This window comes from Primulina tabacum, chromosome 15 (genome assembly GCF_025594145.1).
Source record: "Primulina tabacum isolate GXHZ01 chromosome 15, ASM2559414v2, whole genome shotgun sequence".
In the NCBI taxonomy this organism is placed as follows: domain Eukaryota; kingdom Viridiplantae; phylum Streptophyta; class Magnoliopsida; order Lamiales; family Gesneriaceae; genus Primulina; species Primulina tabacum.
Genome location: NC_134564.1, coordinates 37,440,882 through 37,707,369, shown reverse-complemented (window position 1 = coordinate 37,707,369; position 266,488 = coordinate 37,440,882). Strand labels below are relative to the sequence as shown.

General features: G+C 34.8%; 34 protein-coding genes, 3 long non-coding RNA genes, 2 other non-coding genes and 5 pseudogenes across 66 annotated transcripts; 17 read left to right on the top strand and 27 right to left on the bottom strand.

Annotated features, from left to right (window-relative positions):
- Nucleotides 1–10,818: 10,818 nt before the first annotated feature.
- On the bottom strand, nt 10,819–21,802 carry LOC142527419 (dammarenediol II synthase-like). Its single transcript, XM_075632220.1, has 19 exons — nt 21,664–21,802; nt 14,869–15,086; nt 14,570–14,758; nt 14,384–14,473; nt 14,079–14,273; nt 13,893–13,977; nt 13,647–13,813; nt 13,364–13,552; nt 13,135–13,248; nt 12,915–13,034; nt 12,702–12,821; nt 12,502–12,600; nt 12,354–12,413; nt 12,184–12,230; nt 11,946–12,089; nt 11,663–11,840; nt 11,501–11,581; nt 11,309–11,392; nt 10,819–11,227 (listed from the first exon to the last, which is right to left on the bottom strand). The coding sequence occupies exons 2-19, from the start codon at nt 15,067–15,069 to the stop codon at nt 11,108–11,110; spliced, it is 2,283 nt and encodes a 760-aa protein (XP_075488335.1). The 5' UTR covers nt 15,070–15,086; nt 21,664–21,802; the 3' UTR covers nt 10,819–11,107.
- Nucleotides 15,618–16,457, top strand: LOC142526187 (uncharacterized). Its single transcript, XM_075630437.1, has one exon. The coding sequence runs from the start codon at nt 15,618–15,620 to the stop codon at nt 16,455–16,457; it is 840 nt and encodes a 279-aa protein (XP_075486552.1).
- Nucleotides 21,803–28,631: 6,829 nt separating the features above from the next.
- Nucleotides 28,632–30,271, bottom strand: LOC142526953 (gibberellin 2-beta-dioxygenase-like). Its single transcript, XM_075631644.1, has 3 exons — nt 29,635–30,271; nt 29,200–29,548; nt 28,632–29,119 (listed from the first exon to the last, which is right to left on the bottom strand). Exons 1-3 carry the CDS (start codon nt 30,036–30,038, stop codon nt 28,868–28,870), a joined length of 1,005 nt encoding a protein of 334 aa, XP_075487759.1. The 5' UTR covers nt 30,039–30,271; the 3' UTR covers nt 28,632–28,867.
- A 3,348-nt stretch (nt 30,272–33,619) lies between these two features.
- Nucleotides 33,620–34,045, top strand: LOC142526186 (uncharacterized). Its single transcript, XM_075630436.1, has one exon. It carries the CDS (start codon nt 33,620–33,622, stop codon nt 34,043–34,045), a length of 426 nt encoding a protein of 141 aa, XP_075486551.1.
- A 5,268-nt stretch (nt 34,046–39,313) lies between these two features.
- LOC142526185 (uncharacterized) lies at nt 39,314–39,766 on the top strand. Its single transcript, XM_075630435.1, has one exon. The coding sequence runs from the start codon at nt 39,314–39,316 to the stop codon at nt 39,764–39,766; it is 453 nt and encodes a 150-aa protein (XP_075486550.1).
- A 9,182-nt stretch (nt 39,767–48,948) lies between these two features.
- On the top strand, nt 48,949–52,040 carry LOC142526184 (protein BIIDXI-like; annotated as a pseudogene).
- Nucleotides 52,041–52,879: 839 nt separating this feature from the next.
- On the top strand, nt 52,880–57,005 carry LOC142526865 (la-related protein 6A-like). Of its 2 annotated transcripts, none has more exons than XM_075631499.1 (11): nt 52,880–53,191; nt 54,036–54,114; nt 54,415–54,509; nt 54,620–54,691; nt 54,767–54,846; nt 54,935–55,019; nt 55,757–55,804; nt 55,907–55,969; nt 56,074–56,208; nt 56,468–56,588; nt 56,663–57,005. In XM_075631499.1, the coding sequence occupies exons 1-11, from the start codon at nt 52,907–52,909 to the stop codon at nt 56,782–56,784; spliced, it is 1,185 nt and encodes a 394-aa protein (XP_075487614.1). In that variant the 5' UTR covers nt 52,880–52,906; the 3' UTR covers nt 56,785–57,005. The 2 variants fall into 2 exon arrangements, with proteins under 2 accessions (XP_075487614.1, XP_075487613.1); XM_075631498.1 differs by having other exon boundaries at nt 55,907–55,972.
- Nucleotides 57,006–63,559: 6,554 nt separating this feature from the next.
- LOC142527287 (uncharacterized) lies at nt 63,560–65,976 on the bottom strand. 4 transcript variants are annotated; one of them, XM_075632049.1, is made up of 4 exons: nt 65,809–65,976; nt 65,102–65,352; nt 64,091–64,336; nt 63,560–64,004 (listed from the first exon to the last, which is right to left on the bottom strand). In XM_075632049.1, exons 2-4 carry the CDS (start codon nt 65,321–65,323, stop codon nt 63,717–63,719), a joined length of 756 nt encoding a protein of 251 aa, XP_075488164.1. In that variant the 5' UTR covers nt 65,324–65,352; nt 65,809–65,976; the 3' UTR covers nt 63,560–63,716. The 4 variants fall into 4 exon arrangements, with proteins under 4 accessions (XP_075488164.1, XP_075488166.1, XP_075488168.1 ...); XM_075632051.1 differs by having other exon boundaries at nt 64,091–64,333; XM_075632053.1 differs by having other exon boundaries at nt 64,091–64,330.
- A 551-nt stretch (nt 65,977–66,527) lies between these two features.
- On the bottom strand, nt 66,528–66,600 carry TRNAR-ACG (transfer RNA arginine (anticodon ACG)). The gene has a single exon. It is a non-coding gene; the product is annotated as a tRNA-Arg (tRNA).
- A 731-nt stretch (nt 66,601–67,331) lies between these two features.
- On the top strand, nt 67,332–69,039 carry LOC142527259 (major allergen Pru ar 1-like). The gene has a single exon (XM_075632002.1). It carries the CDS (start codon nt 68,423–68,425, stop codon nt 68,894–68,896), a length of 474 nt encoding a protein of 157 aa, XP_075488117.1. The 5' UTR covers nt 67,332–68,422; the 3' UTR covers nt 68,897–69,039.
- On the bottom strand, nt 67,338–67,940 carry LOC142527257 (major allergen Pru ar 1-like; annotated as a pseudogene).
- A 145-nt stretch (nt 69,040–69,184) lies between the features above and the next one.
- On the bottom strand, nt 69,185–70,907 carry LOC142527256 (uncharacterized protein At2g34460, chloroplastic). Of its 3 annotated transcripts, none has more exons than XM_075632000.1 (5): nt 70,776–70,907; nt 70,365–70,565; nt 69,924–70,043; nt 69,561–69,833; nt 69,185–69,457 (listed from the first exon to the last, which is right to left on the bottom strand). In XM_075632000.1, the coding sequence occupies exons 2-5, from the start codon at nt 70,563–70,565 to the stop codon at nt 69,293–69,295; spliced, it is 759 nt and encodes a 252-aa protein (XP_075488115.1). In that variant the 5' UTR covers nt 70,776–70,907; the 3' UTR covers nt 69,185–69,292. The 3 variants fall into 3 exon arrangements, with proteins under 3 accessions (XP_075488115.1, XP_075488116.1, XP_075488114.1); XM_075632001.1 differs by having other exon boundaries at nt 70,681–70,823; XM_075631999.1 differs by lacking the exon at nt 70,776–70,907 and having other exon boundaries at nt 70,365–70,769.
- A 3,772-nt stretch (nt 70,908–74,679) lies between these two features.
- On the bottom strand, nt 74,680–78,285 carry LOC142527596 (3-oxoacyl-[acyl-carrier-protein] synthase I, chloroplastic-like; annotated as a pseudogene).
- Nucleotides 78,286–81,331: 3,046 nt separating this feature from the next.
- Nucleotides 81,332–87,318, top strand: LOC142528073 (tobamovirus multiplication protein 1-like). 4 transcript variants are annotated; one of them, XM_075633128.1, is made up of 14 exons: nt 81,336–81,575; nt 81,669–81,844; nt 83,019–83,069; nt 83,469–83,502; nt 83,941–84,027; nt 84,133–84,184; nt 84,512–84,680; nt 84,778–84,873; nt 85,379–85,439; nt 85,958–86,022; nt 86,301–86,375; nt 86,449–86,524; nt 86,769–86,932; nt 87,036–87,318. In XM_075633128.1, exons 2-14 carry the CDS (start codon nt 81,740–81,742, stop codon nt 87,057–87,059), a joined length of 1,059 nt encoding a protein of 352 aa, XP_075489243.1. In that variant the 5' UTR covers nt 81,336–81,575; nt 81,669–81,739; the 3' UTR covers nt 87,060–87,318. The 4 variants fall into 4 exon arrangements, with proteins under 4 accessions (XP_075489245.1, XP_075489244.1, XP_075489243.1 ...); XM_075633129.1 differs by having other exon boundaries at nt 81,333–81,844; nt 86,476–86,524; XM_075633127.1 differs by having other exon boundaries at nt 81,336–81,844.
- LOC142528074 (uncharacterized) lies at nt 85,982–87,594 on the bottom strand. The gene is made up of 3 exons (XR_012815598.1): nt 87,514–87,594; nt 86,746–86,959; nt 85,982–86,080 (listed from the first exon to the last, which is right to left on the bottom strand). It is a non-coding gene; the product is annotated as an uncharacterized LOC142528074 (long non-coding RNA).
- A 794-nt stretch (nt 87,595–88,388) lies between these two features.
- LOC142528072 (putative beta-D-xylosidase 5) lies at nt 88,389–93,975 on the top strand. Its single transcript, XM_075633126.1, has 6 exons — nt 88,389–88,889; nt 88,988–89,293; nt 89,377–89,546; nt 89,628–89,728; nt 92,397–92,738; nt 92,824–93,975. Exons 1-6 carry the CDS (start codon nt 88,416–88,418, stop codon nt 93,852–93,854), a joined length of 2,424 nt encoding a protein of 807 aa, XP_075489241.1. The 5' UTR covers nt 88,389–88,415; the 3' UTR covers nt 93,855–93,975.
- LOC142526183 (uncharacterized) lies at nt 93,865–97,593 on the top strand (annotated as a pseudogene).
- On the bottom strand, nt 95,118–96,953 carry LOC142526182 (purine permease 21-like; the record flags this gene model as incomplete). Its single annotated transcript, XM_075630433.1, has 1 exon — nt 95,118–96,953. A coding segment is annotated over one exon (1,215 nt), but the record flags the coding sequence as incomplete, so codon positions are not given.
- Nucleotides 97,594–98,092: 499 nt separating the features above from the next.
- Nucleotides 98,093–99,942, bottom strand: LOC142528012 (putative purine permease 10). Of its 2 annotated transcripts, none has more exons than XM_075633040.1 (2): nt 99,656–99,942; nt 98,093–99,495 (listed from the first exon to the last, which is right to left on the bottom strand). In XM_075633040.1, exons 1-2 carry the CDS (start codon nt 99,696–99,698, stop codon nt 98,366–98,368), a joined length of 1,173 nt encoding a protein of 390 aa, XP_075489155.1. In that variant the 5' UTR covers nt 99,699–99,942; the 3' UTR covers nt 98,093–98,365. The 2 variants fall into 2 exon arrangements, with proteins under 2 accessions (XP_075489155.1, XP_075489156.1); XM_075633041.1 differs by having other exon boundaries at nt 98,093–99,489.
- A 5,162-nt stretch (nt 99,943–105,104) lies between these two features.
- LOC142526755 (WRKY transcription factor 71-like) lies at nt 105,105–106,648 on the bottom strand. Its single transcript, XM_075631327.1, has 3 exons — nt 106,060–106,648; nt 105,785–105,931; nt 105,105–105,695 (listed from the first exon to the last, which is right to left on the bottom strand). Exons 1-3 carry the CDS (start codon nt 106,557–106,559, stop codon nt 105,278–105,280), a joined length of 1,065 nt encoding a protein of 354 aa, XP_075487442.1. The 5' UTR covers nt 106,560–106,648; the 3' UTR covers nt 105,105–105,277.
- An 11,333-nt stretch (nt 106,649–117,981) lies between these two features.
- LOC142526310 (uncharacterized) lies at nt 117,982–123,976 on the bottom strand. Its single transcript, XM_075630607.1, is given in 10 exon segments — nt 117,982–118,799; nt 118,901–119,013; nt 119,204–119,991; nt 120,083–120,213; nt 120,550–121,652; nt 121,770–121,832; nt 122,182–122,749; nt 122,752–123,445; nt 123,593–123,728; nt 123,797–123,976. Coding segments are annotated over 10 exon segments (3,954 nt in total). The 5' UTR covers nt 123,833–123,976; the 3' UTR covers nt 117,982–118,477.
- Nucleotides 123,977–126,160: 2,184 nt separating this feature from the next.
- LOC142526847 (uncharacterized) lies at nt 126,161–131,832 on the bottom strand. Of its 6 annotated transcripts, none has more exons than XM_075631474.1 (8): nt 131,767–131,832; nt 130,135–130,973; nt 129,597–129,785; nt 128,859–128,950; nt 127,734–127,793; nt 127,568–127,637; nt 126,927–127,130; nt 126,161–126,677 (listed from the first exon to the last, which is right to left on the bottom strand). In XM_075631474.1, the coding sequence occupies exons 2-8, from the start codon at nt 130,819–130,821 to the stop codon at nt 126,291–126,293; spliced, it is 1,689 nt and encodes a 562-aa protein (XP_075487589.1). In that variant the 5' UTR covers nt 130,822–130,973; nt 131,767–131,832; the 3' UTR covers nt 126,161–126,290. The 6 variants fall into 6 exon arrangements, with proteins under 6 accessions (XP_075487589.1, XP_075487590.1, XP_075487588.1 ...); XM_075631475.1 differs by lacking the exon at nt 131,767–131,832 and adding an exon at nt 131,559–131,738; XM_075631473.1 differs by lacking the exon at nt 131,767–131,832 and adding an exon at nt 131,177–131,551.
- Nucleotides 131,833–137,339: 5,507 nt separating this feature from the next.
- Nucleotides 137,340–172,227, top strand: LOC142527734 (carboxyl-terminal-processing peptidase 1, chloroplastic). Of its 5 annotated transcripts, XM_075632640.1 has the most exons (13): nt 137,345–137,789; nt 137,864–137,983; nt 138,714–138,851; nt 139,871–139,975; nt 140,050–140,218; nt 140,528–140,604; nt 141,256–141,300; nt 170,683–170,766; nt 171,123–171,161; nt 171,252–171,314; nt 171,531–171,660; nt 171,743–171,899; nt 171,993–172,227. In XM_075632640.1, the coding sequence occupies exons 1-12, from the start codon at nt 137,421–137,423 to the stop codon at nt 171,787–171,789; spliced, it is 1,386 nt and encodes a 461-aa protein (XP_075488755.1). In that variant the 5' UTR covers nt 137,345–137,420; the 3' UTR covers nt 171,790–171,899; nt 171,993–172,227. The 5 variants fall into 5 exon arrangements, with proteins under 5 accessions (XP_075488758.1, XP_075488759.1, XP_075488757.1 ...); XM_075632642.1 differs by lacking the exon at nt 171,993–172,227 and having other exon boundaries at nt 137,342–137,789; nt 171,518–171,660; nt 171,743–171,894; XM_075632641.1 differs by lacking the exon at nt 170,683–170,766 and having other exon boundaries at nt 137,343–137,789.
- A 158-nt stretch (nt 172,228–172,385) lies between these two features.
- Nucleotides 172,386–175,107, top strand: LOC142527736 (uncharacterized). Its single transcript, XM_075632645.1, has 4 exons — nt 172,386–172,951; nt 173,864–174,340; nt 174,583–174,679; nt 174,758–175,107. The coding sequence occupies exons 1-4, from the start codon at nt 172,825–172,827 to the stop codon at nt 174,945–174,947; spliced, it is 891 nt and encodes a 296-aa protein (XP_075488760.1). The 5' UTR covers nt 172,386–172,824; the 3' UTR covers nt 174,948–175,107.
- Nucleotides 175,108–175,292: 185 nt separating this feature from the next.
- Nucleotides 175,293–177,074, bottom strand: LOC142527737 (cold-regulated 413 inner membrane protein 2, chloroplastic-like). The gene is made up of 6 exons (XM_075632646.1): nt 176,738–177,074; nt 176,512–176,613; nt 176,257–176,352; nt 176,065–176,129; nt 175,674–175,746; nt 175,293–175,590 (listed from the first exon to the last, which is right to left on the bottom strand). The coding sequence occupies exons 1-6, from the start codon at nt 176,896–176,898 to the stop codon at nt 175,413–175,415; spliced, it is 675 nt and encodes a 224-aa protein (XP_075488761.1). The 5' UTR covers nt 176,899–177,074; the 3' UTR covers nt 175,293–175,412.
- Nucleotides 177,075–177,871: 797 nt separating this feature from the next.
- Nucleotides 177,872–178,978, bottom strand: LOC142526181 (uncharacterized). The gene is made up of 3 exons (XM_075630432.1): nt 178,771–178,978; nt 178,058–178,278; nt 177,872–177,961 (listed from the first exon to the last, which is right to left on the bottom strand). The coding sequence occupies exons 1-3, from the start codon at nt 178,868–178,870 to the stop codon at nt 177,872–177,874; spliced, it is 411 nt and encodes a 136-aa protein (XP_075486547.1). The 5' UTR covers nt 178,871–178,978.
- Nucleotides 178,979–179,824: 846 nt separating this feature from the next.
- LOC142526475 (SH3 domain-containing protein 3) lies at nt 179,825–183,457 on the top strand. The gene is made up of 10 exons (XM_075630902.1): nt 179,825–180,059; nt 180,175–180,297; nt 180,773–180,842; nt 180,953–181,098; nt 181,730–181,831; nt 181,950–182,147; nt 182,229–182,291; nt 182,367–182,456; nt 182,547–182,621; nt 183,173–183,457. The coding sequence occupies exons 1-10, from the start codon at nt 180,000–180,002 to the stop codon at nt 183,290–183,292; spliced, it is 1,047 nt and encodes a 348-aa protein (XP_075487017.1). The 5' UTR covers nt 179,825–179,999; the 3' UTR covers nt 183,293–183,457.
- Nucleotides 183,385–183,732, bottom strand: LOC142526478 (uncharacterized). Its single transcript, XR_012815272.1, has 2 exons — nt 183,491–183,732; nt 183,385–183,453 (listed from the first exon to the last, which is right to left on the bottom strand). It is a non-coding gene; the product is annotated as an uncharacterized LOC142526478 (long non-coding RNA).
- Nucleotides 183,733–183,794: 62 nt separating this feature from the next.
- Nucleotides 183,795–186,518, top strand: LOC142526477 (eukaryotic translation initiation factor 4E-2-like; annotated as a pseudogene).
- A 393-nt stretch (nt 186,519–186,911) lies between these two features.
- LOC142527747 (bidirectional sugar transporter SWEET2a-like) lies at nt 186,912–189,144 on the bottom strand. The gene is made up of 6 exons (XM_075632662.1): nt 188,861–189,144; nt 188,115–188,151; nt 187,828–188,044; nt 187,595–187,753; nt 187,378–187,497; nt 186,912–187,173 (listed from the first exon to the last, which is right to left on the bottom strand). Exons 1-6 carry the CDS (start codon nt 188,925–188,927, stop codon nt 187,060–187,062), a joined length of 714 nt encoding a protein of 237 aa, XP_075488777.1. The 5' UTR covers nt 188,928–189,144; the 3' UTR covers nt 186,912–187,059.
- A 4,341-nt stretch (nt 189,145–193,485) lies between these two features.
- LOC142526179 (protein S40-1-like) lies at nt 193,486–193,875 on the bottom strand. Its single transcript, XM_075630431.1, has one exon. The coding sequence runs from the start codon at nt 193,873–193,875 to the stop codon at nt 193,486–193,488; it is 390 nt and encodes a 129-aa protein (XP_075486546.1).
- A 6,760-nt stretch (nt 193,876–200,635) lies between these two features.
- Nucleotides 200,636–204,812, bottom strand: LOC142528053 (subtilisin-like protease SBT5.6). Its single transcript, XM_075633099.1, has 9 exons — nt 204,599–204,812; nt 204,334–204,526; nt 203,997–204,179; nt 203,044–203,155; nt 202,404–202,965; nt 202,218–202,312; nt 201,754–202,099; nt 201,434–201,647; nt 200,636–201,331 (listed from the first exon to the last, which is right to left on the bottom strand). Exons 1-9 carry the CDS (start codon nt 204,677–204,679, stop codon nt 200,802–200,804), a joined length of 2,316 nt encoding a protein of 771 aa, XP_075489214.1. The 5' UTR covers nt 204,680–204,812; the 3' UTR covers nt 200,636–200,801.
- Nucleotides 204,813–206,093: 1,281 nt separating this feature from the next.
- On the top strand, nt 206,094–207,633 carry LOC142527219 (uncharacterized). Its single transcript, XR_012815425.1, has 4 exons — nt 206,094–206,372; nt 206,466–206,489; nt 206,733–206,808; nt 207,354–207,633. It is a non-coding gene; the product is annotated as an uncharacterized LOC142527219 (long non-coding RNA).
- A 6,874-nt stretch (nt 207,634–214,507) lies between these two features.
- LOC142527698 (uncharacterized) lies at nt 214,508–216,017 on the top strand. Its single transcript, XM_075632590.1, has 2 exons — nt 214,508–215,059; nt 215,443–216,017. The coding sequence occupies exons 1-2, from the start codon at nt 214,595–214,597 to the stop codon at nt 215,605–215,607; spliced, it is 630 nt and encodes a 209-aa protein (XP_075488705.1). The 5' UTR covers nt 214,508–214,594; the 3' UTR covers nt 215,608–216,017.
- A 1,540-nt stretch (nt 216,018–217,557) lies between these two features.
- Nucleotides 217,558–219,338, bottom strand: LOC142527859 (GDSL esterase/lipase At5g45670-like). Its single transcript, XM_075632835.1, has 5 exons — nt 219,005–219,338; nt 218,737–218,861; nt 218,407–218,652; nt 218,040–218,295; nt 217,558–217,926 (listed from the first exon to the last, which is right to left on the bottom strand). Exons 1-5 carry the CDS (start codon nt 219,249–219,251, stop codon nt 217,703–217,705), a joined length of 1,098 nt encoding a protein of 365 aa, XP_075488950.1. The 5' UTR covers nt 219,252–219,338; the 3' UTR covers nt 217,558–217,702.
- Nucleotides 219,339–223,640: 4,302 nt separating this feature from the next.
- Nucleotides 223,641–226,061, bottom strand: LOC142527359 (protein NRT1/ PTR FAMILY 4.5-like). The gene is made up of 5 exons (XM_075632137.1): nt 225,771–226,061; nt 225,470–225,687; nt 224,955–225,398; nt 224,750–224,877; nt 223,641–224,665 (listed from the first exon to the last, which is right to left on the bottom strand). The coding sequence occupies exons 1-5, from the start codon at nt 225,871–225,873 to the stop codon at nt 223,774–223,776; spliced, it is 1,785 nt and encodes a 594-aa protein (XP_075488252.1). The 5' UTR covers nt 225,874–226,061; the 3' UTR covers nt 223,641–223,773.
- A 1,159-nt stretch (nt 226,062–227,220) lies between these two features.
- On the bottom strand, nt 227,221–231,327 carry LOC142527376 (MACPF domain-containing protein CAD1-like). The gene is made up of 6 exons (XM_075632155.1): nt 230,724–231,327; nt 229,119–229,357; nt 228,729–228,924; nt 228,402–228,585; nt 228,058–228,212; nt 227,221–227,966 (listed from the first exon to the last, which is right to left on the bottom strand). Exons 1-6 carry the CDS (start codon nt 231,012–231,014, stop codon nt 227,337–227,339), a joined length of 1,695 nt encoding a protein of 564 aa, XP_075488270.1. The 5' UTR covers nt 231,015–231,327; the 3' UTR covers nt 227,221–227,336.
- Nucleotides 231,328–231,625: 298 nt separating this feature from the next.
- Nucleotides 231,626–233,061, bottom strand: LOC142526178 (aquaporin NIP1-1-like; the record flags this gene model as incomplete). Its single annotated transcript, XM_075630430.1, has 4 exons — nt 231,626–232,045; nt 232,209–232,270; nt 232,716–232,913; nt 232,993–233,061. Coding segments are annotated over 4 exons (546 nt in total), but the record flags the coding sequence as incomplete, so codon positions are not given.
- A 105-nt stretch (nt 233,062–233,166) lies between these two features.
- TRNAI-AAU (transfer RNA isoleucine (anticodon AAU)) lies at nt 233,167–233,240 on the bottom strand. Its single transcript has one exon. It is a non-coding gene; the product is annotated as a tRNA-Ile (tRNA).
- An 88-nt stretch (nt 233,241–233,328) lies between these two features.
- On the top strand, nt 233,329–236,782 carry LOC142526498 (uncharacterized). Its single transcript, XM_075630944.1, has 6 exons — nt 233,329–233,450; nt 233,634–233,675; nt 233,915–235,126; nt 235,586–235,786; nt 236,091–236,286; nt 236,384–236,782. The coding sequence occupies exons 2-6, from the start codon at nt 233,673–233,675 to the stop codon at nt 236,566–236,568; spliced, it is 1,797 nt and encodes a 598-aa protein (XP_075487059.1). The 5' UTR covers nt 233,329–233,450; nt 233,634–233,672; the 3' UTR covers nt 236,569–236,782.
- Nucleotides 236,783–237,371: 589 nt separating this feature from the next.
- Nucleotides 237,372–240,877, bottom strand: LOC142526667 (BES1/BZR1 homolog protein 4-like). Of its 2 annotated transcripts, XM_075631195.1 has the most exons (3): nt 240,425–240,876; nt 237,799–238,556; nt 237,372–237,717 (listed from the first exon to the last, which is right to left on the bottom strand). In XM_075631195.1, the coding sequence occupies exons 1-3, from the start codon at nt 240,638–240,640 to the stop codon at nt 237,714–237,716; spliced, it is 978 nt and encodes a 325-aa protein (XP_075487310.1). In that variant the 5' UTR covers nt 240,641–240,876; the 3' UTR covers nt 237,372–237,713. The 2 variants fall into 2 exon arrangements, with proteins under 2 accessions (XP_075487310.1, XP_075487311.1); XM_075631196.1 differs by lacking the exon at nt 237,372–237,717 and having other exon boundaries at nt 237,795–238,556; nt 240,425–240,877.
- Nucleotides 240,878–250,567: 9,690 nt separating this feature from the next.
- On the top strand, nt 250,568–253,251 carry LOC142526490 (heat stress transcription factor A-4c-like). 6 transcript variants are annotated; one of them, XM_075630932.1, is made up of 4 exons: nt 250,569–250,721; nt 251,052–251,457; nt 251,557–252,567; nt 253,067–253,251. In XM_075630932.1, the coding sequence occupies exons 2-3, from the start codon at nt 251,239–251,241 to the stop codon at nt 252,556–252,558; spliced, it is 1,221 nt and encodes a 406-aa protein (XP_075487047.1). In that variant the 5' UTR covers nt 250,569–250,721; nt 251,052–251,238; the 3' UTR covers nt 252,559–252,567; nt 253,067–253,251. The 6 variants fall into 6 exon arrangements, with proteins under 6 accessions (XP_075487041.1, XP_075487047.1, XP_075487043.1 ...); XM_075630926.1 differs by having other exon boundaries at nt 250,568–250,721; nt 251,052–252,567; XM_075630928.1 differs by having other exon boundaries at nt 250,570–250,701; nt 251,052–252,567.
- On the bottom strand, nt 253,069–254,609 carry LOC142526491 (transcription repressor OFP5). The gene has a single exon (XM_075630933.1). The coding sequence runs from the start codon at nt 254,221–254,223 to the stop codon at nt 253,069–253,071; it is 1,155 nt and encodes a 384-aa protein (XP_075487048.1). The 5' UTR covers nt 254,224–254,609.
- A 1,373-nt stretch (nt 254,610–255,982) lies between these two features.
- LOC142526934 (protein STICHEL-like 4) lies at nt 255,983–261,517 on the bottom strand. Of its 3 annotated transcripts, none has more exons than XM_075631611.1 (7): nt 261,156–261,517; nt 258,608–260,892; nt 258,285–258,504; nt 257,710–258,210; nt 257,034–257,565; nt 256,843–256,906; nt 255,983–256,259 (listed from the first exon to the last, which is right to left on the bottom strand). In XM_075631611.1, exons 2-7 carry the CDS (start codon nt 260,669–260,671, stop codon nt 256,155–256,157), a joined length of 3,486 nt encoding a protein of 1,161 aa, XP_075487726.1. In that variant the 5' UTR covers nt 260,672–260,892; nt 261,156–261,517; the 3' UTR covers nt 255,983–256,154. The 3 variants fall into 3 exon arrangements, with proteins under 3 accessions (XP_075487726.1, XP_075487728.1, XP_075487725.1); XM_075631613.1 differs by having other exon boundaries at nt 258,608–260,808; XM_075631610.1 differs by having other exon boundaries at nt 258,608–260,805.
- Nucleotides 261,518–266,488: the final 4,971 nt, after the last annotated feature.

Below are 266,488 nucleotides of genomic sequence, written 5' to 3'. Positions count from 1 at the left end.
GGGGAAGGGGCCCACTATATCTAGACCCCATTGATCAAAAGGGCATGAGGCGGAGATTGGTTGCATACTTGCAGTTGGGCGATGGTAAAAATTGGAATGGTGTTGGCAACCCTGGCATTTTTGGACTAGTTTGGCGGCATCTTGATCCATCCGGGGCCACCAAAATCCTGCTAATAGGGCTTTCCGAGACAGGGCCATCCCTCCCAAGTGTTCTCCACAGCATCCTTCATGAATTTCCCGGAGGATGTATTCTACTTCGCTTTCTGAGATACATTTCAATAGAGGACCCATGTATGATCTCCTGTAAAGAGTGTTGTTCAATAGAGTGAACCTGAGTGCTTGCTTCTTTATCTTTAAAGACTGAACTCGGTCAATCGGAAGCTTGGCATGGACTATGTATTCAATCAGGGGAGTCATCCATGAATTTATCTGGGTAGGTGATGCCTCATCAACAGATAGTACCAATCGGGTAAAACACATGATTTCCCGGGTACTTACTTCGGACATAGAAGCAGCTAACTTGGCCAGACTATCAGCTTCCTCGTTCTCTTCCCGGGGGATTTGCTCGATGCTCCAGTCGGTAAAAGAGGCAGCTCGGGCTGCTATGAGTTTCAAGTATTTGAGCATTTTTTCATCTTTGGCCTCGTAAGCACCCTTAATTTGTTGTGCCACTAACTGAGAATCAAAGTAAATAATTACTCGGGAGGCTCCGACTTCTTGGGCGGCTTGTAATCCTGACAAAACAGCTTCATATTCAGCTTCGTTATTTGTAATCCGGGAATCGATTCTCAGGGCCAATTTTATCTTTTCTCCGAATGGGGCTACTATGACCACTCCAACTCCGCATCCGGATAGATTTGAAGCGCCATCAACGAAGACTCTCCATACCTCCTCCTCTGTCGGTTGGATCATTTCTATCAAGAAGTCTGTCAGAGCCTGAGCTTTGATGGCGGTCCGGGGTTGATACTCAATGTCGTATTCCCCCAGCTCTATTGTCCATTTCACCATTATTCCTGAGACTTCCGAATGTGTCATTATTCTTACGAGTGGGGAATTGGTGAGGACCACTATCGGATGAGACAAAAAGTATGGCCTTAATTTTCGGGCAGTCATTACCAAGGCTAGAGCTATTTTTTCCATTTCACTATATTTCAACTCTGCTCCTCGGAGGGCGTGACTAACATAATACACGGGCCTCTGATCTGTCCCTTCTTTCTTGATGAGAACAGAACTGACAGCATGTTCAGTGGCAGACAAATAAATCCACAACTTTTCCCCCGGCTCCGGCTTTACCAAAACAGGTAACTCGGATAAGTGTTTTTTCAAGTCTTGGAAAGCTTGTTCGCACCCTTCATTCCAACCAAACTTCTGGGCCTTTCTGAGGATTTGAAAAAAAGGATAGCTCCGGTGAGCAGATTGAGAGATGAATCGGGACAAAGCAGCAATCCTCCCGGTCAATTTCTGTACATCCCGGGTAGATTGAGGGGAGGGCATGTCAATCACAGCTTTTATCTTTTCCGGGTTGATTTCAATTCCTCTGTCTGTAACCATGAAATCCAGAAACTTTCCACTCTTGACCCCGAACACACATTTGGCCGGGTTGAGCTTAATCTCGTACTTTTCCAACGTGGCAAAAGTCTCTGTCAGATCAGCAATAAAACAAGACATTTCTCGAGTCTTAATCAAGATATCATCCAGATATACCTCAATATTCCTGCCTATCTGCTTTTGGAAGACTTGACTCATTAGGCGTTGATATGTGGCCCCGGCATTCTTTAATCCAAATGGCATGACCACATAGCAAAAGGTGCCCCCAGAAGTGATGAACCTGGCCTTATCTTGATCTTCTCGGGCCATGGAGATTTGGTGATAACCCTGATATGCATCCATGAAACTTAGTAACTCAAAGCCGGAAGTCGAATCCACCAACTGATCGATTCGAGGAAGTGGGTAACAATCCTTCGGGCAAGCTTTGTTCAGATCCCGGAAATCTACACACATTCTCCACTTCCCTGTGGCCTTAGGAACAAGGACCACATTAGAGAGCCATGTGGGAAATTGGACTTCCCTGATGTGGCCGGCTCCCAACATTTTCTTCACCTGTTCTTCTATGATTTTGTCTTTTTCGGGCCCGAAGTGCCTTTTCTTCTGTTTTATAGGTCGGGATCCAGGGATGATGTTTAATTTGTGCTCGGCTACTTTGGGTGATATTCCCACAAGTTCCTGTTGGGACCATGCAAAATAGAGATATTAGCTCTTAAACAGGCTAGGAGTTTTACCCGGTGGAGTCTTCCAGGTCTCGGGCCACTCGGATACTTTTTCCGGGTTTTATTTCGACCACCTCTTGCTCGTCTTCTGCAACAAAATTTACTTCATTCCCTTCTACCTCCTTTGCTCCCTGAGCCACTTTCTTTCCCCTGTCCTCCCTTCTCACCCTTTTCTGATCTACTCGGATTGTTTCACCATAGCATTTCCGGGATGAGGGTTGGTCTCCCTTAACCTCTCCCACCTGCCCTCGTATCGGGAACTTGATCTTCTAGGTGATAAGTGGAGGCTACAGCTCTCATCTCGTTCATAGCTGGCCTTCCAAGGATTACGTTATACGAAGATGGGGCATCTACTATGGTGAAAACTGTCATAACTGTCTTCCTCAAATCTCCACTTCCAAATGTCAGGGGTAGAGTGATTTCCCCTTCAGGGTACACAGCATGACTAGCAAAGCCGAACAGAGCAGTCGCAACTACTTCCAGCGGATATTCATGTAAATCCATCTGGACCAGGGCTTCCTTGAAAATAACATTAACAGAACTCCCATTATCCACAAAAACTCTCAACACGTCATAATTAGCGACCCGGGCCTGAATAACCAGAGCATCATTATGAGGTAGGCTGACTCCTCTGAGGTCTTCCGGGCCAAAACTAATAACCGGCTCACTTCGATCCCTCCCATCAACTTCTAAGCACACTCTTCTACCCCTTGCTTTCCTGGCTCGGTTGGAATCACCATCAGTAGATCCTCCCGAAATCATTTTGATCACTCCCCGGATAGGGGGAAGGTCTTTTCGTTCCACTTGTCTGCTTTTTCCTTCCCTAAAGTTCCCTTCTGTTCTCCTGCTTCCACTGGGGATGTCAGCCGATCTCCTAGGAACATTCGGTCCAGGTCGTCGTGATACCTAGGGCGGCGACCTGGGCTCCTCCCGAGTAGGGCGAGATTCTGGCTCAGTGTGCTTCTTAAACCCCTTCCTTAGGGATCGGCATTCATTCGTGTTGTGGGAGCATTCTTTATGTAGGGTGCAATATCTGACCTTTTCTGATCGGACCGGCTGGACTGTGAGATTAGAGAGTGGGGCCACATCCGAGCTGCATTCTTGAACTTCCATATCCCGGGTATTTCTCAAGGGAACATGAGAAAGATGCCCGGAACCATTCCTCTTGTTACTTCTTTCCTCAGGCCTGACAGCCCGGTCTCTCCTTGCTCTCTTCAAGGCTTCTCTCTTCTGGTGCTGGGTTTCTTCCATATTGATGTACTTTTCTGCCCGGGACAAAAGGTCTTCGAAATCTCCGGGTAGTTTTTTGGTGAGGGAGCGGAAGAAATCCCCTTCTAGCAATCCTTGCGTGAAAGCAGTAGTTTTTGTCTCGGGCGCGCAAGCAGGTACGTCTAAGGCTACTCGGTTGAATCTTTTGATATAAGCTCTTAGAGTTTCCTCCGAGCGCTGCTTTACCTCGAATAGGCTAAATGCGGTTCTTTTATATTTCTTGCTACTGCTAAACTGATGTAAGAACACCTTCTGAAAATCTTCGAAAAAGAGAATACTCTGAGGAGCTAAACCCTCGAACCACCTTTGTGCCGAGTCAATCAGAGTGGTTAGAAACACTTTGCATTTAATTTGGTCCCCATAACAATGCAACATAGCCATGTTTTCGAAACGAGCAAGGTGCTCTTCGGGGTCAGAACTCCCATCGTAGTCCTTGATTTTAGCCGACTTGAAATGCCCGGGTAATGGTTCCCGAACAATGATGTCAGAAAATGGGCAACCTTTGGCAACTGGAGCGCTGCCTTTAGAACCAACATGCCCTTCTAACACTTTCACTTTTTTCCTCAATTCTTCCAATTCTTCCGCAACAGTGGGAGACTTAGAACCCGCGCTTGATTCCCCCTCCTCTTCCCTTCGCGGCTGTTCATGTTGTTGCTCGGGATGACTGGCATGGTGAGAAGTGGCCTTCTTTGCCGTGGCCATCTTAACAACATCAGTTATAATCTTCTGTAACTCCTCGGGGGTTAAATGAATGGTAGGCTGAGGACCATTAGGGGGAGGACCATCAGCACCAGAGATACGAGTGTTGTTTTCTCCTTGAACATGAGCGTTGTTTTGATTTGATGTTCTTCTGGTAGGAGCCATATCAACGTCTTAGAACTCACAATTTCCCACAGACGGCGCCAATGATGCAACCTGGGCGAAACGGACGAGTCGGGTCAGGAACTCTGCCGGGTAAACTATCAGATATTGGAGGAAATAGGAGTTAGACGCTGGACTTGGATTGTAAACTCTCGAGCTCCTTGAAGGATCTGCGAAGAAGAAAATAACCACGTGAATGGGCGCCGGAGGGGAGTCTGGCGTGGCCACTCCGATGCTTAAGTCAGCAGGGCACTCGAGCAACAAAACCAATGTAGCCAAGTGATGGCTGTGATAATTGTTGTGTAGCAAATGAGAGTATTAAATGTGAATTAATATCTGAAAAGATAGTAAATGCAAGTAAAAAACCTTATATTTATAGTAGAGGATTCAATGATGACCTCGTTCTTCGTGTGAGAGCATTAATTATAATAGGGTGGCTGATTATACCCTATTGTTCTGACATGTCAAATCGCACACTTGTCACATCCAGACCACTTGATTTATTGACCACTTGTAATAATGTCAGAGATAAATCGGCTATAAACACTGTTGATCGGCGGCATTAAATACTTCATTCATATCGAAATGATCATGGTGAGGTATTCCTCGGTATTCCTTATAAGAACATAAATGTATAACTTCTCAGGGAGGTTCGGCTTCGGGTGCTCTCGTGGCCTGGCCTCTGATTGACCGGCCCTTCCGTGGGTTCTTCCAGCCACCTTCTCGTTATCCAAGGTAATTTCATGACTCGGGTGCTGATCCGTCCGATTACTTTATTGGTATGGTCAGAACTTTTATTCTCCTGACCCGGACATTAACCATGGATATTATCCATGACCCGGGATATCTCGGGGCATCATCAAGTAGAAAAATAAATTTAATATGAAACTAATATATGTCAGATTGAAAATTTTATTTTAGATATTGTATTGTTTGTTTAACAAAGAGATATCATAAACTATAATAAATATCTCAACCGTTAGCCAAATCGATATCATGCATGATGATTCAACTACACTTTGAGCTATACTTGTAAAGAAAGGAAACAAATCAAAAGCTTCCAAAAAGACACTTGTTGGAACTGCCTAATATGGAAATTTCAAATAAAAAAACGTGTAATCTAGCTGATTATTTTGGCCTTTCTTCGAGCAGTTATTTTGCATTTTCTCAAATTTTTTTAAAAAAATAAAATTAATTATTGCCACAAACTATAACTTTCGGTAAAACGATAAACACTGGATCATACAAAATTTTCAATTTTTTGCCTCTAAAATATGATTAGTTGTAGTCTATGACATATGAAATAGATGGGATGTAGTGCACATCTAGATGGACATTCAGTTTCATTTATGATTTCTTGTTTTTTCCCGTCATATTATTTTGTTTAATTTTCACGGTTCCACTTAATTAAACCCAATGAGGACATCTAAATCAGCTGCAGCAATCTGAACTTCCAGACGAACCCAGCTTCGTCTGCCATTTTGTTATATTTGTTTTAGACCGAACATCTACATCTATATATATAAAAAGTAGAGTTATTGTTATATATAATCTGTCAGAAAGAAATAAATTTGAATTAGTGTTACATTTAATAATGTACCAATTTCTAATATTATTAATTTATTTATTTTTCAAAAATAATAATATTATTCATTATTTTCGCATATTTATTTAAATGTATTGATTTTGAACTAGCTAGTATTAAACAAAAATACATTAATATATTGATATATGAAATTAAAATAATAATTTACATTAAAATATAAAAGTATATTTTTTTATTATTTCACTAAACACAAATTTATTCGAGAAAACTTAAATCTACAACGACACAAACAATAATTACAAACTATACAAGTATTTAAATTTTTTTAATTCATTAAATAAATAAATATAATAAATATAAATAAAAATAATTATTTGAAAAAAGAAAATATCTTAAAATTTGTGTTCAGATATTTAAAAAAATGTTAGAAATCAATAGTCTAATTAAACTATTTGGCAATATATTTATGAAAAATTACTCAAGTTAAAAAGATCAATTTATGAAAATTATTTTGGGTAAGTCTTGTGTGAAACGATCTCACAAATTTTATTCATGATACAGTTGAGTCGATCTATATCTGGAGTGAAAATAATAATTTTGACATAAAATAAATTTTTTAATGATTCGGGTTAGGTAGAAGATTCATCTTACAAATTAACTCACGAGACAGTTTCATAAGAGTTTTTGTGAATTAGTTTTAATATTTTCTTGTATTTAATTAAAAAAGACAAAAACTTGTGTGAGACGGTCTCACAAGTCGTATTTTATGAGACGGATCTTTTATTTGGGTCATCAATGAAAAAATATTACTTTTATGCTAAGGCTATGTTTGGTAGCCATGATAAGGGAATGATTATTAAATAATCATTCTCTTATCTCATGTTTGATTCATTTTTAATTTAGCATAGAGGCCCTTGATTATGATTGAAAGCCCTCACTATTTATGTTATTTGTGTGATGAAATATCCCTACTCAAAAGTATGATAATGTATAATTCTTAAATAATGATAATGATAAATTAATATAATATTTAAATTTTATTATATTTTTTTATAAATTAATTTCATATATTTTTATTATTTTCAATTATTTTAAAGAAAATAAATTGTAATGCAAATCTATCTTAAATTAAATTTTTATAAATTTCTAATCTTGTTAATTAATTCTTTTATGAAAATAAATATTTATTAAATTCTAATTTATTTTGTTTAATGATTACCGTAATATTTTCAAATTTATTTCTAATAAATATATTTAAATTAATTTTAATAAATGTAAATTATAATTATAAATATTTAATTATCTATCCAATTATTTTAAGAATATATATTTAATTAACACTTGGGTCATTTTGGTCGTTGCAATAAAATTTACAAAATTAATCCATCATTTTAAAATCATACCAATGTTTATATCAATATTTTAAAAATCTGTTAGGATCGATCAAAGTTTAGATAAAGGGGTGGATGAACGAAACTCTTTTAAAAAATTTCTTTCAAACCATGTCAAATTTTGCGACCGGTCTTGATGGTGTTAATTATCAAGACGAGATTTTCTCAACTCTTGAGAAACGGTCGGAGGACAGATTGTGCGGAAACGGTCTAACAAATCTTATGACTAATATATTCAGATAAGACAATTTAAATCAGATAAATAAATGCAGTAAGAAAAACACAAGTATTTTTATAGATGTTCGAATATAGATTTTTATTAGAAGAATTTGGTTTTAAAAAACTTGTATCAACCCGTTTCAACCTCAAAATTTATCCACTATCTAAGTTTAAACTCCTAGTAACTTCTTGCGACCGTTGAAACACAGGATTTGATAACCAATATAGTATAGAAATAAGATGATGAATCATTTTATTCAAAATGTTGAGAAACTTATGAACCAACACTTCAACTGAGTATTGTAGTTAAGCTTCTTCAAAATATCACGACAACACGCAAAGACAACAAAATTTTCAGAGAGGAGTGTTAGCTTATTTGTCATCTTGACCGGCGGCAAGAATAGAATAGAATGGCTAACAACTAGTGCTGTTGCAGTAATTTTCGCTTCTTTCTCCTTGTGCGGTGAATGCACCGATCCGCTTGTTTCAGTTCTCTATATTATTGATAAAGCAAGAGAAGGTAGCGGCTTCTACTTTGTTATGCAAAAGATTTTCTGGCTTAAATTATGAATTCCCTTTATAGCTTTTTCCTCATATTAACACTGGTCATATCTCACTGAGCATGCCGTCTGCTGATAATTTGATCTAGAATTTTGTCGCTGGGATTGGTTTTTTAAGTCTGACATCAAAATGGACAAAAACTTAAGGAGTATATATCACCAGTAAAAGGGGTTCTCATTCTGTGGAGTGTCAGTGTTATCATGCATGTTACATTCTTCAAAATAATAAAAAAAAGATTTGGTGGAATCCTCTTGGTTTTTGCTGGACTTTGCCTCTGATAGTAGTGAACAATCATTTTTTTCGTTTGATTGGGAAATGATTGTTTTACATAGACAGAAGATCTCCCTGTATATGTATAGTCATTGGATGGGGCTACATTAGGAGAACTTCTCGGGTGTAGCAGCATAGTCATTGGTATTTCAGTAGCAAAGAATAAATTTTACTCGTCTTATTTCCAGTTTTCATGAGGAACTAATAGAATTATTCTTCACTCCCAGTCATGAACTTTTTTGTTTATGGAAGCTCTTCGTGTCTTCGTGAAGGCCTTGGTGTACAAATGGCAGAAATTCAAACATTTGTGTACTGGGCACAGATGTGGCCACTATGGAGGTTCGTACAAGGTGAAGGACTGCGGTGTGCTTCACTACACATATGTGTGGTTAAGATTCAGTCGTCATCCACGGACGTGCTGGAGTTAGTAAACAGCTTGGAGCAGAGCACTGTCAATGTCTAGAGTCATGTTTCCAGTCAATCCCAAATGAAGAATATGTAACGAATCTTGAAGAAACCGAGTCACGCCACCCTTTCTGACCTACTCTAGAATGCGATATCATATTATGCAGGCTGCCAAGACTCTGGTGAACTAAGGATATAACCCTGAGGAGATCGATATCAGATAATTGAAACCCTTTGACTTCACGCGATCAGGAATTGTGTGAAGAAAACTCATCGTGTGTTGATTGTGGAGGGATGTATGAGGACTGGCGGCATTGTTGCCAGCTTGACAGCATCAACAAATGCAAATTTCCCCAACTATTTAGATGCTCCAATTGTGTGTTTGTCGTCGCAGGACATGTCGACTCCCTATGCTGGCGTGTTAGAGGAATGGATTGTGGTTCAGCCGGTGCAGCTTGTTGCTGGATTCAAGCAGCTATGCCGGTAGCATACAGTCGCATTTCGTTAGCCTTTCAGTATGTACCAATGTAGTGGTTTTGTCGGATAATGTCGATGTTGTTGCTATTTGCTAGGAGATTTTGTCATGTTTGAGGAGTCGTGTGGACTTGGAGTCTAAGATTTCAGATTTTTTCAGGAAAAAGGATTCAGAATTCGCATGGAATAGTTTGTAGTAGACCAATTTTAACGAGTGTTAGCATATAGCATTTTAATGTACAATGGTTTTTAGGTTAAGATTTAAAACTTAATCGTCAATAACTTGTGGAAATTCTATATAATATTTCAAATATCGGCCATTGAAAATACAATCTTTAATTAAATGGTATTAATTTATGCATGAACATTCATATTTTTGAAAATTTGGGAAGGAGATTTGCAAGATTGGAATTTCATACAATGTGCATGGGAAATAAGACAAATTAATATATGGATGTCACTAAAAAAAATCTGGGTAGTAGCTAAATAATCATGCATATTGGGATCAAGATTTAAAGAATGGAAATAAACCATCAAACTTGTACACAAAAATCCTCACACCTAGCCACCATATTTTCAAACCAATTAAGGGCAAAGGATTAAAAATAAATCCTACATTTTGGTACCTAAATAATCATTTATGAGATGGGATTTTGGAGCCAAAAACGCTAGATTGAGTCCAAGTTTGGACATGATTTAGGCACCCAATTTAGCTAACTTCCCTTCACCTATAAATACCCATCATTCCAAGCTTACCTCACACCCAAATTTTCGAAATTTCCTAGCTGCAGAATTCGAAAATTCCAGCAGCATTCCCTAGCCGAAATATTGCTTGAAAATCGTCCAAAGTTAGGCTAGAAAGTGAGCCGAAGTGCCGCCCGAGTAAGGAGTAAGAAGTGATCCAAGCCAAGCAGTTGTGCAACCACGTTTTTAGCATTCAAAAACCAAGGTAATTGGGCTTGTTTTAAAGTCTAATTTTTCGGTTATGCATATTTTTCGTTTTTTTTAAAAAATACGGTCGAGTATACATTCTTTTTCTACTCCGTTCTTGTGTTGGTTGTCATATGGTTTGGGAACTATGAGGATTCGACTGTATATGAGTGGAAATCCCAATATGACATGTTGTGACCCTTACACGGTGGGATTATAATCGTTATATGGCATCGTCCCTTAGAAGAGTAAAAATTAGGGACTGATATCAGTAAACCATAGAAAGTAGAGGAATCTCAGTATCTGGTCAATGTTATGCATGTGATACGAATCTTGTTGTATATGAATTATATCTCGAAATTTTATGCATGTTGTTACATTGTGCTTGATATGTCCCTAACTTGCTGAGTATTTCTCAAAATTACAACACATGATATATATGTTGTAATCTCAGTCCCTCTCATGTCATCAATCAGGTTTGAGTTAATCAAATTGAACTTTACCCTATCGTAAGTATTCAATGGTTAGTTGTTTGCATTTCCATTTTTAAAAGGTAATTATTTTAAAATATTTATAATGAAATATATAATACATGGATAGTAATGACGTAGCAGCGCACATCAACGACATGCATTCGTAGTGCTTACACTTCTTCCATTAATGTTTTACACCTCGAACTCATATTTAGTAACAACAGATATGTTTGTTGTATACACATCTTCACAGATGTCTACATATGCTTACATTGCATCCTTGTGGATAACTTGTATAGACATGTATATAATCATGTAGAACTTTACATCCTGTAGGGGGAACATTAACACCCCGATTACAAAAATCTATATTATACATCTTTGGCTGTCTTAGGGATGGTGGTGGATTTCACAACAAATCTTGGATGCTGTATATTTTACTTATAGGCTTTGGGATGGCCACACACGTTTACGATATTCCCCGAGTGCCCATAATGGAAAAATGTTTCTGTATTGGGCGTAATGCAGCATACAGTTCTTCATGTAAACTCCAGTGATTTCCTGTATTTATGATTATATCAAATTCACTATATTGTTTTGTTATTATAAGACCGGAAGTTGTAGAGATATTAAGTCAATTACCTGTTGAGGGAAATCTCCATCTTCCATCTGTGCGTTGATTAGCAACTTTGCTGCTTTGTGCAGAGGCGTGGGATCCCTCTCCGCCTGGTTTATTTTAATCACTGGTCAGCCATACGCATAAAATTTGAAATATTTTTTTTGTTTCCGTTTTCCTCTGAATTGGGTGACATCTAGAAAAACAGGAGTCTGTACCTGTCCCCCGTACATAAGACCAAGCATTGCCCATGATGTCTGCACTAAATTTGTGCGGTTTCCTTCTAATGGTGTGTATTTCTGCACAAAAAATTGTAACTTATTTCTTGGAGAAAATTGGAAACGAGCACGAAAAGTATGCGAAACCACTGTAATAATTACCATGCTTGGGCAGGACTCAAGGCTCTCCCCCCATCCACCTTCTTCATTTTGAGTTGACAGGAAAAAGTTCACGGCCTTACGAAGTGATTTGCTGTTTTCATATGTCTTCCCCGCTGCAGCTAATCCCCCCAACACAAAGAAAGTGCCATACAAAAAGCAAATTCCCCAGTAGCCATACCTGTGATTTGTATTTGGTGTTAGATTCTTGACATCCAAAGACTAGTATGTCATGTTTCTAAGCACAAATGTCGACAGAAAAAGAAAAAGGGCGAAAAAGCCTTACCATGAGCCATCAGGCCACTGTTTTTCTTGTAGAAAGTGCAATGCCTTTGACACGGAGATCTCTATTTCTTTCTCCCGGTGGCCTGGATGCAGGCGCTTGAATGATACAAGAGCGTGGATAATGGAAGCAGTGCACTCCACATGCCTACATCCCGAGTCATAATATAAATACCAAAAACAAGGAAGAGATGTAAAAAAAAGTTAAAGGACAAAACTGGGGATAAGAATAAAGAACTTACTCTTGCTCAACGACTATATCAGCAAAGAGTTCCGAAGGATTCAAAACCTACAAAACCAGGGGAAAAAAAGTTTGCCTTGTTATCGTAAATTGTCATTTTTACTTAGTCCTCCTCTGTTGAGGTCTTTTGGTCTGCACATGAATATCATGAGCTTTTGTTAAAATGCTTACCTGCAAATATGGCTGTGGAACTGGGGGTTCCCAGATTGCAAATCCGCCACTCAAAGGACTCTGGACAAATAGAGTAGAGCTCAGTTGTACTACTGATCACAAGATTTGAGTGCACAAAATTCGTTCTTACGCTACAAGAAATTCATACTTGCAAATAAAGAATCACATTCACAGCATCATACAGTCGCTCAATGTCTGGTTTTTCTCCAGAAATTTCTGTTGGCATTTGTGACAGCAAAAGCAGACACTGCATAATGCAAAAAAACCAGATTCTGTTCAGCTTTTATATTCCTAGGAAGTCAAATTTCTCGATGTATTTTGCTACTCGAAAATAATATCTGGACGCACCTTTAGTGCTTCGGCTGTGCAGTCTGATACAACCCATCCCTGATCTTGATCAGAGAAAGTCCATGCCCCTTTAGTAAAGTGCCGATACATGGCTTTAAAATCTTTTGGATTTTCTTTTATCTGCATGATTCACAACTGAGATTAAATCCAGGACTCATATAAACCTTTATACGATATTTTATCACGTTTCGTCTTTGGTTTCTCTAGACTAACCTGGGACTCTTTAATGTAGAAATGAGCCTTCTTGAGACAATCTCCATATTCCTCGACCATGCCAGTTGCAATAACTGCTTGAGTGGCTAGAGTAGAGTCCCATATTTGACTTCCGAAACTCTAGTATAATCAACAAAATAAAAATTCTTAATTGTTATCTTTGTCCCTTTAATTTACTCTAAAAGAAGCTTATTTGATATTTGGTACATATTTTCCTTACTTGCATTTTCATGCCATCTTCTGCAAGCCACAGATAATCCGGAACCCTGGCTAAGTGATGCTTGAACTCATCGCAGTTGGGATCGTGCGCCCACCAGCACATCATTTGCAAACTCTGCATCAAAGGAACCCATTCATATACATATACATGTAATAAACACTCTGTTCTTCCGTTGAATCTGTAAGGAGGAAACTAGGGAAGATTTTGATTAGCTGATGGAAATTATTACTTTTTCTACACAACCAATGGTAATGTAACGGCTCTCCTCTGATCCATGTCTCATATATTTGATGGTTTTATCCAGAGCCTTTTGCCTAATCTTGTTCAAAGGCCATCTCCTCATTACCGGCTCGGTAACATAATTTAGAGTATCCCAAAGCAGATCTTGTATGTAGGTGTGAGGGTAGTAAACATCTTCCTGCATTGAACAGTAGAAACTTTATAAGGCAACCATTTAGATTTTTTAAAGGAAATTTCAAGATTTTCTTAGTTTATGCAGTCTAACCCCCCACCTTACAACAATCATGGCGTGCATTGTTCCAGTTTATCTGATCATAAGCCTTAACGTGAATCTCTTGCCTGAGTGACATTACCAGGTCCGTGAGTGGTCCGTGGTACTTTCTACCATACAAATACGACATTGGCATATACGTTGTACGACAATAACACCACATTTTTGCTGCATTTTGTTGAAGAACACGTGCTTGTTAGATTACAGATCAAGAAAAATGACACGAGTCCACTCTAGCTAATTTTACCTGGATGATAAGGAAAAATTGAAGGGAAAAGCCAGAATTCAGCGGGAAGCGGGTTGCAACCATCCCAATCATACACTCCCAAAACCTAAAACGGGCAAAAAACTTGGGATTATGATAATCCTTTTTATTCCGTCTTGGATTGTTCGCTTGCTATACTATAAGAGGCTTATTGGGATTTCTTTTTACCGAAAGGTATGTCTTCCCCCAGGAAGGAATTCCGGTAGCGCCACCGTGATCGAGGATCCACTTACGAGCCCTTGCCACTGCACCATTGCCATCATCAGCTCCTTGTCCGAGCAGCCGTAACGCCACGTAGCTAAGCGCGGATCCTATCATCGTGCTGTGTCCTTCAATGTAAAATCCCCATCCACCATCCTCATTCTTCATGTACAAGCAGCAACATTTAGTACGTAAGCGCATGCAATCATCAGGATCTTGATTAGGGGCTAAATAATCAATAAAGGGGTGTGGTTGGTCGTTAAATCAATCACCTGATGGTTGTAGATGTACCGGATCATCTCTTTTTTGTGCTCTGATGTCAAGTGTGTGTTGATTGCTCCACTTATGTATAAAGCAATAATCTAATATCACGGAAAAATATATATATGTGTTAAAAAAGTTCAAGTTCTCCATTTCCATTTGAAATCAGTGAAGGTAAATGGCTGCTTAGTGCTTACGAGTGGAGGAGTGAAAAACATAGGGCCGGCATTTTCAGCCGGCCAGTGGCCGTCACTTGCTTGCACAGCCCGATTCAACCTCAGAGCTTTCTTCACAGCAATGGTTGCTTTTTCATACGTAATTTCCTCATGTTCTCCAACACGAACAGGTGGTATACTCATCAGGTCAATCCCACTTTCCTTCTTAAGCTGTTGGATGAAATTCGAACCGTGTAATGATATTGTTTGTTGGAAGATTTATGATATTTTACGTACACAAATGTTTGGCATGATTCTAACCCAATCCAACTGATATATACCTGAATCCTCATGAACAAATCAGCACATGAATGGTACCCCTTCTTCCTGTTCTTAGCGAATTCGTCCCGAGCTTTTTGAAATTCATCGAGCTCTTCCTGAGTTCCCCCATTCGGATCATACTCCCAAGTTTGCCTGCCAACAAAATTATTGGTGCTATACAAGTACGGGCCGTGGCCTTCAGCAATCTTGAGCCTCCACATTTTCCAATTTCCTAGTCCTGTAATCAAATAATAATCAACATGATAATTTTTAAATGAAATATATATAAATAATCTTAACTGAGTGAACGTTAATATCTTCATATTCTAATGGTTCAACACGAGAAAGGGTTTTGATGCAGTGTTAAATAATTTCGCATATCATAAAAATGGAATTTTTTTGAGATTATAATTATGATATGGGAATAAAATCAGAAACTGTAATTGAATTAATAGTTATTAGAGATTAAATATGAGATACCAGATACTATTAGTTAGAGGTAGTTAGAAGACGGTTATATGATAGATAGTTACATATAACAATGTATAAATGACTGAAGTTTTTCTGTTTTTCTGTATTAATCATTCTTCCAAAGTTCATAATTGAATGAAAAAGGCTTTAGGCCTGAGCTCTTGATTTCTTCCGCAATATGGTATCAGAGCTTCTGCTTTCGCACAGCGACGGCGTCGATCGGATTCTTGAATGGTGAGTCGTTCTCAGGTAATCTTTTGATCATTTCCGTATTCAGAATTGTTCAGACAACTCGTCCATGGCCCCCGCGCATACACCTGGTTCTTCCTTGCCCAGTGGCCATTCCGTCATTGAAGATCCAATGAGTCCATACTTTCTACATCACGCAGACAATCCGGGGCTTATGTTAGTCTCTCAAGCACTTACAGGAGAGAATTATATCTCTTGGAGCCGAGCGATGAAGATCGCACTTCCTGTCAAAAACAAATTGGGTTTCATCGATAGATCAGTCGTTAAACCCTCAGATAATGAATCTACTCTTCTCAATTACTGGAACCGCAATAACAATATAGTTATATCGTGGATTCTGAACTCAGTTTCGAAAGAAATTTCAGCAAGTATCATTTTCGCTGTTTCAGCCGCAGAAATATGGCAAGATCTCAAAGAACGCTTTCAGCAGAGTAATGGGCCAAGAATTTTCCAATTGCGACGTGAGATGGTTAACTTACGTCAAGAACAAGACCCTGTCAGTGTTTACTTCACCAAACTCAAAACGCTATGGGAAGAATTGACAAACTTTCGCCCCATGTGTCATTGCGGCCAATGCAATTGTCAAGGGGTAAAGAAGATCGAGGCATATTTTCAGACGGATTATACGATGGCATTTCTTATGGGTCTCAATGATTCATTGGCTCAAATCAGGAGCCAAATATTACTGCTGGATCCACTTCCTCCTATTAATCGGGTTTTCTCATTAATTGTGCAAGAGGAACGTCAAAGGACCATTGGTTCCCAATATGCGGGGAACAACTCAGTAGGGAGCATGACATTTGCTGTCAAAAGTGAACAACCCATGAGGCCGATTAACAACAGAGGACACACGTCTTCACAGAGAGAGGCCTTTCTGTACCAAGTGTAATATACATGGTCATACGGTTGACACTTGCTATAAGATACATGGATACCCACCGGGATACAAACTCAAAGGGAAGTTTCCAACCAAATACTCACCAATGGCTGCTAATCAACTATCTGATACACACATGTCCTCGAATATCGATGTTAACTCGTCTCCGAATTTACTTCAGAAATTTGACAAAGCACAAGTTGAGCAGATGATGGCGATGTTTACTCAACACCTATCAACATTTGATTCTCCAGATTGTCAAGCCAATGCTCACGCTACAGATATTTGTTTATCCATATCTGAGTCCAGCAAATTATGCTCACCTGTCAGTTGGGTGGTTGATTCAGGAGCCTCCCGACATATATGCTCGAATCTTTCTCTGTTTCAAACATGTAAACCCGTGCATAATTCAATGGTCACACTGCCGAATCATGTTCACATCAGAGTTAAATGTTGTGGTGACATTAAGATTAACAATTACTTGACACTTAAAGAGGTCCTCTATGTCCCAGAGTTCAAATTCAATTTATTGTCAGTGAGTTCCCTTCTTGATGACAACAAATTTGTGATGCAATTCTATCACGATTCATTCATTATTCAGGAGTACCTGACAAAGAGGATGATTGGCAAGGGTAGAAAAGTTGAAGGGTTGTATGTTCTTGAGAATTGGACTGACACTAAAGTAGTGGCAGTCAATCAGATTTCAGTGGACACTTGGCACATGAGACTTGGTCATCCCTCTATTCAAGTAATGGAAATGTTAAAAGAACATTTAGGATACAGCTCTTCGAAGCTTGATCAGTGTAAATCTTGTTACATTTGTCCATTAGTTAAACAAAAACGTTTGTCGTTTGTTTCTAATCAAAACATTTCTCCACATTCATTTGATCTTTTGCATTGTGATGTTTGGGGACCGCATCATATTCCCACATATAATGGCTATCGTTACTTTCTCACCTTGGTGGATGACAGTACCCGATTTACTTGGATATTCTTGCTGCACAAAAAGTCAGATGCTCCACACATAGTTGCCCGGTTTTACAACTTGATTGAAACTCAATTTCAGAAGAGGATCAAAGCTTTTCGCACAGATAATGCAAAGGAGCTTGCATTCACTGAACTTTGTCAAGACAAAGGCATTATACATCAGTTTTCCTGCGTACAAACACCCCAACAAAACTCCGTTGTTGAAAGGAAACACCAGCACCTCCTCAATGTAGCTCGATCACTTTTATTTCAATCCCGTGTACCCACCAAGTTCTGGGGAGAATGCGTATTAGCTGCTACATTTTTAATCAACCGGGTGCCTTCACCTAGGACCCACAACAAGGCTCCCTATGAACTTTTGTATCAAAAGGCTTTCGATTATTATGATCTCAAAAGTTTTGGGTGTCTTGCTTTTGCATCTACATTAGCAGCTCATTGTGATAAACTTTCTCCCAGAGCACGTCCTTGTATCTTTCTGGGTTATCCCTCTAGTGTCAAAGGATACAAGTTATTGGACATTCAAACTCAAGAAGTATTCATTTCCAGGGATGTTGTCTTCCATGAGTCCACATTTCCTTGTCACTTAGGCACAACGAGCACAAATGTTGATCCTTTTCCAGATGTGGTTCTGCCACAGCCATCAGATACATCATGCATCGATAATGTTCCTTCATGTGCTGATATCACTCCTTTGACAGTCCTTGACTCTGACCAGGTGCATACATCGCTCACTGATCATCAAACAAACATTAGTACTCGGACTTCCTCCAGAGTCACGAACCCACCATCTTATCTTCGTGACTATCATTGCAATTTGTTGCACCAGTCAGCACCAGCACGCTCCAAATGTCCCTATCCTTTGAGTGATCATGTCTCGTATGACTTTCTATCTCAGTCATATCGAAATCTAGTGCTCAATGTTTCCTCACATTTCGAGCCTCAATTCTACCATAAAGCTGTCAAATTTCCTCAATGGCGAGATGCAATGACTGCTGAACTTGATGCCATGGAATTCAACAACACATGGACAGTGATCTCTCTACCTCCGGGTAAGCACTCGATCGGATGTCGTTGGGTATACAAAATCAAATATACATCTGATGGCTCCGTAGACCGACACAAAGCACGCCTTGTTGCCAAAGGTTACACACAACAGGAGGGCGTTGATTTCTTTGAGACGTTTTCCCCGGTGGCAAAATTAACCACTGTCAAAGTACTCCTGGCACTTGCTGCCAGCCAACATTGGCAACTTGCCCAGCTAGATGTGAATAATGTGTTTCTTAATGGCGATCTCTTGGAAGAAGTTTACATGGATATGCCCCTTGGCTATGCTAAACGAGTTCCCCAAGGCACTGACCCATCCAAACTTGTGTGTAAACTTCATAAATCAATTTATGGTCTCCGTCAAGCTTCTCGTCAATGGTATTCTAAGTTCTCTCAAGCTTTACTTCAGCATGGATTCTCTCAATCTCATTCTGACAACACGTTATTCACAAAAGGGTCAGGCTCTTCTTTTGTTGCCTTACTTGTATACGTCGATGATATTATCATTGCTGGACCATCACAGCAAGTCATACACTCCTTAAAAACTTTCCTTCAAAGTCAGTTCAAACTCAAAGACTTAGGCTCACTCAAATATTTTCTTGGACTGGAAATCGCTCGCACTCAGCAAGGGATTTGCCTTTCACAGCGTCACTACACGCTGCAATTACTAGAAGATGCTGGTTTATTGGCTAGTAAACCACTACATACGCCAATGGAACCTCGCTCGAACCTTAACACTACTGATGGTCAGCCACTTGAGGACATATCTCAATATCGTTGCCTAATCGGAAGGCTTCTTTATCTCACATTATCAAGGCCTGACATTGTGTTTGCAGTACACAAACTAAGTCAGTTTGTTTCAAAGCCACGTACACCCCATTTGCAGGCTGTTCAACATCTATTACAATATCTCAAATCAGCTCCTGGTCAAGGCATCTTCTTTCCAACGTCTTCATCTCTTCAATTACGAGCTTTTTCGGATGCTGATTGGGCTTCGTGCGTTGACACAAGAAAATCAGTTACCGGATATTGTGTCTTTCTTGGTGATGCCTTAGTATCATGGAAATCTAAAAAGCAAGCCACCATTTCTCGGTCTTCAACCGAGGCCGAATACCGAGCATTAGCCAGTACCACCAGTGAAATTGTTTGGCTTCAACAATTGTTACGTGATTTCGACATGGTACCTAATACATCAGCCACTATATTCTGCGACAATCAATCGGCTATACACATTGCACACAATCCTATCTTTCACGAACGTACCAAGCATATAGAAGTTGACTGCCATTTCATTCGAAACAAGATATCTGATGGTTCGATCAAATTACTTCATGTGCGCTCAAGTCTCCAACTTGCGGACATGTTCACAAAGCCGTTACCTTCCACAGCAATATCTAGTTTCCTCTCCAAGATGTCCGTAAAGAACATATATCGTCCATCTTGACGGGGGGTATTAGAGATTAAATATGAGATACCAGATACTATTAGTTAGAGGTAGTTAGAAGACGGTTATATGATAGATAATTACATATAACAATGTATAAATGACTGAAGTTTTTCTGTTTTTCTGTATCAATCATTCTTCCAAAGTTCATAATTGAATGAAAAAGGCTTTACGCCTGAGCTCTTAATTTCTTCCGCAATAATAGTCAAATGGTCGTATACATACATGAACCTTATATAATAATTAAATCATACTAATTATTTCTTCTTCACTTTTACGTTATTTTATTAGGAGAAAAAGAGAAGGTATGCAGGAACTTTGATCGAGCTTCTTGATCAACATAAAAATTGTACGTAACAAGATTAGATTTCTCACCAATTGACCAATTTAGTACGCACTTGGAATATGTGATATTCTATATATTATTTATTAAAATTTTGATATTTTAAATTTATATAAATTATGATGATTACGTAAAAAGTAAGTAACAAAGATTAATGTTGTGGTCTACGCAAAAGCCAAAGTTATGCCTCATGCACAAAATTCTCAAACAGGACACGCAAAAAAAAAAAAAAAAAAAAATTCAATTGGACTGCGTCAATAAATGCGATATCAATGAAATCTAGCCAAACATTTTTTTAATAAAATCAACAGAATATGGTTTTAAAACAAAAGCCAAGTGCGGGCCGAGGATATTAATTATAAGCCGGCGGCGCATGCAAATATTATATTAATCCGCTAGCCGAGAATATATAATATGATCGGAAAATTAGGTAAAGTGGTCTCATTTGGAATTTATGTAGTTGCTCTCAGGCACCTGCCTTTAGACTTATCGGGTCGAATTGAAGTTGATCCCACCACCTCAGTCCACTCATTCATAATTTTAACTTCATTATTTTTATTTGAATTACTTGTAATCATTTTGATGAGCGGGTTTTTCAAATATGGAAATAGCTCAAATTTACTGAAATTAGAATTTAATTTTTAAGATTTCTTTTAAAACTTTTCAGTTTTCACCCCATAATTCGTATTTGACGGTTTTTTAACACTCACGTTAAAACCTTGAGGCAAAAAATTTGTGTGAGACAGTCTCACGGGGTCGTATTTTGTGAGACAACTCTCTTATTTGGGTCATCCATGAAAAAATATTACTTTTTATGCTAAGAGTATTACTTTTTATTGTGAATATCGGTAGGGTTGACCCGTGTCACAGATAAGTATTAGTTTGAAGATGCACATGGTTTATATGATTCGGTTCTCTTATCAAACTTTTATTATGGTTGGTTTTTATAATAATTATAAAAATTTAAATTTCACAGGCTTTAATTTAATTCATATTATTATAAATTTTTTGAAAAGCGAAAAACTTATTTATTTAATCAACATACAATTATGATCTAGATTCTAATGATTCCTCTTCCGGCACTTCATTAGTTTATGGACAATATTGATGGCTTTTAAGCACAATTTGGTTCGTGGGATATGATGATATATAATATATGGATGATGAAATAAAGATGTGTAATTTATCATTCCGATGACTTTATAAGTTAAAAGTTGGAAATAAAGAAACAAGCGATGAAGATGCAACCAGCCAAGGGCCGGGGATATACCTAAAGGCACCTTATTCTGCTTTCTCAAATGTTTCTATAATATCGTGTGATACAGTGAATATTTAGTCGTGATTGTAATGAAACGCAGATAGATATATAGATATAGTCATGCAAGAAATAACTAATTTACCTTTATACGATAATTAACCCCTATATGGAGGAAGTAGTCTAGGCGACCTCTGTGGACGTACGTGCTTAGCTCCGAAAAATATATGAGAATCTGGATAGATATGAATGAGGAATTGTGGTTTGGCAGAGTTATTTATAGGGAAAATGTGTAGTTAATGGGCTGGCCGGATGCATTTATTTATAGAGAAAGAGACATATACGGTATTGAATCCACTACAAATTAAAGAGCCAAAAATGCCATGCAAACCCCACCCCCTCAACGAAAATTTCATGTCAGCTGGACCTAGTGAATGCCTTTTTAACTTTTTGAATGAAATGAATTCACACATTTATTTATATTATTTTATGTTTCAAAAGGAATATATATATATATAATAGTAAGTCTGTAAATTAAATGTACGTGTATGCACGTACGTGTTGGTAATTTTGTGCGTGCATGTGTACGTTGGTTGTCATCAAATGCTCGACGGAAGAAATTAATTAATTAATTTATGACAAGTAAATCCATTTTCAATAATTTTCCGTAGAAGATGAGAGTTGTTAATTAAATTCCCACTTTAGGATACATTTTTCCACCGTACGTAATAGCTAGTATAGCACTATGGAGATGGGAAAGTGAGGAGCCATAGATTTGTCAAAAGATAGACTTCATGAGCAATCTGCTTAGTTTCCAATATATGATTCTTTATTATTATTTGCGGCACACTGTGTGTGTGTGTGTGTGTGTGTGTGTGTGTGTGTATATATATATATATATGTATGTAGATGGGAATGAGTTAGTGCATTTGAGAGCAATCATAGGGTAATTGTCAAAAGTTATATATGACTTTGATTTCATTTTAACGAGTGAATGCCAGGCCGACCTAACTTGGACATTAGTGACTTGGTCGTGCTTGCCTGCTCATTCTGAAATACATTATATTCATTCGTCTGAATTCCCATACATAACTTAAATTTTTATTGCATATGGGTTTCGAGTTTGTATAAATTATATGGATATGAAGTCTAAAAGACTTATAATTATAATTAGACACGTGGAGTACTCATTTATTGGTTATTACGAAATTAAACGTAAAAAAAAAAAAAAAATCCTATAGACATCATGATGGTTCCATTTACGTCGATCCAAGTGCACAGGTGCATATATATAACATGGACGCTACTCTTATTATTAAAAAAAATGTTCATATATAATTTTTGTCAAAGTTTAGTTTCGGATATTTTCCATCTTTTCACATTTATATATATCTTTGTAAGGAATTGAAACAAATTAATCAAGAAATATTGAATTTTGTTGATGTGATAATCTGTTTGTGAATACATTAAAGTCAAAAATTGTGCCAAATGACTTTCCTCAGGCTTTCATTTTCTGATAAACAACATATACATACTGTTTTTGGCATTACAAATTTGAAAGTCCCTACCGAACAAAATTCCAACATTTGAATAAAATATAACGATAATACAAAAAATTGAAGAAGAAAAACATGTGTGTACCAGTATATTTCTGTGTTGCCGCGCCATTGCTCATTAAGTCTTGACAAGTACGTAGTTTTCTATCAACCGAAATCGACCAAAATTAATCTCTAGCTATCTACAAAGAAACTAAATTAAAATTAATAAAAAAAATTAAATGGAAATACGGTTAATCAAACCTCTTATTTTGAAAAAGAATAACTAAATAATAATTATTATTATAATGGATGAAAGTCTGTTGTATTTGTACGTATTTGGTTAGAGAAAGGAAGATTGCATTTTTCGGTGGCTAATTTAAAACTCGGTGGTTGCATTAAACTCAATGAGGTGATTAATTACACTCAAGGCTTATCTGTTGTCATTCAGTTATCTATCGTTTTTAAATCTTTGTATGCATTAATTATTTGATTAGAAATAAATATTAATTTCCTATTAAAGATGGGTTCATCCCGGGATGATAGCTAGTCTCTCCACTTATTTTCTAAGGTCTTAGACATGAACGTTGAGTGCGATAAGGAAAATCCATAAATCACATAATTCACCATGTTAAATTATTAAGAATTTTATTGAAAATTTAAGCGGAAAAGTCATAATTCTGAATTATTTAGAAAGTGTTTTGATCTTCCAAATCTACGCGTTCTTTTCCTTGAGATGATCTTTATTTTTTTCTTATAAATTATTTTCTTAATTGAAAAGAAAAATAGGGAGCGCGATGCCTCGTGATGGTGGATACTATGATCCATATATAGATAAGTTTTATTATTATCTTCTGATATTTATGTTTTACCTCATCATAAAAACATAACTTACACTTATATCTATATACATTAATGGCCAACAAATTATTAGATACGTTAAAACTAAATAACCCGAAACATCATTTGATCACTTTATTTTGGATTTAACTTAGTAGACAACTCATTACATATAAATATTCACATATAAGCTCATAAAAATAAAATTAATCCAATAATTACAAGATATAAACATTTCATAGTGTCATATATATACATTCAAAGGAGCTAAAAATATCTGGAAAATGTAGTGAGCTAAAATCCACATATTTTGCTTAATGGACAAGTCAAATCTCGGCCTCAAAAATATTATTTGTTAACAAATTAAATAATAATAAAGGGTTTCTCATGTAACTTGCAAAATGTGAAGAGACATGACTAGATTTCATTTGACAGTGACCTTAACATTTTCAAATACGAATTTATTACTTTTAAAGATTCCAACTTTAGGATTAGCTAGAAGATTCTTGGATGTCCCAACATATTAGATGAAGTACCGAGACCCAACTTTGCACTTAATTGGATCTTCTTGGAAATTACCCAATTCTCTTTGGACAAACTGTGTAGAAATATAAGTTGGCCCGGCCCATTGGGTGATGTTGCAGAACCCAAGTAGCAAATGAACAATTTTCTCTCGTTGTTATTTTTTAATATGACTCACGACAGATCGCCAGTAAAATTTAGACATGCATGTTAGTAAAGAGTCCAGACATCAATATTACCAAGTTAGAAGACGAATTGAATAGATTTGTGTGCCGCATCTTATTAATTATATTTATTTATGTAGGGCAAAAAGAAAGAAAGAAAGAAAATGTTACATTTATTGTATGAAAATATATTAAATTAAATTCTAAATTTGTTAGTTCTTTTATAGTTCCATAACTAAAACATTTTTACAAAATACAGAAAATTAAATAACGATAATAATATATTTGTCACTTTCAATATATAGAGGTGGACAGACAGGAGTTGGGTCCTTGGCTTTTACATGATTAGAAAAATTCATTGGTACTGCTATTTCAAGTATGTCGTACTACTACTGCTCAAAATAATCTTTCAACCTTTATAAATTGCCAACAGAAAGAGATATATAGAAACTTTCACGTGCATTTAATTTTATGAAGACAATGTCCTCGATCTGATCGAATGACCCATTCGAATTTGTATTTTTCAACACATATTCGACACGGCCTATAATCATTATGAGACCAGATATCTAAATTAATTGATTCACATTGCTTGTTAGAGTAGATGTCCTGCAAGTCAACTGTTGGCTAGGGATTTTATTGACTCAGTTGTAAAGAATAATCTTTATTTTAATATAATTCATTATTTTATGGTTTGTTATCTCTTTATCTGTATACCCATGTTATCAAACATAGATAAAGACCTTGATTATACTTTAATACAAATGAATCGTAATTCGATGTTGAAACTCGTTTGTAAACACTGTATAATCTAAATTCGTTCCTAGTCGATTCAGCCGCCTAAAAAATGGATAAAAGTCGCTTGAGCTTGAGACTAGCATCTGTGATGTTGTGTACTGCGTTTCTTGGTAAGGGCATAGAGATGTCCAAACATGCAGATGGGTAGTCATATGATGATTATACCGAACAACCATCCCTCGGACTTTCCAAGTGGTTATCATTCATCGAGAGGATAAGTCTGTGGTTATGATTGTACACCATTAGTCCTTACGACCCGGGACAACACTGAGGCTCTATATGTGAGGGTTGTGCTTTGACTCGTTTACCGGCTCCAGGAGAGTCATCAGGTGGCGAGGTTGGGTACAGTTACGACACATATAGGAGCCAGTGCATTGTAGTCGGGAATTCACCGCTCACCTACGGGTGTGGATATCCTATGTGACCTAATGTAATAATAGTGCATGGAATCTCTGGCCAGAGTATAAGATGTACGTTGGAGAAGGAGTTCTCAAATAGTACACGCGATGCCACTATTATAGTTATCACATAGTTATCGAATTAATATGCAACCCTCGATGAACCAATGGTTGCTTATTCGATCGGGATATATGAGATGAAGGGACCGTACTGTACGTTAATCATAATCGACTGGTTCTTGCAGGCACTATCAGTGATACCTAGGGGATCATGGGGCGATGCTACTAGACGCTCTTACCATGATCCGATGGGTGCAATCAGAAATGAGTTCTGACATTCTTGATCAAGGTGTTGATGAAAAGAATGGGGCTAACTGGGGTAAGCCCGAATAAAGGATTATGTCATGAATCACAAAGAGTTGTGAACCCACGGCTAGCTGTATCCCTGAACCATTGAGGGTCACACAAGAACTGGATTATTTGTTCCCGTTGAGATAATAAATTCAAGAAGTTGAATTTAAATTATGATATAGTAAATTCAAAGAGTTGAATTTATGATAATTAAATTTTGAGAAAATAAATTCAAGGAATTGAATTTTATGAGATAGTAAATTCAAGAAGTTGAATTTATGAAATTTGGAGAAAATAAATTCAAGGAGTTGAATTTGTAAAGTTTAAGAATTTAATTTATTAAACTCAAAAGTTGAGTTTATTAAATATCAAATTAAATATAGTGGGAAGTATGTTTAATAGGCTTGTAGTAGTACAAGTTCAACATACTAAATAATTAAAGTTCTTAATGGACTTTGATTAATTAATTAAACCAGTTGGACTAGTCCAATTAATTAAGCAAGCCCATTAATGTTAATTATGATTATTAGGTCATGGAATTTTAAATAAATAAAAATTCTTGACCTAAAATCATAGCCTCCACAAAATTGAGTTGTGCCAATTTCGAGAATCACCAATTTTGGAAATGCAATAAGAATCTTTCATTAACTTAATTAATCCAATTAATTAAGTAAAGGAATGATTATTATGGAAAAGTATTGATTAATTCTTAAAATTGATTGCATGTATTCGGTGGATTCTTTTCTTTTGAAGATTTGAGAAATAAGGCATACGATAATTTTTCCTTGCTTTTTGGACAATAACTTTCGGCTCCTCCATAATTCTTCTTTGTGCTCTCAAAAATTGTGTTCTATCTCAAATACAAAATCTTCTACACTTCCTAGTGCGAGTTAGAAGAGGAACATATATTCCGGTCGTGGACCTGATTAGTAGATCGAAGACCGTTCTTAGGGGATTCACGAAGAGCTATCTCCGCTAACCCCGGAATAGTTGGAGCCCAGTGATTTATTCACCAAAGGTATAAGAATTTCTAACGCCCTATGAATGTTTATGTATTTGTTAAAACCATACGAGTGTCCAAAATTATTTTGAATTTCAAAATAAAATAAAAAATTTAAACTTCCGCTGCGTTTTTGGGCACGTAGAAAACCGAGATCCAACAGCTATGCTCCACATGTTAAATGAAATAATAATAGTGAAATTTTGATGAGAAGAATTAATATTGCTTCAATTACAGAATAACATCGTGTTTTAAGTAATCTATTATATATTGATGGGCGGAAAAACGATTTACATGAGTTGTATGTGTTCTTGCGACTAGATAGCATATTTGCTACTTGTAGCCTTATATATATAATTTTTTATGACATAGAAATCTGCAACCGTAACTTTTTGATAGGTACTGAGTTAACCTCTAGATTAACAGTGTAGCCTATAGAATGTAGACCTACATATTGGTCATACGGTCCGCGGGGCCATTGTATGTTGATATTATACAATAATTCAAGCACCTTAATTAATTGTTATCCACAATATTATTCCACAAACAATCCAGAAAATCCACAATCTTACTGCATGTAGTAGTTATTATATATCCTTGCATAATTGGAATATATGTGTCTACACACACACACACACACACTGACACACACATAATTAGAATACAGAAATCAAGAATAAAAAGGGGGCCGGCCAACTGGAATCGTGTTCCCGTCGAACGGCTAAACTGTGTTTGGTGGAAATGATTTGTTGGAATCTTGAACGTCGTTTTCCACGAATGGGAACCAACTGGAACAACTAGAAAAGCAAAATGAGTACTCGAATTCAAAGAAAGAAAACCGGATGAACGGACGGTCATCATTAATTATTATTTTTATTTATTGGTAGGTATATATACTTTTTCAAGAGTTGTCCAGGTGTATGTATGCATGGTAGTGTCTGTCTATATACATAATTTGAATGCCAAAATTAATATTTTTCTACTTTTACACTTAATGTCACAACTTTAATTCATTTAACTCAGATCTGATTGCCACATTATTAAAAAAAAAATTCATTTTCCTTTTAATTTATTTTGATGACTTGATGCAAACCCTATATTTTTATGAAATTATGTAGCACGCTTTGATGTGAACAAGATGAAAATTGCTGGCACGACTTTGAATAATTTACTCAGACTTCTAAAATATGGTCCCGGGCATTTAACATCATTTAAATATGTATCTACAAGTATCGATCCAAGTTTTGTGAGTCAACAAAAATATAAAATACATGGATTGAGATTTATATATTCAATTTAAAAACTTCCGATCCGGCTAATTATATAATTTTGGCTAAGCTGCACATTCAGATTTTCTTTATTAAGGAAAATAGAGTAAAAAACATATGATAATTGCTTGCAGAGATTGTCCACCAATCCAAGGCTTCAAGTACATACAGATAACATTTGCATTTATAATACCAAAGAAGGTAGAAGGTACAACTCAACAATAAAAACTAGCTAGCTCCTAGATACCTGATATATTAAGTAACTAATTTAACGAGAAATACTATTAAATAATAATTTATAAAGGGATTGATTAATTACTAAAATAGAGGAGAAGAAGTAAGCTAATTATTTCCACCTAAGCCAACTTAATTGATCTAGTCAACACTTGTTTTTTGGGATTAGAGTTTTATGTTGGCTCTAAAATAAAATTTAAATACATATTTATTGAAATTATAACATGCACGAGTAGTTGTTAATTGACAGTGGATTTCTCGAAAAGCTTGAGCCTGTTGTCACCCAATCTTGTCTTGTATGCTGATTTCTTGTATTCAGACCATGTGAATTCTTTATACAAACTTTCTTCACCCTCCTCCATTAATGAAGGTAAAGGTGTAATCTTTTCGTTCAAAGGTGGCCCCCCGAAGTATATCATCGATACCCTTGATGAAGAATCATGGGCCAAAACCCTGTGCTTTACACTTCTAAACCTCCCATTAGTCATCACCTGCACCGATGCATATACATACAGTTAATAATCATATATATAAATGTAATAATTGCCCCTTTTTCGTCTAAAACATTTACCTGCAATGAATCGCCAACACTGAAGAAGAAGGAGGAGTTATCGGGTGGGACAGAGACCCATGTACCATCCCTCAGACAGATTTGCAGGCCTGATGTGTTGTTGGATCTTCCAACAGATATGATTTGTGGGTCAGTGTGTTCTCCGAATCCAATCAAATTTCGACCACTCAATGCTCCAAGTTGTGGGCATGGCGGATAGTGATTTAGCCGGAAGCAAGAATCGCTTCTCTCATCTTTTATAACCTTACTCAAAGTGTCCCTCACCTCAATCTGTAATTCTTCGGCTATCATTTCAAGAACTTCACACACCATACTTTTCACCGCTGAAACATACTCGTTCCCTAGACACCTGTTGCAGCAAGCAAACAGGTTAGCTTTTCCTCACAAACACAAACATGCGAACATATATTGATTAATCAACAACTTGTTTACTACCTTAAGGTTTCTGAAATTCCAGGGCAAATGGCCTTGGAGTTCTGAGAAATTAGTTCGGGATTTGTGCAGAAAAGAAGATACTCGACCCAGCCCACATCGCCATTGGCTCCAATCTGCTTGTTTCCATAGCCGAAAGGGTTGGGAGGCCCTGATTTCTCCTTCTCTAACTGGGGTAATTTGAAAAACTTGACTGCCTCATCTTCTAATTGGGTCAGAAACTCCATCGAAAACCCAGGATTGATCACTTTAAAGAACCCGAACTCTTTACAGGCTTCAACTATGATGGCTTTTGCATCGGGTTTTGAAAGATCCACGACTGGAATCTCTGTGAAAATGCTGGACGTGGGCTTGCATGTTCTGATTTTTGATAAATTATCAATAATCAGCTGTGACAAGGTGACCATGGTTAGCTAGCTAGTCGATCAAATTGGTGTGCTGAAGAAAGGGTTTAAACAGGGGAGGAGATAGAGCTAGAAATATATGATGTGTAATTTGATGGTGGGATGGATTTATATTATATAATATGAATGGGAGAAACTGTGAATTCTACTGCATGAAAAAGATGAGAGCACAGAAAAAGGCGTACGAAACTATAGAGAGACATCTGGCTTTGTGCGTCAGCAAGGAGTTCTATAGTTTCGAGGGAAAATTCCTCGTCTAAACCAAGAAAAAAGGGGCGGGGATTTTAATTTATTTCTTTGTTAGAAAAAATATATGGTGGGGTCATTCTTCACTAAGTGCGCATCGCCATGTATTTAAACATCAAACCAATTAAACTGATAATCTTCTTTTATTTATATAATATAATGTATGTAAACACACATATATAATGATATGTAGCGATTATTATTATACAATACAATGCAATACAATAAAATATAGATGAAACGAATACTTGGATTAAATATGTTGGTTGTTGTTTTATTGGACAATGTTTTGAATAATTGAATCTATTGGTTTTTGTAATATATGTTTTCTCCTCTTCCCCTAATGCAACTGTATTAAGACAGAAGCTAATAACATTGATCTTGGCAATCTAACTAGTAAAAATGGGATGAAAAATCTACTCAATTCTTGAACAAAAAAGCAAGGACATTGCTCCTCTTTTACTAGGTCAAAAACAGTAAACCAGTTTTTGTAAATAAGTTGAACATTAAACTTTAAACAAAGTTAAAAGCAATTGGTTTGGACAATATTAGATCACACAAACAAACCTTTCAAAATATGATAATTGTCTGGAATAAAATAATTCTATGAGACGATTATTTCTCCGCTGTGTCATCTTTTTGTCTTTTGAACCACTTCCTCGTAATTATATGACATATTGAAGTCAAATTTTAGAAAGAAGATGCAGAAAACACATACAGATTCCCCATCAGTATTATATCACTATTTAAATATGTTAGTTGAATGAAACACATATATCTCCACAATTATATGATATTGTTCACTTTGAGTTTAAGCCCTAAATGATTTATTTTTGGACTCTATCAAAAAAACCTCGTACCAATGGAGATATCATTACATCGTAGTAACTCATGATCTTTTTGCATACTTTCATGTGAGATTTTGGTTAAGTTCTTGACAATCCTTCCTTCAAACAAAGGACCACCATTCTTCATGGTCTGGACATCCTCTCAATCGCATTCGTCCATCCTCGAGGTTACTAGCTCCTCTACACTGCATTGGCAACACATGCCTGATCACCTGAAATAATTTGAGCACCGCTTGTCTCGAAAGTTCATCTCGCATTTATTGGGAGCACTCACCTCTTTTGTTTATGAAGTATCCGAAGATTCCACCCAAATAACTAGATCTATACTATGGTCCTGATACAATTTGTTGTGCAATGAAACATATATATCTTCACAATGATTTGATATTGTTCACTTTGTGCCTAAACACTCATGGATTTGCTTTTGGACTTTGCCCAAAAATATAATACTAATGAAAATAACATTTCATCTTATTAATTCGTGATTTTCTTGTTCTTTTGTATTTTCAACGTGAGACTTTTGTTGAATTTTCAACAAATATATATATATATATATATGTATATATATATATATATGTATGTATGTATGTATGTACTTCCTGTATTTACTAAAGAACATAGTAAAAGGTAGATGTCTAATTCGAATTAACAAACTATTTTTTTTCTTTGATGTACAAAGTTTAAAGCTCCTGGTTTATTACTTTTTTTTTTATTTATTTACAATTGATATATATATTTTTCAGTAGAAATTTCCGATTGGTGATTGTGGTTAATTAAAAAAATAAAACTGTTATGAATCCCAAATTGGTTGACAGAATCTTATAATGACGTATATAATTAAACGAGTCAAATAATTAAAAAAAGCTGCACGTGAAGTTGAATAAGGTTTTATTTGTCCCAAAACAATGCATTCGAGAATAAATTTAGTTTGTGGTCGGCTTGGGTTTTAACTCGTTGTTGCCCATTACACCTCTACAAGTCAATGTCCAATTGGAAACCAGAGAAATGGCGTTCGTTGGATTATTTTATTTTCAAGCTTGGACTTTCGACCATCGTTTCCGTGTGCTCGAAAATCAAAGTTATTATTATCAGGGGCGGCGGCCTAGCTCGCATGAGGCAAAACATGTCCCGAGATAGAATCAATTGCTTAATGGACTCTATTCACGATAATGCCGGCAAAAATAGATATGAACTTGTTCAATTTTTTTTAAATTAATTTTACAGGCGAACAGAGATAGTCAAGCAATGTATCAAATCAATAAATAAATCTGATCTTTTAAGAGGCTTATTAGAATTTTTTTGGGGAAAAAGGTCAACGGGGTATGATAAATTCAAGGTACATGCGAACACACACACACACACGTTTAGCAAGTACAATGACTTAGTCACAACATCGTGCGTACCAATTTTGGTGCATATTTGCTCTTTTAATTTGGTTTTTAGTGCAACAATTCATTAATAAAACCTTAATTATTACAAGTGAAAGGTATAACTTCCGACACCTCCTGCAAGTACTAGTAAGGAATGAGAATCTCCGTTTCTTTGATGTCTTCCTCAGTGTTCCTAATTGCCTTTAATTAATTGTATTGATACTAATTTTATAAAATACACATATTTTAACAGAATAAATTGACCAACGACCACCTGCTGATGCAAGGAATCATACCTGAATCTAAACTTATATCCATCCTATTACACGTTTTTTTAAAAAAAAATATATATATATATACTTAAACTAAAAAAATAGTATATTAGCATCATCAACTAAAATCTCAAAATTTTATATTAATTACATTTTATAATATTATTCATTTATCCAAAGTTTATAATGACAGATCATATATAATTTACGCGTGACAGCCAGATTCAATATAGAGGCTCTTTCTCACATATATGATAATAGACTCACCATCCACATAATATCAATTTACTGTTTTTTAAAAAAAAATATTGGATTACCCAAAATAAACATGTTCATTGTAAATTGATTAGGCCCAATTCAACATGGATTATTGTGGCCTTCGGCTATCTAGGCATTTATTTGTTTTGAAGCATCGCTAGCTAGATTCAAAATTGGGATGTACAATCCTCCTCTCTTTATTTTTTCTTTAATTTGTCAGTGAACATATTCAAGTGCTTGATTAAATCATCTCTGTTCATAAAATTTGGATGATGAGTTGGTATCGTTAATTTGTCCTCTTCATCGAATACAAAATAAACCTGTTGCTTTGGATGCATCCGCTAGCTCTTTAATTTTCAACATCCAGCGGACCCAAACCATATGGATTTCATGTGCGTAAATATCTTTGTTTTGTCATTTTACATCAAAAACATTATTAAAACCCGAACTTCTGTTTTCGTGGTATTTTTTTGTAAAGCATGGGCTATGCATTTGGGCTTACGATTAAAAAAAAAAAAAAAAACCAATGGGTTTAAAAGCTGGATTTAAGGTTCGCCCACATTTAATTTCTCCATGCAGAATGATTGAAAATGTCGTCGCAGCATATGCAGATCTCATGTCTCCGAGAAAATGCCGTGGTATACACCGGCGAATCGATGTGCAAGCAGAAATCCGTGGAGCTGCTTGAAAAAATCAACCTACCCAAAGGCCTGCTCCCCTTGGACAGCATCGTCGAAGTCGGCCACGACGAGTCGTCGGGATTCATGTGGCTGAAGCAGAAGAAAAGCAAGACACACGTGTTCCGTGAGATCCAGCGTTGCGTGTGGTACGACACCGAGATTACGGCGTTCGTGGATGACCGTCGGCTGATGAGGCTGACAGGTGTCAAGAGCAAGGAGCTGCTGATGTGGGTCACCATTGCTGATATTTCGATTGAGGAACCAAGTTCCGGGAAAATTACGTTCGCCACCAGCACTGGGATTTCCAGGTCTTTTCCAGCCTCGGCGTTTGAATAGGATCCTAAAGACTACTAGTAGTAGCTTATGAAATCGAAGAACCAATGGAATTCGTTACTTTTTCTTCTTCTTTAGTTCGATATTGCTGTTTGCTTGATCATGTTTTGGATTTCAAGAATAAGGAAATTTTAGATTTTTTGAGGTCTCGTCTTTCTTTTTTCTTTTTGAAAAATATGTATTACAGCGTTTGAATGCCGATTAACATGATAAGTGGGGTGGGATGGGATGACATGAATTCTGAAATGGAAAATTGAGAGTTACACGCTACTATTATATATTTAAAAAATTAATATAAATTGACAAACCCATCTGCTGTAAAGACGAAGGATAAAAATTTCGAGAACAGAGAAATATTCCATTGCTGATCGAGACGACCGCCTATTACTTCTCTCTTTGTTTGACATCTTTATTAGCATAAATTAAGGTTAGTTTTTCTTCCAATTTGTTGTTTCGATTCAATAGATTTATGCTCTAGAGCTGGATTAATTTTGAGATGATAATCACTCAATAACCAATGTTTTAATTGTTTTTGAATGTTGGGTTTTGATTTAGATGGGTTGCCTAGACTCTTGATTGAACCGACCTTGTTTAAATTTGTGAAATAATGAAGAATTAATTTATCTTAAGAACAACCTTGGAAGCATTGATTCGAATTGGATTTTAGCGTTTAATTAAGATTATATATCTTGTAGGGTCGATTAAAGAATGTATTTTGGCCAGATAATAGATGTAGGCAAACTTATAAGTAATTTGGGTGATGTCAACTGTGACAATGGGTGTGCCTACGAGGAAGAATTCTACTTATACAATGTTTTTTGTCAGCATAAAAGTTTAAGAAAGTTTTTGGCTATGATGACAAAGAATGTGCTATTTGTTGAATACTTTCAAGAGGTAGATGGTTCATAAAAGAAAAAGACAATGCGGTTTCTTATGAAAAATGATTGGGAGAAGGCACAAGTCTTTGTGATTTTTCTCAAGATGTTTCATAATATTACATTGCAACTTAGTTCTAGCATTGCCCTTGATTTGGGAGGAAATTGTTTCATTGAAGACAATCATTGACGAGACAATACTTGATCACTATTGATCCTTCACTGCGAGAAATTGCTATGAGAATGGAGAGTAAGTTGAAGAAGTAATAGAGTGATCTTGAGAAGGTGAACAATCTTGTTTTCCTATGTCATATTCTAGATCTCGTTATAAACTTTAAATGATTGGAATCCATTTAGGAGATATGAAATTGGATGCTAGTAAAGGCATGCAATTCTTTTTCGACGATTCAAAGATTTGTCTAATGGAGTTGTATCATGCATATAAAAAGAATTCTACTTTGGATCATATTAAAGGGATTGACGATGGCGATGTAGATAAAGATTTGATAGAAATGTATAAGAATGATCCCGTCACAACGAATTACCGTATGAAAATAAATCAAGCAAGAAAAACTCAAAATCAACCAGAAATAACCAATGAAGTGGACTAGTACTTCTCGGATCTTTTTATGAAATTGAGCTCAATCTTCGATATTTTGGAATGGTGGAAAGAGAATACAACGGCATTTCCATTATTTTCTAAGATTGTCAAGGATATATTTTTCAATCCGTTCATCTATTATTGCTAATGAGAATGCTTTTAGCCATGGGAGGCGAGTTGTGGATCCATTTAAGACATCATTACATCCCAAAATGGTGGACGTACTAGTGTGTATTAGTGATTGGCTTAGATGTAAAGAAATTAACTTATACAAGGAGCACATAAGACAAATTCAACTTTCATAAGGATTGCGAAGAATTGATCATAAATAAGTCAATATTTAACTTGTTTAATAATTTTTATGGGTAGTTTGATTTTTGTCACATTCTTTTATAAATCAAAATATAAATTACTTTTTTGGAAATGAAGATGTTTTTAATAGAAGTGCAATTATTTATTAGTTATTGATGTTCATAGAGAGGAATGTGGCTTAGTAAGATGTACTAGGTAAGTTGGTATTGGATATATATTTAAGATTTTATGTAGTAGATGTATTTCTAGCTTCTCATTAATTGAGTAAATCTTACTTTAGTTTTTTCATTTGTAAATTTGAATCTTGGTATATAGTATATTTATATGATATTTTTATCTGTAGGTATCCTCGTGCACATGACAAAGTAACACATAATCTTCAAGCGTAAACTCCAAAAACCTCGTGGTAGAATAATAGCTCATTGATGTGATGGTTTAAGGAAACATTGACTTGATATGTTAACTTTTGTTTTAAATTTCTTAGATTAACCAATAAATTGTTTCGGTGGAAGCCGATGGTTTTGCGATTCACATACCTTTTTGATTGCTCAATGTCTATGTGTTTCAGTTTCTATTTACTTTGAAGCTTTGAATATGAGAGTTTATATGGTACATTGAGCAATCTACTTTTGATCAAATAAAAATAGTTGAATTTAAATTCAGAAATGACTATGAAATCACTATCACTTCGCAATTCATTTCATTTTCGGATTGATGAAATAAATATGTTGGTTTGATCACCACAAGTGTTCGGGGTACTTGCCGTTTTGTTGAGTTGTAGCGTTGATTTTCCTATATTTGGCTACTGAAATGTAGGTGTTAAAATATTTTTTTTAAAAAAGTCAAGTATGGGGTCGGAGGGAAAAAAAACTCCCAATTTTTATCGAGACGGAGATTGGATATGAGGGTTGTGGGACGGGTCCCAACCTGACTCCAAACCTAGTCAAGATGGTGTTCAAATGAATATGAAGTGAGCCAGATCTAAGGATGTAATTAATTATGAAGCAAGTTAATTAGAAATGCAATTACATACTTGAATTTATATTTTTTAATATATGTTAGAAGACTCTCAATTTGAAATGAAGTGAAATTTCATATTTCTTCCACCCAATTTGATGTGTTATGGTTGTTATATTCACTTCAAGCAACACTCTATTTAGTCTATGACTCTATTGCATGTATTTACTAAGAGATTATAATATTTCTCATCAAATTAAAATTTATTGTTTTCAAATAACTCAACTTGATAGGTCAAGTACAGAAAAAAAAAAGTTGGGAAAAATATTAAACTAATATAATAAATATTATTCAAAAACTGAAAATCTCTCATATAAACAACTCTCAACATGAATCTTGTAAAACTGGACAACAAATAATAATAAAAAATAAATTCAAAAAAAATTCGTTAAAATTAATTTTTAAGCAAGACAAAAATTGTTGGTGAAACTATATAATTTTTTAAAAAGCAGTGTGTGACAATGTACACGTAACAGCATTAAACCAATACCTGCAACGATAATAAAATAAATAATAATTTAAACTAGATATATGTGATACATATACAATAAATTAAAAGAAAACACTAGAATTAACAGCGGGTTTTTAACGTTCAAATATGTCACTAATTATAATTTTGTAATTTTCATATTGCTAAACAAGGATGGTTTAAAAAAAACTAGTCGACGGTTTTTAAAAATCCTTCTCAAAATTTAATAACGACGAAGCTCTTTTAAAAAGTTTGTCGCAAGTAGTATATAGTGGTGAGTCGTATTCAGATTAATGTATTATTTTTGCAAAACGTTTAATTTAGAAATTAAAGCAAAATTAATGGAGTATAAATGTATAATGACTATAATCCTTCCCACCTAACATCACTCTATATATTGCTTGAACCTGCCATGCATCTTTAATTAGCACGAGATATATCATGTATGTCTCCGTCCTATGTTACTACAGACCAGATTTATAATTAAAATAATTGAAAAATTACATTTTTTTATGATAGGTTTATTTTTATGTGATTTTGGTCTTCTATATTATCAAATTTCATTATTAGTTTTATTCTTTTTACTTATGTGACCTGATACGACACATATGCATGCACCGCTGATATTTGTAGTGTCACATCAACAATTCAAATAAAAAGAATTCAAATTGACAATATTCGAAAATACATAAAACTTAACTTTGATAACATGATAAATGACCAAAATCATCAAAGAACAAGTATATAAGACTAAAATTGCAATTCCCCTAAAAAAAATTAAACCTCTACCATTTCGAAATATAAAATGGTATGAGATATTGTGGAGCGGGGTTTGGTAATACCTACCTAGCTAGCTAGCTAGCATCACTAAATAATGATTCATTGTTCATATATGTATTATCTTTTAATTTGAAAAAAATTACATTTTTTCTATAATTTCTATTTTTTTTTCATTTTGGTCATATAAATAATGAATTTGTATTTTTAATTATGTAACTTGCATGTTTCATTTTTAGTCATGTTAACGCAGAATTTACATTTTTAATATTATAATTTACATTTTTTTCTTCATTTTGTATCATGTTAATAGTGAATTTGCATTTCTAGTCTCGTAACTTACATGAATAAAAATTCAAATTATTGTTAACGAGACTAAAAATTGAAAAAATTTAATTTACATGAACAAAAATAATAATTATCCTTTTAATTTTTCTATTCGACCACTATATTATAATCAATTCCGATCTTTGTATAAGGTTACACCCGCGGGTGCAGTCAGGATTTTAAAATATATGTGGCTGGCTCCGTCTCGTGTTAGACAATATTAACAGAGGTGAGCATTCAGTTTAATTGAACAAAATCAAGTTAATCAAACTTTTTTCGAGAAAATGAACCAACCAAAATTTATTACAAGAACCAAACGAACCAAACCGAAAAAATCATTTATTTCGATCGTAACCGAATTAACCAAACTTTAGAATGCTTTTAACAAAAAATCAAGTTTTATTTAAAAAATGTAATATAAAATTTGAATTAAATAAATTTAAATTTTACTTACTAAAGCAGTATATTTTAAAGTCAATATTATCACAATTAAATATTCAACATAATTTTAGAATTCTACTTCAAAGTCGAACTTACTACAAAAAAAACACAACTAAGAGATGAGAATGATACTTGATTTGTGAGGGTTCAACTTTTTTTTTATCACGAGACTGAAAAAAATAAAAATATGTGGGACTAAAGCTCACCCTAACCATAGGGTTGCTACTGCTAGCCCTCGGTACACCAATAAAAACGATATTAAGAGCTTATACATATGTCTATCGTCTTGGCTCTCCTACGATTTATACGTGTTACTAAGGCATTAAATATCTATGTTTTAGCTTGGACGACGCTTGATTGAAAGCAACTCATCTATTACTCCTAGATAAAAATCGAGCTCCCCCCTTACAACACCACCCACCTATCCTCTTCAGATTTTGAAGGAAAAAAAAATGGCAAGAGCTAACGAATTGATCGAATCCCAGAGTGAAGGAGCTCAGATTTTCCACGGAGAGGCAGTCTGCAAAGAGAAAATTGCCGAGGTCCTAGAGGAATTCTCATTGCTGGCCTGCTTATTGCGATTGAAAGATATTACCGAGTTCGGTTTCAACCGAAGCACTGGATTCATGTGGTTGAAACAGAAGAATAAAACAGAACACAAGTTCAAGAAAATTGGGCATACCATTCTCTACGATGTCGAAATCACGGTTTTCGTGAAGCCGCGTCACATGAAAAAGCTCACGGGAGTTAAGACGAAAGGGCGGCTGCTCCCAATGGCGATTTGCGAGATAGTTATCGGATCCCCATCCGATGATAAGGTGAAATTCGTGACTTCCACTGGTTTGTACCGTGCGCATCCCGTCTCGGCATTGGAAGCTGAAGATGAGAGCGTTGTGAGCAAATAGAGGCCATGTAGAGGTTGAATATTATCTTCGCAGTTGGCGAAGAACTAAGTATATTCAAATCACATAAAAATAAAGTGTTAATGGCTTACAATTAAGTCCCGATTATACCAGGAAAGGGTTTTTAAATATTCTCATTTTAAGATTCATCCATCCAAAACTATTATATCTTGCTCTCACATTTATAATTTGAAATGGGATTGGATCAAGTGTTGAGACACGAACAACAATCATCTAGCTAGTTATTTTCTATTTTAGCAAATTAACTCAACTCAAGTCGGAAATTACTTCTGCTGCGGTGGACTGTTTGTTGGATGTCTAGCAACTTTTATATATATATATATATATATATATATATAGGAGTTAAAATAGAACTCTGGTAGGATTAAACATTGATTACTATAAATATATGGCTAGGTAAGTCCTGTAATTGTGCAGAGAACAGAGAACAATAAATAAAATAATTTCATAGTTCTCAAGTCTATTTTCACCCAAAATTTTATTTCTTATTGTTGTGAAAAAGTAAAAATTTAAAAAGTAAAAATATCAAACTCTCAAATTTTACCAAACTAGACACTTTATAATATTTTTCTCTCTACTCAATTGTAATCAAATTTTTACAAATGCAGACCTATTTATAGGATTTCTTTGGAAAACAATTCAAAAACAATTTCATCATTACATACATCATCACACACTAATTTTCAATATCCAACACCTAATTTTACCTAATTTTCAACATTCAACATTATAATTTTCAACACAAATATTTTTCATATTTTCAACACTCCCCCTTGTGATGATGATCATGATACGATGATGTCTTCATTACGTGATTTTGTGCTGCCTCGTTAAAAACCTTACTAGGAAAAACCCATTGGGATAAAAACCATAGTAAGGAAAAAAGAGTGCAGTCACGTAAACTCCCCCTCATGTTGACACGAACAATTCTTCACAAATTTCGTAGATTACGCATCCCAATATTATATATGTGCTTTCTGAATATTGACGTAGGAAGTGCCTTTGTGAAGAGATCTGATGAGTTTTCACTTGATTGAATGTGACGAACATCAATACATTTATTCTTCTCTAGCTCCTTAGTGAATGCGAAGAACTTAGGAGTAATATGTTTAGTTCTATCGCTTTTTATGTATCCCTCTTTCATTTGAGCAACACATGCAGCATTATCTTCATATAGTATCACAGGCTTCTCGTCGAATGATAATCCACATGAGATTTGGATATGTTGGCTCATTGATTTTAACCACACACATTCACGGCTTGCTTCATGTAGTGCAATAATCTCGGCATGATTTGATGAAGTTGTTACAAGCGTTTGTTTCTGTGAACGCCAAGAAATTGCAGTGCCTCCACGAGTAAATACATATCCAGTTTGGGAACGTGCCTTGTGTGGATCAGATAAGTATCCAGCATCGGCATAACCAATTATACTTGGATTAGCATATTTTGAATACAAAAGTCCCAAGTCTGTCGTTCCTCGTAGATAACGGAATATATGTTTAATTCCGTTCCAGTGTCTCTTTGTTGGATATGTGTTAAATCTTGCCAACAAATTTACGGCAAAAGATATATCAGGCCTTGTACAATTTGTAAGATACATAAGGGCACCGATAGCACTTAGATATGGTACTTCTGGACCAAGAATATCTTCATCTTCTTCACATGGTCGGAATGGATCCTTTTCTATGTTTAATGATCTAACAACCATTGGAGTACTTAAAGGATTTGATTTATCCATACTAAAACGTTTAAGGATCTTTTCTGTATAATTTGTCTGGTGAACAAACATTCCACATTCTTTTTGTTCAATTTGTAAACCCAGACAATACTTGGTTTTTCCAAGATCCTTCATTTCAAATTCTTCCTTCAAGTATGACACAACTTCTTGAATTTCCTTATTCGTTCCAATGATGTTTAAATCATCAACATATACAGCAATAATTACGCATCCGGATGTTTTCTCAATGAACACACAAGGGCATATTGAATTATTTACATATCCCTTTTTCATCAAGTGATCACTTAGTCGATTATACCACATTCGACCGGATTGCTTTAACCCATATAATGATCTTTGTAATTTCACAGAATAACATTCTCTGGGTTTTGAACTTTGTGCTTCAGACATCTTAAATCCTTCAGAGATTTTCATATATATATATATATTACTATCAAGTGATCCATATAAGTAAGCTGTAACAACATCCATAAGACGCATTTCTAAATTTTCAGATTCCGCCAAGCTAATCAAATACCGAAACGTAATTGCATCCATCACGGGAGAATACGTTTCTTCATAATCAATTCCAGGCCTTTGAGAAAAACCTTGTGCAACAAGTCGAGCTTTATATCTCACTATTTCATTTTTCTCATTTCGCTTTCGAATAAAAACTCATTTGTATCCAACAGGTTTTACACCTTCAGGTGTAAGGACTATAGGTCCAAAAACATTACGTTTATTTAGCGAATCCAATTCAACCTGGGTGGCTTCTTTCCATTTTATCCAATCCTGCCGATTTTTACATTCACCAAAAGATTTTGGTTCATGATCTTCATTATCATTTATGATGTTGATTGCCACATTATAAGAAAATATATCATCAATTTCTTTTATATATTTTCGGTTCCATATTTTTCCAGTATTAATATAATTGATAGAAATTTCATGATTCTCGTCAGTTTGTGGTTCTGATAGAACATTTTCATCATCATGTGTTTCTTCAAGAATACAATTCTCTATTTTGTGATCATCATGTGTTTCTTCAGGAACATCATTCTTTATTTTGTGATCATCGTGTTTCTCTATGCATTTTCTTTTTCGATGATTTTTATCCTTGGAACCGACTGGCTTTCCACGCTTCAGGCGTTTAATGACATTATGAGTATCTTCAATTTGTTTCTTCGGAATTTCAATTCGAGCAGGGGCATTTGCAGCATGTATATATGATTTAGTTACCCCTTTTGTGTCTGCAAATGCATATGGTATTTGATTTGCTATTCTTTGCAAGTGCACAATTTGTTGTACATCTTTTTCACATTGTTTTGTTCTTGGATCCAGATGTAACAACGATGATACATACCATGTAATTTCTTTTTCGGTATGTTTCTGTTCTCCAACTAACATTGGGAAGATTTCTTCATTAAAATGACAATCAGCAAAACGTGATCTGAACACGTCGCCTGTCTGAGGTTCAAGATATCGAATGATTGATGGACTATCATAACCGATATAAATTCCAACCTTTCTTTGAGGTCTCATTTTCTTTCGTTGCGGTGGTGCAATAGGCACATACACCATACATCCAAAAATTCTCAGATGAGAAATGTCTGGTTCTTTACCAAATGCAAGCTGCAATGAGGAGTATTTATGATATGCACTTGGTCTGATGCGAATTAATGAAGCAGCGTGTAAAATTGCATGTCCCCATATAGAAATAGGAAGCTTTGTTTTCATAATCATTGGTCTAGCAATCATTTGCAGACGTTTAATCAATGATTCAGCCAATCCATTCTGTGTATGTACATGAGCAACATGATGCTCAACAATGATTCCCATAGACATACAATAATCATTGAAAGTTTGGGAAGTAAATTCACCAGCATTATCAAGTCTAATTTTCTTGATTGTATAATCGGGAAATTGATTCCTCAATTTTATTATTTGAGCAAGTAATCTTGCAAATGCAACATTTCGAATTGACAATAAACATACATGCGACCATCTGCTGGAGGTATCAATCAATATCATAAAGTATCTGAATGGTCCACATGGTGGATGGATTGGTCCACAAATATCACCCTGAATACGTTCAAGAAACATTGATGATTCAGTTTGGATTTTGGCTGGTGATGGTCTTATAATAAGTTTTCCAAGAGAACATGCTTTACATTAAAACTTATTATTCTGAAAGATCTTCTGGTCTTTCAGCGGATGACCATGTGTATTTTCTATAATTCTTCGCATCATTGTTGAACCAGGATGTCCTAATCGATCATGTCAATTGGTTAATATTGAAGAATTATCAACTACCATGTTTGATTCAATGAGACTTATATGTGTATAATGCAATCCAGTAGGGAGCATTGGTAGTTTTTCAATCACATATTTCTTTCCTGATTTATATGTGATAAGACACATATACTTCTCATTCCCTTCATTCATTGTTTGAGTATCATAACCATGAGAATATATATCATTAAAACTCAACAAATTTCTTTTCGATTGTGGTGAATATAAAGCATCATTGATCAAAAATTTTGTACCATTAGGTAACAAAAATTGTTTTTTACCACATCCTTTAATCAAGTCTACAGGACCTGATATTGTATTCACCGTTGTTTTTGTTGGTTTTAGTTCCAAGAAATATCTTTTATCTCGAAGGATAGTGTGCGTTGTACCACTATCGGGTATGCAAACTTCAGCTTTGCTCATAGCATTTCCATATTTGAACTTCAAAAAAAATATGCAATGAAATAAAATTACTGACAATACATATGTAAATATAACACATATCATAATTGTACAATAAAACATTATTATATGAATACATAAAAAATAAATTATTGTATATTTATATTCTACCATTATATTGTTCATTTTCAGAGAAATCATTGAGAAAATCTGTAGCATCAATATTGTTCATTTCTATCCCACCAACATATTGATCATTTCCAGAGAAATCATTCATAAAATCAGCAGCATCAAAATGAGTTGAATCACTCAAACGGTCACTGCGTTCAGTGAAGTTGGTCTCTTTTTCTTTCCCCTTTATCGATTCTTTATAGAGCTTGCAAAGGTGCTCAGGGGCTCGACAAATACGAGACCAATGTCCTGGAGTGCCGCATCTGAAACAAGAACTTTCAAATCTTTTCGAGTGATTTTCATTAACACTCATGTTCTCATGATGCCTTTTCTGTGGGTGGTTCGTGACGCCCTTTTGAGATGAGTTATAATAATAACTATCTCGATTGTTTTCAAAACCACGGCCGCGACCACGACCACGACCACTTCCACGTCCACGTCCACGACCACGACCTCGACCTCAACCTCGACCAAAACCTTGTCTCTGGATTTGATTTTGGTTTCCAGGTTTAAATTCATTTTTACTCACAGCATTTACTTCTGGAAATGCTGTTGATCCAATGGGTCGGGACTGATGATTTCTCATTAATAGCTCGTTGTTCTTTTCCGCCACAAGAAGACAGGCAATGAGTTCAGAATATCTTGCAAATCCACGCATTCTATATTGTTGTTGTAAAGTTATATTTGATGCGTGAAACGTGGAAAATGTTTTTCAAGCATTTCCGATTCTGTAACCTCATGTCCACAAAATTTTAGCTGCGAGATTATTCGATATATCGCTAAATTATAATCACTGACTTTCTTAAAATCTTGGAATCTTAACATATTCCATTCATCACGGGCGGTCGGAAGTATAACTTCCCTTATATGTTCAAATCTTTCTTTCAATCCTTTCCACAGAGCCATGAGATCTTTTTCGATGAGATATTCACATTTTAAACCTTCATCGAGATGTCGACGCAAAAATATTATAGCTTTTGCTTTTTCTTGTGATGAAGATATCCCATTTTCTTTAATGGTCTCGCTTAGACCCAATGACTCAAGATACATTTCTACATCGAGAGTCCATGACATATAATTTTTTTCCGTGATGTCGAGCGCAACAAATTCGAGCTTTGTCAAATTTGACATGATGGTACTAAAAAAATTACGATGCATTTTATTAGTTAATGAATATTGCAATACAAAGTAATGGATAAACAACAAGTACAAACATTTGTAAAAATAAAGAAAACACATGATGAGGATATTCTCCGATAAATAAAAGACTCGTGAGTATGATAACCAAAATAATTAAAAATAACCTTGAGAAAGCCATCTTCTTTTTTCTTCGAAAAATTTGATGAAGAATAATTTTTAGAGAATAAGAGAAAGTTGGAGTGATTGAATGTGTTTGTGAGATCATATTTATAGGGCAAAAACTAGCCGTTTTGTTACCGTTTATGACCGTTGGTGTACAAAAAATAAAGGTATGTATTTGTATAATTTTATGGTAATAATATGATGTATATAATATTAGTTATGTTTAAATAATTATGTATATCATATCATATTATTATAATGATGTGTCATAAGTTATTTTGTTTAAAAACCTTATAGGTTTTTATACTTGTCGTATCCCTTACCGGGAGTGTGGGATGTCGTCTTAACATCCTCCCAGGATTTATAACAAGTTTTTGAAAAAAATTATTTTTATTATTTCTAATTTTTATTATATAATAACATTATATTATATATACAATAAATAAATAACAGTAAAATAAATATTATTACTTTTGTTACCTTTTTCTTCTGTTTGGAGCTTGGAAAAGTATGAAGGACTTTTAGAGTTTCGTGCTGATAACGTGTTGTGAAAAAGTAAAAATTTATTGTAAAAAGTAAAAATCTCAAATCCTCAAAATTTACCAAACTACACACTTTATAATATTTTTCTCTCTACTCAATTGTATCAAATCTTTACAAATGGAGACCTATTTATAGGATTTCTTTGGAAAACAATCCAAAAACAATTTCATCATTACATACATCATCACACACTAATTTTCAATATTCAACACTTAATTTTACCTAATTTTCAACATTCAACATTATAATTTTCAACACAAATATTTTTCATATTTTCAACACTTATATAATTTGAAATGCAATAGCCTTTGGATTTAATGAAATCATGTATTTTTCTGTTCTGAATATATATTAATTAATAATCAATACACCTCTTCATTTCCCATCATAATCATAAATAAAATAAGTAAACACGACAAGCATTTTGATTACATTACTCGATTTGATAATAATTTTTATAAAAATGGTTGGAACAAAATCTTAAAATATATTCCAACAGGTACAAATGTTTTTAAAATATTTATTTATTCTTTTTTATTGGGAATATTTATTTATTCTAACTTTATAAACCTCTTAAATATTTTTTTCATTATCTTTCTAGATTGAAAATGGAATTTAAAACAAATTATTTTCATATGAGAAACAAAACCAAAATATCGATTTGGCAAGTAAAAGTAAGATAATAATAAGGAAAAAGAACAGCAGCTCGATTCCTGAATAAAAAGAACAGTTGCTGTCTTTCCCCTCTCGAGTTTCTCACTTTATCCTCCACTCTCTCTCTTCAGTTCTGATTCCACTACGTTGTAGCCTTCGTACTCCCTGGTTATGCTTGATCGAAAGAATGAGAGAGAGTTTCGCAATAAAGATGGTTCGGCAGTGCAAATGTCTCAGTCCTCTTTGTGCTTGGTGATACCCAGGGAGGCCCGAGTTATGGGTATGAGGTGATCCCGGGACATGTATCAGGTTATGATAAGTTTTAAGCCAATCAGACAAATAGCTGGACAAAATAATACTCGAGACATCATATACCTGGGTTACCAAAAGCTCGGGCTTCCAGACGAGTTCTCAGGTGATGACTTTCTACCCGTGTTACCTCGATAGTAGCGCCTCACTCGAGTGCTCCAGTATGAGATATCTTATTTTGGTAATCATCACTGACAAAATCGCATGGATTTAACAAGGCGAAAAGGACAGTTTGACATGTCAGAAAAGCAGGGTATAAATCATCATCTTGCCATAATTAGTAAGTGAACACTGAAAACAAGGTTATCATTGACTTTCTTTCTATAAATATCAGGTTTGTTTAAATATTAAGGTATTCATTGGTATATATCTGGCCCATATCATTTATTCTCTAGAATATACATCACTTATACACTATTCTCTTTGCTATATTAGTTTTTTTCATTCACCTGCTGACTTTAGCATCGGAGTGCCTACGTCGGACATTTCTCCGACTTCCATTCACGTGGTTATCTTCGTATTTGTAGGTCATCACCAACTTTTCTCGGGAGAAAAATATCTGGTTTGGACACATCTCGCAGTGCTCTCATCCCTCATCATTTTTATAACCTCATCCGGTGAAATTGTCCACACATCTTGCACCTATTTTTACCCGATCACATCATTGACGTCGTCTGTGGGGAAAGCGACAGCGAAAAAGTGAGAAATGAAGAAAGTGGTTTGATTTATATTAATAGAGGTAATGGATCTACATCGTTTATCTAAAAGTAGAAGGACGGTCAAGATGCATCTTGGAAATTGTGCGGATATATGAAAGGACATGTTCCGAATTTGAAGCGTCCCAGAGTGTTCACTTTCTCGGAATTCGAAGCGTTTTTGGGCCGTTAAAATTTTAGGGCACACGTCATCATAACATCAGTCCTACTCGCTTGAGAATGTGGAATGACAAAAATTTTCCATGACCGGGAACGAGAGAGTGATCGAGACAGTAAGAGAGACTTTAGCCCGACTATTTAAAGAGAGAGTGGTGATACCCTGGGGAGGCTCGGGTCATGGATATTAGGTGATCCCATGTCATGGATCAAATTATGATAAGTTTTGGACCAATCCGACAAATAGCCAGGCAAAAGAATGCTTGGGACATCATGCCTCTATATTACCGAAAGTCCGGGCTTCCAGACGAGATCTCGGGTGATAGGCTTTCTATCCGCGTTACCTCGATAGTAGCGCCTCACTCGAGTTCACAAATATGAGATACCTTATCTTGGTAATCATTACTGACAAAATCATATGGATTTGATAAGACAAAAGAGACAGTTTGACGTATTAGAAAGATAGGGTATGAGCAACAATCTTGCTACAATTAGTAAGTGGACACTGAAAACAAGTTTATCATTGAATTTCTTTCTATAAATATCAGGTTTGTTTAAACAATAAGGCATTCATTGACATATATCTACTTCATATAATTTATCATCTAGAACATACATCACTTATATACCATTCTCTTTGCTACATTAGTTCTTTTCATTCATCTGCTGACTTTAGCATCGGAGTGGTTATGTCGGACGTCCCTTTGACGCCATTCACGTGGTTATCTTTGTATTTGCAGGTCAGCACCAGCTTTTCTCGGAAGAAAAATTTCTGGTTTGGAGACATTTCGATGTGCTATCGCCTCTCATCATTTTCATAACCTGACCTGATGAAATTGTCCATGCATCTTGCATCCATTTTTATCCGGTCACATCAGTGCTTCTACTGGCTTGTTCCAGCTATGGCGGTGCTGATACTGCTGTTGAAGAAGGTACATTCTTTGTCTATTTCCGCATTTCCATTGTCTGTTTCTCCCGATTTCTGGGTTGATTTTCTCTGTTCATGTGTGGAATCTTTAGAAATTGAATCCAGTTGTGTAGAAAGATGCGAACTTAGCTTTCTGGTGAATTATGTGAATGTTGATGAATCGTCTGATGAAAAAGATGCCCATTCACTCCTCCTTGTATTCTATACCGTGGGCCTCGCACTCTGATATTCATCCAACTCACTAGATACAAACTCACATGACTCTTGTGAAGTAACGTTAATTAACCGCAGTAGCTAGTTGAGTTATTATAGCGAAAGCATCAGCTCGATTATGGTATGGGCGTACCCCAATACCCTTCAAATTATATATGTGGGTCCTTATGTTTGATCTAAGTAATCCCGGAATCATGAAGAAAGTAGCAGCATGCTTCTTGTGTATGGTACAAAAGACTCGGAAATCGGCCCTTTTGGATATAAACAACTTAGCAAACTGCCCTTAATGTCACCGTGATTTGTGAGGTGGTGTTTTTTAATAGGGTAAGTACTAAACTTACATTTTCTTAAGAAAAATAATATATAATTTGTTTTATTTAGGAGATAGAATTGCCCCAGCCTGATTTCCCATCGCCCAAATCCTAATAACATAATATATAATATCTGGATGGAAGAGAAGGGTCCAAAGTTTGGTTTAACGTGGCTTTTTTGATATTGCCTGAAGTTACCACACCCATAGTTGGTTTCTTGTCCTGCAGTATATGTTGCTACAGCAATGCATTGTTTCAGTAGATGTTCTACAAGCCAACGATTGACTATAAAATTTATTGACTCAAGTGTAATAAATAATCTTTGTTCTAATATAATTTAAATTTTTATGGTTTCATTTTACTTTATTTGTATATTCAGGCAATCAACATAGATAAAGTCCTTGGATTATACTTTAATACAAATGAATCATAATTCAATCTTGAAACTCATTTGTAAACACTGTATATTCTAAATTCGTTCCAGGTCGATTCAGCTGCCTAAAATAAGGATAAAGGTCGCTTGAGCTTGAGACTAACATCTGTGATGTTGTGTATCGTGTTTCATTGTAAGGACATGGAGATGTCTAATCATGCATATGAGTCATCATACGATGATTGTACCGAACAACCCTCCCTCGAACTTTCCAAGTGTTTATCATTAATCGAGGGAAAAAGTCCGTGGTTGTGATTGTACATGATTAGTCTTTACGACCCAAGACAACACCAAGGCTCTACATACTAAGATTGTGCTTTGACTCGTTTATCATCTCCGTGAGGGTCACAAGGTGGCGATGTTGGGTGCAATTACGAAATATGTAGGAGCCAATGTATTGTAGTCGGGGATTCACCATTCATCTACGAGTGTAGATATCATATGTGATCTAATGAAATAGTAATACATGAAATCTCTGACCAGAGTGTGAGATGTACATTAGGAAAAAAGTTATCTAGTTGTGCTGCAATTGACACTATGAATATTTCATGATTGTATCAAATAGCTATTTAATCTAATATGCAACCCTCGATGAACCAATGGTTGCAGATTCGATCGAGATATATGAGATGAATGGACCATATTATACGTTAATTATAACCGATTGGTTCTTGCAGGCAATATCAATGATACCTATGGAATCATGAGCCGGTGCTACTAGACGCTCTTACCATGATTCAATATGTTTTATCAGAAAATGATTTCTGACATTCTTATGATCAAATGTTGGTGCATGGAATGAGGAAAATTAGGGTAAACCCGAAAAAAAGAGAATATCCCGAATCACAATGAGCTGTGAACTCACGTCTAGCTGTATCTCTAAACCATTGAGGGTCACACAAGCGCTTGATCATTTTGTTTCCGTTGAGAGAATAAATTCAAGGAGTTGAATTTATATATAATTTAAAGACAGTAAATTCAAGGAGTTGATTTTGAGAGAATAAATTCAATGAGTTGAATTTATATATATATATAATTATGATATAGTAAATTCAAGGGGTTGAATTCCTTATGTATTTGCGCCTAGCTAGAGTCACTCAATGTTTCTGTCCCGCCGGCATCAGGGGCGAAGACACATGCTTCTCAGGTGGCCCAATTTTTTTTAAAAAAAAATGTATATGTAAATTTTGTATAATTTTGGAATAATATGATATTAATCCGGGTATCAATTTAAAATATTAAAAGATTCTAGAGTTTCAAATTTTGGTCTAGACAGAACCATATTTCTGACTCCGCCACTGCGAGGCATCACATAACATCGATTTGCAAACTCTGTAGAGCGTTCAGGGCTCGGATACTTATGATGCTGCCTTTCAAGTGGAGGAGGACGATGTTCGAGTTGTGTTCAGAAATCCTGGAATGGAAGATGACCCCACTTGTGGACCCATAATCGATGACATTGCAGTCAAGAAGCTTTTTTTTCCAGATAAGCCCAAAGGTTAGTTTGGCCTGATCAAAATCTGTACAGAGTGTCCATTTGCTGATCCTTCGTTATTATATTCACACGATCGTCACCTGCAGATAAAGCGGTTGTCAATGGTGATTTTGAAGAAGGCCCATGGATCTTTGGAAACGAGTCACTTGGCGTACTGCTTCCAACCAATCTTGATGAGGAGACATCATCACTACCTGGTTGGATAGTTGAATCAATAGAGCAGTCCGGTACATCGATTCTTACCATTTCACTGTCCCGGAGGGGAAACGAGCCATCGAACTACTGTCGGGGAAGGAAGGCATCATCTCACAAATGGTGGACAAACAAGCCTTACAGACTAACGTTTTCCTAGGCCATGCTGGGGACGCCTGTAAGCAGACACTGGCTGTCATGGCTTTTGCAGGCGATCAGGCTGAAAACATACACTACACTCCCAACTCGAATCCCACGTTTCAAAGTGCTGAGTGTTAACTTCACGTACATGGCCGAGAGAACTCGTACGTGATGACATGAGCTCGCTGTGTGGTCCAGTTGTTGATGACGTGAGGGTCGAGCAATCTGGCTCGATTAGGGTTGGCATTGGGGTTCTTGGTTTTCAGCTGCTGCTGATATAGCGTTGGTTTAGATATCTTTATTTTGTTTTCTTTTCCTTTTTGTTTTTGTTTTCAAAATTTTTCTTTTGCCTGCAGCCTGAGGGAGTTCCACCGAAAACCGAGTTCCCGTGTTTTTTTAGGTGTTGGTAATGAAATGCTGATTGAGGAGCCTTGTGTTTTTAGGTTCTCAAAATTGATGATGTATAATGTAGGAGGTGAAAAACACACTGAATCCTGGTAATTAAACAATCTATAAGAAGCATCAAGTGTGACCAACACAAGTTTAAGTGGAAAAAAAAAAAGGGTTCTTTTAACTGTTATTTTGATATAATTATATCATATAATATGTTATATAACAAATAAAAATAATAAATATTATTATTTAGTCATTGTCAAGTAGTGTCTCCGATCCTCGTTCGGACAAGAGGGATTTTTTGAGCCGAAAGAAATTGAACTTTAGTTTTATTGCAGATAAAGTAAATAAAAACATTTGGAATTACAATTTAATAATGTATATTAAAAGTAATTTTTAAATAAAAAATTTAGACAAAAAAAGATGCAACTTGCAAGAGATGATGCCCGATTGGAGAGGCCGTTAATTAATAAGAAAAAAATGAAGTTTTATAAAAGTTGATACTGTTTTATTGTATAAGATAAAATAATATTTAAATAAACACATGGAACAATATGTAAGAGTTGTTTGAAGTTGGGAGAAACTAACGAAAAATAAAAAAGATCAAAACGAAAAAATAAATCAATTTACTTTGTTTTTTAAAAAAACTCAAACAACACACTAATAAATTATAAAAATAATAATGAAAACGCTAGTTGATATTGAAAAGGCGTTAGTTGAGGTCATAAGTGGGGCTCTATATATTGACGGCCTAATGAAAGTTCCCCTCTTTGGGAGAGAAAAAGACAAGGGAAATGAGAGGAAGAAGGTTGCCCGCTTTTCTCCATTATTAACCTCGTCTCCCCCCCCCTCTTTCCCCCCTCTAATGGAGCAAGACCAGGGGAATGGAATTCCGATCCCCACCTCTTCATCCCCAGAGTCTGATCATGATGATTATCATCCCGATTCACCGCCAGTTGGATCTCCGGAAGTAACAGGATTCCAACTTTCGCCGCCTGCCGTGCTATCTGATGATCTTCGCTGCAAGATTATCAATCAGGTGCCTTTTACCCTTTAATCTTGGACTTGCAATTTCTTCGTTGATTTTTTGACCGTTTTGTGTGTTTTATTGCGATTGGCCGTTTGTTGTATATAACTTGTCCTATTTTTTTCTTGGTTATGTTTAAAGTTGAGCGGTCTTATGTGTTTTTCTTGCCCGGTCATGCTTTAAAATTAATTGGTTACTCAAGAGTTCAGGTCTTTCTTGACTTGCTTACTGTTAAAAGTAAACATTTTCGTTTTTCTTGATTAATTTTTTTTCAGTGCGACGGTTCCCAATTTTAAAGATTCCATGTTCTTTGATCCTTAACCGAAGTTTTTGGGGTTCATTCGTGGATTAGGGGTTTAAAATTCAGTATATGTGATCAATGGATTTTAAAGTGTAATTGGATTTGGTATGTGGATCTTGGTCACGTATACCCTGTAATTTACTTGTTATTTTATTATTGAAGTTGTTGTGTTGATCTTGGTCTCATATAAACGAGCATTGCATGTTATTTTATGATTTTTATGGATAGCTGTTTCTTTTTATGAACCACAAGAATCTGATTGTTTCTGTAAAGTGTTGGAATAATGTACAGGTAATGGGCATGTACCTGATTATTTTGTTGCTAGTTTGCTAGAAATCTTTGTTCGATGATTCTATCTATGACCTGGTGACTTCTCAATTCGATCAAATATCTGTTCCGTTGTAAGATGTGCTCGATTTAATATTTCTTTAATTTGGAATGTATTTTGTCTTACACAAGCAAGTGAATTCTTTGTGACATTTGGTGATACATATATACATTTATGCGTTGATGATTGTAGCAGTACCTTCGTCATCAGAATCTTTTCCATTTTAGGTAGAGTATTACTTCAGTGATGAAAATCTGCCAAATGACAAGTTTCTGATGAAATATGTTGCAAGAAATGACGGTTATGGTGAGTGCCAAACTATTTTCTCTTCTTTCCTTTGGAGATCAATTGGTTCAGTCCACCCTGATTTTCAAAAATCATTTTTGTTTTTAATTTCTTTTCCTTTTGATACATGTAGTATCATATTTGAGATTTTTTGGTTTATCAGTTATTATTTTTGTTTTCCCTTTCGAAACGATAATTAGTCTTGGAAATTTAAGTTTTTATGTCTGTTTAAATTGTTATGATACTTGGATGCGCATCAGTGAAACTTCCATTCATAGTGATCCTACTCCCATGTCTTAAAGGGAATCTTCTATCTTCCAGTTCCTATGGGTGTCATTGCTTCTTTTAGAAAAATGAAAAAGCTTACGAGGGACATGTCATTGATAGTGGCTGCTCTAAAGGAATCTGCTCTTGTTGTAAGTGGTTGATTTTTATGAAAGAACAATAGTCCTGACAATATTGGTAGGATAAAATACAAGTGAGAGTGCGCTAAGCTGCTGGTTTGCGGTTTGATTGTTGATTGCAGGTGGTCAGTTCTAATGGTAAAAAGGTGAAGAGGCTTCATCCTTTACCATTGGCTGATGTGAAGGATCCAATGGTATATCTTCTGATGATGAATTTGATATTATTCTTTTCCCTTTTACTCGATTCATAAATTTTATTAATTTTGTAGGTTTGCACTATACTCGTGGAGAATCTGCCAGAAGATCACTCAGTAGAAAACCTAAATCGAGTGTTTGGTGAAGCTGGAAAGTGTGCATCTTTTAATTTTCTTTCATTTTTACTTTGATCATACTTGTTTCTAGTCAATGTAAAACTGTACTTTGCTTCTGTATACTAGAATAAAGAATATCACGATCCGTGATCCACGTGATGCTAGGGATTCAAAAAAGTGCACAGTCGCAGAGAAACTGATTAGTGGGAAGGTATACTGAAGTTTTTCTTATTTGCATGTGCTAATCTTTAATGGTTCTTATGTGGAGTAAGGTTGTAAATGTTGCATAGTTCTTGAATGTGGGTCAGTTCTTGAATTCTAGCAAATCATATTTGAAGTGGCCGGTTATCACTTAAGATACTGTAATCGTCAGGGTTTCAGGAAATAACTTGGATGGCATTTGGATAATTTCGTTTACACATTGGATGACACAAATTTATTCAGTGTTTGGTTGTGTATTTGAAGTTTAAAGCAAGCAGGAGCTTGTTACTAAATCACTTCAAGATGTTTATGGCATCGGCTTTTTTGGAACATGGATCACTATGTTCTCCTATAAACTTTTTTTCCTTAAATGGAAATGTCTAAAATTGATTTTAGTTACATTTTCTTCTTAGCAGATACCGCAGCTTATGAGCTTACATACGAATTGGTACAACCATGTGAATTATAAGTAAATGCAAAGGTTACAAATGAAATTGTTTACTAGCTACATGTTCCATCAAAGTGTGTTTGAGTAATTATTCCATTATGGTTTGTTTTTCTTAAACGTAAGGGTATTAGGGGAAAGAAAGTTTACGGTGTTTCTGAGATGTAGATAGTTTATTAAAGGAGTTTCTCTTCAGAAATATTGTATAGATTTTGCATCTCTCTCTCTCTGACGTGCACTATATATACATGTTATTTGTTTTTGTTCACCTGATGTTATTGTCGACTGGTTTTTGTATGAAGTTGCATGCTCTTGTGGAGTATGACACTGTGGAGGCTGCTGAGAAAGCTGTAAGTGCTTAGCACAGTCTTTTTAAAAGTAGCATGTCTCATCATTCTTGTCATATTTTCTCTCTTTAGGTTGGATGATTGAGTTTAGGTAATTTGTTTTAGGTGACCTTGCTAAACAATGAGCAAGATTGGAGATATGGATTGCGGGTTAAGCTTCTTAAAAAAGTGGTATTTTGTTCTATTGCTCTTTTGTCCGTGATGCATAAAAATTATGACTAAGCATCTGCTTCACATTAGTAAATAAGATTTGTTTTCTTTTGATCCTTTAGAACAAGGCAGGCCAGAAGAAATTTTTTTGGAGGGAATCAGAGTCCGAGAAATGCAATATTGTTCAAGCATCCGAGTCATCTGGGAATGAGGAGAATCGTGATTCAAGTGAGCAACATGAATCACACGATGAGGAGGTGCATCTTGAATCTTCTAGAGTTACTTTTAATGTTATTCTACTCTATGAATTTCACCGAAGTTCTTAACGGGTCATGGCCTATCTGCATATGTATCTGCATATATGCTTGAACCATTGAGAAAACAATAACACTTCCGAACTCCAATTCCTTGATGCTTATGCACTGTATATGGGGTCGGAAACTTTGTATGACTAGGTTTGTTCTTGAGCTTGTCTGTAGTGACTTGATGTGTATATTTGTTGCTATGCATTTATAGATTGTGGACCAGTCATCAAGAGAGAGAAACGGGGTGCATTTGGCTAAAGAGAAAAATGGGTACAAGGGTCGAAACCATGCACCCGGAAGGAGATTGAAACATCATGGACCAAATGGACACGGTTAGATTAGCTAGTTTGTCATCATGAACTTCCCCAGATTCTGTCTTGTTAAACTGATTTTGTTTTATTTTCAGGACATGGAACACAATTTTCCAGCCATGGTACTGAACCTTCCAAACCTCCACCAGGCCCAAAAATGCCCGATGGAACCAGAGGGTTTGCCATGGGCAGGGGACGTCCCACGACTACCAATTGAAGCTTAATGGTGTTGAGCTGCAGTATCTGTTCTTGATGGCAATCCTGGCTTTGAATGTTTATCATATCTATAAAATATTTACAATCTAAATGTCAATCTTGTTGCAGAATCTGTCTTGTGATTTTTGTAATATAGCTGCTATTATAAGTTGTAAAATTTAAAACCTGTGATTTTTTGTGTTTCTTGGTTTAAAAGAAATTTCTCTCGATGGGGTACAAGTAGACGGATGTGAGTTAGCAAATGCTAGATTGAAGCAAGAAGGAACATGTTCGAAAGTAACTTCGTATATTAAGTTTTATATATACAATTTTGATACGACAAAAAAAAAATCTCAACTCATAAAATATATTAAATTATAAACTTTTATAAAATTTTCGTCACTCAATTGTGTTTTTCTTCACAAATTGAGAGATATAGAATTTTTTAAAATCAATACGTGTTTTTATACTATCTCATTAAAAACATTACTAGAAAAAACCTATTGAGATAAAAAACATAGTAAGAGAAAAAGAGTGCAGTAACGTAAATTTTTCTTCATGTTAACACGAACGATTCTTCTCAAATTCTGTAGATTGTGCATCCCATATTTCTGAATATTGTCGTATGAAGTGCATTTGTGAAGAGATCTGATGATTTTTCACTTGATTGAATGTGAAGAATATCAATATGTTTATTCTTCTCAAGCTATTTGGTGAATGCGAAGAACTTATGTGAAATATGTTTAGTTCTGTTGCTTTTTATGTATCTTTCTCATATTTGAGCAAAACACATACAGTAGTATCTTCGTATAATGTCATAGGCTTCTTGTCGAATAATAATTCACATGAAATTTGGATATGTTCGGTCATTGATTTTACCCACACACATTCACGACTTGCTTCATGTAGTGCAATAATCTCAGCGTGATTTGATAAAGTTGTTACGAGTGTTTGTTTCTGTGAACGCCAAGAAATTATAGTGCCTCCAAGAGTAAATATATATCCGGTTTGGGAACGTGTCTTGTGTGGATCAGGTAAGACCCAGCATCAGCATAACCAATTATACTTTGATTGGTATCTTTTGAATACAAAAATCTCAAATATGTCGTTCCTTGAAGATAACGGCATATATGTTTAATTCTGTTCCAATGTCTCTTTGTTGGATATTAGCTAAATCTTGCCAATAAATTTACAGCAAAAGATATATCAAGTCTTATACAATTTACAAGATACATAGAGACACCAATAGTACTTAGATATGATACTTCTGGACTGAGAATAACTTCATCATCTTCACATGGACGAAATGTATCTTCTTCTATGTTTAATAATATAACAATCATTTGAGTACTTAAAAGATTTGATTTATCCATATTAAAACGTTTAAGGACCTCTTCTGTATAATTTAACTGGTGAACAAATATTTCACATTCTTTTTGTTCAATTTGCAAACCTAGGAAATACTTTAATTTTCCAAGGTCCTTCATTTCAAATTCTTCCTTCAAGTACAACACAACTTCTTGAATTTTCTTATTCGTTCCAATGATATTTAAATCATCAACATATACAACAATAATTACGCATCCGGATGTTATTTTATTAATGAAAACGCAAGAACATAGTGAATTGTTTACATATCTCTTGTTCATTAAGTGTTCACTTAGCCGATTTAACCACATTCGACCGTATTGCTTTAACCGATATAATGATATTTGTAATTTCACATAATAACATTATCTGGGTTTTGAACTTTGTGCTTCAGGCATCTTAAATCCTTCAGAGATTTTCATATATATATATTACTATCAAGTGATCCATATAAGTAAGCTGTGACATCCATAAGACACATTTCTAATTTTCAGATACCGCCAAACTAATCAAATATCGAAACGTAATTGCATCCATAATAGGAGAATACGTTTCTTCATAATCAATTCCAGGCCTTTGAGAAAAACCTTGTGCAACAAGTCGAGCTTTATATCTTACTATTTCATTTTTCTCATTTCGCTTTCAAATAAAAACTCATTTGTACCAAACAGGTTTTATACCATCAAGTGTCAGTACTATAGGTCCAAAAACGTTACGTTTAGTTAGCGAATCCAATTCAACATGGCTGTCATCTTTCCATTTTATCTAATCCTGTCGATTTTTACATTCACCAAAAGATTTTGTTTCATGATTTTCATTGTCATTTATGATGTTAAATATCACATTGTAAGAAAATATCCCATCAATTTTTTTTATATCTTTTCGGTTCCATATTTTTCCAGTATTGATATAATTGATAGAGATTTCATGATTCTCATCAGTTTTTGGTTCTAACAGAATATTTTCATCATCATGTATTTCTGTCGGAATATCATTCTCTATTTTGTGATCATCGTGTTTATCTATGCTTTTTCTTTTTCGAGGATTTTTATCATTGGAAGCGATTGACTTTCTAAGCTTTCAAGCGTTTAATGACATTATGAGTGTTTTCAATTTGTTTCTTTGAAATTTCAATTCGAGCATGGACATTTACAACATGTATATATGATTTAGTTACCCTTTTTTTTTGTTTGTAAATGCATCTGGTATTGATTTGTTATTCTTTGCAAATGCACAATTTGTTGTACATCATTTTCACATTGTTTAGTTCTTGGATCCAGATGTAACAATGATGATGTATACCATGTAATTTTTCTTTCGATATGTTTCTTTTCTCCCCATAACATTGGGAATATTTCCTCATTAAAATAACAATCATCAAAATGTGTTTAAACAGGTCGTCTGTCTGATGTTTAAGAGATGAAATTATTGAGGGGCTATCATAACCAACATAAAATCCGATATTTCTTTGAAGTCTCGTTTTTGTTCGTCGAGGCGGTGCAATAGGCACGCATACCATATATCCAAAAGTTCTCAGATTAGAAATTTCTGGTTCTTTACCAAAGGCAAGCTGGAATGGTGAGTATTTATGATATGCACTTGGTCTGATGCGAATTAATGTAGCAACATGTAAAATTGCATGTCTCCAAATAGAAACATGGAGTTCTGTTTTCATAATCATTGGTCTAGCAATCAGTTGTAGACGTTTAATCAATGATTCAGCTAATCCATTTTATGTATGTACATGAGCAACACGATGCTCAACGGTGATTCCCACTGATATACAATAATCACTGAAAGTCTGGAAAGTAAATTCACCAGCATTATCAAGTCTAATTTTTTTGATTGTATGATCTGAAAATTGATTCCGCAATTTAATATTTGAGCAAGTAATCTTGCAAATGCCACATTCGAGTTGATAATAAACATACATGTGATCATCTGCTAGAGCCATCGATCAATACCATAAAATATTTAAATGGTCCACATAGTGGATGAATTGGTCCACAAATATCACCATGAATACGTTCAAAAAAACACGGGTGATTCATTTTGGATTTTAGCTGGTGATGGTCTTATAATAAGTGTTCCAAGAGAACATACTTTGTATTGAAACTTATTATTTTGAAAGATCTTCTGGTCTTTCAGCTGAAGATCATGTGTATTTCTATAATTACTCGCATCATTGTTGAACCAGGATGTCCTAATCAATCATGTCAATTAATCAGTATTGAAGAATTATCAAATACCATGTTTGATTCAATTGGACTTATATGTGTATAATACAATCCGTTATGTAGCATTGGTAGTTTTTCAACTACATATTTCTTTCCTGATTTATATGTGGTAAGACACATATATTTCTCATTTTCTTCATTTATTGTCTGAGTATCATACCCATGGGAATATATATCATTAAAACTCAACAAATTTCTTTTCGATTGTGGTGAATACAAAGCATTATTTATCATAAATTTTGTATCTAACAAAAAATATGCTTTACTACAACCTTTAATCAAGTCTATATGACCTGATATTGTATTCACCATTGTTTTTGTTGGTTTTAGTTCCAAGAAATATCTTTTATCTCGAATAATAGTGTGCATTGTACCACTACCAGGTATGCAAACTTCCATAAGATTAGTTCCATGTTTAGCTTTATTCATAACATTTTCCATATTTGAATTTCAAAAAAATATGTAATGAAAAAAAATTACTGACAATATATATGTAATTTATTGAAAAATATAAGGCTTATCATAATTATACAGTAAAATATTAACATATGAGCACATGAAAAATAAATATTTTACATTTCTATTCCACCAATATATTGATCATTTTCAGAGAAATCATTCAGAAAATCTGCAACATCAAAATGAATTGAATCACTCAAACGGTCATTGCATTCAGTCAAATTGGTCTCTTTTTCTTTTCCCTTTATCGACTCTTTATAGAGCTTACAAAGGTGATCGAGGGCTCGACAAATACGAGACCAATGTCCTGGAGTGTAGCATCTAAAACAAAAACTTTCAAATTGTTTTGAGTTATTTTTATTAACATTCATGTTCTCGTGATGTCTTTTTAGTGGGTGGTTCGTGACGTCCTTTTGATATGAATTATAGAAGTAATTATCTCGATTGTTTTCAAAACCACGGTCGCGACAACGACCACTTCCACGACCACGTCCACGGCCACGACCTCGATTTCGACCTCGACCAAAACCTTGTCTTTGACTTTGATTTTGGTTTCCAGGTTTAAATTCATTTTTACTTACAACATTTACTTCTGGAAAAGCTGTTGATCCAGTGGATCTGGACTGATGATTTCTCATTAGCAGCTCGTTGTTCTTTTCCACCACAAGAAGACATGCGATAAATTCATAATATCTCGCAAATCCATGCACTCAATATTGTTGTTGTAGAGTTATATTTGATGTGTGAAAAGTGGAAATATTTTTTCAAGCATTTCCGATTCCGTAACCTTATATCCACAAAATTTTAATTGCGAGATTATTCGATACATCGTTGAATTGTAATCATTGACTTTCTTAAAATCTTGGAATCTTAATGTATTTCATTCATCACGGGCGGTCTGAAGTATAACTTCATTTATATATTCAAATATTTCTTTTAATAATTTTCATAAAGCCATGAGATCTTTTTTAATGAGATATTCACATTTTAATCATTCATTAGATGCCCACGCAAAAATATTATAACTTTTGCTTTTTCTTGTGATGATGATATGTCGTTTTCTTTAATGGTCTCATTTAGACCTAATGACTCAAGATGCATTTCTACATCGAAAGTCTATGGCTTATAATTTTTCCCGTAATATCGAGCACAACAAATTCGAGCTTTGTCAAATTTGACATGGTGATAGTAGAAAAATAACAATGTATTTTATTAGTTAACTTCTAAATATATTAATATGACGATAAAAAGTAATGGATAAATTATAAGTACAAGCATTCTTAAAATTTAAAAAAAAACGCAAGACAGATATTCTCCGATAAATACAAGACTAGTGAGTATAATAACCAAAATAATTATATAAAATAACCTTGAAAGAACAATCTTCTTCTTTTTTGAAAATTTTGATGAAGAAAATTTTTAGGGAGGAAGAGTAAGTTTGGAGTGATTGAATGTGTTTGTAAAATCAAATTTATAGGGTAAAAACTAGCCATTTATGACCGTTACAAAATTTAAAAAAAATAAATATATGTATATATAAATTTTATGGTAATAATATGATGTATATAATGTTAATCAGGTTTAAATAATTATGTATATCACATCACAATATTATAATGAGGTGTCAGAGACTTCTTTTATATAATACTGTGATATTATACAAATATATATATAATTATTATATAACACAATAAATATATATATACAGTGAAATAATCGCATCACATTATTATATTGAGATGTCATAAACTCCTTTTATATAATAACATGATATTATTCAAATATATATATATAAAATAAATAGTAACACAATAAAATTATATAAACAATGTAATAATAAAATCACATCACGTTATTATAATGAAGTTTCATATACTATTTTTATATAATAACATGATATTATATATTATATATATACAATAAAAATAAATAAATCGTAAAATAAATATTCTTACTTTTGAATATTGTTACCTTTTTTTCTTGTGTTTTGGAGCTTAGAAAAATATGGAGATTTTTCAAATATCGTGTTTCGAGTATTGTGTTGATAATGTGTTAAAATTAAAAATTTACGATAAAAAGTAAAAAACTCACTCATAAAATATATTAAACTACACGTTTTTTATAAAATTTTCTCCACTCAATTGTGTTTTTTTTCACAAATCGAGAGATCTATTTATAAAATTTCATTGGAAATTATCCAAAAATAAATACATCATACGTTATCACACACTAATTTTCAATATTTACAACTCTTATTTTCAACACCCAATCTCCTATTTTCAACAGATATTATTCATAATTTATAATAGATGAATATCATCTCAACGATGAGCATAAAAATGACTACAATTGATGAACATCATATCAATATATATATATATATATATATATATGTGTGTGTGTGTGTGTGTGGGTGGTTTTTAAATAAATGATGATAAAAGTTATGAAATGGTTAATTTATAAAAAAAAATGTCATTTAATGCTTTGATTGGCAAGTTACATACGAAACTATTTCCGCACTCAAATTCAAAGAACAACGATAACTGATTGATTCCATATTTTGTATGGGATGCACCATTAGTCCATCATATCGTTATTCTCTTAATTAAAAAAAAAAGTCAAAATCATCCAGAATTAAGATTGTATTTAGACTGAGATATGTAGATTTTAAATCCGTATATCATAACGCACCTGGACATGTATATGGTTCATTTGCCTAAGTAAAACAGAAGATGAAAGAAAGACAAAAACACAAGTATAGCCCACAAAGAAGGAGAAGAGCAATTCTGAGTTACAGGTTTAAATGGTACGTAGATACAAAACGGCAGGTAAAACGATCACCTTCTCTGCTTAATTCACGAGCAAATGCATCATTCAGTAAGCATGTTCATTACCTGAAATTGTCGTCTCCCTCGTCATCATCAGCTTTTGAATCAAGATAAGCCTTGTAGAGGATTCTTCGGTACTTCTCTGGGCTGTCATACATCGTTGTGGTATTAATAATTTCACGTTCCAGCCAATATGGATCCACCACTTCCTTCTCATTCAACTTTGCAAAGAAATCCTCCCATTCGCTAATGATTCGAACTAGGCGAAGACTCTTCTGTCTGGTGAATAAAAACTTGATCAAATCTTTTGCTAATACTGTCACCTCCTCCGCCTCAATTATGTAGATGTACTGAAATTCAGACGAGAATACAATCATCATGTGATTTTAACAAAGAAGTGTCATTTCAAAGGGAGGGAGGAGGAGAGAGAGAGTACCAGAAATATAAAGCCAAGAGTTGCCAGTATCACTTGTACGGACTCGTCCCATATTCCCGATAGACCTTCTTCATCATCTTCACCAGAAGCGTCACCGGAACCACCCCCACCACGTGGGGGTTTCCCGCCACCGTCATCATAGTATTCTTGTTTCTGAATTTGCTGCTTCAGTACATCTTCAATCGACTGATCCTTTCTAAAATTTCCCATGGCATTCTCGAAAGCTTTCATCGGAGAAGCCTGCTGCTATATCATTAAGTGAAAATTTCATATTTTTCTATAAAAATCAATTCCAAATCGCTTAAGTTAATAAATAAATTAAAAGTATGAACTATATCATGAAGATTTCCAAAACGAGTTCAAAGGTTGTAAGAACTGAAAACTGTTCATCTTGTCGGAGTCTGGGAACAGCATGCAAGTACTCTGGAAAAATTTGGAGCAGCTGAGCCCTTCCGTCAGCTAGCAAGTAGCTAATTGTATCGATAACCATTCAAAATCCAAGATCCCAAGAAAATTACGATGTTTACTCTCAACATATTTTATCTTCTAATCCTAAGTTCCCTTTTAATTTCTTACATCCAGCCACTCCTCACTAAATCATAAACTCCAAAAACACGAGCTTCTACATCCAAATAAGTGGACACATTTTGAGAATTTTATAAACTAATAGAAGAATGTCATGTTAAGGTTGCACTTGGATTGATGTATTTGAGTGGATTTGAGAAAGATCTCAAATGATACAATTTTGGGGGTATTTGAAATCTACCATAATTACTAACAAAATTATATAATTGATATGGAATGGATCTGCATTCCACTTGAATTTTGTATATTAAAGCAAATTAAAGAATTTGAAATCTATCAAACCAAGCGCAATCTAAATTCATTTAGTCGAACAAAACAGTCTAACAGCAACAATTGTATGAAAGACAATGTGATCAGCATAACATCATCAGATTTAATGACTTGAAATAATCAAACAACAATGGGAAGTTTCAAAAACTTAGTCACCTCATCTGCATTTTCTGATTTTCCTTTGCCACCAAACAAACAGACAGGTGCAGCTTGCTGGTATCTAGTAGTGGCAGAGGTCCGTTTCAGGGAGATTTTGGGAAGTTTTATTTTCAAGTATGCAGAGGTGTTTCTTGATGACTCCTTAAATTGGAAATCACGACCTAGAAATGCCGGCCGTGAACAAACAAGTTGACATGCAGCGACGTTTATGCAACTCATCTCAACACAAATGGCTTACTTCATAATACCTATAAGTTCTCTGCAGTCAGAATTGCTCATTCCCACAGGAAAAAGAAAATCCTGTCCCTCAAGCTCAAAATAAAAACTTAAAATCTATGTCAAGTTTGTATGCTAATTAAAACAAACTAATCATGCTTGAATATCTAGTTCTCATATAATTCAACGAGGAATAATCAAATTTAACATATATAATTATTACGTATTAAGAAACTAATCTGTTTTAACCTTCAACCACACTTTCAAATAAATTTCCAGGATATGGCTCACTCATAAACCCTATAATAAATCCCTCAATCACATCCACTCCGTAGTCGGAATTACACTTTAAAGCTTAAAAAACTTTCAATAGAAATCCGATGGGTAAATGTTCAATTCTTTGAAATTCCCAAAGTTTTCCCATCCACTCAAACTATCAAAATGACCGACAAAATTTGATCGAACTTAGAGCACAAACAGAGATTTACCTGAAATGCTACTCTTGAATTTGACACCCGCAAGATTCCATCGTTTTTTCTTCTCTCTCCACGGCGAAGAGAGTTTGAAGGTGGGGTTTTTCTTGTGGATTGTATAGCGATAGGATTTTGATACAGATGAATCTGTAACCCGGCTCTCCGGTAAAGCCCAAGCCCAAACAAAATCTTGCAAGTTAAAATACAATTAAAATTTATTTCAAAACTTGCTCAAAAAATTTTCAAAATTATTAATGATTTAATAAAATATGTACATAACTTAGTAAAACTACGGCAAAAACTTATATGAGATGGTCTCACGGATCGTATTTTGTGAGGTAGATCTCTTATTTGGGTCATCCATGAAAAATTATTACTTTTTATGCGAAGAGTATTAATTTTTATTGTGACAAATAAGATTCATGAGACCGTCTCACAAAAGACTTACTCTAAAACTACATGCACATATATTTCGTTATAAGAAGATTACTTAATAAGTAATTTGGGTGTTGGAGGAGATTGAATAATTAAACAGAAAAATAAGACATACAATGAAAATAGTATATAACTCACCACACAATATTTGATCTCTTTCTCCTAAAATAAAAATTGAACAACGTAAATCGACATGGACTTCCAAAATTGGAAAACCCCAAAAAATGTTTATATTTTAAAACGCATTTATTTTATTAAAATAAGAGTAGTCCGAAAAAAGCTAAATTGGGAGAATGAAGCGACTCCGCTGGGGATCGAACCCAGAATCTCTGGTTCCGTAGACCAGCGCCTTATCCATTGGGCCACGGAGTCATCACACTGATCGAGGATCTCAAAAATTTATTTTGTTTTAAACAATTCGTTGTACAGTGTTTTTTGAACAAATTTATTAGACGTTAAAGAAAGAACACGCTTCTTACCTCTTGTGTTGGACTGCTTATAATTAGGCCACATGTTTCGCCCATAATTGGATCATTTGTAAACTCCACGCTCCAGATGTTCATTCCTGAGCATGAGAGGGGTGTGTTAACTGTCCCACATCGGTTGGATAAATAACCTGGGAGTTGTATATGTGTGCTTGGACAATTCTCCCCTCTTGAGCTAGCTTTTTGGGATTGAGTTAGGTCCAAGTTCCAATCTTAACAAAATTTGATGGAAATACACACTCAGGAACAATTAAAATTTCAATTGAGACACATAACTTCGTCTTAGTTAAAAACTTAAAATGAAAATGATAGCAGTGGAAAAGAAAGAGGAAATTGTAGGCACGGGAGAAACAAAATTATCGTCTTTGTTTGGAGTGAACAAGAATTGAGCAACATTGTTTGACCAAATTAAATAACCAGGTTGGTGTTGTCTTGTTCATCTACGTGATGATTTTCACAAATGTCGGAGCTCAAGCTAAAGATTCTGGTATATTCAAGATTCATAGTTTCTGAAAACATAGTTATTTACTACACAAGTGGAGAGTTACGAGAGAAGCATCGATCAAAACACAAAATATCTTTATTTCCAAACACAGTAAAATTTATAAACCAAACATGACGACCTTAAAGAACAGAAAAAGATGACATTTCTCGAGCATAAGCATTGGGGTTCTGGATCAGATAAGCCTCCACAGCCTTGAAAACTCCCAATACTTTCTCTTTCCCGGCTTTTATCTCTCTCTATCAGCGATAAATCGCCTTTTGTGTAATAAGTGCTGGTCACCTTAGAAAATGTACCCCCATCTGGTGATGTTTCCAACTTGATTTCATGTGTAATCTTCTCAAGATTGTCTATTAAAGTATCGCCTTCAATCACCGTGTAGCTATAACTGTATGTCTCTCCGTTCAGTTCATCAATCTAATACTTCAAAGATTTAAGATTATTACCTGTAAAAAATAAAATTAAGATTAAAAATGCATCTCATAACTGGATTAGAATTATATGGAAGATCGTAAGCAGGTTTGGATGTTCAGTTAGTTACCTTCAGCAAATTTAACCTGTTTTATGCTTCCCACTCCACCGTTGCCTTGAAGAAATCCCATGCTTTTAATTACCTGTGGGAGAAGTTTTGGGATCAAGTTACTGGAGTCTAGAATTGAGGCTTTAAAGATTCTTTTTGGACAAACTGCAGAAGCGTGCTCTTCCGTAAAAGTAAGGACGCCCATTTTCTTTCGCTACTGTTTCGAGGGTTCTTACTGATTGGATTGTGTTGGAGATATAATGTGACCATGGATTCTATTTATAGGCTATAACTACAAGTTCTTAAATATACTGTATCATAACAGGGATAAAGCTTCGTTAAATCCCCTTGTGACGATCCTCCATAATGCTCCAAATCCCAGAATCTCGCCATATGTCATTCCAGATTCCGGGAATTATACCTTTTTCTGTAATAATATCAATCGAGTAACAAGAATAATAAAAAGGGAAAAATCAGAGTAAACTGAAGTTTTCCTTAAATACTAACTTCAACATCCTGCAACCTTTGCAGCACAAATAGACAAGAAATAGAATGTATTAGACCGTCGACAAACATGAATGAATTTAAAAATTCCGATTTTAAATCTATAAATACAGCACTTCCCTGTGATAACTTCGCCAAGCAAAACAATATTCCAGTTTTTAATAAGAAAAAGCACCAAAGAACATGGCTATTACCACATTCACCATTTCTCCAATCCATCCTTCAAGAGTTTTCAAGGCCTCCATTGTGGACTCACACAACTTGATACCGAAGCTGATGCCACAAGCTATCAGCAGCATTCAGATTACTGAAGGTGATGGAGGTGCCGGAAGCATCAAGCAGATTAATTTTGCTTATGGTGGAAACTTCAAATCTTTGAAATATCGCGTAGATGAGCTTGATGAAGAGTCCCTAGTGTACAAGTACACGTTGATTGAAGGTGAGGCGTTGACAGATACACTTGAAAAGATTACTTCTGAAGTCAAGTTTGAGGTAACAAAAGATGGTGGCTCTGTGTCTAAGATAACAAGTAAGTACTACACTGTTGGGGATTTCATGCTTAAAGAAGATGAAGTCAAGGCAGGAAAAGAAAAGGTGATAGGAATGTACAATGCTGTTGAAGCTTATCTACTCCAGAATCCACATGCCTATGCTTAGTTTGCTCGTTTACTTTTTTCCGTTTGGTCAATGTTGTCCGCATATTTTCTCCGAGTCTCGGATGTTGTTTCTGTTTGTGAGATCTCTTTTTTCGTTTGTTTTCCAGTTATCCTCAGGATTGTCAACTCGAAATAAAGCCATTTTCTTCCAAATAAAGTGATTGTGCTTGCTTATGGAACTAAACAATGATGCCATTCGGACTGCCCATGGATATGGAAAAAAGGGTTTCAAGAAATTTAACAAATTCAGACAAGCGTACGTCAACAAAGAAAGAACACTGAACGGTGCTAATACTTAATTATTTGTGTATTTTATTTGAACATCTGTCTGAGGTCTTTAACTAGTACATGTATATAGAACACAATTTCGTAAACAAGGCTATTACTTTTGACAAAGTCACCGTTGTTTGATGGAACTAAAGAGCTCCTCAAATGACTGTCGAGGAGCTTCTGTTCGGGCCACTATTTCCACCACTTTGTAGGAAGACTCGGGACATAGCAATGCCTCAACGGCTACTTCTGCAACCTGATCTCTTGATATCGACCCCGTAGAAAGAGTATCCTGCAAGGACGGAGAAAGTTTGGCTTGAGTGAGTAAATAAGGGATCAAGAAAACATGCAGCAACTCTTACTAAAATTCGAAACTGTTGGTCAAATGTCATTACCTCTTGCTCCATGACTATATTCCCCTTGGGTGGATCGTTCTTTAGTCCCCCAGGCCGTATAATCGTGTAATTGATACCAGACTTGCGAATATGCTTCTCTGCTTGAAGCTTTGCAATCAAGATGAGTCCAAGGACATTCAGAAAAATGTAAGCAGGATTTAACAACTGTCCCATTGAAGCTCCGTTGACTAAAATAGAACTTATGAGTATAAATCTGTTAACACCACGTTTCAGGCAAGCTTCAACTAGGTTTACTGTCCCAAAGTTATCCACCTACACAAGAAGATTGCACAAATCCATGAAGAGTATGCATCCAAAGTGTAACAGAACCAAGAACACAAAAACCCGAAGAAATTCACTCACCTTCCATGGAGCCGTTAAATTCCATGATGGTCGAAAACCAGTAGCACATATTACTGCTTCAGAATCATCGCCAATAGCCTCAGCTAACTTAGTTGAACCCTCCGTCACATCTGCTTTCACCTGAAAATACAGGTGCATATAATCGGAGCCAACAGATTCACCAAAATTTACATCATTATAGTTAAATAAATGGCAAAAGATGCAATTCAGACAGAAATTTTACGTAATACATGAGGCTTTTAACATTGCAACCAATTGCTAATGTACGAATAAAACTTGATTTTTTGTCTTCGGTTATAAAGGAGATTGTGGCTCACTCGGCTGATCCGCACAGAATGTTCAAGACTATATTAATATCAAATCAACAAAAGCCCAATTCCGCAATCAAATTATAAACATCCAAAAACGGAAACTTAAATGCAAAAGAGCTCTAATACTAACGATTTGAAGATCGGTGTTGTTTCCGGGTAAAATTGATTTCGCTTTCTCAACATCACGGACACCAGCCTTGACAGAAAATCCCTTAGCCAAAAGCTGTTCGACAATCCTTTTACCGGTGCTCCCAGTGGCACCTGCAACAAATATTTTCTTCTTCTGAGAAGAACCCGCCCGCTGTTCTCCCTTAACCTGACTTCCCTCCATCTTCATTCAGTCAAATATAGAATAAAGCACCAAAAGAACACATGCAGAGACGTAAAGACTCCAAATTTATGATATAATGCAACGCAGAAGATTCGAGAGAGATTGAGAAAATTACAATCAGACAAGACAGAGAGACGCAATGAAACCAAATTCGTTATGCAGTAAAGAAACAGGAGATTCGAGAGAGATTGAGAAGATGAGGAAACTTACAGTCGAAGCTTTCGGGTAAAAAAGTGTGAGATTTGGGTGTGAACGAGAATAATTGTAAACGAGAGGCCGTCGGGAAGAGTCTACCAGTTGAGTGTAGCCTCGTTGGAATCGTACCGGCCACTCAACGTGGCATTAATCACTATATTTTACTATATTTTAATATATAACATACATAAATTTTTTACTTTTATTTCGTCCTTATTTTTTATCATTAAATATGTCATATAATATATAAATGATAATTGCTAAACATTCTACAAAAAAATAATATTTATACTATTTATATTACAAGATAATTAGAGTGCCTGCCTTTTTTCATATAAAACGATAATTAAATTCACAAATGAAAATCTTGAAAAAAAATCGAATGAAGATATGAATAGATTTTTATCGGAAATAATTTATGTATGTGCATGTTTTATGACTTACCATGAAATTAATAAATATGAGATCGGGCTTTGACCTAAATGATCTCATCCACTTTCATTTGTAAGTGACTCAAGTTCGAGCCCTCCACACCTCATAATTTAAGAAAAATCAAAAAAAAAATCAATAAATATTATAGTTTTGAAGTTTTATAGGTATTTTAAATTTTCCTTAAGAACTAAGGAAGGAGCTTAAAAAATATAATTTGACCAAAGTACATCATGTAACATTTCCTCTTGTAGCAGTCAAAAGAAATGCATATGAATTGAACATTATTATCAATATCTCTATAAAAGTGTGGATAGTATAAAAGTTTTCTCATTGTGAACGGACATTATTACCCTTCACATGTTTACTTATTTTCATTATTAGGTAACATATGTGGTAATTTCACATTTATTCCATTAATTAATAATTAATACTAATTAACCATATTTTATGGTTATTATTTTGTGTTTTTGACTTTATTCTCCATGTTCTTAAATGTTTGAGCTAATTTTAAATAAACATACTATTAAATTTACTAATATTAATATCAATTATTTTTTTTAATTTAATAATTTTCGTTCTAAATTTAATATTGATAAATGAAGAAACAAAAAATTTAAAATAATCAGTATTATTTTTTAACTAAATAAAATGAATTGAATTGAAAATAAAATTATATTTAATCAAAATTTTAAATTTATTTTGTCAAACTATTAATTTTTAAATGCATGAACAAATATAAAATTTTATAAACCTAAATTGTGAATATAAATAATATTAATAAAAAAAGTTAATAAATTTGAATCAGAAGTACATATAAAAATGTGGACGAAGAATCGTTCATCCACATACATTGGATAATATGATACTAGAAAAATATTGTTGTACAGTTGATAAAATGAGAAAGAAATATGTAGAAAATCAATCAATTTTTTCATTAGTTTTTTTATTGTTTTTAATTAACAAAAAAAGTGGAAAAATTTGAAAAAGGTAAGCACAATATAAATCTAATGTATTGATAGCCTTTTAATAATAATAAATTGAATTGGAAAATATTATTATACTTAAGTAATTATATTTTATTCTAATTCAAATTTACTAACTTTTTAATGTCCAATATATAGAATTCATCAGTAGTGTACATGATTTTATTTTTCAAACGATAATAAGAAAAAACAGAACCTTAAAATAGAAATATATAATGAAAACGAATTCAAATTTTCTGTCAATAGCTTCTTTTTCAATTGAGAAATGACATAATTATCATTTACATGCTTACTTATTTTCATTATTAAGTAACATATGTGGTAGTTTCACATTTAGTCTATTAATTAATAATTAATACTAATTAACCACGTTTTATGGTTATGATTTTGTGATTTTGACTTTCTTCCCTTATCTTTCTTTCATTCTAATAATATTTAATTAAGTCATATTTCATTAAAAAAATTTATTTAATTATATATTATATACATATAAATGTGTGGATGATAGAAAATTTTTCTAATTGTTGTAAATAAAGTTGAATTATATTCATATTTTAATTTATATGTAGCAAATAAGTCATGTACATGTTTTTAAATGTTTGAGCTACTTTTTTAAAAAAACATACTATTAAATTTACTTAATATTAATATCAATTATTTTTTTCATTTTAATAACTTTCTTGGACTTTCATTTAAATTCTAAATTAAATTAATTATGTTATTTATTGTTCTATTTCACTATCATTTGAATTCAATGAATTATTAAAAATAAATTTTAATATAATTAGATTTAAAAAAAATTCAAAAAATTATATATATGAAGAACTCATGATAAAGTATCTGAGTGCTTTGAACGAAGAGTCATTCAAATAAATTCTAAATTAAATATTGACAAATGAAAAAATTAAAAATTAAAATAATCATTGTTACTTTTAAATTAAATACAAAATTTGAATTGAAAATAAAATTATATTTAATCAAAATTTTAAATTTATTTTGTCAAACTATTAATTTCTAAATGCATGAACAAATATAATATATTATAAATCTAAATTTAATTGTGAATTTAAATAATATTAATAAAAAATTAATAAATTTGAATAAAAAGTACCTATAAAAGTGTGGACAAATGAATCGTTCATCCACATACATCGGATGATGTGATGCTAGAAAAATATTGTTGTACAATTGCTAAAATGAGAAAGAAATATGTAGAAAATCGAATTAATTTTTTCATAAGTTTTTTCCCACCAATTTTGATAATAAATAAAATAAATTGAATGATTAATTGTTTTAATTACTCTCATAGATTCTATTTTATTTAAGTCTCCTCATATTTATGTATTATCAAATAGTACTCAATCATAACAATAATGTCATGACATTTTATTTGTATTTGTAGAGTTATTTACATACAAGTATATAATGACAATTATATTGACAAAAAGGTAAGCACACATTAAATAAAAAAAATCAACAAACACTTAATTTGAAAAAAAAATATTTTTGAGCTTATTCACAAATTTTATCACAATTGATACTTTTTTCAGCTTATTTTTCTAAAAAAAAAAAATCAATGACGGTATCTATTATATGTTGAAAAAAATAGAGTCAAATGGTACATAGATAAAATTATTATAAAATTGTTTTAAAAAATGACACAAATGAGTCAAAAAGAGTAAGAGCAAGATGTTCCTACAAATAATTATTAGTATAACGTTAACATAACTAAATTGGAAGTTATGTTGGTGTAGAGTAAGTCTCTTGTGAGAATGTCTCACGATTTTTATATGTGATACGAGTCAACCGTACCGATATTCACAATAAAAATTAATACTCTTAGAATAAAACTTAAAATGAAAAATTGTTGTCATATGTTCTTAATTATTCCAAATTATAAGTAAGTACTATTTTAGATTTTCAAGATGTAATTTTTACATTTTAGGAACATATTTATCAATTAATTGATATAATGAGTAGATAAATATCAACATCATATACTAAAATGTTTTCTTCCACTCTTATATTGTTTAATTAATTAAAATATATTCATATAATTCTATTTACACTCTTATATTGCTTAATCAATTCAAATCATTTCACATCATTGTATTTGTATTGTTATTTTAATTCAATTTAAACGAAATGTTGTTTCATGGATTTGATCACGTTATGCAAAGATTAAAAATATTTTTACTATTAATTTATTTTTTAGTTATTTAGGAATATGGGTTCACGTGCGGATGCACGTGCTTTTTTGCTAGTCGTAATAAAAGAACAGATAAATTTAAATTTCGGATCATCATTCGACCTGCTTCTAAAAAAATAAAAATCACATCATATTAATAGCACGATTCTTCATGATTCATGTAATATAATATATTTAAATTCAGAAAGTCATGAATTTTAATAAAATTAAGAAAAGCTATAGTTTCAATGAATCTGAAGCAAATAATGATCAAAGCCTCAAACCAAGAGCTGAACTTGGAAATTATTGGGCCGAATTAACAAAAAAGCCGACGATGGACTCAATGGCACTCTGGTGAAAAAGGTCTGCTTCTGCTATGGAGCTCTCACATAGCAGCTCTGGTCACGGCTTGAATGCAGAAAACGCCACAACAGAGTTGTGACCACCGAATCCAAATGAATTTGAAATAGCTGCATTGATAGAGCATTTAAATCTTGTACAAATTCCTCATTTGACAAGGAGTTTATAGAATTGGTGGAGAAAAATAGATGAATGGGGAACCAAAAGGTGTCATACCAACGTTTACTTCGTGTTGCTGCTTTTTGTTTGCAACAGTGTCAAATTCCACAGAAGGCTCCGGGTTCTGCATTAATGATAATAATATATTGTAAACTGGAGAAGCAAAAGCCAATTAATGGTCAAACAATTCAACAGTTTCTTCAAAGATTTTCACTGATGGGCACATAAGGGTAAGTCATAGGCACTAGGCTCGTAGCAAACTAGTTAGTTTCAACTTACAAATTGGTTGATGGAAGGGTGAATCCAGCCTGTTGTAACAGCTTTGATGGTCGCAATAGCTTCCAAACCTCCGGCAGCTACCAAGGCAGTGCCCTATCATTGACTGTATAACATAAGAAGTGAGAAACCAACCATGAATTATGTCACATTGGGTCCAAAACCTCAGGCAGGCAGATAGATGGTGGGGGCAGTGCTTGTTGGGGATCTTACCTTAGTTGCGTTGATTTTGATGTCTGAAGTGTTTTTGAACACCTTCTTAATTGCATTTACCTCCGCTAAGTCGCCTACTATAGTGGAGGTTGCGTGGGCATTAATATAGTTAACCTGAAATGGAGCAACAGTTTCACATTTGAAAGGCTAGTGATCTCAAAAAAGATAACATGGGTATAATGACAACAAATTGATAAGCAGATACATTAAGACTCTTGACTCATTCTGGTTTTGTTACAAGTCTGCAAGTTCGGAATTGTGGCCGCATGTCACTATAATGTAATGAAATGAAGTAAGCAAATACCTCCTCAGAGGAAACCCCAGCATCTTCTAGAGCGCTAAGGATGCATGAAGAGACACCGAGGCCATCAGATCTCGGATCTGTCATATGATAAGCATCACAATTAACTGCGCCTCCCAAGTACTCAGCAATTATTGGTGCATTTCGTTTCATTGCATGTTCCAGACTTTCCATCACCTGTTCAAATTGAACAGTAACATCATATTTCAGTCAGGAGTCTTCTTGATCAGATAACTTATGTGGGAAGATGTAAGCAGAAGGGAAATTAAATGATGTGCCATGTAAAAGATGAGAACAATCTAAAGTCCAGTTTAAAATACCCCAAGTCCAAGATTTATAATTAAATGAGAGAAAAATCTTACCAAGACTCCAGCACCTTCACCCATGACAAAGCCATCTCGATCTTTGTCCCAAGGCCTAGAAGCAGTTTTGGGATCATCATTTCTTTGAGACAAAGCCCGGCACGCGACGAAACCTCCCAGTCCAATAGGAATAATAGCCGCTTCGGTCCCACCAGCTACCATTATATCAGCTTCACCTCGACGGATGTGATTAGCAGCAGCATAGAAACAATAATTTGAGGTGGCACAAGCAGTTGATATTGAGTAATTTGGACCCATCAAGCCAAGATCAATTGCAAGCAATGCAGATGCCATGTTTGTTATGGCATAAGGTATGAAAAACGGAGTTATTTTCCTGTGACATTTCTCTATCAGTGCCTTAACGCCCTCAGAGAAAACTGTAAGACCACCCATTCCTGTCCCAACAAGAACACCAGCACGAATTTTATCAATCTGCAATTATACCAAACTAAAATAATTTGAGAGGGCCGGCCTACACCTTCAAATAAATTAATCGAACGGGATAAATCATAAACAAATAGAATCCCAAGACCAACCAATACTTCTTTATGTAGAAAATAACGCACGTAATAAATACTAAAACAAGTTCAAAAAAAGGGGGCAAATTAATGCCGCGACAAGTTAAAAATCTATTAAAAGGCGACGAAGAGTTGATAATTAAATTCTCGACAGTATCAAAATTTAAGGAAAAATATCGTCAGACTTATTAAGTATATTAACAATAAAGCATTGATTTACAACTGCTGTCCCAGTTAACTCAACCGTAGAAAGTTTGCTTTTAATGGTTGTAAAGTACTAAGCAGAGGATCAGTCATCAATTAAGAGAAAAATATACAATTCCAAGAGTTAGCAATGACGCGTTCCAAAAAAGTACCAACGAATTCCAAGTAAAATTCGAAACAAAAAAAAGAGAGAAAACTCAAGAAAAACGCAAACTGAAATGAAGAGCGAGCCCCATTCCTCACAAGAATATGAACAATATCAAAATCATAAAACAAAATGCAAAATCAAGAAACTACTTCACCAATCAAAATCCCACCAACGAAAACTCGTAATAAAGAAAATTTGAAAATTTCATAACTGGAACCCCAAGATCTATGTTGTCGATTACCTTTCAGCCACTTAACTAAAGCTATTTATCACAGAAGAAATCACTCAAAACACATTCCAAAACCTTGAAAAAAGTATCCAATTAAAAGTCAAAGCTCATCGATCTTTGAGAAAATCAATCCTCAAACCTCCCAATTAACTTTTACCTTGTCAAGCTTATCACCCCCAAGATCCGCACTTTCGAGTGCCTTTTTCCCCGCAACAATGCAGTATCTCAAACAGTCGTCCAATCTCCTGTCGTTCTTCCCATCAATGTAGCCGTCCGATTTGAATCCCCGAATCTGTCCGCCAAATCGCGTGGGGAATTTGGACGCATCAAAGCGGTCTATTAAAGTGATGCCGCTCTCACCACCAAGCAACTTATCGTAAAAAAAGTTTACATCATTCCCGAAAACGGAGACGAGCCCCATGCCCGTAATTACCACGCGCTTCTTGGGGTCTGCCTCGCGCTTGGGCGCGACGACTGCGGAGGCGGACACAGTGAAGGGGAGCCATCTAGCTGGGGGTTTGACATTATAGCGGAATAAAGGGACGGGCTGCGGAGGTTTCCGGAGGGGATCGAGCGAGGAGGTTCGAAGCGCAGTAGATTGAATTGCTTGCATGCTGGAAGCAGTGTTTCTCGATGAGAACAATGAGGTGGCGTGGATGGTGAGGAATGTAGTATATATATTAGGGAATTATTAATATTATTGCACCTTGTAGCATCCGAAATTTTGAAGAATTAATTCATCTTTTGCCGAAAAACATTATATATAATCTTTTCATATTTTAAATATAAAAATTTAAAAATAATTTAATGAAACATGTCACATGTATAAAAAAAACATAGCGATCCTTTAATACCAATACATAGAATATATAATAATCTTTAACATCGAGATTGTTATAATTATGCCCAATGTAGAAACTAAATATTTTTGGTCACTCCCAGAGTCTTACGGTTTTACAAGCGCAAACATATGATGCATCCTCGTTAAGTTTCAAATCAAACAATGACTTTAAAATCAAGCAAGGATAAGTTCAATGATTCTGCTATACTTTTAACTTCTGCAATCATAGCCACTGCGTCATTGGGTTTGTTCACTGTCGATCCGAAACCCTGTGACACATCGATTATAAATATGTTTTCCAGGCCGAGACATACATTCCAGATTACAATGGATGAGGAAAAAAAAAACGAAAGCATAAAATATGGTAAATGATAAAACTTGAGGACGTTAGAATTGAATCATACCCCGTCAGACGCTCGTGTTGTGATTGACGTGACGGAACTTAGTCAAGGAAACATAAAGTAACACAAAATCGGTCAGACAAGTTAGCTTCACTTGCTCAAGAAAAATATGTATAACATGAAAAACACATATCGAAATTGGAAAGGCTCGGCTTCGAATCAAAATCCATTTAATATAAGTAATTCTGTATCGTTCAAGTGAAAGAAAAGAAAGAAAAGAAAACCACTGATGCAAAACAGAAAGTAGCTGTTCAAAACTGGAAATTTACTTTGAGGGCTCTTCTTTGTTGGAAATCCTTCAAGACTATCTCTCTGGTAGTCGAAAGCAAAGCCTTCGTCTGACTTATATATTTTCCTGCCCTGGCACATGAAACTAGCTTCGGATAAGTGGTGTCAATCAGTATCAGTGGATTTTGATTGGGTTTAAAACTGGTATGAATTGTGGGTAAAACAATGGAGGAATTCATCTTGCTCTACTCTCAGCTTTGCCCCTCTTATTTGAGTTGGTATGTTTTGAGAGAACTGAGAAGATAAGAAGTCGGGAACTTAAATAAAGATTAAGAAGGAAAGAGAACAAAAAAAGAAAGATACTTTGGAGTTGATTAAACATTTTTTAACAGATAAACATTGAAAATTGATTGTTCTTGGTATCAAGTGGTAATTTTTTTTTAAAGAAAAATTACAAACAGTACACCGAACAAAAACGAAGTTCTTACAGTTGACCTTCGAATCCAAACACTTGCTTGCGCAATGCCCACTTTTCTCCGTCATCTCCAAGACAAGGTCGTTTTTTAGGGTAAAATATCACGTAAGTAGTGCAAGGCTGAGCATCGAGAACTCCGAAACTTTTAAATATGATTTTAAAAAATAAATCTGAGAATTATTAATTGAAATTTTAATAAAAATAACTAACAATATATATGGATCGTAAGCATATATAAATTGTTGGGACTAGTACCGTTAATCGACAAAAATGAAAAAAAATGCAAACTAAAGATTCCCTTTCTACGTTTTAGTAAGTTATCCATTTATAATATCAATATGAATTATGATAAATTAATCATCCAAGTGGCTTTTAGAAAATATTTTACATCGGTTTATCAAATTATAATTTATTTTATTAATTAAACTGCGATTTAAAAAACTATTATGTATAATAAATATCATAATTTATTGAAGAGGATGGAAATCACTTTACGGTCTGAAATTATTCATTTCCCATTGACAACTTCAGATACATGTTCAATCCACGCACATTTTGTTGCGTCCATCTTATCATTAGAACTGCTTTATCTTATTGCTAATTAAAATTGTTCGGTTTTTTATCAGGACATTATATTGCATACGTAGAATTGATGGATCGGTTCAACTAAATGGCAAAGGCTTTGTTTTACATAAATTGTTTTTTGGAGAACCTGATTCATTGAAAACATATATATTTTGTGTGTGTGTTTACTGGACATGGATTTTATGATGCCAAGATGAACATGTATTTTAGAATAAAGAGTGATTACATGTATTCCACATTGATTTATCTAGAACTAAAAAATAATAATTGGACAAAGAAAATGATTGTAAAGTCGAATATCAATTATGAAAATTTGGAATATGTTTCTTTCATACATATATCAATGCAATCTGAACAAAGTTCAATAAACAAAATATGGCATATCATAATTAAGATTGAGGATTATAATTAAGAATGATGCTACATGTATAAAAAAAATCAATACAAAAATTTAATTAATGTCAAAATCTCATAATACATTGAACAAGATATAATTGATTTAGATATCAATGTTCGATATATTGGATGTGTAATTAAATGCCCGTTGTTAATTATGTCGGAGAAAGACATTCACAAAGCCCTAGTCTACTGTACGTACTTTCATCACCCTGAACATTATTCAGAATCCTCCAAGAAAAGCTTCCAGGTCATTAGAAGTACTAGAGTTCTCATAGTTCAAAGTGAGCAACAAATCATCGAAATCCAGGTTGCAGGTCAGATTCATTCCGATGTTTGAATAACCGCGTGCATCATCAGCGAGGTCACCCATATCAATTTCCACGAGTTTCTGCAAAGAATTAAACAAGAGAGAAGATATTTAGTGAGAGTTAATTAATTTAACATAATCAACAAATAATGCGTGTTTCTCCCAGTTTTCAAGAGATTGACCAGACTCAATTATTGTAAACACAAAATAAAACTAGCCCTAATATCAACTTTGCAAAGTAGGTAAAATGATGAAGATTATAAATTGATACTCATGCAAGAAGAGAAATTGCTTACTGTTACTCTGAACAGGCATTAATCCACTAATAGTAGTATCCTCCACTGAACCCTGACTCGGGACGGCCAATATAGATGACAGGGAAGAATAAGTTGACTGTTTCTCCATCTCTTCAATTCTGCATGAAACGTTCTTCCTCAAATTTTCTAAACTTTTCAAATATCCCTCAAGTTCTCGCAGATCTATCCCCTCAATTTGTTGATTCCACAAGATTTCACGCTCCTTGATTTCACGATTCTTTGCAATACCAATCACGATATATATATATATATATATATATATATATATATGTAGTTTTGTTGGTCAATACAACTGTTGGAAGATTTAGACAATATTTTTTAGACATCTATTAGTGATGTTTACCAAATTTAATAGCCCTCTTTTCAAGAAATCTCTTTGCCCACAAAGATTATAACTAAAAACAAATGGAAAGAAAATAATTAATAATCAATTATTAGGATCTTAGACCAAAAAGTGAATTAAGGTTGCATCATTTGAAATATAATAAGATATATACAAGGTACATTTAGCAGATAATATTATAATTTGAATAATGTTAACCAAGCAACGGTATTTTTTTTAAAAAAAACAATAATAATAATAACAAAAAATTATAATTTATTAAAAATATTATTTTTTAGTCAAATAATAATAAATCATAAAGTTCAATTAATTTAACGGGAAAGGGTTCGGAATCCAAGCCACCCACCTGTGTGGCCAATGACCCAAATCGACTCTTCGTTTGAAGTCAACAAATTACACACACAGAGATACGAAGGGGAAGAAGGGTGGTGGGGATGGGGGAAGCCGGAGGCAGATCTGTAGAATAGCGAAATCAAACAAAAGGGCATCCTTCTTGATTCTTGCCGCTCTACAATACTTTCTTCTCAACATACATTTACTGCAGAGGTGCTTGCCACTCCCTTTCGTTGTACACATATATTTACCACTCTGCAAATCTCGCCTCTCCAATTGTGCCGGTTTAGTGAAAAACTCGTGCAGAAAACTAAGGGACACACGGAGGCCACTGTGTGTTTGTTTGTCTTCCGTGTGAAAGAAAAAATAAAAATAAAATGCTGGAATTGAGAGATGGGAGCTGCTATCCGAAGGAGGTAGTGGGGGTAGATATTGGCTTGGCTTGTGTCGACGGCGTGATTGCAATTATTGCCTTCTATCAGGTAATTCTTGCATTTTTTCTGATCCTTTTGGTTTGATGGATGTGTGTTTAAGTTTCATTAATCATGAGATTTGATGGGCTTTTCTTGTAGTATCACCATCTTGTTATTTTGGAGAAGTGCGTCGCTGGGACTCTAAAGTGTCTTTGAAATATTTTTTTAGAAAAAAATTCTGCTATCATCGGTTTCCTTTTCTTTTTTGTGTTTGTTGTCTATATTTATATTATTGTTTTGGTTTAATACTTTGTGCTGGTAAAGGGGACGGTTTAAAGTATTTTCTTGAAATTTAGTTTGGCTATAATTGTGGCAAGTTATTGCATAATTGGAGCAACTCTAGGCTTCTTTTTAAGCAATCAGACATGTCAATCCAATTTAGCAGCTGAGGATCAAGGTTTGTGAATTCTAAATATAAAAAAATATAATTTCTTTTAAATTTGTACAGGATTTCAGTCAAATCTAATTTAAAAGCTCAGTTTCAGCATAAGATGTTTTTGCTCTTTTTGATAATGCACTAAATGGAATGCTTGAATATTTTCCTGAGGTTGTGAACCTTAAAATATTGAGGTGAAAGATTTATCTAGGTTTGTTTAGTTAGAGATCATTATTTTCTTGTACGAGTAATGATTCTCCATGAAGCAAATTTTTTTGCATGAAATCACTGATGCAATTCCATTTATAGTCACTGCAAATTACATGGAATTGCTAGCTGTTCTTGTTGGATGGTGAGTTCTGAGGTCATGAATGTGAATGACACACCAAAACGGACAACTTTGTCATGCAGCTAGTTGATGAGTATTTTTATAGTTGCTCAACACGTTATTCTTGCCATTTTTTGATGATGCTACTGTCACATTGTAAAATATGCCTATTGTGTTAGCAACGCGATTAATGAGTGCACCGGTGGAAACATTTAAATTTAATTTCTTGTGGTAAGACTTTTGTTATTATCGGTATTTATTTGCTAGTTGTTTGCAACATTTTAGTAAAGTGTTTTTGGTTTTACGGGTGCAAGCTCCTGAAGATTTATATGATGTTGAATATTGTTTTGCTATATTTACTATTGGTTCCTGCCTTTTAAACTTCTCTATCAACAATAGTGATGTTTTTTCAGCATTCAAATGAAATCATAAACTTCAGTATTGATTTTTGATTGGTTATTCCCTGTCCATTGTTGCAGATGATAAGAATTCATTTAAGGAATTCACATCTTGGGTGGACCCGCCAAAAGGTGTGCAGTTACTTCACTTTTATAAACCCCTTAGTTACTAATCCTTTTGGAAATAACATGCAATTTGTATACGCTACCACAATAAATAGTTTCTCTAAGTTACCGGGTACCATGTGCTAAAAGGGAATCGGTAATCTTGTTTTACTTTTTCAGTGCTTTACTCAATCACTTCACTTTTATCACAATCACCTCAGTGATTGCTCCTAATCTACAAACTCTCATTGTTCAATGTTATATAGTTGCAACCCTATACCTTGTTTTTCTGATGCTGAAATGTTTTTTTTTTTTAATTTTGCGTTGTGGTTGAGATATTGGGATATGATCTAAGGTTTCATGGCGCAAAATTATCTGAACTTTTGTTTTGTTCGAGTCTCTCTGATATTTTTTTTTCAATATCAGGTCTTTCATCTACTGATTGGAACATCAAATTTTGGTGAGAATTACTGGTTTTTTTATTGTTGTCATTTCAGAGGCCTTTGCTTTATTAGATTCTATATTAGCTCTTTGATTGCGATCATCTGTTTGCTTTTTCATTAGTCCTCATTGACAATGTACTGTAAGATATCTAGGTCCCCTTTATTTCTGTCGCAGTTGCATGCCCTTGATGTGGTTTTCTTTAAAAAGTTGTGACAAGTCAAAAATGAATTATGTCGAACTTGTAACAGCAACCAGACCACTGCTTGCTTGGAGTTCCCTTGATGATAACATTTTTATGTTACTGCCTGCGATGATCATGGTTTTCATTGGATTCTACACATGTTTTATGATAGATTTACTTCATTTGCTTTTGCTTTGTTGTTGACTACCAGTTTTCAAGTAGCTTTCCTGTTTGGCCTTTTTTTGCTAAATTGAATTGGAAATTATTCGGCAGGTTATTTGCTTTATTTTGGGTTAACTCCCCTCGCTGCTTGTAAGGATTGGCTTTTCTGGTCACAGTCTTGTGGTTTCATTATCATGGGTACGCAGGTTACAACTTACAAGGCTGTTATTTGGATTCTAAATTTTTACATGTCCGTGGTTACCCTATGTGGGTATTTAATCTCGAGATATTATTTGTTTGCAGCTTTTCCCAAAATTTTGTTTGTTGCGGCATTTCTTCTACTCTTGTCATTTTGGTAATTTCTTTTTCGAGGGAATGTATATAATAGTGTCTGATACATTCATAATCTGGCGTTTTGCTCTTGCATGCGTGATTAATGCAGTGTCTATATAAAAAAAGACAAGTGTCATGTTTAATATGTTTTTCATGATTTCCCATGTGCTTCTGTTTTTAATAATATATGCAACACATTAAGTTGAATTATGTTTATCTCAAGGGTTAAATCTCACATTTGCACAAAAACCTAGCTTTTTTAATACGCTGACCAACCATTATTGTCTTAGTATATGAAGAGTTTGCATTTCACTACAGATCGGACTTAATTGAAACTTGTGACTTACAGGGTGGACCTTTGCCATCAAACAAATGATGATGAAGAAGATGAAGAATGTAGCTCCAGAGAAGCACTGCTGGAGAAGATCAGTAAAACTGATTATAGTGCCGGTAGTTGCTGCAATTTTTGCACCTTTCGGTTTATTGAAATAGGAAGTCGGCAAAAAGTTGTGATTCTGGTACAGATATAGTTTTTCGCTTGTGTTAGCCGTCATTTTTCAAGAAAAACTCTTTGGTATTAATATTTTATCTTATCCAACAACAAATTTCCACCAGGTTACTGTTTTAGTCACTGCAATTATGGTTGCATCTTCGTTGCTGATATGGATTGGGATGGGAAAGAATCCTATTGACTCCGTAGTTGTGGCTCAGGCATGTATGCCTTTCATTTTTGTTATCCTCTCTTACTTGTACTGATTAATTAGACTATGTTATACTCCTCTCTTGCTCTTATTGTGATGCTGATTGTAAAGAATTGCTTGCATCTCAAGTAAAATGATCATTCTGTTCCCTGTACATAAGAGAAGAAAAAGGCGGGGGGGGGGGGGGGGGGGGGGGGGGGGGGGCCGTTTATGAGAAGTTTTTGAAACTTTATATTTAATTTTTCTAAAACCTGAACTGTCCTTTGGTTTTATTTCTTGCGAATTTTATTTCTGGACAAGTTTAACAGAAATGATCTCCCGAGGCTGCCTGTACTGAACATTGGCATCAAACTGTGCTAGCTTGATTGATTATTTCGTTTGAAAGTAGATTCTCACAGAGACTAGTTTCATATTTGTTTCTGTTGTTAATGTTTAAATGGAAATATAACACGGCTCTATCTCTCTTTCTTTGGGAATCAAGGATTGACAAATTGAGATTTGTAAACATCTTGCAGGTGTATGTAGATCTCATTTCCATATCAGTTCTTTTACTGGGAATTGCCTTGGCATGCTATGGTAAGCACCTATAGTACCAACCTTTAGTTTTCACATTTGTCTTTTCTTTCTGAAAGTTCTAGAGATAATATGGATAGTAATTGTTTATATACCTTATGCATCTAGTATATGAAAAATTAGCTAATACAAGCGTAATTCAAAAGCCGCTTTTTTACAGGTTGGGGAAATTGGGCTCAGCGGGATAAATGGAATCCATACATTTGAAGTTGTTATGCTGCAAATCTCATAATTGTGGATCATTATTTTGTACTATGATTTTATCTTAAAATTTAATATATTTATTTCTTGAGAGGAAGAAGAGGGAGGGATGGAGAAGACATTTCAAGTATCTGATTATTAAATTTAGTGGTCCGTGTAACTTGACTATTTTTAGAATACCTGAGCATGCTTCTTCACCATACAAAAACAATCTCTTGTTTTTCTTTTTACGTTATTTGTTCACTGCATGCAAGCCTCGCTCTCCCTCTCTCTCTCTATATATATAAATTGTATTTTCATTAGACATCTTTGGTGTGTAGGGCTTGTATTGTTCCTGAAAATGAGAAAAGTGAGATCTGATCGGTCTTCATCAGAAATGTGGAAGGTAGCTACTCAAATCTTATTCACAAACTAGCAATAGGTTCGCCATGCTAATAAATAACCTTTTGTACATGTTGAATTTTGAGAAAGTTGTGACTTGAAATGTAATTGGAGTAAAAGTTATTTGAATGAGAATTTTCTTATTGTTTTGAATGTCCTAATTATTTTTTATGAATGAACCAACGGCTTGATTATGTATCCATTCATTTGTATCTTTGTGATGATTTTAGTGATAATCCAATTGTTTTCTCATAATATTTTGTTACACTCTTCTACATACAGGTTGCTGGTTTGGCCATTGTATGTGTTGTCAGTTTTACATCGAGTGCTTCTGTTGCTCTTGCTACAAATATTCCTGTAAGTTCCTGTTAGTTGTTACGTTCATATTTCTAAGTTAATTTCTGTGAAGGTATCATTCTATGTACTGCAGTTGTTGTATCACTGGCATGGGAAACAGATGGATGGCCTCTATACAGCTCTTCTGCAGGTTTTGTATTATTTCATAGGTAAAAGTTTTAATTTCTTCGTTCCAAAAGTTATGACTAACTGGATCTTGGTAGCGCAAAGGAATAAATGTTGGAACATATCTTGGCATCCGTTTATGTTATAGCAAGTAATATTTGATAATTTGAGAACAAGAATGATATTAAGATGATAAATGTATTAATTTCATTTCATGCTTTTGTTACTTCCACTCAAATTTATGTCTCTTGTTTTTTCGATTTACTTTCTTGACATTCTGTATTCCAGGTTCATCGGTGCCCTCGGCCTTCATCCTATTTGAGATGAGAGAGCTACCACCTCCGCTCACTACTAAAGAACAAGAGGAATCGAGAACGTTGGCTTTTATTAGTGATGGTTCAGTGACGACCCACCCACAACACTGGATTACTTCGACAATTGTGCAGAATCAGGTTCTGATAATGACTTAATTATGGCTTCTTTATGTGTTGTGTTAGATGGAATGATATTTCGGCGAATTGTGCTCAACACGGTTGGAACTTTTTACGAATGCAGGTTTCTAGAGCAAGCCCCATATGAAAACAAACGTTTCATCACGCCTCGACTCACGAATAACTTCTCATCATACAGTAAAATGTGGAGAGAAATATGGAGGAGACAAGCAGTATGACAGGTTAACTTAACAAAGAAACTGGGTTTGAAAGGCCACTGGGCAGTACATACCCTTGATCTTATCCCCTGTAGATTTGGCTATGATACTGAAACTAACTAGTTCGTGTATAAGCTGTTTACTTTCTTGTCTCTTGGTCAAGTTTATCCATTTATTCTGAATTTTCAATTTCCAAGTTAGAAGGCCAAGTGCTCTGCGCCGTTACATATTTAATGACCATATTTTTAATGATACGCTTGAGAACTTATACAAGAATTCAAAATTTGAATTTAATTCAAAGAGGGATATATATTCATCCAATCGTACAGTGTTTTTCAATTTTTCGATTTACTGCACCACGGTTGCATATTATGCGATAGACACATCAATCAAAACATCAAGAAATATGGCTTCAAAAATAATAAAAAAACATTAAAAAATAAAATAATTCTTCTTTAACAATCACCCTTCGATCAAAACTTTCCACCATTTTCTCAACAAAAAGAATTTTAAAATTCATATTTCATCAAGAGATTACAAAATAATGTAAAGTATATCAACCTAAAATATCTCGATGATAAAAAAATCAAAGAAAGACGAAAAAGCTAAAGAAAATTTAAAATTTTCCGAATCATAACAAACTTTCCAAAAACTCAGAAAAAGTTTACGCATAAATATCCTTCTTTTTAAACAGTAGGTAAATGAAAACATAGTATATATCTACTTTATTATTTTTTTGTGTAGTAGAGCATCATTTATTATACGAAATTTTTTTTGGATAAAATGAAAATAAAAAAATTAGATATATATATATATATATATATATATATAAATATTTAGAATATCCAAAATTATTTTTATTTAATATATCCAATGATTCGATCATAAGTTTAAACAGAACAACAATATTTGATCAACAAATCAGTTGTGATCTTCTGTTTATGCCAAATCATCAATTCTGTATCAGCAAAAAAAAATATTCAACCATTATTTATATTAATTTGGTTGTTCAAGTGACGTGGATGCAACAAAATAATTTGATCTTTTATTTTTAAAAGGAAAAACCAGTGTATCTTTCAAGATAGGTCAAAAGATTTGTTTTGTCTTATTGTTTATGGGATAAATGATTTGGATTTACTGATAATAATTTTAGATATCAAAATCTGAAAATCATATCTGAACGAATTCCAGGAACAAGATAACGATCTCATTTTTTGATCTTTATATATTAACAAAACATGCATTACTTCTCTGCTAATCAACATTCTGAAAAAACCAAGAAAAAAATGGTAGCAAGATCATTCATCATCCTCTCTTTACTTGCGGCCATATTCCTGTTCACCTTCTCTTCGGCACGAAATGGACCATTAGCACGGATTAAGGATTCCACTTCTACTGTCAATGGAAACTACACCCACGTTTGCGATTCTCTTCGGTTTTTTGAGCTCGGATTGAACGTTAAAGACTTCGCATACTGTGACAAATCCCTCCCATACGAGGTACGTGTCAAAGATTTGATCGACAGAATGACACTGTCTGAGAAAGTGAATCAAATCGGAGACACTGCCTATGGGGTTCCAAGAATCGGGCTCCCCCAGTACGAGTGGTGGTCCGAGGCATTGCACGGTGTCTCCGATGTTGGCCAATGGGACCACAAAGCCTCATTCTTCGACGACAATGTCCCTGGTGCAACAAGTTTTCCCACTGTTATTACGACAGTGGCTAGTTTCAACCAATCTCTATGGAAAAGGATTGGCCAGGTGTTATTAAATATATGGATTATTTAAATAGTTGCTGTGTACTTTTTCGTATACGTACTTCAATGTTAATGTGGCTTTATTCATTTTTATTCTTTTAGGCGGTTTCGACAGAAGCAAGAGCCATGCACAATTTAGGGCATGCGGGACTGACATTTTGGAGTCCTAACATTAATGTTGTAAGGGATCCTAGGTGGGGAAGAGCCCTTGAAACACCGGGGGAAGACCCTTACGTTGTGGGAGAGTATGCGGTTAATTATGTACGAGGTTTGCAAGACGTTGAAGGAACTGAGAATGTAACAGATCTCAACTCTAGGCCTCTTAAAGTTGCTGCATGTTGCAAGCATTATGCCGCTTATGATGTGGACAACTGGCTCGGGATCGAACGTTACAACTTTGATGCGAGAGTAATATATAAAAAAATTCATTCTAAACTTTGTTTAATTAACTGGAATGAGATTTTGAATATTTTTTTTTATTTTGAATTGAGGTGACGGAGCAAGACATGATGGAGACTTTTCTTAAGCCCTTCGAAATGTGCGTGAAAGAGGGAGATGTCACAAGCGTGATGTGTTCTTACAACAAGATCAATGGCATTCCTGCATGCGCAGATCCACGGCTTTTGAGGGGTAAAATAAGAGGAGAATGGGATCTTCACGGGTAACTAATTTATATCAAACTATGGTACTTATACATGTAATGTAACATGCAGCTACTTCATTTCTTAATCTGTTGTTGCAGATATATAGTTTCGGATTGTGATTCCATTGAAGTGATGATAAACCATCAAAAATGGCTTAAAGACGAGCCCGAAGATGCTGTTGCTCAAGCTCTAAAAGCAGGTCAGTTTAGTCCTTCATTTCCGTAGAAATATACTCCATGAAATCGGGTTCGATCGCAAGAATGCATAACGAGCTTCACCGATAATATTTTCTATGTATCTGCTGTGACAAATGGCATCTTCCTTTTAAATCGTTTTAATATGAATTAAATATTGGTAATTAGATAGAAAACCACCGATAGGTTAATATTTTACATCAACCTTGAGTTATATGTTCAGATACAAGTACGATCCCTTTTGACATGTCAACCAAAAAATTTGATTGCATTATGTCTAAAGATATTTGTAAATCCACGACATGATGGATTCATTGAAATAATATTAAACTTTTTTAAATAACTATTATTATACGTGCATCAATTATATAAGAAAAATATGATTTTTGAAAAAATAATTTAAATCATTTTGTTATCTATCTTGATTTAATCTCTAGTCATATTAGATGAATAAATTAATAAAAACTTATATAACTTACTTTTAAAATTATTTTCCAAATAAAATTCAAGTGGTTGATTTTATGTTATATAATAAATGATAATAAACATAATATATGAAATGAAATGAACTCAAACAAATTTTAAAAAAAACTATAAATCCAAACACCATGTATAAAACAGAATAACCTAAAAATCAACCAAATTATGAATTTAATCAATGTATATATCATATTTTACATAAGTGAAGCACATTAAAGACAAATAATTATCGATTAAAAATTTTTGTGACTAACTCATCAAAACAATATCAAAACTAATGAAATAGTAAAGTTGATAGTAAAATATAATACATATCATTCAATATAAATAATATTTAGCCTCTTATGAAATTTTTTTACTTTTTGTTTTAAAAATTTTATATCATAGATAACTGATTTTATATCATAATCGATTTTTCGTCGAATAATATTGATGACTATTAATTTATTGTTAAATACAGTTTTAAAATAATAAATATATCAATATATGTAATGAAATACACATTCAAATAAAATTATATGATAAATATCAAATAAACTCATACAGTAATTGTTAAATATATATTTTAAACCACTGATATGATTTTCACCATTAAAATTTCAAATATAAACAAAGAAATAAACTATAATAAAAAAAATGTTATTTTTTTGTAGATGTTGAATTAGTTAGTTTGATTTCAAAATAATTAAATAAATATATTAAAATATCATACGTAAAAACTCTAATACTTTAACAAATGCTAATCAATGAGCATTATAATTATATTTATTGTAAGAATTATGTCATATCATTTTTACAGTAGAAAATAACTTATATGTATTTTCATGCATTACATATTTAAGGTTTTGATTGATGATTGATTTTGACGAGTATATGCATGTAATTTTTTAGTTATACGATTTAATAAAATAATCATAATTATAACATATACATTTGTTATAGATCATTTTTCTAGTATCCATTTTTTAATATCAAATAGACGTAGTATTGAACATTTGAAATAATTTGTTTTTTAAGTTTTAGAGTCATGACATAGTTAAATTATATGCAATATTTCTGTTATTTAGTTGATTGTAGAATTTTTTATTTTCTTATTATCGATTTTTTTATTTTCTTAAAATTTCATAAATAATTAAAAATAATTGTAGAAATTGAAAATTATAAATCAAAAGATCACATACTACCAAATTTTGTATATTAAATTTATAAATTTGTCTGATATATATTTTTTTAAAAAGTATGTGCTATTATGACCTATTTTTTAATATCAGTGAAAATAATTATACAATATGTGAGACATTTAAACTAATTGTTTAACAGTTATGTCTTAAAATGTATATATTATGAGAGCTGATTTTGGAACTGAAACTAAGAAAAATTATAGTTCTTAAACAATATTAGTAGAGGTTTCAAATACTACCAAATTTTTGCATTGAATTTTTTTCATATATATAATTTATTAAAAAGCACTACTAAAATCTTGAAAATTTTTGTTATAGCTACACTCTTTGAATTCTTCTAAGAGATTCATATTTTATAATATAATTGATCTATTAACATTCATAATTGTTGATATAAATTCTCCTAAATAATTTATTAAATTTTTTACTTTCAATTTTTTGTTAAAAAAATCATAAAATATATTAGTATTAAACTTCGTATTATTCTATATTTATTATGTTATTTTACTACTGCATATATAGTTAGTTTTTTCATTTATATTCTTGTGATACTATAATTTATTTCTTAATTAGAAATTGCACTAAAAATATAATTAAAAAATTACAACAAAATCATAAAAAACATGTAGAGAGAAAATTAAAATTATTAAACATTTAAAGGTAATATAAAGATAGATTAATTTAGAAAATTAATATAGGAGTTAGGTTTTATTCTTGAAGCGGTATAAATTACTACAATCAATGTATATTATAGTGATAATTCATTAGCATTTGTTAGAATTTACATATATATCCTTATTGAGTTCTTGGATTTATATTGATAAGAATGTCATTTTATTTTTTCACACTTGGAAAACAAAGCCCATGATCCATATTTTTATAGGTATATAGATATGAATCTATTTGATTCCTTAATAAATTTATGTTTTTGGATATGAATTTTTTTAACTATGATATTTATCTAGAGCATAATATATGATGCGTTCATTTTTTTATGTTATTTAAAATACAGGTTTGGACTTGGATTGCGGGAACTACTACACTAACTATGCAAGAAACTCAGTTAGCAAGGGGAAAGTTAGTGAAAAAGATATAGATGTTGCTCTCAAGAATCTGTGCATTGTTCTAATGAGGCTTGGGTTTTTCGATGGAAGCCCACAATTCGAAAAGCTGGATATCACTAACGTGTGCAGCGATGAACATATTGAACTAGCTACCGAAGCAGCACGTGAAGGAATTGTTCTTCTAAAGAATGACAATCAAACACTGCCTTTGAGCACGGACAAAATCAAGACTATAGCAGTTGTCGGGCCACATGCAAATGCCACGAGCGTCATGATCGGAAACTATGCAGGTCTGCTTGATTCAATTACATAATGACATAAATCTCTCACCTAAAAATTCATTGATTAATGCAGTTTCAAAAATAAATTTTGCAGGTGTTCCATGTCAGTACACATCTCCCATTGATGGCTTCGCCAAATATGGAAAAGTGATCTATGAAATGGGATGTGTAGATGTGGCATGCAAGAATGATAGCATGATTTTCCAAGCAGTCAAAGCAGCAAAGAAAGCCGATGCAACGGTAGTAGTGGTTGGAATTGATTTAAGCATAGAGGCAGAAAGCTTAGACAGGGAAGATTTATTCCTTCCAGGTTATCAAGATCGATTAATCAATCTTGTTGCATCTCAATCCAAAGGCCCTGTAGCTGTAGTCATCATGTCAGCTGGTGGTGTGGACGTTTCCTTTGCAAGGGATTCTTCTAAGATTCATTCTATCCTTTGGGCTGGATATCCCGGACAAGAAGGTGGTCAGGCTATAGCAGACGTTGTATTCGGCAAATACAACCCCGGAGGGAGACTTCCACTAACGTGGCACGAAAATGGATATGTCGAAATGCTACCAATGACATCCATGCCCTTGAGACCCATCGATCACCATGGTTACCCCGGGAGAACATACAAATTCTACAATGACTCGAGAGTCTATCACTTCGGGTATGGTCTTAGCTACACGAACTTCTCATACTCCTTAGTTTCGTCCACAAAATCTTTGCAGGTCCAGTTGAACAAATTCCAACACTGTCGAGAGCTGAACTACACCGAGGGCTCGTATAAACCAGCTTGCCCTGCGATTTTGATAGATGACTTGCAATGCAACGATCATCATAACTTTGAGCTGAATTTGGAGATCAAGAATGTGGGTGAAAGGGATGGAAGTGAAGTTGTGATTGTGTACTGGACTCCACCTAATGGGATTGTGGATGCTCCAATCAAACAAGTTGTGGCTTTTAAGAGGGTTTTTGTTGGTGTTGGAGGTAGTGAGAAGGTTAGCTTCGTGTTGAACGGTTGCAAGAGTCTGGGAGTCGTCGATTACAAGGGTTACAATTTGATGCCTTCTGGTGGTGGAAATTTCATCATTGGAGATAATCTGATGAAAATACCCGTCCATATAAATTTTCAACATTAAAGGAACGAACATGTGGTTAGAAGTATTTGTTTTAGATGTGTTTTTTTTATCCTATTTCAGTTATCTTTAATTTATGCTATTGTTGAATAAATTGAATGCTACTTCTAATTCTGTTTTTTTTTCCCAAGTTTTGTTTGTCTTTCATTGTCTGATTTTTAAAGCATTCTTAGCTAGATTGTAATGTTAATTTTATTAAAACAAACTATTTTTTTATAAAATATCCATTATTTTATTATCTATGGAAACCTCGAAACGTAATCCATTATTAAAAAAACTTCATATAGATAATCTGAAATGCAACAAAACATCATACATAATTAATCACATTTCAAATATCTTCTCCAGAAATTCGGTTAGACATATTTTATCATAAAAAAACAATATCAGGCATCCTAAAGTCATACATATTCGCTCAAATATATATCTGTGTGTGTGTGTGTGTGTGTGTGTGGCGTAGTGGGGTGTGTTGCCTAAAAGTCACATATAAAGTATTATTCCAAGAAAAATCAAAAGGAAATCTAAATAAAACTCAGTAAATTATTTCAGGGATATACTCTCGAGCATACAAATCACAATCACAAACATCAGCCAATCGATAATTCTAGCGACGGGACCGTCGCATTAGTTACATAGCGAAGGTTTTGCCAATAATGTCCTGGACGACGTGCTCTCTGTAATGCTCATTGTCTTAGGAGGAGGTTGAGGTGGGGGAAACTTCTCCTTTTTTGTAAATTTATCGAAGTCGTGAGGTTGGCCAATTATATAGAACTTCGGTTGGCACAACCTTGATTGCTTTAACTCATGTGTTGTGGCTAATGATCAAGATCAGACCTCAAGTGGTATGATGATTCCTTTCTTCATCCAGCTATTATAGTTTCAATTCTTCAATTCTATTTGTTGAGTTATCATTTTTTGTGTAGATTCTATGCAATGGACCCGGAGCTTTTATACCGCTTTGTGTAATTGCATTCTTTTTCAAGGTTCGGAAAACTTGAGTAGGCAGTTTTTATTATTTTTCTTGAGAAATCAGGATACTTGATGAAGTCCAAACTGTAATTTTCAGGTTTCTGGGATCCGATGGTCATCCGTTTTCTATGTTGAAAGCATAGTTCGTGTTAGGAGGCTATCTTTGAGTGGCTTACTTCTTTACAAACTACAGATGGCTGATCAATTATTTGTGCAATGGCCCCAATTGAAGAGCAAATATCCTCGAGCAAATTATGTCGGTCGCCTTATGTAATGGCTTCATTCTGCAAGACTTCCATGAGGTACGTTTAAGCCACCAGATCATTCTGTCTATTTTCATCTTTGTTGACTCTCGCTTGCTTGGGCAGGGTACCTGTTATTATTAATGGACTACAGCATCGTTTTCAATCAGCGATGTAATGTCAACTGAATGTCGAAAGTAACTTTTATTCCAAGTATAGAAGACCATTCAAATGATTTGGAAATATTAAACTTTATGCATCCAATTCCAGTGTTATTGTGAGTATGAGCTCAACAAAAGTGATTTTCAGCTTAAAAATTGGTCATGGGGTGGGGTGGGTAGCGGAAGGTGGCAAGAATGTGGAGAAGATACAAGATTTTCTTGGATAATGAGTACGGGTTCATAACGTAGAAGTGTCATGTAAAAATAAAAGTTATATAGATGGCAGCATGAATTTGAAAATATCTTGAGAACAAATAACATCAAATTAATGTTCTTTTATGACAGAAAATGCCGATCATTATAGATGGCATGTAATAGGTGTCGAGAAAATAATAGATTTTTATTGGATTTTAAGGATTTCTATGTTTTCCCCACCTTTTATGTTACACATTCTCTGGACTTCGATGTTCAGAGGGATGATAAGTATGATCAACTCTGTGATTTAGTAAAGTTCTTTAAGCTGTGGAGGTTTCATTCTCTTGGTGGGGAATTTTATATTCTTCCTTGGACTTTGTATCATCGAGATATTGCTGATAAACATACGATATAGAGCCCCAGATAGCCAAGATCATTGCCACAATTTTAATCCCTGTCATCTTGTCTTGGAAAACCACAACTGCTAATATTGGAATGACCGGCACATTCACAGTACTGACAACATTAGCAAACAGGGAAGAGACCTTCAGAATTAGAGCCACCAAACCAATTGAAAAAAGCTGCCAAGCTAATGCTGTCCATACCAAAGTCATCACGTAGGATTTCTTGCCTAGTTGAAACTCCTGCATCTCCGCATTCAATGTCTTCCATTCTCCACTGACAAAAAGGCCAACTAAAAGAGTGCAAGATGTCACCAGTGATTCGTAAAATATAACATTCAAGATTTCTTCTATCGTTTGCCGTTTTAGCACCTTTCCATAAGCCCTCTGGGCTAGTGATGTCTGTAACGCGTATCCAGCAGCACCACTGAGGGTGCAAATAAACCCTAACACATACTTTCCTTCTGTAGAAGGACCTGTTGAGTCAGATTGTAGCACAAGAAGTACGGAAGACGTTGTGAGAAGCAAAATTGAATTCAATACATAGGGAGTGAGTTTCTGAGAATTGAGAAAGTAGGAAAAAAAAGCGTTGATTCCCAACTGGCTTGCACAAATCAGGGAAAATGTGGACGCAGGTAGGTACTTAAGCCCAACTGCATATAACAAGCAATCTAGTGCAAGAAAAGTGCCAAAAATTACGTATAGAGCTGCCAAGGATAATTTCATGGACAAGTTTGAATCTGTCGTGGGATTTTTCCTCGATGTTATGTAAAGGAAAGGAAGGAGGATAGGAAATCCAGCAGACTGCACAAGCGCTGCGATGTACTTGCTTTTGCCTCCTTTTTCATAGTACAGTCTTCCGAGAAGTGTTGCAGTTAATTGCCCACAGAGCACAAGAATTGAAAAAATGGCTAGATGGAACCACCTCTTGTGTTGTTGAAGCTTGGAGAACGTCTTGGTAGAGTTGATATTTCCATCTCCATGGAACTCTAGAATTGTTTGTTTAGTTTCTTGAACTGGTAAATCATCAACAGGATAACAATTCTTGATACAAAAAAAAATTAAAAAAATTGTGGTGCACAACAAAGAGGATTGCAGAGAATGATTGCGTTGTTGAATTTTTTTTAATCTAATTTAAAGCACTTTTTTATCTGTAAATTGAAAGCATTTAAATCCAATGTTCTGACTTTTTCTTGATCTGGCTACTTTACCAATGTTCAACAGGTCATATCGGAGAAGTTGATTTTATTCTAATTCAGGGTACTGCCTTCAAAGGCAAGCAGGTGCAGTCGCCTAATGATCAAATATCGATAAAAATTTATCCTTCTAAATACATCACCCTCATCAGTCACACAGAGAAATACGCACACTACAAATTTAGTTTAATTCCTTACAAACAACAGAAATAGTTGGAGAAAGCACCCATTGTTCCTGGTATTTGTCATTGCCTTTACTAGTAAGTCATGAAGTGCAAAAGAAATAATAGAAAAGGTCTTGGAGATAAAGAGTAACTCACTTTGGATGTTCAGCTGATTTTCTTGAGTGCGCTCCATGGAAAATATGCTACTGGACTGTATGGATGAAGATTTATATAAGACAAGACAGATGTTTTACATAGGAAAAATAGTTCGATGTTGCTGAAATAAATGGTTGTAAGAATGAAAACAACATCACTTCTTGATTTCTCAACTCTCAGCCTTTGTCTACCCTCAGTGACTGGATGCCTTGGTATCTTGTGTATATACTCTTTCTGCCTATGAATGAATTTAACGTCTCCAGGGGAAAAAAAATATTTGAAAATTTTGAAGTTCGCCAACTGGATGCTCATAAATTTGTATTTGGGCTTGATTTCAACACGAATTGTCGAGAGTGATTTAAGTTGATAACATATTGTGATATTGTTTTGTATTAACTTCTTACATTCTTCGTTTGTCATATTTTTGCTTAAACTTTAATATTTTAAAAGAAATGTCAGATCGAGAATTCAGATAAGGAGATGCGTCATGTGTCCTACCAAATTCTACCTTGAACCAAACCATATTAGGATTTTCCAACTCGAGCCGTATTGCAATAGAATTTAGTCCTTTTATTTTACAAATATCATTGGCTTGGGCCATCTACTCGCAGAGTGCTGGGGAACTGAAATTTCTTCCACGCATCAAGAGTGTGTGTTTTGTGAATGTATAGTTAACGTCATATTGAACAAATTTAACATGCATGCTCACCAGAATCCTAGGACTAGCATATTTCTTTACTTGGTTTAGACAGACGAATCTAGTGGCAACACTAAAATAATCAAATATTTCACAACGTAGGTGGCTGCTAAAAAAGAAAGAGAAAACGTGACAAAAATTGGTTGCCAGCAGATGACCTTTTCGACAGTATTTAAGATTATTAAACAGAGTAAATATTGCTCTTAGAGATGGATAGCAACTATAAGCATTAAGCAAAACATCCAAGATCTGGATAGACCTATGCCTTATGTTTTGTTGTCTCAATTTGCAGAGACAGCCCTTGCTAGGAACTTGAACCGAGTGATTTGTGAACTATCCAAGTCTTTGAGTTAGGGAAACTTCTTCAATATCATCATTTTCCTTTTTCTGCTTCATCTTCATCTCCTCCAGATAATGGTGGTACATATAGGACACAAACCCCCATATTGCCAATATCATCGATATGGCCTTCAATCCGGTGAGTTTATCCTGCAGAAAAATCACGGCCAATATAGGGGCTACCGGTAGCCCAAGAATGCTGATGACATTGGAAAACAACGATGAGATCTTAAAAATCAGGCCAATACAACCTACAAGAAATATCTGCCAAGAAACAGCTGTCCAAAACAAGTTCATCACATAAGAAACCTTTCCAGATTCAAATCTGTCCATTTCTCTGTCTAGTGTATTCCACTCCCCGCTAGCAAAAAGCCCGATTATGACCACAAATGTCGCGACCACGCATTGGTAGATAGACATATCAACGACAGCACTAAGGGTTTCTTTCTTGATTATCTTCTGGAAGGCGAGCTGCGTGAGGGACAGCATTAGCCCGTATCCAGCTGATGCACCGAGGGTGCATAAAAACCCGATAATATACTTCGTTTTCGATGCTTTATTCGAGTCTCCAGGGTCAGATTGGAACACTAGTAGCACGGAGGATATGGTTAGGATAACTAACGAGTTGACTATGTATGGGCTGAACTTTTGTCTGTTCAAGAAAAAGGAGAAGACGGCATTGAATCCTAATTGGCTTGCACAAATCAAAGTATATGTAGTGACAGGTAAATATTGGAGCCCAATTGTGTATAACATGGCATCTCCTGCTAAGAATATCCCTAAGCAGAGGTACACTGAAACAAGATTCAAGGGGGAAGAAGGATTTCTTGTTGTGACTTCCGTTTGGTCTTTATCGGTTTTCATGAACCACTGGAAAGGGAAGAGAATGGGGAATCCTGTAACTTGTACTAATGTACCCATCCATTTGCTGTTTCCACCTTTGGTAAAGTAGACCCGACCCAACAGTACACCCAAATTTTGACCCGCCAAGACGAAGAATGAGAATACGGCCACTTGAATCCACCATTTGTACTGTTTAAGAAATGGGAAGCTGGAAGTTGGGTGGTTGGTTTCTGCAGTTCTTGCCAAATTCGAACTTTCCACTCCATCTCTTAAACCTAGTGCTGAACATCACATCAAATCATACATAAGAACTTTATAAACAGATAATAAAGATCATCATCACAGGAAATATTAGATATACATGAATGTTTCAAGAAACAGTACAATAAGGAAGTAATATATATTCGTCAGAAAACCAAAGCAATAGCATACATATCTCACCGTTATTGATGTCTGGTTGCAGCTCTTGAGCTGTAGTTCCCATGTCGAATACGAGAAAATGTTGGTTTATTGAAGGTAGTAAGAGTTGACAAGATGCAATCAAAGTACGTACGTATATACTGGTTGGTGACCTTTGGTTAAGCTTTTATAACGACATTAACTTCCCACGCAGTCGAATCTAATTTTTTGTAAAATTAGAAACACAAGGCCAATTGCGTTTCAGAATTGTTCTCTTTTTGTTCAAGATTTGCCGTTCTGAGTTCGCAAGGTGTCAATCAACGCATTAAAAGTCCTAACTCTTTGTGGTGCTAAATATGTATACTTATAATAACTAAGCAGTCAAAACCATTGCCCCCACATACAAGACTTTGACGTAGATTTTGTCTATATACGTGAACCACCACCTTACATAGATGAAGAAGAGACATGGCCACCCCACCCCACCCCACCCCATCTCACCTCAAATTATACTATATATATATATATATATATATCACATTATATGTCTTTGCTGACTCGAGAGTGGCAACTATAGATAATTAATCCGCACAATGCATTCTTATTACATAGTAGTAAAACTGTCGAAATGTATCAGCCACCATCACAACCCATTTATTTGACGAGACAAGACGGCCCACCTGCCTTTTTTTTTGTTTCTTATTTTACTCTGTGCAGGTAACTTTAACCCAATTATTGAAAAGACCAAAGTGAATGCTATGGTGTGTCCTCTGGTTATCCACTCAAATGTTATTATATCCTGACAAAATTTATATCTATTCGCGTAATATTTGACAACCGTGGTCTGTCTTCAACAAATATTCGTGAGACGGATCTCTTATTTGGATCATCAATGAAAAAATATTACTTTTTATACCAAAGATATTAGTCTCACAGATAAAAATTTATGAGATCATCTCACAAGAGAACTACTATGTGTCGTTTTTTTTAGTGGTAGGAAGGAAACAGTATGGGCCATGTTTCGATTGCATCCTCGCAACCTAGTTTTCTTTTCTCGTTTATAAAAATTGCATATTATATAACCTCAATTTTAATCAGTTTTTTAATAATATTTTAATATTATATCAATTTATTTTCTTTTTTTAGAATTATTATATCAATTTCGAATGCTTCCCTACATCATTCCTTATTATAATTAGTCCAATTCTTTATCACTTTATACATATACCTGTTATTACATAATATTTTAGTCAAATGTATTTTATCATCTAATATTCTATTCAAATTGGTGAGTTGAATTTTGTATTGTCTAAATTATCATTGTGTTCAATTTATTGTCTGAAATTGATATTTAATTTGTGCTTGATTTATTATGTGTGTTAAATATTTTGTTTAAGTTTTTGGTTTATTGTGTTTATTTTTTTAGATTATTATTAGTTTTAAGTTTTATTTACTGTGTTTATTTTTTAATCATTATTAATTTTAATTTATTTTGTTTATTTTTTGTTTAATTTATTGTTCTAATATTATTATCTTTAAAATAATGAATTATTTATGAGTTATCTGTTGTCCAAATTGTTCTTGTGTTTAATTTGTTGTTTTAAATTGAGGTTTAATTTATTTTTGATTTATTTATTATGTTTTAATTTTAGATTATTATTAGTTTTAAGTTTGATTTATTGTATATGTTATACACATGATCCTACTTTTTTATTTTAAAGTATTGTTTGCAAGATATTATTTAAAATATTTTTACGCTTCAATCCAATGAAATGTTTGAAAATTGTATATAGAAACTAAAAAAGCTAACAATAATAAATACTTTATTCCAAAAAAATTAAGTTTTATGCTTTTAAAATTCACGAGTTTTAAATTTTTCTATCAATATTTGTCACAAAAAATTGATCGTTTATATATATTTGAGTAGCATAAGTGTTTAAAACATTATGCATGCTCCAAACCTTCTGACATTTTCATTATTTTATATATGGGTTTTCGATCATTGTCATAACATTAAATAAAAGTCCAATGAAAACTGTATTTTTATTGATGTTATTAATATTTTATTATTTCATTTACTGTTAATGTATCTTTCAATTTTCCAACGTCTGATTTTATTTTGTGTTGGTGTAATTCATGTATTTAGTTCTATTTTTTCGTTGTTATGTTATTTTTTGTTCTTTGTTGTTGTTTACGTCATGCGTGGTCGGAAGAGGTCTTCATTGTCATGTGCGGATTGCATGTATAGGTTTCAAGGTTTCTTTTCTTCTCTTTTTGCTTTTTTCGTTTTTCTCTTCTACGTATTGATAAGTTGTCAATGAAAGTTAGTACACTATCTATAAATGAGAAGTTCATATAATATTTATGTTACTATGTTATTTGAGTTTTCATTTTTTTGGGTGATGGTTTTGTATTTATTTTATGTGTTATTATGTGATGATTTCTTCGAACTATGTTATATCTTTTTTTTTTAATATTTAATATTGGCCCTTCAATCTGTTACTCTCATATGTCAGCTATCTTATCGGGTTTTTTTATTTTTTAAAAATTTAATTTTCATATTGAAATTTAAATCTCAAAATTCATGTAAAAATAATCTTTTTATAATGAGAAACTTGAAATATAATAATGTGTATCATACTAAATCTTGTACTACCGAACATATATTTTTTTCTACAAAATAATTTCCCATAACATTGAAAAAAAACATCAAACTTGAAATTTATTTTAATTTTTATTTTATTTTTTTGTTCTCATCTTTCTTTTACTCACTCTCAAATTTTCATTTTTAAACATTTTTAGTCTTGTCTAAAATATATTATAATTCTTTCTTTTGCCATTTTTGGACTTTTTGTTTCCCTCTTAATTTTTTTACATTTTGTTAATCTCGTTTGTTTTGAGGGTAAAACATATTTATTTTTATCAAAAGGAAAACAAAAAGATCAAAGAATGTAAAAAAAATGTAGTAATTAAAATATATAAAAATACAGAAATAGAAAAAAAAATTTGTGTTGCAGGTGTAAAACAACGCCACGCCACTGGCCCGGCTATGAAGATGATCACAGCATAGGAATCCATTCCCAAAACTTACGAGGATTTAACTCTTAAATGAGAGAAATTGAGCCGTTCATTTCAGTGTCAACCTTCCAACTTTGGGAATTGGTAATGATAATGATAATGATATTGATGATTACAAGATTATTATACCATTATTATTTGGACTAAGACAACCGCAGTGGAGAAAATTGACTAATTACTTTCCACCCCCGACTTTTTCCAACACCACCAAAAAATAAATATTTTTAATATATATCTAATATAATAAATAACAACATAAAACGACATCCACGTAGCTACCATGATGCCCTTTTAGGGCCGGCGATGTTTGGTAACGTGTTTGAAGGGATCTTGTTCAACTCATTTGCTTAAAAATGCTCGTTGTATAATTTTTTTATCGAGTCTACTCTTCCTACGAAAAAATATATATAATATTGTTTTACAAAAAAACCTACTAATGTTTGTGCATCACATGTGATATGGCAAAATAAAGATATATGGTATTATATAAAGATTGAAAAATTTTGGTAATAGATGGATATTAATTGAGTTTAAAATACCCCTCTAAGTAAACAAAAACTAAACTACCATTTTATTTTTTAAAATAAAAATTGATAACAAAATCCTATTATGGTAAATAATTTAAAATCACTTATATATCAATCATGAAAAAGTAAAAAAAAAAAAAATTATGCCGAAAATATTACTTTTTAATATAAATATAGGCAGATTGACACGTCTCACGATTAAAAATATGTAGCTAATATCATATTATTAGCCATCTATTAACTTATTTAAATTTCATAATTTAATTAATTAATCAATGTATTTATCTTAAGCTCGTTATTTTGCTAATCTATCTAAGTTTGGATAGTTTTACAAAAATATTTCGAAATATGATAATCATACATGCGTAAAATATATGTTAATTATTAGCTAGTTCTTGAAAAAGGCCAAACTAATTAAACCTTAAGAACATAATTTCTTAATTTTGGTTCTCAAGTACTTTTGGAGTCACATTTCTCTACACGGACTTGAATTTTTAAAAAACAGATCGAAGACGAATATTGTTCTTTAATCCAAACAATCCGGTAATAATAGCGAGTTCACAAAAAATTAGACAACTCTTAATCCCAATACATGGATTGGATGCAACACGCATGCTCAAAATATTTAAGAATAATTAAAGAACAAATCTGGCAATTTTTTGTTGGGCTTATGCTTAGGTTTATTTCAATTAATAAACCGAAACTTTTCTGATTCAAGAGGCCCAAAGAATATATGTTATCATCCTAAAGAAGGGGAAAATGGCATGCAAGCAAAGTTAATATATATTTAACAAAATCGCATCAACTTTTTTGGATAAAGTATCAACAAATATTTGATCCCATTAAAGATGTAAATGAGTTCGTTGGAAAATTTTTAGAATATAAAAATTAGATGTAATTAAGAGTTTTGTTTTCCAGATCAAAGAGCCCGTTTGATTTATATATATATCTGTAGCAGCGAAGAAATAACAATAGATAACTATATCAAAATAATGTTTTTCTTTATAACCTACAATTTTAAAATGAGAATATATATATATATATATATATATATTATAGTGTAGATCCTTATGGTTTTTTTTTTTTAAATATTTTTATTCTTTATTATATATGGTCGTCCACTTAGTTATCGATTGAATATTTCCTTAAATTGCAATCAACTCTCATGATTATTATTATTATATTTATTTTTTTAGAATTTTTGGTGATATAGAATACAATATCCTAAATTAACAACCAAATCGTTTGGCTTTTATAGTATAAAATTGAATCAGAACTTAAAAGAATTATCTGCTGATTTGGTGGTTGGAGTATTAGTTTTATAAACAAACACATAAATATTTACACGTGCTCCTTATCCAAATGCTTCTCGTGGCATTCTTATGAATCATGCAATAATCATTTGATTAACATCCTGTTCTCTGAACGTAACCACAAATTAAAATTTAATTAAAGAACATAGTATACGTATTCTATGTACATATATATAAAAATATATGCATATTATTTATTTATACACATACATATATATTTATTAAACAAAAATATCACGGCTGAAATTAAATAATCAACATGTTGGCAGAATTGATTATATCTAAACTGTAACAAATTAGTAAATTCATGCGTATGCACCGATTTACGAACTAGATTATGTAGAAATAATTAATTATTAAATAATAAACTTCATGTATATAGACTTTGGAATCCGATTAATTACGTTACATGCATAAAGTCAGTCGAAAAAATATGAAACAATTAATATATTTTAGAAGTATATTAAATGTAAAAATCATTTCATTGAAAGCCAGACCTCCCTAATTACCTCCGTGGATCGTCTTTTTGTACCGATAAAACTCATTTCATAATTAATTATAACATGCGCTGGATATACATATATATTGCTGCTATATACAACAGAAGTGTAGATAAGCCAAGCGCGGGGAACTATATAGTTAGTCAGTAAACTAATTAATTAAGAGTGGAAAAACATAGTTAATTAATAAAACAACCTCGTTTCGATCGATCGATCACATGTTGAGATTGAAGTAAGTAATACTCGTCAGAATTCTTGTTTGGGAAAGGCAGGAGGCGGAATTATATCTTGCAACAGTCCATGGCCAGAAACATGCAAGTTATAAGATTGCTGATCATGATCATGCACCAGTGTACCCAAAGATTGCTGCCGCTCCTGCTCCTGATGATGATCATACACAAGGTTTCCCCCGCTAAAATTGCTCATGTAAAGTTGGTAAGGCATTTGAAGTAAGATTTGTTGCTCTTGCAAAAATGGCGGCGGAGTTATAAGCATGGAACCAGTTGGGGCAAACATTCCGGTCGCCACGTTGCCTCGGAGGGTGGCGGGGACGTGGTGGTTGTGTTGCCCTTCGTACGTTGTGACCACGATTGAAGGGTCTTGAAAGGATCTCTCTACGCGTTTCTTCACCGGACATTTCGGAGTCGTGCATCTATAGTAGCTTCTGAAAATCAAAGGGTTTAATTTCACCAGTTTTACTTGCACCAACTAAATGATCAGTCAAATAAAATGTTAAAGAAATGTACAATTAACCTTGGATAAGGACTGTTCTTGACCGCTTTTTGTCCGTATTTTCTCCATCTGTATCCATCTTCCAATTGATCAATCTCGCTCTTGGTCATGAAAGCAAATCGAGGCTCCCTCTGCTTCTTCTCTCTTTTCTTCTTTGATTTGTTATCCCTTTCATTAATTGGATCAAATAATTTCACATGATTAGTCCTTGGATCTTGATTTATTATTAACCTTAATATACAGTCAAGAAACTAAAAGAACTGATTGAAATCAAAAGATATATTGTTACTAATTACTCTTTCTTGGAGCTCATGTCTTCTCCGTCTTCAGCAGCTTCTTTTACTTGAGCGCTATCAAGTTTTTGACTCTTCTTGGAGTCTAAATCCTCGCCTGGCGCTGCCTCGGTGGAGGAGGCGGAAATCGAAGAATTGGGTGTAACTGGGGTTTCGCCGCCTCCCAACCCCTGATTATCCACTACCGGCGCCCTCAGCTCTTCTTTCGAAGAAGAAGACAGCGGCAACATGCCAAAGGCGGCGGAAGAAATCGTGTTTTGGCCGGAAGATCCATGCAGAAAGTCGGTGAAACTACTTAAGTACAAAGAAGGATCAAGCACTTGTACTTGATGAACCGACGAATCTCCCGGAAAGAAATAAGAAGCTTTGGTGGAGTTATTGTTAGCTGGCGCTGCATTGATGGTGTTTGAGTATGGAAAGTTGGCGGATCCGCCGGGGTTACGGCGGAGATCATCGTGAAATGTTTGGTGATAATAAAATCCATCTCTGAATTCTTCAGACATGAAAATTGTCGAAGAAGTTTGCTAGTTAATTAATGGGTAGAGAGAGTGAGGAGGAGGAAATGATAAGAAGTTAATTTGACACCTTCTTACACCGTCTTTATTTATGCTTTGACGAGAATAAGGTTACTAAGGACAATTATTCTGCTAATAAAATTTTTATGAAACGTAACTAAACATAAATTATACATTTTGTTGAAAAATATATTTAAAATGTGTGTATTGAATATTAGAATATTGAATATTTGAATGTTGAAAATAAGAGTTGTAAATATTGAAAATAGTGTGTGATGATGTAGGTAATGATGTATTTTATTTTTAGATTATTTGTAAAAATTTCCTATAAATAGATCTCTCATTTATGAAGAAAATCACAATTGAGTAGAGAGAAAAATATTATAAAGTGTGTAGTTTGGTAAATTTTGAGAGTTTGAGATTTTTACTTTTTACCATAAATTTTTACTTTTTCACAACACGTTATCAGCACGAAGCTCTAAAAGTCCTCCATCCTTTTCCAAGCTCCAAACAGAAGAAAAAGGTAACAAAAATAATAATATTTATTTTACTGTTATTTATTTATTGTGTATATATTTAATATATAATATAATGTTATTATTAATAATAAAAATAAATTTTTCAAAAACTTGTTATAAATCCTGGGAGGATGTTAAGACGACATCCCACACTCCCGGTAAGGGATACGACAAGTATAAAAGCCTATAAGATTTTTAAATAAAATATCTTATGACACATCATTATAATAATATGATATGATATACATAATTATTTAAATATGTCTAATATTATATACACCATATTATTACCATAAAATTATACAAATACATACCTTTATTTTTTTTATACACCAACGGTCATAAACAGTAACAAAACGGCTAGTTTTTGCCCTATAAATATGATCTCATAAACACATTCAATCACTCCAACTTTCTCTTCTTCTCTAAAAATTATTCTTCACTAAATTTTCGAAGAAAAAAAAAGATGGCTTTATCAAGGTTATTTTTAATTATTTTGGTTATCATACTCACGAGTCTTTTATTTATCGGAGAATATCTTCCTCGTGTGTTTTCTTTATTTTTACAAATGCTTGTACTTGTTGTTTATCCATTACTTTGTATTGCAATATTCATTAACTAATAAAATGCATCGTAATTTTTTTTAGTACCACCATGTCAAATTTGACAAAGCTCGAATTTGTTGCGCTCGACATCATGGGAAAAAATTATATGCCATGGACTCTCGATGTAGAAATGCATCTTGAGTCATTGGGTCTAAGTGAGACAATAAAAAAAAATGACATATCGACATCACAAGAAAAGGCAAAAGCCATTATATTTCTGCGTCGACATCTCGACGAGGGATTGAAATGTGAATATTTAATTGAAAAAGATCCCATGGCTTTGTGGAAAGGATTGAAAGAAAGATTTGAACATATAAGGGAAGTTATACTTCCGACCGCCCGTGATGAATGGAATATGTTAAGATTCCAAGATTTTAAGAAAGTCAGCGATTATAATTCAGCGATGTATCGAATAATCTCGCAGCTAAAATTTTGTGGACATGAGGTCACAGAATCGAAAATGCTTGAAAAAATATTTTCCACGTTTCATGCATCAAATATTACTCTACAGCAACAATATAGAGTACGTGGATTTGCGAGATATTCTGAACTCATCGCCTGTCTTCTTGTGGCGGAAAAAAACAACGAGCTATTAATGAGAAATCATCAGTCCCGACCCACTGGATGAACAGCATTTTCAGAAGTAAATGCTGTAAGTAAAAATGAATTTAAACCTGGAAACCAAAATCAAATTCAAAGACAAGGTTTTGGTCGAGGTCGAGGCCGTGGTTTTGAAAACGATATAGATAGTTATTTTTATAATTCATCTCAAAAGAGCGTCCCAAACCATCCACAGAAAAGGCATCATGAGAATATAAGGGTTAATGAGAATCACTCAAAAAGATATGAAAGTTCTTGTTTCAGATGTGGTACTCCAGGACATTGGTCCAAAATTTGTCGAGCCCCTGAACACCTTTGTAAACTTTATAAAGAATCATTAAAGGGGAAAGAAAAGGAGACCAACTTCACTTAACGCAGTGACCATTTGAGTGATTCAACTCATTTTGATGCTGGCGATTTTATGAATGATTTCTCTGGAAATGATCAATATGTTGGTGGGATAGAAATGAACAATATTGATGCTGCAGATTTTCTCAATGATTTCTCTGAAAATGAACAATATAGTGGTAGAATATAAATTTACAATAATTTATTTTTCATGTATCCATATAATGTTTTATTATGATATGTGTTATATTTAAATATATATTGCCAGTAATTTTATTTCATTGCATATTTTTTTGAAGTTCAAAAAATGGAAAATGCTATGAGCAAAGCTGAAGTTTGCATACCCGATAGTGGTACAACGCACACTATCCTCCGAGATAAAAGATATTTCTTGGAACTAAAACCAACAAAAACAACGGTGAATACAATATCAGGTCCTGTAGACTTGATTAAAGGATGTGGTAAAGCACATTTTTTGTTACCTAATGGTACAAAATTTTTGATCAATGATGCTTTATATTCACCACAATCGAAAAGAAATTTGTTGAGTTTTAATGATATATATTCCCATGGGTATGATATTCAAACAATGAATGAAGGGAATAAGAAATATATGTGTCTTATCACATATAAATCAGGAAAGAAATATGTGATTGAAAAACTACCAATGCTCCCTACTGGATTGCATTATACACATATAAGTCCGATTGAATCAAACATGGTAGTTGATAATTCTTCAATATTAACCAATTGGCATGATAGATTGGGACATCCTGGTTCAACAATGATGCGAAGAATTATAGAAAATACACATGGTCATCCGCTGAAAGACCAGAAGATCTTTCAGAATTATAAGTTTCAATGTAAAGCATGTTCTCTTGGAAAACTTATTATAAGACCATCACCAGCCAAAATCCAAACTGAATCACCAATGTTTATTGAACGTATTCAGGGTGATATTTGTGGAACAATTCATCCACCATGTGGACCATTCAGATACTTTATGGTATTGATTGATGCCTCCAGCAGATGGTCACATGTATGTTTATTGTCAACTCGAAATGTTGCATTTGCAAGATTACTTGCTCAAATAATAAAATTGAGGAATCAATTTCCCGATTATACAATCAAGAAAATTAGACTTGATAATGCTGATGAATTTACTTCCCAAACTTTCAATGATTATTATATGTCTATGAGAATCATTGTTGAGCATCATGTTGCTCATGTACATACACAGAATGGATTGGCTGAATCATTGATTAAACGTCTGCAAATGATTGCTAGACCAATGATTATGAAAACAAAGCTCCCTATTTCTATATGGGGACATGCAATTTTACACGCTGCTTCATTAATTCGCATCAGACCAAGTGCATATCATAAATACTCCCCATTGCAGCTTGCATTTGGTAAAGAACCAGACATTTCTCATCTGAGAATTTTTGGATGTATGGTGTATGTGTCTATTGCACCACCGCAACGAAAGAAAATGGGACCTCAAAGAAAGGTTGGAATTTATATCGGTTATGATAGTCCATCAATCATTCGTTATCTTGAACCTCAGACAGGCGACGTGTTCACAGCACGTTTTGCTGATTGTCATTTTAATGAGGAAATCTTCCCAATGTTAGGGGGAGAACAGAAACATACCGAAAAGGAAATTACATGGCATGTATCATCATTGTTACATCTGGATCCAAGAACAAAACAATGTGAAAAAGATGTACAACAAATTGTACACTTGCAAAGAATAGACAATCAAATACCAGATGCATTTGCTGACACAAAAGGGGTAACTAAATCATATATACATGCTACAAATGCCCCTGCTCGAATTGAAATTCCAAAGAAACAAATTGAAGATACTCATGATGTCATTAGACGCCTGAAGCGTGGAAGGCCAGTTGGTTCCAAGGATAAAAATCCTCGAAAAAGAAAATTTATAGAAAAACACGATGATCACAAAATAAAGAATGATGTTCCTGAAGAAACACATGATGATCACAAAATAGAGAATGGTGTTCCTGAAGAAACACATGATGATGAAAATATTCTGTCAGAACCACAAACTGACGAGAATCATGAAATCTCTATCAATTACATTAATACTGGAAAAATATGGAACCGAAAAGATATAGAAGAAATTGATGATATATTTTCTTATAATGTGGCAATCGACATCATAAATGATAATGAAGATCATGAACCAAAATCTTTTGGTGAATGTAAAAATCGGCATGATTGGATAAAATGGAAAGAAGCCATCCAGGTTGAATTGGATTCGCTAAATAAACGTAATGTTTTTGGACCTATAGTCCTTACACCTGAAGGTGTAAAACCTGTTGGATACAAATGGGTTTTTATTCGAAAGCGAAATGAGAAAAATGAAATAGTGAAATATAAAGCTCGACTTGTTGCACAAGGTTTTTCTCAAAGGCCTGGAATTGATTATGAAGAAACGTATTCTCCCGTGATGGATGCAATTACGTTTCGGTATTTGATTAGCTTGGCGGTATCTGAAAATTTAGAAATGCGTCTTATGGATGTTGTTACAGCTTACTTATATGGATCACTTGATAGTAATATATATATATATATATATATGAAAATCTCTGAAGGATTTAAGATGTCTGAAGCACAAAGTTCAAAACCCAGAGAATGTTATTCTGTGAAATTACAAAGATCATTATATGAGTTAAAGCAATCTGGTCGAATGTGGTATAATCGACTACGTGATCACTTGATGAAAAAGGGATATGTAAATAATTCAATATGCCCTTGTGTTTTCATTAAAAAAACAACATCCGGATGCGTAATTATTGCTGTATATGTTGATGATTTAAACATCATTGGAACGAATAAGGAAATTCAAGAAGTTGTGTCATACTTGAAGGAAGAATTTGAAATGAAGGATCTTGGAAAAACCAAGTATTGTCTGGGTTTACAAATTGAACAAAAAGAATGTGGAATGTTTGTTCACCAGAAAAATTATACAGAAAAGATCCTTAAACGTTTTAATATGGATAAATCAAATCCTTTAAGTACTCCAATGGTTGTTAGATCATTAAACATAGAAAAGGATCCATTCCGACCATGTGAAGAAGATGAAGATATTCTTGGTCCAGAAGTACCATATCTAAGTGCTATCGGTGCCCTTATGTATCTTACAAATTGTACAAGGCCTGATATATCTTTTGCCGTAAATTTGTTGGCAAGATTTAACACATATCCAACAAAGAGACACTGGAACGGAATTAAACATATATTCCGTTATCTACGAGGAACGACAGACTTGGGACTTTTGTATTCAAAAGATGCTAATCCAAGTATAATTGGTTATGCCGATGCTGGATACTTATCTGATCCACATAAGGCACGTTCCCAAACTGGATATGTATTTACTCGTGGAGGCACTGCAATTTCTTGGCGTTCACAGAAACAAACGCTTGTAACAACTTCATCAAATCATGGCGAGATTATTGCACTACATGAAGCAAGCCGTGAATGTGTGTGGTTAAAATCAATGACCCAACATATCCAAATCTCATGCGGATTATCATTCGACGAGAAGCCTGTGATACTATATGAAGATAATGCTGCATGTGTTGCTCAAATGAAAGAAGGATACATAAAAAGCGACAGAACTAAACATATTCCTCCTAAGTTCTTCGCATTCACCAAGGAGCTTGAGAAGAATAAATGTATTGATGTTCGTCACATTCAATCAAGTGAAAATTCATCAGATCTCTTCACAAAGGCGCTTCCTACGTCAATATTCAGAAAACATATATATAATATTGGGATGCGCAATCTACGAAATTTGTGAAGAATTGTTCGTGTCAACATGAGGGGGAATTTACGTGACTGCACTCTTTTTCCCTTGCTATGGTTTTTATCCCAATGGGTTTTTCTTAGTAAGGTTTTTAACGAGACAGTATAAAAACACGTAACGAAGACAATCATTATGATCATCATCACAAGGGGGAGTGTTGAAAAATATATTTAAAATGTGTGTATTGAATATTAGAATGTTGAAAATAAGAGTTGTAAATATTGAAAATTAGTGTGTGATGATGTAGGTAATGATGTATTTTATTTTTGGATTATTTGTAAAGATTTCCTATAAATAGATCTCTCATTTGTGAAGAAAATCACAATTGAGTAGAGAGAAAAATATTATAAAGTGTGTAGTTTGGTAAATTTTGAGAGTTTGAAATTTTTAATTTTTACCATAAATTTTTACTTTTTCACAACACATTTCATTTTTTTTGTTTTATGTAATTATATATTTTTAATTTGTTAAAAAAATTGTTACAATTCGATTGATATTCAACTAGCATTAATAAATTTTCATAAGATCAAAATGCAATAAATCTTGTCTAAAATGGTTTTATTGAAACAACGCAAGTTCCCTTGGCCCCACTTTGTAAACTTGTTTGGACATCGAACACTGAAAATTTTTGAATTATTTTGGTACATTGAGATTAGAATTTGGACTTAACACTAAGTCAAATTTATAAAATTTTGGTCATGTTAATGTTAGGATGCGTGCCTAATTCTATTCAAAAGCTTAGTTTAAGATGGAAGATTGTTCAAGTTCATGTATATAACTTAAAAAAATTTATCCAACCGATGTGAGACATCTGACATTGTCAAATTAAATTTTTTTGAAAAATAAGCATTTCTAAGTGTATTTGAGTGTATTCAAATACATTTTAAAAGGTTAATTTTTTTTTAAAAAAAAATCAATGTTATTTTGTTAATTATATCATTAACAATGGTGTTCATTTCATCGAAACTTTTAATTTCATATGAGTATTTCTTAAATATAATTTCCTTTAAAATATTTGATCAGAGATTATTCTTGATTTCTTCGATAAATCCCAAGTCAGTTTACAAAAAAAAATAATAATAATAATAAATCATGTGATTTGTCATTAATATTGATTTAACTATTTTAGCACAGAATTTTTACTGTGTAAAGTCCATCGATAGGTGAGGATATTGTACAAAATGCGTGGATTTAAAAATGAGGCACAAGTCAACCAGGAATAGTTTGCGTGGTAATACGTGGAAGTTTTCTGTTGGAGCATTTTGATAAATATGTTACATTGATATTCGTACATATATCTTAGCTTCTACGCTTTCTGAGTTTCACATGCATAGCAATAAATATGCATATTAAAATAGTAAAGAATTATATCATTCCAATTCGGAGTTATAAAATAATAATTCAATAATGGTGAAATATTTTCGTGTTTATTCGGTACCTAAAATTGATCAATCACACTTTTTTCTTTTTTCCTTTTTTTTTTAAAAAAAGAAGCAATTAATTAATTAGCATGTATGAAGACAAATATATAGCTAAGGTTAGGCAAGCTGGTCTTTAGTCAAAGATTAAAGCCATGGACTAAAATGACCAAGACGACAAATTTAATTATATATATATAATTTTATATAAGTTTATATTTTGACCTTTATAATTGTGTATGGAATATCATTCTTCTCAGTTCTTGCTATATTTAACCTCATTTTGACAATATATATATATAGAAAATTGATTTTGTAATTTTATATATATTTAGGACATTATTTTATACAGATTTAAACGTGCAATCTAAAATTTTGACCGAGAAATTAAACTTATATAGTTTATTTCCTCAAAAAGTACCCTCATTTGTTTATTTTCCAATTGATAATTTAGATTTCTTTCTTTTGAAATTAACATATGAATCTTATATTATGAAAACATCCGATCGAGCTTTCTTAATTCCTTGCTTTACATATCGTCAATTAATGGTCGATTATTAATTGATTGGGATCTTTGCAGACCCGTTCGATTTTTCTTGAAGAAAAAAAAAGATAAAAATAAGAACATAAAATGTATTTTTTAAAAGATCTGATCAGCCATTTAATTTCAAGTTAACTTGTAAATTAATGTATTCGGTCCTTTATCCTTGTAACGGGTGGACTACAATAATTAATCAGCTGTGACACGATGACGGTATGCATGCCTTTCTTTCTTTGATCTCTTAAATTAAATAATAATTAGGCATCAATCTTATCACCAACCAGTTTCTTGCAATGATTTTACCATTACATTTAATCGTGAATAAATACGAATGCAAGATATGAAAATTAAGCTAGGAACTATGGGTATACGATTCTTTTATTATTTGTGTTGTAATGTAACAACTGTTTTTATTAGAAAAACAATCGAGTTTGAGTTACATATTTAACATTTTTAGTTATAAATTTTCATAAAACATCAAGCATTCTGTCCAGTAAAATCAATCGAATCAGATGTTTAATCTGATATTATACTATAAGTTAGCAATGATCAAATTTAGTTAACTTGCCGATACGTTGATTATGCCTAAATTATCGGACGACGTCACCGTGTTCCTGAAATGAATTTTGGAACTAAGGAAGGAAGGAAGCAACAAATTATTGTGGCTGCTATCGCGGGAGACCAAAATGAAAGAGACGTTAATATTAAACAATTGGAAAATAATACACGAGATTAATGGGTATTAGGACAAAGACTTGTGATGATAAATTAAGACACAAACTCTTCATAAAATTTGAAATCGTAATCTTATCGTTATTCTTTGTAAATCGTGCATATTTTCTTGGCGCTGTCCGAATATTTGTCAATTTTAAAGGGAAAAAATACTCAGATTTTAAAATTTACCTCAAGATTGAAGGGAAACATATTATTATTTGAAAAGATTGATGATTGGCTAAAGCACATTTAATAGAGAGGGAAAAATGTGGATCAATGATTGGTGGTTTAAGAAGATTTGGGAGATAAATAATAATTTTTATGTTAAAAAAGAGCGTGAAATAATTGACCATAAGTTGGCGCCCATTATACGTGACAAAGTGTATGGTCTTGGGTATGCATGTACTGCTCAATGGAAGTCTTTATCAACGCAGAAGAGGGCAGGTTTGTTAGGTGTGTAGACTAAAATAAACATCACATCCATATAATTGGTAAAAGGAAAGGATATGTTAATTTTTATTTTAATATTCAGGCAATAGATTATTCTTTTTTTTTATATGTTTTCATATTTTTCAAAAAAAAAAAAAAGAAAGAAAGAAAGAAAGAATAATGAGCTGCCTTGGTTTGGTTCTGTTATTGCATTTCATGGGCAAAAACCTAAATATATATAGTATTGGCTAAATTACGAAAGTTGGAAAAGGATACTTGATAATTTCGGGGAAAAGAAGATTAATTAGTCAGCTCAAGACTCGGTCAAATATATATCAACTTGCAGCCCATAATAATTTATTATTGTAAAACCGTCAGCATACTCCAACACGACAACACCACTTCCGTATTCATAGTTCCAATTTACATAAAAATGTCAAAAAAAAAAAAATTAATTGCGATATATCGGCTGGTTTTTATTTAGTTTTTAGTTTAGATTATTATAATATAATTGAAATCTTGTCTCAAATTTGGAATCTTACCAGTGTGGTGATAGTTTTGAACAACCTAATAAATTCTAGCTTTCTTGCAACTAAAAAACTCGTCCCAAAGTCAATGGTCCCAATGATTTATGTGACATCCACTCCACTTGGGATGCTTGGAATTAGTCAATGCTAACATATTTATTCCATTATTTTTTTTTTACATTGCATAGGAAAAAATAATAGACAAATGTGCATATGATCTCTTTCTTCTTTTGATTTGTAGCCAAGTTAGGCTTCAAATGTGAAAGGTCTTTGTTGGATTCTTGACCTTTGTGTTCTCCGTATTGACTAAAAACTCTCTACTTTAGGTTAAGAAAATTCTTCTTCTATTTTATATTATGCTTATCGGATGCTAATCAACCGAAAACAACATTAAATATATTCATCGTTTCACTCATGGCATCTAAATTCTAAACAACTCCATTTTTAAACTTGCATAGTCTAGTTTCAAGTCCCAACAAAAACTTTGCAACACCTATAGCTAGTACACTGCATGTTCTGATATGCTCAATAATGTTCCACCCTCTGTGTGATATATCACTTCTAGAAATATCACATCCAATCCATATATAACTCAACATAAATTTAACTAATGTATATTTTAGAATACATTTATAATGTTTTTTCTGTTTGAAGTCATAAGATATTTGATACTGAGTGAATCCTAGAAGGGACATCAAGAAAATTTGCAATGTTGTGTTTGTTCAGCGGTCAAGTTCATTGAAAGACCACCCATCACTTCATCAAATAGTGGGATTAGTTGAGTTATTGATTATGTTATATTATTATTAACTTGCATCAAAGAAATTTGAGAGCGAGTCATGATGATGATTATTATTGTTGGAGTCGAGAATTACTTCTACCACTTGACCAATTAAATATCTCAGTGAACATTTTGTAATATATTATTGTCACGAGATATATTTTTTTTAGACGAAAAATGTTCGATCCTATAATATACTCATTAGAAGAGAATTGTTTGAGAGACGGGTTCTCAATCGATAGAGTGATTGGAGGACAGTGTTTTTGTTATTGTATATTTTTAAAAGTGATTAAATTAATAACATTTACACCATCCTCGTATTGTAAATTTTTTTTTAGAAAACGGCATCTTACAATAGTAATATTTATATAAAAAGGAAATGAAGCTTTATAGTGCCCAACGAGATCGGATTTGTCAATGAAATTTACAGTGCCTTCTGAAGAGGAGAATCCTTCGGTTTGCGCGAAAGTTCAAGTGTAGAACAAAACTTGACTTGGTCCATTTCAATTTCAAATTTTGATTATCGATTGTTGGAGTATTTCTCTCCACAAAAAGTTATTTTGTGATCATATTTGATAAGTTTAATTATGTATGTGTCACACTGAAGTTCAATTATTTAATATTACACTTACATTATGTGAATATTTATACTACACAACATATATTTTATGAAATACACAGTAGACTTGTTTACTATTATAAGAATCGTTTACATGAAGTCGAGCTAATGTGAAGATTTATTAAGACGGACATCTATAATTCTTATATCATATTTCATTAGCTAGTTGTGCTTTTTATCAGTCGGAAGATAAATGTTACGATTGGATTTCAAATATGAGAATATTTGTTTCAGATAATCTGAGAATATTTGTTTCAGATGAATCACAAACCATGTTACGATTGGATTACGAAGATGAGAAATATTTGTTTCAGATAATCTGAGAATAACCACAAATCATAAGCATCAATTTCATTGTCGATATGCAGACGTCAATTCAGTGCAACTTTCACAAATTGTTCAGGTCCACTAAAATTATAATTGATGAATAAGAAAATATCTTGTATTTCTCAGTTTCTATATAAATACTTACAAATAGTTTTCCAAGATTGACGAACGGGAACCAAAAGTTTTCCAGATTAAGGCGGTTGCAACAAAATAAGCAGAAATACTAGCCACAATCTGAAAATATATATCAAGTTTTCTGCATGTAATTTATTTCTCAAAACGAAAGTATCGGCCCATCAAAAACTCAACATCACCCACTAGATGAATCCTGAAACTCGATAATTGCTGGAGATCCAGATACAGATTATTCTTCGAACATGGTAACATCAACAGTCGAGGAAAAGGGTAACCTTAATGAGATTGATCTGACAAGTAACCGTAAGTCTGTTGCTATCAACAATTAATTCAAACCCACCCCAACTTTTATCCACCTTTTAGAAAAGGTAATCTTCCTCAATATATGTACACAAATTCGGCCAAAATGAACGAAACCAATTTCTTTTTAATATCAAGACAAGTTCCCAATGGCATGCCAAAGATTTCCTTGACTCGCAGTCTCAAATCAAACAACCTTTAAACACTGATCAGGTGGAAACTCGATTCTTGGATTTGGTTTTGCCCGTAGTTTGGTGGAGCCTGAAAGACAATTGCTGCTCTTTACTAAGGAGTGAAAACCATTTCCTTATAAAATCAGCAGGAATGGACTCTTGACTCAAAATTGATTGAGCATCAATGGCAAAAAGTTCTTCAAATGAAATAGGTATAAGACCAAGCAAAGCAGTTACAGTAGCAAACTGAATTGGAATGCTCAGATTTCTTGAAGTGCTTTGACAGAAAAATGCAAATATACAATCTCTTAGTCTCTTAATTCCGGTGTCCTCGTATCCATTAAAGTCAACTCCAAGCCTGCATCACAGATAATACTCAGGTTTGACGTACTGAATAGTGTATCTCTGTGTGTGTGTGTGTCTGTGCATGTGCGCGCGCTTGTAAGTGACAAGATATACCTTCCCAGTTGATTAAGAAGTAAGATAATTGCAGCAGAGAAACTCTCCATGGCACATGATTCAAAAATCTCAAGAAGACCACCTATAATGTTGTCGAATGTCCATTCCCATCTCTGCATATTAAAAGACATGCATCAACAAGAAATGATGATTTAAAATATTGTGGGAAATTGCAAAAGAGAAAGAGAACAAAAGGAAAACTCGAGTAAAAGATCCACCCAAGGATAGACGTCTTTTTCTTCAAGATGGGAAAAGGAGAAAACAATATTCACAACAAAAGAAGTGAAAGGATGATCTTCATACCATGAAACGAGCTATGATCTCAACCAATGAAAGAATATCGACGAAGTTGCACAAACTTTCGTCGAAGGTAGAAATCAAGGATACTGCCTGTCTCAGGCCCGTAACTTCTTTAGCTATTTCCTCGTTTGATAACACTATAGGAACAAATGAGTTCATTAATGCAAGTGAATCCTGTGACGAAGAACAGGATTTAATATACTTCTGAAGATTCTCCAACAGGAGTGATGACAGAACTTCCATGGAAACCACACCCTCTGAGAACAGGCAGTTAGCGCAACATGACCAAGTTTTAGAAGGCATTTCAACCATGGATGGAAAAGTGGAAGCATAATTGGAAGATGAAGCCTGCTTCTCAAGAACCATAACCAGAGATTTTACAACAGTCATCGCTAAGGAGTACGGCTGAAGGGTAAAATATCGAGAGCCGCACAAATGAGCAAAAGAATGAAGAATACCCAGCACCACTACAGGGTCAAAGTCACGCATTGCAAATAGCTCACACGATGTTTCACAAATGAAACCAATGTGGTCCACTGCCAAACACAATGATGCTAACAAACAACCTCCAGCAACCAACTGGTAAACTAAGGCCGCCTGCTCAGACAGTATTACAGTATTACCATTTACAACAAGATTTATTTTGGAGCTACCAGTAACTGCTTCCTCAGAAGATAAGTCACCACACACCAAGACTTTTCTCTGTAGAAGGAAATCTTCAATGAGTGCAAGCAAATCAAGCAGATCACATGACTCCATAAATTTCCCTCTCACAGCCAGATCAGAAAGTGCTGCAAGAACGGGAAACAAAAATTCTTAAAGTTAAGGGTGGAAATTCACAACAAACTGAAGATGATAGCAGCTCAATATTGGCATTCATACCTGAGCAAACTTGCAGGGTGACAGGATCAAGAGACTGTACTAAATCACATTTCAAGGAATTTGCCAAGTTTTTCATTTCGACCTCCGATATTCCAAGCATTATTATAGAGAAGAACACACAGACCTTCTCCCTAGAAAAAAGTACAAAGAAAGGAAAAATTAATTAGCTTCAATCTGAGTTTCTGAACATACTGATTAAATTAAAAGAATAAAATGTCATTCCAGTTCTGTAGCTACTAGCTATCACAACATAAGGAATGCGAAGGATAGACCATGGCATGCGTTGAACCCCATATATCTATCTCGTAAGAAACTAATACATTGTTTCCTATATACCCATGTATACGTCAAGAGAACATATAGCCAATTAGCAGATCTGATCATTATGAAATTAAAAAATAAAAAGTAAATTCCAACTGTGCTACATGACCAAATGGAACAACAGGAACCGACAAAAAATTACTCACTTTAACGAAAGATCTTTAGATTTTTCAAGAGAATGTAGAATTCTTTGAAGAAAAACATCTGCTGAGTGAAGAGGGGTGCACTGAGGCTTGCACCTGCTGATGGCCTGGAGGATCCTTGATATGCTACTATTATCTTTATTTTCTAGAGAAAAAACAATATAATTTGGAAGGGCACCTGGGATTGGAGCAATACTGCTTTCACAGGATAAGTGTGTTTTCACATTTTTAGATTCACTGACATTTAGTATCCCCAACTTTCCTCCTAGAACCTGGTTGTGGTAATAACAAGCATCAGTCACATGCTCCACACCTAAATTCTCTGAATGCTTGTGATTCTTCTCCATATCAAAGGTATTAAAACCAGAAGTTGGTGCCAGGTTATCCTTAAATGGCATGTCTGCATCATCTGTGTCAAGTGACTCATCCCCTAGAAACATAATCTCGGGCAGAATAGGAGATATAGGCGTAGCAATAGCTACGCGATAAGATTTTTCATCAGCGGCATTGTCCAGGTCAAGCAACTTCATGTAATCGTGAATTGGCATTTCATCAAATTCCCGATGAGTGCACTTGGTGCTTTCCGAATAATTATCGATTCCATCTTTCAGACACTGATCACATTTCCTTGCATCTAAGCCAAGTGAAGAAGCTTTCCTGCCAACATTGATGTTGTTAAAATCTGAATCAAGTATGCCTTTTTTACCATTGGAATTAATCAGAGAATGGATAATTTCAGTTCCCTCACAAGAGGTCTTTCTCCTCTTGGTCGGTCTAAGTTGCTCTGCAGAATCATCTTTGTGATCACACAGCATGTCATGCAATACGGATAGCTGCTTGGACATCTGTTCATACAGCTTCTGACCCTTAGAATACAATTTGTCCATGGACTCCACAGCACCAAGAATCTTCCTCTTGCTCCGGTGCCTAATTCGGTGGTTGTCAATATTACCCTTAATAGGACTTTTCATGTTCTTTTCAGCATTTGCTACCACATTCTCCCCGTGCATTATTGTTCCCTCACAAGTCAATTTCGACAAAGACGATTTCGGATTTGATATATCTTCTCCTGGTTTAGCTGATGTGATAGAAAAAGCACCTCTTTCCTGTGAGCCCATCAATGGCGAATAAGAAAAAGATGCCGTACTGGAATTTAAGGCAGAACTCTTCGACATTTTTCGGAAGGAACCCCCTATACAGAGGATTCAATCTAGAATCAATACCTGATACAAGTTGCTTGAGATATCCATCTGTGTAAAATTTATCTTTTGTGATGGTCTCGTTGCCTGCCTGTGAAGTAGCAATTCAAGACAATTGTAGAATGTTATTATATCAGATTGATAATTCTGCTAATATGGACCAGGACAAGAATACTCAAGGAAACAAGTCTTACAAAAGAACGTATATTATTTACAAGAAGAATATCTGTAGTTTAACAGTGTAGCTATTTATAGTAGTCCATATTCTTAATGTATAGTTTCGACACTCAGCAGCCATGTAGGTTTCAACATTATCAGTTTGTAAGATAACAAAGCCAGAAAAGAAGTTCAAATAGAAAGAGCACCACACATACAATAAGTTCCCAACTTGACATAAATATAACAGTTTAAATAGAAATGAGTAGAGGAAACCAACCTTTTCCAACTCATGTATTACGTCACCGCCATGCACAAAACAGCAATCAAGTATATCCAATCGTTGTTGGAACTGATGAAATCTCTTCTTTATGTGAAATAGTTCTTGATGCAGCAAATTGTTACGAACATCTACCTTTGTCACCTCTTTGGCATGCTTCACAAGCATCTTTTCTAGCTTCTTTTGTTTCTTAAGAAGTTTCACGGTAGCTCTGTCAGAACTGTTGCTGTTCTCTCTCATTGCTGGATTGTCAACATGCATTCTCCCTAATATCTGCTGCCTTTTCTGAAATTCTTCTAATATCTGCTTACAATCCTCCAGCTCTCGAGATAGTTGCTCAACACGATATTGCTCTTCCACCGCGTTCTTTTTCTCAGCTTCTGCAACTTTCTTATGTTTTGCAACTTTCTTCACCTCTGAATCAGCATATTTTTTCTCCCTGAAACTAAATTGATCTTTCTCCTTGACCATCTTATCTATCCCTTGAGGAATTAGGGCTTCTCTCTTCGCCATTCTGGTACCAACATCATTTCTCAATACAGAATCTATGCCTACCTTTGATAGGTCTATGTGAGTCTCAGCCAATTTCTAGAGCATAAATCACGTAGCTCCTTCTCTAATTTTTCCGTCCTTCTCTTTTCCTCTTTCAACTTTTGATCCAAATCATCAGCCCGATCTTTCTCAACTATGGCCTTCTTCAAATTTGCTTCTGCGAGTTTCCGCTGCTCTTCAGCTTTGAACACAGCTGACTCTGCCATCTTCCTTTCTTTAATGGTGTTTTGTTTCTCATCCTCCACTTTCTTGTTAGCCGCTTCACATTTAGATCGCTCCAAACACAACTTTGACTTTACTGCATCAGTTTCCAATTTTATTCTCTCATACGAGACCTTATTCTCCTCAGCCTTTTTCCTTTCAATGTCAACAGCCTTCTGAGCTTCACTAACCTTGTTTTTTCCTGCCTCCAGCTTTTTCAGAGCCTCATTGGTTTTCTTTTTTTCCATATCAGCATTCTTTTTTTCCAAGTTCGCTCGAGATCTCTCTTTCTCCAGAAGCTCTTTGAGCTTATTTATCTCTATCTCAGCCACTTCCAAACGTTCTTGAAGCTGTCTACCAGATTCATCGGAGGCAGCTTTACCATTCTGCTGCAGCAATTGAATCTCCTTCTTCAGGGCAGAGACCTCACTCTGTAAGTCAAGCCGTATGGAATATTCTTGTTCTTTTTCATCTTTCCATCTTTCAGCTTGCGCTTTAAGATTCCCCAATTCTGGTAAAGAGAGAAGTTTTATTAACATGGTAGTAAAAGAAAAAAAAAGATTAAAATTCCTCCCTTCAGAACCAAAGAAATAAAATCATGAAAAGTGCAGATGCTAAGGAATAACGTGAAACAAAGAAACAAGAGAGGCTCGCTTACCTTGTTTAAGACTTCCATTTTCTTTCTCAACGACATCATATTGTTGATTCACTAAGGATGTGCAATCACGAAACTTGTTTTTCAGCTCTTCAAGCTTAGAATACTTCTCCAAAAGCTTTGAATGCTTCTTCTTCCACTGTCAACAACAATATCAATAAAAATAATCGTTACCACAAAATTAAAAGGAAATAAAAAAAAATTTACCGCCGCACAGCAGGTGTTCTCCTCATTGTCCGCCATTTTTTCCTAAGGACCACAAAATTCTTCTACTTCTTCATGGAAAATAAATTTCGATGGGCGATGGGTGAGGTTTTTCTCCACCTACATTTTTCTTTAAGCAGCTTAGAGTTTGGGGCGAGAGGGTTTTATTTCTTTCGTTTCTATTTGCTGCAATCAATGGTTTGGAAGACAAACAGAAGGGTTTTAGTATATATGGGATTTGGGTCATTGTGGGCCTAATTTCTGTTTAATTGGATATCAGTCTCATAAAACACCGACGAAGCCCAAATATTTAGCCTTTTATTTTACATTTACATTTACGATATATAAAAATAAAATGGCATACATTTTTCAATTGAATTAATTACTTTTAATTTTTTAAAAAAATTACTAATTATTAAAATCAACTTTAGTATATCCTATAATCAATTGAATTAATTACTTTTAATTTTTTAAAAAAATTACTAATTATTAAAATCAACTTTAGTATATCCTATATTTTTTAAAAATAATAAAAAATAATGATAAAGATATAGTTTAATAGTTTTTTAATAGTTTTAACTTTTTTTAAAAATAGATACTATATTATTTCTAAATTTAATATAGATAAGTATGTATTGCAATAAGATTTCGGAACGACAAAGATATATTTGAGTCATTTTTAAAGTATGGAAAATTGATGACAACTCTGAATTAAAATTTACTAAGCAGATTTTTATAATATTTTTATTAGATTTGAAATTTGTATTTTTGTAATTCAAGGGAGTTATTTTGATAAAATCTAATTAGCGCGAGAATACCATAAAATCAAGGCTTTGTTGATTTGGGGTGACTAAAATAGGATAGGATTATTAATTCCAACTCATCCAATGTTTATTTACAAAAATGAAAACTTTCTTAAACTCAAAAACTTATAATAATGGGATATGTGCATATTATTTTAGCATGATGTTAATCATAAGTTAAAGAGTTTTGCATTTAGCTAGTAATAATTGATAGTATAGTATACACTATATAGAATAGATAGATATACGTCAAACAAAACCAACAAAAGAAGAAGAATAAATAGATAAAAGAAAAACCATTGTATTGGTTTTGAGCCATTTACAGCAAAATAATAATAAATATCAAAGATATAAAGCATGCACCAGACTAGTTATTCTACGCAGCCAATTTCAAATAATCAAGAACTTGAAGAATGGAAGTCAATTCCCAGCAAAAACCAGAAGGTATAAATCCATAAATGAGAAAGAAAACGGGCAAAAAATCCTCCATGGTCCCCTATAATTGTAAACAGTCTCATTCTCAGTGCAGCCATTGCATACGAAAGTTTTGTCACTACTGGTAGGTGTTTTCCGCAGAAGGTGGTGAAGATTAAGTCCGCTGATCTTTGCAGCAAGTACAAAATCATTCTCTGTCAGTCCACCTAGACAAGTAAGCATGACAATTCGGACGTTAAAGCTACAAATCAGCTTATCCTTTGATGAGGTGGTGGGTGTTAGATGGGTGCTCTTAGAACAATAAAATGGCAACGAAGCAACCTTGTATAGAAGGTGATAGATGGATTGAATCTTACCTACTGTTTTAGTCCATATGTCAATCTCTACATTGTTCCACCCAGTAAAATGGAGATCTCGATCATTTCCTGTAAAATTATAATCGAAATCCATTGACAAATTCAACCAAATGCAACCTTATAAAATTTAGAATAAATGCGTCTACCTTTCCGAGGATTTGTCATTGTTACAAAAAATTCAACTATATTTAAATATTACATTTACTCATTCCAAGTTTGTGAAAAGTAAAAAATAAATCTAATAACTTCTAAAATTATAAATAACTCCATCACTTTCAATTTATCTTAAAATTTACAATCTTAGGTTTGTATTTATTATACATTTTCATGAGGTTAAATGTAAGAAAAATACAAACATATGAGAGTACACCTAAGTTAAAAGTTATCATAGAGAAGTATAAATAGATATAATATTTAAATATAGTTGAGTTTTTTTGTTATAATGAACTTTAAGAGAAGGTAAATATAATTATCTCTAAAATTTAAATTAATTTATGATTAATACTTGTTGATTTCTATATTAAAAAGTATTATTATTTTTAGATAATACATTGATTTTTTTAATTAAATCTTGTGAGCATACAGAAAGATTTGTTGGAAAATCATTTTTCAATATGACGGTTTGATTTCATATAATTTGAATTCAATCTAATTTCGAAAATAGAGGATCAACGGAGGAAAAAAAAGATTATGCAGAGAAATCTAATGATTTGGCTTCATGTGAAGGTGGTTGGTTAATGCAGCAGATATCGGTTATCCAAGAACAAATAAACTTCATCTAAGCAGCGATGCATTGTATCAAAAGATCAGTGCAATATATACTAAATGTTTTATATATGTATAAACAGGAATATGCAAGAATAAAACAAGAGGTGCGTTCATTTGATGCGTCATGTCTTAATCTTAACCTATAAGAACATAGTCCGCATCATCTGAGAACCTATCTCCAGCAGTTGGTGGCAAATTATGACGGGAGACAGGCTTATGGACCTGGGCATGAGTCTCTGCCTCGTGCTGGAACATCTTCACTAATTCATCCAACTCCATTTTCATCACTTTAACCTGGTCATCCTTCACTGGTTTTTTCAAACCGAGGTAGATCAACCCGACTGCAATTAGCACTATGCCTATGAAGAATAGAAGTGCAGAAAACAAAGCAAATGCATAGGGTGTCTTTTCTGCGCCAGGGATCCCATCCACATTGATTCCAAACAGCCCGGTGATGATGGAAAGAACAAGCCCACAGCCTCCAAAGACAGCTAAATTATGAGTGACCGTAAGGCTTTTATCCTGAATCAGATTATTACATTTAGGTGTAAGTTCACCATTTTTTCCATAAAAAAAGGACAAAAATCGACATGCCCAAGCACAAAAGTTACTGTGGAATGACTAATAATATTTTGTGATATACAGTTAAATGGTCACTGCCTGCCGGAAACTATCACCACCCTGTAACTTGGATTACATTGCAAAACATAAACGACAGCAATTCAAAAAGCAATCAGATGCCTCATCCTACAGAGCTGACGTACGACAAACCTGCAACCATGCACGAACAGTGCTCTGCATGACATCTTGAATGGTAAACAAACGGCCACGGACTGCTTCTTGCTCCTCAATCATTTCCCTAGTACTCTTTCTTGTTGCTTCCAGCAGACTTTTCGCTATATTTCCCCTCAAATGTTGTAGAAGTTCAAATACAATCTCTTCCCTTGCATGGAGCGACCATTTTACTCTAATAACCTGCAATGTGTTGACAGGATTTCAAACTTAAGAATTACAAGTGAAGAAAATCATAAACCTGAAGCATACCAAGGCAAGCACCGCTAGCAAACATTTTATGCATTACTTCAAGAATAATGACTTGATTTCCAAACACAATTATTTGGAGTCGGTGAAATCAGAACTCGTCCCTGAATGAGTTTTTCTACAAAAGATGCAATGGGAGGCACATCCTTCTGTGAAAGAAAGTGATTTGCTGTTCTGAATTTAAAAATAAGAATAATCGTGTAAGTTGCTCAGAGCTAATAAAGTTCATGTGTTTATGTTCTAAAAAACTACAGGTCCATGAAGCAATTGCAAAATTTCGTGTAATTCCAAAAATTGGGAGTTAATTCTATGAATTATCAATAGTCAATTATGCATTTAAAAAGAACTGAACCTTCATGTCATGTAGATACCTGTCTTGATAACCTTCTTATTTCTTGGTTGAGGATTACGCCAAAAAGATTTAAATCTTCATGATTTCTCCTATTCAAAAAGTTCCAGAGTAGGGAGAGACAGAAGAGAGAGTGAGCGAGCGTGATATATCACTGAACGGAAAGTGGTCAAGGCTGATAAAGGTACCTGTTCATGAACTTCAATTCCATTTCGTCAGCGACACCAAAAATGGATTTCCGAAATAACCTTAAATTAAGAAAAATCATTAAATTATTCATCATGACTCCAATCGATTTTATACAATCTGGGTATTGGTTATGGGCCTATGGCAATTGTTTAAGCTATCAATATTATATATGACAACCTTTACATATGTATTCACTATCAATGCATCACATTTCAAACCAAAAATCAAGATAGACGATGTGCCAAATTCAACTGTCTGTACGATAATTCTCATATTGTGTGTATATTTTTATATGGATATCCTGAAATTAGTCCTGTGGCCATTGGATTTAATGCAGAAATTTATGCAATCTAACCAACATAAAGTTTCTGTCTTATTACTCATGGTTCTGCTTCTCCCAATTAATTTGCTTGTCTAAGTAGAGGGTGCTCCAGTGATCTGGTGAATCAAATAGCTTCAGACCAACTATAACATTTTAGTCACAAAAAAATCACATTATATAATCCATATAGGTGTGGCCACACATTATGGCAAAATCATGATGTTTTGCAGGGCTTGATCTGGTAACTCATTTTTCCAATCAGGTCCTTCTTTGAGAAATGGTATTAATAGCATGCTTTTGTTTCATATTGCAGTTTCTTTGAAAGCCCTAAAAGAGTAAGAAACGCCCAAAATATCAACATACCAAATCAATTTGTTGTGTATACTCTGGGAAGTTTAAACAATGGAATTTTCGAGTGACCGAAAGAGATGACAATATATGAAAATAAACATAACATATTCACTAACTGAATGAAATATTTCTTGAATCAAGGAAATAATCGATATTGCCCAAGCTTCCATTGGGATGGTACAATGGCAACAGCAGTTACCAGATAGTTCCTAGAAGTATACATTAATGGATATATCATTATGAATCATACTTAGGTGGTGGTATCAAGTAGATGATAGCTATCGCTCAACTGCAATTGAGCATAGAAAGTGACGAGGTTTAACTATTTACAAGAACTTGTACCAAGTTTACATGAAAGTGACTTTACTAACAATAATTTTAACATTTAGACATATTTAACTGTGATAAACAAGTTGGTTGCACTGTTACAATATCAAACTCAAGGCCTCACCTATCATCCCACCGTGCCAACCGGCAAACTAATTGTGCTATAATCTCATGTACTGTTCTTGGGGCACTGTAACCACCACCAAGAAGAAGCTCCTAGAATGGAGAGAATACAACCGATGTTAACAAAACTCATGCAAAATCAAGCACAACAAATGATTACCAGATGCATCACATGCATAAATTCTTAATTGGAAGGTGGAAAACAAACATCGGAACTCAATTTTTAAATTCAGAAAATCCACGGTCCATTACCCCTGCCAGAAAATATTAGGTAAGATTCAATTATTTTCTCAGTATTTCTTGTTTCTGGAAATTTATTTTTAAAAGTTGAATAGCTAAATGTAATACATGTTTGATCATATTCTTGGAATGAGTATATTTATTAATAAGTGTCTTTTAAACTCTAAAAATCTAGCATTTGAAATTTTTTTGGGGGAGTGATGAAAAGTTAAAATTAAAATAATAATTGTATAGGGGATGGGAGAGTGTGTTGAAAGAAAAATTGAATGAATTATACAATAGCGTATATGTTTGTGACTCCTGGAAATGAGAATATTTTGCAAAAACACCAATAAAGTAAAAACATAGCTAGTTTTCAAAATTGGCTGCATTACAAAATACAATTGCATGCGCACCCATAAAAAAACTACTGAACCCAAATAATTATCCTAAACAAACAGATGAAGATTAAAAAGAAAATATGTTAGATAACAAAGAGACATATTCATTACAAATGAACCTGGACTTCCACAACGCCTAAAACATTAATTCTTGAAGCAGATCCTTTCACATGTAGAACAGTTAAAAAGAAGTTCTGAGCTTGCCATGAACGGATAACAACAGGGATATCATCTTCTTCAACATAAGGATCACCAGCAGATTGCCCCAGAAGCTCAAACAGTAAACCTCCGGCAACCCTTACTGGGACCTGCAGGCAAAAATAACATAGAAAAAGTTGAGCCAATACCAAGTGCCAGATATTTGATTAAAAGCTTTAGTTCTCTTTTATTTATTATTAGAGCTCAATATGTTCACAATTTTTGAAGCACAAACAACAGTTTCCATCTAATGCAAAGACTAGTTATTTGAAGAAAATGATAATGACTACAACATTTGACAGATTCTAATCATAGACCATTCTGTTTTAATTATAGGTCTTGCGATAAGTAACTGAAAGTCCAGATTAGGAAACAATTTGGTAGCAACCACATAGAACCTCGTAAAATGTTGCAAGACACTTGGACAAGAAAATTGAATAGAGTAGACAGGAAATTTACCTCATACAAGAGGTGTTTCATCCGTTCGCTGATCAATTTACTTTCGTCTCTCAGAGCAGTACTAATGGCAGGATGCAGCCAATGAGCATTGTTCAGCCATGCATCCACATAAGGATGACCCGCAGCAAGATGACACCACCATCTAGGCCCAGCAGGGCTTTCCCAGTAAGGAGCAACTAAGTCAGCAACCGTTAGATCATCCTCATCATCCATAGTGTCAAACTCCTGAGTCGACCAGTCTGCATCAACTTTCACAGTTTGGACAAGTTCGGAAATTCTAGACCACCCAATTGGAGCCCAATGATTCCCTCCACGTTTTTCAGTAGAACGGAAGCATTCTAACTGAGAGTTCTGGCTATCCATGTTCAAAGAGTGAGCTGAATGATTACCCAATTTCATAAAGGGGCCAGACTTCAGCAAATTGTTCCCACTCTCCTTTTGGGACACTGGCATGGAACCTCCATCAGGGGGAGTTTGGTTCTTGAGACTAACATAATTGGTTTGATAAGATGGCTGGCCTTTTGAAACTGATTTTTTATGGCCTCGGATGAATTCAAAAGCACAAATAAGTCCGTCTGTCCAAAGCTGACTCCCTGGAATGGCATCCTTATTGCAGCGGCCTCTATGGATTTCAAGCTTCATCGTTCCGTTATTAAGGAATGACAAATCCTCACCTTTCCCACTCATGTTGTTTGGTGTATAAACCGAAACGGATGAATGCTAGCACAGGTTGCAAAATGTTTCAGGTTAATGATGCCACGGTGCAATTAATAAGAGAAAGGAGGTTGGTGCACATCCGTTTGTAAAACCTCTATGAATGAGAAATGCGTGTTGAATCCCTGGAGCATCAAGTGGAGAAAAAAACAGCTGTTTTTTAGTTTGGATTCATGGGTCATCAGTTCAAGTTTCTGCTACAGAGAGTGCATGGATTGAGCAGTTAAATACCCCATAAAATAGAATCAGAACAATAAATAAGTGAAGCATAATAAGAAGGCATTTTAACGTTGCTAGCAGACACTATATCGTTCGGACAAAAGCCCACCTCAAGAGTTTTACCGTATATTTATCCTTAATTGAGTCAAAAGAGGTCCAGAAATTTTGAATATCCTGATGTCAGCTATTAATTTCTTCAGGTTCCTAATAGAGTGCTCAAAAGTCGTAACTAATCAAACAGTTCCATCACCGTCAAAAAAACTCATCATGGATCATCTATAAACAAAAATTTCAACTCCTCGTTCTTCCCTCATTGTTGTTATATACTGTTGCCTTAATGGAAGAGAAAAAAAAAAACTTCAAATATGTTTCATGCCCCATATTATGTCAAAAATGAGTTAAAAGTAAAATCCATTTTTCAAATCCCTCATTTGAAGGCTGGCCTACTCTGACTAAACAATAAGCTCAAAAATCATATCTTATCAACTTACAACAATGTCAACTGCATATTTTCATGTAACTGAAATTCACGGACTGCCATTGTAAAAAAAGAGAAAATCGTCATCAAATCAAAAATTGTAAACGGGTAAAATGAGGGACTTCTTTTATCAGTTATCGCCAAATTGCACGAAATTCAGATGGTAAAAGAAGAGATTAAGGAAATTATCAGAGCTACTTGAAAAGACGGGAGTAATCCACCTCGCGTAAAATAACAGCATCGAAACCAAATATGCCGTCAACGTTACCTTTTTTCCCTGTGCTTCCGAAACAATCTGCAATAATAAAAAAAAATTATGTAGTTTGGGCCCCCTATGTTATATTAAATGGAGACAGAACGCTCTAGGTGAATTTACGACAAGATGACACGTTTGATTCGGGAATAATTAAAAGATTTGGTACTCACGAGAGGCTAAGTTAATACTCCGTGCACTTTTCGTTTGGAAAAAATTGTAAAATAATTTCGATTTGATCGAATCATTTTTTAAATTAAATAGTTGATTATTTTTAACTAATTTAATTTAGATAAAAATCTGTGTGAGACATTGTCGCGGGACCGTATTTTGTGAGATGAATCTCTTATTTGGGTCATCCATGAAAAAATATTACTTTTTATGCTAAGAGTATTACATTTTATTGTGAATCTCGATAGGATTGACCCGGATAACGATTCGTGAAATCGTCTCACAAGATGTTTACTCTTTAATTTATATTAAAAATTATGATATTATAATTGTAAAAAAAAACATACTATAATTTTAAAAAAAAATAATTAGAAAATAAAATGTCATTTGAAATAATAATATAAAAAAGAAAAATATAGAGGAGCTAAACCTCAATTTAAAAATGATGAATTAAAAAATTAACAAAAAAAGAAGAAGGAAAAACTCAAAATATACTATGACACCAAAGTGTCTCTATCGTGTTTAAACTTAATGAATAATAATTGTGTACGTATACATAATTTTTTATGTTAAATAATATTTGTATGAACTTCAGATGATATTAAAATATAAAAGTCATAAAATATTTTTATATTAGTTTTTCATAAAAAAATTGTGATGACATCTCACATATCAATTTATGATACGGATTTTTGATTCAACTCAACTCATAAAAAGATGTTACTTTTATGTCAAAACTATTATTTTTCAAAGTTTGGTCGGGTCGGATATTTGTTTTATGGATATATACTCGTGAGACAGTCTCACTAAAGATCAACTTTAGTTTTTTATATTAGAGATGATTTGGTCCTTTAAAAATTCAAAAACATAGATAAAGATAAAGAATTGTTGACAAGATGGATGGTGGTTTAGGCAAACTTACAATTACTCAATGACTTTGTTCGATTAGTATAGGATGTTCTCGCATTATATAATAGTATAGAAATATGAATAATATATATAATAGAATGTTGGGTCATGTAAACAATAATATTTTTGGTTTTAATGATAACAAAATTTGTTACTGTGTTTATAACATATTTACTCAAGTGTAATAGCTAGATATCAAGTTGGAAGCTGAAACTCAAATTTAGTCAAGCTAAAATTCTGACAAGCTGAAGTGTTTCGATGATGTCACATAACTTGGTGATGCAAATGAATAGCAGCCAAAACGGATGAACGTGAAACTCAAATTTCTAGAATTCATAGTTCTGATCAGCTTGACTTCGGATGTTATCTTGGCGAAATAGTGGTTGCAATATTGAGCTAGACAAAGTGGAAACAACAACCAGCTTGAAGGGAGCAGTTATGATATTTTGGTCATATCTTTCAACTCAATAATCGAAATGTTATGATTTAGTATACGTTATAAATCTAAGACAATGATTTACAAGTAATTTTCACAAGTCAAAGCCTGAATCAGATATTAAGCAGGAGAATTCGCAATAAAATTGTTTGTTATGTACTAAATGAAAAACAAATTATAGCTTGTATTCGATCTAGTATTTCGAAGATATCTCTCCCAGACAAACTCGACTTGAATGATTCTTAATTCGATGGAATAATAAGAGAAAGGGTTGTAACTTATACGTTCATCAAGATGCCTAGAAATCAACGAATCAATAATTATAATCAAAAGAACTTATCAGCTCGAATTCGACCATATCATATCAAAGTGAACATATTAGATCAGACCAAGTTGAAAAAACCAGATGAAAACCAAGCTGATCAACCAGCTTAGTCATATCATCCTTGCCAAACCAGCTTAGTCTCAAAAATGGACAACAACACGAATACGACTGTTTCAATGTCAGAAATCATACAATATCTGACAAATTCAAGATAAGCAGAAATGCCTCGAAAATTCATTCTCTTATGTCTGACCATAACCTTTCTGAACGGTCATATTTTTGTTTTAAACATTCATACAACTCTTGGAGACCATCAATAAAACATTTTGAAGATCAAGCATAAGCTTTAGACTGAGATTCAAAAGAAGGACAACTTAATTATATAAAACTAGTTGAAATGAGATTAAATCCAAAAAAAAAGTGGAGGATACATTTAAGATATATACACTGAGGTGGATTAAATCTTCAAATACAATTACTCACACACATATATATGAAAGTTAATCTTCAAAGAATAGTTGAGTGTTAGTCTTTACACAAAGATATTAAACATTGTATTTGTAGTCTTGCCATAAGAGACAATAAATATTATACAGATTGTGAGGTTGCGGCCTATAATCGAAAATACGATAGGAGTTCTGATTAGGCAAATGATAAGTTCTAAGTCGAAGTGGGTTTGTACAATGAGTTATATCAATCAAAATCTTTTATAAAATCTTTCCAACAAAGTAAGAAAATGTGACGTATGATCGGAGTTGTTAATCTCCGAACATCTATAAATATCACATAAAATTTGAAAGTGAAATAATGATTTTTGTGTTGGCATCCCCACTTTAGATTTACCCATGATCCAAGTTGTAATTAAACCACTTGAACATAATTCAATTCTTTTTTTGAGTTCATATTCGAACAAAATTAAAACAAAATTGTTAAATATCTCACATCGACTAAATTAAATTATTGAGAGTTGCATATATTGACTTGAACAATCTTCACCCAATTGATATAATTTTTGGAGTTGACTTCGGTCTATATCACAATCTTAAAATAGTATCATGTGAGGACCCGTTATCCTAATCACGTATTAACATGCAATCACGATTAATCAGTAAATAGCGAAAAAGTGAGTTAAAAATTTGCATTTGAGCTTATAAAAATTTCGGCATGACCTTCCCATTAATAGGACATACCAGAAAATCAAATACTCAAAATAAACAACATATGACCTCAATAAACACAACAACATAAACATATGCCAGCCAGACACAATCATGACATATACAAACCAAAATATTATAGAGTCGACAAGGCTCGATAATAACATAAAACAATCCTCCAAATATATACATATAATATCTGGGAGACAGCAACTCCACGCAATACCGAAATACAACCGAGTCTACTCTCAAGGAGCTCTGGTACTTCCTAAGGCTTCCTCTCGAGCACCTGAGGTCGAACCACATGTACCACCTATCATGTCCACAAACAAAAGACACGACAGCCCCCTCTCGGGGTCAGAAACCCCAGTACGAGACATCAAGAAACCACGATATATGACATAGAAATGCAATGATGTCATGCACGAATAGGTGAAATATATCAGGATATCAACAATCATACATATATGCTCAAGCTGGTCCACGACCCGGCAGGCCGTGCCTGGGATATGGCCCAACCTCGAAGCCAGCAACTACTTAAGCCAGACCGAATCAAGGTAGCCAAACATCTCCATGACACCATATCATATCATACATATAACGGATCTCAACCGAAATATAACTGGATCTCAATAACAGATAGACTCAATATGATATGTTTAGTTATATTGATGTGTTTAACTAAAATAAAATATGTGTGAACATAAGAAATATTTTATTTTATTTACACATCAATTATCCAACTGAAAATATGCGAGTCAGTATATAATATCACATAAATCAACAAGTAGCAAATAAATCATTTAGATCATCAGATGCCTCTGTCAGACATCATGAAAATAACTGATCTCTATGTACCTCAACTAATTTACCTAGTATCCTAAATCCTCAAGAAATTCCTGGAAATGCACTCAGACAAATCACTTGAATATTAATTTAAATGGTCTTATTATCATATAAAAATTCCACAACCATTTAAATTCACTAAAAATCAAATTTCAACTATTTAGGCATTTAAAATTCCTTAAATTCCAATATTCGACTAAATTGCCTAAAATCAATCATTTCTATTTTAGTTCGTCGCAAAATATTCTTTTTAGCTTTAAATGACGCTAAACTAATACTCAAGCGACTACGATAAATTCTAGGTTCATCAGATTATATCTCTAACTCACACAATTCCGAAACCTACAATAATAACACAATAATTAATCAATAATGATACAATATTTGAGTCGAAATTGAATGAAATTCACTTAGACAACAATCCTCATCGATGCAGCATGTAATCCCAACAACAGTGACTGGAAATCGAGTTTTAACACCCCCAACAAGGAACACGGTGGTCGGAAACCAGAGCTCGCGGCGGCACTAGGTTGGAATCACGTCGAAGCTAGCTGAACGTGACTGTACTGGTCAGAAAATGATCGAAACTTTGTGAAGTCTTGCTTCCTGTAGCTAGGCAGAACCTTAAATGACTAAAACCTGAATTTTTCCTACGTTTTCCGACGAAGTAGGCTGCGAGTTTTCCGACGGGTTTTCGGGAGTCATGATTTTACCTAGCAAAAGTGGTATGATAGATAGCTCTCGTCATAAGATTTTCAAATATAAATTTATTTTAATTTTTCGATTTTCGGTATGATCACAATACGGTCAAAGAGGCGGCAAGGGTTGAAGGCTTTGAAGGACATAAGCTACGGGTTGAGGAGAGAGAAGATTCACGATGATGATGATGCTTATATATAGATATAATAATAATAATAATAACAATAATAATTAGTCTTAATTATTTCCAAATAAGATATAAGAGTACGTCTATTGTGAGACGCTCTCACAAATCTTTATATGTGAGACGTGTTTACCCTACCGATATTCACAATAAAAAGTAATAATCTTAGCATAAAAATTAATACATTTTCATGGATGACTCGAATAAGAGATTCGTCTCACAAAATACGACATGTGAGACCGTCTCATATAAGTTTTTGCCAATATATAATTAACACAGGTCATTACATATCAGAATCAAAACGCATTTTTGTGTGATGTACTGTTCTATGAGTCCCCCGATATTATGATTGTAAACTTATGAAACCGGCAAAATGATGTTCGAATTTTACTATTTTGATCAACAGACATTCTTAAATAAAGAGAGAATAACTTAAAATTTGAAGTATACTTTTCAGCATTGCAATAATTTTTTTTTATAATTGGCAATATTTTTTGTCTATATTTTAATATCAATCTATAATCAACAGCTTAATGTTGTTTAATAATAATATTCACTAAAATCAACAGCTTAATGTTATTTAGTAATAATATTCACTAAATATTACGTTTTTATTCAATTCTATATGGAATCCAAGTCAGCTACGATAAAAATAGTAAAAACTTGCCTTACAGGTTAAAAAAAGAGAGTGAAAACTTGCCTTACAAGTGCCGAGGCCACTAAACGCAACTATAATTCAAATGGAAAACTTTAGGCTCAACGGTAATTAAAACTTGTCAAACGACTGATTAAAATTGGAAAGTTCTGCCTACATAAAACCGCATGGAAACCTCTGCTATTGAAGTAACGGTAATTAATCAGTAGTATCGGAGAAGGCCACAAGGGCTAAAGAAAGATGAGGCTTCTTCTCTGCAACTCTTTACCGCAATTAGCCCCAATTATTCATCCCCTAAAAGCCCTAAACATCTGTCCTATTTCTAAATTCCGGCAGAAAGTTCCATCAATTACCCAGGCTTTGAGTACAACCTTAATCTCAGTAACACTCTCCTTGGGTATTTTCTATGCTTGTCCTCCGGATGTGTTTTCGATTGATTTTAGTACCCCGACGGAGGAATCGATCTGCCGTGAAGAAGAAAATTACGCGGATCCTAAATTGACTGGAGACACGGTGACGAACGAGGGGATTGTGGAAGAGGCTTGGCAGATTGTGAATGATAGTTTCCTTGACACCGGTCGCCACCGTTGGTCGCCTGATTCTTGGCTTGTGTGTATCACTTCACTTTCAGATTTTTTGTTTACGCTACATCTTCAGTTCTGAGTTTTTTGTTGGGGTTCCAGGAGAAGAAGAAAGATATATCAGGCACATCGATTCAGACAAAATCAAGAGCCCATGAGATCATCCGTCGTATGTTGGCGAGTTTGGGCGACCGTTATACACGTTTTCTTTCTCCTTATGACGTAATCTTTCTCAACTGTCACAATTGTCCTCCAATATACGTGTTTCTTGAAATATATATAACCCAGATTCTTAGCTTTTTTTGGGTGTATCCTTCTCTTTAATTGAATTATATCCTGTGACGCTCTTCTCCCGTGTCTTGAACTTACTCCCTTTATGACCCTTTCTTATTTCTTGAATTTTTTTGTCATATTCTCTTCTTATTAACCGTATCAATTTTGTGCTATGTTATGGTGCTATTCTGATCGAAATAACTTTGTTATTTTTCTGTGCCTGGTCTTACTGGATGATGTTTAAGGCAACATCTTTGATTGAGTCGTTGACTGCTAGAAGACGATTACAACTATTTTCTGTGCATTAATGATGATTGGACTGTGTGTTTACGAGAATCAGGTTTTAGTTTTAAGTATTTTTCTTTTCCTACTTGTTCTGCTAACCAAAAAAAATTTGTCCGTGCAATAACGTTTGTCAGAGTTCTTTGTGTTTGGATTTTAATCTTCATGGTTAATTATCCAAGTTTTCATCATTTCGGGGTTCTATCATTGGATTATTTTTCTCATTCCCTCGCCCTTTAGTCATGTTTTTTGTGTTGTTCATTACTGACCACTTGTTATGTTTATATTAAGTTTGATATATTAAACGTGCAATCACATGTATCGATGCTGTTTTTACTTACAAAAATTTTCAGTTTTCTTATCCAATGATGTATGTTGCCTTCATCGTCATCGAAAGTTCTCCAAGATGGCGAGGTATGACATGACTGGTATTGGGATAAACCTTAGAGAAATTCCCGACAGTAATGGAGTACTGAAGTTAAAGGTTTTAGGTCTTATTTTGGATGGCCCGGCCCATTCTGCTGGTGTTAGACAGGTACAAGCTCATGTCCTGCCATACCTATTTATTCGACTTTATTTGCTTATTTTTTTTTAAAAAAAATTTCATGAATTTAATGTTTTCGTCCATGAGCTCAGTATTAGGCATGTTACCAGATTTGGATTGCCGAGTGATGAAACCAAACCAATCCTGTATGATACCTGATTGGATTGGTTCCAGATTTATCGGATTGAGATTGTAACCCAATCCAAAACCGAAATCGAATTAAGTTGGATTAAAATCGGATTAAACGGGATGAGACCAAATTGAGATAAATTTTTTTAAAAACCATTATGAATATTAAGAAATTATATATAAGTCTCCGTATATATATATATATATACAGTATACATGCTATCTCCAATATCGTTGTATGAAGTTGGTCCTAAACTAGTTCTGGTACCACATTCAAACTGAGCAGATTAAATGATTCCAAATTCATGTTGAAGCAACCCAATCCGATTCGCTATCGGTGTTGACCATGTCTACTCACTAGTAGTCTAAAACATATTTCCGGTAGCATGTTCAATGTTTGTCTCACGGAAAGCTTTCACATTTTCCATGGAGGCAAACTGATTTGTGCTTCTGTGGAATTACAATAATAATATTTATTTGAAGGCATAAGCAGTTAATATATATATATATGTTAAATAAGGGTAGTGGACTTGAATCGTGTGGAGTTAAAACTGACATGGAGAAAATATTTGTGGCATGTTGGCAAAATGAGTTCAAAGAGGAAAATATCAGCGCATTTTTTGAAGCTGGTTTCCATGATAACATGCTTTTGCTACCCAAAAGCATTATTTTTAACATAACATTATAAAGTGGGCGCAGTTGTTAAATTACCCCTTTACAGAGTGTTGATAAGTATTGTATCATCCACACGTGGTATGATCTGAAACAACACTTAATCTTGGCTTGTTTATTTCTGGATTTATATAAATCTTGTGCACATTCGTCCAGTTTAGTCCTAATATAACGTTTATATTTTCATTTGACTTGCAATTTTGTGGTAGGGTGATGAACTATTGTCTATTGATGGGGTGGATGTGATAGGAAGATCTGCGTTTGAAGCATCGTCGTTATTGCAAGGCCCTAACGAAACATTTGTCAACATAATGGTGAGTAATAGCAGAACACCAATTGTGCTTGTTATTTCTTGCCATTCATTGTTCCTACTCGCAACTGTTGTTAGGTAAAGCATGGAAACTGTGGATCCGTGCAATCTATTAGGGTTCAAAGGCAATCTATTGCAAAGTCCCCTATTTTTTACCGATTGGAGCAAGTTAAGAACGATTCAGGTTCTGTAGGTTATGTTCGCCTTAGAGAATTCAATGCACTGGCCAGGAAGGATTTTGTTACAGGTAAATGCTGCACCAACTATCCATGGGTAAATCATGTACTTTACCTTGTACTTACTGGCTCTTAAGGTTCTTTTTGACTTCCAACAATGTTCCTATCTTTAATTTATGGGAATATATACAAGTGCCAATATCTATGGTATCTTTTCCATCCTTCATAAGTTTCAATTGATCGCATTTCACCTCACTCCTTTGAGTCCTCTAGTTAGTTAAAAAGAGGAACGAGTTACAATCTTGTAACTTTTCAGCTGTCAATGGAACTCTTCTCTGTTATGAAATCTGTTGGTTTGATTTGATTTGCTTAAAATGCAGCAATGAGAAGACTAGAAGACATGGGTGCCTCATATTTTGTCCTTGATCTTAGGGATAATCTCGGGGGACTAGTGCAGGTATTTCTTTTAAGTCACATTAGGAGGGATTAAGAAGGCATGTGCTGGTTTGGTAACTTTGTGTTGTAGCTCTATGATCATGCTAATCCTAGAATTGTCTAAATAAATTTGAAAGTCAGAAATTGTACACCCCCACACCATATATTTAGGCTGAATTTCTTTTTCATCCATCCCAGTTATGTAGTCTGATTTTAATATTTTGCATTATTACACTCTTTTACCAGTCTACCCCTATTTTATTTGCTTTCCAAATTTTTTTTTCATCCAATTAAAATATTAATTACATAAGAGTAAATGAGAAATTTCTTTGTAAAATTTACCATTTCAAGAACTTTCTTGATATGTTTGAAAATAGACACAAGCTTAAATATATGGGATGGATGGAGTATTAATTAACAATTCAGTAATTTTCAGAGGCTCAAGTAATCAATTTCCTCGCCTTTTGTTGCATCAATCGCAGATTGGAAAAACTCTACAAGTTGGACTTCAAAAAGTTAACGCGAGGACAAAAATATATAAATTTCACTCATCAACTTTTCACTTTATGAAGCTACATACCTAGGAAGACTAACCATGACCTACATCTGATATATTGTTGAAAATTATTTGATCTATTTTGTTATTGAAGTTGTAATATGCTGTCTATTGCAGGCTGGAATTGAGATTGCTAAACTCTTCCTCAATGAAGGGCAAACAGTACGTGATTTGTTATAAGCCTATAACTTTGACTGTTGCACACATAAGAGCATGTCGTCCACAATAAATATAATTTCGTGGTTCTGAATGTTGCACACCTTGTCACACCCCGAAACCGAGGTGTGCACGAGCATTGTTTAACAATTTAATATTGAAACAACAAGCCTCATAGTACAAATCTTGCCAAAACCCAGTCTATTTCATAACATAAACATTGTCTTTACAATTGAACGAAAATGCAGAAATGAATTATAACTTAACATAACAGAATTTAAATAGGTTGATCTCGAACCGATCCTTCATCACCAGCCCAAAACATGGCTTGCTCATCGGCATCTAACTGATCTTCATTCTTATCTAAGGAGGAAGAGTAAATGATGAGTGTTTGGGAAACACTCAGTAAGTATGGGCTGATCGTGTGTAATAAACAACAAAGATACACATACATATATACAAATCAAAATTTTCAGTTGTAAGCATTTTCAATCTAATACGAACAAAATACAAACATAGCACTGAAAATCATCTCATTTTTCCATGGTTTACTGATTAGGCTCTTATATGTTACTCCTCTAAGGGACGGGACATAAACGGTTATTATATCCCACCGCATTAGAGCCATATCAAATCAAATCAAACATATTTCTAACTCGAATGATTACAGTGTATTTCAAATAATGTCAAACATGCTTTCGAATATCATATCTAATATCGAATGACAAACGGAGTCAAAGATAGCATATCAAATAGAAACAAATATGTATCACGCCGATCGAGTTTTCGAAGACATACTTAATAATTTTTTGAAAACATTAAGCACAATTTATAAAAATATGCGTACAAAAGCCTACTTACTTGGTATTGATCTAAGAAAACGTAGAGGAAGATTAACTGAAATAATCGAACTCAAATGTTGCTGAATTATTTCGAACTTGGGCAGAAATTCTCTCAAACTTCGGCGAAACTTTGCTCGTGCTGGGACCAGACTTTGATCGATACTTCGGGGAGGAAGGCTGCTCGACTTTAGGCAGCAGGATGCAGCAGAAAACTTTGAAAAGAAGACAGCTTCTTTGCTTGAATTTTAGGGTTATTTCTTGATTGATTTCGGGCAGAGTTTTGGCTTGGAAATGTTGCTGCTAAGTGCTTCAAAAAACTGCTGCAGAGGCTTCAAAATTTGGACAGAAATCTGCTTCGAAATGCCGCTGAATTCTCGAGACTTTGATCAGCTCTTATGTGTGAAGATGGCAGGGTATTTGGTGCTGTTTTTGGGTGCGATTTCACTCAATCTTTGGCCACTATTAGGCTAAGATGGTTAGTTGAATGAGCATCTGTTACCACTGAATTATGGCTGATAATGACTATTAAAAGGGTTGAATGAGCAGCTGTTACCACTCAATTATAGCTGATAATGGCTACTAAAAGGTTGTTTCAACTCCATCTTAAATCAGCTGAATGTGGCACTCTGACCATTGTACATTGACAATACATAATGGTTTTTCATCTGAATACTCAGTTCTTTGCATCCACCTTTCGAATAAGAACTTCTTCGCATTTTAGTTCATCGTTCAAATTCTCTTCGATCAGAAGTGGTACAGCTTCAAGAATATGATTTGGATCCGGAATATATCTTCTTAGTTGCGAAATGTGGAAGATATTATGAATTCTTGATATATCGGGTGGACGTGCTAATCTATAAGCAAGAGTTTCCATTTTCTCCAGAATTTCAAAAGGTCTGACATATTTAGGATTCAGTTTCCTAGCTTTATTGAATCAAATCACACCTTTCATGGGTGAGACTTTCACAAATGTTTTCTAACCCACTTCAAATTCCACAGGTCTTCTCTTCAAGTCAACCCAACTTTTCTGTCAATCTTGTGCAATCTTTAGTATCTCTTTGATCATAGTAACTTTATCCACTGTTTCTTGGATCAGCTCAGGTCCAATGATGACTTTTTTCCCTACTTCATCCCAATATAACGGTGATCGGCATTTTCGTCCATACAGAGCTTCGTACGGAGCTATACCAATGCTGCTATGGTAGCTGTTGTTGTAAACAAACTCGATTAATAATAGATGTTCACTCCAATTGCCACTGAAATCCACACAAGCTTGTAGCATGTCTTCTAGACCTTAGTCCTCATAGCTTGTTGAAAGCTTTTCCTAAAATTAGACGAATCTCGGATCTCTATCTGATAAAATACTTACTGTAACTCTATGCAATCTCACAATAATATTCATGTATAGCGTAGTCAATTTGTCTAGAATGTAATTCTTATGGACGGGTAAAAATGTGTAGATTTTGTGAGTTTATCTACGATTACCCATATACCGTCACGACTTTGTCTTGATTTTGGCAAACTCACTACAAAATCCATGAAATTTGTTCTCATTTCCATTCTGAAATTTCCTATAGTTGCAACAATACTCTAAGTCGGTGGTGCTCTCTACCCTTGACATCTATAGACAAATTCTGTTATATCCTCTTATTCCGCTCCACCAGAATCTATGTATTCCCAGGGTGGACTAAAAATTTTGACTCATGGTTCAGACATTACTTCTTGTTGAAGGTTATTAATGTCTGGTATACACAATTGTCTTGTGACTTCTTCTTTCACTTGTTTTTTAAGTTTTGTCAAAGCGGGATCTCGATCATGATTGAGTTTGATGGTTTCTCGAAGGCAGGGTTGTGCTGAGAGTGAAGCTAAGATCACTTTACCCATGTTTTTCCGACTCAAACCATCAGCTATCTTGTTTGCTTTGCCGGGATGGTAGTTTTATCGTCAAGTCGTAGTCTATCAAGTTTTTCCGACTCAAACCATCAGCTATCTTGTTTGCTTTGCCGGGATGGTAGTTTTATCGTCAAGTCGTAGTCTATCAAGAGCTTAATCTACCGTCGGTGCCTCATGTTTAACTATTTTTGTGTGAACATATATTTGAGGTTTTGGTGATCGGTGAATATCTCTCACTTGGTGCCATAGAGAATGTCTCCAATTCTTTAGTGCACACGCTACCGCGGCTAGCTCAAGGTCAGGGGTCAGATAGTTTTGCTTTGAGTTGCCTAGGTCTTATTATCAAGAGGTGGAAGATGTTGTGTTGGCTGAGATTCGATTAGCTGGTTCATGTATAGTTCCTCTGCTAAAAAAGAAACTAACAGAACCAGAGAAAAAGAATAACCCTCAGCTCCCCAAGGATATGCAATACACTTTTGACGTATCAAAGACCGATGAAGTTTTTGATTTTCTGGTAAAAGAAAAATTCATCACTTTTCCACCAGATCACAAAATGCCACCCAAATAAGAGCTGAAGGGTCGAGAATATTGTAAGTATCACAACTAATATAATCCATTTCCCCCAGTAGCTTCCGTCAATGTGAACGTGACAGATTTGAGCGGTCTTCTCGATGAGAAAAGAAGCCGAACCCTTGCAGTGACGAATAAATGATTAAGAAATGATGGATCCCAAAAGGTCAAATGTTTGAAGCTACTGGAAGTATAGTGTTGATCGGCTAAGAACAGTTTAGCAGTGTTTCCGTAGAAATGTTGGTTCCTCGGCCTAGATGAAGCCGATCAAGATGGAGAACGGCTTGCAGATGAAGCTTCAAAAGGAGAAATGATTGAGGGCAGGGGAGCAAAGGCCAAGTACGTCTTTCTTGCCAGACACGAGTTTAGTGAGTCCTGAAGAGTAGCCCTACAAAAAAAGTTCCCCAAGCCACTTATTAAGACTCAGAAGAGACGGTTGTTGAGAGAAAGAGCTGCTGCAAAAAGGGAAGAGTTAGCTAAGTTGGAAAATAGACCCACAATTGATATTCCAGTCACTTCACAATCACTGTGGATTGTGCCACAGGAGTGGTGATGCTGCAAAGAGGTTTAAAATGGTGGGAGACGAGAAACAATCAGTGCAAAAGGAAGATCATGCAAATAAACTCATCGAAGAAAGTTCAAGAGTGATTATCAAAGAGGATCACCCAAATAAGCCTAAACAAGTGATACTCGAGAAGCCTACACCAGCCATGACCAAACACATAAGGTTGTTGTACATCAAAGCCCACGTAAATGGGAAGCCAGTGTCTACGGTGTTGATTGACAATGACTTAGCTGTGAATGTCTTGCCGGTAAAGATGTTAAAGATGTTTGGGCAAAACTTAAGAAGACTTAATTCCCACAGAGCAAGATAGAGAAGAGAACGTTGTGTGGATGAAGCTTCAAAAAGAGAAATGATTGAGGGCATGGGAGCAAAGGCCAGGTACATCGTCCCTGCCAGACGCGAGTTTAGTGAGTCCTGGAGAGTAGCCCAACACAAAAAGTTCCTGAAGCCACTTAATAGGACTCCGAAGAGACGGTTGTCGAGAGAAAGAGCTGCTGCAAAAAGGAAAGAGTCCTCTAAGTTGGAAAATGGACTTACATTTGATATTCTAGTCACTGAAGATCATGTGGGGAGTAGGTCCAAATTTGGAAGATCAGCTACTGAAGATAAATTAGTGGACGACGACGATTTGTTAAGTGAGGATGATGATTAAAAAAAATCAACTTTCGTTTTGGAAAGTTTCACATCATTTTGGATTGTGCCACATGAGTGGTGATGCTGCAGAGAGGTTTAAAATAATGGTAGAAGAAGAGAATAAGAAGTTGATACCCAAATAATCAGTGCAAAAGAAAGATCATGCAAATAAAAACTCCCCGTGTGCTGCAAGTACTGAACAATTTAGAGGAAGATGAAGCATGAGACACCCATGGAACCGAGGTTGTCTAAGAGGAAGAATATGAAGAAGATGAACTCCAAGTTGATGAGTTGTTGATGATGTCATCTCAAATGGAAGATGACCAACATGAAGTACAAGACCCATTGGAAGAAATCAACTTGGAGGAGCTTGGGAATATGAAAATGATATATGTGAGTAAGCTACTGGAAGAACATTTGAAGCAAGATTTGGTTAACATGCTGAAGGAGTACAAAGATTGTTTGGCATGGAATTATGATGACATGTCAGGGTTGGACAAGAAATGGGTCGAACACCGACTTCCACTCAAAAAGGATTTCAAATCATTTCAACAACCATCTCGTCGCATGTCAAAAGAAGTTGAGTTGAAAGTTAAAGAAGAAGTCGAGAAACTGTTAAAGGCCAAGTTTATAAAACCAATCAAATATACCAAATGGCTTTCGAACATTGTGCCGGTCATGAAAAAAATGGCAAGGTCAGAATATGCATCGATATGATAGGGCATCATATTGAAATGTATATAAACGATATCGTTGTCAAATCTAAACAATCTGTTGATGACATCGAGCATTTGAGGAAGAGTTTTCAAAGAATAAGACAACATGAGTTGAAGTTAAACGCGTTGAAATGCGCATTTGGCGTGAAAAAAACAAACTTTTTGGGATTTCTGATACATTAGAGGGGAGTCGAACTGGATAAGAACAATCGAAGGGTATTATGAGGCAAATCCACTCAAGAACAAGAAAAAGTTACAACATTTTTTTGGACAAGTAAATTTTGCGTTGACTGCGTTTTGATCAACTGGTTCATGTATAGTTTCTCTGCTAAAAAAGAAACTGACAGAAAACCAGATGAAAAGAATACTCCCCAGCTCCCGAGGATATGCAATACACTTTCGAAGTATCAAAGGCCGATGAAGTTTTCATTTTATGGTAGAAGAAAAATTCATCACTTTTCCACCAGATAACAAATGCCACCCAAAGAAGAGCTGAATGGTCGAGAATATTGTAAGTATCACAACTCATATAATCATGCCACTAAGTCTTGTTGGGCTTTCAAGAATATTTTGCAGAACAAAATTAAAAAGGTAGTCTTGAAGTTCCCTAACAAACAAGAGTCCATGGCAGTGGATGATGATCCATTTTCCCCGGTAGTTTCTGTCAATGTGAACGTGACAGATTTGAGGGGTCTTCTCGATGAGAAAAGAAGCCGAACCCATGCAGTAATAGACCAAATGATTAAGAAATGCTGGATCCCAAAAGGCCAAATGTTTGAACCTACTGGAAGTATAGTGTTGATCGGCTAAGAACAGTTCAGCCCTATTTCCCATGAATGTTGGTGAATCAGCGGCCTCTAGGCCGAGAAACCAACATTTCTTTGAGAGACCAGTGCGTGAGAATCAATTGTTTAGAGGAGAGTCATCTCACCATCAGCATCAAAGATAATCGGACAGGAAAAAACACATGAAATTGAATCGCGAAGGATGGAAATCAGGAAAAAGTCAGCTGATCAAGATAGAGAACGGCGTGTGGATAATGCTTCAAAATAGAAATGATTGAGGGGCAGGGGAGCAAAAGGCCAAGTACGTCCTCCCTGCTAGACACGATTTTAGTGAGTCCTGAAGAGTAGCCCAACACAAAAAGTTCCTCAAGCCATTTACTAGGACTCAGAATAGACGGTTGTTGAGAGAAAGAGCTGCTGCAAAAAGGGAAGAGTCGGCTAAGTTGGAACATGGACCCACAATTGATATTCCAGTCAATGAAGATCATGAGGGGAGTAGGTCCAAATTTGGAAGATCAGCTACTGAAGATAAGTTTGTAGACAACGACGATTTGTTAAGTGAGGATGATGATTATAGAAGAAAAACATTCAACTTTTGTGTTGGAAAGTTTCACATCACTGTGGATTGTAGCACATGAGTGGTGACGCTGGAGAGAGGTTTAAAATGGTGGAAGAAGAGAATTGGGAGTTGATACCAAAACAATCAGTGCAAAAGTAAGATCATGCAAATAAACTCCTCGAAGGAAGTTCAAGAGTGTTTATCAAAGAGGATCACTCAAATAGGCCTAAACAAGTGATACTCGAGAAGCCTACACCAGCCATGACCAAGCACATAAGGCTGTTGTATATCAAAGCCCACGTAAATGGGAAGCCAGTGTCTAGGGTGTTGATTGACAATGACTCAGCTTTGAATGTCCTGCCGCTAAGGATGTTAAGATGTTTGGGCAAAACTTTAGATTCCCACAGATCAAGATAGAGAACGGTATGTGGATGAAGCTTCAAAAAGAGAAATGATTGAAGACAGGGGAACAAAGGTACATCCTCCTTGCCAGACGCGAGTTTAGTGAGTCCTGAATAGTAGCCTAACACAAAAAGTTCCTCAAGCCACTTACTAGGACTTAGAAGAGACGGTTGTTGAGAGAAAGAGCTACTGCAAAAAAGGAAGAGTCGGGTAAGTTTGAAAATGGACCCACAATTGATATTCCAGTCAATGAAGATCATGTGGGGAGTAAGTCCAAATTTGTAAGATCAGCTACTGAAGATAAGTTACTGGACGACGACGATTTGTTAAGTGAGGATGATGATTAGATAAGAAAAACAATCAACTTTTGTGTTGGAAAGTTTCACATCAATATGGATTGTCGGCACGAGTGGTGATGCTGCAGAGAGGTTTAAAAGGGTGAAATAAGATAATAGAAAGTTGATACGCAAACAATCAGTTCAAAAGGAAGATCATGCAAACAATCTAGGGTGTTGATTGACAATGGCTCAGCTATGAATGTCCTCTCGGTAAGGATGTTTGGATGTTTGGGCAAAACTTAAGAAGACTTAATTCTCACAGATCAAGATAGAGAACGGCGTGTGGATAAAGCTTCAAAAAGATAAATGACTGAGGGCAGGGGAGCAAAGGCCATGTACGTCCTCCTTCTTGCCAGAAACGAGTTTAGTGAGTCCTGAAGAGTAGCCCAACACAAAAAGTTCCTCAAGCCACTTACTAGGACTCAAAAGAGACGGTTGTTGAGAGAAAGAGCTGCTACAAAAAGGGAAAAGTTCGCTAAGTTGGAAAATAGACCCACAATTGATATTCTATTCATTGAAGATCATGCGGTGAGTAGGTCCAAATTTGGAAGATCAGCTGCTGAAGATAAGTTAGTGGACAATGACGACGATTTATTAAGTGATGATGATGATTAATTAGAAAAGAAAAAACAATCAACTTTTGTGTTGGAAGTTTCACATCATTGTGGATTGTGCCACATAAGTGATGATGCTGCAGAGATGTTTAAAATAGTGGAAGAAGAAAATTGGGAGTTGATACGCAAACAATCAGCGCAAAAGGGAGATCATGCAAACAATCTAGGGTGTTGATTGACAATGACTAAGTTATGAATGTCCTGCCGGTAAGGATGTTAAGATGTTTGGGCAAAACTTAAGAAGACTTAATTCCCACAGATCAAGATAAAGAACGGCGTGTGGATGAAGCTTCACAAATAGAAATGATTGAGGGCAGGGGAACAAAGGTACATCCTTGCCAGACGCGAGTTTAGTGAGTCCTGGAGAGTAGCCCAACACAAAAAGTTCCTCAAGCCACTTACTAGGACTCATAAGAGACGGTCGTTGAGAGAAAGAGCTGCTGTAAAAAGGAAAGAGTCGGGTAAGTTTTAAAATGGACCCACAATTGATATTCTAGTCAATGATGATCATGTAGGGAGTAGGTCCAAACTTGAAAGATCAGCTACTGAAGATAAGTTAGTGGACGACGACGATTTGTTAAGTGAGGATGATGATTAGATAAAAAAAATCAACTTTTGTTTTGGAAAGTTTCACATCACTATGGATTGTGGCACATGAGTGGTGATGCTGCAGAGAGGTTTAAAAGGGTGGAAGAAGAGAATAGAGAGATGATAAGCAAATAATCAGTACAAAAAGAAGATCATGCAAACAATCTATGGTGTTGATTGACAATGGTCCAGCTATGAATGTTCTGCCGGTAAGGATGTTTAGATGTTTGGGCAAAACTTAAGAAGACTTAATTATCACAGATCAAGATAGAGAACGGCGTGTGGATGAAGCTTCAAAAAGATAAATGATTGAGGGCAGGGTAGCAAAATCCATGTACGTCTTCCATGCCAGAAACGAGTTTAGTGAGTTCTGAAGAGTAGCCCAACACAAAATGTTCCTCAAGCCACTTAATAGGACTCAGAAGAGACTGTTGTTGAGAGAAAGAGCTGCTGCAAAAAAGGAAGAGTTCGTTAAGTTGGAAAATGGACCCACAATTGATATTCTATTCACTGAAGATCATGCGGCGAGTAGGTCCAAATTTGGAAGATCAGCTGCTGAAGATAAGTTGGACAACGACGACGATTTATTAAGTGAGGATGATGATTTGAGAAGAAAAACAATCAACTTTTGTGTTGGAAGTTTCACATCACTGTGGATTGTGCCCCAGGAGTGTTGATGCTGCAGAGAGGTTTAAAATGGTGGAAGAAGAGAATAGGGAGTTGATACGCAAACAATCAGCGCAAAAGAAATATCATGGAAACAATCTAGGGTGTTGATTGACAGTGGCTCAGCTATGAATGTCCTGCCGGTAAGGATGTTTAGATGTTTGGGCAAAACTTATGAAGACTTAATTCTCACAGAACAAGATAGAGAATGTCGTGTGGATGAAGCTTCAAAAAGATAAATGATTGAGGGCAGGGGAACAAAGGTACATCCTCCTTGCCAGACGCGAGTTTTGTGAGTCCTGGAGAGTAGCCCAACACAAAAAGTTCCTCAAGACACTTACTAGGACTTAGAAGAGACAGGTTGTTGAGAGAAAGAGCTGCTGCAAAAAGAGAAAAATCGGGTAAATTGGAAAATAGACCAACAATTGATATTCCAGTCAATGAAGATCATGTGGGGAGTAGGTCCTAAATTGGAAGATCAGCTACTGAAGATAATTTAGTGGACGACGACGATTTGTTAAGTGAGGATGATGATTAGATAAAAAAAAAATCAACTTTTGTTTTGGTAAGTTTCACATCACTGTGGATTGTGGCACATGAGTGGTGATGTTGCAGAGAGGTTTAAAAGGGTGGAGGAAGAAAATAGGGAGTTGATACGCAAACAATCAGTACAAAAGAAAGATCATGCAAACAATCTAGGGTGTTGATTGACAATGGCCCAGCTATGAATGTCCTGCCGGTAAGGATGTTTAGATGTTTGGGCAAAACTTAAGAAGACCTAATTATCACAAATCAAGATAGAGAACAGGCGTGTGGATGATGCTTCAAAAAGATAAATGATTGAGGGCAGGGGAACAAAGGTACATCCTCCTTGCCAGACGCGAGTTTTGTGAGTCCTGGAGAGTAGCCCAACACAAAAAGTTCCTCAAGCCACTTACTAGGACTTAGAAGAGACGGTTGTTGAGAGAAAGAGCTGCTGCAAAAAGGGAAAAATCGGGTAAATTGGAAAATAGACCAACAATTGATATTCCAGTCAATGAAGATCATGTGGGGAGTAGGTCCAAATTGGAAGATCAGCTACTGAAGATAATTTAGTGGACGACGACGATTTGTCAAGTGAGGATGATGATTAGATAAAAAAAATCAACTTTTGTTTTGGTAAGTTTCACATCACTGTGGATTGTGGCACATGAGTGGTGATGTTGCAGAGAGGTTTAAAAGGGTGGAAGAAGAAAATAGGGAGTTGATACGCAAACAATCAGTACAAAAGGAAGATCATGCAAACAATCTAGGGTGTTGATTGACAATGGCCCAGCTATGAATGTCCTGCCGGTAAGGATGTTTAGATGTTTGGGCAACACTTAAGAAGACCTAATTATCACAGATCAAGATAATGAACGGCGTGTGAATGATGCTTCAAAAAGATAAATGATTGAGGGACAGATTGAGGGCAGGGGAGCAAAGGCCATGTACGTCCTCCTTGCTAGAAACGAGTTTAGTGAGTCTAGCCCAACACAAAAAGTTCCTCAAGCCACTTACTAGGACTCAGAAGAGACGGTTGTTGAGAGAAAGAGCTGCTGCAAAAAAAAAGAAGAGTCCGCTAAGTTGGAAAATGGACCCACAATTGATATTCCATTCACTGAAGAATGCGGCGAGTAGGTCCAAATTTGGAAGATAAGTTAGTGGACAAAGACGACGATTTATTAAGTGAGGATGATGAGAATATCCTGCCGGTAAGGATGTTTAGATGTTTGGGCAAAACTTAAGAAGACTTAATTATCGCAGATCAAGATAGAGAACGGCGTGTGGATGATGCTTCAAAAAGATAAATGATTTGAGGGCATGGGAGCAAAGGCCATGTACGTCCTCCTTGTGAGAAACGAGTTTAGTGAGTCCTGAAGAGTAGCCCAAAACAAAAAGTTCCTCAAGCCACTTACTAGGACTCAGAAGAGACGGTTGTTGAGAGAAAGAGCTGCTACAAAAAGGGAAGAGTCCGCTAAGTTGGAAAATTGACCCACAATTGATATTCCATTCACTGAAGATAATGCGGCGAGTAGGTCCAAATTTGGAAGATAAGTTAGTGGACAACGACGACGATTTATTAAGTGAGGATGATGATTAGAGAAGAAAAACAATCAACTTTTGTGTTGGAAGTTTCACATCATTGTGGATTGTGCCACAAAGAGTGGTGATGCTGCAGAGACGTTTAAAATAGCGAAAGAAGAGAATATGGAGTTGATACGCAAACAATCAGCGCAAAAGGAAGATCATGCAAACAATTTATGGTGTTGATTGACAATGGCTCAGCAATGAATGTCCTGCCGGTAAGGATGTTAAGATGTTTGGGCAAAACTTAAGAAAAGATAATTCCCACATATCAAAATTAAGAGCGGCGTGTGGATGAAGCTTCAAAAAGAGAAATGATTGAGGGCAGGGGAACAAAGTTACATCCTCCTTGCCAGACGCGAGTTTAGTGAGGCCTAGAGCGTAGCCCAACACAAAAAGTTCCTCCAGCTACTTACTAGGACTCAGAAGAGACGGTTGTTGAGAGAAAGAGTCGCTGCAAAAAGGGAAAAATCGGGTAAGTTGGAAAATAGACCCACAATTGATATTCCAGTCAATGAAGATCATGTGGGGAGTAGGTCCAAATTGGAAGATCAGCTACGGAAGATAATTGATGGACGACGACTATTTGTTAAGTGAGGGTGATGATTAAAAAAAATCAACTTTTGTTTTGGAAAGTTTCACATAACTTTGGATTGTGCCACAGGAGTGGTGATGCTGCAGAAAGGTTTATAATATTGAAAGAAGAGAATAAGGAGTTGATACGCAAACAATCAGTGGAAAAAGAAGATCATGCAAACAATTTAGGGTGTTGATTGACAATGACTAAGTTATGAATGTCCTGCCGGTAAGGATGTTAAGATGTTTGGGCAAAACTTAAGAAGACTTAATACCCAAAGATCAAGATAAAGAACGGCGTGTGGATGAAGCTTCAAAAAGAGAAATGATTGAGGGCAGGGGAACAAAGGTACATCTTCCTTGCCAGACGCGAGTTTAGTGAGTCTTGGAGAGTATCCCAACACAAAAAGTTCCTCAAGCCACTTGCTAGGACTAAGAAGAGACAGTTGTTGAGAGAAAGAGCTGCTGCAAAAAGGAAAGAGTCGGGTAAGTAGGAAAATGGACCCACAATTGATATTCCAGTCAATGAAGATCATGTAGGGAGTAGGTTCAAATTTGGAAGATCAGCTACTGAAGATAAGTTAGTGGACGACAACGATTTGTTAAGTGAGGATGATGATTAGAGAAGAATGGTGATGCTGCACAGAGATTTAAAATGGTGGAAGAAGAGAATAGGGAGTTGATACGCAAACAATCAGTGCAAAAGGAAGATATTGCAAACAATCTAGGGTGTTGATTGACAATGGCACAGCTATGAATGTCCTGCCGGTAAGGATGTTTAGATGTTTGGGCAAAACTTAAGAAGATTTAATTTTCACAGATCAAGATAGAGAACGGCGTGTGGATGAAGCTTCAAAAAGATAAATGATTGAGGCAGAAGAGTAAAGGCCATGTACGTCATCCCTGCCAGAAACGAATTTAGCAAGTCCTGAAGAATAGCCCAACACAAAAAGTTTCTCAAGCCACTTACTAGGACTCAGAAGAGACGGTTGTTGAGAGAAAGAGCTGCTACAAAAAGGGAAGAGTCCGCTAAGTTGGAAAATGGACCCACAATTGATATTCCATTCACTGAAGATAATGCGGCGAGTAGGTCCAAATTTGGAAGATAAGTTAGTGGACAACGACGACGATTTATTAAGTGAGGATGATGATTAGATAAGAAAAACAATCAACTTTTGTGTTGGAAGTTTCACATCATTGTGGATTGTGCCACAAGAGTGGTGATGCTGCAGAGACGTTTAAAATAGCGAAAGAAGAGAATATGGAGTTGATACGCAAACAATCAGCGCAAAAGGAAGATCATGCAAACAATTTATGGTGTTGATTGACAATGGCTCAGCAATGAATGTCCTGCCGGTAAGGATGTTAAGATGTTTGGGCAAAACTTAAGAAAAGTTAATTCCCACATATCAAGATTAAGAGCGGCGTGTGGATGAAGCTTCAAAAAGAGAAATGATTGAGGGCAGGGGAACAAAGGTACATCCTCCTTGCCAGACGCGAGTTTAGTGAGTCCTAGAGCGTAGCCCAACACAAAAAGTTCCTCCAGCTACTTACTAGGACTCAGAAGAGACGGTTGTTGAGAAAAAGAGTTGCTGCAAAAAGGGAAAAATCGGGTAAGTTGGAAAATAGACCCACAATTTATATTCCAGTCAATGAAGATCATGTGGGGAGTAGGTCCAAATTGGAAGATCAGCTACTGAAGATAAGTTAGTGGACGACGACGATTTGTTAAGTGAGGATGATGATTAAAAAAAATCAACTTTTGTTTTGGAAAGTTTCACATCACTTTGGATTGTGCCACAGGAGTGGTGATGCTGCAGAAAGGTTTAAAATAGTGAAAGAAGAGAATAGGGAGTTGATACGCAAACAATCAGTGGAAAAAGAAGATCATGCAAACAATTTAGGGTGTTGATTGACAATGACTAAGTTATGAATGTCCTGCCGGTAAGGATGTTAAGATGTTTGGGCAAAACTTAAGAAGTCTTAATACCCAAAGATCAAGATAAAGAACGGCGTGTGGATGAAGCTTCAAAAAGAGAAAAATGATTGAGGGCAGGGGAACAAAGGTACATCTTCCTTGCCAGACGCGAGTTTAGTGAGTCTTGGAGAGTAGCCCGACACAAAAAGTTCCTCAAGCCACTTGCTAGGACTAAGAAGAGACGGTTGTTGAGAGAAAGAGCTGCTGCAAAAAGGAAAGAGTCGGGTAAGTAGGAAAATGGACCCACAATTGATATTCCAGTCTATGAAGATCATGTAGGGAGTAGGTTCAAATTTGGAAGATCAGCTACTGAAGATAAGTTAGTGGACGACAACGATTTGTTAAGTGAGGATGATGATTAGAGAAGAATGGTGATGCTGCACAGAGATTTAAAATGGTGGAAGAAGAGAATAGGGAGTTGATACGCAAACAATCAGTGCAAAAGGAAGATATTGCAAACAATCTAGGGTGTTGATTGACAATGGCACAGCTATGAATGTCCTGCCGGTAAGGATGTTTAGATGTTTGGGCAAAACTTAAGAAGATTTAATTTTCACAGATCAAGATAGAGAACGGCGTGTGGATGAAGCTTCAAAAAGATAAATGATTGAGGGCAGAAGAGTAAAGGCCATGTACGTCATCCCTGCCAGAAACGAATTTAGCAAGTCCTGAAGAATAGCCCAACACAAAAAGTTCCTCAAGCCACTTACTAGGACTCAGAAGAGACGGTTGTTGAGAGAAAGAGCTGCTACAAAAAGGGAAGAGTCCGCTAAGTTGGAAAATGGACCCACAATTGATATTCCATTCACTGAAGATAATGCGGCGAGTAGGTCCAAATTTGGAAGATAAGTTAGTGGACAACGACGACGATTTATTAAGTGAGGATGATGATTAGATAAGAAAAACAATCAACTTTTGTGTTGGAAGTTTCACATCATTGTGGATTGTGCCACAAGAGTGGTGATGCTGCAGAGACGTTTAAAATAGCGAAAGAAGAGAATATGGAGTTGATACGCAAACAATCAGCGCAAAAGGAAGATCATGCAAACAATTTATGGTGTTGATTGACAATGGCTCAGCAATGAATGTCCTGCCGGTAAGGATGTTAAGATGTTTGGGCAAAACTTAAGAAAAGTTAATTCCCACATATCAAGATTAAGAGCGGCGTGTGGATGAAGCTTCAAAAAGAGAAATGATTGAGGGCAGGGGAACAAAGGTACATCCTCCTTGCCAGACGCGAGTTTAGTGAGTCCTAGAGCGTAGCCCAACACAAAAAGTTCCTCCAGCTACTTACTAGGACTCAGAAGAGACGGTTGTTGAGAAAAAGAGTTGCTGCAAAAAGGGAAAAATCGGGTAAGTTGGAAAATAGACCCACAATTGATATTCCAGTCAATGAAGATCATGTGGGGAGTAGGTCCAAATTGGAAGATCAGCTACTGAAGATAAGTTAGTGGACGACGACGATTTGTTAAGTGAGGATGATGATTAAAAAAAATCAACTTTTGTTTTGGAAAGTTTCACATCACTTTGGATTGTGCTACGGGAGTGGTGATGCTGCAGAAAGGTTTAAAATAGTGAAAGAAGAGAATAGGGAGTTGATACGCAAACAATCAGTGGAAAAAGAAGATCATGCAAACAATTTAGGGTGTTGATTGACAATGACTAAGTTATGAATGTCCTGCCGGTAAGGATGTTAAGATGTTTGGGCAAAACTTAAGAAGACTTAATACCCAAAGATCAAGATAAAGAACGGCGTGTGGATGAAGCTTCAAAAAGAGAAATGATTGAGGGCAGGGGAACAAAGGTACATCTTCCTTGCCAGACGCAAGTTTAGTGAGTCTTGGAGAGTAGCCCAACACAAAAAGTTCCTCAAGCCACTTGCTAGGACTAAGAAGAGACGGTTGTTGAGAGAAAGAGCTGCTGCAAAAAGGAAAGAGTCGGGTAAGTAGGAAAATGGACCCACAATTGATATTCCAGTCAATGAAGATCATGTAGGGAGTAGGTTGAAATTTGGAAGATCAGCTACTGAAGATAAGTTAGTGGACGACAACGATTTGTTAAGTGAGGATGATGATTACAGAAGAATGGTGATGCTGCACAGAGGTTTAAAATGGTGGAAGAAGAGAATAGGGAGTTGATACGCAAACAATCAGTGCAAAAAGAAGATATTGCAAACAATCTATGGTGTTGATTGACAATGGCACAGCTATGAATGTCCTGCCGGTAAGGATGTTTAGATGTTTGGGCAAAACTTAAGAAGATTTAATTTTCACAGATCAAGATAGAGAACGGCGTGTGGATGAAGCTTCAAAAAGATAAATGATTGTGGGCAGAGGAGTAAAGGCCAGTACGTCATCCCTGCCAGAAACGAATTTAGCAAGTCCTGAAGAATAGCCCAACACAAAAAGTTCATCAAGCCACTTACTAGGACTCAGAAGAGACGGTTGTTGAGAGAAAGAGCTGCTACAAAAAGGGAAGAGTCCGCTAAGTTGGAAAATGGACCCACAATTGATATTCCATTCACTGAAGATAATGCGGCGAGTAGGTCCAAATTTGGAAGATCAGCTGCTCAAGATAAGTTAGTGGAGAACGACGACGATTTATTAAGTGAGGTTGATGATTGGAGAAGAAAAACACTCAACTTTTGTGTTGGAAGTTTCACATCATTGTGGATTGTGCCGCATGAGTGGTGATGCTGCGGAGAGGTTTAAAATGGTGGAAGAAGAGAATAGAGAGTTGATACGCAAACAATCAGCGCAAAAGAGAGATCATGCAAACAATCTAGGGTGTTGATTGACAATGACTAAGTTATGAATGTCCTGCCGGTAAGGATGTTAAGATGTTTGGGCAAAACTTAAGAAGACTTAATTCCCACATATCAAGGTAAAGAACGGCGTGTGGATGAAGCTACAAAAAGAGAAATGATTGAGGGCAGGGGAACAAAGGTACATCTTCCTTGCCAGACGCGAGTTTAGTGAGTCCTGAATAGTAGCCTAACACAAAAAGTTCCTCAAGCCACTTATTAAGACTAAGAAGAGACAGTTGTTGAGAGAAAGAGCTGCTGCAAAAAGTGAAGAGTCGGCTAAGTTGGGAAATGGACCCACAATTGATATTACAGTCACTGAAGATCATGTGGGGAGTAGGTCCAAATTTGGAAGATCAGCTACTGAAGATAAGTTAGTGGACGACGTCGATTTGTTAAGTGAGGATGATGATTAGAGAAGAAAAACAATCAACTATTGTGTTGGAAAGTTTCACATCACGGTAGATTGTGGCACATGAGTGGTGATGCTGCAGAGAGGTTTAAAATGGTGGAAGAAGAGAATAGAGAGTTTATACCCAATCAATCACTGCAAAAAGAAGATCATGCAAATAAACTACTCGAAGGAAGTTCAAGAGTGTTTATCAAAGAGGATCACCCAAATAGGCTAAACAAGTGATACTCGAGAAGCCTACACCAGCCATGACCAAGCACATAAGGCTGTTGTATATCAAAGCCCACGTAAATGGGAAGCCAGTGTCTAGGGTGTTGATTGACAATGGCTCAGTTGTAAATGTCATGTGGGTAAGGATGTTAAGATGTTTGGGCAACACTTAAGAAGACTTAATTCCCACAGATCAAGATAGAGAACGACGTGTGGATGAAATTTCAAAAAAAGAAAAGATTGAGGGCAGGGGATTAAAGGCCAGTTACGTCCTTCCCTGCTAGACGCGAGTTTAGTGAGTCTTGGAGAGTAGCCCAACACAAAAAGTTCAACAAGCCATTTACTAAGACTCAGAAGAGACAATTGTTGATAGAAAGAGCTGCTGCAAAAAGGGAGGAGTCCTCTAAGTTGGAAAATGGATCCATAATTGATATTTGAGTCACTGAATATCATGTGAGGAGGAGGTCCAAATTTGGAAGATTAGCTACTGAAGATAAGTTAGTGGACGACGACGGCAGTTTTTTAAGTAATGATGAAGATTAGAGAAGAAAAACAATCAACTTTTGTGTTGGAAAGTTTCACATCACTGTGGATTGTGCCACATGAGTGGTGATGCTGCAGAGAGGTTTAAAATGGTGGAAGAAGAGAATAAGGAGTTGATACGCAAACAATCAGTGCAAAAGGAAGATCATGCAAACAATCTAGGGTGTTGATTGACAATGGCTCAGCTATGAATGTCCTGCCGGTAAGGATGTTTAGATGTTTAGGCAAAACTTAAGAAGACTTAATTCTCACAGGGCAAGATAGAGAACGGCGTGTGGATGAAGCTTCAAAAAGATAAATGATTGAAGGCAGGGGAGCAAAGGCCAGTTACGTCCTCCCTGCTAGAAACGAGTTTAGTGAGTCTTGAAGAGTAGCCCAACACAAAATTTCCTCAAGCCACTTACTAGGACTCAGAAGAGACGGTTGTTGAGAGAAAGAGCTGCTGCAAAAAGTGAAGAGTCGGTTAAGTTGGAAAATTGACTCACAATTGATATTCCAGTCACTGAATATCATGTGGGGGAGTAGGTCCAAATTTGGAATATCAGTTACTGAAGATAAGTTAGTGGACAACGAGGATGATTTATTAAGTGAGGATGATGAATAGAAAAGAAAAACAATCAACTTTTGTGTTGGAAGTTTCACATCACTGTGGATTTTGCTACAAGAGTGGTGATGCTGCAAAGAGGTTTAAAATGATGGAAGAAGGTAATAGGGAGTTGATACACAAACAATCAGTACAAAAAAAATATAATGCAAATAAACTCCTGGAAGGAAGTTCAAGAGTGATTATCAAAGAGGATCTCCAAATAGGCATAAACAAGTGATACTTGAGAAGCCGACATCAGACATGACTAAGCACATAAGACCGTTGTACAGCAAAGCCCACGTAAATAGGAAGCCAATGTCTAGGGTGTTTATTGACAATGGCTCAGCAATGAATGTCCTGTCGGTGAGGATGTTAACATGTTTGAGCAAAACTTAAGAAGACTTAATTACCACATAAGTTTTTGTTGTTACATTTACAAGAGAAACCACCAAGACCATGCCGATGTTACTGTGGGGAGTATGTCATCTTTGTGTTCATTTTTCATAGTAAACTCGTCTGCCAACTTCCAAGCGTTGTTAGGCAGGGATTGGATCCATGCAAACCAGTGCATCAAATCCTCGATGCACCAACTGGAGACGATGTGGAGGTTGTAGAAGCTGATGGACAGCCTTTTCAAGCCAGTGCAAGTGCAGTTGAAGTTATATATTACAATGGGGATTTTGGGCCCATCAAATTTCATAGCAAGAGTACGAGAAGTCTGGCGTACATGCAAACACCAACTCCAAGCTTGGTAGTGTCCTCAAACTTACTATTATCGTGCCGCTTTGGTCTATAATTAAGCCATTGATCTAAGAGCTTGATGATTGAGTTGAACCAAAAGAGAAAAGAGGTAGTAGCTCAAACTCTATATGGAAGGCGCATGTGCTGCAAGTATTGAACAAATTAGAGGAAGAGGAAGCATGAGACACCCATGGAACCGAGGTTGTCCAAGAGGAAGAAGATGAAGAAGATGAACTCCAAGTTGATGAGTTGTTGATGATGCCATCTCAAATGGAAGATGACCAACATGAAGTACAAGACCCTTTAGAATAAAATCAACGTGGGGGAGCTTGAGAATCCGAAAATGGTATATGTGAGTAAGCGACTGGAAGAACAATCGAAGCAAGATTTGGTTAACATGCTAAAGGAGTACAAAGATTGTTTTGCATGTAATTATGATGATATGCCAGGGTTGGACAGGAAATTGGTCGAACACCGACTTCCAATCAAAAAGGGTTTCAAATCATTTCAACAGCCATCTCATCGCACGTCAAAAGAAGTTGAGTTGAAAGTGAAAGGAGAAGCAGAGAAACTGTTAAAGGCCAAGTTCATAAAACCAATCAGATATACCGAATGGCTTTCGAACATTGTGCCAGTCAGGAAAAAGAATGGCGAGGTCAGAACATGCATCGACTTCCGGGACCTAAACTTTGCAACTCCCAAGGATGTTTACGTGATGCCGATACATGATATGCTGATCGATTCGGTGGCTAGACATGAGCTGTTATCATTCAAAGAGCTATGAACTCGATCTTTCACGATATGATAGGGCACCTTATTGAAGTGTATATAAACGATATCGTTGTGAAATCTAAACAATCTGTTGATCACATCGATCATTTGAGGAAGAGTTTCTTAAGAATGAGACAATATGAGTTAAAGTTAAACCCATTGAAATGCACATTTGGCGTGAAAACATGGAACTTTTTGAGATTTCTGGTACATCAGAGGGGAGTTGAGGCGGATAAAAACAAAGCGAAGGCTATTATGGAGGCAAATACACCCAAGAACAAGAAAAAGTTACAATGCTTTCTTGGACTAGTAAATTACTTGATGCGTTTTATCTCTAACATTGCAGGGAAAACCAAAGAGTTCTTACAATTGTTGAAGCTCAAAGACAAGCCAATCCGCATGTTCTTATGCCACCTAGGTATGGAATGCCTCTTAAACTATATGTCTCTACTGCTCATGAATCAATCGGACGCTTGCTAGTTCAAAATAATCACAAAGGAAATGAGAAGGCTATTTATTATTTGAGTAGATTCCTTACTCCAGTAGAAATGAAATACTCTATGATTGAGAAGCTAAGACGTATTATGCATTTATTAAGTTAAGACATTACTTGATTCAATCAAGAGTATTTGTTGTGGCTAAAACTGATTTGATTAAATACATGCTTAATAGACTCATTCTCTATTGGAGAATTTGGTAAATGGTTTTTAGCATTAGCTGGGTTTATAATGATCTATTATCCCTAAAAGTCAGTGAAAGGCCAAGCTATCGCTGACTTCTCATCCGATTACCCTTCACTTGATGAGTTTATTGGAGAATAGGTTGGGTTTCCAGTTTGTTGAGTGGGAGTTCAACCCTGGGATTGAAATTCGATGAATCAAGTACAAAAACAGCAGCCGGAGCTGGTGTTGTGATCGCCTCCCCAAGAGGTGTGAAAACCGTATCTTTTAATTTGGGTTTTACATGCACCAACAACAATCAAGATGTCTCCTGAACTTACGCACATGCTAGTGCTGATTCAGAAGATAAATCGTTCTTCCATTTAGCCAAGAGAGATTCAGGTACACACATTCAACTTAGATTAAACTTAGCTGGTGATTGGAGAGATGACATAAAACAGGTATTGGAATCTCCAGGGAAAGATATGCCCCATCGTCTAAAAAATGAGAGCTCTTAACTACGTTTTGGTGGAAGGAGATTTCTTTGAGTTGGCTGCCAAAGTTGCTGAATATGAAGAACTGTTGCCGGAGGAGTCGTACAAAAAGAGAACTGCTATGGGGTCTTATTATCAAGAGGTGGAAGATGTGTTGGCTTAGATTCGATTAGCTGGTTCATGTATAGTTCATTTGCTAAAAAAAATTGACAGTGAACCAGAGAAAAAGAATAGCCCCCAGTTCCCCAAGGATATGCAGTACACTTTTGACGTATCAAAGACGATAAAGTTTTTGATTTTTCGGTAAAAAAAATTCATCACTTTTCCACCAGATCACAGAATGCCACCCAAAAAAGAGCTGAAAGGTCGAGAATATTGTAAGTACCACAACTCATATAATCATGCCACTAAGTCTTGTTGGACTTTCAAAAATATTTTGCAGGACAGAATTAACAAGGGAGTCTTGAAGTTCCCTGACAAACAAGAGTCCATGATAGTGGATGATGATCAATTTCCCCCATTAGCTTCTGTCAATGTGAACGTGATAGATTTGAGGGGTCTTCTCGATGAGAATAGAAGCTGAACCCGTGCAGTGACAGACCCAAATGGTTTAGAGGAGAGTCATCTCACCATCAACAGCAAAGATACTCGGACAAGAAAACACACGAAGTTGAATCGCGAAGGATGGAAATCAGCTGATCAAGATAGAGAACAGCGTGTGGATGAAGCTACAAAAAGAGAAATTATTGAGGGAGATTTGTACCGGAAAGGGCCATAGATGGTTTGCTCCTTAGATGCATAGGATTTCCAGAAGCATTAGAAATTATGAAGCAAGTTAACGAGGGAGTTTGCGGAGCGCATCAATCTAAAGTGAAGATGAGATGGTTGATAAGAAGGTATGGCTACTATTGGCCATCCATTATGAAAGATTGCATCAGATGTGCCAACCATGTCATAGGCATGGAAACATCCAAAGGATTCCGACGGATGAACGCCACAGCGTTTTCAAACCATGGCCATTCAAGGGCTGGGCCATGGATTTAATAAGGAAAATTTACCCATCGTCATCTAAAGGCCACTCATTTATCCTTGTGGCCACAGATTGTTTCACCAAATGGGTAAAAGCAGTGGCTTTGAAGAAGGCGGAACAAGGTGATGTCATTAACTTTGTAAAAGAAAACATCATTAATATATTTGGAATTCCAGATTCACCAACCACAGATCAGAGAACTATCTTTACGGGTTCGGATATGGGGGAATTCGCAGAAGACTATGTAACCAAGTTGATAAACTCATCCCCTCATTACCCACAATCCAATGGGCAGGCCGAAGCATCAAACAAAGTTCTGATAAAGATTCCATATATTTGATAAAGATTTCACATGAAGATGATGGAAGAAAATCTCAGGGATTGGCCAAGGCTATTGTCGGTGACGTTGTGGCCATATAGAACATCTAAAAGGGCTGCAACTGGGGTAAGTCCATTTGCCCTTACCTTTGGCCACGATGCAGTGCTGCCATTAAAGATTATGATACTATCAATGCAAGTGGCAAAACAAAACGAACTCTCCTCCGAACATTACAGTGAGGCGATCGATGATCATGGAATTAGAAGAAGTTGATGAATTGAGAATCCAAACATATGATGCCTTATTGTTACAAAAGCAGAAAGTGGCAAGGATCTACAACAGAAGAATCAACAAGAAAAGTTATCAAGAAGGAGATATTGTGTGGAAAACCATATTGTCCTTGGGAACAAAGGACAGAGATTAGGCAAACCAAATTGGGAAAAACCATTTAAGGTGCACAAGGTCCTGGAAGAGAGTGCATATTGGCTATCAAGTTTAGATGACCAATCATATAAAATATGCATAAATGGCAAGTATCTAAAGCCATATTTCCAAGTATGAGGGAAGAAAAAGAAAGAGTGAGTGAGTAAAAAAAGCAGAGAGGCTGATATCCAACAGAGAGTTGGGCTTTTGGCCACTTTGGCATATCTTTGTTTTTGCTACTTGCATATTGTGAAATATGAAGAACAAAGTGGACTCTAAAGCCACTCTCAAGAATAAATTTTTGTTTGAACAGTAATAATTCGAGTCCACAGTAGCTTTCAGGCTACTTGAAAGGAAATTAAGTGTGTGGGGAGTCGACCTTATGGCCACTTGTACATGCATTCGATTGATGCTTCAATTATTCTTATATTACGAAAAATTATTGGTAAGGTAAGGTATACAGCCACTGCGTAAATTGGTTGTTTGCGTGTGTAGTGACGACCCATGAAGTAGGCGTTTGGGCCACCTAAAAAATATGGCAAGAAAGAGTTACAGAGAGCAGAGAGTTAAGCTTATCGGGCGACACAACGAAGAATAAAGAAAGAACAGGTAGAATAAGAGGGCTATGCAAACCACAAAAGAGCCCAAAAGTTTTATTTTGGAATAAAAGTAGGCTAACTAGCCACTTTTCTATGCATTTAGTTCTCTGTTGGAAGACTTCATTTGAAATAGGCCTTAGGGTCACTAATGTAAATATTTGTTGGTTATGATTAAAAAATAAAAATGATCAAATGAAATTGGCCAGTAGGCCACTTTTATCATATTGGGTTCATTTCGTTTTGCTAGGGAATCAATTGAGGAAATAATCATAAGTGGAGAGTTTTTAAGGCCAACCTATGGTTTTGCTGGAAATTGATGAAATGAGTGGGATTAATTGGATTATGGTATGAAAAACCAATGGAAAAGCTCCTTTCTAATGCCTAACACCCAATATCCAACATCAAAGTCAACTCCTCGTTATTTTCCAACCAACATCCAATAATCAAAATGTCAAACTAGTAATCACCGAATATAAAACGGAGTCACCGCATGCATGAACATTAAGTAAACATGTATGCAGGAAAGGGGTCCGACTGAAGTGCAATGCATTAGACGTGTATGCGGGAAAAAGGTCCGATTGAAGTGCAATGCATGAATGCTAGGGATGAATGATTTATCAAGTGAATGCAACATATAAGATGACGTCTGGGTTTAGACTAACCCGTGTTACAAGATGCTCTGACCTGACATCAGCCCTCAGGTCTTGAGTTCGCTAAGGAATGGAAGTCAAACAACGACCAATCCCCAAACCAGCACTACCTGCTAAGAATAAACATGCCAACGACATATACAAAAAAGATAAACAAGTAAAAGATGATAGATAGAAAGTCCAAAGAGGAAACGCATCAGTAAAGCTTCCACAAAACAGATCCCATGAACAAAACATAACTAATGTTTATAACCGTTGCATGCCAGTCAACCAAACAAAAGAAGATTCATGGAAATAAAGCTCGGAGTTGCTCCCACTGGCCAGACACTCTGATTTGATGTTCTCAGCATCTTGAAGCTGTCTTGTCCAGGTTTGATATTCATCTTTAAGGCCAAGAAGTTGTTGGCCACTAGCGCATGAGCTTTTCCTGTTGTCCATCAAGGTAGCCTCTAATGTTTCAGCGTCATCCAAGGTAAACATTCTAGCTCGGCGCCTCTGGATCTCTTTCTCTAGTCTCTTAACTTCGTTCTCCTCAATATCATAGCTGGCTGTCACCGCAACAATTTGCTCGCGAATGACCGTGTCATGCTTGTCTAAATCTTTTTTCTTCTCATGTTTACTCTGGAAAGATAAACGATGAGATATCATATCCGCGCTAAATAGCAAATGCTGCATCGGACTGAGAAAATATGGTCGAAAGATCATCAAGTATATCGAACCTTGAGGCAGCAAATTCTGGGGAAGTCTTGATAATATAGACATATGCAAGCCAAGGCCAAGGAAGTTTCGAACTACCCTCTTGGAATGAGCAATAGCTTCCTGTCAAGATTGGAGGTCACATAGGAAACATTATCTGAGAAACTTAGATAAACCTGGCTCTCTGGCTCGCCAATAAGTTTGAGTCGGGCCCTCCGAGATGTCAGATCCTGTCAAATAAACAAAGTCAAAGTTGGGCATGATAGATATTTAAGGACATCCAAGACAGAGATAGGTGAATAAAATTACAACTAAGATAGTAGCGTCAGCAGGTATGGAGCTGAAGCTGGGCTAGGCCAGAATCCTTGTTACTCGGTTGTTTGGGAAAAGCGGACGAGTCATCTTTGTTGAGGATAATTGGATCATCGAAAGTGTTGCTAGGACGAGAAATCAGCCTAGTCGAACGACGGGTAGGGTATCGCCGACCGACAGTTTGAAGTCTAGGTGCGAATTTTCTAGTCAGGACAACTTTAGGTACAACTTTCACCTTCGGGGAGTTGGGTTTCGGTGGCACAATGACCGAACCCTGCTTAGTTTTCACACGCCTGGGAGATTCATCAAGCTTCAAGCGTCCTTGGGTATCCACTTTTACGAGTTTAGCAACAATGGGGGCATCTTCGTCTGATATCAAATCTCTTTGCGAGCACCTACATAAAACACCGATGTGATACAGAAATAACAAACATTGGTGACAAATGAACTATTTAAACATAAATGCATGTGAAAAAATACAAGACAATATCAGGGTGTCGAACTACTGAAGAAATCATATCAAGGTACCGATACCTCCACCGGACAACGAATGGCTCAGCCATTTTGTGGTCCAGTTGCACAATCGGACTAACAAATCTTTGAGGCAATGTAAAGAGGAGTTGCACTGTAACGCCCCAGATTCGACGACTGTCCTCACTGTATCAAGACTGGTCTTTCCAGCGTGCTTATGTCATCACTCACACGCACCCTGGGAAACTTCCCAGGAGGTCACCCATCCCAAAATTGCCCCAAGTCAAGCACGCTTAACTTTGGAGTTCTTATGTGATGAGCTACCGAAAAGAAGATGCACCTTCGTGATATAAGTAGTACATTTCAAATCTTTTAAGCCCTCTTCAACTGTACAGCCCATTACATTGAACAGTCTCGGAATCTCTCTCATTCCCGTGTGGGTCGGTTCATTCATGTTCCCTCCACCTAGAAGCCTGCCAGGAGCCGCTCATTGTCCGTGCAACTGATGGCACCGGCGATCACCCCCCGCCCTCTTCGGCCCCGGGCCTCACATGCCCACCAGCTTCCGCTTGGTTCGTCCCCGAACCACACCGTACTAAGAGAGGTCGGCTCTGATACCAACTGTAACGGCCCAGATTCGACGACTGTCCTCACTGTATCAAGACTGGTCTTTCCAGCGTGCTTATGTCCTCACTTACACGCACCCTGGGAAACTTCCCAGGAGGTCACCCATCCCAAAATTGCCCCAAGTCAAGCACGCTTAACTTTGGAGTTCTTATGTGATGAGCTACCGAAAAGAAGATACACCTTCGTGATATGAGTAGTACATTTCAAATCTTTTAAGCCCTCTTCAACTGTACAGTCCATTACATTGAACAGTCTCGGAATCCCTCTCATTCCCGTGTGGGTCGGTTCATTCATGTTCCCTCCACCTAGAAGTCTGCCAGGAGCCGCTCATTATCCGTGCAACTGATGGCACCGGCGATCATCCCCCGCCCTCTTCGGCCCCGGGTCTCACATGCACAGTGGCCTTAGAGAATTTCCTAGACACAACTTCTGAGGCAATGTGTGTCAAGTCCACCGGAAATGATAAAGTAGTGTGAGGGATTGCCGGTGAAAACCAGAACTGGTATGCGTACAAAGAGGGGTTGTAAAACTCAAAGGACCAACTTGATTTGTTGTTGTATGGTGGGCGGGTAAAAGTACAATCCATTTCAACAATCGGTGATGGATATATTGAGTCAAGAGTAAAGCTGCAACCTCGTCAAGGGAGGATAGGCCATGAAAAAATCAGGATAAGCACCAACAACCCAGAGGGGCTGTGTCTGACAAGAAACACTAGGTCGTGGGGGTAGTTTGAGTAATTCGAGTTTCAGCTGCTGCAAGTAGTTCATCAACTCAGAAGCTGAAAGAGTCAAATGGCTTCCCATCAGCGAAGTGGAACAACATGGTAGGAGGACCAGCAAAGAAGTTTATCAGACCAAGAAAGTAAGGAAAAGCCATATTTGCATAAACCAAGAGATTCCCCCCAGTTTGGAAATGGGGTCATGTCGGACACATTGATTTAGGCCATGATATACAGACCCCATAAGCATGACCGTCAAGTTATACGCTCGGCCAGTGCTAAGAGAGCATGCTAATGGTATATATTCGGTGGATGGCTTGCTATATGAAGGACAAAATATGTAATGGCAGATCAATACCCAAAGAAACATGGTATGTTCGACAATAGAAGGAATACCAGAGGCAATATTTAACCACGGCCCGATATGGTCGACAATATTTAACCACGGCCCGATATGAAGGATAATAATAACGAGTGTGAGCTAGGGTAGGGACAGCAGAATCATCAACGAAATAAGGGGAATTAGGCTCTACTACAGGTAATCCAAGGAACAGAGATATATCATAGAAAGTTATAGATAATGGACCAAAAGGGATGATGAAAACATTGCAAGAGGGGGACCAAACCTAATAATACAATCGATTAAAACAGACTGTTTAGTAATTTCAAAAGACTGTTTAGAATACAATTGGAAATGTTGATGCTAAGTGCTTCAAAAGACTCCTGCAGAGGCTTCAAATTTTGGTCAGAAAAAAAAATCGTATTTGCTTGAATCTTAGGGTTATTTCTTGATCGACTTCGGGTAGAGTTTTGGCTTTAGAAATGTTGCTGCTAAGTGCTTCGAAAGACTGCTTCAGAGGCTTCAAAATTTGGACAGAAATCCGCTTCGAAATGCCGTTGAATTCTCGAGACTCTGATAGCGTAGTAACGGTCGACCGAAACTCAGCTCTTGTGTATGAAGATGGCAGGGTATTTGGTGCTTTGGGTGTGATTTCACCCAATCTTTGGCCATTGTTTATAGGCTAAGATGGTTAGCAGTTGTTATCACTCAATTATGGTTGATGATGACTATTAAAAGGGATGTTACAACTCCATCTTAAATCAGCTGAATGTGGCCCTTTGAATTTTCGAAATTATGGTGCATTCTCATTTTTCAGTTTTCAGACCCCTAAAATTTTATTGCCCAATTAGCTTTATATTCCAATTTCACGAGCAAATGACAATGTTTTCCATAAACTAACGGATAGGAAAACATACCTAATGATATTTTAAAAGTAGCATTCGATATATCCAAATTACGTTATTAAGTCGCAAAGATCAATTTTTTCGATTTTAATTAAGCTTTTTCCAATTGAACAATCTGAAATAAGTAAAATTTAATTTTTGTTTAATAAATCTTCAAATTCTGATATGCACCATTTCTGACATACCTAATGATATTTTAAAATCAGTTATACGAAAGTGTATCATTAAGTTGCAAAGACCGATCTTTTCGATTTGAATTAATTATTTACGTCTTGACTAGTCTGAATTATTTTCTAAGAATTGTTTTGTCACCAAAAGATATATTTTTTGCTTTATAAAATATTAGAATTCTCATACGTACCATTTCTAAGTTAATTAAGTTGCAATTTGTACAATTTATTGTCATTATCCATGTTTAGATTTAAGTTTATGTTAATCTATAAGCTTTTCACAGCCCTAGTGGTTCCATCGATACTGACCTAGAGAACTTTCAGTGAGCAGTTGTGACTTCCGTCTCTAGGGATGTAAGCGAACCAAACCGTTTGTGAGCTATTCGAAGCTCGATTCGATAAAAGCTCGTTTGAGCTCGTTTAATGAGGCTCGTTAAGATAAACAAATCAAATTCAAGCTTTACAGTATTCGGCTCGTTAGCTCGTGAACATGATCGTTGGTAAATTCATTAGTAATCTTTTAGATGAAAAAAATAATAGTTTTGATATTTGATTTATTGATTTTGCATATTATTTATGAAATATATAGAAATATCTATTAAATTTATTTATTATAATAAATTTACAAATTTTAATAAAAATAATATATTTTTCTTTAAATATATAATTTACTTTTTAATTAATTTAATGAAAATTTAAATGTATAATTCATATTTATTAAGCTTGTGTAGGCTCGATAAAGGCTTGAATAAGCTCGTGAGCCATGCATATATTCGTTAAATAAAGCTCGAGCTCGGCTCGATTATAAACAAACCAAGCTCAAACATTCAAGAGTTCGGCTCGGCTCGACTCGATTACATCCCTATCCGTCTCCGTGCAGGTGGGCGGGGTCTATAAGAAACAAAAGGTCTAGACTCTAGAGAAAATAATGCTTATAAAGACAATCAAATGCCTGCTGCACTCACTTTTTTTTAGTGTTGGTACCGAGTTTAACTGTCGTGCATGTTTGAAAAAGTCATCCTCATCCGTCTTATATTTGTGTGCTTCATTTTTTTTTCTTCTCTCGTTTTTGTGACAGGTAACTTACACTGTTGGTAGGGATCCATTGTCCATAAAAACTATTGTAGCTGAAACTTCTCCTTTATTTACTGCTCCGATGATTGTAAGAACAACTTTATTGCAACTAGCTAGACTTTGATTACTTTGTAATCATGCATAAGATTGTGGAATGCATCTCCCTGACCTTGCTCCTTTTCCCTTGTCACATTGCAATTTTTTTCAAATCATTATTACGATTCTCCTGTCATCAATGGAACTCGCTGATCTCCATCTCAGATTTCTTTAATCTGGAACAGTTCGTGCTATTAAATGGTTCTCAATTTCTCGATTTGTCAGCCATCTGAGTGTACTATTAGTAATAATAAAATGTATATCAGCTGGATTGCTGATTTAATTAGAGTGAAGATTTAATCATTTTTGAGTTGATAGTTACTACTCTCGTTTCATATCCACTTCCAGGTTTTGGTGAACAAAAATACTGCTAGTGCGAGTGAAATCGTGAGTACTTGAGAATACTCTTCTGCTTTCTATTCAGTTTCCTATGGGTACTGTTTTTTTAAAATTTTAAAAAATGGTTATTTCTTGCAGGTTGCTACTGCACTTCATGATAACTGTAGAGCTGTTCTCGTGGGAGAAAGGACTTACGGAAAGGTTTTAATTGCCATAGTTTTTGACGTTATTGTTTTAATGCTACTCTTATTTCAACTGGTTTTCCTCAAAATCTTGTAAATGTAAGTTATATTCTGGTAATGTTGATTGAGGATTTAAGACTGCTGTTTACGATTCTAATTCCGGATTATCGCAGCAACGTTATGGGGTTCAGGCTTATGATATTATCATAACATTTTGCCCAGTGCCTTCTTACAGGGTCTGATTCAATCTGTCTTTGAGCTCAGTGATGGATCTGGTGTTGTGGTCACCATGGGGAAGTATGTCACCCCAAATCATATGGACATAAATGGGAATGGGATTGACCCAGATTTTCGTACTTTACCTGGTAAGAACTCCTAATTTCTTGTATTGATTTAATCAATTAAAACCAGTATAGCTACATATCAGAATTCATGTGTTAACTGCAGCCTGGAATGAAGTCACCGGATATCTATCCAAGTGCCACAAGCAATGAGAAGGATAATTGGAAATCACTGGAGTTTCAGCTCCAGCTTATATATATGGCTGAAAGGTGGCGTCTGAAGACGATGCTACTCTTACGCGTGCTTCTTGGCCTGAGCACGAGTAAGATGTTTTTGTGCTTTTATTTTGATGGATTTTTTGTTTCTTTTAAGTGCTAAGATCCATAGTTGTTAAGTTAAAATATTTCTACAACAGGCCGAAGAATCATATGCCAGAGGAAGCTTGCTGGTTGTGCTAATAACTAGTGGGGGTCATTCTTTATTTACTAAAATGTTCTCTTGGGAGCCAGATTTCATTACAGGATTTTATGTTGAATTTGTTAATCCTCTTCTCCTAGCCACGTACTATATATATTAGCGCTCCCATCACATGCACTTGGTTTTGGAAACCTTTTGATAAAAGGACAAATTTTGAAATAAGTTTTAGTTGACTTGAGAGTGAATGAAATTTGATGCACTGATGAATTAAATCAATCAAGCAGTTACCAAAGGTCTCTCCTTGATATAATAATAAGTAGGTATAAATATACTCGGAGATCAAGAATTCCAGTAGCGGAAAGAGGCGAAACACCTTTATAGGTACATAAGATGTGTGAATAGAATAAAATCTCTTTTTGTCTGTTCTTTCACCTTTTGCATGAGTTAGTACCATGATACAGAGGAAAGACGGTCAGAAAAGAAAAAAAGAGCATATCAAACATTTATGTTTCCAATCTTTCATGTCTATGTGAATTAAATTATTTTTAAATTTAATTTAGTAATTTGTGACACGTCTATTTACGTGGAACAAGAGATCGAAACCGACTCGCTAAAGATCCAAGAAGATAATAAGACAACCTTGTGTCTTTTACTTTCCCGTACCTTTTATACCTATTTGAGCACCTCGTCTTGCTTGTAGTATCCAACAAACCAATGCCTCCTTCCTTAAGTTTTCTTATATTCCCTAACACAGACCTCTCTTTCCTTTTCTCTTCAGTGCAAGAAAGCTATGATTCTTACTACTTAATTATATAAACTGAATATAACAAATGGAGATAGCTTCTTCATTGAGACACCATTCCTTTTCCCCTTGTTTTCAAATTTTTCCAAGCATTGCCCAGAAGGCAGTTATGGATAACAGAATACTCTGTCTGGTCTGCATTTTCCTCATCTCGGGTAAGTTCGTTCTTTCTTGAGTGCGAGCTGCTCCAAATATTTCGTGATACCTATTTTCTATGACCATATCGTTATTCTAGTCTCCGTTAACCTTATCAAAAGAAAAGCAACTATGTCATAATTAGTATGTCAATGATTTCTACCTTCTTAAGGATCTTTGCATTTTGCATGATGCAACTTGCTTAAATTTTACTGTGTCATAATTAGCATGTCAAGAGATTTCTACCTTCTCTGGATCTTTGCAGTTTGCATGATGCAACTTTTCTTAAATTTTAATTAAAATTTTGAGATATTAAATTATGGCATATAAGTTCATATTTTATTTATTATTAACATCTTATTATTATATTAAGCATTTTAAATAAGGGAACGTACACAAGTACCTCTATCATTTAAATAAAAATGATAAAAAAATTTATTTAATGAATTTCACCTCACCTATAATTACATGTTCTCAAAATACGGGGAGACCTGATTTGGCAGTTGGTTATGATCTCTTCGATTTTGGATGCTTTGAAACTGAAAATATGATTAAAGAAATGAAGAAATTATATTATATATATATATATATATATATATATATATATATATATCTCAACTGATTTACTGGCTGGAGGCATAATGGGCCAGAGCACATTTTCCTCCTATCGCTCCAATTACTCTCTGCATGGGCTCTGTTATACGATTGGGCCCATTATTTTTCTATACCTGTATGCAAATAATAACGTGCTTTAATCATCTATACATGCATACGTTGCTTAAAGTCGCATTATTATGTATTTAACTCTAAGAGTTGAACAATATTCCATCGGCTATATTACACGAAATCCCCTGCTTGATCTAAAGATTACATCGGTCTATGAGATGACACTGATTTTTCTTCAAACTAAAGATTACCTCTTCCACATTCAGATACAAATGTATCAGGAAAACCATCATCGAAAACCATCAAAGAAAGTAAAAAACTTGACTATCAAGATATCGACACAGTGTTTCCACCTTCCACGGCTAGTACCCAGAGAGATACAGCTCCGGGGTACGTTCCCATTGTCAATCCTACAACACCAGGTACAACTCCTATCGTAAATCCAACCAGCCCAGCTCCACCAACCATCTCAGGGCCAATTACAACAACACCTACATCCTCAAGTGGGTCATGGTGCATCGCCAATCCCACTGCCTCGCAGACTGCTTTGCAGGTAGCTTTGGACTATGCATGTGGCTACGGAGGAGCAGACTGTTCAGCAATTCAACCAGGTGCACTTTGCTATGATCCCAATACGCTGCGTGACCATGCTTCTTATGCTTTTAATGACTACTACCAGAAGAATCCAATTTCCACTAGCTGTGAATTTGGAGGGGCCGCACAGCTGTCTTACACCGATCCAAGTAAGATATTGGACTCTCTCAAATTATTTGCCAACAGTTAAAGATCCAGTCTGATAACAAGACTTATTAGCATATTTTAAAATTTTGAGAGAATTTCGGAGAAAAGTGCAATTGAAACGTCAAATATTCAATTTGAGACAGCTCTTCTCCTCAGGGTTGCGATATATTCCTCATGGATGTCTGTCTATCCAAATTGCTGAAACTGTTGAGTAAAATATCTAAAATTCCATCATATTGATCAGGTCATGGGAACTGTCGTTACGTATTATCCACCAGCACCCCCACGACAACACCCATAACAACACCCACAACTACTCCCGCAGTTCCAATGCCGCCCAGGTAAAGTCATGACGCAAAAAAATTTAAACACGTAAGTTTTACAGACTGAGATGAAAATTTCGGGAACTTCCATTGCAGCATAACTACGCCTATCAATCCTTACACACCAGGAGTGGGAAATGGCTTTGGTTCAGAACCAACGGGCTATGATTATGGTACCGAACCAACAGGCCCTCCAAGTTCAGCAGAGACCATATCACACAGCCTACCGCTACCCGTCAGCATAATCTCTCTCATATGGACAGTTTCTGTTGCCAGTTGTCTCTAGACAAGGATCGAATTTGGTTATGACCTCCCAAAGGAAGATAGCAGTTAACTTGGCTGTTTCCGGGCTTCACAAAATTTTGAGACACGGAGATATAGCATTATATAAATCTCGATGTTTAGACAATAATGCCTGGTTCAGAGCAATTATAGTGAACAGATGTGTAAAATATTCAGCAATATTTAGTAATCAAATGATTATAATATTACATTAATCATCAGTACAACTGCGCCGATTCCATAATACTCTGATTCACAAACTCATTCAATGAGTTTCAGCTTCAAAATTTTCGGCAAGTTTTCAGAGTTTTCACTAAAAGAAGATCAGATAGATGAAGCAACACGTGTGTCCCATTAAAACAAAGTTTATAAAATCAGGACCTAAAATACAGTACATTCTTTGATCTTAAAACGTGTACAAAAGTCTGATCTTGAGCTGTCAAGTAATAACTTTACAAGTGTAGCTTCTCTAACTTAAAAATTGGATCAAAAGCAAGCATGACACAATAATAATACAGATGATAGCTAATGTGGCGAAGATTGAACCTTGATCAAAGGATCTTGCCAAGCTGCCAGTTCTATAGAAATGCTGGAAAGCCAGATAAGCCGCTATTAACAATGAAAGAATGATACCTTCCTGTGTTCCCCTGCCATGAACAGTGCAGCGAGACTCAATCAGCTCAAATGGCATAAATAGCACAGGTCGATTAGTTATAATTCGTTTACCAACCTCAGCCGACTCATAACTTGATTGGGGGCCAAGATCACCAAGAGTAATGTTATGAAAGGCAACTCCAGTTCTCCTGTAAATCAGTGGGAAACCATTTCCTTCATGCGAGATTTATTACATTATATGGTTTAAATATTGCACAAGTAACTGCAAGCAGGATAGCAGATCATTCAACACCACCGTCATCAAACTGTCTTATAATTTCATAACAGACCATAATTGGTGTAGGGGGTAAAATTAGATAATTTTAAAACGTGAAAACATCTATTACGCTCAAGAGCTTCAATTTAGAATTTGTACCAGTCCTCTTTTCTATGTTTCCTAAACAAGAAATTCAGTGAATTCCCAATTAGTGCGTGTTAACTATATCGAAGAAAAGGGAAAGTCCTACCAGGTATGAAGAAGAAAAGGCGAACAAGAAGTGCCAAGAAAGCAGTCCAAATGCCATATTCACCTCTGCAAACCACTTTTGAGTAAGCCACAAAAAAGAAAAGTAATATCAAGCAATAAATTCATTATGAACTAATACCCATAATTAAAAATTAATCGTCTCTATTATCAAAACATTATTAAAAATGCTTACTTTATCCATGAGACAATGCCTGCAGGTGCTTGTAGGGCAAATAAAGGAGCAAGAAACGATCTATGAATGGTTGTGCCCCTTGCTAACATTAGAACCCTGAAAAAAGAAAGTTAATAACCTCTTGTAACAAAATCTCGAAATATAACCCCAAAAATGGAACGATTTATTTCACACTCACTAGAAGAATTTCAAATCAGATCCAAGAAGGATTATTTTCCGGGAATCAATAATACATAAATAAAGTAGCAAACATACGCGGTGGAAATAGTGGAGACCCACTGCAGATTAGAAGGTGTTAACAGCCCCGAATGACAAACAGCACCAAACCCATATCCTTTCTTGTTCATCACCAACTCGCTGCATCACAAGCATGTGTTACAAATAAACTTGAAATAAGATCAAAGGTCAAGAAAGGTGCATCAGAATAATCAACAGCTCGAGCTTTGCTTCTCTAGCAACCCCTTAATTTTAAGACAATTACCGGAGTGGATTGAAACTGAGGGAGCTAAGTTTGTGCCCCTGCACTTGAAGATAGCTACGACAAACAATTCTGGTTTGATGCAAGGGGCATATTTTCTGGGTAGAAACTCGTAGTTTGTTGCACGGAGAGGGAGAGCGAGTACACAGTGAAAGTGTCAGCATTTTATCACGCTTTTGTAAGAATCCCCGGTTATCTTGTTTTGGTTTTGGCCGTCGAATTTGAGAAAACGTAGTAGCGTTCAGAGCATGTACAAAGAAAATGAAAATGGTGGTCTTTTATATTATAATTTATTTTTTTTAAAAAAAAAGAATTCTTTAATGATTCACGTACAAAAAAAAATCCTCAATATTTAAAGCAGATATTGTAAAAAATGGAATACAGATGGAGGTGATGCATATGTTCCAGAATAAGGATCGTGTCAATGAAATATTGATCGATCATTTGATTGGGCCCTCCCACCCTTCACGTGTAATTTCCACAACTTGTTTCCCGACTATCTACTGGGAAATGACGTGTGTTTTGGGAAGAGCAGTCATGCATATCTAAATTGGATAGACTATGATTGCGAAAGAAATAGTTTTCGAGATTAATTTTTTTTTCCTCATAAAATAACGATGCATAATACTAATTCATCGCAGAATTTGAGTCAAATTTTTGGACAAATCAATTATCACTATGTGACGTCACCATAGTTTAACCATCATCTTGAAATTTAAACAGCAAATTTAAACAGCAATACTACTGGCCCAGAGGCAAGGGTTTCAGCAATGGGATCAACCAAGACCCGTAGACGTAGTCACACTCATTTCAACTCTTGATCATCACGTACGAAGTTACTGTTTTGCAGACGAGCGTTCTTGAAAGAAATTCATTCTTTTTTTGGCAACAATCCTTAAAATTTATTTTCAATCCTCGTTCAAGATTGCCTAATCTATTCCACAGCCTGTCTAGTTCTTGTAAAATAATAAGTGTAATTACTATTATTATATATTCTGATATAATCAATGATTACAAGACATCCATTTCAACTTCAAAGCCACGCACAATGACACCTATCTATATTGCGTGGAGTATCCCACATACAGGATAGAAAAACATCAATAATATTTATCGATTTCATGATGAACAAATATGTTATCTATCAGACCTCGCAAACACTTCGAATAGTCCACCACAAGTCTTCCACGATGTATTTTCTGGATGTGAAGCAGGAGCCAGCAACGCCTGTAAAAAGGTTTTGAAAGAAACAGAAAGGGACTAAGATTGGCTTATTGCAGCTTTTTTTTTAAAAAAAAATCGACTATAATAATAGTGTATGACTTCACCAGCATTCTCATCCTCAATCACTATGTTTGCCCCCTCCCTGTCATCAATTTTCAGCGCTTCCACTGCAGGAACAGTTGAACAGCTCTCTTCTATCTCAATTTCTTCTTCTTCCCCATCCGATAAAAGGTTTCGGTGGCTACGGTGGCATAGTGCAGGAGGAAAAAGCTCCCCGACGTCACGTTCTCGATCATCTTGGTGCTTCCCCTCATCAACCTCTACCATTTATGCAAATCAGAATTCACCACTTAACATTCTAAACCACAAAATTACAAATCTCTGAACAGAATCTACGAACTTTTTGAATCTATTTTACATAAACAAAATACATGGCACTCTATAATAATCACAGAAAACCATATTTTTCAGGAAAAAAACCAAGGAAGCACAGCATAAACTAATAACATGCCCTTGAAACAATTTTTAGAAAATGCACACACGTGTAAAAATATATGCACAAAACATAATAAAAAAAGTATAATACTGATAGAGAAAATGATGCTAAACTTAACCAATAGAAGAAAAACACAATTTGTGGCGCAAAAAAGACAACCACGAAGTAATATTAATGGAAACACCAACTGTGAAGGACCAAGAGGTGAAAGAATAATGGAATCCACGCGGGCATTTATGGAAAAGAGAGTCCTTTTCGATTCAAAGAAAGAGTTTCACGACCCAAATAAAAAAAAAAAAAGAGGAAGTATTTGTACCGTGAGAGTGAGCAGCAGGAGAAGAGGGGTCAGAGTGATCGTCATGCTCCTTTTCCTTCTTTTTCCTGGCAGCTTTTCTCTTCTTCGGACCCGAAGGCATGATGATGTTTGATTATAGTTCCTATGGGGCAAGAGATCGTCAATCGTCGAAAATTTTGATTTTTCTCGCTCTGTCTCGCACTTCAAGCTGTTTTTGTTTTCTGCCATCCCAAAATGACGGTGAATGATACAATCTAACAGTGTCGGCGGTGGTGGTGGGGCCTTATCCATGATTTGTTTCAATTATATAGGAGGACTCTCATATTTCAATATCATTTTTTTAATAATAATTTCAATATCATTTCCCATGTTTTTTTTTTTTTTTGTGAAGGAATTTCCGATGCTTAAACTTATATAATCGAGGAAGATTTTTAAATAAAAAAACTTAATAATAATTCATAATGATAAGGGCTGATTACATAAAATCCATTCGAGAAAGTGAGAGAATAACACATTGAATTGCATATTTTCTATAAAATAATTTTGTTTAAAAAAACAGGTACACATGTTTAGGGTGAGAAAAAATACCTAATTTTCGATATATCGTGATTATCATACCGAAAAAATGTCTAATTTATCGAATTTTCGATATAACGAAGATTTCGATACGGTATGTTAACAATACCGAATTTTTCGGTACGATAACGATATGTAATTTAAAAATTTCGATATGTACCGGAATACCGAAATATCGAAAAAATATATAAAAATTTGAAAATATATAATATTTTAAAACAATAAATTTATAAAAAAAATTAAAATGTAAAATTTTTTCGATATAAAATGGTAAATACCGATATCGTACCGAAATTTCGGTATACCATACAATTTTGGTATGATCGATATGCTAGTCATATGTACCGAAATTTTCGGTATACCCAAATATTCGATACGATATCGATATGAATTTTTTTATATCGTGATTTTCAATACGATATACAATACGATGCAATACGGTACACTGTACCATCCCTTCTTGTTATCTAATTTATTAGACACCAATAAAATCCAAATATTGGTAATTATTATTTTATTAAAATTGCTACAAAGTAACTTCGACGAATTCAAGAGAGAACGATTCGGCGTCGAAGCGAGATCTGACAAATGATATGATAAGACGCCTTGATTTGGATCAGAATTAGGTTTGTTGCTTCAAGAATTCGAGAAATTTAAACGAAAAGAGAGTGGGGATGGATGCTTTAAGGAAGCAAGCAAGCAAAATCAGAGATCAAGTCGCTAAACAGCAACAGGTGTTTGCTCTTTGTTATTATTTGCAATTATGTGGTTAGATTTTAGTTTATGAAAGCAATGATGATCAGTCAAGGGCTGAAAAGTTTATGTTTTTATTTTCTGTTGGGATTGTAGGCTGTGATAAAGCAATTTGGTGGGACCGGCTATGAGAGCTCCGAAGTTATGGTTATTGATGAGCTTGAGTTGCAAATGCATCATCAGCTGGAGAAGCTTTACAGGTCTACTCGAGGTGGAAGGGTAATTGACTTAATTCTTTTTTTGTGTTTATGATTTTTTTTTTTTTGCTTTGCTAGTATATGATTCCCTCTTCCACGCTCGTATTAGTTTCTATTATATGCTGGGAAATCTTACAACTAAAAATCTTGGGATATCGAGCGTGATAATGTGGTTCTTTATGTAGCCTTTGTTTGATATAGGTTTAAATTTTTAATGTAAATGAGATGTGAGAAACTAAGTTTAATCCTAAGTTCCAAGCAAAAAACTTAATCATTTGTAAGTTTTCTTCAAATTATGATGTGCCCAATTAATGGAGATACGTGCATTCTCATACTGATTTGATATTTCTGGAGTATGGATGTGGTGTGCCACTGGTCGGCAGTGGATTTAATCTGGAATATTTTCAAAGTTTAACAATAGCACACCTAAATTTATTTGTTATTGAACTTTCCTGTTATTTCCTAAACTGAACAATGAATTGCTTTTTTTTTTCCAGGATTTTCAGAAAGATATTGTCAAAGCAGCTGAAGCATTCACGGTCATAGGGTATAAGCATATAGAAGCTGGTGAGTTTGTACGAAACCTGCTAATCATGAAGTTAAGTGTCAGTATATGACTTATTCATGGCAACCTTGCACTATACCTGGATTAATGCTGTTTCACTAATGGTAGTCAGGAACCAAGTTGTCCGAAGATTGTTCCAGGTATGGGATTGAGAATTCTAATGACGAGATTCTAGCCAAGACTGCATCCATTTATGGGGAAGCTCGTAAACACGTGGAAAAGGAGCAAGAAGACTTGACTAAATTGTTGTTTACACAGGTTAGCTTGAGAGATTCACTATGACATGGTGATAATTTACTAATATTGGAGGTTGAGTGCAAGTATTTTGTAAGTTACCTGATGGCAATTTGTTTTGTTATTTTTCCTGATGTTTTGACCATTCATTGTATCCATTTGGGGAGTACTTTCAAATTTTTGTTTCCATTTCAATTTGATGTTTCAAGAAACGATGATGGTAAGGGAGCTGTAGAGGGTTGGGATCATGGTCCTGGTGAGTTACATATCTATATTTCTCTTTCTATTAGTGTTACAAATTTCGTCAATTGGCAATAGAGGCTAGAGTTGTAGAATGCAACAAAAGTACTGGGATATTTATCAGACAACTTAAAAGAGATTGAATTCAAATTTGAGCAATTTGGCATGATACCGCAATGCGAGTTACTCGTGCACTGAGATGATATTGTTGTTTTTATTATTATGTATGCTCAGAACTGGAAGGTTATATCACCATCTAAGGTTTTGAATTGGTTGAATCGGTGATAAAACACGTTTTTGGGGCTCATAAATTATCTTTACCCCTTCAATCATGCTGGATTCTAAATAAGCACCAATTGAGTTAAAGCGCTATCAAGGTTCGCATTGAGAATCATATGTGTATCTCTTTTCTTAGGTCTTAGAACCATTAAGAGCTATGATAACCGGTTCTCCTCTGGAAGATGCTCGTCACCTTGCTCAACGATACAGTAGAATGAGACAAGAAGCAGAAGTGCAGGTAATCAGAAGATGTTCGCATTTTTTTTTTATCAAACGTCAGATCGATTCCTTTGAAAACCATCAATCATATGGTGATTATGATTCATATTTCATTTTACAAAAGTAACTGAATGCAGGCTGCTGAAGTTTCTAGAAGACAAGCACGCGTGAGGGAATCTCCTATACCTGAAAATGTTGCCAAGCTGCATTCTGCAGAATCGAAAATGCTGGAACATAAAGCAAATATGGCTATACTTGGTAAAGAAGCAGCAACAGCATTGGCTGCTGTAGAATCACAGCAGCAGAGGCTTACATTTCAGAGATTTGTTGCAATGGTATTATCTCGAATCTCCTTGCAGTAATGATTCAGCTTTCTTAACCAGGATTATACATTTAAGTCAGTGATTCCTTTGTAGGTTGAAGGTGAAAGGACTTATCACGAAAGAGTTGCCACAATACTTGGTAATATTGAAAATGAGGTGTGTATTTTCCTCATTATATTATGTAGATGATGTATTATGGTACTGCTAATGTGATTATGTCTGCTTTTATAGATGGTCTCAGAGAAACAAAGAAAGGAGGCTGCTCCACCTGTCGCTCCTCTTACTCACACTTCAGAGAAAACTAAGTATTTTTTGGCTGAGGCATGTAACAGTTTGATTTATGGACGGAATGGGGATCTTATAGCACACTACAGTTTATCTTATTGGCAGGTCCTTGCTCTTGTTTTGCAGGCAATACATGCTTTTGATGCTGCATCAGAGAAGGAACTGAGCTTGGAAATTGGGGATTATGTTGTTGTTAGAAAGGTTTTTGCCTTCTGTTTTAATAGTCTGGTGTTTATTTGTGTATGGGTGCCAGTGGACATACATATTCTAGATATGAGGAAACATGAGTTAATTGGTGTTTCTTTGGTTACGTGTAGTTCATTCACCTCGAAATCTACAGAGTTCTTGAATGCATGATTTTCCCACTTTTCTGAAACACTTCAAAGCGATGTTTGTTGAGCTTTTGTCCAATCTCCCTTGAAAGCTTATTACGTTAAATATCTTGCTTCACACTGATCATGTTCCACAAAATCATCTTGACCATTAGCTCCATCAATATAAACATAGTTGCTGATGAAATTGTACACCAATTGCCATCATATGCATTTTTGAAACAAAGCTTTCACTTCAGTGACAAATACTTATGTTACTTTTAATAATTTCTAATGAAACTTCAGCTTGAAACTTAATTCTCTGTTCTGTCCATTTAATGTTCTTGTCAATTATACGGAATTTAAGCTGCGGTTTATTACTGATAAAGTTACTTTCTGTTATATTTGTCCTATTATATTTTGTTTACCTGGTATTCTCAGGTGACCCCTTCTGGATGGTCAGAAGGAGAATGTCAGGGCCGAGCGGGATGGTTCCCAACTTCATATGTGGAGAAACGCCAGAGGATTCCCACAAATTATACCGCATCTGAAGTTTATTAATGAATGGCTTCTTACTCGTCACCTTTGGTTAAAATTTGCTTTTGTACCGATTGTGCCATATCCCTCTGTAATAGTCTCTGCATGTTTGTAGCTCTCTGGGGTGTAACGTGGTTTTGAATTGCGGAAAGGATTATTTGGTTGTATCTGAAGGAGATTCTTTTCTTATATTGCTTGGCTGAGCGTTTCTAATAGCGTTACGGCATATAGTGCTGCACAGTATCAAAATTTGAAGGAGGAGAGGAGTTCGCTTTTTTGCTAATTATTGCTGATTAGTTCATTATTATTTTCGTAATAACAGGGTTGAGTTTTTCTTGACCATTTTAGTAATATCACATTAAAGTTTGTATGTATATAAATTTAATAAAAAGATGATTCTTATGTACATGATATTTTTTACATAAAGTATATAATCATACTAGAATAACCTTTTTTGAAAAATAATATAGTGTGGGAAAAGGTTATTTTGGGGGAAAAAATAAGGAAAATTAGTTTTTCTAAAGGTTATTTATTTTATGAATAGTACGAATGGATATGTTTAGCTGGTTACGAAATTTGGAGCACGCGTAAATTGCCGTTCCGCAAAGAGGCAAGTAAAATGGTCGAAGAAATGGAGAAAATGGATACAAAAGAGGGGGTGGAGAATTCATCATCAATCAACAACGCAGGAGGAGAGGGGTCTGAGGCGGAGGAAGGGGAGATCGTCTCCGGAGATTTAGACGATGCGGAGGTGGCGAAGGCCTTGACGCCTCCTCCTCCGAGGCATTCTTTAGAACATGCGTGGACATTTTGGTTTGATAACCGGTCCGCCAAACAAAAGCAAGCCACTTGGGAAGCTCCATTCGCCCTCTCTACACATTTTCCTCGGTCGAAGACTTCTGGAGGTTCTTTTTTCTTTATCTACTTGAATCGAACTGATTCTACCTCTTTCGTTACGTGTGAAAACGGGGGCTGATTCAGTTCAGGTTTGATACTTTTATTGATATATTCATTGTGGATTCGCATTTTCTAAGTTTAACCATTTGTGCGGGTTCTGGCTTCCTAGATTTATGTTTTTTTTATATTTCTGTATGGTTTATATCTAGTTAGAGCTCACTGATTTCGCGTGACGCGTCACATCAAGTGAGCTACGACACTGAAAGCTTATACATTTCTGTGTTTCTGTGGGTATCAAACCGCCAATTTTCGAGTTATTGGTGTTTTGTGGCCCTTGGAACGGAAACTGGTTCTTCAAATCAAATGTCTGCATCAAGAATTCAAGTCGGAGAAAAAAGCCCAACTTTGTTGCTGACTCGTTTTTTCAAATTTGAAATATGTGAAGGTTTGATCTTTTCCTTCACACGAGGCGTAGAGATCAGGGAAAGCAGCTGATTGTTGAAGGATGAGGGTGAAACTCTGTCAAATGTCGGAGAAAAGGTGGGAAATGAGTTGATTGCCGGATAGCTTGGAAGCTCGCTACGAAAATGGCTTTCTTTTCTACTCTGTGTGACCAAATTATATTTATTTCCGCTCACATTTTATTATTGTGGACTTGTGGTTTTCTTGCTGAAGGCTGCAGCTGATTTTTGTTCCTAGTTGTTGAATCTTTCTGCCCTCATTACATCGAGGGAATTCATCACTGAGACATTTATTTAACTTGGCTTGCAGCGTTTACAACAATATACACCATCCTAGCAAGCTGGCTGTGGGAGCAGACTTTCATTGTTTCAAAAATATAATCGGGCCAAAATGGGAAGATCCTCTTTGTTCCAACGGGGTAAGTGGACCACGTGTTTTTATAGGGGTAAATCTGACACTTCTTGGCTTTACACGGTATGTTTCTGTTTTTGTTTTTTGCTTTTAAAAATTGTATCCAGTTTCTATTTTTTTATGTTCACTTTTTTTAGGGGAATTTCTAAACATGTTCCTCTATATTTTGTATCTGCCTTAATTTTTCCCACATGGATAATTATCTAGTTGCTAGCAATGATTGGAGAACAATTTGATTATGGAGATGAAATATGTGGAGCAGTTGTCAATGTCCGAACTAAGCAGGAGAAAATAGCTCTGTGGACAAAGAATGCTGCAAATGAAGCTGCCCAGGTTTGGTTGAGCATATCATTTCTTCCAATTGGATTTCTTTTCCTCTACTTGTCGATTTCTTTGATACCTCTGAGATTCTTTAATTATTTTATACCTCCACAATCACCCCTCAGTATATCGAATGACCGTAGTTTCAAGCACTGGTTCATGGCCCAGTATGCTTTAAGTGTGTTAAAAAATAAATAGTTGGTAGTTGGTGCAGGAAGAATCACCCCACCAAAAAATTGTTAACAGTACCTAGCATAATTTCAGCTTGTGAATTTTACTTGGTGGAGATCAACTTTTTCTAAATTCGAAATATTATTGCCTATCAATTTTGGTGGAAAACATAGTTGTACATGTTTGCTCATGAGGAGTCTTTGTCAGTAATATTATATCAAAGTTCCTAAGATGCATTCTTACGAGGGTGTAAGACAGTGTGCTGTATTTGAAGGATTCAACCAGTAAAGGGTTTTTTGTTTCCGCTGCAGAATCACATGAGTTCCTGATTGGATGAGTCATAAGTTACAATAAAGTCACGACTAGAGTTTTCTTATCTTTTTGGGTATATTGAGGGATGTGAGCTGCAAGTTTGAGATGATATCTATAAACCTCATGAGCAAACATATACACAAGCAATTTGTGACGTTCTTCATGAGTTTGTGTCGTAAAGTTTTTCCGTGTTTGGGCATTCTTATTCACTCAGTGCTATATGGAATTTTCAGCTAAGCATCGGAAGACAATGGAAAGAGTTTTTGGGTTATAAGTATGCCATAGGTTTCATATTCCATGTAAGATTCCCAGTTACTCAGCTGGGTAAAATTGATCTGATGCTAGGATTTTTTTCCTTCATAGAATTGTATGTAACCATTTTTTCTAATTTAGGAAGAGGCAAAGAAGCTTGACAGAGGTGCCAAGAATCGTTTCACTGTGTAGCTGTTTCAGAACCAGACGCTGCGCAAGGAATACAAATAATAACGTCTGAAATATGAGCAGTGGCTGCCTTTCCCCCTTACTAGGCTGTAGATTAATATTTTTTTGTGGAATTTTGGCAGATTTAGTTATTTCAACAAAAACAAGTGTTTACCTTCGTTTATTATTTGCTAGCTATCGAATGTCGCACACATTTTAGCTGTTTTTCTTATGCATATTTTAGAAGATGAACAAACCGATGCATAAAATAACACGAGTGTTGTGCCAAAATAGCCACAGCCCACATAGTTGTAGAATCATTAGTCGCATCCTCAGTTATAATTTGTCACGTCACCCCAATCTTTTATATTTGATATCTTGATATTAAGATTCTCATCGTACATGTTTTCAAATTTTGAAACCCATTTCATCCCATTTTTATAATATGTTTTATTTATAAATATAAATATTTTTGTCCTGAAATTTAAATAATTAATCCTTTTCAATATGTTTAATTATAAACTTAACATTAAGTATTAATTATGTAATATTTTTTACAATTTAGGGACATGTTAAATTTAAATTTTTGGGGACTAAAACCAACCGAAAATAGAGGCATCCCTTGTGTTTGGAGTATTCAGAACACCAGAACACAGACAACCTTTTCCCTTTCGGCAAAAATTGAATTGTACGAACTGTACAACGCAATCTGTAGGAGAAAAGAAATGTGCAACAAAAATCTTCAGCGCACAAGAAACTCAGCTCACAAGTACATTTCAAAAGTTTCTGCACACCACTTAAGCATGCGACTCCAGCAATGGCCGTCTTGACGCTTCCTCTGAAAATTTACTGTAATGGGAGTATAGAACTAACTGCACAATCCCAAGAAGCAATCCTATCCCGTTTGGAACCTGATTTTGTAAACCAACCAAAGAAACTAGAAAATGAAATTGAGTGTCGACAGAAGTTAGATGTAGTTTTGATGACGTTAAGTGGTATCCTGAACTAAAATCTTGGGACTGTCGAATTTATTACCTTGCACATGACAAAGTAGCCGAGGATTTCATTAAAACAAACGAGGTGGTGAGAAAAGATGTATATAGTACACAACTTACAGAAACAAATGCGTCGTACTTCAGCGATCCATAGGCAAAGAAAGCAGCACTCATCAAGAAAGTCGCAAGTGAGAGAAAAAAAGGCATGTATTCCACACTCTTCGTCCTGATCACCAGATTCTGCAGTAATATTTTAAATTAATAAGTTACCTACCAGATGGAAAAAACACACAATACAACCAAGTGCTTGATAAATTTGGGTGCCTGGTGAACTCACGATCACGAATAGTGGAGAGGCAAACATGGAAATGAGGGAAAAAACGGAGAGATATCCAACAAAAAGTTGTCGGTTAGGCGGTTGAAAAACTCGAATGCTCAGAAAAACTATGATCCCAAAGACAGAAAAGACTGCCAGCAATAATCCCAGCATCTTTATCTGCAGATCACAGTTCCACTTAGGTTGCAACAGAGAGTTCCTAATATCGTATGTTTTAGACATTAAGATTAGACCTTTCTGCATTTGTCTGCATATCGAATGAAGATGGCTATGTAAACCAACTGAAAAACAGCTCCGACTGAGTTGACAGTGGCAATCAATATTATCCCGGAAGAGACGATGGGCACTCCGTACCAAAGGCATATTAAACAGTTTAAGAGGGCATATATGTAAGGCAGCCCAGAAAATTGTTCTGTTGATTGGTTTATGATAATTCTTCTAAATGTTGGACTGGAAAAGGAGAAAAACACGTTCATTAATCAGGAAATAGATTAGCTCGCTAAAAGTATGATGCACTTACATTGGTGACACAAACAGCACAAAAGCTAGGAGGTTCCCTGCAAAGAAAAGCAATTTTTTTGTTATTAAATGAGTGAACGACCAATCAATGTTCTTTAAGTAATCGCTATTTTCATGGCACTACAGCTCAATATATGTTTTCTCATGGCATCAAAAGCTTTTGCAAAGCTTCAAGAAGTCAAATTGTTGTGAATGGCAAATAAATCTTTGAAATTTCTTCATTAACCATAATTTTTTTCTCAAGTGTATTAATTATCAAACCTTTCCCCTTTCGACCCATGAGACAAGAATTTTAATACAGATCAGTTTCGAATCAGATAACTTAGCTTTGCAACAAGGTCGACTCGAATAACAAAAGGTAAAATCCCCAATCCAATTTCCGCCATTTCTGCAAATTTTTCTCAGCACATTTAACCATACACACTCTGGAAGAAAAAAACACATCTTGGATAGAGTTTCCAGAGTCCAACATTAAAAAACAATAAAACAAGATACGATACAAGTAGTCAACACTCAAAACAGATCTTGGATAGAGTTTCCAGAGTCCAACATTAAAAAACAAGAAAAATCTACAAAATTCCCCCTAAGAACTGAGAGATTAACACAAGAATCAACCCTTCAAGTGAAACTCAAATGCCAATCAAAGCTAAAGCCAGAAGCAGAAACGTATCGCGAACAAGAAAGCCCACAAACAAAAAACACCCAAACTCGCACACACTTCGGAGAATTGGGATTGAACATAGTAACCTGCAACTCCAGCTGCTTCACTGAAAACTGTATAAATGGAGCACACTCCAACTCCGTCTTCAGACATGAGCAAATATACCAAGAAGCTCAAAAGGAACACGGATGTAAGAATTCTACTAATTTAAAGGATCTGTCTTTTTCACATTTGTTATTAGCTTTTAGCACGAGTCTTCTCATTTTGGATTCAATCACAGCCGTATTTTAATGGACTACAAGTTGGAAAGTTTTTGCTGAATTTTTATTCAAATATTCTGACACATACTTTCTTTTTTTTTATCGTGACCCCCTCGCTGTCTGGTTAGTGGCAACAAGTGACCAATAACAATTCTGCACAAGTAAATTTTGTTTCAAAAGTGGTCTCATCTTGTTTCTTTCATGTAATAACTCGGGTTCGAGTCATCCCATCTTTAGAATAAAATTTAAAAAAAAAAATTGTTTTAACGAATATAGGTGAAATGGCGAAAATTTCATTTTTATTGTTAAAATGTCTTGGTTCGAAGCGAAATTGTCGCAACCGTAGTTCATGTACTTCTTTCAAACCAACAAAAATCAATTAGCTCATATGCATTGTGGCCCAACCGTTGGATTACAGTTGTTCACTAAAAAATTAAAATAAATAAAGCTTTATTTTTTTATTATTTTTTCCAAAATATATATTGATTATGACTACGAAATTTCTGAATTTATACATTCATGAAAATTTTATCATCCATCCTGTTTTTTTTTTTCATGTCAATATAATTAAATTTTCACAATTTTTATCAGATTTTAATTTTTTTATTTTTGTGTATTTATATTTAAATGTTGTTTAATTAGTATAAAATTTAACACCCAATCAGCATGTTTAAGATTCAGATAAAATATAACTAATATTGAATGGGCAAAACGTTAATTGTATCATCGTCCAATTAATTAAATTTACTAGTAAGACAATTTCTAGCTTTATTATATTTATTTATGACTATGGTATTAACCTCTATCTTTATAATATAGTATTAGACCGTCTAGATTAATGTATCTATCATCATAATAATTATTTGTAGGAGATAACTGTAAAAATAAATTAGCTTTGACATATAAATTGTAATTTGAACAAATATATCTGTCAAAATCAAATAATTTGACTTTCTTGAATTAATATTATATATGTGTCGTTTAATATCGAATGATTAGTTTAAATGCAATGGAGTAATATGGATTAAATATACTTTAAATTTTAAAGTCTTAATAAAAATTAAAAGAGATGAATATATTTTCATAATCGGATTGATGATCGAACCAGTCTGCTTTAAAATAACGGTTCAATTGGTCGGACCGGAACGCTATTATATTATGTAAAAATAATAATAACATATAGAAAATAATATATTTTAAATTCTAAAATTTTAAATTTGTATCTAAATAATATTTTAAAAAATATTTACCAAAAATAAATATATATTTTAAACAAAATAACTCTTCATTCATGAAGGAAAAATATCTACATTTAAAAAAAGCACAAGATAATGAAATATAATTGGTCCTCTTGAAAAATTGCCCCATGAGTTAATTAGCTCACAGCTCACAAGCGGACAGGGGTGGATTATAATAAGCCCAAAATTCTGTTTCCTGTCCGGCCCATTTAAAGGTGATTATGGGTCAATCCTGCAGGCCAATAATAGGGTGTTTAAGAATTAAACGCTCCTTTTGAACTCCTACACATGCATCTCCCTGGGACCCAGGTGCTCATTGCACAGCGAATGGGTGTTTTCTTTTAAATATGTTTTCTTAACTAATATAATATTTAATGTTTATCCTTGAAATGGTTTAGGGTTCTTTTGTACTAATATTCCCTATGCATTCAATTAATTACTGCACGAAAGTCTATTTTTAAAAAAATAATATTCTAAAGAGTTTACATATTATAACATACATTATAATATAGTGAAGCTGATACATGATGGATTTTAAAAACATTTGATAATATTCACAGGATTCTCAATATCTTAAAAAAGTGAAAAAAAAAAAAAAAATTCAATAGCCACTTTTTTTAGAGATAACAAATACAGTACTCTTAATCCTGCATGCATGTGGTTTCTTAATGCCTGTGCAGTTATAGTGATAAAAGTGTCTTAATCGTGTTCCTAACAAAAAGTAAATCGCATTTCCTTCCTACAATATCATCCAATTAGATTCAAAAGCGCAGAACAATAGGGCAATTTTGTTATTGTTTCGCATCGCTTTCAGGCAAGTTTGAATTCATTTTGCGGACATTTTAAAACCACCAACGTGTAAGTTTATGCTTGTGGGACACGAAGGAAGCAGATTTTTTTTTTTTTTTGTATTTCTTAATCGGAAAATGATTTTGTTTAATATTATCGATTTTAAATGTTTAAAAGTTTGATATATATTATACTATTAATTAAGTAAAGATAATAATTATAACTACAAGATAATATAGCGTACACGATTGATTATATTTTTCTGTTTTCTAGGGGCTATTTTAAATTAAAATTAAAGAAAATTTATAAGAGTGTGTCTCTTGTGATTGTTGTATCACATATTTTTATTCATGATACAGGTCAACAATGCTCATATTTACAATAAAAAGTAATGTTTTTTTATTAGTGGCTTAAATAAAATATTTGTCTCACAAAAATGACTTGTTAGACCATTTCACGTAAGTTTTTATGTATAACTCATGTATATGTTGTACATAATAGCTAAATGAAATAAGTTAATGCGAAGTTTTGGGGGTTTTATGTTAGCCAGCTGGTGTAATGATAGTAAGGCCATCTTATATATGTTTGGACGAGATTAGGGTATTGTGGTGGTGTGTGGGGATTTATTCGACCATAATATCGTTAATAATAAGTCATTGTTCCTATTGTTTGATGTGTTGTTTCGTTTAATACTTGATTTGAGTTTTATGTATAATTATCGTATCTAAGTATATTGATTTCATGTATAATTTATTATTTCATCCACCAGCGAAACAAGTATTTATTTAATGGTTGTAAATATACCACTTGTACTTTCTTGTTATTAAGTGCACTTGCATCAAATGGAAAAATTGTCCTTGTTATCATTGGATCGACCCTTAAGATAATAGGGGTCGACGAAGTAACCATATGTCACAAGCCATGCCTCGTTTTTTACTTGACTTTCTTTCACGTCGCATTCGTGAACAAATTTGCAACGTAATCAGGGGATGATTTAGAAAGAATGCGGATGTGGGAGTCCAATATCCGATGGACAAGTTATTATTTATATACATAATAATGAAGTTTGTGCTGTTCAATAGTTATTATTTACTTGTAGTTAGAAGGATAAATAGGGATATTTCGTAGTTGTAGGAAACACGATTTCGTAAGAGATACACGCTTGTTAAATTTTTTACTCACTCCATATCTATTTGTTTTCTTCACCAAGTACAAACAAAATATTAATGATTTAGTCGTCTAGGACTCATTGACTTTGTTTTTGGAGTTTTAGGGGAAATTAACATATGTACGTTTGATTCCAATTTCGGAATAATTTTTTTATTGTAGATTTCAAATTATTTTAAAGTAATAAAATATCATAATTTGTGTAAGAATCTAATATCATAAATTAGTAATCTTCGGAAACGAGTGAACAATTGAGTTAAAACTAATGAATATACTAAAATGTGAAAACAAAAAATTACATTTGAGAGGAAAATAATTATAATGAAAATTAGAGATCATATGTGTTTTAATTATATATATATATATATATATATTCAACAAAAAAACATTAGTGTATAAATTCTTTTTAGAAAACCTTAGCACCATATTTCATCTTGAAGGTATATATGACTTATTTATGTATATAAAAATAATAATGAAATATAATGTAGGACCGAGTGCTTACTGTTTTACCAAAATCTATAGCTAGTAGTAATGGTGCAACTCAATACTTTTAAACCGCACAGCAGCTCAAGCATCACGGTTCGATCGCTCTACCAAGTAAGGACAATTATTGCACCCAACACGTAATTATTTTTTTAAAAAAAACGTTGATAAAACAATCCAGCTGTAGCACGTGGCTTGTGGGACTTGGGCTAAGACCAAACAGTTCATAAGAAGTTTGTATTGAGGGAATGGATATTCTTCTGTTTAAGCTACAACGTGACATGTTGTACACGAAAATCGTTACCGAACAAACACCACAAATCTTAATTTGTTATTTTCTTTTATAGGATCAGCCTCAAACAAGAAATATTTTCAAGGAACTCATTAGGTTTTAATTAACTTCACTTATAAAAATTATTAAAATTTTATTTTCAAATATAAATTGATCTAAGATGTCATTTAATAATGAAATGATATTGATTAAGATAATAGAACTATTGAAAAAAAGATTGCACAGAAAAACATCTAATTGTATATTATTTTTTTAGCAGTTTAATGTAAAACGTTGAACAAAGCGTGCCAAAAAAATTTCAGAAACGCAAACGTCGGAGCATTTAGAATTGTTGCTTGCTCGATCATCAGTTTAGTGCTTTCGGGGAACATTAATCTTTACAATTACGATGAAATCTTATACTGAGAAAAATAAAAGAAAATTAATATTAAATGAATATATATATCTATATGTATTCCCCAAATCTAATATCGAGAATTTCACGTTTCAAGAAATCCAGTCTTCCTCAGAATCGAGTTCCGAACCTCACTCAAATCCCTTCCCTTGAGAGTCCTCCCGTAACCCGTACAGACGGAAAACGCCATCATCTTCCCTGCCACGCGCCGCCCTATGATGATATGCGGCGGCACCATTTCGCCGTCATCACCGTCCAAATCCGAGTCCACCGCGTAACCAAACCAAGCATTCCCTGGAATGTTAACCGGGACCGAGCAATTCTTTTCACTCATCAGCTTCATCTTTTTCCTCTTCCCTTTGTTGACTGATTCTAGATATGCAGCTGGAATACATTCTTCAGCAATATCAACTCCTTCTTTATCGACAAGATTTTCTTGAAATATAACTTCAGATTCCTCAAACTCTTCTGCCATCAGAAGAACTTCACACACAAGGGTTGAATGAATGGAGAAAGGAGGAAATGGGAGTTTATTTATAAGAAATGGGAAAGTTTTGGGGAATGAATGAATGTGAAATCGTAGTGATTACACTTCAAGCTTCATTTGATTGCTATATATGTGTGTGTGTGTGTGGCGTCGAGTGCGGCCCCCGCTATCCTCTTCTTTCGAAAATGACTCTTTTTTAAAAAACTAATTTTATTACAATAATAATATTAGCATCTATTTTAATTTCTAGATAATCGGTCATGAACCCAAACACAACACTGTTGCTTGTCATTCACGGCTTCCATTGAGACATTTTTTTGGGGAGACTTTTGTGTACGACTGGCTTAGAAAATTCACCTCGCTTTTAGGGTCAGTACTTTTTATTATCAATCATCCACAGTTTTACCACTTACTGATCACTAAACCAATTTTTTTTTTTTTTTTTTTTTTTTTACATTTCACTGGATCAAGTTACCCCTTGTATTATTAATTTTACCAAAAAAAAAATTTTGAACAATACTTTAATGATAAAATATATAAAAAAAATTGATATAAACTAAATACGTACAAGTAATTTAATTGAATTTCTTGTTGAATTTGATATAATAAATTGGTTTGACCATTAGGTATTTGAAATTTAAAAGATGGTAGTCTATGGACTTGAACGTTAACTCAGTTGTATTTTAATAATATCAAACTTCACACGTATATATACATGCTGTTAAGAACAAATGAGAGAATAACTAAATATTTAAGTTATTATATAAAATCAACCCATATTAGATTCAGTTAATTGTATGTCTGTCATATACAACTGAAATTCATTATTTTAATTATATTTTGACTAATTAAGTTCTTTTCTATTTGTGGAGCAATATAGACATGATGCCTCAACTATTATAGTTTGATATCATTAACTATGATATTTAGTAAAATAATATACGCTTGATATATCTACAATAATATAAGTTGATAAGTTAATGCAACAAATAATATTACAGAGGTTAATAGGTGTGTGTGTTACAATAGTTGGATACGTAAAATTGATATGATGATTGAAATAAGCAGCAAATTGATGCAATTGGATTATAAAGAGGTTAGATGAGCGTGATGCATGATTCAAGGGGAAATTAACTCTTTTTGAAACATGTTTTATATAAAATTTCAATAAGCATATATCTAGTTATTTTTTAAAAATTAATATCTCATATTTCAAAGTGTATCAAATTGTGTAAGATCGAATGTTTGTCGTTTTACCAAAAGTTATAGCAACTGTTAATGATATAACTCAAATGTTTTAAACCGTACAGTAGGTCAAACATTACGTTTCGATTGTCCTACCCATCAGAGACAATTCTTGCACCCAACGAATTGTTTGTTTGTGGACCTGAAATATGTTTGCTTTTGATGTTTTTAAATGGTTGTTATGGTAATGGTGTAAGTATTTTAGAGAGGACGTAAATCTAATATTTTGAGATGAGATCTCGAGTTCGAAGAACAATTCAAAAATTGATATATCTCGAGAACTTTAATTCGAGTATTTTCTCGCAGCACAATATGTTTCCTAGTATTTATCTAAATTAACCACGTACGGTGTTTATAATTATATGTACGCATTTTCTCAAACCTATTGACTTTTGATTCTAATGGCATCGTGAGCGATTATTAATTTAATTTGTCTTCATATTCCCTTCGTATTTTACACTCAAAACACAGCCATTGATTAATACATTTACGTGCCTATAAAATTTTGTATTTACTAATTATTGTTTGTGTTTGCGTACAAGTCTCAATTTTCAATTTATTCTGATCGATAATTAAAATTTCTTCAGATAAAATTTGAAAACATTTAATTTTGGTCGATTGTAGAGTACGATTCATTTCACGTTATTATCATAATCACCGCAAAATTTTTAATTCTTAATTAGTACTGTATTATCGACCAAATTAATATGTGTAACCTAAAATTGGTAAATTAATTACTACGAATGAATTAAATTGCGATGAATTGACAAGTAAATATTCTAAAGCTACAAGTGCCTCTATGTATGGGATCTAATGAGTTGAAAAAGAAAAAATCATATCGTTTCTTAATTATTGGTATGTGGGGACCTAATACATTATTGAAATTGAATTTTGTTTTTAGCTACATTTAAAATTTATTAAAATAAATCACGTGTGGACTTGCTTTGTTCATTTAGTGTCTATTTAATTAGGAGGTGGTGGATAGAATTCATATGCTTGTTTTTTTATGATAGTCTATTTATCCACGATTATAAATACGCGAAAACATAACTTTTTGCTGACACGTGTATTGTCCGTAGAAATTTGTTAATTATAAAAATTATTATATAATGATTAATTCGAAGCACACAAAAAAAAAAACCCATAAAAAATAATAAAGAACATTAAATATAGATTTATAGCTTGATATATTTTGGTATTTATTAAAATTTATTTCCCTTTTGATCAGCTGAATATGAGTTTATATAAATTTCTTTTACGCAATCGTCTTGTTTTATTATATTATCTTAGAATAATAAGTAAGTAGTATATATATATATATATATATATAGGTCTGAAGAAAACTGTGTCAACTTGTTTAGGGAGTACGTGTCTTGTGTGCGTGAAACGTGCGGCGCTACACAATATAATTAATGTAATAAAAAAGTTGTAATACAAAGGATTACTTTGACATTTTGGTAAGACAAAAACTGTGTAAGAAAAAATGGATATAGGATGATCTTGATTCTTGGGTAAGAGACACGTTAAACGATTTAGAAAAAAACCATTTTAAATTTTTTACCGAAATTTTTTAGGGAAAAATATCTGTGATCTTTAAATATTTTGAATGAAAAGAAATCGAAAAAATAGGATTCTCCTTGTTAAACTAATCGTATCTGGCCAATGATTAGATACCAGACGTAGATTTGAAGGGATCGGCCGGCGGCTGATGTTGCGCCGTAATCTTCTCATCCGGGCTTCATGCAACGATTCTGCCGCGTTTGTTTTCTTGTAGTCAGTATTTTTTTAAAAATATCAAAGGATTACTTTTTAAAACTATTGATTGAATCTTTTTTTAATTGTTATAAGATACATTTTACGCACGAATAATTAATTATTTTATTAATTTAAATTGCAATTAAATTCAGAATTCTTAAAATATATTTTTAATATATACAAACACACATTTTGACTTTTGAGTAAACAAACGGCAGGAATGTATATATAAATAAAAAAAATTATAAATATGTTCATAACATTAACATTTTCTTATAGCATCGTTCGGTACAAAAATTAATGTTATATATACGACGTCAGTAAATACTAATTAAATAGTTTCAAATAATTAATACCAGGGGATACAGAAAAATTATATTTTTTTATGAAAAAATATAAAATTAAACGTTGAAATGTCTCTAGTAAAACGGTCTCACAAATATTTATCTGTGAGACAGGTCAACCCTACCGATATTCACAATGAAAATAATACTCTTAGCATAAAAAAGTAATATTTTTTCACGGATGACCTAAATAAGATATCTGTCTGACAAAATACGACTCGTAAAATCGTCTCACATAAATTTTTGTCTTAAATATTTCTACACTAAACAATAAATATTATTTTGTATTGTAATTTAGGAGTAGAAGGATTTGGTAGCTATTGGATAGACATGACTTGACGTGAAATTTTGCTTTTTGAGGAAAATGACAGCCAATAAAGTCTTACAAGCCTCATTTTCTTCCGATGTCATCTCCAACCCAATTCCAAAATAAAATATTTTTTCATTATAGAGAATGGATTCTCTTCCAACCCATCTTTATTTATCTACTCTATTTCAGAGGAATTAATAGTAATCCTCTAAAAATGGAGGACAACTATTCAAATGAAGGATTGAGTGAAAGATACAAATAATTACAGAATTGTCATTATGAAAATTGCCATATAACCCTTGTAGTTTTATCAAATTTTTTGGTCAATTTTTTAATAATTTCGAATTTTTTTAATTATTTTTAATGTTAAATAATTTTTTGACCACTTTTTTAATTTCGATTTTATAAATGTTTTTAATTTTAAATAAATTTTTGTCCATTTTATATTTTATATTTTGAATTATATAATTATGAAAAATTTATTTTAATTGTTTTATTTTTTTCATGCATCAATTATAATTTAAAATTTATAATAGTCACGAAATAGAATTAATGAACAATGTAAACAAGTCGAATACACATGTAGTTGTGTTATGTTTAGTGAATTAATTAAGTTTAGTTAAATAATATATTATGAAATTAATTAATTATATATATGTGTGTGTATTTGAAAATGAAATAAATTAGAGAAATGAAATATTTGGTAATATTTAAAATATATGGGTTGAAATGAAATAAATTAAAGAAATAGAGTATTTCTTAAGGAAATAGGTTGAAAATGAAATAAATTAAAGAAATAGAGTATTTGGTAATATTTAGAGAATATGAGTTGGAGAAGGTTTTTGAAAATAGAGATCATGAATCTCTATTTTAGAGGATAGATGATGAAAAATAGAGGATATGGGTTGGAGATGACCTAATAACGATACTAACGGTAGACGCTGCATGCCTCATCTACAATATCTTCACTAATTTCTTAATTAAATTCTAAGTGATAATATTTTTTTTTGTTAATCCTTTCTAGTATATTTTTTAAAATAAATAATTTTTGACGATTCTTTCATCAATAAGAAAAAATATTTTGATAAAAGAATGAGCGATAATATAGTAAATTAAAACTTACGTGATTTGAATTATAATCAAATACATATGATATTTTAAGTCAAACTTTGTGCTTGGACACTACATAAATGAAAGATTAGTAATCACAAAAGAAAAATAATATTGGAGGGTCAGCCAAAATTATGCTGGTTTGGTCTTAAAATCTCTTGATCTAATTTTAATGGGGTTTAATTTGGTAATAAATGTCTGACGTGATTTCCATTCGTACAGGGTGAATTAATGGGTTAAACGTCAGCCAGTATTATATACATATATGCTGAAATCCAATGCGTTAAATGAATCATCCTTGATGGTCCCATGATAAGCATAATGATTCGTTACGTGGATGATACTATGATTCCATCCTTCATGGTCCAGGTTAAAGTTAACACAAGTTTCACGGAACAACTTACACACATATCTAATTCGATCCAAAAATATTATTTTTTATATTTAAAATATTATTTTTCGTTGTGTGTAAAAGTATTATTATTTTTGCACGAAAAAATATTGTAAAATATATGATGATTTGAGTGAAAATTATTTGACTTATATAATTTTTTGTTAGTTGTATATATTACGAGGAAATATTGTGTAATATATGTTGATTTGAGCGAAAAGTATTACGTTTTATGTCAAAAGTATATCTTTTGTCAGCTATGTTATAAAAAAATATTGTATAATATGTGCTTATTTGACTAAAAAAATAGATCGAGTCGACTCGTCTTACGTTTATATACATGTGATATCGTTGTAAATAATACCTACTCAAAAATTAGATACGAGCTAGACTGTATGTTTCTCTAAAAAAATTACACTTTTTATTTTGAAATAAAATTTCACTTAGCATTTTGGTCTTTTTTTATTTTTTAAATTTTATATGTTGTCAGGAAATTAAGTTTTTAAAATTTTACGTATCTCGATCGGTATTAATCATCTTTCCTCTCAAGTTCTCTTTTGAAAACCAACCAAAATTTGGACGATCGGTCTCATGAATTAAGTTCCATGATATATGTTTATATTTTGTTGGTGCAATACGTGATAAAAAGTAATATTTAGGTTATGTATGGACGACACTACAAGAATAAATGCTTATGGTGACATTTATAAATGTCATCATATTCAATATTTAGTGATATTTAAGTTTTAGTGACACCTCCAACAAATGTCATCTATTCCAATGTCGTCTTAAACTTACTGACATTTTTTAATGTCATTATAAGATGTTAATGACAACTTCATACGTGTTACTAATTATTCATATAATGACAATTTTAAATGTCAGGAAAACTCATGTTTAAATACATTTATAGATGCCTTGTTATTATAATAATAATGACAAATTTATATGTCAGTTAAAATCATTTATAATGACAACTAAAAGTGTCATGTATGTTATTTATAATGACAATAACAAATGTGGGAATATTTGGGTTGGATAAATATAAGAGGAGGGAAAATTAGATAAAATAAATGTGAGAATAAAAAAACATATTAGATTAGTTATCCTGACATTTTTAATTGATGTCATTTTTTATATGGAGGGAGACAATTATTTTCTCTCCTCCAATATTTATCTAACCCAAATATTCTCACACTTATTTATAGTGAAATTTTTTAGTTTTTTAACGATTTTTTACGACGTGGGAAAAGTAATTGTTTCCCTCCATATAAAAGATGACATCAATTAAAAATGTCATGATAACTAATCTAATATGTTTTTTTATTTTACACATTATTAATATTTTACAAGTGTCATTATTAAGTATTTGTAACAACATTTAATTAAAAGTGTCTACAAAAAAGTGTCACAATAGCCATTTATTGTTGTAGTGTGAGATTGAATTATATTCCACCAAATATTTTATTGCAATTTTACGTATTATTATTTATCCAACGTCAATTGAATATAAAATTGTAATATTATTTTTCATATCTTTATTTATAATATTTATTGAAAATGAAAAAAAAAAACAAAAAAAAAAAACAAAACAAAACCAACCAAACATGTTATCCTTTATTCAATGCTATTTCGCGTGATTACTGAAATATTTTAAAAACGACAGTATTCAATCTCTCGATTCGTTTCCAATCGGACTAAAATAGTTCATCATCACATGATATAGTATCTTATTTTCTTGCAGATATCATCATAGTATTCATGCCAGAGTCGACAACATTAATATAGGACTTGTCACCAGATGAATCCCGTCACTCCAACTGTACCAACCGTATGAATAGGCAAACTCGGTGGCGTTGGTTCCCGCCGTGACCTTGATAGTGAAGGTCTGCTTTTCACCAAGGCTACTGAATTTTAGAGTTTGTGGGCTGATTTCAACCTCGTAACCTGGAGGGGGGTCCAGTGTCACCGAATACAAAGAGTTTTGCATGCCTACATTTGTGACACTTCTTGTGACAGATAAAGATCCGGTCAGACCGTATATCGATAGTGATGGGTAGTTTAAATTGCTTGGAGAAGGTACATCATCGGGACACGTGAAAGATGGATCAAGTATGTTGCTTCTATTGTTGCAGAGGAAGAGGAGATAATCTGTGTAGGAAGCATCGTAGACAAGTCCAGGATCTGCAGCTTTTGATGGCTGGATGTGGCCTGCCCCATAGTCGAATGGAGTCGCTGGATTTCCAAGTGGATCTGTTATTTGGTTGCCTGCGTTGTTGGTTAGTTTTGCTGCAAAAATTCGAAGAAGTGGGAAGCAAAAGTGTCATGTTAGTATATGTAGAAATTTTCGTGAAATGTTTTCACCTAGTGTGGAGATTCTTGATTGATTACCAGTTGTCATGAGCGCGGATCTTATTGCAGCACTGCTCCAATCAGGATGTATGGCTTTAAGAAGTGCAGCAGCTGCTGAAACATGAGGGCAAGACATGGATGTTCCAGAATCTATTTGGAACTTAACTACTCGATTATCAGAAGGCACGTTTAGAGGAGAAGCTGCCTCGGTCCAAGCTGCCAATATATTCAGTCCTGGAGCTGTAATATCAGGCTGCAATATAGCACAATCCAGAAAAGAAAAATACGATCAGCAGAATGTATTACAGAGTCGTTAATTAGAATGCGTATGTTATTTTTTTAGAAGAATGTTTTAGCACCTTAAGGATATTGGGTTCGATCAAGTTAGGGCCTCTAGAACTGAAAGGGGCCATGAATGGTGCTGGTACAGTGCCGATTAAAGTCCTCGTTGGAATCAACGTTGCAGATGGCGCTTGATCAGTTTCGGTGTAATTTAAAAGCCCATAAGTTTCATTTGAAAGAATTACGGTTCCTGGAATCAAATAAGGTCTGCCCACCACTCCTATTCCATCGTAAGAATTTCCAAGGACGGTTGCTATGCCACCCGCCCTTTGGACTTCTAATGCTTCTGAAGTATCTCCTCTCCAACAGAAAACTGCTTTTCCTTGTACAAGCGATGGCGAAAGTGTACCATTACCGCAAAGTCTGTGCAACCATAGACAAAATTTTTTACAACGCATAATTTTTTAGTTGAATATATATATATATATATATATATTGTGATCAGTGCTGAAGGGAAGAGTGATCAGTCCGAAGCCCAAACCCGGTGGTTGTATCGGTTGTTGAGCCTGGAATCTCGACGTCTCCTGCATAAACGAGTGGATAGGTCCCCTTTTGAAATGGAGTAATTGATTGCCCCTGATGTAATAAAGAGTTTTGTGTATGGATCAAATCCAATGCAAAAATAACCGTACAAACGCTTTCATTATAGCTTGTAGTCAATTACTACCTCCAAAACCACATTGTTTCCAAGCACGACAGGCGAGGAAAAGACTCGATCGATGCTACTCGCCCCAACAGTGATGATCCATGGCGCCACATTCGTCACTGTAGACGCAGCAGGACCATTGTTTCCAGCGCTGCAAACTACCACAATGTCCCGTTTCGCCGCATGTAATGCTCCTATAGCAACGCCATCTTCATAGTATGGTACGGCTCTGGATCTACCAAGGGACGCACTGATCACTTGTACCCCATCCGCGATCGCGTCGTCGAACGCAGCTAGAATGTCACTGTCAAGGCAGGTGTTGCCCTCTGCGGGGATTTGGTTGGGAACCAGCCAACAGACTTTATAGATGGCCAAGCGCACTAGTGGGGCTCCCCCGAAAGCAGTTCCGTTGCCAACCCCACCGATTGCGGCGGCATTGTCCACTCTACGTCCACCTATGGTCGATGCTGTATGAGTTCCGTGGCCATATATGTCCCTGGGTGATTTTAAGTCTGTTGTCGGGTCCAGGGGACCATAGATTGCCTCGTAACCCTTCAAGTAGTAGCGAGCTCCGATTAATTTTCTGCTAGAAACAATTATCATTAGGTACATTTCACATGAGAAAAATTACGAAGAAATTCGTTTGGCTTTATTTTATCACCTATTACAATTAGAAGAATTGAAGGCAACACCCTCCTCACAAGTCCCATTCCAGGTTGCTGGAACAGGATCCATTCCTTCGTCGCTGAAACTAGCAGACTCCGGCCATACGCCTACAATGTCACATACACCATTATTCTTTTTTACATTTACTTTACAGTAGTGCGGTGTCCTTTTCGAAGCGATTCATCCTTCCCAAATGCAGCGTACAATCCTCCGTGTGCACGGTATTATTTATATATCCATATTTAGTTCAAATTTAAATACAAATTTGAATATTTTTAACTACACAGGCTAAAATAAAATTATTTCACGTTAAATTTTCCAATAAATTTTAGGGAAAATGATTTTAAATTTGTAATTAGATTAAAATAGTCGAAAACCAAAAACTAATATATCAAAACCAAACTTTAAATACTTTATCAATCAAAACCCAAAAATAAACAAATAAGTTGAAAAAAACTATTTTTTGCCAAATTTAATTTTTTCCATTGACTTTACAACTTTTGATCAATTAATTTCTTTTTTGCTTTTAAATTATTGACACGTGGATACAATATTAAACACCAACAAATTCAAGGAAAAAGGTAATTTTTCTTATATGTTATTCATTTTACAATTTTAGTCATATATAGTTGCTACCATGTGATTTTAGTTATTTATATTATCAAATTTCAATATTAATATTGTATCTTATAATTTTTGATAATTTTAATATTTTTATCTGAAATCCTGAAAAATTGACTTAAATTGTAATTAAAAAAAAAAAAAAACAAAACAAAGGCATGGATTAAAACAGAATTTGACACTATACAGGACTTACGTGGGGACAAACATAATTTTTATTTTAAAAAAATAAAATTCCCCAGATTTTAGGCATAACATACGAAACTGCATCTACACAGTACGAATTTACTACAACAATTGAGGGAATATATATATGTCGAATTTTACCGCTATCCAGTACCCCAACAATGACATCCTTTCCATAACCAGCTGTTCTCAGAAATTGTTCTCCATTGACGCGTGTAGGATCCCAATTTGCTTCGAGCAAGTTAATGAAATCCCATGATCTCGTCGTGTGAAGCCTATTATTTCTGGGGTGACTACGAAACACCGAAATTACCCCATCCATACCTGCTCAAGTACCAAAAACAAACCCCAGCCACACCACAAATGAGTATGTATATATATATATACTTAATCCAAAGCCATGCATGATTCGTAAATCCATCTGTCAGGATCATTATATTAGAAATATAGAAATGAAATCAAGCTATTACGAACCGACCCGATAACATGTCGCCTTCTTCCGGAGAGAGCAAGGCTGAGAAACCATTTATAACGTTCTTGTAGCTGTAAATTATACATTTTTTCGCTTCTTCTTTCGAACCCTTTACGGCGTGCAAGTACGAATGATGAATGTCTTCGATTTCTTGAAAAGTTTTGGTGCCGCTATGCTCTCCAAGGTACACTACATAGACCTGGAAATTGGAAATCTACGAGAATATTAAATAAAACTCAAAAAAAAAAAAAATTAGATAAATTATAAAAACCTGTCGTTCAGCACAGGAAATGCATGAGACATGCAAAACTAGAATTGAGAAAGCAACGAACAGATAATTATTTGTTTTCATCCCAAACTTCTATAAATTATACTGTATATTCTCGTACGTCCTTAATAATGCTGATTTGTTCGTACTGATCATCATCGACCTCTTGAAGTTTATATAGAAGCAGTAGTGGCAGATGATCTCTCCCCCTGTTAATTTTGTTGGTCATCTTTCAATATTAATGGTGGTGGCAATATTTTAAATTATTTAGGCTTGATTATATTAGCAAATGGAAGACGAAGATTAAGAATGAAGACCATTTCTTCTGAAGCATATATATATATATATATATATATATATATATTACAAGAAAACAAGGGTTTATGAACTAAAGTTTTGAGACTAAAATGTGATTTCCATAAATATAATTGGATCTGAAGTTGAGTTTGATAAGAAACTATTGAGATAATAAAATATATAGCTTAATTTAGAAATAAATATATGAAGGGGAATCACTATCATTTATTTATAAAAAAACATATTGATATTTAATAAGTATATTGATCAAGTGTTCAAATATATATATTCAACCATAAGATAAAGTATTTTATACGAATTTTTTTATCTTTGACTTTCTTCTCCAATGAAATTAAATCATTTAGGAATTTAAACTTCCGCTTATTTACTTAAAAAAATGGTAAGTAAGAAAGAGAGAAAGAAATTTATGCGTCTAAAACCCTATTTTTTAAATGAAAATTCAATATTTATGACTTTCACTACTTAATCAACCGATCTGATGTCGAAACAGACATCACAATACGCATATTGTTATATATATATATTTTTTTAAAAAAAGAACAGTGGAATTTTTTCATTTAATGAATTTAATTTGTAGACCAAGACTTAGCCTAAATTTTAATTAATAGTGAAAATGAATACTAATATCATTTATTAAAATGTCTTTCCTTTCGTAGTCAACAATGATATACAAAATAATAAATACTTTTAATATTAACTGTATGTTTCCATATATTTAATTGACTGAAAGTGAAGTAGTTTTTTTCCCAGAAATAATATTCTCACACGCCAATTGCATGCATTTTTCATGTCCATTTGTGCATCATTCATTACCTTGCCTTTGATTAGTCTAAATTAAACTTAAACAAAGAATGTCATATTTACAAAGTCTCGCCTCTATATGTCGACCTTTGAAACATTAATTTATACCGTTTACACTAATCATCATTCTATTAGAAAACATAAAGCGATTGAACAAAGAAATCTCCATTGATGTAAACTCAAACCTTCAGACGAGTACAAAGAATGGAAAGAAAATAATGTTCAATGATTTGTACAGTTACCGCTTGTAACTGTGATAGCCCAGCCCAAATACATTCCCCAAACCCGGCCCAGTTTGATTAAGTAAATAAATATTATACAAATTAAACATCATCATCCTAAATCTTTCCTCGTAAGCCGCGCGTCTCTTCCCGTGACTTTCTGTGAAAAGCTTCAACCCATTTTTGCCACCTTTGATCGTCGATTGTGGCCGCACCGGTCACATAAAAATTTAAGTAAATATACGGTTGGAAAGCTCTCGACGTAAGCTTTCCGTTGATACCACTTTAGATAGGAAAAATCGAGATTCTCAAAAACCCGTCCGAAACCCGTCGCCCCTTTCTCCGCTGAATCGTCACCGTACGTCGCCGGAGTTCGGAAATTGATTGAGGGCTTTTGTTCTCTGGGTCATAAGCTTCATTTTGGTATATATATTGAAGTATAATTTATGATTCCAGAAATTGTTCAAGGGTGCTCTATTTTTGGTTAAATTTGATATCAATATTGATATTGATTATATTTTTGGATGTAGGTACAAACTTTGAGTTGATTCAAGGTATTGAACAAATTTCAGAATATTTAATAAGGGATTTTTGAATTAATGAGATGAATAAATCGAGTATCAACTAGTTCGATGCTTTGCAACGATAAAATAGAAATAATTGATTTTAGGCATTTTAGTCGAATATTGAAATTTTAGGAATTTAAAATGCCTAAATTGTTGAAATTGGATTTTTAGCGAATTTAAATGGTTCTGGAATTTTTATATGATGATAAGATCATTTAAATTAATATTCAGGTGATTTGTCTGAGTTGGCATTTACCGGACTTTCTTGAGGATTTAAGATATTTTGTGGTAAATTAAGTCAGTTGAGGTACGTATGAATTGTTTTATTATGACGTCTATATGATGTGAAATGACGTTAAGTACTTTGTAATAAGTTGTGGCGTGCCTTATGTGCTTCTGTGAATACGTGATTGCATTCATGCATTTATTTGAGTTGATATTATTAGTGCATAGCATTTCGAGCATTGGCTCCTTTGATTGCTATTGATATTGATCTATCGAGTTGTTGCGTCATCGATGGAGCGGGTGGGTAGGACTAGCACTCCTGATGACTTGCATGAGGGCTGAGAGGGTCGCTCCCGTACCCTCGATGCTACGTGCATGGATGAGCGGCGGCATGATATTACGTTGCTGCAGTCCTGGCACGGGTGGCCACTGTTACTGTTGCTGATGCGTTTCATTTGGACTCCGCTATGGTATCCATTATTTTTTTGTTACCGACACGCATTGCATTGCATTTTACTTGATTTTATTTCATGTCAGTTATATTTGTCGTAATATTACTGGTTCGTCGTACTGGGGCCCGACCCCTCGTTTCTTTTTATGTTGTGGTTGTTTTTGATGCCATAGCAGGTTATCCAGGAGGATTTGACGCGTCTGGTGGAGCGTCAGGTAGCGGTGCCCAGTAGTTGGATTGTGATTGATAGTTTCCAGATATATACTATATTATGGAGTCATACATTTACCGGGGAGATGCCCCGTGTAGCTGTACTGTTATTTTTACGATGTTTTGAATTGATAGTTGTGTGATCGAGCCTTGCCGGCTCTATATGTGTTTAGTCCTGGCCAGTGCGGCTATAGGTTTATGAATTGATGTTATGACTTTATTTCGAGTATATAAATATTGTTTGTGTTGTTTGGAAATTTTTGGGATGTCCTACTTACGGGGAGGTCATGCCGAAATTTTTATTGGCCCAAAAGGAAAATTTTAATCGCTTTCGCTGTTTACATTAATAAATCCTGGTTGTTTGATCATTAAATAATAATCAGGAGCATGGGCCCCACAGTTGGTATCAGAGCGTAGCTGGGATATGCTCGAATTAGAGTCTAGAGCACTTGAGTCTAGACACAAATAACATGATTGTGCATGTGTTTGACTATTTGCTCTTATTTGAATTATTTGGTGTGATTTGCTTGAATCTACCTGCGTTAGAACGAATAGCTGATTAGGCATGGTATGTAGTTTAGAAATTGCCTATAACGTTCTTTTACCTGTTATCTGCTTGTTGATTTAATCTTCGTGTCTTGTAGAATGGCACCTGGAGGAAGAGATAGAAAAGGAAAAGAAATAGCACAAGAATCTAAGGCACAAAATGTTCGAGGACTTGCAGATATCATTAAAGGTAGACGTGGTCGACCTCGAGGACAAGTCGCTCAAAATGTTGAAGAAGAAGTTAACCAAGAACCTCCTCGACCTGAAAGACCTGGAGCTAGACAGGTAGCGATTGAGCAAGAAGTGAAACAGCTGACACAGAAAGTTGGAGGAATGCAGTTAATAATTTCTCAGTTCCAAGAATTACGTCCTCCAAAATTCTTTGGCAACGAGAGCGGAGAAAAAGCAGCAGGCTGGCTGAAAAGTATAAATCATCTATTTAATTTGTTGGAGTATTCCCAAGATATTAAATTGAAGCTTGCCATCTACCAACTTAAAGACCGAGCTCAACTCTGGTGGGAAGCCACAGAGGAAGCAATGACGGACTCTGGTGAAATTATTACTTGGGATGCTTTTCGTGCCCACTTTACCCAAGAATATGCACCACCATCATATTATGCTGCTAAAAAAGAAGAGTTCAATCAGTTTGGTGCAGGGCAACAAATCAGTGGTGGAATATGCTTCACAGTTTTCTGCTCTTTTGCCCTATGTTCCACATGTTGCCAGGAATGATCAGGCTAAACTATCACGTTTTCTGCACGGGTTGCAGCGGACTGTTCATACTTTGGTAATGACTGGATCGCCTAATACGTATATTCAAGTAGTGGAAAAGGAGAAAAAAATTGAAGCAAGTTTGCTCAGAGGAGACCCACAGCCAGGTCCATCATATGTTTCTCAGGGATTTGGGAGTAGTATGTCGATGCCAGTGGATTTACCTCCATATCAGCCTGCACAGTCATACCAACAACCCAAACAGCAGAGGTACAAGGCAAAAGGAAAGCAATTCAAGAAGAAGTCTCAATCCAGCTCTTTCAGTTCAGGCAGTGCACGAGGGGGAGGTTCTGTTGGGTCGTCTAGCACTGTGCATTGTGATCGATGTGGTGGTCGACATTTTAGTTCCCAATGTGTAGGAGTTCAAGGAACTTGTCATATTTGTGGTCAGCTTGGACATTACGCCAGAGTATGTCCTAATGCAGGAAGACAGAAGTTCCAGCCACAACAATTTGGTCAAGTTCCCCGTGGACCAGTTTTTAGACCATATGCTCCTACCCAATCATTCCAGCAGTCTAGTTATCCACCTCCCAGAGGTCCTATTCAGCAGCCATTTCCAGGGCCACAGCAAGCCCAAGTCCATGCTTTGACTCAGGACCAGGCTCAGGATGCACCAGGAGGAGTGATTGCAGGTATTTGTTATGTTTTTGATTATCCTGCACGCATATTGATAGACACAGGAGCATCTCATTCATTTTTATCTGGTGCATTTGTTGATGAGCATGAGATTGCTACTATTCCTTTGTTGGATACTGTGTCAGTTGCTACTCCTGCCGGTGTATATTTGATGTCCCGTGAGATAGTTTTGAACTGTGTGATTAGATTTGAGGGTAATATTATGATAACAAATCTAATCAAACTAACCATGACTGATTTTGATTGTATTCTGGGTATGGATGTGTTGACGAATTATCGAGCCACTGTGGATTGTTTTCATGGAGTTGTCAGATTTAGACCATGTTATGGCAGCAAATGGAATTTTTATAGTTATGATTCACAGTCTCGAATTCCATTAGTATCGGCAATGGAAATGTTCAGGTTGTTGTCAATCGGCAATGAAGGATTTTTATCTATGCTCTTGATGCAACACGGGAAGAACGATTGAAAGTTTCAGACATTCCCGTTGTCAAGGATTTTCCAGATGTATTTCCTGATGAGATTCCAGGCTTTCCGCCTCAAAGGGAAATAGATCTTAGCATTGAATTGATGCCAGGGACAAATCCTATTTCTAGAGCACCATATCGTTTAGCTCCGACAGAGTTGAAAGAACTCAAGGAACAGCTATAGGATTTACTGGAGAAAGGCTATATCAGACCCAGTATGTCGCTCTGGGGAGCTCCAGTATTGTTTGTAAAGAAGAAAGACGGAACGATGAGAATGTGCGTCGATTATCGGCAGTTAAACCGGGCTACTGTGAAGAATAAGTATCCTCTGCCGCGTATTGACGACTTGTTTGATCAGTTGCAGGGTACTTCTGTGTATTCCAAGATTGATCTTCGTTCCGGATATCACCAGCTTAGAGTCCGAGAGGAAGATGTTCCTAAGACAGCATTTCAGACACGTTATGGACACTATGAATTCCTAGTCGTGCCGTTTGGTTTGACTAATGCTCCAGCGGTTTTTATGGATTTAATGAATCGTGTGTTCCGGGAATTCATAGATAAATTTGTTATCGTTTTCATTGATGATATCTTGATTTATTCAAAGTCACATAAAGAGCACGAAATACATTTGAAATTAGTTCTCCAAACACTCAGAGAAGCGCAATTGTATGCCAAGTTTTCTAAGTGTGAGTTCTGGTTGGATAGAGTTTTATTTTTAAGGCCATGTTATATCTGCACAAGGAGTATCTGTTGATCCTAGTAAAGTTGAAGCTGTTATCAATTGGCCTAAACCAACCAATGTGTCTGAGATTCGAAGCTTTTTGAGATTAGCTGGGTACTATAGGCGTTTCATTGAAGGATTTTCTAGAATAGCTAGGCCTATGACCCAGTTGACACAGAAAGATCGACGTTTTGTATGGACTGCAGAATGTGAGTCTAGTTTTCGGACTTTGAAAGAAAAGTTGACCACATCTCCAGTGTTAGCTTTGCCTTCAGGCTCAGGTGGATTTGTTGTCTGTACAGATGCTTCTTTAAATGGACTGGGTTGTGTTTTGATGCAAAATGGGCGAGTGATTGCGTATGCATCTCGTCAGTTGAAGTCACATGAGGCTCGATATCCAGTTCATGATTTGGAGTTAGCTACCATTGTATTTGCATTGAAGATATGGCGTCATTATCTGTACGGAGAACAGTTTGTGATTTATTCTGATCACAAGAGTCTGAAGTATCTTTTCACACAGTCCGACTTGAATATGAGACAGCGTCGATGGTTGGAATTGCTTAAGGACTTTGATTGTGAGATTCAGTACCAACCAGGGCGAATGAATCAAGTTGCAGATACTTTGAGCAGAAAGGTTCAGCCTAAAATGTTGGCATCTTTGACTATTTCAAAGGTTCATGAGCATTTGGGAACTTCAGGATAGACTTATCAGTCTAAGGGCGACTACTTTATAGTTTCATCTATACAAGTTGAACCACAGATTGTTTCTAAAATAAAAGCAGCACAGAGAACTGATCCACATGTTCATAGATTGAAAGAATTGACTCAGACAGATCAATCAGATAAGTTCAATGTTGCTTTAGATGGATGTCTGCGTTATAATGGTAGACTTGTGGTTCCGAATTTGATAGATTTGAAAGAATCTATACTTTGTGAAGCTCATTGTAGTCGGCACAGTGTTCATCCTGGAATCAGAAAGATGTATCATATTTTGAAATCTCATTACTGGTGGGAAGGTATGAAGAAAGAGATTTCTGACTTTGTGGCTAGATGTTTGACGTGCCAACAGGTTAAAGCTGAGAGAATGAGATCTGGTGGTATGTTACATAGTCTTGAAGTGCCACAATGGAATTGGGAGCACATTGCTATGGATTTTGTCACACATCTACCTCGTTCTAATCGTGGTTGTGATGCGATTTGGGTGATTGTTGATAGATTTTCTAAATCAGCCCATTTTATTCCTTATGATCGTACTTGTACTTATAAGAAAATGGCAAAAATGTACATCGATCATGTGGTGAGATTGCATGGTGTGCCTGTAACCATAGTATCAGATCGTGATCCCAGGTTTGTTTCGAAGTTTTGGGGTAGTTTGCAATCAGCACTGGGTTCAAAGTTGGCGATGAGTACTGCATATCACCCACAGACAGATGGTCAGTCTGAGAGGACCATTCAGACACTCGAGGACATGTTGCGAGCAGTCGTGATGGATTTCAGGGGTGATTGGCAAGAATCATTGTCACTTGTTGAATTCTCTTACAATAACAGCTTCCAAGCAACCATCGGGATGGCACCATTTGAAGCTCTATACGGCAGAAAGTGTAGATCCCCGATATGCTGGGAAGATGTAGGAGAACGACAGATGTCAATGCCAGAATTTATACAAGAAATGAAGAGAAGGTTGAAATGATTAGGAAAAGAATGAAATCAGCACAGGATCGTCAAGCCAGCTATGCTAATAAAAGGCGTAGGCCTTTAGAATTTCAGGTTGGCGATCAGGTTTTCTTGAAAGTATCACCGTTTCGTGGTACTATGAGATTTGGGCGCAAAGGGAAACTAGCTCCGCGTTATATTGGTCCATATGCGATTGTTGAGAGGATTGACACATTGGCTAATCGTTTGGACTTGCCGCAGAATTTGTCTGCTATACATGATGTGTTTCATGTATCTATGTTACGAAAGTACGAGCCAGATCCTTCTCATGTCTTGAGGACTGATGAGGTGGAGTTGGATAGTTCCCTTAGCTATGTTGAGCATCCAGTGCAAATTCTTGATCGTAAAGAAAAGCAACTTAGGAATAAGACTATACCACTGGTTATGGTGCAGTGGAGTAGACATGGGAGAGAAGAAGTTACATGGGAATTAGAGGCTAAGATGCATCAGGAATGACCTCATTTGTTTGAAGATGTAATAAATTATTCCATGTATTCTGATTTCCCTATGTACTATCAGTGGTAAACTGAGTGTGTATTATCAGAACAGAGAAAACGTGTTTCCCACTAACACTTTTAATACATTCCTCTGGAACATACATATATCAAGTATATATATATCATTTTAACATTTAATTTAATTCTATAATATATTGTATAATCGTTTATATGAAAAAAATTATAATTGTTCTTCATTTAAAAATATAACTTCGTATTGTTCATATGTATATGGTTGCCATAGTGACTTTTTTTAGTGGGAACTGATCTTAATAATAAATAATATTATCTTATTTAAATGAAAGAACTTTTTTTTATTACTGTTCAATGAGTATCTTATCACATTAAAAAATTCATGCCAAGAAAGATCAAGTTCATCTATATACACTAGATATATAATTATAAATATACACTATTAAACAGAAAATAATGCCCTCAATAATTTTATTTTTAAAAAAATTAATGGATAGAAGTATCCCACTTACCGATAGGGGACATAAATTTTTCCTAAATTGTTCCCACTTGATGAATGTAAAATGTAAATTATACACGATCACTCAACTTGTATTTTTAAGAAATTAATATCAGTATATATATTTTGTGGTTAGTGTCTTGATAGGCATACATTTTGCTGACATATACGTTGTCACGTAAAGATTCTCGATGAAAAATGATTAAATTGCCAAAAAATGAAAGATACAAGAATATGATTGAAATTTGACGATATAGAATACAAAAAATGTAAACATATAAATATATATAGAATTAGAATAGGCTTTATTTATTTTCTCCATTACTATACTTGAAAAACATATTCCGTAGTCCAAGACGTAATTCCCTTTGTCATTTAATGCATCTTGCAGTTCAAAGCACATTCACACCTTTGGCCTTCGTATTTTGTTACCGAGTATAGGTAATTTATAGGTAATACGTAATAATTATAGAAAATCGAAACTAGCGATGTATAGATGAAACACGATTATTAAGTTTTTGTTTTTTTTTTGTTTTTTATATTTGATTTGAAAGCGAGAGCTTTTTGTTTAATAATGTATTTTATGATAGAGATTAGAGTTTTTATTGAACTTTTATAATGATGCACACCTATTTCGTACGTACAAAACACATGCATTTACAAATACAGATGTAAAATCAAAATGTTACTCAATTAATTTGGAAAATTGGCAATTAAAATCTGAATTAATCTTACCTTGATGAAATTCTGCATATTTGAGGAGTAATTCATGGTTCAATACCTAAAGTGAAACAAACAAACAAAAAAGCGTCACCCCCAACTTATCATAAGTTGCGATCGATGCATTAATTTGCATACTTTAAATTTGTTATATGTTATACTTATTTCATATTTTTTAGTTTCAATTGTATAATTGTGGGAAGGAAGGGACACCGGAATAAAAAGTATACATGGTTAGAAATGGGAGGAGTTGGGCTCCGGGTCCGGGGCATAGCCAGCTAAAAAGTCTAGTTATTTTTAATTTTCAAAAATAATTTTTTGTTCTCTAAAATAAAATATTGTATATTTTAAAACGTTTTTTCTCAACCCTCTTAGCATATTTGATAAAATCATTTTCGTAAAAAAAAAATCATGGTTATATCAAATTTAAGATTTTTCAAACATACTCTGTTACTATCATTGCATTGCATAATAATTATCCAAAATATTTTAATTTAAAATGTAAAAAATGATGCGTGTTAATTACATAAAACATGATTGACAGAGTATTTTTTCAAAATTAATCTCCCAACAGTTTCATTGGCTGAAATACGAGGAACCCTATCAAAGGGTACATATTTCCAAAGGTGGGTTAACTCCTGTCCGAGATATTTATACAACCGTCATGGCGGCTTCTCCGCCGCTTATTCTGTTAACTTCTCTGCTTCTGTTGTCTACTACGCAGTCTCATTCTTTATTCTTCTCCAATTACCGCATCCTCGTATCCCTATCCCATTCCCTCGCTTCCCGCGTAGCTACCCTCAGAGCTGCTCGCGGAGACGTTCTTGGCGCGGCGCGGGCCAGGAATTTGGCTCGGATAATCGAGCGTGGGATGGGTCTTGGATTCTACAAGCTTGTTTTGAATGTGGGATGGGATTTTCTAAAGAATTTCGCGTGGAGTGATACAATGTCATTTGGAACCCTAGCCGCCGTTCTGCCGGATCTTAAGGAGTTGTTAGCGGCTGTAGGCGACTTTAATCGCATCAATTCGGACGCGGGGAGGGTGGCCTGGATAGGTCGAAATTACGGGAATGTCCTACGGGTTTCGAAGTCGCTCTTCGCACGACTGCTGAAAGTTTTTGGTCAATCCGTATGTCTTTCTGCTTTACTTGTTCCTTTACTCTTACCAATTTCAGTATTTTTTGAATGTTTAAATTAACTATTTGGGGCTTTTGTTTTGTCGGCCATGCAATTGCATTTGGGACTTAGGTAAAATGAAATCTATCGTGGACGGGCACTTAATCTTGTTCCGTATATTTCCTGTCATGTATATGCTTACGCGAATATATTTTCAAAACTGCTGTATGGTCTGCAGTTCACAATGCCTATTTACCTTTATGTTCATTTCATATATCTCAATTTGTTGGTTAATTACTGGTTATTTGGGCATGTTTTTACCTCTTGCCTTTGGTTTTAAAAACTTTTCTATGGTGATAATCGTTGGTTAATGGTGTAATGCTGGTGAAATGACAGGGGTCGACACGTGAATTGTTGGAGGTGCTGCAGAAAGAAGTTTTGGAGGGTGATTTGCTAAAGGACTGCCTTGAGTTGGGTGCTAATGACCTCCAGGGTTTGATCCAAGTTTTCAAGGACATTGTTAGTCAATATGCTTATGCCACAACGAAGACTGAGCTGTGAGCGAGACATTGTATTGCGCGGAGAAGAATTAATCAATACGAGGAAAAGCAGTTTTGTGTTATTACTTCTTTGCCAACTGATTGTGGTGATGAAAGTTAACTCGAGGGCGCGCCTTTTCACACACGTGATGAGTTCACATTTTGGACCATCAATTTTGTCGCCTCGTAGATGTTTCTCTGGTGGAAATAAATTTATTTAGCACTAGAATTTTCCATTTCCCTTCACCCCATTGCCTCGGGGACTACAGGATGAGTACCCTGTTCCTGCTAAGTTCTTGAGCTATATTGCTGATGTAACATCTGCACGGGACATAACCTTATTATGTTTATGTGAATGGTGTCACGATGATTGTACATGAAATTTCTTTGTTCTAGCTGAAATTCCTCTATTCAAAGTTTGTTTCTTTTTTCCCCCTTGGAGTGAGTGCTTTCGGTCCACAATTTTATTTGATGGAGTATTTACTTCTTTCAAGTATGAAGTATTGAATGACATCTTCTTTTCATTTGTTTTGCGCATATCTTCATGAATCATGAGAAATATTTATTATGTCCCTTGTGACGTCGATATTTAGTCTTCCTAAGATTTTCTCTAACAATTAACACGACAATTAGAGAAATATTTGTACATGGCCAGATGAATTTCCTGCAGGTTGATTGAGGATTGTTGGAATGAGAATCCAGCAAATCATTTTCCCCCGATGGAGGCCATGTATAACAACTTCGGTTACAGAAGGCGATGGAAGGTTTCTGTGATCCTTTTCTTACTACTAGAAGCCATGATCGTCTTTATGCCAGCCTAATGCATTGATATTATTATGTTTACAGGTTGGACCATTGAAATGCTTTCAGAAGAGGATAATAGCTTTGATCATTCCTCTCGATCTGATGGAAGCATTTTGACTTTCGGCTACCTTATTTTTCATTACATTGCTGATGTGATATATGTGGTGGTGTTTTTTTATATTCTTCTTTTGTTTCGTTTCTTTTTTGGTATGGTATTTTTTCGAAAGCAGCTGAAAATCAAAGGTGATGGATCCTACACCTGACTTACTCTGCTGTTTTAATGAAACTGTAATTGTATTGTGATATAATAATGTTGTCGGCCATTTCCAAACTATTTCGCCTTTATATGTTCTGAGTGCTCTATTTTTGTTTTTTATTTTAAAAAATAATTAGTTGTGTCTAAATCCCATTTTCTGGTGATATTTTGAGTAAATTCTTCAGTAAATGATTTTTAAACAGCAAAGGGAATGATTGTCCTTTTTAATATATGTAAACTCGGAAGTGCTCCTGAACTTTGATTGTATTCTGACCTAAATTACATCATAAAAAATTCATGATTTAATATTTTTTGATTTTTTTCTTGGTTTACTTGAGATTTATCATATTGTCTATAATTTCAATGGAAGAGGTATTACTTTGAATTTTATGATGTATTTGCCTATAAACAAAGCATATATTCAAACATAAAATATTTTTATAAATAAAAATATTATAATTGTAATTAATTAAGTAAACTCTAATTAATTAATTATTTGTGAAAATTCCTCTTTTAAAATATATTAAAATAGAGAAGAAAAATTACGTCTCATATTTTAGTTTGATTTACGTTGAACTTTGCATAACTAAATTAAAATTTTGACTTAATTTTTTTTAATAAAGTCCATGAAATGAAGTATTTTTATTCCATTATCGATTTCAAATAATTTTATGCAATTTACCATTATTCAAGGTGGGGAAATTTGTAAAATAATACTATCAACTATTTTTTAAAAAAGAAAATGACAAGTTATGCATATATGGCAAACCTTGATACATTCTGAATACGTGAGCAGCAAATAATGGCTAAATAATTAAATTAATAGAATTAAACTGTTTGATGTGAACTGCATGCCTTTGGACCCATCCCATTTAATTATAATTCCAGAATAATAACAATTGACCATCTCCATTGATTCTTGTTAACTATGGTAAATGACATATTCGCCACTACATTCATAAATTCCTCAAAGCATACGAAAACAGTTGCAGAGCAAAACATAACAACATCAAAATCACATGTAATAATCGTACTAATGATCCATCTTTGGTTGTTTCTAGGATTGAGCTAAGCGACTGATGTCGTAGGGATATGCATCGGATGCCTTAGCAGCACGATATGATCGCCTACCGACGACAATATTTGCGGCTTCCGTAGGATGAAATGCGTCCCAGAACAGATACTCGTTTCGGTTTCGGCATGCGGGTTGAAAAGGGAGGCATGTTATTTGTCCATTGTTCCTCCCCACACCGCAGCATCCAGCATTCGTCACCCTAAACCCTGAGATGGGGAAACAGAGTATATTAGCCTCTGATCATGATGTGCTACATTTGGACATGCACGCATACGATTGGTATACAATGTTGGAGGATTGCTAATTATGATATTCTTACCGAATGATGCAGGACTGCTAATCAAATCTTGAAAAATTCCGTAGGCGTCGATGTAGATAAACCTAGCATCCCTTGTATTCTGGTTAAGGTTACCAACCAGTCCCTTGAGTTTATTGTTAAATATTTGGTTTGCACTGTTGATTCTTTGCACGCATGTGGTTCCATCGGGGCTGTTTTGTGCCAATGCATTTGGGCTGCACCCGATTTGGCCTATTCCGATCAAAGCAAACTTCCTAGCTCCAAAGTTATACAAAGTCTACACAAAAAATAGAATTAAAATTAGGATCAAGAATCATCCAAAAAGAAATAACAAGATTCAAGTTAATAAAAATAAGAGAGTTAAAATTTGAGGCATTAGCAGGATTACCGTTAATTGCTGGGAATACTGTTGAATGAGAACGTCGGCATATTGTTGAGGCGTGTACTGGCGGCTGGTAGAGTAATAATTAGGCATGAAATAGTTGTTAAGGTAGTCATTACTGCCTACTCCAATGGAGAAAATGCACTTGCTCAGATAATTTGCAGCAGTGTTTTCGTCACCGAGTATGCTCACAATCTGCGAAACTGTGTTCTTGTAGTTGTTTACTTGTCCCGAAAAATCGATTCGGGCACCCTGTTTGACAAGAAATTTGCCGTTGGTTATTTGTACTACTGTTGTGAATTATGTGCCTTTACCCTCGATGTTTTAAAGACATACCAATTGCTGGCCGGTTTCCCGTCTGATTCCGGCAGCAGCAGATGCAAAGTTTACTCCCTGGAGTAATTGCTGGCCACGGGCGGTGGCGTACGGCGGGATGTAATCATCAAAGCCTAGTAGCTCAGCTGTAGTAAATGTCCAACAATGATATATAAAACATTATAAGAATGATATGCAGAAAGAATTCACAAAGACCAAGTGTGCCATAATCAAATAATCCCGTCAAAGTCTTGATAATTAGTATGAAAAAGGAAGAAAAATAGCTTACCAATGACATCAACAGTGGTTTTACCATTGGAAAACCTTCCAGTTGGGCCCGCAGGAAAATCAATTCCGTATGGCAGATAATTAGCTCTGGCCAGTGACTGAATATTATTGTTGTTACCATTGTCCACTAAGGAATCACCGAATATAAAGTAACACGGGACCTGAGGATCCGCCGCAGCCATATTTAAGGCGAAAACGGCCACCAACGTGATCACCACCAGCATCCATCTCTGAATCCCACCACCCATCTTTGTATGTATTGCGAGATATATGTGGACGAATGATTATGTAGTAAGTAAGAATGTAAGAGAAGAAAGTTTCTGAGGATGCATGAATGAAGATTCATAACACTTATATAGTATCGGGAATGCATGAGGGACATGCAAGATTTTCAGTGGGGTTGACTTTTTTGAAAGGTTTGGAGTGCACAGAAATGTGGTTGGATAGAAGCATTGCATTGATTTCACGCGGAACGGTGGTCAATGCTAACGTCGATTCTTTACTAAATAGTATTTCATATTTATGCTATCCTATTACTTATATTATGTTAACCATAATCACGGTTTTTTAGAGAATGATCTTACATGCACTCTAATATAATTAACGTCACAAATAATCCATTTTGAACTATGCTTTTTAAGGAAACTATGAAATAATGACTTCCTTATATGTATTTGCGTCTTAAATCGCATGCATATTGGAACACAATTACACAAAAGTAACTAAACATAAAATAAAAAAAAAAAAAAAAAAACAAATAAACTTTAAGTGGAGCTAGGCCTGACCGCGGTTTTAAAATCGAAGATTCCGCTTGTCTAACTGATCGTTAATCTAGTCCCAATGAAAGGTAAAATAAGAACTAGATATTGTTCCTACTCCGGTATCTATCGGTTTAAGCAACGCTTTGAATTGATTTGGATCAAAATTTATTCTCTCAAATAAAGATACAACTTGTAATTAATTGGATAAATAGTGCGTGTACATTAGTAGAAACTTATTACAACGAGGCACACCATTAGTATGTTAGGTAGCAAAGCAAACTATTCAATTTAATGCCTAGGACTAAGTCGTGGGTGGTAACGTGCTGTGTTTTACTAATGTTTATATATAAGTGTGAGCTATTAATTCCCCATCACTTCTTCACATGGAAAGAGCATAAAATGTCAACTCCATTAAATAACTTCAATCTATAAGACACCAAAAAATAACGGATAATGAACCTATATTTCTAATAATCTATGTACCTATAAAAGTGTTGATACTTGAAAAGTTTTCTGAACGGACATAATTATTTTTCACGTCCTTTTTTTTCATTATCAAGTAACATATGTGATAATTTTACACTTAATCTATTAATTGATAATTGACACTAATTAATTAACCACATTTTATTGTTATGATTTTGTGTTTTTGACTTTCTACCTTTATTTTTTTTCGTTGTAATATTTAATTATGTCATATTTCATTTAAAAAAACAATATTTCATTCAATATACATATCAATGTGTGGATTTTTTCAATTGTAAACGAGCGTGACAGAAATAAAATTGTGTTATATTCATATGAAATGACTCATTATAAAGTATATAGATTTTTAAAAAAAATTCAAAAAATTATATATATGAAGGACCCATGTTAAGACACAAATGTCCTCCTTATTAATAAAAAAAAAAAAAAAAAAACTCAACAAAGATATATATGTAAAATTCTAACAAATTGCTAATGAATTATCACTACAATTACATTGATTGTAGTAATTTATATCATTTCAAGAATAAAATGTAACTCCTAATTAATTTTCTCAAATAATTCATTTTTATACTACCTTTAAATGTTTTATCTTTTTAAATTTCTCTCTACATCATATTTTATTATTTTAATGCAAATTTGTAATTATATTTTTAGTGAATTTTCTGATTAAGTAATAAATTATAGTATAACTAGAAAAAATATGAAAAGATTAATTATATATGCAATAAGTAAAATAACATGATAAACATATAATAATATGAAGTTTAATACAAATATATTTTTAGTTTTTTAACTAAGATTTGAAAATAAAAAGTTTAATAAATTATTTAGGAGAATTTTTATTAATAATTACGAGTGTTAATATATTAGTAATACATAAAATATGAATATTTTAGAAAAATTCAAACAAATTAGCTATAATAAAAAATTTAAAGATTTTAGAAACAGTTTTTTTAAAAAATAATATCTCAAACAAATTTATACATTCAATAAACAAAAATTGGGTAGAGTTTAAAATATCTACTAAGAATGTTTAAAATTTAGATAATTAGAGTTTATAGGTAAACTCGACCATGGTTTTCAGGAACACTAAAACCAAAATTAGAACTAATTTTTCTTGACTTCAGTTCCAAAATCAGCTCTCATAATATATAAATTTAAGACATTCCTGTTGAAAAATTAATTTCACTGTCATATATATATTGTATAACTATTTTATTTAATATTTAAAAATGGATGATAATAGCAATTTAAAAAAAATTATATATCAGACAAATTTATAAATTCAATACACAAAATTTGGTAGTATGTGATTTTTTTATTTATAATTTTTAATTTATATATATTATTTTAATTATTTATGAAATTTAAATAAAAATTAAAAAATCTACAATCAAGTAGGTGAGATAAATATTGCATATAATTTGACTATGATACAAATCTAAAACTCAAAAACAAATTATTTCAATGTTCAATACTATGACCTATTTCTATTTGATATAAAAAAAATGGATCATAAAAAACATATGTTTGAAATGTTCAATGTATATATTAAACACATACAAATACATAAAATAAATTATCTATGATATAGAATTCTAAAAACAAAAGGTAAAAAGTTCTGTAGGAGATTAAATATTTTTAAATTAAATATTATGAGTTATAGTTTACTATTAATATTATTATTTTATTAGTTTTGATAATATTTTGATGAGACGAAAGTTATTTTTTACTATAAAAATAATATATGACATAATCCTTATAATAAATATAAATTCTAATGATCATTGATTAACATCTGTCAAAGTATTAGAGCTTTTACATATGATATTTTAACATTTTTGTTTATTTTGAAATCAAACTAACTAATTCAACAAATACAAAAAATAACATTTTTCATGCAAATTTATTTTTTTGGTTATATTTCAACATTTTTTATGTGAAATCATACCAGTAGTTTAAAATTTATATTTTCTAATTATTCTATGAATTTATTAGATTTTATTTGCTATTTACCATATAATCTTATTTAAATGTGTATTTCATTATATATGTTGATTTATTTATTATTTTAAAATTATATTTAACAAGAAATTAATAATCATCGATGTAATTTATAAAAGATAGATTATGATATAAAATTAATTATCTATGATATAAAATTCTAAAAACAAAAGTAAAAAAATTATATAGGTGTTTAAATATTATTTAAATGAAATATTATGAGATATATTTTACTATCAATATTATTATTTTATTAGTTTTGATGTTATTTTAATGAGTTAGTCACGATGTTTTAAATTGATAATTATTTATCGTTAGTGTGCTTAAGTTATGTTAATTATGATTTATGCATTGATAAAATCCACAATTTTTATTATGCCTTATACGCGGTGTTTGATATATTTTTTTAAAAAAATTGTTTTAGTTCATTTGGTTCTATATTTTATGCTAATTGTAGTTTATTTATATCATAAAATTAACAGTTTGAATTTTAATTTGGCAAAAAATTCGAAAGTAAATTATGTAAGTTCTTATTAATTTATTCGTCTAATATAACAAGAGATTAAACTCAAATAAATAATAAAATGATTCAAATTATATTTTTAGAAAATCAAATTTATTATTTTTATCAAATAATTATTAATATCAGTAAATAGTAAACGGAACTAGGCTCTCATTTCATTGCATATAGGATAAAGGCTTTGAAGCTTTTCTTTTGTTTCAATAAATGAGGCAGTTGGACAAAGAATACGTCAAAAAGGTTCACGAGTGAGTCCCTGAGGATGCGAAGTATCCATCACCGGGGTAATTGGATAGCATCCCAAAAACATGACATTTTAAGGTTTAATTTTTTTTTGTGTAAGAACTTGTTTGCATCTAGAAAGGAGTGTTGAACCACTATATCTAATCTCTCTTCTTTTTTATTTTTTTATGACGTGGAAATCATACTCTTCGGTGAAAAAACTCTCGAACTTATGTAATGGACTGCAAACTATGTTAGCTACATAAACCAGACTAGATTAGCCACGTGTGACAAGCTTGCTCGAGAAGTTGTTATTAATGAGAATCAAACTATTGTCCATTGATCAAGCCAAGTGTGACAAACTTGTTCAAGAAGATGTTGGTAGTGAGAATCGAACTCTTAATCATTATTCAAACATTTGTCTACTCTACCAACTCGGACCTTGCAGCTCTTATTTATCTTGTTTCTATAGAAAATTATACTAGTAAGACTTCCCATATCTTTGATTTTCCGTTTGTGTGATATTCGTTAATCTGTAACTGACATTGATTATATATACTAACTAGATATCCATGTTGAAAATATCATTAAAATTAACATACTCATCTCTATTATTTAGTTTACAATAATATCGGCTCCAGTTATATATGTAAAAGTTATTGCACAAGTAATCCTTTAATCCCAGTGGAATCTTTAACCAAACAATTCCCATGATTTCTGCATCCATTTTTATTTTATCCCCCTGAATCTTGATCTCGCTTCTCTAAATCTGCACTATTCTTGAACAATCTGCAGCTCATGAACCCTGCTGCTCTCATTTGCACTATCGGGGATCACTTTCCTGTACTTGTACCTACTTGAGACCCACAGGTAGATGCAAAAATTGATCAAGCTCAAGAAAGAAAGCAGCCAATAGAACAAATTTAATTGGCCACGGTTGATGTTATTTCCTGCCAGCCATCCCCCACTACTGGTGATATTCTTTGTGACACCGTTAACTATCTTCACAGTTATGGTGCTAAGGAAGTACCCAAGCGCCATTGAACTCCAAAAGAAACAGCTCGATAACGATTTGAGATCTTTCGGGGCCTGGGAATAGAAGAACTCGAGGAGCCCAACGTATGTAAACATGTCTGCTACTCCGAATATGAAGTACTGGAACGATAGCCAGAAAACGCTGATTGGTAGTGGCGGCTGAAGCAACGGGATTGAGTCAAGCATGTTGTAATCCCTTGCAACTCGTTTGCGCTTTACCTCCATTATCGCAGCTGCGGCCATTGACAGTGAGGATAGGACGAGCCCGACTCCAACTCGTTGAAGATACGTTATGCCTGTGGGAATGCCAGTGAGTTTTCGTGCAAATGGGACAAATATTCGATCGTACAGTGGAACGCCGATTATCAGAAACAAGACAGGGAGGACTGATATCGATGCAGGTGGTATATCAAATTTTTTTATCCTTGTGTCCATTGTTATTCCCTGTTGGATGGAGAAGGTTTGAAGCTGTGCCAAGCAAAGGGTCATGATGGTGGTGCAGCAAAAGATCGGAACAATGTTTAGTATTATTTTTGCATTTTCGACTTGCGTCACTCGACAGAGTTTCCATGGATTCGGCCTTTCCGAGTTTTGTGTTGAAGGAGTCAGGATAGCTGCTTTATCAAGAAACCTGGCAAACAAAATCACCAGAAAATCTGATATATAAAAGAAGCAATTTATGTCATATAATTAAATTCCTTGAAACTGAGGGAACCTGAAAGCATTTGTGTGCGGTAAAACTTCTGGTTGATTCGCTGCTTCCATGTCTTTATTGATCTCATACAAGTCACTGAAGTCATCAGGAAGTATAAGGTTTCTGTTCCGGGTGGCTGCAACATACACCTTTTCGAGCAAACAAAACTGAAATTAATTTTAGTCCAAAGAAGAGAAAATAAAGATTATTCGTTTACTATGTTCACCTGTACTATTGCAGAGAGGGCACTACTCCCATTTATTACATGGATACGATACCATGGTAACCCAGTAGCGAAGATTACTAACCCACAGAACATAGCCATCGTGCTCGCAAAGAAACCCCAATCCCACCCTTTGTTATCTTGGATCCAAACAAAAACAGTGAGACTAATAGCACCTCCTAAGCATCTTGCCAATAGCAACCAATTAAAGAAACTCGACCTCTGTCCCTCCTCCTTCGGATCCTTATCATCGAACTGGTCAGCACCATGTGATGGCAATGCAGCTTTTATTCCTCCAAACCCAACGGCTGCGGAATAAAGACCAACAAACAAGAGCGCAGCTTTGGTTCCACCGACTTGAACACAGTGAGAGTTTTTCTCATATATGCTGCAGAGAGGTGGCTTCAGTTTTGGATAATGAGCTTGCAGAGCTAGCAGCCCAAGTCCCTAAATTAAGAAAAAGTTCAGTGACTATAAAGTTTTTAAGGAATGAGACATCTGAATCATGAAAAACTAACCAGAAACTCGACGGAAGCTGCTACAAGAACCGCTTTGAATCTGCCAATATATGTATCTGCTAGAAAGGCCACAGCAATGGTTATAATGTAACTAGTTCCCAACAAGTTTGTCAGTTGAGTCGCTGCATCGGCTATGCTAAAGTGCATCACCCCCGTATAGTATGTCACCAGGTTTACTGCTAAACCGAAAGTAGCCATGTGCTCGAATGCAAACGTCCCTTAAAAAACGTTGACAAAAACAAACATTAGTACCTGACAGACCTAAAAGTATGTTTTTGTATTGAAAGTGTTGTGGCGGTACCTAGAACGAGTGATGAGACACCCATTCCACCATGCTTATCTTTTCGAGCAGTGTTTCCTTTCCAATCCACCTTCCCTTCAACAAATTTAGGCTTCCCCTGCATAGTTTTTGGGTACAGGTAGTATCATATGCATACGGAAACCAAAAATGCTAAGTTACAACTTATAGTGAAGGAATATTTGATTGTATAGAACTATAGAAGTAAAGAGAGTACCATTAGCTAGTCGAATTTTTTAGTAGCCCTTTTTGCAGAAGATCCCAAGTAGCAAGAATTGCAAAGGCAAGAATCAACGAGGCTATAAATACATATGATTCTAGGGAGATTGTATGAAAACTATGTTGATTATTTTGTGTACGTATAACACTTTTACCAAAGGTCGAATCATTTTATATCAGCTGAGTTGGCCTAAATCTAAAACAATACCGAAGGTCGAAGCATTTTATTTTGTGTACGTACAACACTTTTGGATTGCTCTTATTTTAACGAACATAATGTCACTCATTAGATGTATAATTAGGAGGTTATATAACAACAATAGGACAATGACCAATATTAATACAATAATATGTTCTTCATAATTCCTATTATGAATAATCTGCTAGAAAACATCAACTATTCCAACTCTAATCTAAAATAATATCCAATAAATTATTACAATTATCTAACGTTATTCTATCTTTCCAGCACGCATTAGGAAGCGGCAAACTCGACGAATTGTATCGGGAAACAGTTCCCTTTTTCTGAATATTCTTGTACATATTCCTGGAATTTTGCCTACTTGAGAGTATATTCGGTCGCCCAAGTCAACTGTTGCAATAAAAGGGGAAAAAAACGCAAATGATTTCGATGTTTTTGATGTTTTTCAGGTAACCAGAAACCAAACATCAACATCAAGCTTCAGTTATGCTGGTTGCTTTATGTACATTTTTTGCACAGCAAATAGTATTCTTGGACAGTTTTTGTTAACTTTTATGGGAATATATTCTTGAAATTATCCAACACTTCCACCCTATTGGGATGGATGGTTATTAGTAGAATGGCAATGGAAAACCACCCATTAGTTCGAATACTCATGTTTTATCTATTTAAATTAATGTCAGACTCAGCATATCTTGATTCCATCTGATTTTTTGAACATTTGCAATCAGGTTCGACTTCAATTCTAGTCTTTTATGTCTCGACATTCAGTTCGTTCATAATCTCCCTTACCAAAAAACTTAAGTTCTAAAAAAGATAAAGAGGGACAGAATTTTTTTGACCAAAGAATAATTTTGGGCCAGATACCCAGTTCGACGTGAAAAAATCAAAACCAAAAAATTGTTTATATGCAGATGAATAGAAAGAGAATTTAACTTGTGAGAAACAAATTTTTTTTTTTTTTTGCAGATTTTTGCCCTTACACGCGACAAGCATCAAGTATAATCTCAATAAATAACCAAGCACAAAGAATGACTAACTATATTGGCATAATGTACAGAAGAATACGGCGGCAGATCGCCTGATCGAAAAATGAAATTATACTGTCCTGTTAATGGAGGTGGTACATTCAGAATCCTAGCTAGCAATCAGTAGTTCAGCAGAGAGTTCTTTACACGTAAAACAATTTTCCCTTTATCAACTCCAAGCTTGGCTCCAGTTACCAACCAGTGCCCTGGAATATCTTTGGGCCCTTTCAACATTTCCGTCATATCCACAATTTTGGCCAGTTTTCCAAATATGCTGGAACCGTCCCCTTTTTCGTTTGATAATGATGTAGACGAGCCATCGAGGTTTTGTGCAGCAGATAGATTCGAGGGACTATGATCCCACACAGATCGCCTCAAAGTACATCCTGGTACTTTGGAAAAGAGGAGTTTAAGGTGAAGTACGCTTTTCGCCCCAAAATCCCATACACCTAGCTGAGCCCCGGTGACAATATGAACGCCAGAAAGATCTCCAATGCATGTATCTGTGTACTCTATTGGTGCAGTGCTTACATGCGAGAATTTTTTCCACTTAATTGGTTCAAACCATCTGCTATCCTGCTCTTCGGGTCCTTGCCACTTTGGTGCACCTATAGCCATGTGGGAATCCCAATGGGGTTGAAGAATTTTAGGAAGAGACACTAGATGTTGCAGGTTTATAGAAAGACGATTTTGCTTGCTACCATCCAGGCTGAGCTTGAGCCCGGTGACAGGCTTCCGTCCTACAGTAACCTGTAACATTGTAGAATGTCCAAAATTAAACATTAAAATAAACAGTGGAAAGTCGACCCTGACATAACATTGTAACAGCAGACAAAGATACCTGATCAGGGTTTATATAAAGCTTAGGACCCATTAAACTGAACTGGAGAGATGAGCACACGGGTCCCTTCCTTTGTATGTTGTTCTGCTCAGGAGCCCAAACCCGAGGAATTTGGAAATCCAAGAAATACTGGAGATCCTCGATAGGTGGCTTATCTGAACAAAATGATTTTTTTTTTCAAAGTTCGAGATGTAAGAAAAACAACTCTAAGATATTTCAATAAAAACATTTTTTTCAGCCAAATCATCAATTTCCGAGAATTTTGACCAGATAATTAGAAGAAAATTCTGCATGATTTCCAAATTCTGTTTAGAATGAAACAACAGAAGAAGATAAAGTCTTACACTCCAAGTACAACTCAATAGCACGAGCTAAGTGTTTTATTCCAGGCACTCCTTCAAGCAAAGACACAATGGGCATAAATGTCATGTTGATAACATCAGGCGCTCCTTCTACGGTCCTGGCCCACTTGCCATAGCTCTGTTCAAGGTCATCTCCTCCTCTCCTTCTGAAAATGACGGTAACGTCCTGCGTAAATAAAATAAATGCCAAAACTCTGTAAAAAATTGATACATAAATCACCTAAAAGTATTAAAGAGGAAAAAGTATGTTTGATGATCAGCACATAGTCAGCTATAAGGTACAAACTCAAAAAATGCTGCTCCACTAACCTTGTCCTTGTATTTTAAGGCACCAGAACTCGTGTAACCCTTTGAATCTGAGAACCTCTGCTCCCCAATGTCTTTCACGTATATTTCAATATCTGACATTGATAATGGCGATGGCTGGTGCTGTCTAATGTAGACAACATCCCTTCCGCCAATAGTAGCGGAGGTAACGATATGGGTGCCATAGTTTTCAATAAAGCTGACAAAATATTTGATGTAAGAAAATCGAAGAGCGTGTAATTTCATATTCATATTGTAGAAGTAACCAAAATTTATAACTTCAGATACACTTCATAAACCAGATAAACTTGGAAACTTCATGCAATATTCTAGAAAAGGATGATATATCAGTGAAATTCGGATGCTAAGTCCAACGACTTTCATAGATGTTACCTTGCCAAGGATGCAGGATCCCAGGAATATGGAACAGCACTTTTAACTTCTTCCCGCAAAATTAAATTGGGATTTGTTAGTTTGACAGTATATAAGGGAATAATATATCCGACCATTGCGAGGGATTGTGTAGCTGCTGCATCAAGCTGCCAAGAGCCAGTGAAGTTAAACATGGCATTGAAGCTTCCAAGCGGTACATGACCAGGTATATCTGATTTTTCGTTGAAATACCTAGCCATCTGCAAATGCAAGTACCGAATAAACATAAGATGAATAGCTAGGCGAGGAAATTTAATTGTAAAAGAATACCAAGAAAATAAATCATGAGCAGCTAATGCACATTTCAGACACAAAGATGGATTGACATTCTCAAGTCCATGGGTCCTCGTTCAAGTATAATAAAAGTTTAAGGGCGCCGTCACATCAGGAAATAAAATATATTGAGGACTCGACCAAGAGAGATACTCATTCTCTAGAGCATATGACAAATTTATTCACCCATTTAGAGCCATGGCATCAAGATTTAGTGAAGATGAATGAGGAAGCAACATTTTGAGATTTATCACAGTTTTACCTTAGCCCATGATCAAATTTGAAACAAAACATTGTCTTAAATGAATTGTGCAACACAAAAATGGGTAACCTTGTGTGGCATGTGATCAAGCTATTTGCCCAGTGCTATTTAACTGAGATGATATAACTAAATTCCTCAATAAACACCACATTCAAGAAATAGGCAGGCACAATTTGCATGTTGTCGCAGCAAAAGGTTTTCTCAAATGTGGTTTCATCTGAAACACCACTGTTTTCAATCATGATAAATGTCCACAAAAGTCGTCATGCACCAACTTCAGATAGAAGCATTTTCTGAGTCTTTTTTTTGGGGACATGCCTATAAATCATACTATGGCTCTGTCAAGGTCAAGAAGTGGTTTCCAATAGTGCTTAAATTTTTAGAGAAGCTACTTTTTTGAAGCCTGCCGGGATGTATAACATTGGTCATGCCTTTAAAAGCCAACATCCATGTCTGGATAGCCTTCATTAACCTAGCAACATCTGTCATATTCAACTTAATTCTATCTCTAATATGAGTATGGATTACAATGCAGGCACTTAAACAAAGATGGCGTTTTCACAGGTCGCCCATCTGCTATACCATTCATAAAGGAGCGCCAATATTATGCTATAAACCAAGAGAATAAACCAAAGAAAATAATAATAATAAGTCTATTAAGTGAAAGCCAAAAGCTTAAAAATAGCCCCGACGTTCGTTTAGAATCCATTGTGGGACATACAACAGAGTGTTTTTAAAGAATTTGCTCGTGCTCCTCAACATAAGAGAAAGAAGACAATGTTTCCACACTAGATCCTACATATAACCAGACGATCCGTTGTCAAGAAACGAATCGTAACTTACAAAAAACGTACAGTTCATCATCAGCATTTTTAGTTCAAATGTTCAATAAAAAGCTAAATCTTGCACAGCCTCCTTCAAGATTTAGTATCCAACCAAGAACAATTCATTATCATAACCTCAACAATTCCAAGGATCTCAATCGAACAGAATTAAGTCACGTGAATAGGTCAAGGAAAAAAAAAAAAAACCTCGGGGAAACTAAAAACAGGGGTCTCTTCATTAGAGCTCTGGCCTGAGGAACACTCGATGTCAACAGAAACATCTCGGATTGCACAAGATTCAGAGATTTCAAGATCCTTGGTGGCTTCTTCATCAATATGCACTAACCTAGAGCCAGGGGCTCCTTTACAATAAAGCAACCTGATGTCAGAGGTGACATCAAAACCTCGTCCCAGTGCTTGGATTGAGTTGCAGAGAGTGGTGATCAGTGAGTTTTCTGGAACTGCGGGGCTACTGATGATCTTCTTTGGAAAATCCATGGAAGAGCAGAGATTCAAGAATGTTTCATCCAGTTGATTGAAGAGGAAAAAGATTGAACTTTGTTCTACGTTATTTTCTTGGGGGGTTTGTTGGGACTTGGTCAAAGATTGGACTTTTAACAATTTTGTTGGATCGGAATCGGTGGTGGTCTATTAAAAAATTTCAAAATGAAGCTTTTTGACTGTATGCATACGCATCATAATTGCAAGAAACGCGTTGTCTTTGTATGATTCTAACCCATATTTTTTCTTCTTCTCCTCCTCCTCCTTTCCATCTTGGAAACGAACATTCTCGGGCCATTTTGCTTTTACCTCCAACTCATCATAATAAATAACTCAAGACCTTATGTATATAAAAGTCATTTTCGAATTTGCCTTTAAATTAAATTGTTTCAAACTCATTTATTGATTTATTTCTGAATATTTCAATCTGATGAGATTTATTATATTTTTTTAGATATAAAATAATCTGATATTTAGTTCTCCAGATTTTACAAGATCAAGTATTAATGAATCTTGAAGTGTGTAAACAAGAATATGGATTGGAAACAAATTGCTGCCAATAAGCAATACTTATTTATTACTTTTGAACACAGACAACATCATTTGTTTCATTAAATGTATTTTATAGTTTTTGGATTGCTCACTTTGAAATTCGTCTCTTTGAAACAAAATCACAATATAAAAGCATTTTAAGTGCATTCAAATTTGGTAACTAAAATATGTGAGAGCTCGATTGATATAGGATGTGTAAGGCCAATCAAGAGTAGATAAACTCGTAGCTTTCATGCAATCATCTTATCTATTAAAATAGTCAATTATTTTGAATCGTTGAGCTCCTGAAGAAAGATCCGGTCTTGGTGATTTCGTGTAGAGGCTTCTGTGTGAATCTGATGGTATTATAGGCCCAGGCCCCAGATATAGCCCCGAAAGTTGGGCCTACAAGGTATATCCATATGCCTCTGTAGTTGCTCCAAACTATAGCTGGGCCTAAGCTCCTTGCTGGGTTCATCGAGCCCCCTGAAATTGGCCTGCCCAACGCAATATTCAACTAGTTTTAATTATTAATAAAATAATATGTACTAATTAAATAAAATAATATGTAGGCCAGAAGTTTACTACTTATGCCTCTCAAAAAATAATATTTAAATCAGAAATGAGTATATATATATATTAATTAATATCCAAACGTACCCGGCAAACATGACATTAAGCAATATGGTAGCCCCAATAGCAAGACCCGCCAGTTCTCCGATCTACAAGTATAACACATTAATTTAATCGAATTCATATTCTGTGAAAGTAAATAAATTCAAAAGAAAATGAGCGATCATTCCACTAATTATGCACTCTGGTGGTGGAATTTATTTGAATATTTTGAAATATAATTTAATTTCGAAATTTTGTGGACTTAATTATGAGAAAATTGTATTTTTAGTTATTTATTTCTTTATAATTTTGATCAAATATGAGTCAAATTATAATCTTAGTCCTATATCTTTCTTCTACTTTTTTTGACAAATTTAATTTTTTTGTCCTAAATTCTGACACAAGATTGCACACCTCAGCATCACATCACACTCTTACATCTTTGTCATAAAAAAAAAATGACTAAATTGTAAAGAATAATTCCATAATATAAAAAACCAAAATTACAAATATATATATATATAAGATTTTTAGCAGAAGAATTGCACTAACAGCTCTGTTATCTGTGGCAACTCCAGAGATGACGAACATGAGGTAGAATGTAATGATAAATTCAACCACCAGAGACTGCAAGTCTGTGCCAGTCGGAAGAGTTCCGGCGAAATGGTTGTGAGGTCCTCCAAACAGTAGTCTTAGGGTTCCGCTTGCTAGGGTGGATCCTAGCATCTGAGCTGAGATATACGCAGGTACCTACAACAAATAGTTGACTGATAAATTCACAAATGAATTTTTTTTCTAATGAACATGATCTGAGAATCGTGATATTTACCCGTTTCCATGGGAGCCTCTTGCAGGTGGCAAAAGCAACTGTTACTGCGGGGTTGAAATGTGCGCCGGATTATGATATATGATAAAGTGGCCATCAAAACTGGCCCATACAGGTCTCGAAGGGTAAAAAAAAAGGGAGGTTAAAAAAGGGAGATCAGGAAAAATGATTCAAAACTGGCCCATGCAGGTCTCGAACCTGCGACCTTCGCGTTATTAGCACGACGCTCTAACCAACTGAGCTAATAGGCCTTCGATATCCCTTTTCAATCTTGTAATATATATTCAATTTTAAATCGTGAAGTTGTATATCTTGGACAAATGATTTGATGACACAGGGTTCTAAATATAGGATCGAAGCCTTCCCGGGATCGGCGTCAACACCTCCGTTGGATTTGTTTTCCCAGTCATTCGGTTTTTAAGAGTCGATTAAGCTTTGAAATCGGGTCTTTCATTTTGCAGGTTGTTTGTATTTGAACGTTCTTCTATGGAGGATTAGACTGGACTTCGTTGTTTGATGGTGTCCATGAAAGGCGTTATTTAAGTCTGATTTCCTCTTATTTTGATTGATTAACTTGTTCGTTCGATCGTAGTCCTACCAGTTGCCAACTTTTTTTTGTCTATTTTAACTTGGTTCATTTACAGGGGAGCCCGAATTTGTTTGCAATTCCAATCTCATCGGTTATGGTATGTTCAGTTTCACCCTGCAAATATAGATTGTTCTGTTTTTGAAGCTCCAAATAAATTTGTTCAAAATTTATTTGATTTGATTCAGCTCCTTGTTATGTGAAGCTTGTGTATTTTTTGGTTCATTTTTCTTTCCTTTCCTTTTGGATTCCGTTATGCATAGAACCCATCATTGTTTTATCAATGAACTAATGGATACCCTTGAGAAATGTGATGATTTATCTAACTTTCCAATGCAGAGCAAAGGCCAGCCGAGTGGTGCAAAAATTTGTCTTCAGAGCGAGCATGGAAAGGAGGAAAAGTGTTATCGGTCTCAGGATATAACCAAGAACTGTGTTATGGAGAACGACGTAACATACCAAATAACGTCCAAAGCTGAAGAAATTGGATCTGGTTCTTTATTGGAATATGAAGGAACTTCAACCAATGAAAGTGATACTTTTCGCTGCAACTACCTGCTTAATCCTGCCGGGACTGATCAAGACGCCTCGCAATCCTCTGAGGAGTTGAATGCCAATTATGTAAATCGATTGGGTCGTCAAATAGCTGTGATTAATGGATGTGGTTCTCCCTCAATTGAAAAGATTCACAGCAATAATGTGGTTCAGGATCCTCAAATTTCAATTCAAAGTCTTATGAGAACAACACCTCAAAATGAAGAAACCAGTCACTCCCAGAAGGAAATTTCATGTGCAAGGAATAGCGCAGAAGAAAAGTACTTTTATTATGAAAAGCCTCTTTATGAAGAAACTGGAATGTGGATACCTGTTTCTGTTCCTCCAATGTCAGAAAGTGAGCATGAAGAATGGACAAAAGGTATTTGTTCAAATGGTGGATTTATTTCGGAAGGAGAATTGGGTTGGGATCAGACCGTTGGTGCGGAAAAAGAATTGACCATGTGGGATGTGGTGGTTGAAATGTTACTTGTGGCCCGTGGAAAAGTGACTGGTCTAACTTCAGGGGATGTTACACAAATTTCATTGATATCGGCAAACGTAATTGAGCAAGCTTGGAAAGAGATGGCTGAAACTCTCACGGAAGCTAATTTCAGTAAAACCCAAGAAATTCTTGAATCTGAACCACCAAAATGGTTGCCTGATAGCCTAGCTTCTTCCTGTATGCTTTGTAGTGTGCGGTTTCACCCAATCATGTGCACTAGGCATCACTGTCGGTTTTGTGGAGGAATCTTTTGTAGTGAGTGTACTAAAGGAAGGAGCTTATTGCCTGAAAAGTTCCGCACCAGGGATCCACAAAGAGTGTGTGATGTATGTTGCGTGCGCCTAGAATCTGTGCAGCCATACTTGATGGATCTTGTAAGTCGTGCTGCACAGCTGCCAATCCACGATCTGACGGACTTAAGCACTTTAAGATCCTGGGTAAATTTTCCATGGGGGCAGTCAATGGAGTATGAAATTTATAAGGCCTCAAACACTATTCGCAGTTACAGTAAGGTGCTTGCTTGAGTCATACATTTCTTTAAGCCATGTTGTGACATGTTTCCCTTGATTTTGAGTGGAAAAATATCTAAAAGGCATGTGTTATGACGCCGAACAAACTAAATTCAACCATTTGAACAGACATGGAATGTTAGGTGATACTTGAACATGTGAGTATTTTACATGTAAAGTTCCTCTTTATCCTCAAATCTAATGGCCAAGAATATTCCTAGCTCATAAATCAAATGAGGTAATTTAGCAAGTTGTAAAACATTGATTTTCGTGGATAGCCTTGTGTAAGAAAGGAGCACTTGCATATACATAGGGAAACGTGAGTCCATTATGAATCTTCCGTGCCGCGTGTATTAATTTTACAGAGGGGAAGGAGGACTTCTCTTTCCAAAACATGTCTATCTAGTTAATGTTATCGTGCTTACTGTGTTGATACCCTGAATATACTGTGGAATTTTCCAGGTTGGTTCGTTGGGACCAGAGAAGAGAATTCCAGAATCCATATTACGAAATGCTTTAGGTTTTGCAATACTTACAGTTGTGAAAGTTGGAATGATGGTTACGTATAAAATCGGAACAGGTTTGGTGATTGCTCGTCGGGAGGATGGCTTATGGTCACCACCATCTGCCATTTCTTCATTTGGTGTAGGATGGGGAGCTCAGGTGAAGTGGCACTGTTTTGCTTCTGCTGTCCTGTGTTTTTCTTTTTGCTTTTGGTAACTGCTGGAATAGTTTTTAACAATTTATGGATGGGAGATTATGCAGTCATTTTTCTTACCGGTTCATAAAGTTGATTGCCAGCTTTTGGCTGTATCAGTTTGTTCTTTGGAAGATTAATGTATGCTTATAAATGCCAGATGATTTAAGTTTGTGTGGTTTTACCATAATGAAAGCTTTAAGAAATTCATAAGTTTCCTCGTATCATAACATTTGTGTTGTGATATCCTTGTATTGATTTCCCTTGCAGGCTGGTGGAGAGTTGACGGACTTCATTATTGTACTGAGGACAAATGATGCTGTAAAAACCTTTTGTAGTCATGCACATCTCTCGATTGGAGCTGGTCTGAGTGCAGCAATAGGAATTATCGGACGCACTGCAGAAGCTGATATAAGAGCTGGTCCCGATGCACATGCTGCTTGTTATTCATATAGCTGTAGTAAAGGTTTTCTTTTATCCTCCTTGTTTCGACATCTCTGAAGTGTGCTGTATGGGATGTGCATGACAAAATTCAATGACAAAATTCACTGCTTGCTCTGTAGGTGCTTTTATCGGATGTTCTTTGGAAGGGAGTGTTGTCACAACTCGTGCACGAGAAAATTCAAGGTTTTACGGTAGCCAGTTCATAAATGCTTCCGAAATTCTTTGTGGTTCATTGCCACGACCACCTGCTGCTGCCACGCTTTATCGTGCATTGGATGAGATGTATATGGAGATTGGAAGGTGAGTGCATATGTAAGCAATTTAGTTTGCCATCCCAAGATCAAGGGGCGTGGGTATATTCTTCTCTGTGAAGAATTAGTTTGTGAATATTGATCTGGATTGGTTTCTCATAGTTTGATTCTTTTAGTCGTATACACTCAAATTTGTACAGTATTTATGATGTATACGGGGAATTTATATGCTTTAATGTGTGTAAAATATATATATAAATTCAGTTATCGCAATTTGCCGAAGTTAAATTCAATTGTTTTGTTGGGTTTTTTCTAAAAAAAATCTTTACTTAATAACATCATTCGTTATCGTACTCCCACGTGATCTTCAGTTGTGTCTTGGATTGGTTGAATTTCTAGAAAAATATATACATACAATCGTTGTTTTTTCTCTCTCTACCACACAGTTTTGTAAGTGTCGCGATTTGATTTATTTCTATTTTTCTGCTGTTAGTCCCATTAGTTTTTTAAACCTTATTTGGATCTTATTAATGTCGAATCAACTTAAAACTTCTGGTTACCATCAAATCGTAAAAGTTCATAGCATTTTTTCGAGTGAATATACTTTACATCGAGAAAGCTACTCCCAATTTTTGTTTTATATAAATGATCAAAAGATCATATCATTTTAAAACAAAAAAATGATATCTATCAATATTTTTTTTTATTTTAGAATGAGATGGTATCATATTATACAAACATGTCAAGAATAAAACTCCAGGTTAGACTCGTCCTTTTTTACCAAGCCTTGCGCAAGTAAAATCATTAATTCCTGTTTTTTTTTTCTTACGGATTGGGAAAACCCAGGAAATGCATAGACTTGCCAGACGAGCCGTACAAGAAAAATATCTTTTCACGTCCAAAGTACATTCAATTACAACACAATTAAATACCACAGAATGTTTCGGTATTCAAAGGGAAAAAAGAATCAAAACAATTTGAAGAGTGAACCAAATTAAAAACCCCTGCCCGGGAAAAAATGTGCAGGCTAACTACATAAGCTAATTATACTATAATCTGTAGTAGACATTCTTTTTAGAAAACAGTGAAACAAAAAGGAAAAGACAGAAAGGAACCTGATCCTACTGTGTGCAGTAATTTTAAGAACGGTCAGCACAAACGTAGATAGGTACCGGTTTCAAGACCTTTTTCCATGTCATCACCTGAAATTTCACCAAATCAAACATTCTGTCCTCAACCAACCAGAAACAAAGCTAGAAAAAGAAGAAAGGCTTGTGTGTTACCTAGCACCAGAAATCCCAAGAGTGAGCTCGAGATCATCGGGAACACACTCATCATGTATTCGCTCTCCTTCCCAAGGTTTCACTAGTCCCTTGGTGTTGCTTCCAAAGGCAAACTCAGCTGAAATTGCGTCAGACATTGGAACATCAGCTGTCTTGTCAAACCCTACTGTGATAGCAGGAGAGCAAGCTCCGCTTTGGCCTGGGGTCCACATACGGGAACCCCCATTCGACAATGGTTCTTTGAAAACAAACGGGTTTGCTGATACAAGGCTGAATGTTGGAGAAGAAGGTCCCTCTTGAGGAGTTTGAACACCAGAAAGCCATCCTGAATCAGGTGGAGTTTGTATACCGGGACTTTGGGGAGTAGAATAGGGTAGGAAAGGGTGGTGCTGACTAGGCCATGTTGAATTGGTTTTTGCTTCATCCCAGTTACTTTTTAATTTAGGAGTACGTGAAGTTGGTGAGCTCAGTGGAGGGGTGACTGGAGCACTTATAGAACCTCCTGGTATATAGAGATGATGCGGGAGCTTAGATGAAGCGGGCACTGACCCGGATGATAAGTTTTTTAGCCATGGAATGAGAGAGTTTGGGTCGGCAGTGTTACTGACATTTATAGCATAAGGAGTAGAGATGGGGCTAGGAAAGGAAGACGATGCAGGGCTTGGATTGAAAGAGGTTCCTGGGCTTGGTTGATATGGCGAGCATGGGCTGACTGCTGCTGAACCCATGATGTCCATTCGTTCAACAGGCTTGCAACCCTGAAAAAGATAAAAGCGGTTGAAAACAAACATGGAGGAGCTAAAGACAATGAAATAGGTCAACAACATGTGTAGCCGTGGAGTCCACTTGAGCCCAAAATATGTTCATTAGGGACTTCAACTTGATCACAAGGTTTCATTGATCCACCGTTCAACTAGTCCATATCAACATGATAATTGTGAAAAGATTTCATATTAAACGAGGGATGCAAAGGCACAAAGATTTATCTTGTCCTTAAATCTGTAAAACAATGAATCCATCACTATACAGTTGGGGGGAATCAACATGGGCTGGCAATCACATTATGGGTTCCCCACCAGTTCAATGTGTATAATTTAACACAGCTTACTCGTCAATGCTCGATCCTTGTACTTAAGTAGGTTTATGTTGTTGGTTCTCAGACCATAAACATTTTGAGCTCGAATTGCAAAACATGGAAATAAGACAAGCCCAAGTCATGTTAGACAATCCATTCTCCCCCGCCCCCACCATAAAGTGTATAATGATGGAGATATGCCAATAACACGGTCAAATAGCAATTATTCCAGCCCTATAAAATTTCTTTAATAGCATAAATCATACTGTCATCCATTATAGCAGCATTCCCCCTCATAAAATTCAAACTAAAATAAACACGTTCCATAACATGCCCACATGCTCATGCAACAGCCTTGTGGTTAAGTAAATGGTATAGCCATAATGAAGACGAGTCCAAGTTTGATACCCACTGTTCCACAATAATTTTTTAGTCTAAAGCATTTGCAACATCAATGCAGAATGGAGTGATCTGGCCTAGGCATTCGATTGAAGGGAAGTAGGGACGATTTAGTGAGCGTTAATTCATGGTATTGAGATTTTCATTGTAATACCACTGCTGAGCTCTTGGATCTTCCCGGGTATTATGTTCACCAAAAATCAATTTCAAAATATTAAAGTAAGCAAGAAATGACCGCCGGCATTACTGACTAGAGTTCAACATATATTACTGTCTTAAGTCCTGCAGGCTTTGCCTAAAGAGAAAAGTGAAGATATTGCCGTCATTCACGGCGAGTGGTAAAACCCTAATTTAGCCTCGAAAAACATCGTACAGGGTTTGTTTTTCCAAACAGGATCAATACTGACTTTATTGGTTAAAGCCGTGGATATTTTTTTTACCTACGGTAAAAAAAAGTCAGGTTACCAATGGTTCGGAATAAAAGAACTCGGATAATTAATTGCCTGACAATTGGATCTGTACAAACAGGGAGTGAAAATATAGAAGGCCCATGTGTTTGTCACTTTGCCTATTATTTAATATTTATTCATTTATTCCTCCAAAAAGAAAAAACCAGCGAGAAGACTGAGAGTGGTGGCAAGAAACAAGAATCTTTTGAGGTCCGTGCACTACTAAAAGTAAAATCTGAGGTGATCTATATCGTACGCCTAGAACAGTAAGAATCACGGGTCTTTTCTTATGCAAAAATATCTTGCAATATCTATATTTCAGGAAAAAAAACATTATTAGCGTATTTATACTCTCTGGAGAAATTTTTGTTAAGAAAATTACAGTCACAATTAAATACAGAGCACAGAGGATGACAACCAGATTACATTATTCTTATTTTTTACCTGAAAAATCTTATTCTATTGTTATATTATTCTCCCCTCCCATTACTAAGAGCACCTGCTGACCGGATCAACACGACCACGTCGAGCGATTTTTGCAGACAATACCACACAGAAATGAAGGAAGCTCAAAACTACAAGCATAACAGTCATTACGGTTCCAGAACTAAACTAATCAGCTCCAGTCTAAAGATCTACGCCACCATAGAGCAACTAATACTTCACCTTACGCGGCGGAGTGTTTTCGTTAATTGTATCGTACCTTTCTGTATGTGGTCCCATCTTCTTCCACGATCCAACCAGCTTCATTGCAAAGAGCTTTCAACACCTCGTTGTTGTCACAGTGCTTAGGGAGCTTGTAGTTTCCGTACAAACGCAATCCGGAGAAGATCTTTGCTGCGATCGCACGCCGCCGCCGCTCCCTCCGCTTGTTGTTCTCTCTCTCCTTCCATGTCGGCAACCTCGAGCCCGACGTCATCAAAACGGCTCGGTTTCTAGATTTTCCGCAGGCAGATGGGATGCAATCACCGGCGATTTGAATGAACCGAGTTGTAGTATATGACCGGTCCGATTGGACCGGGATCGTGTGAAAGATGATTTCAGGACGGAATGGAGAAGGGTTTCGTATTTTGGGTGGTTGTGTTCAGTAAAGGTGAGGAGGATGGTGTTTTAAATAAATATTTGGGATTGATAGTTGGGGTTAATTACGGCAGTACCACTGACTGATTGGGCTTTCCCATTTCCCTTGAAATGCGGGGGATGCACATGTTTAGTCTTTTTAAAGTGTTTGGGGTTCATGGCTTCATTGGTTACACATGTAAGAAAATATAATTAAAAGGAATCATGATTATTATTTATAATATTTTATTGATTTAGTTAATATTATATTGGATAAATGTTTTTTTTTTTTGGTATTTATGGATATTTGTATACATCAAACCATCTGTATTATGTATAATGTTATAAAGATATGTGATATTTATAGTCACCAAATTTACACTTTTTATTTTAGTTTTCAGAAGTGATTATTTTATTCATTTAAAAATAAAATCAAATATAAAAATAATATTTTAAAAAATATTAATATACTGTATTTTGATTTATCGTGTTCAATAATATGGTACATGAAGATACACTTCTTTTCATTTTAGTTTTCTAAATTATTTACTTGAAAGACGAGAAAAAACTATAGGTCGACTGTCGGTGTGGGACCGAAAGGCCTATCCAAATTCAAAGCAGGTGCACGTGCGTGCGGACGAGTGGGAGTGGGACGTGTAAGTCGTGACAATAAATCAACGCTATCGGAATATGAAAGTTGAGACTTGAGAGAGAGCGTGGGATCAAGACTTATTCGTCGAGGTTTCTTGCCCCTGATTTTTTCTTTTAAAATGTCACATCTATTTATTTAAATGTCGGATTTATTGGTTGGGACTTTGGGTAGGGGAAGTGTGAAAGGTTTTCTCTGTCGTAACATCTACTGAATATATACATACATTTATATATATAAATGTAAATGTGTATATGTGTGTGAAAGAAGTATTTTGTTATTATTGAATTTACTTTTTTGAGAAATAATGTCTAACCATGATATCCAGCAAGATATTACAAGTTTAAAATTCAGCTGGTATTGAGTGGTATTAATCATTTCTTCCCTGTTATGTTAAATGAGACGTAGACTGAATAACCTAAAAAAATTAGAGATTTTCTTCATTTCCATGGTACTGAAATGTTAAATATTTGTGTTGCGGGATCATAGCCCGCCAGCACATTGACATGGAGTACCGGGCTTTTGGTAGGAAATTGGCAATCAATCATTGGTTCGGTCGACCCTACCCCTGCGGGCGATCCAACGGCTCGGATTTTTTCGAGCCAATTTTTTTTTTTTTTTTTACATGGAGGTGGGCCCGGATCACTCTAGTTGCCCGTGCAGGCACTGCCTGCACGGGTAGGTTGAAACAAACCTCAATCATTAATTCTCCTCGAACGCGGAGACTAACTTATTATTAGGTCAAGTAGGTGCGAGATGAACCAAGTAATTATGTTGCCATTTTCTCAAAAACAAGGAATATTCCACGCTAATTGGATGTGTTTTTGACAAATTACATTCGTCTATCGCCTCAAATTGTACAGTAAATAGCCAACGTAGTGCAAAATTTATATAAAAATTTCGAAAGATATACATTTATTACTTCAAATTTTGATTCCTCTTGAGTAACGGTTTATATATAAGTGTGTGTACACATATATATGACGTCGGAACCGCAATCGCTACCCTTTGGTGTGTATTGGCTATTGATTAATATTTGAACTGACACAATAATTTACAAAACTTGTTAACCGAATAAATCATACTGGACAAATTCTACTTGACAAGCTCGTACCAAAAAATATTGATAGTATATGATAAGAAAAAAAATTGTTAAGACATCGTATGATTAATTATTTAATCGCATAAAACTCTTCCAGTTTAAAAAAAGTTATGGAGTCGAATCATATTAAAACATATCATCAGTATCGACTTCATTAAAAGTTGCTAACAATTTACACAAAAGTTCATATGAGATGGTCACATGGGTCAGTTTTGTGAGACAAATCTCCAACTCGGTCCGATTAATGAAATCTATTTTTTAATTATAAAAGTATTATTTTCATTTTAAGTATAAATCGGGTTGACTCGTTTCACGAAAAAAATGTGAAATCATCTCAAAAAAGACGTACTCAATAATTTATTTTATGAAATGTATAATATTTGAATTGTTTTACATAACTATATTAAAATTTGATGATACCGCGTCTAATAGTTATATCTATTCGGGACTTAGGGAGCGGATGACAAGTTATACTTGAGTGATTGTACGTACGATTTAAAATACCAGAGTGTAACGTTATTATCAGTTATATCTTATGATAAAAAGTGTTGGATCATCAAAATAACTTAAATTTATCTCTCGCGTGATTCATTAATATTACTCGATATTTAATTAATATATGGCAATATCGAGTGAAAGACGAGAAATGCATTTGTTATTTTCAAAGTTATTAAAAACACTAAAGCGTGACAAAGACGAGAAATGCATTTGTTTTTTGTTTCAAGTTTCGGGAAACTTCCAGGTGAGATGGTGACCATGCATTTTCCAAGCTCCATCCTCCACTTTCGAGTCTTGTGGAATCTGAACTCCAGAACCGCGTTAAGATTCCATTCACACTCACGGGATCACAATTCACACAATACCGATATTAGACCACCTCAACAGTGACTCAGATGAGATAAAAATCAAATAATGATAATAATAAGGGTAATTGGATATTAATTTCCAAACTCAAAATAAATTTATACTAACTTTTTACATCTAAAAAACTTCGTTTAAACTCCCTAAAATGCTTAAAATGACAAAAATACATTTATATTTATTGATTTTAATTGATTGATTTACCTAAGTCAAAAATAGTATCAGGGTAAAGATAAAATTATTTCAAACATAGAAAATTATTATTATTGGGTAATTAAATATTTGAGGAAGATAATTTTCTCAAATAATATGGATCTCAACACATGTTCAAGATAAATTATTTGTAGGACTTATTCCAATACTTTGGAATATTTGAAGCAAAAAAAATCTAACCAATGTTAGATATCAGAAGTAAAGTAGAACTTATCAAAATCCAAAAATAAATTTATTATCAGTCTAATAAGTTCCTAAAAATAGTAACGAATTCCTCCGAGATCTCTGGAGATCTCGGAGAAATCTAAAATATAGTACATAATTATAGTGGTATGTTGTTTATGTACCACAAAAGATTGAAAAAATCCTGGAAAAACAAGAAGAAATTCTTGTAACATTCAATGATATTCAAACAAGAATCCAAATTCTAAAACAACAAATAAGTTCTTGTAAAAAGACTTCGGTAGGAAGGTTACTACAATTCTTTGGTACTGAATCCTTATTACACAAAGAGAGACGGTCAAAATTTTCAGGTTGGCGGAGAAGCACACCTGACGGAAACAATGTCAAGGAGAAGTCAAATTTTCTTCCACCAAACACCTCACGGGAAATCTGTTTTGGAACATATACATCCTTATGAGGAACCTTGATGTAGTTAACTTAAAAGACAGAGAAGATCTCATAAATTATTGGACATCGACTATGAGAATCGTAACATGAATATTTGATCTCAACAGAAAATGATTCATTAAATTTTTATAAATGAGTTATATGACATCAATTAAAATTGTATGGAACATGACTTTGGTAGAAACCAAGGTCAGTTCTAGCCAGTTAATCTCTCAATGAGAAAGCCAGAAGAATGACTACCTTATTTAAAGCACAATTATAGAGGTAGATTATTTTAACAGTCAAGACACAAAAAAGATATTATATTATTCACTAAATATATATGGAATTCAGGGGTCGTTGAAAATATAGCAATGCAACTTTTTTCACCAAAATGCAAAGTCCCTGGAGAGAGTAGCAATCCAGATACTTCGGCATGAAGAGTCTATTTTCTCAAAGTAAAATTGACAGAATTGTGTCATATGATAGTATTACAAACAACTAAGGGGTGTTAAAAACGTACTCATTTCTGTTGTAAATAAAATGATCTTCCAACAATTATTGGAAGTAAGCACAAAAGCAAAAAAAGATGAGCTTCATATCTCACCTTTATGCCAGAAGTGGAATTAGTTCTTGGAAACCAAGAACAACATGGTCTAGGAAAAAAGTCAGATCTTACAAATCTGAGCAGGGAAGTGGGCGGACAAAGACTAGAATGTCTTCCCAAGCATTGAGCACATCTCGAAGCACGGGAAGAACACTTATAAAAAAAACTTTCATAAGAGCTCAAACTCGAGCTAATGAAAGTTTTAAATATTTTAATTGCTAGACATGTGGAGCAAGATGTCATATTTTGACAAATTGTCTAGAAAATGATAGAAGATGAATGAAATGCTTCGATCTGACCACATATATTAAAAAGCAGTTTATTATCAAGATCTTGTTTAAGTATACCAGTTTGAAGTTATTGCTCAAAAAATATATATATGAAGAAGACTTAAAACCAAAGTCAGAAGACTTAAAACTAAAGACAGGAACAATCGGATGGAACAGAATGTGAATCTGACCGAGACAAAATGTTTAGACACGAAACAAGTTAATATTTGTCTGCTTTATTTAGCCAGACAACAATATCTCATTATAGTCCAAAAGATCATGAAAAAAATCATAGCTAAGCCAACAATGATATCAATAATTCTCTGTATGATAGGTGGAAAAATTATTAAGAAATCATAGTTTAAGAAATATAAAACATCATCAAATCTATAAAGTTTCCAGAAGGAAAATGACAATACCAATGAAACTTATGAAAAAATAGATGTTGATGCAATTAATTCTTTCTAAAGAAATTAAGGAGAAATTATAAAAACTCAAGATAGAAGTAACACAAACCATTTCATTTATTCATATCGGGGCAATCCAGGTTATGATAAAAGATACTTTTAAAGAAAGAATAGATTCACCCATTGATATTTTTGTATGCGATAAACGAGTTTGTAACCTTCAAGATTCAATAATGGGAACTATCTCAGGGAATCTCTGTGCATGAAAAATTATAGGTGTAATTTATCTAAGAATTATTTAGAAGCTGGTAGATCGAGATTTCAGCTGAGTTTTGACGTTGCATCAAAAATTCAAATAAAAATGCTGATGAAAAAAGGTAATAAATCGTATTCTATTATCTATCGAATTTCATATGCTATATTTAATATACATCATTCATAATTGTTTATCAGAAACGAGTTTATCGAAATAACAGATATATTTTGAAAAGTTGCTCGAGCAATTTATCCAGAAAAAATCAAGTTTCCTTTAATACATAAAAGAAATATTCAAATTCAAGACAATCCAATTCTACAAAAGAATCAAAGTCTTGAATTGGAACAAAGAAGATTGTATTTTCAAAGAGGTAGAATAAAAAGTTAAAGATGGGGGAACACACCTTCCAATAAGTCCAACCGAAAACAAAAAGTTTTTCAACAATAGGACAACTTATATGTTTGATAAGATGGATAAAAATTGAAATAGTATTTGATGTTACAAGACAAATAAATAAATTTTCTTATAATGCTATATACTATTTGGAATAACCTATGATATTAACTTACCAAGAAATGATCAATATTAGAGAATTGGACGTTCACGTCAAAGAAATCCCAGGATCAATTGGTTATTGGACTAGAGTTTCTCGAGGAACAAAAACTTTGAAAACGGTCAGAGAATGGAATGGAATTCATAGCAAATGATAGAGCGTGGAAAATCCAATGGCCACGAGCTCATTCTCAATATACTTCCAAGTAAGGATGCTATATGAACAATATAAGGCAAAATATTTTACTACTTTATTGATTCATGGGCTCGAATCTATAAGGCAAAAAGAGGAGTTTTTCTAAAAGAATTGGAAGAAGAATTACCTCGTATTGTTGGACGAGATTCCACTAAACAAATCTCAATCTTATGTAAATAGATTAAGATGACAAAAATATTAGTCAGAGATTCTAGACAAACACATTGGTACAAAGTAAAAACATCGTCAATTTATTTTCATCATACAAGAGCATTATGTTATGAAACAATTTTCTATAGATTTTTAAATCAAGTGCTCAAGAAAACGAGACTACAATATTATTGTTCACAACACCATGTGATCAAAATGTCATAACTCAGAAACTAAGAAATGCATTTTATAAAAAATTTCAATCCAATTTCGCAGCGAGCGTGGTGATGTATGAAAACTTCCGAACTCAAAAATCAAGAATTCTATACGATTTGGAGAAACAATGCTCCAATTGAGAAATATAAGGACCTTCGATCAAAAGAAATAGAATTTCTCAAGATAGCTCTATACCAGAATGATATAGAGTTTGAACCAAAGTATCCCTATGAGATGTCAAGAAAATGACCAAAGAAAATTACAATGAAGATCATTTGGCTTTGTGAGATAAAAATCAACTCAAAGCCAACCTTAAAATCAAGGAAGACAAATAATATCAATTTGTCAGATGGAAGAATACTCCGATGAACATAATTGATCAAAATGATATGCAAATAATTATCAAGGGACATATGGACCTTGGACTAATCAAGGTGAAATTTCACTTTATAACAATCTTTTTTGTAAGAAATCATTATAAGATAAAAAGAAATAAATTCATATTAGTTTATAATAACCAATAAATTAATAAGATTATGGAGTTTGATGGGTATTTTATACTTAGTAGAGAACATTTGATTTTTTACATATATAACGCCAAAATATTTTCTAAATTTGATTGTAAGTCTGGTTTTTTTCAGACATGGATGTAGGAAGAAGTTAAGAAATTCACAGTTTTCTCAATACCACAAGGACACTATATTTGGGAAGTCTTACAAAAGAGATTGACTAATTCACCCCTGATATTTCAAATAAAGAAGAATAATCTATTTAATGATTATTTCAAATTTTTGTTTGTCTATATTGATGATGTTTTAATATCATGTAAAAATATGGAAGAATATATCAAATACTTGGAGATTTTCTTTAAAGTTTGTAAAAAAGAATGATTGATTTTATTTGAAAAGAAAGCATTCATTGACAAGAAATATTGATTCATCGGAACAGAAATCGATGAGTTCAGAATAATTTTGCAAGAACACATAGTGGAAAAAGTACAAATTTTCCAAACAATTTGAAAGAAAATAAACAACTACAAAGTTTATTAGGAGTTGTTAATTTCGCTGGGATTTTTATTAAAAACATATCAAAACGCTGGAAAATATTTAGTCAGTTATTGAAAAATATACAAAATTTATATGGATAGAAGAACACACACTAAGCCAACTAAAGGAGATTTGTAAAAATCTTCAAAATATGGCTATTCCTCAAGGTGAAGATGATCTGATAAGATATACGGGTGTCAGTGATCATTGGTGGACAACATTTTTAACAAATCTCACACCAGAAGGAGAACAATCCTGCATGTATTGCAGTAGTTTATTCTAAGAAGCAGAAGTCATAAGATGACATATAAGCGAAAAAGAAATTATGCAGTAAAAATGATTTTTGAAAAATGACCATTATTTTTACTTGTAAAAAAATTTACTTTGAATGTTGACAAACACAGTTGAAAGCTTTCTTGAAAAATAGAACATAATCTCAACCTGAGAAAGTAAGAATATTAATATGACAAAATTTATGTCAAAATTATATTTTTGATATTGTGATTATTAAATATCATGAAAATACTCTTGCAAATTTCTTAACAAGAGATGGACAACGACGACATCGATGTATACAGAGGCATTTGAGGGAATACGTTGAAATGCTGAAATGCTTCAAAACGAGTTCAACAAGCTTGTCCTAAATGCAGAAGTTGCGCGTAAGCTGCATCAAGCCGATAAGAGAAATGTCTCTGATCGATTTACATGATATTTGCATATCCAAGGCATCGAGAAACCAACGGGTTCCCAAATGGATAGTTTTCGAGTACAAGACTTTATACTTGTAACGGGGGATTTAACTACCTCGTAGCACAAGGGTTAAGTTGGGATCATCTCGAGATGAGTCAGCAAAAAAAAATTTAATTCCAGATCTATATCTAGAGTTTTCAAGTCGGGATTAAAAAGTGAGAGATCAACCTTAGACCTCATACAGATAAAATGATAGATCTAAGGTTGGTACTAATGAATATGTAGTTTATCCATTTCAAGTATATCAACATAATTTAGAGAAAAAAGCAAGTTCTATCAGAATTTATTATACAGATGCATGATGAGTCATAAAAAAAAATCAATCATCTGAAACATAGTATATAGGTTTGAAACCTTGTGTAACTATATATCTTTGATCTAAATGTTTTTAAGAACATACTTCATAGGCATAACAATGACACGTACTATAATTATGAAGATTGTGGATATTTTTTGAAAATTTAAAAGATTAGAGTTCAAACAAATATTTGGAAGAATATAAATTAAAAAAAAAGTTAAGTTTGGAAATAAAAAGTTAGTAATAGTTTGTCCTAATAATAATAAATAGCAGCTCTATAGATAGATCCTATACATGCAGTGATAAAATCACCAAAATAATCGTAGCTAACTCGGGTGAACTCATTCGATACGTGTTAAAAAAATTTAAATCCAAAATTTAACTTTTTGAAGATATATTGAAGTAGGCAATATTTTTCACTCCATGTATTTATTATTATTATCGTGAAAAATTTATAATTTTAATGGATAAACTGATGACTACAAACTAATATATATTGTTTTAAAATGCGATTTAAAGATCTTGGATCGTCACATGAGCATCGCGATTACTTACAACGGACAATCTCTAGAAATTGTCGATATGATGTTTATTTCTAGGGAAAAATTTTAGGTCTTGCACTATCATCCTTCCTTTTTTTAACATATAACAATCTTGGACCATATGACACAATTGTTACAGTTTAAAGGTATCGAATCAACAATGAGATTTAAAATCTTTGTAAAATCCGTGTTTGACTCAAAATTTATCATAATTTTGTTTAAAAATAATAAGGATTGTGTCGATAGAATAAAAATTCATATATATTAATTCCCTAAATTGATTGTGATAGATTGATGTAGAGTATGTCTCTAGACGGTCTCACATATCATTATCCTGTGAGACGGATCAACCCTACCGATATTCACAATAAAAAGTAATACTCTTAGCATAAAAAATAATACTTCTTCGTGAATGATACAAATAAGAAATTCGTATCACAAATACAATCCGTGAGACAGTCTCACACAAGTTTTTGTCATTGATGTAACTTCGATTCCTTTAATCCCCATCATATGAAATTTGCCAAATTGATTATAGGATGATTGTGCTTAATTGTTAAATTAAAATTTTAATGTAAATTGATCTATTTTTTTGAATAATTTCTCTCCTACATTCTAAATGACATAAGTTATAAAATCCGGTAATCTTTTCAAGTTTCAACAAGAATTTGTTTGAAAAGGGGAAAAAAATAAAAATAAACCGACATGGTATTTTTTTTAACGGCAAAAACTTGTGTGAGACGATCTCACGGGTCGTATTTTGTGAGACATATATCTTATTTGTGTCATCAATGAAAAAATATTATTTTTTATGCTAAGAGTATTACTTTTATTTATGAATATCGATATGGTTTATCCGTCTCACAAATAAAGATTCATGTGATTGTCTCATAAGAAACACATTGTTTTTAACCTAATCAGTTATTTTGTTAAGAAAATAATCTCCTTGCATTTATTTCACCCCAAAACGAGTCTCATAAACACGGGTGTTCAGAGTAATTTTTGTGATGCCATGGGGCGACTTTGAACACAAATTAAAAAGTAAAGGGGTTAAAGTACATGATTGTTCGCCAAGAAAATAGTCACACTTACGAATACCACCACCCGCACAGACTTCGTAAATGTAAAACCCTAAAATTCACCACCTCATATGTATCCACTTGATGCAAACAAACCCAACCGCAGACAAAGAAATCCGGTAGTTGTTGAGCCTTGTAGGTATACATTGATAAAATAAATGGAAAAGTAATATAATAATTAATTATAAGTATAGATGAATGTGTTTGATTCGTGTTTTCCTAGTTTGTACTAAATTTGATGATTTACTTGAAGATTCGGGTACGGCTTTCTGATCTAACGACCTTGACGTGAATGTAATTACAGCTTTTTCATTTTAGTTTTGTATTTACTTGTGCACAATTGCAGCGAATGTTTTGTGGCTGTTTTTGTTGTTTTATTCGGTTTAATCTCTGTATTCGTTTGGATTTCATGGAGCGTCGCGACGAACGAATTGGTGGGATTCTGAAATTTCTTTTATGGGATTTGTAGGTACTTGGAATTATACAGCCACAGAGAGTATCAATCTGGTGTTTCCTAATTTGGGGTCGAATGAGTTGGAATTTACGGGAAACCCAAAGCGTGGGGCTGGCAAGAATTTGAAGAGCTCTGTTGATTGAATTTCAATTCGGTAATCGTGGGCGAAATTTCCAGGCGCGTGTGATTGTGGAACGGATTTATGATGGATGAAGCCCCAAGCACCTCCAATTCCCTGCCTCCTTTCCTTGCAAAAACTTATGAAATGGTTGATGATCGGTCTACAAATTCTCTTGTATCGTGGAGTCAAAAAAATAATAGCTTCATTGTGCAGAATCCGACAGAATTTGCTGGAGTCCTCTTGCCTAAATTTTTTAAGCACAGCAATTTTTCCAGCTTTATTAGGCAGCTGAATACATACGTAATTGTTTTGGTCGTTTGGTTTTTAGCTATGGCTTTGATAGATTTTGGACACGCGAAAATTATTCTATCTATGTTAGCTTATAGGTTTCGCTTGCAGGGTTTCAGGAAAGTTGATCCTGAGCAGTGGGAATTTGCAAATGAGGATTTTGTCAGAGGCCAGCCACAACTTTTGCAGAATATCCATAGACGCAAACCAGTTCACAGTCATTCCACACCAAATGTGGCAACTTTACCTCCACTAACTGAAATGGAAAAGAAAGGGTACGAGGATGATATTGAGAGGGCAAAGGGCGATAAAGAATCCCTTCAGTTGGAATTGCAGAGACGCAAAGAAGAGCAACAAGGACTTCAAATGAAGATGAGGGCTTTGACAGAACGTGTGCAAAATATGGAACAAAGCCACATAAACTTGTTATCCTCACTGGCACGAACGCAACATGAACCAGCTGTTGCTCTTGATCTTATCCCGCAAACTGAAGCTCATGATAGAAAAAGAAGATTTCCTGGAAATAGCTTCTTCTACGATGAAAGGAGCATGGAAGATAATCAAGGGGTTTCTTCTCAGATTTCGTCGATGGAGCATATAGATGTTGATTCACTTTTGACCCTCAACATTGAAGTGTTGGAGCAGCTGGATTCTTCTCTTATGTTGTGGGAAAAAATAGTGCTTGATGCCCGTGAAGGTTTAGCGCAAATGTATTCGCCTTTGGAGTTGGATGAATCTACAAATTGTGCACCTAGCCCTACCATATCTTACACCCGACTAAATATTGATGTTGAGTCCAGGACTTCTGGGATTGACATGAATTCCGAGCCTAATTCTGCTGTTGTTCCTGTGGACCAACCTCCTATTGAAGAACAAGCAGTTGGGACATCTAATACCGCAAGAGCTGGGGACAATGATGTTTTCTGGGAACAATTTCTTACTGAAAATCCCGGTTCAAATGATTCATCTGAAAGTCAAACAAGGAGGAAAGATGAGGAGGGGAAGAGAAATGAACAAAAACCAGTTGATCGTCGGATGTATTTGTGGAATGTAAGGAGTGTAAATAACCTTGCGGAGCAGTTGGGACATCTTACTTCAGCCGAGAAAACTTGATACCAGTTGGTAATGTGTTAATTCTTTTTGGTTGATGTACTTTTCTAGGTGTATTGCTTGGATTATGCAATTATAGATATGGCTTGTGTGATCTTGCTGTAGATAAACATTTGATGTATAAACTCCACTTTATGTGAATATATTATGATGTTTGGTCGAGAATTTTTTAATGTTATTGCACATATTTTTCACTGAACATGGAACTGCGTGAAAACTCCGATACTTTGCATGCATGAACTTCAATTCATAAACAAAGATTGATACTTATCATTCATGTAACAGTATTATTTTAGTGTTAGCTCAAATTTTTTTTGTGTTTTTGCACATCATTGTCACTGGACATGAGACTGCCTAAAAACTTTGATTCTTTGCATGCCTGAACTTCAATAAACAAAGATTAATATTTATCATTCATTTAACAGAATTATTTTACATTTTGACTATGCGATCATTGGAAATGTGCTGCTAAAGTTCTTACATTAAGCTCTGGGCTATTCTCTGTTTTCAGGGTCAACATCCCCTGTTCAGCTCAAACCATACTTGCCGGAAGACCTTGATTATGAGATGATGATATTCATCGCAATTAAATGTCAGATAACAAGCCAAGAGTTCTTCAAGCTCTTCTGTTCGTCGAATTCCTTTCTCCATTATCATCTCAATCATCGACTCTCGGAAGTCCTGTTGCGGGTTTAATGAACTCTTCACCACTGCAAAGCCATCAAACATGGTTCCTCCCTCCATCACTTGCCTCTTCGGAACCTTCTTCTTCAACATCTTTCTTGATTTCTTCATTTCTTCTAGTGCTTTGATTTTGCATTCTGTTCTTGGAGAATATACATTTACGTTGTTGTCCTGCTTTGTTTTCCTGCTATGAGATTCCCTGCTTCTGTATGCAGCCTTTTTTTGAGACTCATTTTTCAATTTTATGTTCTTAATATCAACGTCTTCAAAAATCTGCCATTCTGAAATTGATACTCTTTCAGAAGGACAATCTTCATCAATTGAGCTTAAACTCCAGTTGGGAAAAGAAACATCATGCTGCTTTCTTGGATTTGAAACTGCTGACTCAGAATATTGATCCTCCGTTTGAACCATGATCTGTTCTTTTTCAAATATATCCTTGTGTTCTTCATCTTTCACCCTCGAACCTCCATCGTTCGGTTCTCTTAACCGTTGATCATTTATTACACCATGCTCCACCTGTTCTTTTTCTTTCATCTTCTTTATATCTAACACCATATCATTGAAATTCCACCTTTCTTCACATCCTGGCACCTCCTTATCTCTAAACTGTAAGCTCTTAAAACTTGAAACCGGAACCTGAGACTCATCATCGGAGTCATACCAAAGAGGGTTCATTAATCCCCCTGTACTCCGCCTTCCTTCGACCTTTTCTTCAGTAAACGAAAGCCTCCAATAAGCATCATCTTCATCCATGCTATAGAATCTTCCTTCCCTCCAGCAGGGAGGCAACGATGAATTGGGGGTCGGGAAATCCACCTTACCTCTCTGTTGTTCCTTGACTGAATTAGTCTCGAGATTCCCACCTCTTTTCTTGAACTTGTTAATCCAAGTAACTGGAAACACACGACCAATTATAGAAGAAGCCGTAGTAGCGGATGAAGAGGGGTGGTCGCATTTCTTTCTACCCCAATTCATTTTCATTCAAGAAGCTAGATGAATAATGGATTGAATAAGAAGCTGAGGATGGAGAATGGGGCGTATATTCTAATTATTGGAAGTGTAAGAGTTAGTGTATGTGTGCAGTTAGGAGATGGTTAGAGGGTTAATAGGGATGTGGCTTTCATACTCTTATTTATTTCAAAAGAAAGCCCCGCCTTAGATCTTGTGACCACTTTACTTTACTCACATTATCCCACTTTCTGGTTTGTACCTTGTCCACTTTTATAGAATAGCTGTTCTTAGTTGAGGGGACCTTATTTTTAATATTATCTTTTTGTAATATTTTCTTCCTCTTATGATTATCCCATTTATCTAACGGAAAGTCCATATTCTGTGTTTTTATTCCATTATTATTATTAGCCTCAGTTCCATATTAGTTGAATTTGTAACTTTGTCACAAGTTTGTTTAAATATACATTTTGCCTTGTCTTTCATTTTCCCGTAGGCGAGCCAGTTGAGTTCATCAATGCCCCGAATGTGTTTGTCACTTATTCACATTTATTTTTACGTGTATGGGCTTCATGATCTTTTTATGTAGAACTCACATGTGAAAATGAACGTGGATAATTGGATATATTCTTTGGTAATTTTATCATAATAGTATCTTATTAACCCATAAAAACCGAAAATCATTGCATCCAAAATGTCAAAATCATGTCAAATATGGGGATTTAATCTTACAACTTTCCATTACTCTTGATAACATTACTTTTTTCCAAATTCATAAACCCAAGATGAAACCCAAAAAAAAAAAAAAAAAAAGAAAAGAAAAACGGAAAGGAAAAAAAAGAAGAAAAAGTGCAAGTAAAAGAAATTGTGATTTAGACATGGTCAATCATTCATTTGTTTGTGTGGACCATTTTCTTCTCTGTTTGATGTATATTATTGTTTAAATATTATAATTACAGTGAAATTTAGCAGTAAAAGTCTACGCATGCTTTCGTTTAATCTAAGAAATACATGAAAAATGATCTGTTGCCCGTACCGTTCCTTCAGTGATATCTTAATTCTACTGCTCTGAATAATGCAAATACGTGAATATTGTAAAATTTGTACTGTTGTTTATTCACGTCTAATTGGAGCTTCTTTCCCCAATTTTACCGTGTCCTTTACTGTTGTTTTCACTAGCATAGCCTGTTCGATTTGTATATGTACTGTTCCATTTAAACTTCCCTTCCCGTCAATAATTTGTGGGTTTTCTGAGTTTTCGTAAAATAAATTGGATTGGAATGGGTGAAAATATCTAAAATTTCGTGTAAAAAGACGGAAAATTTCATTCTACATTTTTTAACAATTTACAAAGAGGATAGATCCAACTCCTCTTTTGTTATTTGGTAGCTTAAAATATTTTTAGCGAATAAAAGAAAAAAGAAGCAGGAAAAGGTTTGCTATATCTGTTTAAATTTTCTCATTAATTTTCATGGGCCAATAGGCGACAACCTCTGTCAAAGGCCCAATCTTCTTCGCAGGCTGATGGCGCCTTTTCGAAACGGGACTGGCCCGTCAAATTAGTGACCCACTTAATTCATAATCGGTGGCAGTGCTGACTTCTTTTTAGCGAATGATTATTTTGCTTGTGTGTAAATTACTTATATTAGATAATTTAATTTCTTTAATATTAATATTAATATTTGATTTTTTCAAATTAGCATTAAAGATATTTCTTAAAAATAAAAAAATCTAACAGATATACCGAAAATTAGTGGATGACTTCTTGAATTGGACAAGCCTACGAGACATTATTTTATTCATAGAAGACAAAAATTAATTCTCAAGTCGTTGGTGAAACTATATTATTGCATAATATCCAATCTTTTATTGTTCCAAATATCAAATATGAGTCTAATGGAATGTCCTAAAAGAGGAAAGTCCACAAAGAAATCCAACTGATAGTGCTGAAATCTGCTATGAATCTATCTAGTATTTAACATTGAGGACCTACCAGAGAAACACCTTCCACAGGAGACTAACTTCAGCAAAGCATCTGGCCCCCTTTTTCTAACTCTCAGGCGCGAAAGCTGCATTTAAATATACACTTTGAGTCGTTTGCAGGACGTCCATGTTGGGGAAAAAAATCAATCTCCAAGAATAAATGCAAGTGCAATAGCAGGATGATGTCCATTTTCCGTTCCAATTCAGGCTATTAGAGAGCAAGGTAAGTATATAGTAGCTTTGCAGAACTAATTAGAACCTTTTTACATTCTTTAAGCTATATGATGACAAAACACGACATATTCGATATCAACTATGATGATAATATACATGAAGATTAATTTAAACAGATGCAATCCAATGTCTCAGCTCTCGTATGTCTCATATCATGGTTGTGTTTCTGGCAATGGATATATGAACTATATTTCACTTAATAATATTTTTGATGAATTGATTGTGTTGCTTGGTTACATTTTGTTTCCACAAATTTCATAATGTCTTAAGTCCGATCCGTAACTGTTTTAAAACTAAAACATAATTCACCAAGTAAATGCATGCAAATAGCTTATATAATTACTTTATATTTAGCCTTTCCATTTTGTCGTAATATTCAAGATTTTATCACAAGAGCTGATGTAACACAAAATCATAATCTTTTAATAATTTTACCTTACGGTGGGAAACTCTTGGAGGGTTCCAGCAAAACAATCTCCTCGATCTTGATTCTAGTTTCCTGCGAAGGGAAAGAAATATACCCTTTAGAAACTATATCCCTGTAGGAGTTGATACTTCATAGTCAACAAAAAAGCAATACAAAATTGATAGCAGTGGTTTTCTAAACAAAAGGCAGCAGCACTCACAGATTTTGTCGTTCAAGCTTTTCAGCAATGGAAATCCCTTTGCCTTTTGACCATCCACTATTTCGTGAACAGACCTCTGCATGCCTAAATACATGAGCAAGGGAAACCTTACGTCTAACAAGGCTAAGACTTGGTTTACTGTCTCCCGTTTTCATGTGATCTGGAAATAAGGTTGTATCAGATGTCTTTTGTGATGTTACTCTTCTAGGAAAAGCTTCAATTTCAAGAGTTTGGGTTGTATCCACTCCAGCAGACAACTTGTCTTCACCTCTCAGTTTGAGAACACCATTGTTTTTTGGAATATATATTCCACTACTGGTAAGAAGATTAAGGTTTGTGTCCAAATGAGGTGGATCCCGAGATGTTGGTAATGAAATTTGACCTGGCCTAACATCATCTTTTGAGTGACAGATAATCTTGATGGTCACTGAGGATCTCAGAACAGTTTCGAAAGCTTGTATGATGTGTGGTATAAACTTTTCAGCCTTAGGTTTTGCCAGCTGAGAATTGAACAGCAATTGCACAGTTGGAGCTGCAAGTAAGACCAACGGTAAAGACATGTGTAGGGTATGGGATGTATTTTGTTTAACATATCCTTTCAACATGCAATCTTGTTATACAATAACAAGAACGATTCGGTGACATTAGGACATACTGTGTTGCAAGAAAATAGTACCGGCGCCATAACTGAGTGAAATCAGCTTCGCATCCCGATACATCAACTCTTTTATGCTATGGATTGGGATCTTTTCCAGAACTTCCAACCAAATTACTTCTATTTCTTGACGAACTTTACCATGGAATTGAACCTCATTTATGTTATCTTTACCATTTGTCGCAGTGTAAACCTGTCGAGGAACCCGATCTTTGATACGTCTTGTGGCATCCGAAATAATTCCTTTTAGCTTGGCATTACAGTAAACATTTCCAGAATTTCCAACTTGAGCAGCAAGAACATCAGTATCAATTTTCCCTCGTTTCTCTTTGGAAGAAAGTGGACCGTGATTAAAACTAGTACGTGAAGAGGAACTGTGTAGCATGTACTGTTGATCCGGAGCCAGTTGCAGAAGCGCAGCTGTCAGCCAAGTTATCCTGTCATTTGACACCCGCAGCTGTTTCTCTGCTTCAGATAACGTTTTAAGAGCTTGACGCAGTTTCTCCATGTCTTCTTTTGTTACTGTAAAAAACAAACTTTTTCTGAGTCGCAGAAAGGAACACAAGATCAAGTCATGCTCCACGATAAGACCTCACATTCTTGCCGGTGAAAAAACTTTCTTGTAGGCCTTCCTTTCAGGAAATCATAGCTTCCAGCAAGAATATCAGTTATGAGAGTAGCAAGCTGTGACATCAATGCCAATGGCTCAACACCAGATTCCATGATATGTCTCAGATTCTTCACTGTATTTACAGTGTCTGCAGATAATGCTATATCAAGTAGGTCCACTAACTTTTCATCTGAAATGAGCCCAATCTGCAACTCATCAAAACAAATCCTCAAGTATTTTTATGCGTCTGGTTTACAAATGTACATTACACACCCACACGTGCAAAATAATGCTATGTAAGAACCATACCAGTTCCTGTACAAGACAAACAGAAATTCTATGTCCAAGAAAACTTAATTGTTCCAACGTCATCTCAGCATCCCTAAGAGATCCATCTGACCTGGATGCAATAAGCTTCAGAGCATCCATATCAGTATCTAATTCTTCTTTAGTTGCTATCGACTGCAAAGTATATATTATGTCTGCATCCTTCAACTTCGAGAAAAAAAATTTCTGGCACCTGGATATTATTATGTGAGGTAATACATCAAAACTTGAACAAACAAGGACAAAAACTACATGCCTAGGGGCACGAACGATGAACTTCAAGATTTCCTTCCAACAATCCGAAGAAAAAGTATCACATTCATCAAATATGAATACTCTGTATCGAGACTGAGGTTGTGAGGAAATCATATTGTCAAGAACATCAATTATGCCTTCCAAGTCAATGTTACTAACTGGTCCTATCTCCATAATATTTCGGTTTTCTCCCATGTCATGTGCAGAACAAGATCTACAAAATCCACAAGGTTTTGAATGTTTCAAAGATTGGCAATTCAAAGCTCTGGCAAATATACGGGCACAAGAGGTTTTACCAGTTCCATGAGAACCATAAAACACATAGAGCGAACCAACCTTCTGCTTTACAACCACATTTGAAAGAGCCTGTGCCACCAAGTTCTGGCCCACCAGGTCTCTGAATGTTCTTGGCATATATCTTTGTGTAAGATTTTGATGCATGCCATTGCGGTTTTGCCTTCGAGATTTGTGTTTCTCAGGTGATCTATTTCTTGATGCAAAGTTGAAGCAAATCTCCTGCTTGAGGAGATTGTTAGCAAAAATACCTAAATCTCCTGAATAATCATGCTCCCACACAGAATTGTCCACATTTCCTTGAGATCCAGAAGAATCCAGCAACAGAGGTAATGCTTCACCATCAGATTTGGTAGATGAGCTTGAACACTCCGATATAGCAGGCATGTGAGAGATATCCCTCTCTTGAGAATTAGAACTACCTTTCTCTAACCTTGCATCGGTTAAAGCACAAGAGAGGCTCCGGCCTGCCATGTCAGGAAATGACTTCCCTCTGTGATGAATGCTCGACCAATTCCAAGAAATGCTATCTTTTGGAGCACCCGGAATAATTTGCCCTGTATCATACTCTTGGCCCGTTTCTTCTACATGATATTTCTGGGAATCTCTGTCTCTAGGAATAGAGGCCATTGAATTTTTACTTTGACTCTGAATTTCTCGGGCTGCAATATAAGGTTGGTTTTTTCTTGAACCTCGAAACCTGCACCTTTTCACCCTATTTATACTATTACCATAACTGTGGCAGCTTCCTCTTACATGTTCAGCCTTTTTTTCAACTCGTCTCTGCCTCACATTGTCAATATTTCGAGATGAAGCTCCATCCTCACATTCAGCTGTAACATCTTTTACCTGGTCAGAGTGCGTTTCAAGATGTCTATCTTCTCTATGGCCTGATTTTGTTTTCACACTCCTGTCTCTCAAATTTGAAATTTCAAAGACACTATCAGAGACCATAACATTACCAAGTTGTAAGCAATCATCGTTCCAACCCGTGATATCTTTTTCAAGTGATCTTTCATCTGATTCTTCCCTCTTAGCTCTTCTGCATTCATGTATCATGTTCTCAATTCTGAGGTTAGTAGCAGCGGCAGCACCTCCATTATGCCTGCTAAACTGAACTGTAGCCGCTCCTGATACTGGTAGAGTAGTAACTGGGGGGGAGATTCTTGATTCTTTGCCAAACTCCATTATAGGTAGCTCATCGCCGACAGATTGTCTTGCATTGTATAAAGCTTCCCTTTCACCACCTTTGTAAATCTCATCAACAATAGGAGAGTGCCAAGAACGTGGACTAGCAGAAGGATCTCTCAGAGACCTCGATCTTTGAAGGACAACAAGGTCCCTCATAAGAGCTTTATCGGCCAAGATGGAACTTTGCCTGTAATGCACATGATTCTTCAAATGGATGCAATTTGTTAGGTGGATGTGGTTGCGTTGATGGTCGCTAACATTACCATTCACATCCTTCAGTATTCGGTCTCGAACAACCTTAGTCATGATTGGAAAATAAACGGATCCAACCGAGATGTTAATGGATTACGTCAAGATAGGAAGCTTATGATCCTCGTAAGTTTTTATTATTTCGACTAGACAAGTCTTCAACACCCACCATCAAAGATTCCATCCATTGCCTTCTAACGATAAAAAGCCTAGAGTTCAGTAACGGCGCCCCAAAATTCCAAATACAAATTCTTGAATAAATATGTACAATTTATCATCTGAGACATAAAAAACTACGCATATCAAGAACAAAACCCACCTAATTTCAACAAACTACAGACTTTTCTCATCTCCAAAAACCAACTGTCAGCTTTAGGAACAGTAGTGCATGCAGTTGTTTCTTCCCTCAACTCATCAATCTTGTGGTTCTAGCATTTCAACAAACAGTAGCAATATTCTTTTTTTAAGCGGTATAAAACGTTAATGCGCGAAATGGGTGGCCAGAAAATCTCCGACACATGGAGACAAAAGAAATTCTCACCTCAATCTCACCGACTCACCACCGCCACCAGAGCAAGCTACCCATTGCCTTCATTAAGCGACAGCAAATCGTGCAAGAACAACCTTCTCGCCATCTCAGATCTTTTTCTCCACAATCTCACGAGAGCAATTCTTTCATTAAAAACGATGGAGACACCATTAATATGTCAAAGAAGCAAATAATACATACATGGGAGTGCGGTGCGAGAGGCCGAGAAATAGACGCATAAACAAACAAAGAAAGAATGAGAATTGTTGTTATATGGAACTGGAAGCTGGCGGTGTTGTTGACTCTTCACAGAAATGCACCATAACGGGATACTGCAACAAGCACCAGTGCTCCATTCATTTTTTTAACATTCGTTAACATATACATACATCAAATATTTATTGTATATATTTTTTATGATCATACTATGGCTTAGGCTTGCACGGGTTAAATTTTAAGACAACTCATTACCTGCAAAAACAAGTTAACAAGATAAATTATATTGACCAAAATATACATGTGCGACATATTCATTCAAAAACGTATCAGTCTTAAAATCAAATTTCCGAACATTAATCAAATATTTACTCACGCCATCGAAAACCCTCTAACTTGTTCCATCCTATTCCTATGTACAATAATCATGAAATTATTCTCTTAATATGTGTAGATTACCTATAAATTTACTGCGGGATCTTTTAAGTGTTAAATCATTAATAATGTATGGGCGTAGGATAATACATGCACATGGAATGATTCCTTATTTTTGTGAAGTATCAAGCTAAGAAAAGAATCGTGCTAATTGGGTGAAAATAATTTACATTTAGCAAACAAATAAATAAATTAGCAAATGCACTGAATTTTTTTACATATTTATTTTGAGGAAATATGTATTGAAATTAGTATGACCAAATTAAAAGGTCCATTTTTTCAAAAAAAAAAAAAAAAAAGGCCGTTGGGATATGTACGGACACAGGTGGGACGGAATTTTGAAAGGGTAGTTGAGACGTTTGCATTTCGTTCGTTTCAAAATTAGATTAAAAAAATATATTAAACAATATATATAAAGTATTAGGTTGCACACCAACAAAAACAATATGCCCACACAAACGATAAATATATGAAATAATATTAAAATATCATATGCAATAATTTTTTTTATCATAACTAAATTTGTAAAAAATATGAAATAAGCACATAAAAAGAAAATTTGTAGGAACATGAGTTGACCGGAGGAATAAAAATTTAAAGCTTTGTTGAATAACATAATTGAAATATTAATGTGATATATATATATTGAGGTTGATATAGTATATTAATTGATAATTTAAAAGCATTGGAGCGAGGCAGTCGGGTAGCCCTCTTTTATTTTTTTACAAAAAAAAAAAATAAATAATCTATTACTCTTAATTATTAAATAATCAAGAATGGTCAGTTAGTTTATAAGCCCATTCATCAAATCAGGTTCAAGTCCCAACTGTTCAAGAATAATGATGAATAATGTCGCTATTAACATTAATCAGTCAATAATAGAATCGTCATTTTAAGTTATCCTTAATTTTTCTATGGAATTTCAAGTTAACGAGGTGATTTGGTTAATACAAATGATTTTGGATCAACGATGACATTTAATCGATTTACTTTTAAGATTAATGTCCTGACACTAAATCGACTGAATATTTTCTGAACCAATATTTTCCCTCTCATAAATTATCATGGTTGCGTACGTGAAATTAATTTTTACATGATTAACCATTATGTATTTATTCATTGTTAGGCCGGGGATTGAAATCGAGTTAAATGTCAGAATGCTTCATTGGATTCTCTGCAATGGAGTTTTTTTAGTGTCATGTGTTTCAGATTTCAATAATGGCTCTTACAATCAATCTGGCACCATGTGCTTCCTAATGTATTCAACAACTTGTTGATTGGACCAGTTGACAATAGTTTCACATTGTGGAATACAGAATTTGTATCCAGTTTTTCATTTTTATTCTTTTCACATTGCGATTTCTTGATTATTACATATACACCCGTGACTCGACTAGAAACAATGATTCTAAAATTTACTTAATATTTTAGTAGGATGTATTGAACTCTATTGTTACAATTTTTTTTAAGAACTCTATTATTAGATTAAGATAATATAATGCATGCTAGTTTGGAAATTCTCGAAGAATGTGACAATTTGGCGGCTTGAGATAAAAAGTTGTGCCAAAACGGGAAAAAGTATTTTTTAAAAAAAAAAAAAAAAGAGAGAGAGAGAGAGAGAGGAAAAATTAGCAACCAGTTTGTTTAGCAGCTTTAAGTCTTTACATGTGGATTGGGTTTATCGGACTTCAGAATTATGTGATTGGGTTTTGAGTTTGGGCCTTATCACGTATTTATTTTTATATGAAATAAATAAAATACTTATAATAAACTCCTAACCGAAGGGTCCTGAAATACATACATCCGAGCCCATTCTTTATTTTACAAGTGGGAGGCACTGCGCCTACCACACGCAATATAAGTGGACCAAAGAAAACCACATTAGAAAGGAAAGTGAAAACCATGCCACTGGATTTTTATATTTAAAGGAGGCAAAAATAAATTTTAATCTCTCGAGCGCAGAATCGAGTTCGAGTTTGTGCTCGTCTTCGCTTGTCAAATGCAAGTATGTCGCATTTATGATAGGCATACCCTCGCCACATTGCTTGTCAAATGCAAGTATGTCGCATTTTTTATTATTTTTTTTTTAAAATTTAAGTTCGGTTTCGGTATACCGAAATGTTTTCGGTATACCGACAAAATTTTCGGTGTCGATACGGTACCGGTATGAACTTTTTTCATACCGAAAATTCGGTATATACCGAATTTCCGGTATCAGTATCAGTATAGAAAAATTCCATACCGATATTTTCGGTACGATATACGGTACCGTAGTTCGATACGGTATACCGTACCGTACCCACCCCTACACATGCTATAGTTACTGCATCAATTCTCTAAAGTGCTCAGCCCCCACATATCAAGAGCCATGTACCATCATCTTCAACATTGCTCTATATAATATATAAAAATCTTGATAACGAAGAATTATTACAGAGAAATCTTGAATTAGTTGCTAGTATTCTTTTAGATGGGCTTGCTGATGTTTAATTAATATCATGCTATTTGATACCCCGCGGATGGGCCTGAGTCCACTACCTCTTGCCCATCCTAAGCCCAAATGAAAGACAGGCCCATCAAGGACCATGTATTCTCTTATAAATACCAGGTTTGAGTGTTCAATTGATTAATTCAATATATTGTTTTCAGCAACACCCTTAGCTGTTCCCCCTCATATATCCTCAGTCTATGCCAAGACACCCTTCTGGCCCCCTTCTAACGATATTATTTGTGATTTCAGGCTTTTGATAATTTCAAAACATGCGTCTGGACTAGTGACACTTACTGGAAGCGGACCAGGTATTCTCCTAAAAATATCAGGTTTGAGTGTTCATTTGATTCGATATATTGTTTTCAGCATCACCCTTAGCTGCTTCCCCATATATCCTCAGTCTCTGACTTGAGCGTCGGAGGGGCTACGCCAAGACATCCTCATGGCCCCCTTCTAACGATATTATTTGTGATTTCAAGCTCATGGTAATTTCAAAACATGCATCTGGACTAGTGACACTTACTGGAAGCGGACTCTAAATTTCCCGTGAGTATCACTATTGATTACCGTATTTATACAAATGATCTATCGATGATACCGTCGAAGCCAACATTAATATATACTCACATGTTGTGTTGGCTGAATCCTTTGTAATGCCAAAACAAACGTAAAGAAATCTGAGTTGCCTGTTTATCATAATTCAAGATGGTGTGTTCGAGGTTAAACAACCGGTTACAGCATATGAGTTTGGACAAGAAGCATGAATCATATTGTTTCCTAATATTATATTATAAATCTATTACCTCAACGAGACAAATGACAGCTGATTATTTGTCCGAGATAGTACCTTAAACTTTTATTCAACGGTGTTTATTTATTCTTACATATTAAAATAAATTGTGGATAGTTGGATATGCATTTGAGTAATGCTCTGAGAGCAGTTAATTTTCTAAAATCCTAGAGTGTTTCGGAGGGTAATTTTTTGCTTGACGCGAAATCAAAATGCCTACCAATGAATATAAAAAATAGTGTAGCAGAAGCTGAAGGAAAAATAATAACGTCCATTATCATTGCAAAATGTTGGCAAGTATTCTTCATTCCCACGTTAAGTACAGGCAATTATAGTTAAAAACAATCCCTCCGAGGTACAGTTGTATAATAAGGTACCACTCAAGTCAAAACTTTGAAATTTGGATCTAACATGTAATTTAAAAAAAAATTTACTTGCGAAACTACTGGTTCGTATATATTAATCTTTTTCTTTCTTTTAAAAAGTTGGGGTCCATCTCTTTTGCCACTTATTAGTAAGGGCCGATACCATGAACAGAGCTAGGTCCAAGGTATGGCATTTAATGTTTTTCTTTAAACTAATTGATTTCATAATTTATTGATCCTATTAAAAACTTAGAGCAGTTGGGCATTAATTTCGACAAATATATCTATACATACATATATATATATATATATACATGGATTGTACACTTTCATAGAAAAGGATATAAAACAATGATGTCAATTAATTGTATCTTGCCCTAGGCATGCCTTAAGATTTTAATAGTCGAGCTACTTTTTCAAGCTTCTAGCTTTACATATTTTAAATTATTTGCTTGGGACTAGTTTGTCTGGTAATGATGTCTAGAGCGCCAAAACAACTACAATTTTATCTAAATGTCTCTTCTAAACCCAATTATACATTAAATATTAATTAATATTTAATTAAGGGATCGGACGAATTAAAATTATAAAAATTCCAAAGTGATCATGAAACTCCTGGCATGCAACTACAGATTGACAGAACAATCATACTGCCAAATACATATATAAAATGTACCTATAAAATTTTTTAAATTCCTCTTTTAATCTAAGCAAGAGGGTTGGTGTTTTGTATTTCATATGTGCTTTAAAAGATTAGTCTGTCTATATATATAATTTTATCAACTGATCATACGTATAATTATAGCATGTGTATTATTATAAAGATAAATTGTTGATGGAATCGTATAGCGTGTTTGTTACTTAGAATAATGGTGTGTCCTTTAATTTTAAGTCAGACAGATCACTAATTACATTCCCCTAATCATAAGCCGTGTGCAATAATACCCTTCGTTTTTGGCAGCACTTAAAATGATCTGCCCATTTAATTTTTATTCAATCTCATAGTTTCCTGTCTATGAGCCTTCCATGAAAGACACGCTTCACAAAT

Bases quoted from the DNA above. Each gene is read 5' to 3' on its own strand.
- LOC142527256 (XM_075631999.1), bottom strand. From the start codon at position 70,571: ATGAAGATGGAGGGAAGTCAGGTTAAGGGAGAACAGCGGGCGGGTTCT. The intron at 70,044-70,364 runs GTTAGTATTAGA...CTGTATTTTCAG, and splicing joins ACAACACCGATCTTCAAATC to GTGAAAGCAGATGTGACGGA. The intron at 69,458-69,560 runs GTAATGACATTT...CCGTCCTTGCAG, and splicing joins ATATAGTCATGGAGCAAGAG to GATACTCTTTCTACGGGGTC.
- LOC142527376 (XM_075632155.1), bottom strand. From the start codon at position 231,014: ATGGATTTTCCAAAGAAGATCATCAGTAGCCCCGCAGTTCCAGAAAAC. The intron at 229,358-230,723 runs GTTTTTTTTTTT...TTGCATTTGCAG, and splicing joins CTGTTTTTAGTTTCCCCGAG to ATGGCTAGGTATTTCAACGA. The intron at 228,213-228,401 runs GTAAGACTTTAT...CATTTTGTTCAG, and splicing joins TATTGAGTTGTACTTGGAGT to ATAAGCCACCTATCGAGGAT.
- LOC142527859 (XM_075632835.1), bottom strand. From the start codon at position 219,251: ATGGGTGGTGGGATTCAGAGATGGATGCTGGTGGTGATCACGTTGGTG. The intron at 218,296-218,406 runs GTAATCCTGCTA...TTTTTTGTGTAG, and splicing joins AGTATTCCCAGCAATTAACG to ACTTTGTATAACTTTGGAGC. The intron at 217,927-218,039 runs GTAAGAATATCA...TCCCCATCTCAG, and splicing joins TAGCAGTCCTGCATCATTCG to GGTTTAGGGTGACGAATGCT.
- LOC142527287 (XM_075632049.1), bottom strand. From the start codon at position 65,323: ATGAGTTGCATAAACGTCGCTGCATGTCAACTTGTTTGTTCACGGCCG. The intron at 64,337-65,101 runs GTGACTAAGTTT...TTAATGATATAG, and splicing joins AATCAGAAAATGCAGATGAG to CAGCAGGCTTCTCCGATGAA. The intron at 64,005-64,090 runs GTACTCTCTCTC...TCTGAATTTCAG, and splicing joins CTCTTGGCTTTATATTTCTG to TACATCTACATAATTGAGGC.
- LOC142526865 (XM_075631498.1), top strand. From the start codon at position 52,907: ATGAAAGTTCCCCTCTTTGGGAGAGAAAAAGACAAGGGAAATGAGAGG. The intron at 54,692-54,766 runs GTATATCTTCTG...TTAATTTTGTAG, and splicing joins CTGATGTGAAGGATCCAATG to GTTTGCACTATACTCGTGGA. The intron at 54,847-54,934 runs GTGTGCATCTTT...TCTGTATACTAG, and splicing joins GTGTTTGGTGAAGCTGGAAA to AATAAAGAATATCACGATCC.
- LOC142527736 (XM_075632645.1), top strand. From the start codon at position 172,825: ATGGAGATAGCTTCTTCATTGAGACACCATTCCTTTTCCCCTTGTTTT. The intron at 174,341-174,582 runs GTAAGATATTGG...CATATTGATCAG, and splicing joins GCTGTCTTACACCGATCCAA to GTCATGGGAACTGTCGTTAC. The intron at 174,680-174,757 runs GTAAAGTCATGA...CTTCCATTGCAG, and splicing joins GCAGTTCCAATGCCGCCCAG to CATAACTACGCCTATCAATC.
- LOC142526755 (XM_075631327.1), bottom strand. From the start codon at position 106,559: ATGTCTGAAGAATTCAGAGATGGATTTTATTATCACCAAACATTTCAC. The intron at 105,932-106,059 runs GTAATTAGTAAC...AATTAATGAAAG, and splicing joins GACATGAGCTCCAAGAAAGA to GGATAACAAATCAAAGAAGA. The intron at 105,696-105,784 runs GTTAATTGTACA...TTTGATTTTCAG, and splicing joins AAGAACAGTCCTTATCCAAG to AAGCTACTATAGATGCACGA.
- LOC142527734 (XM_075632640.1), top strand. From the start codon at position 137,421: ATGAGGCTTCTTCTCTGCAACTCTTTACCGCAATTAGCCCCAATTATT. The intron at 139,976-140,049 runs GTGAGTAATAGC...AACTGTTGTTAG, and splicing joins AAACATTTGTCAACATAATG to GTAAAGCATGGAAACTGTGG. The intron at 171,661-171,742 runs GTAAGAACTCCT...TGTTAACTGCAG, and splicing joins AGATTTTCGTACTTTACCTG to CCTGGAATGAAGTCACCGGA.
- LOC142527259 (XM_075632002.1), top strand. From the start codon at position 68,423: ATGGCTATTACCACATTCACCATTTCTCCAATCCATCCTTCAAGAGTT.
- LOC142528012 (XM_075633040.1), bottom strand. From the start codon at position 99,698: ATGGGAACTACAGCTCAAGAGCTGCAACCAGACATCAATAACG. The intron at 99,496-99,655 runs GTGAGATATGTA...TGTGATGTTCAG, and splicing joins GCAACCAGACATCAATAACG to CACTAGGTTTAAGAGATGGA.
- LOC142527737 (XM_075632646.1), bottom strand. From the start codon at position 176,898: ATGCTGACACTTTCACTGTGTACTCGCTCTCCCTCTCCGTGCAACAAA. The intron at 176,614-176,737 runs GTAATTGTCTTA...CTTGTGATGCAG, and splicing joins CTCAGTTTCAATCCACTCCG to CGAGTTGGTGATGAACAAGA. The intron at 175,747-176,064 runs GTAGGACTTTCC...ACTGATTTACAG, and splicing joins CCTTTTCTTCTTCATACCTG to GAGAACTGGAGTTGCCTTTC.
- LOC142526498 (XM_075630944.1), top strand. The intron at 235,127-235,585 runs GTGCTTGCTTGA...GGAATTTTCCAG, and splicing joins CTATTCGCAGTTACAGTAAG to GTTGGTTCGTTGGGACCAGA. The intron at 235,787-236,090 runs GTGAAGTGGCAC...TTTCCCTTGCAG, and splicing joins GTGTAGGATGGGGAGCTCAG to GCTGGTGGAGAGTTGACGGA.
- LOC142526667 (XM_075631196.1), bottom strand. From the start codon at position 240,640: ATGACGTCGGGCTCGAGGTTGCCGACATGGAAGGAGAGAGAGAACAAC. The intron at 238,557-240,424 runs GTACGATACAAT...TATCTTTTTCAG, and splicing joins ATGGGACCACATACAGAAAG to GGTTGCAAGCCTGTTGAACG.
- LOC142526847 (XM_075631474.1), bottom strand. From the start codon at position 130,821: ATGAGTGGGAAAGGTGAGGATTTGTCATTCCTTAATAACGGAACGATG. The intron at 128,951-129,596 runs GTTCATTTGTAA...TCTCCATTCTAG, and splicing joins TAGGCGTTGTGGAAGTCCAG to GAGCTTCTTCTTGGTGGTGG. The intron at 126,678-126,926 runs GTTTGTCGTACG...AATCTGATTCAG, and splicing joins CTGTTCGTGCATGGTTGCAG to GATAAAAGCCTTACGGTCAC.
- LOC142527359 (XM_075632137.1), bottom strand. From the start codon at position 225,873: ATGCAGGGGAAGCCTAAATTTGTTGAAGGGAAGGTGGATTGGAAAGGA. The intron at 224,878-224,954 runs GTGAACATAGTA...TTGCTCGAAAAG, and splicing joins CCCTCTCTGCAATAGTACAG to GTGTATGTTGCAGCCACCCG. The intron at 224,666-224,749 runs GTTCCCTCAGTT...TTTGTTTGCCAG, and splicing joins CCGCACACAAATGCTTTCAG to GTTTCTTGATAAAGCAGCTA.
- LOC142528053 (XM_075633099.1), bottom strand. From the start codon at position 204,679: ATGAAAACAAATAATTATCTGTTCGTTGCTTTCTCAATTCTAGTTTTG. The intron at 204,527-204,598 runs GTTTTTATAATT...TCCAATTTCCAG, and splicing joins TTTCCTGTGCTGAACGACAG to GTCTATGTAGTGTACCTTGG. The intron at 202,313-202,403 runs GTAGTAATTGAC...TTATTACATCAG, and splicing joins GAAACAATGTGGTTTTGGAG to GGGCAATCAATTACTCCATT.
- LOC142526934 (XM_075631611.1), bottom strand. From the start codon at position 260,671: ATGACTAAGGTTGTTCGAGACCGAATACTGAAGGATGTGAATGGTAAT. The intron at 256,907-257,033 runs GTGAGTGCTGCT...TTCCCTTCGCAG, and splicing joins AAGCTTGAACGACAAAATCT to GAAACTAGAATCAAGATCGA. The intron at 256,260-256,842 runs GTAAAATTATTA...ATTTAAATGCAG, and splicing joins CAAGAGTTTCCCACCGTAAG to CTTTCGCGCCTGAGAGTTAG.
- LOC142526181 (XM_075630432.1), bottom strand. From the start codon at position 178,870: ATGCCTTCGGGTCCGAAGAAGAGAAAAGCTGCCAGGAAAAAGAAGGAA. The intron at 178,279-178,770 runs GTACAAATACTT...CATAAATGGTAG, and splicing joins TCCTGCTGCTCACTCTCACG to AGGTTGATGAGGGGAAGCAC. The intron at 177,962-178,057 runs GTCATACACTAT...ACCTTTTTACAG, and splicing joins AGGATGAGAATGCTGGTGAA to GCGTTGCTGGCTCCTGCTTC.
- LOC142528073 (XM_075633128.1), top strand. From the start codon at position 81,740: ATGCTGGAATTGAGAGATGGGAGCTGCTATCCGAAGGAGGTAGTGGGG. The intron at 83,070-83,468 runs GTGTGCAGTTAC...TTTCAATATCAG, and splicing joins TTGGGTGGACCCGCCAAAAG to GTCTTTCATCTACTGATTGG. The intron at 84,185-84,511 runs GTAATTTCTTTT...TGTGACTTACAG, and splicing joins CTTCTACTCTTGTCATTTTG to GGTGGACCTTTGCCATCAAA.
- LOC142527747 (XM_075632662.1), bottom strand. From the start codon at position 188,927: ATGTCTGAAGACGGAGTTGGAGTGTGCTCCATTTATACAGTTTTCAGT. The intron at 188,045-188,114 runs GTAAGTGCATCA...CTCCTTTTCCAG, and splicing joins GTGCTGTTTGTGTCACCAAT to TCCAACATTTAGAAGAATTA. The intron at 187,498-187,594 runs GTGAGTTCACCA...ATATTACTGCAG, and splicing joins CCTCTCCACTATTCGTGATC to AATCTGGTGATCAGGACGAA.
- LOC142526186 (XM_075630436.1), top strand. From the start codon at position 33,620: ATGTCGTCGCAGCATATGCAGATCTCATGTCTCCGAGAAAATGCCGTG.
- LOC142527698 (XM_075632590.1), top strand. From the start codon at position 214,595: ATGGCGGCTTCTCCGCCGCTTATTCTGTTAACTTCTCTGCTTCTGTTG. The intron at 215,060-215,442 runs GTATGTCTTTCT...GTGAAATGACAG, and splicing joins TGAAAGTTTTTGGTCAATCC to GGGTCGACACGTGAATTGTT.
- LOC142526953 (XM_075631644.1), bottom strand. From the start codon at position 30,038: ATGGTCACCTTGTCACAGCTGATTATTGATAATTTATCAAAAATCAGA. The intron at 29,549-29,634 runs GTAGTAAACAAG...TTGCTGCAACAG, and splicing joins GGAATTTCAGAAACCTTAAG to GTGTCTAGGGAACGAGTATG. The intron at 29,120-29,199 runs GTAAATGTTTTA...GCATCGGTGCAG, and splicing joins GTGTTGGCGATTCATTGCAG to GTGATGACTAATGGGAGGTT.
- LOC142526185 (XM_075630435.1), top strand. From the start codon at position 39,314: ATGGCAAGAGCTAACGAATTGATCGAATCCCAGAGTGAAGGAGCTCAG.
- LOC142526179 (XM_075630431.1), bottom strand. From the start codon at position 193,875: ATGGCAGAAGAGTTTGAGGAATCTGAAGTTATATTTCAAGAAAATCTT.
- LOC142527419 (XM_075632220.1), bottom strand. From the start codon at position 15,069: ATGTGGAGGCTCAAGATTGCTGAAGGCCACGGCCCGTACTTGTATAGC. The intron at 14,759-14,868 runs GTATATATCAGT...TTCATCCAACAG, and splicing joins ATTTGTTCATGAGGATTCAG to CTTAAGAAGGAAAGTGGGAT. The intron at 13,035-13,134 runs GTAAGGAAAATA...TGATTATACTAG, and splicing joins AAGATGGCATGAAAATGCAA to AGTTTCGGAAGTCAAATATG.
- LOC142526475 (XM_075630902.1), top strand. From the start codon at position 180,000: ATGGATGCTTTAAGGAAGCAAGCAAGCAAAATCAGAGATCAAGTCGCT. The intron at 180,298-180,772 runs GTAATTGACTTA...TTTTTTTTCCAG, and splicing joins GGTCTACTCGAGGTGGAAGG to GATTTTCAGAAAGATATTGT. The intron at 181,099-181,729 runs GTTAGCTTGAGA...CTCTTTTCTTAG, and splicing joins CTAAATTGTTGTTTACACAG to GTCTTAGAACCATTAAGAGC.
- LOC142526490 (XM_075630926.1), top strand. From the start codon at position 251,239: ATGATGGATGAAGCCCCAAGCACCTCCAATTCCCTGCCTCCTTTCCTT.
- LOC142528072 (XM_075633126.1), top strand. From the start codon at position 88,416: ATGGTAGCAAGATCATTCATCATCCTCTCTTTACTTGCGGCCATATTC. The intron at 89,547-89,627 runs GTAACTAATTTA...CTGTTGTTGCAG, and splicing joins GGAGAATGGGATCTTCACGG to ATATATAGTTTCGGATTGTG. The intron at 92,739-92,823 runs GTCTGCTTGATT...TAAATTTTGCAG, and splicing joins CATGATCGGAAACTATGCAG to GTGTTCCATGTCAGTACACA.
- LOC142526491 (XM_075630933.1), bottom strand. From the start codon at position 254,223: ATGAAAATGAATTGGGGTAGAAAGAAATGCGACCACCCCTCTTCATCC.
- LOC142526187 (XM_075630437.1), top strand. From the start codon at position 15,618: ATGGCCCCCGCGCATACACCTGGTTCTTCCTTGCCCAGTGGCCATTCC.